Source organism: Cynocephalus volans, chromosome X (assembly GCF_027409185.1).
Source record: "Cynocephalus volans isolate mCynVol1 chromosome X, mCynVol1.pri, whole genome shotgun sequence".
In the NCBI taxonomy this organism is placed as follows: domain Eukaryota; kingdom Metazoa; phylum Chordata; class Mammalia; order Dermoptera; family Cynocephalidae; genus Cynocephalus; species Cynocephalus volans.
The window spans coordinates 139,931,605-140,219,962 of NC_084478.1; positions in this window are offsets into that span (position 1 = coordinate 139,931,605).

A 288,358-nucleotide genomic window follows, 5' to 3' on the forward strand; every position below is an offset into this window, starting at 1 on the left:
TAGGCCCCTGTTTAAGAGCCTTGGCAGCAGCTACCCTTTTAGCACAAGAAAGCTCTAAACTAACTTTTGGACAACAAAGTCATTTGTTCCTCCATCATCTTCAAGACCTTCTCAGCCATAAGGCTATGTCAATTCTCTCCCCTTCCCACCTACAACTTATGCACCTTACCTTCATTGAAAATTCCCAGTTCTCCTTTAAACCTTACCTTCCCTTAAATCCAGTCACTCTCATCCCAAAACACTCATGACCCTTAGAACATAATTGGAAGCTTTAGACCTCTTTCTCAATTCCTTTCCACATATCTCCCCACCTCCCATTATGCAGCCCAAACATACATCATTCATAGATGGGAGCGCCACTTCCATGCCCACACCCCGGGCGTGTTATGCCATAGTAAATCTAACACAAACTATTAAGGTTGCCCACTCCCCCCAACACCACTACCAAACAGGCAGAACTCAGTGCCCTCACCCACGCTCTCACTCTGGCAAGTAACAAATGAGTCAATATATACACTGACTCTAAGTATGCTTACCATATTGTACACTCCTGTGTGGTCATATGGAAAGAGAGAAAATACATGACCACTCAACGAGGGCCCATAAAAAATGGACATCTTATCAAGATACTTCTTGAGGCTTCACTACTCCCAAAGGAGGTTGGGATTATGCACTACAGAGGACACCAAACCTCCAATGACCCCATAGTCAAGGGAAATAAACTGGCAGATCTAACCGTAAAACAGGCTGTTCAATCACCAGGCACCCACTCTACCTCTCCCACTCAGGTCCTTCTCATGGCCCCTACACCCTTACCCCAATACACACCTCAAGAAATACAACACCTCCAACAGTTGGGAGCACAAAGGAAGGACACCTGGTATACTCTCCCTGTTTGCTATGTCCTCCCTACCACACAAGCTGAGAAAATCCTTTTAGATTTCCATAATTCAGTTCATATAGGCTATGAACCCCTACTATGTCTTCTTCAGCCCTTATATTACTCTCCCCACATGGCCAAGTTACTTAAACAAATCACTCAAAATTGTCCTTTGTGTACTCGTTGCTCCAATCAAGGTGGCCTCCAAGTTCAGTCTTTTCCCACCCACCAGGCCGGAGGATACACTCCTGGCCAGGATTGGCAAATTGACTTTACTCACATGCCTTCCCACAAAAGGACATGCTATCTTCTAACCTTAGTAGATTCAGGTTGGATTGAGGCTTTTCCCTGCACTTCAGAGGATGCTACAGTAGTAACGCATGCTCTCACCTCAGAAATCATCCCTCATTTTGGCTTGCCCACCAGCCTCCAGTCTGATAATGACCCAGCATTCATTTATCAGATTACACAACTCACAGCACAGGCCTTACATATCAGATGGGATTACATATCCCATACCGGCCTCAGTCATCAGGCAAAGTAGAAAAAGCAAATCACCTCATAAAAACACACCTCACCAAGCTGTCCATGGAACTTCACCTTCCTTGGACCCACCTTCTCCCTCTAGCACTCACTCACCTGTAAGCTGCCCCCCACAAGTCCGCAGGCCCCAGCCCCTTTGAGCTTATGTATGGTAGACCCTTCACTCTCACACCTCTCCCTTCCAGCTCATCACCTTTAGGCCAGTATCTCCCTACTCTTTCACTCATTAGGGATCTTCTTTGGGAACAGGCCAACCTTCTATTACTTCATCCTTTCCCCACCCCACCCCCAGACTTTAAACTGAGCCCAGAACAGCAAGTGTATATTAAAACCCAAATCTCAAAGCTCCTCTCACTATGTTGGGAAGAGTCTCATTCGGTACTTTGCACCACCCCCGTGGCAGTAAATGTACTAGGAAAGGCCCCTTGGTATCAGTTATCCTTGGTAAAACTAGTACCTGAAATTTTACCCAAAGAATCTGTTAACACCAAGCCAGAGGGGTCCCTGTGCTCAACCCCCAACCCAACACCTCCTTACACTTCATCCATTTTAGGACCCACAAAACTGAAAATCTCCAGGACCTCCACTCTTCCCTCAATCCCAGAAGAAGGATGATCTTTCCCCCAGCGATTATCCCCTCACTCTTGCAGGCCCACTTCATGTACTTCACACAGGAGCTGCTCTAAGACTGGCCCCTACTTGCCACCTCTAGTGTTGAAGACATCCTTGAGTGGGTAACTGAATTAGTCTGGTGGGGCACCCTCTGCAATTACATCCCTGATGAGGTTAGCCTCTACTCCTTCTTCCTACTATACACCCTCTCAACCTCTCAGCCCCTGAACACTTGCCTTTTCTCTTCCTCCTGCTTTTCCTAACAGAGACATATGCCACACCCTGTTCACAATGTATAACCAAGGTCTTGGTGGGTGGAAGGACACTTTCCAACTTCCTGGGTCTGCTACCCAGAATCCTCATGGGAACCCTACGGGACACATTTACTTCCCTGACATATGTTCCCACAACATGCTATGACCAGACAATTGCTACATAATGTTCTTATGGGGGTAAAAAGTACTGGATAGCTCTTTCCAAAGGGGATTCTGCTGGAGTCCAGTGCCCCACCCCCGACAAAAACATTTCTGCTTCACCCAAACCAATCACCTTGACTATAGCGATGGGGGAGGACTTCAGGACAAAAACACATTGGACCCTTAACCATGATAGGAATTATCCTTCTTCTTGATTCCTGTCTCTTTCAGTGTTTCTCTAGTTTCTTACTGAAAAGTATGCAGGCTTTCATCAACCAAAATGTCACCGAATTCTTCATGGGAGGAGGATATCAGCCCCTCAGAATCAGTGACCCTTCCCCAGAAGAATACAGCCTCCCCACATTAAACCAATACCCTGTCACCTAATTGTTTTACCCAGCATCATAAATCTTTTTTTTTTTTTTTTTCATATCTTCGCCCATCTCCAGCAGGAAGTAGCTTCAGAAGAATGAGACCTCTGCCCCTTTTCCCTTCTCCCTATACTTAGAAGCAGGAATGATGGATCTTGAACATAACCAGTGCCATTTTAGGCAAGGCCAAGCACAAAATGGCCCCCAACACTTCCCCCTTCCCTTTAAGAGAAGCATCGTGACTTCTGTGAGATAGAAACTCTTTTTGCTTCCACATGGGTGCAAAGCCCCTCCCTCACAATGCTTCTCCTTGATTGCTTCAGCCAGCCCTTGGCACCCTACAGTCTATATAAGCTCTCCCACCCCTAGGCCTGGTGCTGCCCTCCATTTTGAGTGCAGCCTGGCAAATTCTTTTCCTTTAATAAAGCTTGATCAGTACCCAGCGTTTCGGAACACTTCTTTCATCTGTAGAGCTACACTTAATAATAATCACTAATAAGAATGTACAATGGGTTTAGCATTTAGTCCTCATAGCAGGCACATAAGTACATACTAGAATCTTCATTTTACAGAAACATAATGGTCATAAAATTCTAGATCAGTCCAAAAAGACATTAAGCAGGCAAACTCTATGTTTGTGGCAATTTCTGAGGATTTCAGAATGTAGTGGAGAAAGGATAGTGTGAAGGTTAATTCCAGGTGTCAACTTGGTTAGGTGAAGGAATGCTGAGAAACCTGGTAAAGCTATCTTTTTAGGTGTGTCCATGAGGGTGTTTTCAGCAGCAATTAGTATGAGAGTCTGAGTGGACTGGGTGGAAAAGACCCGCCCTCAGTGTGGGTGGGAACCATCCAATCTGCTGGGGGTTTGGAGAGAACAAAAGACAGAGGAAAGAGGTGAATCTCTCTCTCTCTCTCTCTCTCTCTCTCTCTCTCTCTCTCTCTCTCTCTCTATCTATCTATCTCTATCTCTATCTCTCTCTGCTGGAGCTGGGAAACACTCTTCTCTCCTGTCCATGGACATCAGAGCTTGAGACTCTTCAGCTTTTGGGTTCCAGAACTTACACCAAGGACACTATCAGCTTCCCTTGTTTTGAGGCCTTTGGATTTGGACTGAGCCACACTACCAGCATCCAGTTTATAGACGGCCTATTGTGGGACTTTTCTTCATAGTCACGTAAGCTAATTCCCCTAATAAATCCCTCTAATATAATTACAATATATCCTATTGATTCTGTCTCTCTGGAGCACCCTGACTAATACAGATAGTTAACACCACAGATTAAGGCTAGGATTATTTTTCACCCCTTGTTTGCAATCACGTTTTATTTAACCACTTTAGCAAATGTTTCCAGAATCGGTGTGTTTCTGAAAATGGATTTTGGGATTCTAGTCAAGTAAACTACTGACATAAAAATAGACACATGAATCAATGGAACAGAATAGGAGAACCAGAAATCAACCCATGTCCTTACAGCCAACTGATCTTCAACAAAGGCACCAAGAATATAATTGGGGAAAAGACTTTGTCTTCAGTAAATGATGCTGGAAAAACTGGACATCCATGTGTAGAAAAATGAAACTAGACCCATATAACTTGCTATATACCGATATCAACTCAAAATGGATTACATACTTAAATACCAGAAACTATAAACCTTCTAGAAGAAAACATAGGGGAAAAATACAGAATGTAGGGCTAGGCAAAGACTTTATGAATAAGACCTCAAAAGCACAGGCAACAAAAGGAAAAACAGACAAATGGAATTATATCTAACTAAAAGTCTTCTGCACGTCAAAGGAAACAATCAACAGAGTGAAAGGAAAACCTACAAAATGGGACAAAATATTAACTCACTATACATCTGACAAGGGATCAATATCCAGAATATACAAGGAACATAAACAATTTAAGAGTAAAAAAATGAGCAAAGGAGCTGAGAGACATTTCTCAAAAAAAAAAAAAAAAAAAACATACAAGTGGCCATTAGGTACATGAAAAAATGCTAAAAATCACTAATCATCAGGGAAATACAAATCAAAACCAAATTGAGATATTACCTCACCCCAGTTAGACTGGCTATTATCAAAAAGTCGGAGAAAAAGAAGTACTAGACAGGTTGTGGAGAAAGGGGAACTGTTCTACACTGTTGGTGGGACTGTAAATTAGTAGAGCCATGATTGAAAACAGTATGGAGGTTTCTCAAAAAACTACAGATAAAGTGCCATATGATCCAGCAATCCAACTACTGGGTATATACTCAAGGGAATGGAAATCATCATGTCGAAGGGACACCTACACTGCCATGTTCATTGCAGCTCTGTTTACAATAGCCTGGATATGGACCAAGCTAAATGTCCGTTGACAGATGACTGGATAAGGAAAATGTGGTACATTTACACAATGGAATACTACTGTGTCATAAAAAAGAATGAAATTCTGCCATTTGCAGCAACATGGATGAAATTAAAGAAAATCATGTTAAGTGACATAAGCCAGGCACGGAAAGAGAAATACCACATGTCCTCACTGTTAAGTGGGAGATAAGAATGAAAGAAAGAGGAAGGAAGGAAGGAAGGAAGGAAGGAAGGAAGGAAGGAAGGAAGGAAGGAAGGAAGGAAGGAAGGAAGGAAGGAAGGAAGGAAAGAAAGAAAAAGAAGGAACCAACAACCACAATAATAGATTGAACTTTCAGGAGAGAACAGATCTATTGTCACTACAGGTGGAAAACGGGGAAGGGGAGAAGGGTTAATGAGAAATTGGGTAATGGACACAAAGAATAATTACGATTTGTAATGATGAACATGCTAATACTACTGATTTGATCATCACATATTGTACACAAACACTGACAATCAACTCTGTACCCCATAAATATGTATACTCAACTATGTTTCAAGTGGAAAATTAAAAAAAAAAAAAAAACACCACAAACTACTTTGGAAATTGTACCTCAACTGTTTTCTAAAAGAGGGTCCACTTGTCTTTTCAGAATTTCCTATAGGTAACTCTAGAAAACTCTTCTCAGATATCCATTGTTTTCATATGCTATTCCTGCATGAAAAGTGAGGGACTGATATCTTCCAAAAAGACAAATCTATCACTTTCTTCTGACTAAAGAGGTCAAGGAACCACATTTTGGGGAAGTAGCTTCCTTGGGGAGTACTGCACATGTGAATAATAATGCAAAGCTTTATAACTCTCAGTGAAAATAGCATTTGTATAAATAAAAGAAAATTAGATTTCTGTAGTTTGTCATCCACATGGAATTCAAAGGATCGAACACGTACTGTTGACTTTCTCAATACTGTATTATTTTCCTACCCTCCAACCCCTCCCATGAAACAAATGGATGTAACAGACAACACTACTTGGTGTTAAATCCTGTCTACAAACTTGTAAAATCTCAACTGTAAAATGTAATAAAATGGAACTACTTCTTGTAGTATTCTCACCAGCAGTCTGAAAAATATACTTGAAAGAAACAGTCCTGCTGAGTAACACAGAGTGGTTACTTTACTGTTTTTCTCTGTCTAAACAAGCTAAAACAACCTCATTCACAGCTTAGGAAAAAATCTGCTAGAATGGTATAAGATCTCTCTCTCTCTCTAACTCCCCCTCCAGATTGTTGGGAATATCATATGAAATTCAGGATATAAAAATGTATTTAAAACTTTCAAGTAAAATACCAGGTTGAGGAATTATTATTTTATTGAATTAGAGAAAAATCAATATGAAATAGTAATAATTGTAAATTCTAAATAATTTTAAGTCATTAAAATTTGATTATTTGCAAGGGTAGGAAGTAATTCCCAGTAGATTTACACCTATCTGACTGATACAATGAATAGTTAAGAATTATCTATAATTATCATTTCATTTGAAAAGGGACATGTTTGAGGTCATTGAAATATTTCGTATCTTAAGTAGTTTAAATCTGTACTGTCAAACACAATATTCGCTTGCCACATTTGGTTATTTATATTAAAGTTAATTAAACTTAAAAAATAAAATCCAGTTCTTCTGTTGCACTAGCCACATTTCAAGTGTTCAATACCTCATGTGGCAAGTGTTTACTGTATGTTATAGTACCAATAGAGAACATTTCCATTGTCGTAAAGTTCAATGGACAGAGCTACTATACAGAGAGAAGGTATCATTTTAGTTGGAGCTTGAAAAAGAATTTATCAAAGAAGCACATAAACATGCGTGAGTGTAAGGGTGTGTGTATGTTTAGAGTAGAGAATTTTACTGAACAGTGCTAGTCTAAATAGTGTTAGTCCTCACCCCCAAAACCTTGTTTATATTTTTACTTTAGCACAACTTTTATTCATAGATATCACAGTGTTAAACCTAACCCAGATCTAATCCAATTATCATGCTTTAAAGAAATGGTGTATTAAACAGGAAGCTTTAATGACAATACATAAACAAACGGTGCATTTTACGTTTTCCATTTCTGCACAATTTTTAAACTTAAATTGAAATTAAATCACAACCCATAAGAGTTGCACAGAACATTAATGGCCACTAATCCAAAATCCCCATTCTACAACAGAAGAAACTAAGGCTCAAAAAGGAGGAAGGTATTGCCAACAAATTTGGATTTTAAATTGCAAACATTGTTGTGATCTTATTAACAAACAGGAAGTTCTGGAGTTTCAACCATGATTTTGATATCAGTAAGATCCTTGTTATTCTTATGTTTCTCTCCATATGAAACAAAATACATATTTTGTTATTGAGGTATCATAAATATATTGCCTCTAGTGTGCTGATCTCAAGGCTTTTAATTAAAGCAACCATTTTTACTTTTCTGTGGCTATCCAAATAGGCTGAATTTTTGACAAGATGTAATAAAATTGAATAGAAATTTCTTATTTACCCATTTCCCTTTTGTTGGAAAATTTAAAATTGTTGAGAAAGAAAAATTTGAGAAATTCATTTATATCCTATTTCTACAGATAGATGAAGTATTGATTCCTTAAAACCTAAGTAAAAATCCAGCCTTCATCATTCACACATTTTACGCATTTTTACTGAAGGTCTATGATGTATTAGACACAATGCTAGAGTCTCGATTCACATGTCTAGTGTATAATTCAATTATAATCTAATGGGTAAATAGATATGTAAAAAGATCAATGAAATGGTCAGTAAGAAATAAACGTTGATTGACCTAATACTATGTGTATGGCACTGTAATACAATGTGGTAACTGCTATATTGAAGGAGTGGACCAGGTTCAGTGGAAACCTAGAGAAAACATCACCTAATTAATAGCTTTCCTGCTATCCTCCTATAATGCCATTTGTGACCTTATTATGTCATTTATATAAGTATTTTGCATGGTGATTTGTTTATGCATTTATCTCTTCTAATAACTCATAAGCAACTAAAAGACAAACACATTGTGTTAAACCAAGGAGCCTAGTATCCTGTTATGCACATAGTAAGTAGTTTATAAATGTCACCTGAAGACTTTTTAATAAAGAGTAAGAATAAGCTAGGCTAAGTGCAATTCACTTTTGATTATAAATGGAATGCCATTGGCTTATGTTGATTTTTGAAAATAAATAAAACATTAAAAATTTTGCAGACCAACTTTATGGGTTTTTTTCCATTTATTAGCAAAAAGTAACATTTTCAACAACCTACTGGAATATTTGATTAAAGCTGCCTTTGATTGTGAGTACCTTAGTTCTCTCAGAGAGAATGATGACCTCGCAAATAGGTTTTAGGTTTTTTGAAGTAAGACTGTTACCCAACCATATGTTTCTCTTTCTTTCTTGTCAATAGGGATCCAGTTGCCATGGCAACTGATTTATGTAGAATGCTATGCAACAACATTTGTTGACAATTTCTAGTCGAATTACTGCCCAGCCAGGTTCTTAAAAAAAGAGACAGTACATACTCTATTTTGACAGTTAAAAAAAAATGCACTCCTTGGTCTAAGTCAAACATCTTTCTTATCTGAGATATCCTTGCTATAGCAATCCACATATATTTGTTGGGATGGGGGCATTTAAAAAATGAATGTGCTTGTCTCCTAAGAGGTGATTTCTCTGCATAACTGATGCAATATGGTGTGCAAAGCTTTATTTATGGTGAAGAGCCTCAAAAAATGTGATTTTTGAATCTTTTTCTCATTCAGCCACCTTGTTTAGGACTAGTATTATGCGTAGAAGAAGGGCAGAAAGGGCAGTTACTCATAATCATGGCTTTCTCCTCACATATATTTTTTAATGATTACAATGTAGAAGGCATTAGGGAATTAACATTAACTTTGCTGTTTTTTATATTTTATTTTGGATTAAAATTAGGTGCATTGCCCTAAGTTCATCTCGGCTTCCCCCCAATTTTTTTTTTTTTTTTCAGATCAGGATGGGTCAGAAGATCATCTGAGTTATGTTTAATGATACCTGTTTGTGTATTTCAAAAACTTAGCATCAAGCTAGAACTTATTTGCCCTCAAAGGGAAAAAAGAACATAAGCTGAAGGGACAGCCCCAATCTGAGCCACTTTATCACATAAAAATCTTTGCAGTTCAGCCTATGAAAAAATAGATGAGCTCAAGTAAGGAAAATAAAATGTGGGGATATGTTTACAAAAGCTTTAAAGAAAATATCAGGCAAAGCCAGCTTATTAAAGAAAACAGTCATGCTAGTGGCTCCTGATTCCAATTAACTCTTTTTTTCTCTAGGCCAAGACACATTCCAAGAAGACTCAGTGAGAATACCACAAGTGGGGAACTATTTAGTCACTTGATATTTGCAATATTGGGTACAGCCTGCTCTCTCCCTTCTCTAAAGTGTTATGCATCAACCTACCCAATCTCTCTCTAAATTCCACCAACTCCTTCTAGCCCTAGGTTTCTATGATAATCTGAAAGATTTCCAGAAGAACGTCTGAAGCAAAATTTCTTGAAGTTGGGTCAGCAAGTCTTTTAACTTAAATAGAAAAAAATACACTTTTATTTTCACTAGCCTGACATTGATATTTAGCATATTCTTTAATTAATGAATATTGGTAACAATTAAAAGTGATATTACCAGAACCTCAACTAAGTCAACTATCATAGTCTGAATGAGATATTTTTGGCATTCAAGGCCCTCTGGAATCTAAACTTATGCTATCTATTTAGTTTTTCATTTATTTATTTGTTTATTTTTATTGCTGCTTTAATGTAAAACTTCAATTTCAAAGAGGCTTGTTTCATCATGCTCTCTGGAATACATTATACTCATTAACACAGCTCTGCCTTTTTAATTCCATGGCTTCCTTTAAATATGTTCTACATTCTTCCAAGCTCTGCGTATTCTTCCTCTTCCTCTTCTTCTTCTTCTTCTTCTTCTTCTTCTTCTTCCTCTTCTTCTTCTTCCTCTCCTTCTTCTTCCTCCTCCTCCTCCTCCTCCTCCTCCTCTTCCTCCTCCTCTTCTTCCTCTTCTTCTTCTTCTTCTTCTTCTTCTTCTTCTTCTTCTTCTTCTTCTTCTTCTTCTTCTTCTTCTTCTTCTTCTTCTACTTCTTCTTCTTCTAATTACTACTACTACTACTACTACTACTACTATTACTACTACTACTATTGGTTATGAATATTAATGGAGTACAAAGCTGACTGTCACCACTCGTGCCCAAGATGTGATGGCCAGATCCAGTACTGGAAGCATGCCCATTACCACAATTTATGATTATACACTGTGTCCCTCACCCAATTAATCCCTGACCTCCCTCCCCTTCCCCCTATCCCCCATTCCGCTTTGTATCCCTAGGTATGCTCTCTCCCTCTGCAAGTCCAACAAACCACTGTGGTCTTTCTTTCCTTCTTTCTGTCTTAACTCCCACTTATGAGTGAGTATATGTGGTAATTTCCCCTCTGTACTTTGCTTATTCATTCAGCATAAGTTTCTTCAGGCTCATCCATGTTGTTTCAAATGGCAGAATTTCATTCTTTTTATGGCAGAGTAGTAGTCCATGATGTATATATACCACATTCTCCTTATCCAATCGTCCATTGATGGAGATTTAAGTTGGTTCCGTATCTTGGCTATTGTAAACAGAGCTGCAGTGAACATGGGAGTGCGGGTATCCCTTCAACATGATGATTTCCATTCCTTTGGCTATATACCCAGAAGTGTGATTGCTGGATCGTATGGAAGATCTATCTGTAGTTGTTTGAAAAATCTCCTCTTTAATTTCTTTCGTTAGTGTTTTGTACTTATTGTAGAGCTCTTTCACCTTGTTGGTAAATTCATACCTATGTATTTATTTTTTTTTTGCAACTATTGTAAATGAGTTTGCTTTCATTTCATTTTCTGGTAGCTTGTTATTGTAGTATAAAAATGCTATTGATTTGGGGGTGTTAATTTTGTCTCCTGCAACATTACTGAAACTGCTATTCAGCTCTAAGTTTTTCGGTAGAGTCTTTAGGTTTATCTTTGCATAAGATCATGTCATTTGCCAACAGGGACAGTTTGACTTCATACTTTCCAATCTGGAGGTCCTTTATTTCTTTCTCTTGCCTGATTGCTCTGGCTATTACTACCTATACTATTTAATAAGAGTGGTGAGAGTGGGCATCCTTGTCTTGCCTCTGTTCTTAAGGGAAGAGCTTTCAGCTTTTCCCCATTCAGGACGATACTGGCAATTTGTTTGTTGTAAATGGCTTTTACTGTGTTGAGATTATTCCTTCTAGACCTAATTTCTTGAGTGTCTTTACCATGAAGGGATGTCCAATTTTGTCAAATGCTTTTTTCTGCATCTATTGAGATAATCATATGGATATTGCCCTTGATTTTGTTGATGTGGTGTATCACATTTATTGATTTGTGTATGTTGAAACACCCAAGCATTCCTGAGATGAATCCTACTTGATCAGGGTGTATAATTTTTTTTTATTTGTATCTGTATTCTGATTGCTAATATTTTGTTTAGGACTTTTGCATCTATTTTCATCAAGAGTATTGGTCTGTAATTTTCTTTTTTGTTGTGTGTTTGTCTGGTTTTGGTATGAGGGTGAGGCTGGCCTCAGAATGAGTTTGGGAGAATGGCTTCTGTTTCATTTTTGGGGAATAGGTTCAAGAAAAGTGGTTTTAATTCTCCTTTAAAGGTTTGATAGAATTCAGCTGTGAAGCCATCCTGTCCTGGGCTTTTTTTAGTTGGGAGATTGCTGGTTACTGCTTCAATCTCATTGCTTATTATTGGGCTGTTCAGGTTTTTTATTTCTTCTTTGTTCAGTCTGTGTAGTATGTATGTGTCTAGAAATTTTTCCATTGCCTCCAGGTTTTCATGTTTGTTGGCATACTGTTGTTTATAATAATCTCTACTGATTCTTTGGATTTCTGTGCTATTGGTTGCAATGTCTCCTTTTTTATTTCTGATTTTTATTATTTGGGTCTTCACTCTTCTTTTTTGTTAACTTAGCTAATTGTTTATTTTATTTATCCTCTCAAAAAAACAACTTTTTGCTTCATTGATCTTTTGTATCTTTTTGGGGGTGTCTAATTCATTTAGTTTTGCTCTGATATTAATTATTTATTTCTGTTACTACTTTTAGGATTGGATTGTTGTTGATTTTCTAGTTCTATGAGGTATAGTGTTAGGTCGTTTATTTGAAATCTTTCCATTGTTTTGATGTAAGCATTTATTTCAATAAACTTCCTTTTTAGTACTGCTTTTGCAGTGTCCCAGAGGTTTTGGTATGATGTATCTTTGTTAGTTTCAGGAAATTTTTTGATTTCCTGTTTAATTTCTCCTTGGACCCATATGTAGTGCAGGAGCATATTGTTCAATTTCCACATGTTTGTGTAGTTTCCAGAGTTTCACTTATTAATGAATTCTAGTTTTAATCCTTTTTGATCTGATAAGACATTTGGAATGATTTCAATATTTTTTAAATGTGCTGAGACTTGATTTGTGACCTAACATATTTTCTCTCCTGGAGAACATTCCATGTGCTGAAGAGAATAATGTCTATTCTGTAGTTGTTGTATGAAATGTTCTGTAGATGTCTGCCAGGTACATCAAATCTATGTTGTAGTAGAAATTCTGTGTTGTTTATTGATTTGTTGCCTGGAAGATCTGTCCAACGCTGAGGTAAGGGTGGGCATGTCATCCATTATTATCATATTAGGGTCTATCCGTCTATTTAGGTCTACGAGTACATATATGGGTGTTCCAGTGTTTGGTGCATACAATTTTATGATTGTTATGTGTTCTAACTGGATAGATTCTTTTATAATTATAAAATGACCTTCTTTGTCTCTGTTTAAGTTTTTTTGGATGAAGTCTATTTTATCTGATATAAAATTCACTATTCCTGCTCATTTTTGGTTTACATTTGCATGGTTTATCTTTTTCCATTCCTTCACTTTCAGTCTGTGTTTGTCTTTATAGGTGAAGTGGTTTGCTTCAAGACAGAATATAGTTGGGTCTAACTTTTTAATCCAATCAGTAAGTCTGTGTCTTTTGAATGAGTAGTTTAATCTATTTACATTCAGGGTAGCTATTGACGAATACTGATTTACTCCGGTCATTATATAGCTTTTTGTTTAGATGTGTTAAATATCATTTGTCCCTTTCTTCCCCTTTTATTTTTCATCTTCAGTGTTAGTTGGATTTTTGAGATGACATGATTTAGCTTCTTTATCTTTCTCATTTGAATTTTGATTTTAATGGTGAATTTTGCTCTTTCTCATGAATCCATGATAGTGATTATAATTTTTCAGATTCTAGATGGAGGAATACTTTGAGAGTTTCATGAAGGGCTGGCCGTGTGATAGTGAACTCCCATGATTTTTGATTGTCTGGGAAATACACAATTTCTCCCTTATTTCTGAAGGATAACTTTACTGGGACTAAAATTCTTGGCTGGCAATATTTTTCTTTTAGTGTTTTGAATATATCATCCAATTTTCTTCTGGCATGTAAGGTTTCAGTTGAGAAGTCTTCTGTTATTCTGGTAGTGTCTTCCTTATATGTGACTTGACACTTTTCTCTTGCTGCTTTTAGGATATTCTCTTTGGTTTTGAACATTGTCAGTTTGACTATAATGTGTCCCAGATCAGATGACTTTGGGTTGAATGCAATTGAGGATCTTTGGGCTTCCTGCTGTTGTTGTCCAGAGTGTTCTGTATGTCTGTTAGGTCTAATTGCTGTATAGTATTATTCAAGTCCCCTATTTTCTAATTGATCTCCTGTCTGGTTGTTTTATCCATTATGGAAAATGAGATATTGAATTCTTCTATTATTTTTTTGTTGCATCTATTTCTCACTTCAATTATGTTGATGTTATTTTTTTCATGCATTTAGCAGCTCTGTGGTCTGATGCATAAATGTTTATAATTCCTATATATTACTAATGAATTGACTGTATTATCATTATGTAATTTCCTTCTTTACCTCTTATAACAGTTTTTGGTTTAAAGTCCATTTTGTATGGCATTATTACAGCCACTCCTGCTCTCTTTTGGTTATCATTTGCATGGAATATTTTTTTGCATCTTTTCACTTTTAGCCCATGTGGTCCTTAGATTTAAAGTGAGTCTCTTGTAGACAGCAAATAGTTGGATCTTATTTTTTAATCCATTCAGCCAATCTGTATCTCTTGATTGAGAACTTAAATCCATTTACATTTAAGTTAATTACTGATAGGGAAGGACTTACTATTGCCATTTTGTTAATTGTTTTCTGTATGACTTACAGGAATTTTGTCCCTCATTTCCTCTCTTACTGCCTTCCTTTGTGTTTTGTTTATTATTATTATTATTTTTGTAGTGATATGCTTTGAATGTCTTGTCATTTCCTTTTGTGTGTATTTCTATAGATATTTTCTTGGTGGTTATCACTGGAATTACATAAAACATCTTAGTTATAGCACTTTGTTTTAAACTGACAATAACTTAACATTTAATTATGTACAAACTGTTTCTTTACAGTTTCAGCTCCCACTTTGTTATTGATATCACAAATTGCTTCTTTTTATATTGTATACATATTAACATTGATTTTTGGATGTTTTTGTTATTTAAATTCTTTGTACCCAAATCACAATAGTACGGGATGTTATATTTGTCCATGTATTTACTGTTAGTAGAATGCCACATACTTTCATATGGCTTTGTGTTGCTGCCTATTTTTCTTTTGTTTCAACCTGACTGACTCCCTCTAGCATTTCTTATAAAGCACGCTTACTAGTAAAAAACTCCCTTGGATTTTGATATATGGAAAAGCCAAGCAGTGAGGCCCGGAACAGGTTCCTTTCTTTACATCCCTCAGAAAGAACAATCTCCCTTATACCTTGACTTCTAGCCTCCACAACTGTAACTAAATAAATTTATCATTTAAGCTACCCAGTTTGTGGTACTTTGGTATTGTGGCCCTACTAGAAATGTAAATACTGTGATGTAAACTTTATTATTAATACATCTTGTGTTATATGATCAAGAGATAAGAGGGCCAAAACAAAACATGCATATATATAAACAAATTCATAAAACAATCGAACCATTTATAATTATTAATGTTTTCATAACTGCAACTGATCACATGTTTTAGCTTGTACCTTTTTCCCACTTTTTGTTACATATTCCCTTTTCTCTCAGCAAGAATGTCACTTGGTGGTGACTTTTTGCCTAGTTGGTTGACCCAAATTTTCATACCTGAAAGGTTGTGGCCCTTAGTAGTCCTGCTTGAATTGGGTGGTTGAAGTTTTCCATTGGCTATAACCACAGGGTGAAAGAAACAAAACAATTCGAGATTTCTGCCAATTGCTGTGTATGTCTATGCCAATTATGTATTCTGGAACTGGGAAAATAATGATAGCATGGGTTTTAGGACCCTTTGAACCTATTGTGTGGTGGGATAAATCTCAATTGACCACCTGAACTCCACAAACCCTTAATTTGACTGGTTGACCATAGTGATGTTTTTGCCTCTTGGAAATACCACTGCCCATTAGTATCCTAAAAGTTTGATTATTTCCTTTTCCCAGTGCACAGTCATCCTGATTGAAGGCCAAAGGTCCATTTGAGGAATTCTGGGAGAAAGATTAACAATATAAACTTTAAAAACACATTTTGGGGAGTTCCCTGGGGTCCTTCTCCAAGGTAACTCAGTCTCCCATTTATTCAAGGTGTTTGGGGTCTGTAAACTGGCTCAACTCTCAGAATCGATTGAGAGACCATAACTCTCTTGGTGATTCATATTATACTTTTGTTCACTAGACCTCAAACCCTTCTGCTTATACAGATCAAGGAAGGATTTAGTAGACTGCCTATCTAATTATTTTCTATGAACACCATGATCAACTAGCCAAAGCAATAGGTTTCTGTGAGCCATACTCTTCTTATTACTACTTTGAGTTTATTGTCAATTATTGTAACCACACTCACCTTGCCTTTGTCAATTGTTGCCACTTGGCCTCTGCCACCCAAAGATTTATTTAAAGACCCTGTTTAGCAGCAGCAGTGTCCGGTATAATTTCTGACCTACAGAGAAGAGCAACTACAGAGTTTTTTCAATCATGCTAAGGCTCCCCACACAAATTTATTTTTCAAAATTGTGAAGAAAGGTGTGTCCCCTCGACCCCCCTGGGGTGGGTAAGCAGGTCTTACATAATAAATCTATTTTAAGGTTTCAATCTCCTTAAGCCTTTAGATACCTTCCTTAACAGCATACCAAGGAAGTTCTGTAGTTTCATGTTTACTTAGTGTGAGCACCTTTTTGACTGCATATCAACAAAGTAACCAAATAAGTTGTTAAATACCTAAAACCTCCTCTCAGGCCGAGACATTGAATATGCTCTGTTTCATGGACCCATATCAAGAAATCCAACTTGATCCAGTTTTTTGCTCCTTTAGCCGTTATCCCACATTCTTAATATTTATTTCCAGATTTTTCAGATTTTTGTCATGTACATTGGAAAAAAAAAATGCAATTCTTTTGGAGTATAGTGTATATCCTTATGGGTAACATTTTGTACCTGGTTCTTCAGGGCCTGCTGAAACTTCTGTCTAGTTATATATCTAAAAGCAAAGAAAGGTGGAAGGGGTAGGTAAGGGAGAAGAATCTGAAGTTCTTTTTAAGGCAACTACCTCAAAGTAGGATATTTCATGTTTCTCAAGCAAAGCTGAGTTAACCTTTTCAGACAGGGGTGGCAGAACTGCTTCTACTGGCAAAGAAGAATCATTAACATTTAGAAGTTCAGTGTCCCTAGCTTCATCAGGATCTGTCCATATGTTCCCAGTCCAATTTTCATGGGACTAATTCTTCCAAATTAATGGACTTAACTTTAACAAAAGATACTTAAGGAGGTTGAGAATTCAAATCACATTGTAATTCATCCACAAACAGGATGAGTCTCTGGATTTGGTTTTCAACAATATCAGCCCTGTGGCTATAGGAGGTAAGCGTTTCTTTCTGGGCAAATATAGAATGTTCACATAGTTTACGTGGAGCTTTAGAAGCCCTGAGCTCATCCTTCTCTGTGCCTTCCCCCACATGTTTTATAACACAGGTAGAAGCAATCAGCCAATCATGTTATCCTCATTATTTGGCAAAAATATTCTAAGGTATCAAATGCAAGGTTACCCAGAACTTTGACTTTTATGAGTATTTGATTAGGAGTATCCAAAGGTGATATTTTACAAATATCTATTGTCACTTCATGCCATTGACTATCAGTGTCCTTTTTGCCATTAAAAATAGTCATTAGCCTTGAAATCTAATCAAATTAGAGAACGAATTCTAGAAACTCCAGAACCAATTCAGAAAACTCATCCTTAAGTTTATCTTCCTCTAAAATTCTCTCAGTCCAAAAATCCATGTCAGTCAGTATTCTCCAGAGAAACAGAGCGAATGGAGATAGAATAATGATAGATAATAGATGGAAACATATATATATATATAATATATATGTGTTTATATGTATATCTATCTATATATGTATATATGTATATGTATATATGTATAAAATAAATAGATTGGTAGATAGAGATGTCTATAGATTGTCATCTATCTACCTATCTATAGAAAGATATTTATTTTAATAAAATGGCTCACAAAGTTATGAGGGCTGCCATGTCTGAAATTGGCAGGGCATGCTGGAAACTCAAGTAGGAGTTAATGTTGTAGTCGTGATGCAACATTTATTCATTTCCAGGTAATCCACTGTATCTAGTGTAATCTTTACTCAAAGGCAACTGATTGTAGATGTTAATTACCTCTACAAAATACCTTCATGGCAATATCTAGATTATTGTTCAATTAAATAACTAGGGACTATCTTCTAGCTAATTTAATACATAAAACTAATCATTACCCCTCACTTCTACCTCAAGTATTTCTCTTTTCGTTAAAAATTCTGTTTCACTTTTTCATGATTTGATGTTGATCTAAAACACATTGTATTTAATATAATTTTAGAATTTATAATATAAATTTAGAATTAATTTACAAATTTATTCATAAATTATACGAATTTTTGTAGTTATAAATCCATTGTTATGAATTTGAGAATAAGTTGCTGGATTGAAGATATCGAATGTTATGGGTTGAAATGTGTTACCCCAAAATTCATATATTCGAGTCCTAACCCCTAGTATTTCAAAATGGGACCTTATTTGGATATAAGATCCCTACAGAGGTAATCAAGTTAATGTTGGGATCATTAGAGTGAACCACAATCCCAAATGACTGGTGTCCTTATAAAAAGGGTAAATTTAGGTACGGAGACACATAAAGGTAGAACGCCATGTAAAGAGAAACAGGGAGAAGATAATCATGTGTAATTCAAGAGCAGAAACATGGAATAGATCTTTCCTTTGTATTTCAGAAGGAACAAAACCTACTGATGCATTGATTTTGGATTACTAGCCTCCATAAATTTTTGTTGTTTAAGCCACCTAACTTAGGGTGCTTTGTTGTGGCAGTCCTATCATACTCAAACAGTGCCTTTGCACATATAAATACGTCAATGACTGTTTCCTAGAAACTTTTCTTATACAGCCAGAGTACAAGTATCGAAATACACACATTTAGTATTGATACAGTATTGATATGGGTTGAATGTGTCCCCCAAAGTTTCATGTATTAAAAACTTAATCCCCACTGTGACAGTGTTAAGAAGGTAGGAAATCTTGTTATGGTTATTGAAAGGTTGGGCCTCTAACAGGTGATTAGATTGTGAGGACTGTACCCTTGTGAGTGGATTGATCCTTTCATGGAATAATTGGCATGGTTCTGACGGCTTTATAAGGAGAGCAACTGAGAAGCTTAGCTGCCTCTCTTTTGCTCAAACCACTCACCACGTGATACCCTGCATTGCAGTGAAGAGTCACCACCCACTGACAAGACTCTCACCAGATATATTCCCTGGACTTTGTACTTTCCAGCCTCCAAAACTGAAAGAAATATATTTTATCTCTTTATATATTTCCCAGTTTCAGATATTCTATTATAAACAACAGAGACGACTAATACAAATACTAATATCTAATCCACAGTCTATAAAATAAATCTCCACAGTTGTTGAAACAATGTCCATTAAAGCTATCAATTTTCCTATCCTAGATCCAATCAAGAAACATACATTATATTTAGTTTTCATTTCTCTTTAGTTTCTTTTAATTTGGATGAGTTTCTCATCTTTTCATAATTTTTGATATTTTTAAAGTATATAGGCCTCTCGTTTTGAAAAACAGCCCTAAATATCAGATATTTCCTTATGATTATGCTTAGTTTTTATGTTTTTAGCAGGAATACCAAAAAAGTGACATATCATTTTCAAAGAATCACAATAGAATACAAGTAATAATGGTTTCTAACAATATTGGTGATTTTTAATTTGCTTAGATAAGGTGCTGTCCTTTAGGTTTCTCTACTGTAAAGATACTATTTTACTCTTCTTAATTAATAGATAATTTTGGGAGAGATACTTTAAGAGTATATTGATATCCTGTTCCTTATCAAACGATCACCTTTAAGTTTAAAATTTCAGTGATTATTTTTTAAATATATTATTCCTTCTACATTTACTAGTTGTCATTCTACCGTAAGGAAAAGCTTTTCCTTCTCCTCCCATTTACTTATTTACTGATTTATGTCACTGTGAACTTAAAGTTTCTTGTTTCATTCAATAAGTTATCATATGTTACAATTAGGATGTATTTTGATGTTCAAATGTTGTTCCAGTTTTCCCAGTGTAGGATCTTTCAAGCTGACTCTGTGTCCTTTTGACATGTCCCCATGGGTTTTTTTTTTTTTTTTTTTTTTTTTTTAGCACTTCTTTGCATTCTGGCATAAGAAGATATCTCAGGATCATCTTGCACCTTTCCTGTGCTATTACTTTGGGGTCATGAAAAACATTACTTCTAAAGCAAATATTTGAGAGGTACTTATATAGGAAGGCTATTCAAGACTGTGAATGATAAATGCTGGCGAGGTTGCAGAGAAAAAGGAACTCTCATACATTGTTGGTGGGACTGGAAAATGGTGCAGCCTCTATGGAAAATGGTATGGCGGTTCCTCAAACAATTGCAGATAGATCTATCATATGACCCAGCTATCCCACTGCTGGGAATATACCCAGAGGAATGGAAATCATCAAGTCGAAGGTATACCTGTTCCCCAATGTTCATTGCAGTACTCTTTACAATAGCTAAGAGTTGGAACCAGCTCAAATGTCCATCATCTGATGAGTGGATACGGAAAATGTGGTATATCTACACAATGCAATATTACTTAGCTATAAAAAAGAATGAAATACTGCCATTTGCAACAACATGGATGGACCTAGAGAAAATTATATTAAGTGAAACAAGTCAGACACAGAAAGAGAAATATCACATGTTCTCACTTATTTGTGGGAGCTAAAGATAAATAAATAAATACACACACAGAAAAAAAACCAGGGCGGGAGCAGGGGAGAAGACATAATAATTACCATTCCTTGAAATTGATACAACAAGCAAACAGAAAGGACATTGTTGGGAGGGAGGGGAGAGATGGAGGAGGGAGGAAGGTTTCGGTAATTGGCCACAATAATCAATCACAATGTATTTTCACAAAATAAAATAAATAAAATATAAAAAATAAATCAGTGATAAAAGTACCTATGAATCCTACATTCCCATTAGAAAATAATTTTGAAACCCATCTAACACAATAGAGTTGAGGCCTCCATATTATACTTTATATATCATAAATTAAATAATGCTAACCTAGAAAATGCAAAGGTGTGTGTAGCCATACCCATACTCACCATACAAAGAATCCTAATAGAATAAACATTAAGAATTCTTAGCATATGGGTGTACGTTGTTCTCTAGTGAGTATTCTCTTACTAGAGCACAGGCCATTGCTGTCACATTTTGTATCCATTACAGTGCCTAGAATAGTGGTAAACATATAATAATTGAACTTAATTATTCATAAGCAGTATGACTGCAAGATACTTAAAGAGACCTGCAGGCATGGGATTTCTTCTTAATGCTTCTTAATGTCTATTTTATTGGGATTTTTTTTCATGATTAATGTGTGTATTGATTACACATGCCTTAAATATTTTCTAGGTTAACATTATTTAATCCATGCTATATAGCATTCCACATACTACACACAAAAATTTTATATATATTTTATGGAATCCATCCCTCCAAATAAACTGTAGTGGGAATGGAAGGAAAGGAAGCAAAGAAAATTTTAAGGATAGCAAGAATAGTTTTATTTGGTCTTATTACAGATTCAATGTCTTCAAAATAGCTGCCTGAACCAATTAAAACAATTTTGTTCTTTTGTTGTGTGCTAAATCCCCAAACTCCTCAGACCCAGCATCCCACTTCTCCTATGCCAAGGCAGAAGGCTCAACAATGAAGCTGAGCAAGCAGCATGGGGTTTCCTGTCACAACAGGGAATATCCAGCTCTCAAAAAGCAAATACTTTGCAGAAGTGCAGGTGTGTCTCTGTTTCCCCCATGGGCCCAGCCAGATATCTGCATTGTTACTTGAATCTCTTATTCTATCAGCCCTAGTTGCCTCATCTGTACTGTCAACTCAGTCCTCTAGGATAGGGAAACTCCACAAGTTCAGAAGTTTCAACATTTGTTGAATGTTAGATTTTCCAAATCACATTGTATTTAAAATTGCTTGGGAACTTATCACTGCAAATGGATAATATGTCACCTTTGTGCTTAGAGGCTTCCTTTGATATATTTTCAACTCCATGTTGTGGATTGTTTGGGCACATCTGACATTTCAGTTTTTATTGACATAATTGCAAATATATCATGCATTGAGATCTTAGCTTTAATAGTGACCTCCTGGGAAAAGTTTTGAAAGAAGTCCCACTTCCCTCCCATGTAGACCTCTTGTTCAGTTATCTGAGCTCACCTATCACTCCCTTTGAGAGAAGTTTGGAATAAAGTCTAAGAATAAAAATGGTTTCCAGAAGTCTTTCAATAGATTCATGGGTAATCTGTGGTGGTTAGGTTAAAGGATATTGAGATGTTTGGGAGACCCTCAAACTTTTGAGATCAATGTTATGTCATGGTATCACTGTCAGTGAAGAGTACTCTCCAATATTGCAACATCCACAGAGATTTACTATTAAATATTTCACAATTTTACAGGTTTCTCTCTATATACTAAATAACTATTTTCTCAAAGTCAGAGAAAATGTCACTGTCAGATGAGTGCACTCAGTCATATTCACTTAATTTCACAGAGATGTCTTAATGTTCTGAATAGAGAAAAAAATAATGAGTTCAGTGGCTAAGCATATTCTGATTTGCATTGTTACCTGTCACTTTTGAAGATCACCTTTGCATTAAGTCACATAGAAATGTTAAGAACACAATGGAGTGACAAATTGTAACTATTTTACTATGGTGTCTAGCCATTTGTGTAGTAAATATAGATCAATAGCCTACCTGTCCATGTGTTGCGAATAGCATCTGAATTTTATATCTGCAATGATAATATGCCAGCTATTTCCCTAGTGATCTTATTAGTTCTCTGTTACAGGTCTAAATAATAATATACCAAGGGAATTATAGGTAGTAAATATGCCCTTATTGTTGAAACCTGTAAGTATTGAAAAATAGTTTACTTCTTGTAGATATGGCAGTCCACTAATTCTTACTAATAAGTCAGAGTATATTCTTAACACTTTGGTTTAAATATCTGGAATTAGGACAAATTATAAGCTGCAACATCTGGCACTAAGGCTCAGACTAATATGAAGATATTTTGTACCTTTATTCCTAGTTAATCCTGATTAGTAGAATAGAGATTTTCAATGCAACAAGATTTTTTTTTTTTTTGCAGTATTTAATGTGTGCAGCAGATTGTAAGGCATCAGACCCCATATATATATATTGTTGGGGGTATATATAATTGATACAAGATACACCCTTAAGAAATATATGCAGTTTTGCATCATTTATGACAAGAATATGTTCTGAGAACTGTGCCATTAGGAGATTTTGTCACTGCGTGAATAACATAAAGTGTATTTACACAAACCTGGATGGTATAGCCTAGAACTCACTTAGCCTATATGGTGTGGCCATTATAATCCTATAGGACCACCATCATATATGTCCATCATTGATTGAAATGTCATTATGTGATGCATGACTATAATCTAGTTGTATAAATCTAGAATGTATAAATAAGCCCAGTTATTTAAATGTACAAATAATATTTTTCACACATAAGGCCAAAAGTTGTTCTATAAATCAACAAAGGGAGGCAGTGTCCCGTGATGAATAAAACACTAAGCCAAGAGTCATGAGTCCTAGATTCTCGTCCCGTTGTCTGATCAACAGGGTTCTCGGGATTTTTCTTATGTGAATAAGTGTTACTAGCTACCTTACAAAACAAGGTTGTTGAAATGATCAAAAAGAATAACTTATTTGAAAGTATTTTGAAAAGCATAAAGTATTACATAAATACAGTAAATTATCACATAGAATACTTAGGAAAGGTTAGATTGAGTCTTGTCAAAATGGATAACTAACCAAAACGTTACCAGACAGAAACCGACTACTGTTGTAAATATTGAACTATCAAATAGAAGTAATTATCTCTAATGACTAAAAATTTACATAGTGTTCACAGATTAGGTAAGTAGGTAAATAGGTAGGTAGGTAGGTAGGTAGGTAGGTAGGTAGGTAGGTAGGTAGGTAGGTAGATAGATAGATAGATAGATAGATAGATAGATAGATAGATAGATAGATAGTGATAGAGATATCTAGTTCCTAGTTATTCCTGAAGTGACAAATAATAAGTTACCTAAATTATAGATGTCATAGCGTACAATTTATAAGATCTATTTAGGCTTTACTTTGAATCAATTCAGTGAGGCTTCCTAAGTGATAACAAAATTGGGTCCTGGTGTGCATATTATAGTGGCACAGAGAAACTTGATTTAAGTATATCTGTGATCTGTGGCACATGATATAGTACCAAATGATATGTTTGATAAAACCTGACAGCAGAACAGAATGTAAGCAGTTCAGATCTTCTAATCTGAGATCAGTATAGTAGAGTTCTTTACAAAGCAGCAATTTTTAACATACGAAAATGTAGACCCAATGGTCATTTGCAAGGAATAATTCAAAACTATTTCAGCCAATGTTTGCCAGTAATTAAAAAACTGACAAATATCAGTACAAATTTGACCTACCAGATAATGAAGACAATTAATTAAAAGTGTTTGTGCTATTATATTAGAACTGATATTGGTTGTTTATTTGATCAGTTATTTACTTGTGATTTTAATCTCTGTGATTTTAATCTTAATTTGAAATATACTTTTAAGAGATTATACAAAACCCCCAAAATATCCACCTTCATTTTGGATTACAGAAGTGATATGTGCAAAGCAGTAATTTCAGAACAGACCTAGAAATACACACTTTATTTAATCTCATATATATTTTATATGGGGCAGAAAAACTGAATCTTCAGTATTGGGGATAGGACTCCCTATTTCCCAAATAGTTAATTGCTTTTAAAATATTCTTGTTGGTGTTTCTTCTCACATTTTTTCCTACTGTAGATAAGAACAAATTTCTGATTAATCTAAAATGTTGACAGATGAATCCATGTCTCAACATTTAAATGGGGCAGGACAATTATGCTATTCACAATGAGAAGTGACACTGATAAAGTACGGTCTGGGAAAAACTGTAAGGGATACAATTTATACTGATTTTTGTGGTCTAGACTGATTTTCTAAAAGAGGAAAGGTGTTTTAAGTTCACTTACAGTCTTTCATACTTAAAATAAAAGAAGCGATAACTGTTAATATATTGCTTTAATCATTCTTCTTCTCTTTTTATTCATGTGTGGGGCAGATCCTCCAAATCTAAGGCATCTACAGTCTTCACTAAATTAAAAGTATCAGCAGTAGCTGGACACATGGAAATTCACAGATAGATATCTGTTAGGCTCTATTTTAAATTTTAAAACAAAATATTTTATTTAAAAATTTTAAAACAAAAGAAGAGCAAATTGTAAAACAAAACATTAAAGTTTATATGCACCCAACTAATTGTTGATGTCTTTCATTGGACTGCGGTATATCAAAGCACAATGTTGGCATAATGGTTGTGTAGAATTGTGCCTGATCTACTGCATAGGTAAAATTTAATAATTTTTACTGAGGTAAAACAACAAAAAAAAACATTGAATTAAATAATTCTGCAGATCAAATTCTTAATAACCTCCAGAAAGAAATTCTATGGTCAAGTTTTTATTACCTTAAATTCTGGAGATGAGTGGATAGTAGCCAGGGTGGGGGTGAGTGGAAACTTAGAAGGTATACATTATTTTTCCTTGGTGAGGCTAATTTTGGTTATTTGTTTTGAGGTGTTTCACGGATATTTAGTATATTAGTCAATGATGTTGGAAAGGAAAGAAAAAGTGTGGAAGAATGACGCATCAGGTAGGCAGACAATACAAACATAAACAATGGACAGTTCTTGAGAATCAGAGATGAAAAAAGACTTAATGGTCACCTTGAATGACAAAAAAAAAAAAAAAAAAGTTTCATTTCTCTTACAAATTGACCAGTTTATTTTTACTTCTAGGGTTGTGAAGGATTATATGATGATATCTGAGGTCAGCAAAAGCATAACAGCATGATGAATTATACATATTTACTTATTGTCAGGTTTTTGCTGATTCTGATTACTTCTACCCCACTTTTTTTTAAGTGATGTTTAAAAGGTCACACAGTAGTAGAGTTAAGACTAGAATCCAGGTATGATGACTTTTATTTCATTACCTTTTCTACTATGTGATGCAGACTTTTGTAGAAAAGTTCTATGTAATTATATATAGGAAAGTAAAATCAGCAAATAAAAACTATTTACCAAAGAAATAAAAAGAAATTTAAAAAAATAGAATTAGGAGACTTTATAGGAACATCACCTTTCTGTAGGCATGTATCATTTAATACAGAACCATGTAAGAATATTTAGAATCATAAAGAAAAATAAATTAAGGAATCATTATTGCCTTATGAAAATTTGCATAGCATTTATGCAAATAGCCAACTTTCTTATTATAAAAAGCAATAATCCACTTTGCAAAAATATGGTATATAAATATCTTTAAAGGGAAATATCTATTTCATATTTATTACAAGAGAAAATAAGTTGCTAATGGTTGGTATGAAAAGAATAAAGGTATTTGATTAAGAAAACGTAAACAAACAAACAAAATCTTTCTAGTATCTGTGAACTGGGCCACATAGTACATAGATTAGGAAAAAAGAGAAGCTCTAAACGGTAACATTTAAATAATTGAAATATGGTATACCAACAGACTCAGAGGATAAAACTAATCAATAAAGAAGAAACGAACTCTAATTTTTAAAAGGCAGAAAAATTGTGTTAATAATGGAAGAAAATAATAGTATAATTGCCGTGTCAAAATAAAACACCACAGGGTTTTAAAATTACAAATACTGTTGCAACAATTGAAAAGTTTAATTTTCGATTATCCCCCTCTTCCTTACCCCCCCCAACTTTCTCCCTGAGGTTACCAACCTTAACAGCCTCGTTCATATCTTTCCCTTTGTTTATACAACTGTATGAGAGGGAGAGAGAGATTTGTATGCTCATTTACTTTTTAGAAACAAGCATACTATACACATTACTCTACAACTTTTTCTTCTCACATAAGAGTGAATATATCTTGTTCATTCCTCCATGTCATTAGATAGTCTATCTTTTTCTTTCTTTCTTTTCTTTCCTTTTCTTTTTTTTTTAGTATTAATATACACACACTCTCCCTAGTATGATTTTATATAAACAGAGTTACATTATTCTTGGATGTGATCTTTTTGGGGCGCAGTCTTTTACCTATTTTGCTTGTCTTTCTCAGGTTGCTCACTTCCAAACTCCAACCATGGTATAGCCACCAGTTTAGGCAGCTGGTTGAAAAATGATACATAAGAGTTAAAACATATGAGTATTCATTTCCTGGTTGTCTTACCTATCATTAAATAAAACCCTGTATGTTTGTGGGAAAAAACTCTTGATACATATTAGTGAGTACATATGTCTGCAGAGGGTTTTGTCCTTCCTTGACTTCAATCGGGCTTTTCTTATACAACAACATGTAAAAATTGCTCCACATCAACTGGTACAGTTCTTATTCATTATCTCAATGGTTATGTAACATTAGAAGTTTTGGCTGTACCATAATTTATTTAACTAGTAACATGAATATAAGCATTCAGGGCTTTTCTTATTCTTTGTCTCTACAAACAATGCTGTAGCAAACATACATGTGCATAGATTCTCACATACTGGTGCTTTTGTTTCTATGCCACTAAATTCTCAGTAGTGATGCTGTGTATATTTTAAAATTTAATATATTTATCAAATGACTTTTCCAAAGGGCTCTAATAATCCAAATATTAAAGACTGCAATGTATAAAAGCAGTATTTCCCTACATATTACTCTCAATGTAGGTAAGCTTTCCTTTTTTTTTTTTTTGGAAATGAAAAATAATGCATGAAAATTAATATCACATTGTTATATGTATTTCACTATTAATTATTTTAGAATCTATTCAGATGTGTATTGGCCATTTAAATTTTCTTTTTTAAAGTTGCCTTTTCATAGCTTTTGACCGTTCTTTTCTTTCCATAGGTATGCATCACCTATGTGATATTTGAAAATGTCCCACTACAATCTACAATCTACTCTATCAGAATTTGCATTTTAATAAGATCCCTGGGTAATGCTCCTTACATTTTGAGAAGCATTTGTCTTAGTTTATTTTGTGCTGCTATAACAGAATACCTGAGACTGGGAAATTTATAAAGAACAGCAATTTTTCTCACAGCTCTGGAGGCTGAGAAGTCCAGGATCAAGGTGCTGGCAAGTTGGGGCCCAGTCTCTCTGTTTCCAAGATAGCACCTTGAATGCTACATCATCTGGAGGGGGAAACACTATGTCATCACATAGCAGAGTGAACTCACTCCCACAAGCCCTGTTCATAGGGGCATTAATCCATTCATGAGGCTCTGCCATTATGACCTAAACACCACCCAAAAGGCCCCACCACTTACTCCCACCACACTGGGGATCAAGTTTCCAGTGCATGGATTTTGGGGCACACATTCAAATGATAGCAGCATTAGTGTAGATATTGCACCTTTTTTGGTTATATACTTTCTCATTTCCAAATAAACAGTTTATGTATGAATTTTGTTTAATGTATTTTTTGCCTTAGAAAAGTTTTTAATATTTAAAAACTTGAAGTGCTTATTGTGTTATCTTTTATAGATTTTTAGGTTTCTTAGCTTAATGAAGAACTTCTTCTGTACTCCTAGATGGCACATTTAGTTTTGTACATATTGTAAGATTTGCAGTTTATTTCACATTGCCTTTAATTCATGTTTTTATTTGACATATCATGAAATAGGGTTTTATTTTCTTACAGATGACTAACTAGCTGTACTTATACCTTATATAAAACAAAGCCCTGTCTTGCCACTCAATTAAAAAATCTTTGTACTACATTAAGTTTGCATATGTCCTGGGATTGGTTTCTGAATTCTTTACTTTGTTGTACTAATATATTTCTCTATCCCTATGTCAATGTCATATTGATTTGATTACAGTAACTTTATAGAATATTCCAATATACTGTTAGGCAAGTGATCCATCACTATTCTTTTTATAGTTTTCTTGGTTATTCTTGTTGTTTATAATTTTAAATGAACCTTAATTTTTTAAAAAATAATTATCTTTTTTGAAATATATTGATTGTACATATTTATGCGGTACAGAGTTACATTTCAACACATGTATACTATGTGCAATGTTCAAATCAGGGTATTTAGTATATTTATCATCACAAAAATTTATCATTTCTTTCTGATGAGAGCAATGGAGCTCCTTCTAGGCATTTGAGAACATACAATAAGTTATTATTAATTATAGATGCCTAGAACTACTGTACATGATTAGAACTTATTTTTCCTATTTAGCTGTAATTTTGTGTCTATTAACCAACCTCTCACTCTCCCCCTCCTCACTCTCCTTCCTAGCCTCTTGTAACTACAACTCTACTCTCTACTTCTAAAAGTTCAACTTATTTTTATTTTAGTTCCCACATATGAGTAAGAACATAAAGTATTTTATCTTTCTGTGTCTGACTTATTTCACTTAACACAATGTCTTTCAGGCTTGTCCATGTTGCCACAAATAACAAGATTTTGTTCTTTTTAATGGCTGAATAGTATTCTGTAGTGTATATAAACCATATTTTCTTTATCCATTCATCTGTTTATGGACACCTAGGTTGAGTCCACATCTTGGCTAAAGACATTGAAAACCTAGTTAGCAAACGTCCCAAGTATTGGGAGAGATATGGACTTCCAGAACCAAGAGGCTCAAATATCCCCAAATAGATTTAACCTCAAAAGATCATATCTGAGACACAATGCAGTCAAATTGTCAAAGGTCACAGACAAAGAGAATTCTAAAAACATCAAAAGAAAAACATTGTCACCTATAAGGGAATCCCCATCAGACTAACAGCACATTTCTCAGCAGAAACCTAGAAGGCCAGGAGAGAGTGGGATGATATATTCAGAGTGCTGAAAGAAAAATACTGCCAGCCAAGAGCACTATACCCAGCAATGCAATCCTTCAGAAATGAAGAAGAAATAGTGTCTTCCCCAGACAAATAAAAACTATGGGAATTCAATACCTGTAGACAGCCCTAACAAGAAACCCTTATGGGAGCCCTGCACCTGGAAGCAAAAGAATGATATTTATAAACATGATAATGTGCAAAGAAAAAAACTCACTAGTAGAGCAGAAAAACAAATGAGAAAGAGAAAGAAATTATATCAATATAAAAAAATACCAAATAGCAAAGACAAATAAAGAGAAAGAAAGGAAAAAAAGATGTATAAAACAACCACAAAACAATTAACAAAATGTCAGGAGTAAGGCAATACCATTCAATAACAATATAAATAAATATAAATGGCTCCTTGAATATAAATTTATTAAATCCCCCATTTAAAGGATATAGACTGTCTGAATGGATTGAAAAAAAAAAGATCCCCATATATACTGCCTAGAAAAAAATCACTTTACATATATAGACACACATAGACTAATAGTGAAGGGATATAAAAAGATATTCTACAAAAATTGAAACCCAAAATGAACAGGAGTATCTTTACTTATATTGGATAAAATAGACTTTAAACCAAAATCTATAAAAAGAGACAAAGAAGGGCGTTATATAATAATGATAAAGGGATCAATTCATCAAGAGGATATAACAATTACAAATATATATACGCCCAGAATGGAAGCACCCAAATATATAAAGCAAATATTGTTAGATTTAAAGGGAGAGAGAGATCCCAATACAATAATAGTTGATTCTTTAGCGACATTTGGCAGATAATATAGACAAAAAGTGAAGTAAGAAACATCGAATTTAAACTTTTGTATAGCCCAAATAGACTTGACAGATATTGGCAGAACATTTCATCCAACAACTGCAGAATATACATTCTTTGCATCAGCACATAGAGCATTCTCCGTGATAGACCACATGTGAGGCCACAAATAAAGTCTCAACAAAATTTTAAAATATTGTAATCATATCAAGTATCTTTTCAGACCACAACAGAGTAAAAGTAGAAGTCAATAACAAGCAAAACTTTGGAAAATATACAAAACATAGAAATTAGGCAACATGCTCCCGAATAAACAATGGGCCAATGAGAAAATAAAGGATGGAATAAAAAAAAAATTGAAACAAATAAAATACAAGCATATCATACCTAAACCTACAGGATACTACAAAAGCATTACTAAGAAGGAAGTTTACTGCAGTAAATGCTTACATGAAAAAAGTTGAAAGATCTCAAATAAACAATCTAATGTTACACCTCAATCAGCTAAAGGACCAAGAACAGTACAACTCCAAAAATAGTAGATGGAATAAAACGATAAAGATCAGAGCAGAAATAAATGAAGTAGAGACCCCCAAAATGATGCAAAAGATCAAAAAAAATTAAAAGTTGTTTTTTTGACAGGATAAACAAAATTGACAAACCATTAACTACAACAAGAGGAAAAGAGAGAAGACCCAAATAAAGAAAATCAGAAATGAAAAAGGAGACATTACAGCCAATACTACAGGAATACAAAAAAAATTATTAGAGACTATTAAGAACAATGGTACACCACCAAATTAAAAACTTGGAGGAAATGTATAAATTTCTTGACACTTAGAATCTACCAAGACTGAAGCAAGAAGAAATAAAAAATGAACAGATAGAAATGAGCAATGAGATTGAGCAGTAATCAGCAATCTCCCAACAAAGAAAAGCCTAGGATTGGGTGGCTTCACTGCTGAATTCTACCAAATTAATAAAGAATTAATATCAATTCTTCTCAAACTATTCCAAAAAATTGAAGCAGAGGGTATTCTCTCAAACTCATTCCATAAGGCCAGTATCACCCCGATACCAAAATCTGACAAGGACACAAAAAGAAAACTACAGGTCAATATTCTTGATAAACCTAGATCCAAAGATTCCCAACAAAATGCTAACAAACCGAATTCATCAGCACATGAAAATGATTATACACCATGATCAAGTGAAATGTATCCAAGGGATGCAAGGAAGGTACAACATATGCAAATCAGTATATTTTTGTTTCTAAAAACAAAATTAGTAGCACATCACTCTATAGAATTGTAATTGGGATTGTATTAAATGTATCTATTAATTATAGCATAATTTGCATTTTTATGATAAAAGTCTTCCTATACAATAGTATGATATCTGTTCCCATTATTTCAACCAAGTCTTGAAATAGAACATTACTTTTGAAATCATATTTTGTACTCAATCACTGTGTCTCAGTAAAATATTAGCTAATAGGTATGGTATAAAACAGCAGTGAACAAATTCAAGGATCAAGAGAAGCAGTAGGGTATATGGAAAAGAACATAGGCTTTGGAATTTGACACAATTTTGACTCAAGATAACACTAGTTATTTAATCTATCAGAGTCTCTGATTTCTCATCTGTAGCAAGTGGGTAAAACTTATGTTATAGAGACATAAGTAAAGATTATATTATGGTACCCAGGAAAATGCCAAGTATATTAATAAGAAATATTAATTGTAAAGTTCCATTTGTGATGCAGACTTGAAGTTTGGCAATCTTCTGTTGATTTATATACTGCTCTATTCATTGATTTTGCATACCTTGAATCATTTTTGCTGCATCTGATTCCCTATTGAAGAATAAAATATGTAAAAGGATGTTTATATTTAAGAAGATTCAAATACATGTTCATTACCCATGGGGATGATTTACATTAATGAAGTAGAACTTTTCATACAAAATACACTGATGGTCACCACATTAATTTTCTATTTCTCTTTGCTCCTTTCAGATATAGGGTCCTTTTTAACCTGAAATATATGCATACAAAAAAGGCCCTTGGAAAAGTATAAATTAGGAAGAACTGATTTTTCAGTGCTATTTTCTATATTTCATTCATTTATCCAATAAATATTTACTGTATACTTACTATGTACCAGGCATAAATGAGTGGTTCCTGACCTCACGGAACATATTGTATAACATGGAAGACAGGTCATAATAATTAACTATGAATTGTTAAACTGCAATCATGATGAGTAATGAGAACTAAGAAAACCTATACTAACATTTAAGCCATGAGGAAACAAGTACTAAAGTTGAAATTTGAAGAATAGATTAGGTGTTAAGTAAGTGAAAGGGATAAGGCCAGTGAGGTTGGAGAACAGAGGAATAGGAATGCAAAATTATGTTTGAAGAGAGAATAAAGTGACAGGATTTCACAACTTATCCCAAGAACAATGGGAAATTACTGTTTAAATTTAAGCATGAGTGATATAATCAAATCTATTTTTATTTAAAAAAATATTATCACCACATACACCCACTGAATGGGGAAAAGCTGAAAGCTTTCCACTTAAGATCAGGAAGAAGACAAGGATGCCCACTCTCACCCTCCTATTTAACATAGTATTGGAACTACTAGCCAGAGCAATCAGGTAAAAGAAGGAAATAATGAGCATCCAGATTAGAAAAGATGAAGTCAAACTGTCTCTGTTTGCAGATGACATGATTCTATATATAGAAAACCCAAGAGACTCTACCAAAAAACTCTTAGAGCTGATAAATAAATTCAGTAAAGTTGCAGGATACAAAATCAACATACAAAAATCAGAAGCGTTTTTATACTCCAATAACAGACTAGAAAAAAAAGAGATCAAGAAAGCAAGCTCATTTACAATAGTCACAAAAAAAAAGTAGTAATAAATTATCTAGGAATAAATATAACCAAAGAGGTGAATGATCTCTACAATGAAGACTACAAATCACTTCTGAAAGAAATTAAAGAAGACACTAAGAGATGGAAAGACATTCCTTGTTCATGGATTGGAAGAATCAATGTAGTAAAAATGCCCATACTACACAAAGTGACCTACAGATTCAATGTGATTACCATTAAAATACCAATGAAATAGAAAAAGTAATCCTAACATACATATGGAACAACAAAAGACCCCAAATAGCCAAAGCAATTCTGAGCAAAGAAAGTAAGGCTGGAGGCATTACACTTTCTGATTTCAAACTATATTACAAATCTATATTAAAACTCAGTATGGTACTGGCACAAAAAGAGACTTGTGGACCAATGGAAGAGAATAGAGAACTCAGAAATCAACCCACATATTTACCACCAACTGATCTTTGACAGAGGCACAAAGAACATAAATTGTGGAAGACTGTCTCTTCAATAAATCATGCTAGAAATACTGGATTTCCATTTGTAGAAGAATGAAACATGATCTGTATATTTCACTATATACCAAAATCAATTCAAAAATGTATTAGAGACCTAAATATAAGGCCTAAAACTTTAAACCCCCTAGAAGAAAACAGGGGAAACACTCCAGGATTTAGGACTGGGCAATGACTTTATGAATAACACCCCAAAAGCACAGGCAACAAAAGAAAAAAAAATAAACAAATGGGATTATATCAAACTAAAAAGCTTCTGCACAGCAAAGGAAACAATCAATAAAATGAAAAAAAATCCTATAGAATGGGTGAAAATATTTGCAAAATATGCATCTGACAAGGGATTAATATTCAGAATATATGAAGAGCTCAGACAACTTTACAGCAGAAAACCAAATAATCCATTTAAAAAATGGTCAAAGGAGCTGAATAGACATTTCTCAGAGGAAGACATACAAACAGCCAACAGGAATATGAAAAAATGCTCAACATCACTAGTCATGAGGGAAATGCAAATCAATATTACTCTGAGATATCACCTCACCCTAATCAGACTGGTTATTATAAAAAAGACAGAGAATACAAATGCTGGCAAGAATGTGGAGAAAGAGGAACCCTCCTGCCTGTTGTTGGGACTTCAAAATAGTACAGCCATTATGGAGAACAGTATGTAGGTTCCTTAAACAATGATAGATAGAACTTCATATTATACAGCAATCCCACTCCTGGGGATAAATCCAGAGGATTGGAAAACATCATGTCAAAGGGATACCTCCACTCCCATGTTTACTGCAGCTCTATTAACAAGACCAACCTAAATGTCCATTAATGAAAGACTGGGTAAGGAAATGTTGGTATATATACACAATGAAATACTATTCAGCCATAAAAAGAATGAAATTCTACCATTTGCAGCTATAAGAATGAGCCTGGAAAAAATTATTCTAAGTGGGAGGTGAGCCCAGCAGCAGAGCAGCATAGAGAGAGGTGGCCCCTCCCCCCCGGACCTGGACGAGGACACCAGTCCATGGGGTCTGACACACCGAGGTGAGTCCAACAGAAATGTGCAGCACTAGGGGCTCAATCTATGACCACAGATTCTGGAAAAGGACCCAACATGGTTTAACATAACCACCACCATACCTACTGTCAAGCAAAGACAAATCACCACCACAGTAGCGACCAGGGCCACTACACAGCCAAGTTCAGTGTAATAGAAGAAGCAAATCCTCTACCAAATGACCAAACATCAACAAAAAATACTGGAAGTACAAACAAATAAGAAGAAATGACACAACCAAAAGAATATAGTAATGCTCCAAAGTCAGACTCCATGGAACAGGGAGTCCTTGAAATGGCTGAAAAACAATTCTGTGCAATGATCTTAAGAAAACTTGAAGAAATAAAGTAAGACTCAATTAGAAAACACAATGAAATGAGAAAAAATACCCAGAATGAGAAGGAAGAAATCTACCAAGAGTGTAGCAGAACTTCTAGGAATGAAAGATTTAGTCAATAAAAAACACAACTGAGAGCTTGACCAGCAGGGTAGAGGAAGCAGAAGAAAGAATTTCAGAGCTTGAAGATGGTCTTTTAAAAATAACTCCGGGAGACAATAAAAAAGAAAAAAGAATTAAAAATTATGAGGAAAATCTAAGAGAGACAGACAGTCAAGCTCAAGTTCTATAACATCTGAATCGTGGGTATTCCTGAAGGGGAGGAAAAAGGAAAAGCTATTGAAAACCTACTCAAGGAAATAATAACAAAAATCTTCCCAGGTGTAGGGTGATATACAGACCTTCAGATCCAGGAAGTTCAAAGGTCCCCAAACACATTTAATCAAAAAAGATCCTCCCTGAGACACATTATAGTTAAATTTGCCAAGCTCAAAGACAAATGCAGAACTCTACCAGGAGCAAGAGAAGAGCGTCAAGGCACATATAAGGGAACGCCAATCAGACTAACAGCAGACTTCTCAAACAAAACCCTACAGGACAGAAGAAAGTGGAATGATATATTCCAAATACTAAAAGAAAAAAAAGTTGTCAGCCAACAATTTTTGCCAAGCAAGGCTCTCCTTCAAAAATGAGGGAGAAATAGTGTATTCCCCAGAAAAACAAAAGTTGTGGGAGTTCATCACCACACAACCAGCCCTGCAAGAATTTCTAAAGGGTGTCATTCATCTGGAATCTGAATAATGGTAACCACTATCACAAATACACAAGAAAGATCAAAACCCACCATTAAAATAAAAATGCCAGCAAGAAAGAGAAAGAAGCTTAATCATCACACCTTAAATTTCCAACTAACATTGAAGAAGAGAAGTAAAACGGGAAATAATGATCAAAAGATTTTTAAATGACCCAAACAAGAAGCAATAAAATGAAAGGAATTAAGCAACACTTGTAAATAACTATGCTAAATGTAAATGGACTAAACTCCCCATTCAAAAGAAACAGACTGACTGATTGGATTAAAAAGCTAGATCCAAATATATGCTGTCTTCAAGAGACTCATTTCACCTGTAGAGACACACATAGACTAAAAGTGAAGGGATGGAAAAAGATATACCATGCAAATGGAAACCATAAATAAGCAGTAGTAGTTAATCTTATAATGGACTAAAAAGACATTAAACCAAAAATCATAAAAAGAGACAAAGAAAGCCACTACATAATGATAAAGAGATCTAGCCATGTAGAAGACGTAACAATCATAAACACGTATGCACCCAATACTGGAACACCTGGATATATAAAGCAAACTCTCTTAGACCTAAAGAAAGAAATAGGAACTAATACATTGATAGTGGGTGACCTGAAAACCCCTCTGTCAGTATGGGACAGATCTTCCAGGCAACATGTCAACAAAGAGACACAGGATTTAATGTACAACTTAGAACAACTGGACTTGGCAGATATATACAGAACATTTCACCCAACAACTAAAGAATACACTTTCTTCTCATCAGCTCATGGTACGCTCTCCAGGATAGAACACATAATAGGTCACAAATCTAGTCTCAGAAAATTTAAAAAAAAATCATTTCAACAATCTTTTCAGACCACAATAGACAAAAATTGGAAATAAACAATAAGCAAAACTCTGGAAGCTATACAAACACATGGAAATTAAATAATAACTTCCTGAATGACCTATGGGTCCAAGAAGAAATTAAACTGGAAATCAAAAAGTTTCTAGAATCTAATGAAAAAAAAGATACATCATACCAACCCTGTGGGATACTGCAAAAGCAGTACTAAGAGGCAAATTTATTACAATAAATGCTTATAGCAAAGGAATGGAAAGACTTTAAATAAATGACCTAAAACTGTGCCTCAAAGTACTTGAAAAACAACAGCCATCCAAACCTAAAGGTAGTAGTTGGAAATAAATACCTAAGATCAGAGCAGAACTAAATCAAATAGAGAACCAAAAAACAATAGAAAAGATCAACAAAACAAAAAATTGGTTTTTCAAGAAGATAAATAAAATAGACAAACCATTAGGTATGTTAACAAAAAAAAGAAAGAAAAGAAGAAAGAAGACCCAGGTAACAAAAATTAGAAATTAAAAGGGAGACATTATAACCGATATGACAGAAATACAAAGAATTATTAGAGACTATTATAAACAACTGTATGACAACAGATATGAAAATCTGGAAGATATGGATAGGTTTCTAGACCCATACAAACAACCAAGACTGAGCAAAGAAGAGATAGAAAACCTGAACAGACCAATAACAAGCAAGGAGATTGAAGTGGTAATTAGCAATCTCCCAACAAAGAAATGTCTTGGTCTGGATTGTTTTAGAGCTGAATTCTGTTAAAATTTTAAAGAGGAGCTAATCCCAATTCTCCTGAAACTCTTCCAAACAATTGAAACAGGCACTACTCTCCCAAATTCATTCTATGAGGCCAACATAAATCTGATACCAAAACCAGATAAAGACACAACAAAAAAAGAAAATTATAGGCCAATATCCTTGATGAACTTAGATGCTAAAATCTTCAACAAAATAATAGCAATCAGAATACAGCATCATATTTAAAAATATATACACCATGATCAAGTGGGATTGGACCTAGAGATACAAAGATAGGTCAACATACAAAAGTCAATCAATGTGATACATCACATAAACAAACTAAAGGAAAAAGACCATATGATTATCTCAATACATGCTGAAAAAGCACTTGATGAAATTCAACATCCTTTCATGATACAGACTCTCGACAAATTTGTTATAGAAGGAAAATATCTCAACACAATAAAAGCCATTTATGACAAGCCCACTGCCAGTATCATCTGAGTGGGGAAAAACTGAAGGCCTTTCCCTTAAGAACAGGATAAGGACAAGGATGCCCACTCTCACCACTTCTACTTAACATAGTACTAGAGGGTCTAGCCAGAGTAATCTGGCAAGAGAAAGAAATAAAGGGAATCCAAATTGGAAAAGATGAAGTCAAACATTCTCTATTTACAGATGACATGATACTATATATAAAAATCTCTAAAGACTCTATCAAAAACTTCCTAGGGCCCATTAATAACTTCAATAATGTTGCAAGATACAAAATAAATGCCCCCATATCGGTAGCATTTATATACTGAAATAATGAATTAACAGAAAGAGAAATAAAGAACATAAGCCCATTTACAATTGTCAGATATAAATAAGTTAAGTAGGGGTCAATTTAACCAAGGAGGTGATTGAACTCTACAATGAGAACCATTTCTGAAAGAAATTAAAGAAGATACAAAATGACAGAAGGATATTCCATGCTCTTGGATTGGAAGAATTAACATTGTGAAAATGTCTATACTACCCAAAGCATTCTACAGATTCAATGCAATCCCCATTAAAATACCAATGACATTTTTCACAGAATTGGAAAAAAAAAAAACACAATCTTAACTTCCATATGTCAAAACAAAAGACCCCGAATAGCCAAAGCAATCCTGAGCAAAATAAATAAATAAATAAATAAATAAAGCCAGAGGCATAACACTACCTGATTTCAAAATATACTACAAAGCTATTGTAACTAAAACAGCATAGTAATAGTATAAAAATAGACATTCAGATGAGTGGAGGGGAATTGAGAACCCAGAAATCACCCTCAGGCTTATAACCATCTGATATTGGACAAAGGCAACAAAATCAACATTTGGGAAAAGATTGACTCTTCAAAAAGTGGTGCTGGGAAAACCGATATCCATATGCAAAAGAAAAAACTAGATATGCATCTCTCACCATACACTAAAATCAACTCAAAACGTATTAAAAACTTAAGTGTAAGACGTGAGTAAATCAATTAGAGTAAACGAGTAAATCAATTAGAAAATGGGCAAAGGAACTGACTAGGCATAGTCATATATCTCAAAAGAAGATATACAAATGGCCACCAGGTATGTGAAAAAATGCTCAACATCACTAAGTATCAGGGAAATGCAAATAAAAACTACATTGAGATATCATCTCATCCCGGTTAGACTGGCTATTACCAAAAGGGCAGAGATTAACAAATGCTGGCAAGGATGCGGAAAAAGGGAAACCCTCCTACACTGTTGGTGGTACTTTAAATTAGTATATCCATTAAGGAAAACAGTATGGAGCTTTCTCAAACAACTACAGATAGAATTGACACATGATCCAGCAATTGCTATGGTGTGTATATATCCAAAGGAATGGAAATCATCATGTCAAAACGATACCTGCACTCCCATGTTTATCACAGCTCTATTTGCAATAGCTAAGAGTTGGAATCAACCTACATGTCCATTGTTAGACAACTGGATAAGGAAACTGTGGTATATATACTCAATGGAATACTACTCTGCCATAAAAAAGAATGAAATTCTGCCATTCACAGCAACATGGATGATCTTAGAGAAAATTATTTTAAGGGAAATACGCCAGGCACAAAATGAGAAATATTTCATGCCCTTACTCATATATACACAAATAAAGTAAAATATGTAAGAAAGAAAGATACAGTGGTCACAATAAGTCATTAAACTCCAAAAGGAGAGAACAGAACTGAAGTTACAGAGGTGGGGAAGGGGGAGGAGGAGTGGAGTTTAGCGAGAAATTCGTAAAGAGCCACAAAAAAGTATTACATTGTGTAATGTTGAATATACTAATTATCCTGATTTGAGCATCACATATTGCACACAAGTAATGATATTAAATGTGACATTCCACTGATATGGACAATCATGTTTCAATAAAAATAAAAACCTAGAAAAAATCCACAAAATTTTAATCCTCAGCTCACTGAAACATAAACCACATAAAGCACAGAGGATAACACTAATAAAACCTTGCATGCAGTATCCAGCATTTCTTCAGAGACCACAAGTGTTGCTAATTGTCATCACTTAAAACCAAGTATAAAAGAGCCCTACTTCTCAGACAACTTATTAGTATACATCAAAAAAGATAAAGGAAACAAACAAAAAAACAATCTCTGAGAATCAAAGTATATAGTGCAGATTAGTACATGCATTCTCCACTCATTGAATATTTGTTGTACAGTAGTCCTACAATAATTGCTTACATTCAAAAGGAAGAGCAAGAGGAAATTAATATTTCTTGAGATCCTACAATCTTTCTTTTTCTTTATCGTCTCTCCCACCCCTCAACAAATATGTTTATCATTACCAAGTTTTATCGCTTCAACATCTAAAGATATATTGCAGATCCGTTTGATGTTTCTCCATATACACTAGTACTACATTATCCCAGGCCACCATTATCTTTCTCCTCTGATTCAAATTACTATAGTAGCCTCCCATCCTACATCTGTCTTTTCACTATTGCTCCACTTCAGTCCATTCTCTATACAACAATCACAGTGGTCTCTCAGAATCACAACATTCTTCGGCTTAACACAACCTGTAAGGCCCTGCCTGATCTATTCCTTGTTGACCTCTCCAACTCATGCTACTTTCTCTTTTGCTCATGTGAGCGTCTGAGACTACTCCCTTTCATTCTTCAAGCCTCACTCAATTATTACCTCCTTTGTTTGGTCTTCATTGAACATTCTTTCTAAGGTAGCTTTCTCACCTCTGCTGTATAGTTACTATCTCACATTAACTTCTTTGGATTTCTCTGTAACACTTGTCACATTCTGTATTATCTTATATATTTGTTTACTTATTCATTGTCTATTGTCTCTCCCTCTCAACACTCTGTTCACTGAAACATAAGCTTTGTGAAGATAGGGATACCTTTTCTTCCTGTTCTCTGCTGTATTTCCAGCTTTCAACACAATGACTTGATGCAATAGATATTCAGTAAATATTTGCTTAACAAACCAGTTAATATTTTAAAACTATCCTCCTAAGTATGAATAACATAAAAATCAGATTTTCGTTCAGATATAGACAAGTTTACTTACCTAAAACTTCTTTTTTCAAAAAATGTGACAGATATTTCTCTAACATGTTCAAAGAGTCTATGTTACTGCTTGAAATGCTATGATAAAGATATACAAGTATGCTTTTAGTCCAGGTCTCCAGGAGCTTGTAGTCTGCACTAGGCAAGATTGATTTAGAATACTTTGAAGACATATAAAATTATAATTATTATAGTGAGCAAAACTGAATAAATCTTAGAAATAGCAGAAGCCATTTATAATATTGATTGTTAGATATAGAATTACTAGCAATGCTATAAGCTATTATATCAGGTTTTACGAGACAGATTATAAATATTAGACTAGCTGTAAACCTTACGCAATAAGTTTTCATTTTCTGGTTAACTGAGAACTAACCTGAAAACCTTACTCTGTTTTAATCCTTATCATTAAGAACTTTTATTAAGATGTGTAAATCCATTTTCTAGCCTTAGCAAACAAGGTCTAGTGAACGTAATGAAAACTTTCTTTGGTGGTTTGGAATCTTCCAATACCTTAGTGTCCTCATTTGAATACCAGTTGTTGTAATCCTAATTATATCATATCAAAACTATGATTGTGGCCATTATAAAGGAGGAGAGGAGAAAGGGGCAATTGCCATTTATTAACCATGTTCAAAGGCCTGTGCCAGGTGCATCTGTACCTGATCTCATTTATTTTTCACAATACTCCTGGGAAGTAGGTATGATTATTCTCAGTTTGAGGAATTTGAGACTTGTAGGTGAGTGATTTACTTAAGATGACATGACCAGTAAGTTGCAAAACCAGGATTCCAACCAAGGTTTTTGATTCCAAAAATCTGTGTTCTTTCTGCTGCATCACATTGCCTTTCTCACTGAAATGATTCCAAGACTGAAGACAACTTAGTATGGGCCACACTAGATTGCAAATGAGAAAGCCTAGCAGCCAATTTTTTTCTGCTTCTATCAGAAATAACATAGGAATTGGAGCCTCAAAGGACACATTCTTGAAGAGAACATTGTGAGAAACTGACAAAATTTTTTAAAAAGCAACCTTATTTTATGTTGATGAACACATGTTCTGAGCCATACGATATAGAGAATATTTCTGGGAATTGCGGATGTTTACAATAGAGTCAATTTACAGAATAACTACCAAAATTCCTTGAACTATTTAAGTCAAGAAAACAGATACGATGTGGGCGGGGGGAGGGTGTGGAGAGGAACGGGTAAAGGGGCATGAAAATCAAGTGCAATGTATTTTGAGAAGTAAAATAAAAAACAAATATGAGAATATAGTCAATTTAAAGAAACCTTTAAAACTTCTTTTATAAATTTGAGGAGATATATTTCGAAAGAGAAAGTTCATCTGAATTTTAAGAGGGCAAAGGGCTGAGCTGAAATTAATTAGTGGGTGATGAAAAGTGACAAACGCTTACTAAAAGTAAAGAAGAATTTTCATTTCTTTGTGATGAGAACATTTGATGTCTTTTCTAGCCATTTAATAACATACAGTAAATTATTGTTAATTAAATAATTAAATTTTGAAATGATGAATATGCTATTTGCCCTGATTTGATCATCACATATTGTATATAGGTATTGAAGTATAATAACTCTGTATCCCATAAATATGTACAATCAGTGTATTAATTTAAAAAATGAATTAATTCAAAATAAAATAATTTTCAAAGGTTTAGATAAAAAAGAGACAGTGCATTTCCCCTCATTTGAGCTGCTTAAGCAGAAGCTGGGTGACAATGTAGCCATTGTGTCATAGTAGAAATTCAAACATCAAATGGATATTTGTAGTAGATGGCCTTTCAGGTCACTAGTGACACAAATATCCTCTTATCTTAAAACCCTCATAAATTAGATACAGAAGTTCTAGGAGACAGGGCTGAATGTATACTGATCCAAATATATACTGATCCAAAGTGACAAAACTAAATTGTATTGTATTTTGTCAACCTGGACAGGTTGGAACTCTCTTTCAGAGTTCCCTTTCCTGAATAATTCAGGGCATACATGGACCACAGGAGATATTTTGCACAATATTTGAAGGCAGAGTGAAGCAGAAATCTTTTTTTCCTGCTTAGGAGACCAATTCAGGACATGTGGTGCTATTGCATCTCATTCTTGCTGTTCGTTATCTGTTGGAACACCTTGTTGTCATGGGACAGTAGCTGGGTTTGTAACTATTCCAGTTCCTGTAAAATCTCCTCCTTCATTTTCTTTGACTCCAGAGCTAGATGTTTGTTTAGCTCTGTGGTGAGAGCCATCTGCTTCTCCTGCAAAACACTCCATATCAAAATTGAAAGCTTTCAGGAGATGGGTGAGGGACTCAGGCAGGTTTCAATCCATCCTTGTGATTTTCAGTTAATCCTTGAAGTTTCCAGTTTGTCATTACTACCCCTACTACACTTGTAATCTTCCTTCCCCTGCTGACTTTAGGCTCCAGCATCAGACATGGAAGCAGCATTAGCTGTTCAGTTGAGAGTTTTTGTTACTTTTCTTCTGATTAATTGACAGTATACCCTTCATTAAAACATAGAGGGTATTATTTGACCAAAATTATAGAAAATGCACATTATAATGAGTTTTATTTAATGTAGTTCAAAGCTATCATCTTATACATCATTTCTGTTGTAGATTAGAAGGAAACATTACAGATGAAATCAGAGTAATATATATACTTCCAATATTTATTATGAATAGCATAGATCTATTTTCTTTGTCTTTTTCTAAGATTTTTCTGGTACACACAAATTCACTTCTTAAAACACCAATGAACATACGGTTTAAATTATGAAATTCACTCCAATCTAGATACCTATCAATGAAAACCTTGTTTCAAGTGTTTCTGTGGAAATAACAAAAATGTATTTGATTATGAGAGGCATAGTTAAAGTTCCAGCTGGTTTTTTGGGTGGGTAGTTCAGCAATAAGGGTAGCTTTTTAGCTGTCAAAATGAAAAACACACAGGTGCACACATATATGTGTGTGCATGTGTGTGTGTACACACACACACACATACACACACCCTCTAACAAGTTCCCAACATCAGGTCCCTCTAGCCAGCCAAAATAGAATTAAGTATGATGGAAGCCCTGTATCACTTCATTCTCTCCTCTATCTTGCCCCTAATAAAATATAGAATCACTGTTATTTGCCCAGTTCCCATGACAGATGTTACTGTTACTTGCCCTGTTTTCATGCCAATTGATACAGCTTCTTCCTCACCAATAGAATAACGTGTGCATAAGTCCATATTGTGGTGTGCCATCTTGGCTCGGGTGCTAGAACAAGCAATGGAATTAATTGTTGTGTAGTTATCCAAGGAATTGGATTTTCTCGGTTACACCAATCAGAGACTCAACAAGATACTCGCAGAGAAGAGGCTATAGGGACATCTCAGCAGATGACTTTTAAAATAAAGTTTGGCAGACAGAAACCATAGTTCTCTATATCACCTCTTCATATCTGCTGTATTATTATATTATTCTCTTTCATATTTCATTTAGCTTTCCCTATGGGTATGTGCTTTATGCCCACTTTCTTACAACTTATGACTGTTGCTATAAAACATGTATCTTCATGAAACCTTCTGGAGTCTTTAATTTTAATAATACTTAAGGCTGGCAATATTGAGATTAACTCTTCGCTTCTGTACTTTCAGTATGGCCACAGTTTAATAAGTGTAATAGATAAGGTGATTTTGTTCTTATGCCTGTCCTCATCGCTTTATTTCTCAAAGGCTTGGTGATGAAATCTCTATAGAGAATTTCTTTCTAGGTTAACTCATTTTTAAAAAATCAGTTTTCTCATTCTTTCTCATCTTGTTTAGTCATTTATAAGTCATAATGTCTCAGATGTACAGATATTTCCTAGTCTCTCTATTAGTATTAAGTTCCCACAGGGTGATTATTCAATAGCAAATAACACAAACATTTATAAGATCTATCCTTTTTATTGCCCTCTCTGCCTTTGGTTTTTAATGTTTCTATTTGCCCACATGGTTTTTATTGGTACTATAGTTTTCTTGAAACATCCACACACTCAATGTGTAACCTGATCAACTCTGTGTTTGTTGCTCAATTGCTAGCACAGTGTATGCTATAAAGTAAATGATTAATGGATGTTGTTGAAGGGAGTCAAGCTGAAGTGAACTGACAGCTTCAGGGTCACATGTTTATATATCATCATTGTCTTCATTTAACCTAAACGCTGTTTCTCTCATTACTAAATGTAGGTATATAGTAGTAGCTGGCATCATATGATGCTTGGTAAAATAATTTCCTAGGGATGGTGCTTTTGCATGAGGTAGTGAGTATACCTGGGGAAGTATATATATGGGCAAAAATCTACTTTCATAAAGTAAAAGGATTCCAGGGAGCATGTTTTTTAACCTAGTAGTAATATCCAGTCTCTCTTTTGTCTTCTCTGCTTCTGGTACTTTCACACCAATTAAAATCTTTGCTAATCTCTCTCCAGTTTCTTCTAGAAATATCAAATTTGTTTTGGAAAAAATAATGAAGGAGTGCCTAGCTAAGTCCACTTAATCTTCACCAGCGACCTCTTTGGCACCAGTTATGGTGCTTGCACTAGGTGTTGTTGGGAGTCATTAACATTGGTAGTTACATAATCTGTGCCCTTGAATAATTAAAACAGAAATGACCAAGAGGCATATTTAATCAATTGCAATGGCCACTGAATAATTATATATTGAATGTATGTAAAGTGTTTTCACAATAATTGTCAAATTTTAACTTCACAACAATTCTGGGAGAAAGGTCAGAAAGATATTATCTTCTCCAGTCTTTAGATGAATTAATAGATACAAAGATAGACTTAATGGCATACTCACAGTCACCTGACAACTTTCTATCAAGAACAGAATCTTGGAACTCATATATATAACTTATAAATCACTTTATTTCTATCATGCCACAGTAAATTTAGTAATTTGTTAAGGTGTTTCCCATTTTATGCCAAAAATATAACTTAAAATTTTGACTAGGACCTGAAGAATGGAGAAGGGGACTGGAACCCCATCCCACAACCAGGCACACTGCCAGCACCTTGGTGCCCCACTTGGGGGCCTGGGGCATAGAGGAGGGGACCAGACCCCCTTCTCATAACCAGACACACTGCCAGCACCTCAGGGCCCTGCCCAGGGGCCCAGGGCATGAAAAAGGGGACTGAACCCCCCTCCTACAGCCAAGCACACTGTGCCAGTGCCTCAGGGCCCACCCAGGAACACAAGGTATGGATAAGGGGACCAGGCTTCCTGCCTACAACCTGGCACACTGTGCCAGCACCTTGGTGCCCATCCAAGGACCTGAGTTACCAAGCCAGGGACTGGATCCCCCTCCCACAACCTGGCACACTGCGCCAGTGCCTTGGGGCCTGCCTGGGGACCTGATGTATGGAGCTGGGGACCAGATGCTCCCCACAACCAGCCACACTGCCAGCACCAAGGAGCATGCCAAAAACATCACCTCCATGTGGGTGGCCAACCACAACAACCATGGCTGCTGGGAAAGAGGCTAGACGCCACAACCACCATGCAGATAGTCCACCAACGACTAGAGTGCATTGCCACAAGGAAATTCACCAGCAGAGATAAAGAAAAGAAAAGGATGTCTCTCTCCAGAATGCCCATTTCAGAGTGACAGAAGCATCTGCTCTATGATAATATTGGGGGACCAGACCACACCTCTCAGCATTGGACAAATCACCTAGGCAACAAATCAACAGAGTAAATATTATTCTTTCAGAAGGAGAGACAAAATCTAGGGTAATTAGAGGGGAGAGGGGGAAGGGAGAGGGGGGATGGGGAGAGATTAGACAAGGGGCATAAAGAATAATTATGATTTGCAACAATATATATGCTAATAATATTGATTTGATCAACATATCTCAATGTTGAACCCCCAAAATATGTATAATCAATTTTGATTCAATAGAAATTACAAAAATAAAATAAAATAAAATAAAATTTTAACTAAATTCTTTGTGAGGACGAAATTTGACAACACTGTGGTGCCAAAGTTTCAATTGAGAAATAAGTATCATTGGATGTAATGCCACATTAGCATATCTGATAGAAAATAAAAAAGAGATTTTGCAGTGAATATAAGTAAATGAAACAATCTTTTGGAAAACAGCAGCATAAGTTACTGAAAACCTTATATTTCCTATTTTTTGCTTATTTAAGAACCAGTCAACACAACTGAATAGTTTAATGTGACAAAATGGGAAGAAGAGTTTTATAGCTAAAAATTTAAAGATACATTTAAGGAGATGAAGTCTAAGAGGAAAGTTAGTGAATGATCTTAATATGCTTGTATCAACATAAATCAGGATTTTTGAATGGTATTTTTGAAGTTCCAAAGTCTTCATTAAACACTGACCTTTATTTTTTTCCTAACATCAAGACTGAAATATTACAAATAAGAGCAATAACCTCATTTCTAAAAAGAAGAATTAATAAGGTGAGCACAATAATAAATAAAGCAAAAGTCATTGGATTCAAACTTCAGAAAAAACCAAGTAACCTCACTAAGATTAATGTGTGTTATTTATTTATGTGTGCCAGTGTAGATGTACATGTGTTCTAAATTTTAATTTCACCAGTATCAGAAGTATGAAATTACAATGGATTGAATGCTTGTATTCCCCCCAAAATTGATGTGTCGAAACTCTAATCCCAATATATTAAAAGGTGAAGTCTTTGTGAGGTGATTAGGTTATTAGGGCAGAGCCCTCATGAATGGGATTAGTGCCTGTAAAAAAAGAGACTCTAGAGAGCTCTTCCCACTATGTGAGAATACAACAAGTCAGCAGTCTTTGACCCTGAAGAAGGCTCTCACCAGACAACAAATGTGCTAAAGCCTTGATTTTGGATTTACCAGTCTTCAGAACTGTGAGAAATAAATGTTTGTTGTTTATGCCACCCTGCCTATGGTATTTTTGTTATAGAAGCCTGAATTGACAAAGACAAAATCGTGATCCAGAAAGAAAAAGCATGATTATTGAATCTCATCTCCATGGGGGAAAATAAATGAATTTATATATTTTTCAGAAGCAGATAGTAGGATCTATAGAATTATGTGTAGCTCTGGAAAGCATATTTTTATATGATGTAAAGATTTGTTCACTATACCTGAATTGGGAATCCTAGAGAAGACATTTTCATAGTTATTATGACTTCTAATACAGGATCCCTAGGGAAAATGCCCCTTAGTTCTAATTATAGTTGTTTCAAGGATTCTCACCACTTACTTCTACAAAAGTAACATTATATTTCATAATTACTAAACAAGAATTTATTGCACTAATATTTTCTCATGAACTGAAGAAATTTCCCTCGATGCTTTCCTCAAAATGAATGTAAACTTAGGGGCTTTTTAAGCCCTAAATTATGTCCCCATACTTTGATTATAAACTAAGGAAATAATGGTACTACTTTTCTGAATTAATAAATCTTTATATATAAGAAAAGCAGAACTGAGTCGATCCTTCTTGGATTGTAAAATCAATGTGCTTGTTTTAGCTTCGATTTATGGAGATCTTAATGGGAGAAAATTGATTTTGAGTTGGTATTGTTTATACATGTTTAAAATGGAAGCAGCTTTTTGAGAACTTGGCCTACAAGAATATCTCAGTGCTTCATAAATACTACTAGATTCACAGAAGAAATTCTTTTTAAAAACCTGTTGAATTGAACTGAATATACACAAATGTATAAAAACCAGCTGAGTTAAAATGGATTGACTCTATTCTCTGAGTTTATCTTAGTTTAGTGAGATATCTGATGTTTATTTTCAGGTTTAGTTATTTTTAATATATATCATTATATTTAGTGAGAGGCAAGGTCTCTTTTCACAATTCATTAACTTTCTTTTGAAAAAGCAAACTTTTAAATTTTATTTATTTTTAATTGACACAGTATTGTACATCTTTACTGGGTACAGTGTGATATATCCATACATGTACACAATGTATAATAGTCAAAGCAGGGTAATTGGCATGTCCATCACTTCAGATATTTATCATTTCTTAGTGGTGAGAACATTCAAAGTCCTTTGTTCTTGCTATTTTAAAATATACAATGTATTATTGTTATCATGGTCACTCTGCTTTGTATCGGAACACTAGAACTTATTATTTCCTCGATCTCAATGTAACTTTGCACTCACTGACCAACCTCTCCCCATCTTCGCCTCTTTCCTACCTCTCCCAGCCTCTGGCAACCACAACTTAACTCTTTACTTCTACGAGTTTAACTTTTTTTAGATTCCACATAGACTTGAGATCAGGTGATATTTGTCTTTCTGTTCCTGGCTCACTTCACTTAACATAATGACCTCCAGTTTCATCCATGTTGCTGCAAATGACAGGATTTAACTCTTTTTTTTATGGCTAAGTAGTATTCCACAGTGTAAATATACCAGATTTTCTTTATCCATTCATCTGTCAACAGACACTTAGGTTGACTCCATATCTTGGCTATTGTGAATAGGGCTGCAATAAACATGAGAGTGCAGATATCTCTTCAACATACTGATTTTATTTTCTTTGGATATATTCCCAGGAGTGGTATCACTGGATCACATAGGAGTTCTGTTTTTAATTTTTTGAGGAACTTTCAGATTGTTTTCCATAATGACTGTACTAGTTTGCATTCCCACCAACAGTATATTACAGTTCCCCTTTCTTGACATCCTCACCAGCATTTTTAATTTTTGTCTTTCTGATAATAGCCATTTTAACCAGGGTGATATAAAACAAAGTGAATTTTTAACCACATGACTGAAACCATTTTGTAAACACCAAAAGCCATATGTACTTTTGGCAGAAGGGACTGCAATAATACAAAAAAAAAAAAAAAAAAAAGCTAACTTTTATTGAGTGCTTACTATATGCCAAACATTGTAAACCCTAAGAACTTTGTGAATAGTTTAGAATTGCAATCTATATAACAACCTTATAAGATACAATGAGTGTTAATAACTCTGTTATTATCTGCATTATGCAAACAGAGAAACGGTGGTACACAGTGATGTTAAGTAATCACTGAACTAAAACGTGGTGGAGTCAAGTTTTATTGCTTTTACTTAGGCTCCTAGGTTGCTCCAATAATAATATGCAAACATTATAAAGTGGAAAAACAAAATAAAATAATGGAAAGAGTGGGGTATCTCAAATACCAGACAGTTATTCAGCCTTTCTCATAGCTAAAGGTTTATATATATACATATATATATATATATACATATGTGTGTGTGCATGTGCGTGTATATATATATACACACATATATATGTGTGTATATATATATATATATAGAGAGAGAGAGAGAGAGAGATTTAATCCTATATGTTTATGCCAAACACCACTTTCATGATGGCATTCCTCTGTGCAAAAACCTTACAATTCCCTATAGAATTAAGTCCACAAACCAACCTCAGCCTGGTTTTCAAATTTGACTATATTCTAGCTCACTTGTTTTGTCTACCTATGATTCCATTTAGCATGTAAGAATTTATTGTTCTAGTCAACATTTTCATTTTTTCCCACATGTTATATCCTCTCTACTTTTTCTCACACTTTTCTCCCCTGCCTAGGTTGATGTCCCCAAGAAAAATCTGAACCACATATCAATGCCCCCGAAACCTTACCATCTCTTTCAGGTGCAATAATATATCTCCATTGAAATAATCTATGATTGCAGTTGGAAAAATGTATTTACGTATTATTTTGTAGTTTTATATAAGCATTATTCTCTAAAGGCACATTCTGTCTCCTTAATCACATTTAACTTAGAAATAAGGAAAGGATTTTGCCTCCTGTATATTTCGTATATTCTTCTTATTTGTTTCTTTAGCCCCTTTTTGTAATACTACACACTCAGCAGGTGTTCAATACCTGAATATTGTTGGACTGTATTACCAGGTTGTATGGAAGGGCTCTATCTTCATCTTCAGAAAAAATATACTTCCCACCCAAACCACTGAAGAAGCAATAATTACTTGATTTAATATTGATCAGTAATAATTTTAGTGTCAATGGCTAACTGATAATTGGTGCTTAATGACTGAATGTTCAAATTAAATTGAATTGATGGTAATATGAAGATTTATTAAAATTAGCATATTTAGGTTTCATTGATATTCCTGAAGAGACCATTCATTAAAAGATGAACTGGACCCAGCCAGAAGCTGCCACCTGCTCCCTCCCACCATCCTGAGCAGGCACCAGAAGAGGTAGTGACCTGCATGCAGGTGAAAGCCACTGCCAGCCCTCCCCTGGTGCCCTGAGTGGGAGCCACCCAAGGGAGTTAACTGTGCAACCTGGCACCTAGCCTGAAGCCTTCATTCTCTCCCTCCCTCCATCCCAAGCAGGTGCCAGAAGAGGTGGTCCACCAGGACCACCCTGCAGGCAGCTGTTGCATACTAGACTGTATAAACAAAGAAGAGTCACCACCAGAACCTACAAATAAAGGAAGAAGTCATTCTCCTAAAAGACCACTCCAGAGTAATAGAAGAAATAACTGCTCTACCAGATGACCAGGTATCAATGAAGAGACATTAGAAATACAAATAAAGCAGAAAATATGGCACCACCAAAGGAATACAGGAATTCTCAAGTACCAGACCCCATAGAGCAGAAAAGTTTTGAAATGTCTAAAGAGGAATTGTGAACAATGATTTTAGGAAAACTCAAAGAGATAAGATAAGACTCAATTAGACAACACACATACACACACACAAAAAAAAAAAAAAAACAAGAAAAAATATCCAGGATATGAAGGAGAAAATTTAAAAAGGGATTAATACCTTGAAAAAATGTAGCAGAACTCCTGGACCTGAAGGATTCATTCAATGAAATAAAAAAATACAATTGAGAACTTAAGCAGCAGTATAGAGCAAGCAGAAGAAAGAATTTCAGATCCCAAAGACAATCTTTTCAAAATAACCCAAGTGGACCAAAAAAAAAAAAAAAAAGAAAGAAAAAAGAAAAAAGAAAATCTAAGACAACTGGCAGAAAATCTTAAGTGCATAAACATCTGAATAATGGGCATTCCAGAAGGGGAGGAGAAAGAGAAAGGCACTGACAACTTATTTAAGGAAATAATAATGAAAAACTTCTTAGGTATAGTGAGAGACATGGACCTTCTGTTCAAGGAAGCCCAAAGATCCCCAATCAGGTGCCACCATCATCTTTGGCTGATACCAAATCAATCCAGAAAGATCCCCCCAGACACACATTATAGTCAAACTGGCAAAGCTCAAAAACAAGAGAGAATTCTAAGAGCAGCAAGAGAAAAGCCTCAAGTCACCTATACAGGAGCCCCCATCACACTAATAGCAGACATTTCCACAGAAACTCTACAGGCCAGAAGAAAATGGGATGACATATTCAAAATACTAAAAGAAAAAAAAAATGCCAGCTAAGAATTCTAAACCCAGCAAATCTACCCTTCAGAAATGAGGGAGAAATAGTGTATTTCCCAGACAAACAAAAACTGTGGGAGTTCAGCACCACACGATGATCCCTGAAAAAAATTTTCAAGGGAGTCCTAAATCTGGAAACTGAAAAATGATAAATCAGTATTATGAATACAAAAGAAAGAAAAAAACTCATGTGTAAAACAAAAACATAAATAAGAAAGAGAAAGAAACTAAATCATGCCACCTCAAAATACCAACAAACATTGAATATAAATAATCAAAATGGAAGAAAGGACCAAAAAAGATATTTTAAACATCTAATGAAAAAGTGATAAAATGTGAAGTGTAAAACAATACCTGTCAATGACACCCTTAAATGCAAATGGATTAAACTCCCCATTCAAAAGACACAGACTGATGGATTGGATTAAAAATCTAGACCCAACTATATGCTGTTTTCAAGAGACTCATCTCACCTCTAAAAACATACACAGACTAAAAGTGAAAGGATGGAAAAAGATATGCCATGCAAATGGAAACCACAAATGAGCAGGAGTAGCTATTCTTATATTAGATAAAATAGACTTTAAGCCAAAAACTATAAAGAGACAAGGCCACTACATAATGATAAACAGATCTATGCAGCAAGAAGACATAACAATAAATTTGTATGTACCCAACACTGGAACATGCAGATATATTAGGCAAACACTATTTGACCTACAGAAAGAAATAGACCCCAATACGATAATAGTAGGGGACCTGGACACCTCTCTCTCAGCATAGGACAGATCATCTAGGCAGCAAATCAACAGAGAAATAGAGGATCTAAACTGCAATTTAGAACAATTGGACCTGGCAATATATACAGAACATTTCATCCAACAACTACTGAATATATGTTCTCCTAATCAGCACACGGAACATTCTCCAGGATACACAACATTTTAGGTCACAAATCGGTCACAACAAATTTTTAAAAATTCAAATCATTTCAAGTATCCTTTCAACCACAATGAATTAAAACTGTAAATCAATGACAAGCAAAACTCTGGAAGCTATACAAATAAATTGAAATTAAACAACAGGCTCATGAATGATCTATGAGTCCAAGTAGAAATTAAACAGGAAATCAAAAAAAATATATATTGAAACTAATGAAAGTAAAGACACATCACACCAAAACCTGTGGTATAATGCAAAAGCAATACAAAGAGGGAAGTTTATTGCAATAAACACCTACTGCAAAAGAGTAGAAAGACTTCAAATAAATGACCTAACACTGTACCTTAAAGAACTACAAAACAAGAGCAATCCAATCATAAAAGTAGTAGATGGAAAGAAATTAAGATCAGAGAAGAACTAAATGAAATAGAGACCCAAAAGATGTCACAAAACATCAATGAAACAAATAGTTGATTTTTTGAGAAAATAAAACAGATAAACCATTAGCTAGGTGTTAACCAAAAAAAAAAAAAAGAGAGAGAGAGAGATGACCCAAATCAGAAATGAAAAAGGAAAAGGAGACATTACAATTGACACCACAGAAATTCAAAGAATCAATAGAGACTATTGCAAACAACTATATGCCAACAAATATGAAAACCTGGAGGAAACAGATAAATTCTTGGAAGCATACAAACTACCAAGACTGAACCAAGAAGAAATAGAAAACCTGAACAGACCAATAAAGAGCAATGAGATTGAAGCAGTAATCATCGGTCTTCCAACAAAGAAAAGCCCAGGACCAGATGGCTTTACTGCTAAATTCTATCAAACCTTTAAAGAGGAAATAACACAAATTCTCTTCAAATTATGCCAAAAAATTGAAACAGATGCCACTCTACAAAACTCATTCTATGAGGCCACCATCATCTTTGTCTGGTACCAAAACCAGACAATGATACAACAAAAAAAGAAAACTACAGGCGAATATCCTTGATGAACATAGACACAAATATCCTCAGCAAAATATTAGGAATCAGAATACAGCAACACATCAAAAAAATTACACACCATGATCAAGTAGGATTCATCCCAGGGATGCAAGGAAGGTTTGACATATGCAAATCAGCAAATGTGATACACCACATCAACAAAATCCAGGACAAATAGACACAGAAAAAGCATTTGACAAAATTCAATAGCCCTTCATGATAAAGGCCCTCAGCAAATTAGGTATTGAATGAAAGTATTTCAACACAGTAAAAGCCATATATGACAAACCCACCACTAATATGATCCTGAATGAGAAAAGTTGAAAGATTTTTCTTTAGGAACAGGAAGAAGACAAGGATGCCCTCCCTCAACACTCCTATTTAACATAATATGGGAAGTATAAGGCAAAACAGTTAGTCATAAGAAAGAAATAAAGGGCATCCTGATTGGAAAAATGCAGTTAAACTCTCCCTGTTTGCAGATGACATGATCCTGTATATAGAAAAACCTAAAGACTCTACCAGAAAACTCTTAGAGCTGATTAATAATTTCAGTAAAGATGCAGGATACAAAATCAACACCCCAAAATAAGTAGCATTTTTACACTCCACTAACAAATTAGCAGAAAAAGAAATCAAGAAAGCATCCCATTTACAATCATCAAAAAATAAAATAAAATAAAATACCCAGGAATAAATTTAACCAAGGAGGTGAAAGACCTCCACAACAAGATCTACAAACACTTCTGAAAGTAATTAGAGGATGCAAAAAGTTGGAAAGACATTTCATGCTCTCGGATTGGAAGAATTAACATTGAGAAAATGTCCATACTACCAAATGTATCAAAAGATTCAATGCAATCTCCATCAAAATACCAATGACACTCTCCACAGAAATAGAAAAAATAATTTTAGCATTCATATGGAACAAGAGAAGACCCCAAATAGCCAAAGATATCTTGAGCAAGAAAAATAAAGCCAGAGGCATAACACTGCCTGAATTCAAGTTATATTACAAAGCTATTATAACCAAAACAGCATAATACTTACATAAAAACAGACACTCAGACCAATGGAACAGAATAGAAAACCCAGAAATCAACCCAGATACTTACAGTCAACTGATCTTTGACAATGGCAACAAGCACATACATTGGGTGAAAAGACTGCTTTTGCAATAAATGGTGCTGGGAAAAATAGACTTCTGTATGTAGAAGAATGAAACTGGACCTGTACCTCTCGCCATATACCAAAATCAACTCAAATAGATTAAAGACTTAAGTATAAGACCAGAAACCATAGAACCACCAAAAGAAAACATAGGCCAAACATTCCAGGAAGTAGGACTGGGCAAAGACTTTATGAATAAGACCCTAAAAGCACAAGCAACAAAAGAAAAATAAATGGGATTATATCTAAATAAAAGGCTTCTGCACAGCAAAGGAAAAAATAGAGCAGAAAGACAACCTATGGAATAGCAGAAAATATCTGCAAACTATATATCTGACAAGAGATTAATATCCAGAATATATAAGGAATTTTAAAAACTTCACATACAAAATCAAACAATCCAATTACAAAATTGGCAAAGCAGCTGAATAAATATTTTTCAAAGGAAGACATACAAGTACCCAACAGGTATATGAAAAATCGCTCAACATCACTAATCATCAGGGAAATGCAAATCAAAATCACATTGAAATATCACCTCACCCCAGTTAGACTAGTCATTACTAAAAATACAGAGAATAATAAATGTTGCTGAGAATACAGGGAAAGGGAAATCCTTCTACATTGTTGGTGGGACTGTAAATTAGTACAGCAATTATGGAAAACAATATGAAGGTTCCTCAAACAACACAGATAGAACTGCCATATGATCCAGCAATCCCACTGTTGGGTATCTATCCAAAAGAATGGAAATCATCCTGTCAAAGGGATACCTGCACTCATGTTCATCAGAGCTCTTTTTACAATAGCCGAAATATGGAACCAACTTAAATGTCTATTGACAGACTGGATAAGGAAATGATGGTATATATGCACAATGAAATACTACTCAGCCATAAAAAAGAATGAAATTCTGCCATTTGCAGCAACATGGATGAGTTTGGAGCAAATTATGTTAAGTGAAATAAGCCAGACATAGAAAGAGAAATCTCACATGTCTTCACTCATAACTGGGGGCTAAGAAATAAAGTTAGAAGGAAAAGACTACAATAATAAATTAATCATTCAGAAGGAGAGTACAAATCCATGGTTATTGGAGGTGGGAGTGTGGAGGGAGAGGGGGATGAGAAGAGATTGGACAAGGGGCATAAAAGAATAATTACTATTTGTAATAATGAATATGCTAATAATATTCATTTGATCAACATATGTTGTGCAAAGGTGAAGGTAGTCAACACTGTACCCCCAAAACATGTATAATCAATTAGGCTTCAATAAAAAATAAATACATAAATAAATAAGTAGGAACTGTGGCACATTCAATTTTTTAAGAATTTATATGATCAGACAGTGATTCATGGATTGGGCAGCTCCAAACCAGAAACGGATTGGGGGCTCCACCGGAGGTGGTTGATAAGAAGGCTTTTATATGATGAATGCAGAAGCAGAGCAAAGAAATTACTGCTTAAAGTTTTAACAATTGTGTTATTTAGACTATCCCAGTGGAAAGTTCCAGACAATATATCTAATACTCACTCAGCCTCCTGTGATTGGCTGAGCTTACTTTTTTTTTAATTACCAGTTTACAAGAAATGAGTCTGAATTACATTTTGTTTGCTTACATAGGAACATAGGATATTAAAGCCACCTCAGTCTAATGGCCTCCCGTTTAATTATTTTAGCCTATTCAATGGCCTGGCCTCGCTGTGGTTTTAAAAAATATGTTTACTGCTGTGTGTTGAATGTCTCCCAAAACTCACCGAAACTTAATCACCACCGTGAATGTTAAGAGAGCAGGAAATCCTATTATGGTAATAGAAAGGTGAAGCCTTGAAGAGGTGATTAGATTGTGAACGGATTGGCCCATTTATGGAGTAATGGTCATGGTTCTGATGGTTTTAAAAGGAGAGCAAATGAGGAAGTGAATGCTCTCCTGCTCAGCCATTCTCTCCCTGTGACACTCTGCCGTGGGACACTGTAGAGAATTCCACCCAGAAGACAACCCTCACCACATATATTCCCTGGACTTTGTACTTCCCAGCATCAGAAACTGTAAGACATAAATTTCATTTCTTTAGAAATTACTGTTTCAGGTATTCTGTTATAAGCAACAGAAATGGACTAATACATTTACCTTACATAAACTTCCCATATTTCAGTCTTAGAACCTAATTTAAAACTTATGATATAAAATGGATTTGAAATATTTGGAAAAAATAAATAAGAACCACACCTTAAAATGTCAATTATTAATTTGACTTCTGTCATCAATACCTATTCAGATGCAAGCTCAATTTTCCTTATTTAGTAACTCATTATCTGCCTATGTCACATTTGGAATAAACTTTTATAAAACTGGGCTACCCTGCTTCATGAAAGTATTTGCATAAAAGTATTACTAAAAATAAACTGGAAGAATGAGAGTAAGGGGAAAAAGTACATCTTTATTCTAATTTTAGATCCAATTATCTTTGTTTCCAATTTTAAAAGGCTTATTTTTACCTTAAAAGGACTACATATTGAGCTAGAGATTATTAAAACAAAAATTGTTATTTTTGCCTGTATTTCCCTTATGTTTAGCATCTCACATTAGACGTGGCCTGTAAGATGTATATCCTTCTATAAAGCACTCATTCATCTACCCTGGGTTAACCAAAGGAAAGTAAAGAGATGGAAATTATCATAAAGCCTCTGTCAGTCCATCATATTCTATTTAACAACAATTCTTTTTATAAGAAGGAAACCAGGAGAAACCAGAGTTGATGGGAAAAATGGAAGGCATAGGAATTATTCTCATTTGGCAGGTCAGGTTACTATATTATGTGCATTATACTACTTTTATTTTAGGCCTATCAAAGGTATGTTGTATAAACTGAGAAATGTAAAGGGTAGAATTAGTAGTTTCATTTTGCAGGTGGATTAATAAGATTAATATATTTATGGACCTTACCAAATGTCACATCACTAGAAAATGTTGAAGTCAAGACAACAAGTATCTAAACTCCTAGCCCATATTAGATCATGGCACGATCACACAGGCTGAAGTATCTGACAGAGGAATTCATTGATGACTTTTTCTCTTTTTATGTAAAAAGAGTACAATCCTGAATACTCAACTGTTTTTTTTTTTTTTTGGAATCTTATCCTTTAATCAGGAATGCTTTGTGCCTTTCTCCATAGACCTAACTTAGTTTCATGTGAACCATGTGCTATTGTGATGTTCTGGAAATCCAGTCTCCACAACATTTCCTTGTCCTTCTGTGCATACAAAAAGACTACATTTTTTGTCCTTTTGCATCTAGGTAGTGGCATGTGACTAGTTCTGGCCAATGGAATGTGGGCAATGATGGATGTCACTTCCAGACTGGGCCGCTAAAAACCCACGTGGTTATTCATGGTCCTTCACACTGTTGCTGTCTCTTCATCAGCTCACTAAATGTGCATTTTCTAGTGCAATATTCTAAGGAGGCCAGTGGCATAAGCAGAGCCACTAAATAGAATGAGTCTGGATCTCTGAATCACTGCTTGGGATAAAGCTGTGCAAGAGAGATGTCCACCCAGAAACATCTGCTTTTTCATGAGCCATTGAGATTTTGGTATATTTGGTTTCAACAGCGAACATTAATTACCTAAGGAATGCAGGCTTTTTCATCCCAGTCTCTGTGATTGAGGAGGCATACACTAGAAACAGAAAATTTGGTGGTCTCTGCTTACTGGATAGCACTCTTGTCTATGAAAGAAATGTCATTCCTTCCAGTGCCAATAACATTCAGACAGTGACTATGATAGTGTAAATATTGAAATAAGCGCATCACCCTTTTCTTTTGCCTTCGAATTATACCTACAGTGTTTTCTCAACAAAAACATGTTTTTACTGCAGTTAGAACTGTAATTCCCTGCAGCTGTGCATGCTGCTGCTACAGTTACTCTTGTCTTGACACCATAGTCTGCAAGAGTGAATTCTAACTGAAGAATATTAATAACCAGGAAATAGGCCACGGAATTTCCCCAGCAGCTAACAGTAGAATTGTAACATAATTATGAACACCTATTGCATTTTTAAGTGCTGTAACCTCTGTCCAAAAGGCCCCATTCCTTATGTCTGCCTGGTAGCCCACCACATGTCCTTCGTATCCATTGCTTGAATAGTAACCATAATTTTAAATATGTGCATTTTCCCCCAAATTTTCCCATTTCTTTGTGTGTAGCAAAAGTGAAGCTTTTGGCTTCTGAACATTGATTTTCTGATTTTACACATGAGATGACTCACACCTGAAAAGCAAAAACAAAACAAAAAAACAAAAACAAAAACACTTGAGTAGGTGGATAGCTCACTGCCAAACCTCTAATTTCCTGGTAAAATTTCCCAGCCATGCCCACTGCTTAGTTAGTGCACATACAGAGATGAGGATGATTTGCACTTCAATTATTAGAGCAAACTCCAAATGCTTAACTTTATATGAAAATATAACTGACATACCTTGTTTATAATTCACTGATTTCTTTAAAGATTTTTTTTCAAATAAAATGGCTCTAAAAGTGTAAAGATGTGAGTCCAAGTAGTATTGTAAGTTATTAACCATCTTTTAAATTTGTGCAGGAAATATCACTGATTCACCAGTCCTTGATTTGCAGTTTGTCTTAGATGCACATGAACTAACGTTTAATGATCAGTTATTCCTACCTGAGCCTTTTCATAATCTATTCAACTCCATGACATTCAATTCGTGCACAATGGCTTCACACCTGGTCCTGTTCCTTCTCCTGCATTCTGTGTATTGCTATTCCCTATGCTGGAAGTGTTGGAGCTGATCTCTGACTACATCATGTCTTTATCAATTTCCACAGCACAATATCTTTCACATCTCCTTTTTCTATTCATCCCTTCTGCCCTAGTTCAGGTCCTTCTTTCATGTTGGCATCTATTATAATATTTCCCTTTATCTTCAGTTTCTACTGGTTGTAAACCATAAACTCTAATCACAGTGATCTTCTTAAATTTCAAAATTGACCATGACATTTGTTTTCTTTAAAACTGTCTATTGCCTTTTATATTATATCTAAATTTCTCATTATGGAATTCAAAATTTCCATCATCTCTCTCAAACTAACTTCTTCAGCTTGTTTTCTGACCATCCTTCCCTCTGCTTCAGGTGCTTTGGACTGCACTTGTTTGGTTCTATGCTTTTGCTTATGCTGTTTCCTATACCCGGAGTGACCTTTGCTCCATCTCTGACTGTTAAGGTCATACCCATCTTTCAAAGACTAGTTCCAAAGTTATAGCCTCCTTTAATCCTTCCCCCTTGGTTTTAATTGCTTTATTTTCTTGTCTCACACTATACTTCATCTGGATTTCTATGATGTCACTATTTATATTCTGTTTTCCAGTAAACACCAGTCAACTCTACATTTATTGTGTAAAACTTTGGCTCCTTTTCTAGACTGTGGACCACCTGAGTGCAATAGCAATTTTATATTCTTGTCTATATATATTAAAATATCATATATTCAATAATACATGCAGTTTTAATTGAATTTACGCATTGCCCTTATGACTGTGTTTCTATATGGAACCTCAAGACTAAGCTGCTCTTAAGACATGCATGAAGTACAACATTCATGCCCAGACTTTGGCCCAGTGTTCCTCATGACAAAACACCTATCTAATGGTTGCCTTTGTGCATATCCATCAAGCACAGAAGGTCATTATTTTTTACTTTCTGGTCTTCAAGAGCCCAAGTGGCAAATTTTTCACTGCTGTGTGCACCAATTCTGGCACAAAATCATGAGAAGTAAAGCTATTTTTTTCTTGCTCTTGTCTCTTGTAAGCATGTCATTTGCAACTGAAAAAAATCAGTAAAATTAGAAAAGCAAGCATCTCTGAAATAAATGGCAACTTAGAAGATTTTTTGTAAATGATCCTGAGAAATACATGGACAGTACAGAGAATGTAAGAGAAGAATAGGAAAAGCAGAGACTGAATGTAGTCAGCAATATCTATCTTGGTTTTATTCTATCCAAAGGCCTTTACTAACTAGATTCACAAAGTTTAACAACCCTGTTAATCACAGTTTTCATGATATTCCACTTTCCAAATCCAAATAATGTATTGCATATAAAATATTAGGTTTCTACTGAGTGCTTATTATCATGAGCTAGGGAGAAGAAAATTAATTTGGAAAGCAAAGATTTTAGCGGGTTTTTTCTTAAAAGGGCAAAGACAGTTACAATCAATCAATTGAATATTTATTAAGCTGCCTCTAGGAACATAATGCTCTTTCAGGTACTAAGGAGTTATCTAAAAGGTAGAAGTCATGGTGCCTGACCTAAAGAAGCTCAAAACCTTCTAATTGTAAGCTACCTTTTAGCACTGTAACACATTCATATGTAGATTCTTTTCTATGTGGCATCTCTCATGTAAATCTTCTAAGTTTTAAGAATGCTCCTATGGATACATTCATTATATTATGCCTGTATATAGACCACAGATCCAACTCTATCCCCTAAATGCTGACTCCATGCAGTAATATCTTGTTATATAACAGTGCAGTGATAAGACAAGCTTTTATTGAGGACTGTGCCTGCAACATACCAGTCTCACTACCACATGATATGTGCACACAGGGATAAAATTATCATAGTTCCCAATGTTGAGCAGCCCAGTCTGGTGAAAGAAACATAAATATACAAATAAAGGGGAAAAAAGCAAGAATATATTAAAATCTACTATATCCTAGATAATGTGCTAAGTATTTTACATATGCAATCTATAACTAAAACATGACGTGCTGTGTCATACTGGCTATGACCCTGTCTCTTGTAGACTGGATACCCACCCCCAACCTCACTGAGGCTTAATCTCCACTGTTAACTTTTGAGGGTGAAGCTATCTCTCTGCTCTCTCTCTCTCTCTCTGCTTACACTATCTTGCACTGTCACCACCATCAGATGTGTCCCTTAGGCTTTGGACTTCCTAGCCTCTGAAACTGTAAGCAATAAATTTCATTTTCTTATAAATTAACCATTTCCATGTATTTTGCTATAAGCAACAGAAACAGACTAATGCAAAAAATTGGTACCAAGAGTGAAGTGTTGCTTATAACAAATACTTGAAAATGTGGAAACAGCTTTAGAACTGGGTGTTGAGGAAAGGCTGGAGGAATTTGGAGGAACAGGCTAGAAAAAGCCTAGTTTCTGGTAAAAGTTTAGAGGACAAGAAAACCAGGGAAAGTTTGGAAAGTCTTAGAGACTGGTTATGTGGTGGCAAACAGAATGCTGATAGAAATATGGACTGTAAAGACCATCCTAAGTAGGTCTCAGATAGATATAAGAAGTTTATTGAAAACTGGGGCAAAGACATCCTTGCTGTGAACTGTCAAGGAATATGGCTGCATTCTATCCATGCCCTAGGACTTTGTGGAAGTTGGAACTTAGAGGTTGTGAACCACAATATTTGGCACAAGAAATTTCTAAGCAGCAAAGCATTAAGGAAGCTGCATGGCTACTTGCGACAGTCTACGCTAAGTTATGGTGGCATAGGCATGACATAAAGCCAGAATTTAAAAGGGAAGCAGAGTGTAAAGATTTTTACACTAAAAAATTTGGAAAATTTGTAGCCTGGCCATCTGGTATTGAAGCAGAGAGCATTTTCAGAAGAAAAATTCAATGGTACTAAAAAGATTAGTACAAAAGAAAGGGATTATGAAGAAAAGTGGAAAAAGGCTCTGAAGGCATTGCAGAAGCCTCTGGGGCCAACCCTTGCATTTAAGGCCCAAAGGCCTATGGAGACAGAGTGGACTTGTGGAACAGTCCTGAGGCACAATCCGTGGGCTCGCTGCTCAGGGCCACCTCGGGAAGCTGCTTCAAGTACCAGCACCCCAGCTTCTTTGGCTGCTCCAGCATGGCTAAATTGGGTCCAGGTGTGGCTGGATGTGCAGTTTTGAAAGATTCAAGCTGGGAAACACGTAAGCCTCTGGAATCATTTAAAGTAGTAACACCATGTCCTAAGTCCTACAAAAGAAGAGTAAATATATTGTACACACTGAAAAAAAAAAAAAAAAAAAAACAGAAAAGAAAGATACAAGCTGGAAGCCTTGGCAGCATCCATGTGATATTACATTTGCAGGCTCACAGAATGCCAGAGCTGTGAAAGCTTGGGAGCCTCCATCTCAATTTCAAAGGAGATGTGGTAAAGCCTGGGGACCCAGGAAGAGATCTCACTTCATAGAGTCTTTGTTAGAGCAATACTAACTGGAAACATGAGGTCAGAGTTGCAGCAGAGAAACCCCATCAGTGCCATGCCTAGTGAAGCTATAGGAGCCGGACCTCAATGGAGACCTCAGACCTGTGGAGCTACCAGAGTGGAACACCAGCCTGGGAGAGCTTGAGTGTGGCCTGAGACCAGGAAAGCCATAGGAACAGAGCTGTGTGAGGACTTGGGGTCCTAACCCCCACACCATCATACAGAGAACACTGAACATGGAGTCAGTGTACATGATTTTCCAGCTGTAAGATTTGAAGCCTGCCCTGTTAGATTTTGGGTTTGTTTAGCAGGTGTTACCCCTTGCTTTCGGCTATTTCCCCCTTTTTCAGCACCACACTCTCCCTATTTCTCCCTTTTTGAATGGGAATATGTACCCTATGCTTATCCTACCATTGTATCTTGGAAGTAGATAACTTGTTTTGAATTCATAGATGGGACTTCGAGACTTTGGACTTTCAAACTGAAACAAGTTAAGACTTTGGAGATGAAATGAATGTATTTGTACATGAAATGCATATGAGTTTTGGGGGTCAGGGGCAGAATGTTGTAGACTAGATGTCTCCCCAACATTATTGAGACTTAATCCCCACTGTTAACTATTGAGGGTGGGAAATCCTATTATGGTAACTGGAAGGTGGAGCCTTGAAGAGGTGATTAGATTGTAAGACCATGCCACAGTGAATGTATTAATAATGGTCATCATGGTCATGGTTCTGAGGGCTTTAAAAGGAGAGTGCATGAAGAGCTATCTCTCTGCTCTATTCTGTCAGCTCCTTCATTTGCTACAATGTGTTACACTGCTGTCATTCTCACTACCACCAAGGCCTTCACTAGCTGTGTTCCCTAGACTTTGGACTGCGCAGCCTCAGAATCTGTAAGCAGTAAATGTCATTTTTCTTTATAAGTCACCGAGTTCCGTATTTTGTTATAAGCAACAAAAATGGATTAATACAGAAAATTGGTACCAGAGAAGTGGGGTGTTACTTATAACAAATACTTGAAAATGTGGAAGCAGATTTGGAACTGGGTGTTAGGCAAGGGTTGGAGGAGTTTGGAGGACTCAGAAGAAGATAAAATGATGGGGGAAATTCTCAGTAATTAAACAGATTCTCATTTTCATCTTTTTCTTTTTAAATGAATATGCTTGTCTTTTCCTGATCAATATGCTGACTCTCCCAGAAGAAATCTGAAACCCAGGCATGCTTTCTACTATGGAGGTTTCTGTAACTTCCCTGATTTATGCCAATATAAACAGACTTATTTATCTTCACTATTAAAATGCTGGTTGACTACCACTGTAGTGTAACAACAACCTCATAGGCATTAGAGCACAATTATTAATTATGGGTTTCTATGTAAAATACACACTCCTATAGAGAAAGATGCAATCACTGGAAACCAGATCGAGGGCACATTAGACTACTCTACAAATATTGCAACTTCCTGTGAATCTATAACTATTTCAAACTAAAAAGTTTTGAAGACTCATGCAGAGAAAGTGGTGAGACTGGTCTTAGCCAACTGAATTTAATAATCTAGTCAAAGGTATAAATAATCATAATAATTAATAATGATGATGTAATATTTCAAAAACTTAAAAAATATGAATGTAGCTTATAAAGAGAAAAGAATAAAATCAAAAGTTTATTTCCATATTTAACATGAATTGCTATTAAGTTTATTGTAGGAAGTAAAACAATAAAAGTCCTGCTAAAATACATATATCATTCCTTTTAGGGAAACACTTTAGCTATTAGTATAATAATACAGACTAATATATAAGGGAAATTAAAGAGAAAAAAACTGGCTGTTGGAGGTCCCTCAATGAAATCGTCCCAGCAGGATCACCATACAGTGAAAAGAAACAATCAATGAGCCCCCAAAATGTACATAGCCCTTCTAACAAGTTTTTAGAAGCTCCTTTTAGCCAAAAATTAACTATTCATTACAGAAAGGGTCTAATATAAGCAAAAACGAAAACAAAACAAATTAAACAAAAACAAAACAAATTAAACAAAATCATAGACACTACTGACGATGCCCTGGAAAGGTAAGAGAAGTTATTTAATTCAAAAAACAAAAAAGAGATGATATGTGTGTGTGTGTGTGTGTGTGTGTGTGTGTATACACTGGTATATATACACACACACACATAAACAGACAGATATTACATACACATGTAAAGAGAGAGAGATAATCTTTCACAATGTAGGATGGAAGGAAGGAAGGAAAAAAGGATGAGAAAAAGGAAAAAAGAAAGAAAAGAGGAAAAGGAAGAAGAAAGAAAAGAATAAAATGATGACAATGAAAATAGCAGGAAAATAATCAAAGAAATAATTTAAGAACATTTGGTAGATTTAAGAATATGAATTTCTAGGTTGAAGAGGCTCACAGAATACCCATCACAATTAATGAAAGCATAAATTCACAAAGACACATTTTATTAAATTATAATCATAAAGATAGAGATGATCATTAAAGCTTTCATGAAGAGAAACAAAATCTAGACACATTTAAAAAAATCACAAGTCAGAGATATCAGACTTCCCAGTGTCAGTACTGAAAATTATGACTGTTATTTCTTCTTGATGGATCAATCCTTTTATCATTATGTAGTGGCCCTCATTATCTCTTTTTATGGCTTTTAGTTTAATGTCTATTTTTTAGATATAAGAAGAGCTACTCCAACTCGTTTTTCATTTCTATTTGCATGGTAAATCATTTTCCATCTTCTCACTCTTAGTCTATGTGAGTCTTTATAGGTGAGGTGGGTCACTTGAAGGCAGCATATACTTGGGTCACCCAAGGTCAGAGCTGCCAGATTTATAAAGCAAACTCTATTAGACCTAAGGAAGGAAATAGACACTAATAACATAATAGCAGGGGACCTAAATACCCTACTATCAATATCGGACAGATCATCTAGGCAAAGAATCAGCAGAGAAACACAAGATCTAAAGAACGCTCTAGACCAATTGGACTTGGCAGATTTCTACAGAATATTCCATCCAACAATCTCAGAATATTAATTCTTCTCATCAGCACATGGATCATTCTCCTGGATAGATCACATGTTAGGTCACGTATCAAGTCTCAAAAAAATAAAAAAATTGGAATTATCCCATGTATTATTTCAGACCAGAATAGATTAAAAGTAGAAATCAATAACAAACGAAACTCTGGAAACTGTACAAAAACATGGAAATTAAACAGCATTCTACTTAATGACAGATGGGTTCAAGAAGAAATCAAACAGGAAATCAAAAAAATTATTGAAACTAATGAAAATAATGATACATCATATCAAAACCTATGGGAGACTGCAAAAGCAGTACTAAGGGAGAAATTTAGTGCATTAAAGGCTTACTTCAGAAGAATAGAAGGATGGCAAGTGAACAACCTAATACTTCACATTAAAGAACTACAAAACAAGAACAATCCAAACACAAGGTTAGTAGATGGAAAGAAATCATTAAGATCAGAGCAGAATTTAATGAAATTGAAACCCAAAAGATGATACAAAAGATAAATGAATCAAAAAGTTGGGTTTTTTTAAAGATAAATAATATTGACAAACCATTAGCATGGCTAACTAAAAAAAGAAGGGAGAAGACCCAAATAACAAAAATTAGAAAAGAAAAAGGTGATATTACAATAGATACATCTGAAATACAAAAAATCATTCGAGACTACTATAAACAACTTTATGCCAACAAATTTGAAAACCTGGAGGAAATGGATAAGTTTCTGGACACACACAAACTTCCGAAACTGAACCAAAAAGATGTTGAAAATTTGAACAGACCAATAGCAATAAAAGAGATTGAAGCTGTTATCAGAAGGCTCCCAACAAAGAAAAGCCCAGGACCAGATGGATTCACAGCAGAATTCAACCAAACATTCAAAGAGGAATTGACACCAATTCTCTACAAACTATTCCAAAAGATTGAAACAGTGGCATTTCTCCCAAACTCATTCTGTGAAGCAAACATCACCCTGATACCAAAACCAGGTAAAGATACAACTAATGAAAACTACAGGCCAATATCCTTGATGAATATAGATGCAAAAATATTCAATAAAATACTAGCTAACAGAATATAGCAACATATATGCAAAATTATACACCATGATCAAGTGGGATTCATCCCACAGATGCAAGGTTTGTTCAACGTACACAAATCAATAAATGTGATACACCATATCAATAAAATCAAACACCAGGACCATATCATCATCTCTATAGATGCTGAAAAAGCATTTGATAAAATTCAACACTCATTCATGATAAAGACTCTTTATAAATTAGGTATAGATGGAAAGTATCTCAACATAATTAAAGCCATATATGCTAAACAAACTGCCAATACACTGTTGAATGGGGAAAAGCCAAAAACTTTTCCTTTAAGAACAGGAAATAGACAAGGATGCCCACTCTCACCACTTCTATTCAACATAGTGTTGGAAGTGCTAGCCAGAGCAATTAGAGAAGAGAAGGAAATAAAGGGGCATCCATCCAGATTGGAAAAGATGAAGTCAAACTGTCCCTCTTTGCAGGTGACATGATCTTATATATCAAACAGCTTAAAGCCCCTACAAAAAAACTCTCGGAGTTGATAAATGATTCAGCAAAGTTGTAGGATACAAAATCAGCATGCAAAAATCAGTAGCATTTCTAATCTCCAATAGGGAACATGCAGAAAGGGAAATCAAGAAAGCATGCCCATTTACAATAGCCACCAAGAAAATAAAATACTTAGCAATAGAGTTAACCAAGGATGTAAAAAATCTCTATAACGAGAACTACAAACCACTGCTGAGAGAAATTAAAGAGGACACAAGAAGATGGAAATGTATCCCATGATCTTGGATTGGAAGAATCAACATTGTGAAAATGTCCATACTCCCCAAAGGGATATACAAATTCAATGCAATCCCCATAAAAATTCCAATGACATTTTTATCAGAAATGGAAAAAAATGATCCAGACATTTATATGGAATAACAAAAGACCACAAATAGCCAAATCAATTCTGAGCAAAATAAATAAATAAATAAATAAATAAAGCTGGAAGCATAAAACTACCTGACTTTAAACTATACTACAAAGAAATTATAACCAAAACAACATGGTGCTGGCATAAAAACAGACACACTGATCAATGGAATAGAATAGAGAATCCAAAAATCAACCCACACACTTATAGTCATCTGATCTTTGACAAAGGCACCAAGCCTATACACTGCGGAAGTGACTGCCTGTTCAGCAAATGGTGCTGGGATAACTGGATATCCATATGCAGGGGAATGAAACTAGACCCATCCCTCTCACCATATACTAAAATCAACTCAAAATGGATTAAAGAATTAAATAAACCCCCTGAAAAAATAAAACCTCTTAAAGAAAACATAGAAGAAATACTTCAGGAAGTAGTACTGTGCACAGACTTCATGAATATGACCCCAAAAGCACAGGAAACCAAAGGAAAAATAAACAAGTTGGATTATATCAAACTAAAAAGCTTCTGCAACCAACAGAGTGGGAGAAAATATTTGCAAAATATACATTTGACAAAGAATTTTTATTCAGAATATACAAGGAACTGAAACAACTTTACAGCAAAAAACAAGTAACCCAATTAAAAAATGGGCAAAAGAGCTAAATAGGCATTTCTAAAAGGAAGATATACGAATGGCTAACAGACAAATGAAAAAATGCTCAACATCACACAGCATTCGGGAAATGCAAATTAAAACCACACTGGGACACTATCTCACCCCGGTTCAGATGGCTAGTATCCAAAAGACTGTGAATGATAAATGCTGGTGAGGTTGTGGAGAAAAAGGAACTCTCATACATTGGTGGGACTGCAAAATCTTGCAGCCTCTATGGAAAATGGTATGGAGTTTCCTCAAACAATTGCAGATAGATCTAATATAAGACCCAGCTATCCCATTGCTGGGAATATAGCCAGAGGAATGGAAATCATCAAGTCGAAGATATACCTGTTCTCCACTGTTCATCGCAGCACTCTTTACAATAGCTAAGAGTTGGAACCAGCTGTAATGTTGATCATCAGATGAGTGGATACGAAAAATGTGGTATATCTACACAGTGGAATACTACTCTGCTATAAAAAGAATGAAATACTGCCATTTGCAGCAACAAGGATAGACCTAGAGAGAATTATATTAATTGAAATGAGTCAGGCACAGAAAGAGAAATATCACATGTTCTCACTTATTTGTGGGAGCTAAAAATAAATAAATACACAAATCACCTGGATGGGAGGGAAGAGGACTCAACAATTACAATTCCTTGAAGTTGATATGACAAACAAATAGGAAGGCCATTGTTGGGAGGGAGCGGGGAGAGGGAGGAGGGAGAGAGGTTTGGTAATTGGCCACAATAATTAATCACATTGCATATTGACAAAATAAAATTAAATTAAAAGAGAAATGAGCATAGCTTTCAAGATTCTGAGGGAAGATGATTTACAATACAGACTCTATACCCAGCCATACTATCAAGTGGGAATGATATTATAATAAAAATATTTTGAGAAACAAAACCAATTTCTTATTCATCTTTTCCAGGAAACAGTTGATAGTTTTTTTGAAAAAATGAGAATGTAAACCAAAATATGAGAATGTAAGGACAGGGGATTCCAGACAGTAATGAAATGAATTTTCAGGAAGATGGCAGGGAACATCATAAAATCTATGCTGTAGTCCAGTTTGTAAGAGACAGCAAACTGCTCTGGGAGTAATGACTTCCATTTTTAAAAAGAAAAAAAAAGTTAAAGAATCAGAGTATTTGCTTGTTTTGAATGTACTGGAATAAAATTTACATTCCTGGAAGAGCATTATGGACTTTCTATAAACAAACAAACAAACAAACAAACAAAGGCCATTTTTAATTCCAAGGAAAATAAAGCATTGTCATGACAATGTGAATCATGAATACTTCCTTCATAGAAAATAATATGATGAAAGTATAATAGAAGCAGAGGAAAAGGAGAATTTGCATGTATATTGGAGGTGGAGAATATAAATCTAAATGCACATTTTCATAGTAGAAAGGTAACAACTGATATAAAAATAAAGTAGATATAGGATTTCCAGTCATGATGGCAGAATAGACAGTCCTCATCATCACTCTCTCCCCCAATTCAACCAGTTTACAACTATAAGAAAGCAATGACAGCCAAGCTGGGATCACTAGAGCTCAGGGGAAGAAGAGGAGAGATCTATGGAGGCTTCTTCTACAAGGCAGGAGAAGCTACAATGAGAGAAAGAAAAAAACACTCTGACCATTTCAAATTCTGGCCACTTCCATGCTAGAGCTGCTGAGTGCACTGAGCAGGAGCTGGAAAAAGCTGCAGTTGTGCCGTCCAGATGAAGTTGCTTACAGTCATCAAGGGAGCCCCTCAGGCCAGCAAGACCACTAACAGGGTTCCTGTGGATCCACATAGGAGTGCGGAGCCACAACAGCTGAAAAAAAGGAGCCACTAAGAGGCTGGTGAGTCATCAGAAGGGACCAGAGCATGGTCCATCCCATAGGAAGTGTTTGGAGCACAGATGGTGGGGGTGACAGGCCCACCAGTGGAATATTAGAGCACAGCAAGGACAGCTGATCTGCCCCCCAAATCAGGACAGGATCACTCAGAGGAGACTGGTCAGGAATACAGAATTGCATGGGGAGCAGTCTGATGTAAAGATTCAGGCCCAGACCAAGTATCTACACAACCCAGGTGCACTGGATCTCATGAGAGCCGGAAGCACCTATAAAGTCAACCATTAAAACGCGAGCTGCATGAAAAGCCTTCCCCAGGGAATCAGCAGCAAAGCAGCAATTTAGCTCAACCATAGAGCAAAGTGCTGGTCCCCACAGGAAGTTCCCCCATTTTAGAAGTAAGCAAAGGACAACAAATTAGTAGCAGGGCAGAGTTTAAGTGGTGGGAACAGCAAATAATCCAGCAGAGAACTGAAAAAAAAAAAGTTCTCACAACCAGAGACAAAGTTTGATATTCACTAGTAAAGGTCTCATTTCACCGAAGAAAACCTATAATACACCTAGAAGGACCGGAAGTCCCCTGGGCTACCAAACCAGAAAGCCGGGAGGGCTGTGGGCCTCTACCAGTCCCAAGGGTGGGGGCCATAGGCCTAGGACACACCCTCTGACACATGCAACCACCCCAGTAACGACCACCGAGCTGCTGCAGGTAGCACCCCTGGCTCTCCTGAGCTGGGGTGGTGGGTGGCCAAGGGCCTCAGCCATGCTCCCCTGACATGTGCAACCAGCCAAGTGACGACCACCAAGCTGCAGCAAGAAGGGCCCTGGTCTCCCCTGTGGGAATAAGGAGGGTGCCACAGGCTTCATTCCCGCCCCTCCTCCTTCCTCCTTCTTCCAATCCATTTCCTTCCTCTCTCCCCTCTCCCCCTCCCTCCCAACTGCTCCGCAACAACATCATAGAATGTAAAAAAATAATAATATTAATTAAAAAAATAAAGTAAATGCTGTTAGTATAAGCACACTAGGGTTGTGGAAATAACAGCTAAGAGTTGAAAACCTGTTTCTAGAGAAAAGAAATCAGTTATAAAGAGGGACAGGGCAGGAACTGACCAATTTCTTTTCTATTATTATAACACGGAACAATTTGTTTAAATTCTGTACATGTATAATTTTAATAAAAATTAAAATTTAAAGCAAAACTATAGGTTGCATATTTTTTCTACAGGCTACTCTGTTCATTCATTTTCTGAGTGGTTGTAGGCAACTCATTTTATTGTTGTTATTCCCTGTGTGGCTTTTCCTTTTGTTTTTATTTTATTTGTTTTTAAGAAGTAGGCACTGCATTAACAAAATATATTTGTTGATATGTTTTCCACAGTGAATTGGGCCCATATAAATATAGTTTATATTATCCTATTCATTAATAAGAATTGTTTGTACCTCTGTAATCAACAAAACTCACTTAGATCCATTATCATGCTTTATTAAGGCTTTCATCATCTCTTGCCTACATAATCACAATAAGCCCCTGAGTGGTATTCTTGTTTTTACATTTTGTGAGTTTATAGTCTTCCTTTTAAAATAAGACAAGTGCACATGAAATAATAGTTGTGCAGATAACAGGATTTTATTGGGATTTCACGAACATAGACCCATTTATTCTATGTATATTCCCAGAGTGAGAGATTTCAATTAGGTACAGAGTTAAACTAACTAATGATCATTACTTTGTAATAAAACTGCAAATAGAACTCTAATTAATAAATGAGCTCGTAGCTGCTCCCTATTACTGGACATTAGTCCCACGTCCTTTTTAACCAGTTATCCTCATATATTGCTTGGTATAATCATAGGATATAATAGCAATACTGGAAATATTACCAGTAAGTACTTTACATAATCAAGTTGCATTCATTTGCCACATGAAACATTGTTTTAAGCACCAAATTAGTGTGACCTATATTATATAATGTGCAGAGATTTTTATAATGACAAAACCTTTACTTTTGTTTAAATTCCTTACATTTTATTTTCCCTTTTAAATATAGTTTTAAAAGATAGTGAAATTACTAAAGCTCACTCCAGCTCACCATTGCCAACATACTCATAAAATATACAGAAACACACACATATGCCCACTCACCTTACAAGTATTTCTGATCTCGGAAAAGAAAAAATATGTTTACTTTTGGCTATTTTATAAACTTAATTTTTAATAAAATATTATTTCCAAATTGAGTCATATGTTGGTTTTCTTGTCTCTCAACTTTTAAATGTGTTTTGAAAAACTGTATTTCTTTAGATATCTCAAGGTGACACCTCATTGTGTGATACATCATTTCTGATTACATCAGTCACATTGAATTAGGCTGTGTCCATAATGAACACAATGTGACTGAAGTAACTGGGCATGACACATTGTAGCCCTTGATTTGCTGGTCTGTAAAGTCCAATGTTGGTTCCTGAAGTGGAAAAGACGAAAGAGATAATAAGTTAAAGTGTAATGACTAATTTCAGAAGATTGAGTTTCTCTGTATCCCTTTAAAACAAGGGAGAGTGAGACACAGTTATCAGATAGAGGTACTCTAGCCACTAGAAATATGTAGAAATCAATATTTTGTCCATAGGGTCTGTGCATAGATTCTATCACTCTGTGAAGCTTGTTCTAAAGACCAAATTCATATCTCTTTTATGGAGAAGTATTTTTCAGCTGAGTTTTATCTTTAGTCTATTGGGTGGTGATGTAACACTATGTAAATACTCCTCTACATGTAAGCTCCCTAGAACCAAGTCTAATGAAAACTGCAATTTGGTCAGTTGACTCCAGGAAACACATCTCTAAAATATATTTCTATTCTTCAAAGGACATAGCAACCTTGTGAGACATACAGGAAATAACATTTAGGAAAATTCTGAAAGGCCAGACTTTAATATGTTACCCTAAGAAATTCCATCACAGTGACCATTTTGCAATTACACTGCTTTAGCTGCCAAAAAGATGTCTGCGATGGTTCTTTTAATCTGAAATTACATGAAGTTTCAGAGCCACCCTCTTAAATGCTACCAGGGGATTTTATCACTTGTATGTGACATGTGTGGTGTGATTCACAAGATTTTTATCATTGAGTTGATAAAATCTCAGTCAAAAATGAAGAAATTTCTCATATTGTTTAGTCCATGCACCATCAAATTTTATATATACTGTATTTCCTTTAAGTTTATTGAATTATTTAAAACAGCACACAGGAGGCGGGGCAAGATGGCTGACTAGAGGTGCCTGGAGCATGTGCCTCCCACAGAAAAGGACCAGAACAACTAACAGACAACTACATATTGGTGGAAGTATCTGTGGGAGAGCATAGGAGTGCAGCAGGAGACTGGTGAGATCCCTCTGGAGCACAAAAGTTCAGGATGGCAGCATAGAGAGGAGAGGCACACAACTTCAGCTGTCATGTCTCTGTCACCAGGACTAGTACAGGAGTAATCCTTGTGGGGGAAAAGGTAGGTAGAGAGCCCACGCCAGCCCCTGTCCTCACCACAGAGACCTGTAGGTCCTTTTGCAGGAGGATTCCACAGCACTTGTAAGCCTGGAGCCAAGTGTGAGGAGCTACCTAGAATACACTCACTGCATTGCTCCAGAGGAGAAGCGCATATTGTGCACTTCCCACCAGCCAACCTTGTGACCCAAGCTGATTCAGTACTGCACCATCTTGAAACCAGAGCCACTGGGGAGTATTCCCTGCCCTGGGTTCAGTAGCCATGGTGCTTCCTAGCCTTAAGGCTCTACAGTTATCCTCGTGTACTCCCAGGAGAGGCTATAGTGCCCTGATCCTAGTGTCTTGAAGCCTGGGCTCACAGCAGCTGTGACTTTAGCCTGACATTTTGGGAAGCCAACCACAGACCTGCTAAACTGATGAACCCCTGCAAACCTGAGCAGAGTTTAGACAGGTAGACTGACCTCTGATGGACTTCTCATCTTCCTCTCTCCACATCCTGATCCCTGTCAGCTGGCTGAGATCTGTGTGCCTGAATCCACAACCTGGAAATGTCTCTACCCTAACAAACACACCCTTGGGCCAGTGGAATAAAAGAGCTTCCATGCCTTCCCAGAGAATAGACCAGTAGGTTTTGCCCTCAACAGTCTTGCCTGACAACCTCACCCACTGCCCCAAGATGTGGCTGGTTGGGTCCCCTCTGAGCTGGCCAGCTTTCCGACCTTGCATACCATCCAATAAGTAGCTGGCTGGGCCCCCTCTGAACAGACTGGCTTCCCGAACTCAGCCACCACCTGAGAAATGGTTGAATGGGTTCCCTTTCTGCAGCCCCACATTGAGGCCTCACTGGCCATACAAAGAAGTGGCTGCCCAGGCACCTTCTCTGCATCCCTGCCTAGAAACCTGACCCAGCACCCTTGCCCACTGCCTGAGAAGTAGCTCAGTAGCCTCGCCTTTGGCAGACATGCTCCAGAGCTGCCAAGGGAAGCACAATCTTGCACCTGGCCCTAAGAAGTGGTGTAGCAGACAGGTCAACCATGCACCTGAAACCAGCTAGCCAAGCCAAAGCATGCTCATGCTCCAGCTCAGAGAAACAGTCCAGCTGTTATGTCCCTGGAAGACCTGCCTTTTACACTTTGATCCATTGCACACATGTGCATCCTAGTGAGAAAAAGTCTGGCTGGTATGCCCCTGGCAGGCCCACTCTTCATCAGAGAAGCAGCACAGTGACCCTGCCACTGGTGACTCAGTCCCAGAGACCCCGGCATATCACACATTCAAACCCCTAACTTGAGAATTAATCCAGCAACCACATATCCAGTGAACCAGCTCCCGAGATGACTGACCCACAGGGGGTAAGGGCATACCCCTGACCTGTGAACCAGTGACCCCTCCCCTGGAAAGCTGTGCCACCACCACCACAAACCTCCAAACATTGGCTGCTGAGTCAATCACAGACATAGAAAAGGGAATTAGAGATGAAGAAAATATACAGATTCTACACTATTGCACCCATACAAAACAATGTCATTGCACTTTACCCAACTGTCACCCTGGGATGCATTTGGAGGCAAAAATCTTTCCCCATGCAAGCTCCTCTATAAAAGTCAAAGAGGTGATAGTTCCACCAGAGTGACAGATAACAATGCAGGGAAACAAGAAACATGAAAAAATATGGTAACATGACACCACCAAAGAAACACAATAGTACTCCAGTAACTGATCCGAAAGAATCAGAAATTGCCAATTTGCTGGAAAATAAATTTCAATAAATAATCTTAAGGAAACTTACTGAGATACAAGAGAATACAGGTAAACAATTCAACAAAATCAGAAAAAAAATAATTTGTGATCTGAATGAGAAATTCAACAAAGAGATAGATATCATTTAAAAAAGAAATCTTAGAATTGAAGAATTCATTGAATGAAATAAAAATATATATATGAGTCTCAACAACACACTAGATCAATCAGAAGAAATAATTTCTTCTCTTGAAGATAGCTGTTTTTAAATAACACAGGAAGACAAAAAAGAAAAAGAAACAGAAAAAACAATAAACGAAGCATATAAGATGTATGAGATACTAAAATGTAAAAATTATTAGAATTATGGGCATTCCAGAAAGAGAAGAAATAAAAAAAAATTGAAAATGTATTTATTGTAATAATAGGTGAAAACTTCCCTAGTCTTGGGAAAGATACGAACATCCAAATCCAGGAAGCTCAAAGGTCCCCAAATATATCCAACCCAAAACGATTCTCTGCAAGGCAAATTATAGTCAAACTGTCCAAAATTAAAGACAAAGGAGAGAATTCTAAAAACAGCAAGACAAAATCATCAAGTCACTTATAAAGGAATCTCCATTAGACTAACAGCAGACTTCTCAGCAGAAACCCTACAGGACAGAATGGGATTATATATTCAAAGTACCGAAAGAAAAAAAAAAAAAAACCTGCCAGCCAAGAATATTAAATTCAGTAAAGTTATACTTCAGAAATGAAGGAGAAATAAAGTCTTTCTCAGATGAGCAAAAATAAGAGAATTTATCAGCATCACACTGACCTTACAAAAAATGCTTATGAAAGTCCTATATATAGAAGAGAAAGAATGATAACAACCATCGTGAAAACACCTGAAATATAAAACTTACTGGTAGAATAGATACACAAATTAGAAAGAGAAAGGAATCAAACCTTATTAATACAGAAAACTACCAAAGCACAAGAACAACAATAAGAAAGGAAGCAAGGAACAAAGGGTACACATCCATATGCTGCCTTCCAGAAACACACCTTACCTACAAAAGCACACATAGACTGAAAGTGATGCAAAAATAAAATACTAGCAAACTGAATCCAAAAGGACATCAAAAAGATTATACACCATTACCAAGTGGAATTTATCCCAGGAATGCAAGGCTGGTTCAACCCAAATCAGTAAATGTTACCCATTACATGAAGAGAATGAAAGAAAAACAAAACATGATCATCTCAATAGACGCAGGAAAAGAATTTGATAAAATTCAACATCCTTTTATGATAAAGATTCTCTACAAATTAGGTATAGAATAAAAGTACCTTAATAGAACAAGGGTTGTATATGACTAACCCACAGCTAACATCATACTGAATGGGGAAAAGCTGAAAGAATTCCCCCTAAGAAATGGAACAAGTCAAGGATGCCCACTCTTACCACATTTGCTCAACATAGTACTGGAAGTCCTAGCCAGAGAAATTAGGTATAGGAAATAAAGAAATTGCATCCAAATTGAAAGGAGGAATTCAAATTGTCTCTGTTTGCAGATGACATGATTTTACAGCTAGAGAAATTTAAAGAATTTACCAAAAAACTTCTACACATGAGAAACAAATTCAGTAAAGTTGAAGTATAAAAAAATCAACATACAAAAATCAGTAGTATTTCTATACACTAATAATAAACTCACAGTAAAAAAAAATCAAGAAAAAAATCCCATTTGTAATATCAACAGAAAATAAAATATATAGGAATAAATTTAACCAAAGAGGTGAAAGACTTTTAAAAGGAAAACTATAAAACAATGATTAAAGAAATTAAATGTCTCATAAAAAGATGGAAAGACATTGCATGTTCATGGATTGGAAGTATAAATATTGTCAAAGTGAACATACTGTCTAAAGCTATCTACAGGTTCAATGCAATCCCCATCAAACTACCAATAACATACTTCGCAGAAATAGAAAAAACAATCCAAAAATGAGTATAGAACAAAAGACCCTGAATAGCCAAAGCAATTCTGGGCAAAGCAACCAATGTGGGGGGCATCCTCTGACTTCGAATTTTACTACAAAGCTATAGTAGCCAAAACAGTATGGCACTGGCACAAAAACAGGCACATGCACAAGTGGAACAGAATAGAGAATCCAGAAATAAATTCACATATCTACAACCAACTGATTATTGACAAAGGAGCAAAGAACATATATTGGGGAAAGGACAGTCTCTTCAATAAATGGTCCTGGGAAAACTGGAGATCCATATGCAGAAGAATGAAACTAGACCCCTATCTCTCTACCCTATACCAAAAGCAAATCAAAACGGATTAAATACTTAAATGTAAGACCCCAAACTGTTAAACTTCTAGAAGAAAATGTGGGAGAAACTCTTCAGAACATAGGACTGGGCAAAGATTTTATCCATAACACCTCAAAAGCACAGGCAACAAAGTAAAAATAAACAAATTGGATTATATCAAACTAAAATGTTTCTGCACAGCAAAGGAAAGAAGCAACAGAGCAAAGAGACAACCTGCAGAATGTGAGAGAATACTTCCAAGCTATACATCTGATAAAGGTTTAATACCCAGACTATACAAGGAACTTAAACAACTCAATAGTACAGAAAACAAATAATCCAGTTAAAAAATAGGCAAAGGAGCTTAATAGACATTTTTCAAAAGAAAGCATTCAAATGCCCTACAGCTATATGAAAAAAATGCTCACCATACTAGTCATCAGAGAAACGTAAGTCAAAACCACAGTGAAATATCATCTCACCCCAGTAAGAATGGCTGTTAACAAAAAGACAGAAAATAATGCATTCTGGTGAGGATGAGGAGAAAGGAGAACTCATACATTCTTGGTGGGAGTGTAAATTGGTACAGCCATTTCAGAAAAGAGTATGGAGGTTTTCAAGCAACTACAGATGGATCTGCCATATGATTCAGCAATCGCACTACTCAGTATATATCCAAAAGAAAGGAAATCAACATGTTGAAGGGATACATGCACTCCTATGTTTATTGCAGCTTTATTCACAATAGCCAAGATACGGAACCAACCTAATTGTTCATCAACGGATGACTGGATAAAGAAAATGTAGTATATATACATAATGGATCACAACTCTGCCTTTAAAAAGAATGAAATTTTGCCATTGAAAATGACATGGATGAGCTTGGAAAAATTTATGTTAAGTGAAATAATCCAGGCACATAAAGAGAAATAACACATGTTCTCACTGATTTGTGGAAGCTAAAATGTTAATCTCACAGAAGAGAGTAGAATAGTGGTTATTAGAGACTTGTAAGAGGAGCAGGGAGAGGAGATGGAGAGAGGGTGGTCAATGGATACAAATTTGTAGAGAGCTAGGAAGAATAAGATCCAGTGTTCTATAGCAATATAGGGAGAGTACAGTCAACAACAAAGTATTGTACAACTTCAAGTAGCTAACTGAGAGGATGTTAACTAAATGCTCTCACTATAATAAGGTGACAAATGTTTGAGATGATGGGTATGCTGAATGCTCTGATATGATCATCGCACACTGTATAAATGTACCCAAATAGCACATCATACTTCATAAATATATACAATTAACATGGTTCAATCAAGAAAAAATTAATTAAAAAGAAAAAAAAAGAAAGTAGAATAGTGGTTACCAGAGTTTGGGAAGTGTGGGTGGATAGGGTAATAGGGAGAGGTTGGTAAAAGGATACAAAGTTATTAAGTTACAGTTAGATAGGAATAATAAGTTTTGGTGTTGAAGGGTGACTATAACTAATAATATTGCATTGTATATTTCAAGATAGCCAGAAAAGAGGATCTTGACTATTATAACCATGAAGAAATGACAAATGTTTAGGTGACAGATAAGCTATTTGGATTGGATAATTATAAAATAAATGTATGTGTTGAAACAACAAACTAAACCCCCATAAAACATACAATTAAAAATAAACAAATGGATAAACGAACTAAATAAATCAATAAAATAGCACACAGGTACCTATTATTACCTTCATGGGTCTCTTGGGATGTAGAAACTCTAGCTTTGGAATCTGGAGCATTACTTCTTTTCTTTAGCCTACTGAGATCATTATTTTGAGTAATGCTTTTATCACACTTTTATTTTGAATATTCCTATCTTTTTTTACTTCCTGTATGAAGGGGAGAATTCACCGTTATTTTACCTTTGGGGACAATTGATGTTTATAAATATAACAAATATATCACGTGTCAAAGAAAGTAACTGTCTAAACCCAAAATCAAGGGCTGGGAAGCTATACTGTGTCCATTGAGACAGGATGGGGAGGGAGTTAATATTTTAGACAATGATCTAACATAATGCAAGTATCACTAAAATAGTGCATTAAATGGGCAAAGTGCTCTGATTTAAAAAATAAAAAGCTGAGCACATTGCCACTGTCTAGGAAGAGATAGTTTCTTTAACCAATATGTGAAATAAGGGATCTTGGATAATTTTGTGGGTTTTTTTTTTCCTTTCTATTTTTTCAGTTTTTTCTAGTGTAAACATATCAACTCTGGTTGCATAGCTTCCTATCATTCAATCATTCATTTACTCTTTGAATAAATATCTGCCTAACACCTGCCAAATATAGGACACTTGGAGAAAAGAAATTAACACCTACTGAATCCCTATTCTATGACCAGCGCTTTGCTAAATACTTTCCACATACAAAAATTATTGTCTTCATTTTATAAAGAAAAAAAAATTCTCACACAAAAGTTAAGAAACTTGTCTAAAGTCTTTCAATTGATATGTATGAGTAAGACAAAACACAAATTAGACACTATGCCTGCTTTCAAGCAGCTTGTGATCTAAGGGAGGTTAGACAGTTCCCTAATAAATTAGAATGTGAACCAGATGTGTTTCAATGCCACAAAAAATATAGGAAAATTGTTACATATCTGGTCTCAAAGGAAACTAGATAGCATTGACTAAACATCATGCTAATTCTAGTAGGTGGTGTAGTATTTTCTGTGATGATGATTTGTGTCAGCTTTTATTTTTCCTCCCAATACAAGGCTTATAGAGGAATGTAGAGTCTTTGATGAGGCTTAAGAATGAAAGTAAAGTCTAATTTTCTTGTTAGTTTTTTACAGAGCCAAAAATAATTTAAAGGTAAATTGTAATCTATATAGATTCCCCCCCCCACCCCTCACCCTCCACCAGGTATTTGTAATTCTCAAAGCTGATTATTTTTTGAGCCAGGTTTATACGCACATGAAAGTGATGTATAAGAAGAAAAATATTTCTTTGTCTTCGTCTGAGGCATCTACTAAAACCCCACATGCTCTTTACTGTTCTCTCCACTTCATATTTAGTCACAAAAAACTACAAGTTAATGGATTGAGGCTGGACCAAAAGAATGAAGTGCTGTCTCATAATTCTATTTATGATATTTGTTGACAAACTTTTTCCTTATAAATAAGAAAAGTTAACTTTGTAAAGGACTGTTCTGCAATCTAGTGGTTTTTTTTGTTTGTTTGTTTGTTATTGTTTTTGTTTTTGTTTTTTGGAGAAAGGAGTCCTGGCTCTGCTATGGAGGAGTTGAACTTTATCATTAAGATTCATTCAAAATACACAATTTAGCGTTTATAATATCAGGAAATACCAATGACATTAGATACACATTAAAAGTCTGGATTGTGAATATGCTAATAATAAATTTAAAAATAAAAAAATAAAAGTCTGGATTATTTAGAAGAATTACTCATAATTATTCTAATATATAATGAGATATGTAGCCCAAAATAAATTTCTTAATGCCTCTGAGCTATACCTTCCTTGGTTATAAAATGGAAATAAAAACAACTACCTCAAAGAGTTTCGTGAGGGTCCAATGAGATAGTATATGTTAACCAACTGCAGACCTTGACTCAGAAAAAGCATTAAAAGAATAAAAGGAATTTTTTTACTCATCCAGCACTTATAAATCCTGAGCTGTGAGTCCCTGTGTAATCATGGTTTTACTTACATAACTATCGCACACACATTGCTATCCTAGAGTTAAATGCTCAATAAATATTTGATGAATCAATCAGTGAGAATTAAAGCAGTCAGATATTTCGTGTCTCAATCTTCATTTCCAATCAGATTTGGCAACTGATTGACTTGCATTTAATCTCATTCTGGCCCTTACTAGCTGCTCATGGAACCATGATAAGCTACCTAACCCCTCTGAATTTCAGTTTTTCTCATAATGAAAATGAGAGGAATAGTATCTACCTTATAGGATTTTTGTTCATTTTAAATGCAAGTACACTTTAAATGCCTATTACAAGTGTCCAGTCATAGCAATCCCCCCCCCCCCAAAAAAAAAAACTAGTCCTAAACTAAGAGAGTTATGTACAACTAAATTATACTGGTAGGAAAATAATAATTAATTATGTTGTATTAGGCATCAGTAAAATCTATGAGAAACAGTACATTTAAAACTAAAAAAAATCTTTGGATACTTAAGCTGAACAGAAAAAATAATATGTAAGAAGAATACATTCACATACTCTAATAAAGTGTACACATTTTATAGTTATATACAATGCACAAACACCAACATATCTATGTCATAATAAAAATAAAATATCAGTTTTCTAGTCATATAAAATTATATAACTAAATATTAAATCTCATAAAAAATGCTTATTAACAATCCTAGGAAATATAACTGATCAATAAGAGTGAGAAATTTAAAAAGTGAACTAAAAGTTCTTTTCTACTCATAAATATCATTTCTAAATGCATTTAAGTGCTCTGATAAAAATCAACATTCAAAGTGAAAAAGGAAGTGAAAGCATTTTTAATTTATTTCAACCTTATCTATAAAGGTCATCTTTATTCGTTCTAATGCATTTAGATAACAAGTGAAAAGAAAGAGAATTTTCCACATTGCTATTTTAATATATTCCTTGATTTCAATTAATTTGTTTCACATGTACTTGCACCCATAACAAAGTACCCTCTTCTTGGGTTTTTTGACCTAGAAGTCATTTTGAAAGCAAAATTATTTTCTTTAAACTTTTAATGTGAGGGGAAAGTTTTGTTGGCCATATATAGATTTTTCTCTCCCTTGAGGGAAAAGTGTAATTTCTATATATTGAATAAACCTGCACATACAGAGTTAACTTAAAAACTTAATTTCTCATGAGGTAAAAATTAGAGAGATGTTGGCCAGAAACAAGTTATATACAGAGTGAAGGGAAGCTGAATCTTGGACAGATTATGGTAAAACTTCGGTTACGGTATGGCTTAGTTTTCAAAGCAAAAATGAGATACTTAAGTTATGAGCTTTCAAAGAAAAGTAGATAACTTATGTTGCTGTTGGTATTAAAGACAAGGCCACCAAAATGGTAAACTAGACTAATGGTAGTATAAAGGGGTTGTAATAACTTTGAGAATCAATTAATATAATTCACCACATTATCATATTTGTAAGAAAAATTAATGAGCTCTCTAGGTAGACAAAAACCATTTGTTAAAATTCATTGTCCATTTATAAAAAAAAAAAACGAAAATTAGCAAGAAAGGAAAACCATGCTTAACAAAGAAAATACCTACAAAATCAAGACCAAACGTAATATTTAAGGTTAAAACATTAAAAAATCATTTACTTGCCCAGCCAAGTGCATGCCGACAAGAGAGGCACCCTGTCAGAGAGGCCCGAGATCAGCAGAGACCATGCGCTGCACGGTGCCAGTGTGCGACTAAGCAAGTTGGCCTTGCCGACACTGGACTCTATCCCCAGCCCAGCCAAGTGTGTGGCGACTGGGGAGGTGCCCCATCAGAGAGGCCTGAGATCTATGGGGACCACGTGCCTGGTGGTGTCAGTGTGCGACTGAGCAGGTATGTCTTGCCACTGCCAGACTCCATACCCAGCCTGGCCAAGTGTGTGCCAACCAGAGAGGTGCCTCCGTGGAGAGGCCCAAGACCCAAGGCAACCATGCACCCAGGGGTGCTACTGGGTGGCCGAGCAGACACAGAGGCAGCCTTGCCAAATTGGCAGCCCCAGCAGCATCCTAGCCAGACAGTAGTGTCAAACCAGTGGACCATGAAATCTCTTGCACAATGACTAAACATCAAAGGAATGATATCAGAAATAGGAAAAATCAATAAAGTACACCACCGAAGGATAATAACTCTCAAGCTCTAGATCCTATAGAACAAGAAGCCCTTGAAATGTCTGATAATGAATTTCAAGTGATAATTCTAAGGAAACCAAATGAGATGCAAGAAAACTCAGCTAGACAACACAATGAAAAGAGGAAAAGTATACAGAACATGAAAGAAGAAATGTACAAGGAAATCAATGCCCTGAAAAATAATATAGTAGAGCTTGCGGAGCTGAAGAATTCATTCAATGAAATAAAAAACACAACAGAGAGTTTAACAAGCAGGCTTTCAGAAGTAGAAGAGAGAACTTATGACCTTCAAGATGGGCTGTTTGAAATAACATAGTCAGACAAAAAAAAAAAAGAAAGAAAGAAAAAAGAATTAAAACATTGAAAAAAATCTAAGAGAGAGATCAAACAACCTAAGCACTCAAATATCCAAGTCCTGGGTATTCCAGAAGGGGAGGAAAAAGGAGATTGCATTGAAAACATATTCAACAAAATAGTGGCAGAAAACTTCCCAGGTATAGGAAAAGACATGGATCTTCAGAGTCAGGAAGCTCTAAGAACCCCAACTGTATTCAACCCAAAAAGGTCTTCTCCAAGGCATGTAATAGTCAAATTGGCAAAACTCATAGACAAAGAGAGAATCTTAAAAGCTGCAAGAGAGAAGCGACAAATCACCTATAAGGGAGCCCCAATCAGACTAACATCAGACTTTTCATCATAAACCCTAAAAGCCAGAAAGGAATGGGATGATATATTCAAAATATGAAAAGAGAGAGATTGCCAGCCAAGAATACACTACACTACAAAGCTATCCTTCAGAAATGAAGGGCAAATAGTATATTTCTCAGACACACAAAAACTGTGGAATTTCTCTACCACATGACCAAACTTACAAGAAATTCTCAAGTGAGTACTGGTTTTGGTACCTGAAAAATAACTACCACTGCCATAAAAACTCAAGAAATATCAAAATACATTAGTAAAATACGAATGCCAACAATGAAGAGAAAAAAAATCATTCTACATCCCAAGAAACCAACAAATATAGGAGACAAACAGTAAATCAGAAAGAAAGGAACAAAAGACACGTAAGACATCCAAACAAAAATCAATAAAATGCTAGGGGTAAATCAAAACCTTTCAATAACAACTCTTAATGTTAAAGGGTTAAATTCCCCATTCAAAAGAAACAGAGTGGCTGACTGGATTAAAAAGGAGGACCCAACTGTATGCTGCCTTCAAGAGACCCACCTGACCTATAAAGATTCACACAGACTAAGAGTGAAAGGATGGAAAAAGATTTACCATACAAACAAAAATGAAAAACGAGCTGGAGTAGCTATTCTTATACCTGAAAAAATAGACATTAAACTAAAGAACCTTAAAAAGAGATAATGAGAGCCATTACTTGATGATAAAAGGATTGTTCCATCAAGAATATGTAACAATCATAAATATGTATGCACCCAATGTTGGAGCAGCAAGATTTACAAAGCAAACTCTATTAGACCTAAAGAAGGAAATAGACACGAATACCATAATAGCAGGGGACCTGAACACCCCACTATCAATATTGGACACATCATCTAGGCAAAGAATCAACAGAGAAACACAAGATCTAAACAACTCTCTATGCCAAATGAACTTGGCAGATATCAACAGAACATTCCATCCAACAACCTCAGAATATTAATTCTTCTCTTCAGAACATGGATCATTCTCCTGGATAGATCACATGTTAGGTCACAAATCACGTCTCAGCAATTTCAAAAAAATTGAAATTATCCCATGTATTTTTATCAGACCACAAGGATTAAAATTAGAAATCAATAACAAATGAAATGCTGGAAACTATACAAACACATGGAAATCAAACAGCATTCTACTTAATGACATATGGGTCCAACAAGAAATCAAAGAGGAAATCAAAAAATTTATTAAAACTAATGGAAATAATGATACATCATACCACAACCTATGGAATACTGCAAAAGCAGTACTAAGGGGGAAATTTAGGGCATTGAATGTTTACTTCAGAAGAATAGAAGGATGGCAATTGAACAACATAATACTTCACCTTAAGAACAAGAAAAACAAGTACGACCCAAACCCAAAGTTAGCAGTTGGAAAGAAATCATTAAGATAAGAGCAGAACTTAATGAAATTGATACCCTAAAAATTATACAAAAGATCAATGAATCAAATGTTGGGTTTTTGAAAAGATAAATAAAACCAACAAACCATTAGTACGGCTATCTAAACTAAGAAAAGAGAAGATCCAAATAACAAAAATTAGAAATGAAAAAGGTGATATTACAACTGATACCTTTGAAATACAAGGAATCATTCAAGACTACGATAAACAACTATATGCCCACAAATTTGAAAATCTGGGGGAAATGTATAAATTTCTGTACACACAAAATCTACCAAAACTGCACCAAGAAGATGTAAAAAATCTGAACAGAACAATAACAATAAAAGAGATTGAAGCTGTTATCAGAAGGCCCTCAACAAAGAAAAGCCCAGGACCAGATAGATTCACAGCAGAATTCAACCAAACATTCTAAGAGGAATTGATACCAATTCTCTACAAACTATTCCAAAAGATTGAAACAGAGGCAAATCTCCCAAACTCATTCTATGAAGCAAATATCACCCTGAAACCAAAAGCAGGTAAAGATACATCTAAAAAAGAAAACTACAGGCCAATATCCTTGAATATAGACACAAAAATCGTCAATAAAACACTAGCTAACAGAATACAGGAACACATATGCAAAATTATACATCATGATCAAGTGGGATTCATCCCAGGGATGCAAGGTTCATTCAACATATGCAAATCAATAAATGTCATACACTATATCAATAGAATCAAACACAAGAACAATATGATCATCTCTATAGATGCTGAAAGAGCATTTGATAAAATTCTACACTCATTCATGATAAAGACTCTCTACAAGATAGATATAGATGGAAAGTATCTCAACATAATTAAAGCCATATATGATAAACCTACTGCCAATATCATCCTGAATGGGGAAAAGCTGAAAGCTATTCTTTTAAGAACAGGAACTACACAAGGGTGCCCTCTCTCAGCAATCTTATTCAACATAGTGTTGGAAGTACTATCCAGAGCAATCAGAGAAGAGAAGGAAATTAATGGCATCCAGATTGGAAAAGATGAAGTCAAACTATCCCTGTTTGCAGATGACATGATCCTATATATCAAAAGGCCTAAAGTCTCTACAAAAAAACTCTTGGAGTTGATAAAGGATATCAGCAAAGTAGCAGGATACAAAATCAACACACAAAAAATCAGTAGCATTTTTATTCTCCAATAGTGAACATGCAGAAAGAGAATTCAAGAAAGCTTGCCCATTTATAATAGCTACAAATGAAATAAAATACTTATGAAGAGAATTAACCAAGGATGTGAAAAATCTCTATAATGAGAACTGCAAACCACTGCTCAGAGAATTTAAAGAGGACAGAAGATGGAAATATATCCCATGATCTTGGATTGGAAGAATCAACATTGTGAAAATGTCCATACTACCCAAAGTGATATACAAATTCAATGCAATCCCCATCAAAATTCCAAAGACATTTTTATCAGAAATGGAAAAATCTATCTTGACATTTGCATGGAGTAACAAAAAGCCATGCATAGCCAAATCAATTTTGAGCAAAAAAACCTAAAGCTGGAGACATAACTCTACCTGACTTTAAACTATACTACCAAGCAATTATAACCAAAACAGCATGGTACTTGCATAAAAACAGACACACTGATCAATGGAATAGAATAGAGAATCCAGAAATCAACTCACACACTTACAGCCATCTGATCTTGACAAAGGCACCAAGCCTATACACTGGGGAAGAGACAGCCTCTTCAGCTAATGGTGCTGGGCTAACTGGATATCCATATTCAGAAGAATAAAACTAGACCCATACCTCTCACCATATACTAAAATCAACTCAAAACAAATTAAATAATTAAATATACAGCCTGAAACAATAAAACTTCCTAAAGAAAACATAGGAGAAACACTTCAGGAAGTAGTATGGGGCACAGATTTCATGAATATGACCCCAAAAGCATGGACAACCAAAGGAAAAATAAACAAATTGGATTATATCAAACTAAAAAGCTTCTTCACAGCAAAAGAAACAATTAACAGAGTTAAAAGACAACAGAGTGGGATAAAATATTTCAAAATATACATCTGACAAGGATTAACATCCAGAATATACAAGGAACTGAAACAACTTTACAACAAAAAAACAAGTAACCCAATTAAAAAATGGGCAAAAGATCTAAATGAGCATTTCTCAAAGGAAGATATATGAATGGCCAACAGACATATGAAAAAATGCTCAACCTTACTCAGCATTTGGGTAATGCAAATCAAAACCACACTGAGATACCATCTCACCTCATTATTAAAAAAAATGAGGACAAATAAGAGAAATAGCAGACAACCTCAAGCACTCTAACATCCGAATCATGGGTATTCCAGAAGGGGAGGAGAAAAGAAAATATATTGAAAGCCTATTTAAGGATATAGTAATAGAAAACTTCCCAGGTGGAGGGAGTGATACAGACCTTCAGATCCAGGAAGGTCAAAGGTCCCCAAACAGATTCAGTCAAAAAAACATCCTCCCAAGACACATTATAGTCAAGTTTGCAAAGCTCAGAGAAGACAAAGAGAGAATTCTAAAAGTAGCAAGAGAAAAGCATCAAGTCACCTATAGGGGAGCCCCTATCAGACTAACAGCAGACTTCTAAACCAAAACCCTACAGGCCAGAAGAAAGTGGAATGATATATTCAAAATACTATAAGTAAAAAATTTGAAGCCAAGAATTCTTTACCAAGCAAGGCAATCCTTCAGAAATGACGGGGAAATGGTGTATTTCCCAGACAAAAATGTTGTGGGAGTTCACCTCCACACGACCAGTCCTGCAAGAAATCCTCAAGGGAGTCATTCATCTGGAATCTGAATAATGATAACCACTATCACAAGTACACAAGAAAGAGCAAAACCCACTATGAAAACAAAAATTCCAGTGAGAAAGAGAAAGAAGCTAAACCAGGACACCTTTAAATTTCCAACACTGAAGAAGAGAGAAAAAAGGGGAAGTAATGATCAAAAGATATTTAAATCATTTAAACAAGAAGCAATTAAATGACAGGAATTAAACAATACTTAACAATAACTACTCTAAAAGTGACTGGATTAAGCTCCCCATTCAAAAGAGACAGACCAACTGATTGGATTAAAAAGCTAAACTCAACTATATTCTGTCTTCAAGAGACCTACCTCACCTGTAGAGATACACATAGACTAAAAGTGACTAGAAGGCAAAAGATATATCATGCAAATGGAAACCAAAAATGAACAGCAGTAGGTATTCTTAAATCGGACAAAATAGACCAAAAAACATAAAAAGATACAAAGAAGGCCACTATATAATGATAAAAGGATCTATCCAGCTACAAGACATAACAATCATAAATATATATGCACCCAATAACTGGAGCACACAGATATATAACACAAACTCTCTTAAACCTAAAGAAAGAAATAGGTCCGAATGCCTTACCTGTGGGTGATATGAACACCCCTCTATCAGTATGGGACAGGCCTTCCAGGCAACAAATCAACAAAGAGACAGAGGACTTAAAGTACAACATCCATATGTTAAAGTGCTCTTCCCATTATGATTGTATTTGGAAATAGAGACTTTAAGTTGATAAATAAGATTAAGTGAGGTCATAAGGGTAGAACCCTATTTTCATAGAACTGGTGTCCTTATAAGAAGAGGAAGAGACAACCGAGATCTCTCTCTGCACATAAACTGAGGAAAGGCAATATGAGGACACAGTGAGAAGGTGGCTGTCTGCAAGCCAGAAAGAGAGGCCTCAGCAGAAACCAATCCTGATGGTATCTTAATCTTGGATGTCTATCCTCCAGAACTGTGAGAAAATAAATTTCTGCTATTTAAGCATCCAGTCTGTGGTATTTTGTTATGGCAACCCTAGCAGACTAATACAGATGAAATGTATATAGCATGTTTTTCCATTAGAAGAGTTCAAATCATAAAAATATTATATCTCTTTTTTATAGTATAAAAATATTATATCTTTATAGATTTATTCTTTCTTTCAATGTTGTATTAGTCCATTTCTGTTGCTTATAACAGAATATCTGAATCTGGGTAATTTATAAAGAACAGAGATTTATTTGGCTTACAATTTTACAACAGCTGCATCTGTTGCAGGTCTTAGGCTGCTTCTACTCATGGCAGAAAATGGCAGGCCAGCCTGTGGGTACAAGGAGATCACATGGAGAGACGAAGCAAGAGAGAGAGAGAGGGGAGGTACCAGGGTCCTTTAAAGAACCAGTTCTCACAGGAATTAATAGATTGAGAACTCACTCACTACCCATCTCCCAGGGACAACATTAATCCATTCATGAGGGATCCACCCCCATAACCCAAACAGCTCCCAAAACTGCCACATTGGGGATCAGATTTCCACATGCGCTTTGGGGTACAACACATCCAAACTCTTTCAAATATTTAATAAATGTTTACTGAGTCTCTACTATACAATAAGTACTATTTTAGGCACATGGGGTACAGTAGAAAATGAAACATAAATATAACTACCCCGATGAAGCTTACATTATGATTTCTAAAGTATAGAGTCAATTATTTTAGAATATAGAATCTACATTTGGAAAACCTCTGAATTCAATGCAGTTTCAATAAAAAGTATTAAAAGTTTTTTTGTGCAACTTAACAGTCTAATTTTAATATTTATATTCATGCACAAATGTTCAAAAATAGCCAGGACACATGAAGAAGAAAAACATGGTAGGAAGCTCTGGCTAGCAAGGTGTCAAACATTATTATAAAACTATATCAAGTCAGTGCACTAAGACGGTGTGAGGACATAGACAAATTGATAAACTGAGCAGAATAGGTTATCCAGGGACAGAACAATATATATATAGAAATTTGATGTATAATGAGCTAGCAAGATTAGAGTTTTCAATGTTTTTAGGACAATTTGTTAACCATATGTTTAAAAAAAGGAATTGGACCTGTAGAGCAACATGCATTTTAAAAATTAATTTAAGTAGATTAAAGATTTAAACGTAAATAGATAACAGATAAAAGCAAATCTACACGCTTTTAGAAAAACTTGTAGAAGAAAAACGTCATGAACTCAGGAAAGAGAAAATATAGAAGATACAAAATTTGTAAACCTTAAAAATAAAAATTGATCAATTTTACCATACTAAAATTAACAACTTCTATTCATCGAAAGATATCATATACAGATATAAAAGACAAGTCTTTAGCTGAATATGTATTTATAAGACATTTAACTGACAAAGAACTTGTATTCACATTGCATAAAAACTTCTAACAGTAATAAAGGAAAAGTACTTAAAACATTGCCTAGGAGATAACCAAAATTTATGTGGAAATGAAAATGGCATAGAATGGCCAAAATATTCTAGAAGAAGAGCACAATCAAAGGACTTTCTTCATAAAATATGAAAACACATTATCAAGCTACAGTCACACAGGCAGTGTGGATTTGGTGCAAGTATAGAAAATTGACCAGTGAAATAGAATTGAGATGTCATAAACAGACCAGATAGACATACAGAGAAAAGTGTCACTCTAGATAAGCAGTGAAAGATGGCATCTTCAATAAATAATTCTGGGTCAATTGCACATCATCATGAAAAACAGATGAAACATGTCTCCGATCTACACCATTCAAAATAATCTGTTTCATGTAGTGTGTAGATAAAATGTGAAGGGCAAAAAAATAAATAAATAAATAAATAAGGAATCTGTAAGATTATACAGAAGAATATCTGTGCAATTCTCCAAAGGGAAATACACATTTTAAAAGAATACAACAGTGACTAGTGATAAAGGAAAAAATGTTTGAATTAAACTAAATTAAAATTAAAAGTTATGTTCCTAAAAAGCACCAAACTGGGAGAAGGATGATTTTTTGTAACACATATCATGAAGGAAAGGCATGTATCCAGAATATATGAAGAGCACCCATAAATCAATATTAAAAAGACAACCTCATGAAAAAAAAAAAAAAGACACTTCACACAAGAAGAAAGTTGAATGGCACATACATGCTTAAAAGTATGCTCTATCTCAATAGTAAGTAGAAAATGCAAATTAAAACTAAAGGGAATATTACTTCATATCACATCTGTCTGGCAAAAATGTCAAACCTACTATTATCAAGTGTTGGTGAATATATGGAATAATGCACATCTACACACTGCTGGTGGGAAGGTAAATTGTTACATGTCTTTGGAAAATAATGTGGCATTATACAATAATATTATACATAGCTTTAGATTCAGCAATTCCACTCCAATGTATATATCCTAGAAAACGTCTCCTGTAGATCAGGAGATATGTATAAGAGTATTTATATAAGCATTGTTTCTCTTGGCAGAAAAAAATAAACTAGAAACAGATCAAGCGTCGATCAACAGAAAATGGATAAATAGATTGTAGAATATTAATATAATAGGCTGCAGGTACATTTGAACATAGATGAATCTCACTAACATTATGTTAAGCAAAAAAGAATGTTTAAAAAGTCACAGAAAAATTCAGGAAATATAATTTCTTCATATGTTTCAAAAATATAAAAATTGTTAAATTCATGTTTTTCCTTAAAAGATTAAGAAAAAATGTGATAAATCTGTAAAAGAAAAAGAGCAAAGAAACAATAAACAAAAATTTCAGGATTCTGTGTATCTCTGAGTGAGCATGGGGTTTTTTGAGTGACACATAGAGGACCTCAATATAAATGGAGTTTTGTGTTGTTTCGTTTATACCAAGTGGTAGGAATATGGTTGTTTAGCATATCAGTTTTTCTTGAACCTTAAATTTTATTTAACATTTAATAAAAGCAATGAAAACAAACAGAACTATCAGTGTGATATCTTTTGTATACATATAAAAAGTTATATGTACATATAGATTTACTGTCTAGAGGGAAACAAGACTTTTATTTTTCATTATGTGATGCCATGTTCAGAATTTAAATTTTCTAAATAGGTACATGCATTACTATTATATTTTTATTTAATTGGGTTATTTGGTAGTCAAATTATCAGCTATTAGAGGAAAAACAGCTGCTTCTTATCTAAAGTAGAAAGAATAAACAACTAAATGCATGTTATTAAGAAGAAACAAACAACAGGAATCAAACAAACCACAGTTGCCTATGTGCAATCCCAAAGTCTCAGCATTTCCTATCATTAAGCTTTGACACTCTTAGATACTATCGATAGTTCTTCTATTGCTGAGTGCTGGAGCTGAATATCAATATCCTCTTCTAAAATTTGATGGAAAGGCACAAGAGTAAGAATGAGGGAGACATAGATGCCCAATAGCAGCCTAGCTGAACCTTAACTTTTTGAACAGGTCCTTAGCTACCAGAGCGAAAAGTCATCAGCATGGAAGGACAACCACTGACCCAGATGCTGTTGCCTGTGAATGGTTATTCAAGAGCTGTACATTCTGGCTCAAAGCTTTCAAAGCCCTACCAATGTGTGGTCAGTGGAGAGCATTTTGGAAGATGGGTGCAGAGTATGATGCAAAAAAGTACTTAAACGAACTACTACAGCCTGCAGCAACAACAACAAAAATAACATTAAGAACAAAAACAAAGCAAACACTTATAATATTCAATTGTCTAGTTTTTGACCAAAAATCACAAGGAATACAGAGAAATATGAACTTATGACCTATACGAAGGATCAAAATAAATTGATAAAAACCATCTCTTAGGAAACACAAACATAACATATTAATTTTTTTAAAGATCTATCGTAAATGTGCCCCAAAACACTGCACCCAGTCCGCCCAAAAAGAATAAGAAACTAAAGAAAATGAGGAAATTTACATGTGAACAAAATGAGAATATCAAGAGAAAGAATTTATTAAAAAGGATCCATTAAAAATTCTACAGAACAGAAGTACAATAAATGAAATGAAAAATTCAACAGAAGGCTTCAGCAGCAAATTTAATCAGGCAGAAAAAATCAGCAAACTTGAAGACAGAACAATTGGAATTATTGAGTTTGAGGAACAGAGAAAAAAAGTTAAGAAAAGTAAATCAAATGAATCATGTAAAAGTCAAATGGATTAAGTAAAGGAAGAACAGTAAACAGAGCTTGTGGGACAGCTTTAAGTCATAAAGTGTTGCATAAGACAAAAGGGGACATTATATATTGTTAATATCCCATAAATATATAACCATTGTAAGAATGTATGGATCCCATATCAGAATTCCTAAATATATGAAGCAAACATTGACAGAAGTGAAGGGAGAAATAGACAGTACTACAATAATAATTAGAAATGTTAATATTCAACTTCCAGTAATGGATAAAGCAACCAGGGAGAAGATCAATAAAGAAATAAAGGACTTGAACAACCCCTCAAATCATATAGACCTAATGGACATATGCCTAACATTCCAAAAACCACAGGAGAATACATGTTTTTCTCAAGTGTACCTAGGGCATTCTCCAGGATAGATTATGTGTTAGCCCACAAAACAAGTCCTATAAATTTTTTTTAAAAAAATGAAATCATATTCTTAGAAAGTATCTTTTCTGATCACAGTGTACTGAAACTAGTAGTAAACAGCAGAAAGAAAACTGGAAGATAGCAAATATGTATAAATTAAACAACTAACTATTAAATCACAAAGGGAATTAGAATATACAAGAGTACTTCAAACAGTAGGTGAAAAAATCAAATTAAAAGAAAAATGTGTGTTTCCATAAACTTTTTGAAGTTCCCTCATATCTTAAGACAAATAAAAATGAAAACACAACAGACCAAAACTTATGGGATGTGGTAGAATTAGTGCTAAGAGGGAAATTTATAGCTGTAAGTGATTACATTAATAAAGTAGAAAGGTTTTTAAATCAAAGACCTACCTTAAGAACTAAAAAAAAAAAAAAAAAAAAAGCAAACTAATCCCAAAGCTAGAAGAAGGCAGGAAATTACAAATATTAAAGCTGAGGTAAACAAAGTAGAGAATAAAAAAAAAAAAAGAGAGAGAGAGAGAATGTCAATGAAATGTAAAGTTGGTTCTTTGAAAAAATTAACAAAATTAACAAATTTTAATTTGACTGACAAGGAAAAATAAAGAGAAAGATGCAGATAAGGAAAATCAAAAATGTAGTGGACATATTACTAACCACCTTATAGATATAATAGAATTATAAAATAATATTATGAACAATTGAATGCCAACAAATTAGAGAACCTAGATGAAACAAATTCCTAGACATTCATGAATTATTCAAATTTAAGAAGTAAAATATCTCAGTAGACCTGTAACAAGTAAAGAGATTGAATCAGTAATCAAAAATGTCCCAGAAAAGTAAAGTCCAGTACCACAAGGCTTCACTGGTAAGTTCTATCCTATATTTAAGGTAGTATTAGCACTAATCCTTCACAAACTCCTCCAAAGAATAGAAGAGGAGGTAATACTTTTTAACTCATTATATGAGGCCAGAATTACCCTGATACCAAAGCAAGATAAAAACTTCACAAGAAAATAAAATTACAGACCAGTATCCCCTATGAATATAGATAAAATATCCTCAACAAAAATAATATTCAAATGAATCCAGTAGCATAATAAATAATTCCACACCCAGGAATGTCAGGATATTTCAACATTTTTTTAAAAAAAATCAAAGTAATAACCAGATTAATAGAGTGAGATAACCTGTGATTACTTCAATTAATTGACACAGAAATTATTTGAAAAAAACTCAGCTCCTTTTCTGATACAAACTTTCAGAAAATCAGTCATAAAAGGGTACTTCCCCAACATAATAAAGGGTGCTTATGAATAACCTACAGCTAACATCATACTTGCAAGTGAAAGTCTGAAAAATTCCTTCTATGATCAGGGTCAAGACAAGGGTGTCTGCTTTCCCCACTGGTATTCAAAAGAGTATTGGAAGATTTAATCAGGGCAATAAGACAATACTAAAAACAAACAACTTGAAAAAAATTAAGAAAACAATCCCACTTAAAATAGCATCAAAAAGAAAATTTTTAGGTATAAACATAATCAAGGAGACAAATTTTGTACAAGGAAAACTACCAAATGGTGCTGAAAGAAATTAAATATGCTGCGTATAAATAGACTGTGTTCATAGATTGGAAGATTTAATATTGTTAAAATGTTCATAATACTCAAATGATCTACAGATTCAATGCAGTCCCTATCAAAATTCCAAAGGCAATTTGTTATTTTTTGCACAAATAGGAAATTTCATCCTAAAATTTACTTGGAATCTCAAGGAACTTTGAATAGCCCAAACAATTTTGAAATAGAAAACAAAGTTGGAGAACTCACACTTCCTGATTTCAAAACATATTACAAAACTACAGTAATCAAAGGAGTGTGGTACTCGTAGAAAGAAATAAATAGACCAATGGAATAGAATAGAAATAAACCTTAATGCTTGTGGTCAAGTGACCTTTGACAATGTGTCAAGACCACTAAATAGGGAAAGGACCATTTCTTCAATAATGATGCTAAGGCAACTGGATATGCACTTGCAAAATAATGTAACTGTATTCTTATCTTATATCACACCCAAATATTAACTCAGAATGGATTAAAAACCAAATGTAAGACCTAAAAATATAAAACTTCTAGGAGAAGTATTTTAAAAAATGCTTCATGACATTGAATTTGGCAATGATTCTTTTGGATATAAAGTGAAATGCACAGGCAAAATATCAAAATATGTGGTTTCTTTATTACTAATGCAGCAAAGTGGACAAGTATATTTGAAATGGTCCTCAACAAAACATTTTGTTTGTTTGTTTGTTTGTCTTTTTGGGACCGGCCGCACCGTGCTCAGCCAGTGAGCGCACCGGCCATCCTTATATAGGATCCGAACCCACGGCGGGAGCACTGCAGAGCTCCCAGCGCTGCACTCTCCCGAGTGCGCCACGGGGTCGGCCCCCTCAACAAAACATTTTGGAGTTGAGACTCTTTTCCCAAGAAAAATTGAATAGCCAGAATACTCATCCTGGTTAACAGAAGTTTTATTGTAGGTAACTAAAAATCTCTGAAATTCTTTCCATATTAAGCCAAAACAACAATCTCATTTATTAAAATATTTGAAACAGTTGACTACATAAATTAAATATGGGTTCTAAATGTATGCAAGTTTCATTTTTCAACTAGCTTTTTTTACAGCACCATGAAGAAATTGTTTCCTCCTCACCTGTGCTACCTGACACAAAGAACTTCCCTTAATGAGCCATTATCATAAGTAGTTGTTACTCATTATTAATCCACGTCACACAATAAAAAATAAGGAAAACTAAACAATATTGTCACACCATATTGCATGTAGTTTATGGAGTGGGAACATTGCTTATAAATAATATTCATACCTATAGATTTTTACATTTTTTATTTAAAAATATTTTAATTAATTAATTAATTGATTTTTATTAGACATACATGTGGGGTACAATGTTGATTTTCAGTAATTGTGTAGAATGTGTGATGGTTAGATCAGTATAGTTAGCTTATTCATCATTAAAATACACAATCATTCTTTGTGTCCATTGGCCAATTCCTCATTAGCTCCCCTCCCTCTTCTTCTCCCTACCCCTTTTCCACCTCTATTTTTCTAAAAGTTCAACGTATTACTGTGATTATTGTTTCTTTCTTTCTATCTGTCTCTCTTTATTGTTCATTTGTTTATTTATTCATTAAAAATATACAAATAAAATATTTTTTTTAAAAAAATCACATCTCCCCTGTTTTTTTTTTTTTCCCTAAAGACCCAACACTTCTGGCAAAGGAAAAAATCAGATTATTGGGAGGATGGGAAATAAATAATAAGTGTCTAATAGGTGTGGCCTAAGAAATCTTCCTCTATGGTAAATGACAGCTTACACGCAAAAGAATGGAACTTTCACTGTACGATTGCTCTAGGGATGAGTTGTAATTGTACAGAAATTTTACTGAGTTGCTTAGTAATCACTTTGTTTTCTGGATTAAGTTCACAGCTATCTGCTTTCTCTATAATGCTTTTTATTTATCTGAAAACTTAGAGGCATTATACACAGAGGTTTGTAGTGTGTTTTAAAAAGAGCGATGATGTTGGTAAAGAGATACATAAGATTTTTTGCAATTGTTTTTGTACATATGTACTATTTAGTTTTTAACCTCAATTATTTTGCTGGAAATTTACGAGTATTCTCAGGATTGTAACATACTTGTACTTTGAAATTGTACACATCAGGGAGAAGCCAGTCTGAATGAATTCATTCAATGAATGTTTACTGATAACTTACTATGTACCAGGCACTGCTCTAGTTTCTAAGGATACAACAGTGAACAAAACAGGCAAATTTCCTAATGTGCAAGATAGTAGAAGACAATTAAAATATAAGAATTTCAGAAGATGGTGGAATAGATGGTCCCCAGCGTCACTCTCTCCCTCAATCAACCAACTTACAACTATTAAAAAGAAGACTGACATGCTGGGGCTGCTAGAGCTCAGAGGAAGAAGAGAAGAGATTTACAGAGTTCACAAAGGCAGGAGAAGCCATGATGAGAGAAAGAAAGTATAGTTCCCACCATTTTAAATCTTGGCTGCTTCAAGGCTAGCCCTGGTGAGCACATGGAACAAGGGCTGGCAAAAACTGCAGCTGTGACATTTGTGTGAAATTGCTTGGAGACTGCAGGGGAGAGGAGAGCCTTGGTGGTCCCCAGGCCAGCAAGACCACTAACAGGGTTTCTGTGGACCCATATAGAAATGTAGGGTCACAGACAACTGATAAAAGTAGCCACTCAGAGGCTGGTGAGTCATTGCAAGGGATCAGTGCATGGCCCGCCCCATGGGAAGTGTTTGGAATGCTGGGAGTGGGGGAGACAGGCCCACCCCACTAGGGGAAGATTGGGGCATAGCATAGCAGACTGATCAGGAATACAGAACTGCAGGGGGTGCAATTTGCTGAAAAGACTCAGGCACAGAGCAGACTTTCCACAAAATCCAGGTGTATCAGACCTCACAAGACCTGGAAGTGCTGAAAAGGTCAACAATTAAAACCTGTGCTGCACAAAATGCCTTTCCCAGGGAATCAGCAGCAAAGCACCAATTTAGCCCAACCACAGGGCTCAGCTGATGGTCACCACAGGAAGTCCTCTATTTTAGAAGTAAGCAAAGGATAACAACTTAGTTCCAGTGCAGAGTTTAAGTGGTGGGAATAGCGAATAATCCAACACAGGTCTGAAAGAAAAAACAAAAAACCTACATATCAGAGACAAATTTCTAATAATAACCATTAAAGGCCTAACACAACCACAGAACACCTATAAAACCTAAAAGAGCTGGAAGCCCCTGGGGCTTCTGAGCCAGGGTGAGGGGATCCCAAAGGCCTCAGCCATGCACCGCCCCCCCGCCCCCCCCCCCCCCCCCCCCCGTCAGCATCCAGCCCCAGCAATGACCGAGCTGCCACCAGAAGCTCCCGGGCTCCTGAACTGAGGCGAGGAGAGGTACAAGGGCTTCAGCCACGCCCTCCTGACATCCACATCCAGCCTGGCGATGACTATCCTCCACCAGAAGCCCCCTGTACTCCTTAGCCTGGGCGGTGGAGGCAAAGGCCTCAGAGATGGCCCTCCGCCCCCAACGTCCGCATCCAGCCTGGCAATGACTGACCCACCGCCAGAAGCCCCACGGGCCGACGAGCCAGGTGGGCACGGCTTAGGGCCTCAGCCATGCCCCCTGATGTTCGGCATCCAGCCCAGTGACAACTGAGTCTCCACTGGAAACCCCCAGGCTCCCGAGCCAAAGTGGGAGGAACCTGTGAACCTCAACCATGCCCCACACCACCTTCGGCAACCAGGCCAGTGAAGGAGCTAGCCACAGTCCAGCCCTGTCCCCCCACCTCCACCTGTTTCCCTACGCCCGTACCACCCGCCCTTCCCATTGCTGCACAACATCTTTGAATGTAAAAAAAAAAAAAAAAAAAAAAAAAAATTAAAACAAAATAAATAAATGTAAGAATTTTATAACATATTTATAGAAATAAAGTTTGATGATTTCTCAAGTATATAATTCTAAAAACACTAAAAGATTGGCAATTTGGAATTCTTTGAGGATACCTACTATAACAAAAATAATGGAATTATATTAAAATGGTCTGTATTTAAAGTTTTTAAATAAATGCAATTTCTTGAGTGTTCTAATGTTCAATTTGCTTAGGGATTCATTAGAAGGAGACTAGGCATAGTTCTGGATTAATGAGAAAAAGGTGTGTGTTAATAAAGGGTTGATTTTTTTAATAGGATAAAGTGATAGTTATATTGTTGGTATTTTGTTGAATGATTGATTTATAAAAGGTGTTGTACATGAATTACATCATTTAATCATCTTAATAATCAGTTGTATGTCATATCGTTATTTCCTTTTTAAAATTGAGACTGAGATTTACAGATATTAAGTAACTTTTTAAAGATCTCAAAACTATTAAATGGCAGAGCCATATTTTTAACGTACTGTATTATTGAATCAGTCTGCTTTGCTTCCTATTTACCCGACCTGATATTCTAGCTAAACTACGCAGTGACACTCTCCCATTGGCCTCCATTCATCACATGGCTGACTTCCAAAAAGTTTTATTGTCATTCTTTCTCTGTAACAGATGTATTCAGAGGAGAGGAACCCAGCTCTAAGTTCCCTCAGTCAGCTCTAACTACTCCTAAGAATACACTGTCAGGGATGTCCCCACCCAGAATTCTATTTTCAGACCAGACACAGCTTTCTTTCGAAAACATGGCAACATTCTCCCACTAAAAGCTCAGCAATTAACTCTATTTTTTATTGAGGTATTTACCAATAATGTGGGGCCAATCCTTGAGGAAATCGTGAAATAACAACAACAAATGTGTTAATGCACATTTCTTGAGCACTTGCTCTCTGGCGTTATGCTAAATGCAATTTAAGAATAATTACATTCATTTCCCATCACTTATTTGTGAGCTACATACTATAAGTCTTCTCTTTTTAAAAAACTAAGAAACTGAATTTCAGAGAGATTAAGTAACTTACTGAAGGCCACACAAATAGTGAGTGATGGAGCCAGAAGGACATGGAAATAATTGAATATAATACAATGGAAGCAAAGAGAAAACTGGACTGATATATAAATCAAAATGGCAAATTGCAATAATAGCTTGAATGCTTAATTTGAGCATATTTAATGTGAAATATTGCCATGAAATCTGTAAAAATGGGGGTAGAAGAAGCATAACTAGAAAGTGTAATTTATTTTTCCTAATCAAGGTTAGAACAAATATCCAGAAGAAAAAATATACACAGAAAATGTGTCAGTAAGCATATTTTGAACAGTGTCTGTGTTTTTGTATTTACAGAGAAATAGAAGGCATAGGTATTAGCATCCAGTAAAAATATTTGTTAGTAGAGGTAGAACATAACTACTATGTTTAATCAAAAATGTTAATATTTGAAGCAACACTGCTATATTATTCTTTGGATTTTAATAATTAGGTGGATATTGATTATGGCAATACTGTAGCTTTTGTTTAAGTATCAAGAGCATGTATCTCTCTCAGGGATCACACTTCTGTAATACTGAGTAATAACAAAGAATAACTAAATTTTGATGTACAGTTTCATGTCTTAACTCATTTAATTGCCACAATCACTCCATTATATAAATCTACACAATGCATAAATAAATATTATATAGTTATACAAATATATATATATATATATATATATATATACACATGGGTGCTTATTTATTTATTTATTTCTCATATTCCAGCTTTGGAAAGTGCGCAGAACTTAACCTGTCCAAAATCATAGAGTTAGAAAATGATGGAGTCAGGAATGATAAATTTTTTCTTCTGTACATTCTGCAGCTCAGGAAAAATTTGTTTGCTCAAAGTACAGATTCTGTAAGGGGAAATGTTCCAGAGGACCTATCCTAACAATATTTTTTGTACACATGTATTAGTCACGTATTGCCTGAGTTCAGACCATCATCATTTTTTGTCTGAACTATTGCAGGAGCCTTTTAAGTGGTCTGTATGTGATATCTCCCATTTCTTCTAGCATTAGTCTGCTCTTCATAGTCACTGTCCTGCTTAGAACACTTTGGTTTTACCCCAACATCTATCAGATTTTTAGGGTGATAAATAAAACCCTTCATAACATGACCACTATCTAGTTTCACAATCTTATCATCTACAACTTACTCATCACCATCTTCAATCCTGTAATTGTTTCTAATAACATACCATTCTTTCTTGCAACTCAGTGCTTTAGATTTAAATGTCCTTAGCCTCTTTGTCCACTGAAAAAATACTCACTGTTTTCTTTAAAACCTAAGCATCACTTTTTTTTTTGGAAGGCTTTCATTAACTTTACCTCCACCACAGCAAAGCACTTGCCACTCCTTCTCAGAAAGCATTCTCTGCAGACTTCTACTGCTCTTTTGACAGTATTTTCACTGAATATATCCATGTTATTCTTCTCCTTACTGTTAATAACAGAGAATAGTTGGCCAAATCTTATTAATCTCTATATACTCAAGAAGTTGCAGAGTGCATAACATATAATAGACTCTGGAGGAATGTTTGTTAGGGTAATAAATGAAAGATAGAATGAATGGTGGATAGATTACATTGTTATTTGGCCTGAGCATCCTGATTACCACCGCATTAACAGCAACCTATGGTGGTGTTTTGGCTTAATAAGAAATTAAATTTTGAGCATATTTCCAAGACTCATTTTTAAAGAAGATGTAAATTTAGTGAGTTCATTATTTGATGCCAGTTTTTATTTTTATTTTCACATACAAAAAAAATGTGTAGTTGCTAAAATTATCTACATCTCGCTTTTACTTTAGAATATCAATAATTGAAAATATAAAATATTATCCTCAATTTTTGTCCAGGGACAACTGCGGCTAACTGTAGACACTGTGCAGCCAAAGGAAATAAACTAATGAAAAAATGCACTTCCTACAAAATTTTCAATGTTCTTTTTTTTTTCATTTACAGTCCCATCAACAATGTAGAAGAGTTCCCCTTTCTCCGCATCCTTGATACTATTTATTATTCTCTGTCTTTCTGATAATAGCCAGTATAACTACGGACAGAAAATATCTCAATGTGGTTTTGATTTGCATTGCCCAGATGATTAGCATTTTTGAGCATGTTTTTATGTATCTGTTGGCTATTTGTATATCTTCCTTTGAGTTATGCCTATTCGGCTCTTTTGCCCATTTTTTAATCAGTTTACTTTTTGTTTTACTGTTAAGTTGTTTGAGTTCCTTGTGCATTCCAAATATTAATCCCTTGTTGGATGCATAGTTGGCAAATATTTTCTCCCATTCTGTAGGTTGTCTTTTTTGCTTTCTTAATTGTTTCTTTTGCTGTGCATAAATATTTTAGTTTGATATAATCCCATTTGTTCATTTTTCCTTTTCTTGCCTGTGCTTTGGAGATTTTATTCATAATGTATTTGCCCGGTCTTACTTCCTGAAGTATTTCCCCTATGTTTTCTTTTAGGAGTTTTATAGTTTCTAGTCATATCCATTTTAATTCATTTTGAGTTGATTGTAGTATATTGCAAGAGGTATGGGTATAGTTTCATTATTCTACATATGGATGTCCAGTTTTCCTGGCACCATTTACTGGAGAGGGAATCTTTTCCCCAGTGTATGGTCTTGGTGACCCTGTTAAAGATCAGTTGTCTGTAAGTATGTGGGTTGATTTCTGGGTTCTCTATTGTGTTCCATTGGTCCGAGTGTCTGTTTTTATGACAGTACCATGCTGTTTTGGTTACTATAACTTTGCAATATAATTTGAAGTCAGGTTGTGTAGTGTCTCCAGGATTATTTCTCTTTTTGCTCAGGATGGCTTTGGTTATTTAGGGTCTTTTGTTATTCCATATGAATGTTAGGATTGTTTTTTCTATTTCTGTAAAGAATGTCATTTGTATTTTGATGGGGATTGCATTGAATCTAGATCATTTGGGGCAGTATGGACATGTTAGGCTGCTCATTTGAGATCATTTTTCTGTGCTTTAATGTAGGTATATATTGCTATAAACTTCTTTCTTAGAACTGTTTTTCCTACATACCATAAGTTTTGTTAAATGTGTTTCCATTTTTGTTTGTCTTAAGATATTTTTTAATTTCCATTGTAATTTCTTCTTTTGACCCACTGTTTGTTCAGGAACATACTGCTTAATTTCCACATTCTTATTGATTTTTCAAAATTCCTTCTGTTGTTGATTCTAGTTTTATACTATCATGGTAGGAAAATACATTTTATATAATTTCAATCTTCTTAAATTCATTAAGAATTGTTTTATGGCCTAACATATGATATATTCTGGAGAATACCCAATACATGTTTGAGAAGAATGTGTATTTTGCTGCTGTTGAATGGAATATTCTGTATGTATGTGTTAGGTCAATTTGGATTTAAACTGTTGTTCAACTCCAATGTTTCCTTGTTGATTTTCTATCTGAATGTTCTGTCCATTGTTGAAAGTGGGTTTCTAAAATCTCCTATTATTATTGTATTGCAGTCTATCTCTCTTTTCAGACCTATTAATATTTGCTTTGTGCATGTAGATGCAAAATGTTGGTGCGTATATATTTACAACTGTTTAATCTTCCTGATAAATTTACTCCTTTATCATTATAGAATGACCTTCTTTTTCTCTTTTTACAGTTTTTGACTTAAAGTCCATTTTATCTGATACAACTATGGCTACCTCTGCTCTCTTTTAGTTTCCTTTTGTGTGAAATACCAAGCTATGTTTGTCCCTAAAGGTGAAAAGGTGAATTATTGAGTTTCTTGTAGGTAACACAGAGTCAGGTCTTTTTCTTTTTAAAATCTATTCAGCCAGTCTATATCTTTTGATTTTAGACCAATCAAATCAAATTTAAACCATTTACATTCAAGATAATTATTGAGAGACAATAACTTACTACTACCATTTTGTTAATTGTTTTCTGGTTGTTTTGTGGATCTTTTGTTTCTTTCTTGTAATCGTCCTTTGTAATTACATGATCTTTTTAGTGGTATGCTTTGCTTCCTTACTTTTAATCTCTTGTGTATCTACTACAGGTTTTACATTGCAGTTTTTATGAGGATTGCATAAAACATCGTCAAGTTACAACAGGCTACTTTCAGGTGATAACAACTTAATTTGGCTTCTGGCTTGCTTTGGAAGTAGTTCTGATGACTGAGGAATGGGCACACTCAATGTAGCTTTAAAGCCAGTGTCTGGAGCTTGAGCATGCACAGAGCCACAGCAACTCCAGTTTTAGAGACATTAGCAGACTCTCAATGGTGGCTAAGCTGGTACCTGAAACACAGAAACATGCAGAGACAAGTTGGTTTAGGTCCTGGGTGTATGCATTAGGTTGCGGTGGTAGTGACTCCATTGTCTGAGGTGTAGGTGTATGCAGCACAGAAATAGAAATGAGGTCAGAAGCATGAGTGTGCTTATAGGTCCAGCAGCTCTATGGTCTGGTATACTCTCTATGGTGGCTGAGCTACTGTCTGAAACATGATTATCCAAAGCAAGACCTTGGCTCTGGGTCCCAGGGTGTTATGTAGACCGCTATGGCAGTGACTCTACTGTCTAAGACATGGGCAGGTGCAGTATGGCCACAGGGCTGCAGTCTAAATTATGGAAACTAGCAGTGCGGCCATGGCTCAAGAGTCTTGGGTACACACGGAGTTGGAAGGGATGATGGCTATATCTCAGGGTGTCATAACAGTAGCTGCTTTTCAGGAAAAAGGGTGTGTAGCCATATCTTTCTCTCTGGGGTTCCCCAGAAGGAATGGATGTTGGTTACTTCAGTGACAAAAGATGCCATTATCATCTGCATAGCAGGATACTGAGGACCAGAGTGGTTTCAACTAAGTGGCTGATAGCCTCCACCTTTTTTCTTTCTTCCAAGTCATCTCCATAGTCTCAAATATGTTGACCTCACCAGTGATCCTTTACGTGCAGAGATTCTCCATTATTTTGTTCCACTGTGTTGCTGCAGGTTCTTAAATAAGCTTTTGAACCCTCCCAGTATGCATTTGTATACACACACATGAGGGTACTTCAAAAATTTTGTGGAAAAATGGAATTAGTAGATAATAGGAATCTTTCGATAAACTTTTTGTGGTACCCTACATATATATATGACTCTCTCTATATATGACTATATATGTATGTATATATGACTATATATAGTCAATATTGTTAATAATGTTGTTTAAATATTTTTCTCCTTTACAATCTTTTTAAAAAATAAACTTTTATTTTCCAAGTTTTAAAATTACCAAAAAAAGATAGTAGAGGCCTCATATACCCTGCACCCAGTTTCTTCTATTATAAACATCTTACATTAGTATAATGTATTTGTTACAATTAATGAATCAATATTAATTTATTTAACTAGAGTCTATACTTATTCAGATTTCCTTAATTTTTAGTAAATATCCTTTTTCTGTTGCAGAATTTCACCAGGGTACCATATTATATTTAGTTATCATGTCTCTTTAGGCTCCTTTTGTCTGTGACAGTTTCTGTCTAATCCTTCTTCTTCTTTCCTTCTAGTACTTATTTTAATAATCACACAAATATTTCTGTATTTTTGATCTTTTTCTCATTCCATGTTTAAGTTTGGATATTTTCCTTGGATCTATTTTTTATTTAATTAAATCTCTCCTCACCAGACTCTATTCTGCTATTAAACCTATCCGCTGAATCTTTTATTTGAGTCATTTTATTTTAAAATTATATAATTTCATTTAGTTCTTATTTACAGTTGTCAGCTCTATGTCAAAATTTTTTTATCTTGTTTTCTAGTTAATTACCCTATTTTTCATAATTATTTCAATTTCATGTACCAAAAAATACCCTCCATTATTTAAGTAATGCATGTTTTTTTTTTTTTTCTATTATTTCTCTTATGTTTTGGTCACATGCTGTAATGACTCATATTCCTTGTAATTTTTGATTTGATATTATATATTATCTTTCAAAAATTGTACAGTTAATTGGAAATGCTGAATGAAATGATATTATCTCTGTCTCTAGAAAAATTATGCATTTAATTTAGAAGTACATTCTGACAGAGGACTACTTAGAACAACTAGCAATCCATTATCAATAACTCAATAATGACTGATATGATTAAAAAATGGAGTCTAGTCTCTGTAACAACTTGTCTAGTTCTAGTTATTTTTTCCTCTCACAGTTCAGTCCCACAGAGTCTGCAGTAAAACCCACGATATTTTGACTGATGTAATTCTTTCTTGAAAAGCCCTAATCTCCAATACTGACAATTCTTTATGTGAGCAAATCTACTAAAAAGCATTGTTAGTCTCTTAGCTTAACTTTCAGAACCAACAGAAGCCTCTGGAAAAAAGTTGCTCCAAATACTACATTCATATCTGTAGGTTTTTCACCTCTCTCATCTCTGGATGAGCAACAACGCACTGAAATGTCAAAACTCTAGTTATTTCACATGAATTTTTAAAAATTATTTTCTTCATCTTCTTTAGTTTTTCTCATTAAGAATATTAGCACCAAACACTCAGTCTACCATTTCTAGAAGCAGAATACTTCTTTATTCAAGTAAAGTAGAGTCAATTTAAGGTTATTGTCAAATTATGCCATTCACACTCATAATTTAACTTTTTAGACTGAAGCAAGAAAAGTGTAGAGTTTTGGCAAGTAAAAGGGGAGTAGAGTATAACTTTGAGTATGACCTATGGAAGTGTGAAATCATATAAATAGCATCTCTCTTTTCTGTAGAAGACGAGAATGGTTGAAATCATTTGCTATGGAATGTGTAATCTAGTTTCATTTTGCAATCTTCTATCAGTCTCCAGATTGTATTAGCCATTAAGTTCTATCTTCTGAATATTTGCCTTATGTTTTAAGGCAGCCATTTATCAGTTTCCCCCTGCACCATTTATTGCAAAGACTATTTGTTTGATACCTTTACTCACTATTAAAGTTATAATCATCATCATCATCAAAAATTTTATTGAACATCTACCATATATTGAGCTTTGCTTATGGTCTTATTTTATCTTTACTCTGTAATATAGCAGAAAATTCAAATTCACCATAAAAACACCAGCAAATATTTTTACAAATGGAAGTGTGGAAGAAAGAAACTAAAGTTTATGGAGTAGCAGCTATACGCCAAGAATGTTTTTATGCATCCTTTACAATAATAAGAAGCAAATATCTCTGATACTTGAATATTTTTGTCATTTTTAGCAGTTCAACTTCAAGGTTTATATTTTCTTCACTACGCCATGTTGTATTATCAGATGACAGCATATAATAGCATAACACAATTTTTTAAGAGCTAATTTATCTAATCCTCCTATCAACTCTTTAGCTGTACACTTAGTCTTCTCATTTTACAGTTGAAAAAACTAAGACACAGAGACTTTATTTAATTTGCCTGAGTTCACACAGCTTGTTAGTTGTGGGACTGAGATTCTAACCCACATCTGTTTAATTTCAAAGTTTATGCTTTTAACCAATATAGGACAGATCTCTGCAAGCCCCTTTCTCTTCATTTGTTATGAAACTTCAAACATATTTTTAAATAGCCATGTTATTATTAGTTAAGCATGGCTTTTTACAAAATGTGATGTTACTCTAAATTAGAAGATGTGGTTTCTTTCTTCAGGGTTCCTTCTGCACACACTATTCTGTAAAGAAACTGAGCAAGATATAATAACTGACTTATATAAATGTAAGCATAAACATTTACTTTTCAGTCAAAACAGTACTAAAGTGTGAACTCGAAAGAAATATATTAGTACTATTTTTTGTGTGAATTAGAATATCTATGGTAAATTAGTTCTGGAAATATATAATTCACATAGCTAAAGCTATCTTTGGTTTAATAAATTATAAGACATGAAATTCATATAATTGTTACTGTTAAATTTTTACAGCAAGTGGCTATATCTATACATGTGGAGAAAATAAAGTTATATGGAAAATTATGTTTAATTTAAATGTTGCCTTTGTAAATAAACAATTTACAGTGCTATTACATAGATAACACAAACAATTTACATAGATGTTTCAAGCTTTTCCTTCTTATGATATCAAATTAGGGTTGAATATAGTTGCTCAATGTAAAGTCACTGCTTTTGTTTGAATTTCTAAATGCTTTTATAATTGTCTGTGTTAACTTGAATGTGTAGACATGAGCTGTGTATTCAAAATAATATTCTTACATTTTCATTGCAAATTAGAAATTTTGTAATTATGCACATTAATGAATCAAAATTGGCCACCTTAAAATAAATATTTCAGGGGGATAATTTTTCTTTAATGTGAAGATGAAGTTTTGGTGGGGTTTTTATAGCTAATTAGTATAAAAGCAATTCTAACAATTTCCTTGATATAGGAATGTACAATTAGTTAAACACTGGGGTGTTAATTAAATTAACAAATTGTAAATGCCATGATGAAGCACAGATAAAAAGTTACAATAGTGATTATTCCCAAATTTCAATCTCTTATCATGGTGCCATTATTTTGTATAGGTCTCTACAGCCCACATCATGGTATAGGTTCCTAGTGGTAGAGAAAGAGAATGAACCATATAGTCCAAGAATTGTGGTTGCTTGTTTTGACCTATTTGGTGATGTTTCGAAGGGTTAGCTCAAAGGGCTTGCCTGTTCTTCACCTAGCTCACTATTCTAGCAGGGTTGAAGTGGTTGCCCTAGGGAGCAAATGTTGAAAACATGTAAAGGAAAATGCATTAGCCTCTGCTACATGGGTCAATGGATAGCAGTTGGGACAAATGATAAATAAACTAAAAATCTTGAGAATAAAATCTAGGTAGCAACACAAACTGAGATTTGTCATCAGAAACCATCAAGGCCAGAAGGCAGTGAGATGATATGTTCAAGTGTTTAAAGAAAAAAAAAAAAAAAAAAAACTGTTACCAAGAATTTTATATTCAGTAGAAATATACGTTACAACTGAAGTAGAATTTAAATCATTCCTAGATAAACAAAAACCGAGAGAGTGTATGGACTAAATGTTTTTGTCCCCCCAAAAATGTATATGTTAAAACCTTGATCCCTAGAATGAATATATGTAAAGGTTGGGCTTCAAAAGAAGTAATTAAGGTTAAATGAGGTCACAAGGTTGGGGCCTTGCTCTGATAGGATTAGTGTCTTCATAAAAAGAGACACCAGAGACCTAGTTCCCTTTCTCCCTCTCCCCCACCATGTGGGCACAAAAGAAAGACCATGTTAGCATAAAGTGGCCATCTGCAAGCCAGGAAAAGAGCCCTCACCAAAAACCAAACACTGCACGAAATTTGATCTTGGACTTTTCAAACTGTGAAAATAAAATTTCTACTGTTTAAGCCATCTAGTCCATGGTATCTTGTTATGACAGCCTAAGCAGACTAATGCAGAGCATTTGCCACCAGTGAACCTTTTCTATGAGAAATAATAAAGGAATTGCTTTAAACTGAAATGAAAGGACACTGAATAGTAACTGAGAATCACACACACCAAAATAAAATCGCTGATAGACATAATTACATAAGTAAATATGAAACTCAGTGTTAACATACTATTCGTTTCTAACTCCTTTTTTTCTTATAAGATTTAGAAAACGATTATGTAAACAATAATTATATATCCATGTTGATAGTCTCATGATGTATAAAATGTAAGTTGTGACAAGAAAAACATATTGGGGGAGGAGCAGAGCTATATAAGAGCAAGGTATCTGCATACTATTAAAGCTAAGTTGGTATTAATTAAAATTACATTGATCAAAATTTAAGATAGTAATGCCCAGTAAAACCTCTAAAATAAATTACACAAAATTTCCAAAGAATAAAAAATGAGAAGAAAATAAAACAGGTGCACATACACAAAAATTAATAAAACACAAAAAATAGTAATGGAGAATGAGAGACAAAAATTATATAAGACACATAGAAAAAGAGTAGCAAAATGTGACATTAATAACTTTCTTTACAAATTGACTTAACCCCCAAATAAAAGGCAGATGCTTATGGAATGGACTAAAAAGAACATGATCCAACTATAAGATGCCTATAAGAGACTAACATTAAAAGTAAAAATAAATTCATTGAATGTGAAAGGATGAAAAAATATATTGCATGTAAACAGTAAGCAATTAGAGCTGAGGTGGCTACACCAACATCGGATAAAATAAACTTTAAGACAAAAGTTCTTGCAAGAGACAAAAAGGACATTATATAATGATAAAGTGTCTATTTATTAAGGAGATATGATAATTATAAACATATATACATCTAAAAGTTGAGCCCCCAATATATGAAGCATAACTGACAGATGTGAAGGAAAAAATGGACAGTCCTAAAATATAACAGGATACTTTAAAATCAACATTTAATAATGAATAAAACAAATATACAAAACATAAACAAGAAATTGAAGAATTGAAAAAATATCTATAACCAGAATACAGCTGAGATTTATATAGAACAATCCAAACCAAACTGCAACATAGATATTATTCTCAAATGCACAAAGTTTTCCTTGATAACTTGATAATTTTAGGCCACAAAACATAAAGTACAAAAGGTTAAAATCATAAGAAGACCATTCTCTGACCACAATGTAATGAAATCATAAATCAATAACAGAAAGAAATCTGGAAAATTAACACAGAAGTGAAAATTAAACCACTCTTAAACAACAGATGAGTCAAAGAAGAAATTAAAAAGAAATTAGAAAACCCATTGAGATGAATAAGGAAACCCCCAGCATTTATTAGATGGAGTAAAAACAGAGCTTAAAGGGAAGTATATAGCTGTAAATGTTATATTACAATGGAAGAAATATCTCAAATGGATATCCTCACTATATACCTTAAGTAACTAGAGAAGAAGGGAAAACTAGTTCCAAAGCAAGCATAAGTAAATAATAAAGATTATAATGGTATGAATGAAATAGAAAACAGAAAATTATTAGAGAGAATCAACAACTAAGAAGTTGGTTCTTTGAAAAGTTCAATAAAATAAACTAAAATGTAGTGAGACTGACCATGAAAAAAGAGAGAAGATTCATATTACTAACTTCAGAGGAGAGGGTTGAAGCAAGATTGTGGAATAGAACTTGCCAGTGATTTTCCCCCTCAGTAACATCAGTTTGAACAACTATCCATGCACAAAGATAATTCACAAGAGCTAAGGGAACCAGGTGACAGATTATAGTACCTGTGTGCAGCACAGAAATAATAAAAGATACATTACGGAGGTTAGGAAGGGCAATTTTACCTTACCTGCATCAACCCTCCCCATCTTAGGCAGCACAGCATTAAGAGAGATACTTTCCACTTGGGGGAAAGAGAGGAAATAAGCACAAAGCTTTGCCTTAGACCCCAACACTGGGCCTGCCAATATAAAACCCAGCACTGAGCAGGCCCCAAAGGCCCTAGACACTAGGCCAGCACCCACACACTGAGCCTCCAGACCCACCCAGGTGCCAAGTTGAACCCCAAAGCCACAGGCTTCAGGCATGTGCAGCAAACTCAGTCTCTTTCCTCCACCACCACCAAGCAGACCTTAATGGCTCCAGGCCCCAGACAGCCTTCAGTGGCAGGCAGGCTCCAGTGCCCTGGACATTTAACCCAGCCCAGCAACAGCCCCAGAGACCCTGAGCTTCAGTCCTGCCCCAGCGCCAGGCAGGTCCTAATGCCTCAGGCTCGAGGCCTGTTCCACACCAGGCTTAGCTCCAAAAAGCCCAGTGTTTTGGCTAGCTCTACCATCAGCTTGGCCCTAGCAGCTCTGTGAATCAGGCCCACTCTAACACACAGAAACTCCGGGCTTTGAGATTTCCCCAGGACCAGGCATAGCCCAATGGCCCCAGGTTTGGGGCCTACTTTGTCATCAGGTTAGCCCCAGCAGCCCTGGGCTTTGAGTCCACTGCAGCAACAGGCTGACCACAGTGACCCTGGGCTTAGGGTTAGACCCACTTCCAGCTAGGCCACAGTGGCCCCTGGCGTTGGGCCTGCCTCATTCCCAGCTAAGCTCCAAAAGCCTCAGGCTTTTATCCTGCTCCATCACCAGCCCCAGAGACCTTGAGTTTTAGGCAGACTCCAACACTATGCCAACCCCTAAGGAAATTGGTCTTAGGTCAGATCCCAGAGATACAGGCTCTAGCCCTACTTCAGCAGTCCCAAACAATAGGTCGACCCAGTACGTACAGGCTCCAGGCCCACCCACATGCTGACCCAGACAGTAGACTAAGGACTCCAGCAGCAAGCCTGCCCATGGATCATGGCAGACAACCTGCCCAGAATCTTTGGATTGGATGACTGCTGAAGAGCTTTCCCAGAAAATGCCAGTTTGCAAAGACTGGAATCAGCTACTTCTTCAAATTTACAAAAGCAAAATAAATTGTCAGTAATTAACCCTAAAGAAATGGAGATGTATGAACTGCCAAAGAGAGAATCCAAAATAGATTTTTTAAGGAAGATAAGCAAATGTTAAGAAAATACAGGGAAATGATTCAACAAAATGTGGAAAACAATAAATGACAAGAATGATAAATTTAACAGAGATTAAAATTACAAATATATAAAATAAATTATAGAGCTGAAAAATACAATGGATGAGGTTGAAGATGCAATTTAGAGGATCAACTGCAGAATTTATCAAGCACACGAAAGAATCAGAGAAATTAAAGACAGGTAACTTGAAGTTACACAATCAGAGGAGAAAAAAGGAGAAAGAATGTAAAGAAATGAAGAAAGCTTATGGGATTTGTGGGATAGAATGAAAAGAGCAAATATTTATGTCATAGGAGTTTAAAAAGGTAAAGGAGTAGAAAGCTTATTAAATAAATAATAGCAGAAAACTGTCTAAAACTGAAGAAATATATAAATATCCACATACACAAGATCAAAAGTCTCCAATCAGCTTCAATCCAAACAAGACTACCTGAATCAACTTGTTAAATATCAAAGACAGAGAGAGAATACTGAAAGCAGAAAGAGAAAAGAAGCAAATAATATAACTTCTAATAAGACTAGCAGCAGATTTCTCAGCGGAAGCCCTTCAAGCCAGAAGAGAGTAAGATGATACATTAAAAATGCTAAATGATAAAAACTGCCAACCAACAATTCTGCTGGGTTCTAACAAACTTTTAAAGAAGATTGAGTACCAATTCTATAAGGCCAGCATCATCCCGATACCAAAACCAGGCAAAGATACAACAAAAAAAGAAAACTATAGGCAATATCCTCAATGAACATAGACTTAAAAATTTTCAACAAAAGTACTAGCAAACAGAATTCAAAAGCAAATCAAAAAGATTAAACACCTTGATTAAGTGGGATTCATCCCAGGGAAGCAATGATGGTTCAACATATGGAAGTCAATAAATGTGATACACCATATCAACAAAATGTAGGACAAAAATCATCTGATTATCTCAATAGACAGAAAGAACATTAGACAAACTTCAACAGCACTTCATGATAAAGACTCTTGACAAACAAGATGTAGAAGGAAATTATCTCAACAAAATAGAAGTCATGCATGACAAATCCACAGCTAAAATCATACAGAATAGGGAAAAGCTGAATACTTTAAGAACAGGAACAAGACAAGGATGTATACTCTCACCACTTCTATTTAACACAGTATTGGAGGTACTAGCTAGAGCAATCTGGCTAGAGAATGAAATTAAGTGCAATCAAATTGGAAAAGAGGGAGTAAAACTGTCCCTGTTTATAGATGACATGATGTTATATATAGAAAAACCTAAATACTTCACCAAGAAAACTCTTAGAACTCATAAACAAGTTCAATAATGTTATAGGATACAAAATCAATAAACAAAAATCAGTAGCATTTCTATACACCAACTATCAGAAATCAATATCAAGAAAGCAAGCCCATTTACAATAGCTACCAAAAGAATGAAATACCTAGGAATAAATTTAACCTAGTAGGTGAAAGATCTCTACAATGACAGCTATAAAATATTAATGAAAGAAGTTGAATAGGATACAAAAATTGAGAAGACATTCCATGTTTCTGAACTGGAAAAATTAATGTTGTGAAAATATCTATACTACTCCAAGCGATCTACAGATTTAATGCAATCTCCATCAAAATACATCAAAATACCAGTGACATTCTTCACAGAAAGAGAAAAACAATCCTAACATTTATATGGAAAAAACAAAAGACCCTGAATAGCCAAAAAAAAGAAAAGAAAATACTGAATAGAGTGGAGGCATTATACTATTTGACTCCAAAATCCACTACAAAGATATAATAACCAAAACAGCATGCTCCTGCTATAAAAAACAGACACAGGGGCCAATGGAATGAAATAGAGAACCCAGAAATAAATCTGCATATTTGCAGCCAACTGATTTTTGACAAAGGCTTCAAAAACATACACTGGGGAAAGATAAGCTTCTTCAGTAAGTGGTGCTGGGAACCTAGATATCCATACACAGAAGAACAAAACTAGTTCTCTACCTCTCACTTTATACAAATATCAACTAAAAATGGATTAAAGATTTAAATGTAAGTCCTACAACTATAAAGCTCCTGGAAGGAAGCACTTCAGAATGTAGGACTGGGCACAGATTTTATGGCTAAGACCTCAAAAGCACAGGCAACAAAAGAAAAACTAAACAAATAGGTTTATATCAAACTAAAAAGCTTCTGCACGCCACAGAAAACAATCAATAGAGCAAAAAGACAACCTACAGAATGGGAGAAAATATTTGCAAGCTATGCATCCAATGAAGGATTAATATCCAGAATATAGAAGGAACTCAAACAATAGTAAAAAAACAAATCATCCAATTTAAAAAAGGGCAAAAGGGGTGAATAGAGTTTTCTCAAAAGAAGACATACAAATGGCCAACTGGTACATGAAAAACGTTCAACATCACTAATCATCAGAGGAATGCAAACAAAACTTCATTGAGATATCACTTCACCCAAGTTAGACTGGCTGTTATCAAAAAGACACATAATAACAAACACTGGCAAGGATGTGAAGAAAGGGAATCTTTATACATTGCTGATGAGAATATAAATTAGTACATCCATTGTGGAAAACAGAATGGAGGTTTCTCAAACAACTATAGATGGAACTACCATACAATCCAACAATCCTCCTGCTGGGTATATACCCAAAGGAATGGAAATCATCATGTAAAAGGGATACCAGCACTCACATGTTTATTGCAGCTCTATTTACAATAGCCACTGTATGTAACCAACCTAAATGTCCACTGATGGATGATTAGAAAAAGAAAATGTGGTATATATACACAATGGAATAGTACTCATCCACAAAAATAAATAAAATTCACAGAAGCTTGTTGAGGATGGTGAAAATTATGTTATATGAAATAAGCCTGTCACATTAAGAGAAATACCTCAAGTTCTCAATCATAAGTGAGAGCAAATGAATAAATAAATATTAAAGAATGAGAGAGAGAGAAAAACAAATAAGTAACAACAATAATAATAAGTTGGATTTTCAGAAGGAGAACAGAACTGTGGTTATGAGGGGCAAGAAAGGGGGAGGGGGAGGGAGATAATGAGAAATTGGTTAATGGATGCAAAACAGCTAGTTAAAAAAATAATTTCTATTTGTGTACAGACCAATCAGGCATCTAAAGTTGACAAGAATTTAATGCATGTTATCAAATGGCTAGAAGAGAGGAAATGAAATGCCCTCTTCACAAAGAACTGAATAAGTCTTGTAATGATGAATGTGCTAATTATCCTGATTTGATCATCATGCATTGTATACAAGTATTGATATTCAACTCTGTACTCCAAAAATATGTACAATTACTTTTCAATAAAAAAATTGCAGTAGTAAGTCCTCAGTTATCAATAATTACCTTGAACCTAAACTTATTAAATTCTCACATCAAAAAACATAGATGGCTGAATGGAAAAAGAATAAAAGTCAAAACTTTTGCTTCCTTAAAGATACTCATTTTGCCTTTAAGGACGCACATAGCTTGAAAGGGATGGGATGAAAAAATGTATGTCTTATGCAAATAAAAACCAAAAGATGACAGGAGTACCTATACTTCTGCCACATAAATTAGACTTTAATTTATATTACTAACTTTACAAATTAAAGTGAGAACATTACTACCAACCCTTATGGAAGAAAAAGGGAATATATGAGAATGCTATAAACAGTTGGATGCCAACAAATTAGATTACTTAGATGAAATTGGCTATTCCTAGAAACCCACTAACTACCAAAAATAACTCAAGAAGAAATAGAATATGTGAATACATCTATCTCTAATAAGAGATTAAATCAATAATCAGAACTTCTAAAAAATAAAAGCACAGAATCAAATGACTTCACTGGTGAACTCTATCAAATATTTAAAGAAAAGTTGATACCAATACTTGCAAGACTCTTCCAAAAATAAAAAAAAATAAATAAATAGAAAAAGAAGGGACCATTTCCTAACTCATTATAAGAGGCCAGTATTACCCTATTACCAAGGCCAGGTATAGACATTCCAGGAAAATAAACTATAAGCCAACATCAATTGTGAATGTAGATGTACATATGCACGACAAAATACTAGCAGACTAAATTCAACAAACAACATATTAAAAGTGTGACCAAGCAGGATTTTCCCAGGAATAAAAATGTATTTTTATATGTAAAAATTAATCAATGTAATATATTATATTAATAGAATGAAAAAAAAAACACCAAATGATTATTCCAATAAATGGATAAAAAGCACTTGACAAAACCCACCATTTTTTATAATAGAAACACTCAACAAAATAGAAAAAGGCCATATCTCCAACTTAATAAAGCCTATCTATAGAAATCCACATCTAACATCATACTCAATGATGAAAGACTGAATGCTCTTCTGAAATCAGTAACAAGGAAGTAAACAGACACAAATCAATTTTAATGCTATATGTTAGAGATGAATAATACAAAAATAAAAATTTTAAAATAATTTATTTTACAAAAAAAATCAAAAAGAACAAAACAGTGAGGAATAAATTTAAACCAGTAGGTGCAATTCTTATACACTAACAAGATGTTTTAAGAACTAAATAAATAGACGATATCTCATGTTCACTGATTGAAGGACAATATTGTTGAATTGCCAATACTCCCGAAATTATCTATAATTTTAACACAATCCCTATCAATATTTTAAGTACCTTTTTAGCAAAAATATGTCACCTGATCCTAAAATTTTTATGGAATTGAAAAGGATACAGAATAGCTAAAACAATTTTGAAAAAGAGGAACAAAGTTGGTTGATGCACTCTCCCTGATTTTAAAACTTACTGCAAAGGTATAGTAATCAAAACAGTGTGGTGCTGGCATTATGGTAACCACACAGATCAATGGAATGGAATTGAGATTGCACATATCAACCTATACATCTGTCTATAAGTGATTTTAACAATATGGCCAAGATCATTCAATGGGGGAAAGAATAGTCTTTTCAATAAATGTGGGGCAACAACTGGATATTCATTTGAAAAAGAATGATTTTGGACCCTTACCTCGTACAGTACACACACACACACACACACACACACACACGCACACGAAAAAAAAAACACAAAATGAATCAAAGAACTAAATATAAGACCTAAAACTATAAAACTCTTAGACTAACACATAGAATGAAATCATTGTGTCCTTGAGTTTGGCAATGGATAAATAACTATGAAACGAAAAGTACAAGCAACAAAGGAGAAAATAGATAAATTATATTTCATCAAAATTAAAATTTCAACATAATTAAAACTTTTGTGCCTCAAAAGACACTACCAAAAAAAGTGAAAAGACAACCCAGAGAATGTGAGAAAATATTTTAAAATTGTATATATTATAAGGGTCTAGTATTCAGAATATATAAAGAATATTTATTAGTAAAGAACAACAAAAAACAGACTATTCAATTAATACATAAACAAATGACTTGAATAGACACATTTTAATGAAGTTAAATCAATGGCCAACAAGCATATGGAAAGATGCTCAACATCTTTAGTCATTAGCGCAGTGCAAATCAATTGATTGTTAAAAAGACCCAGCAAAAAAATGACAAACACAAAAGAATAAGAAGGGATAATTTTATTTATTTATGTACTTTTAACTTATTGAGGTATAAATAACAAAAGTTGCATATATTTAAGGTGTACAACATGATGTTTTGATATACATTGTGAAATGATCACCACAATCAGGCTAATTAACATATTCATCTAAAAAAAAAAAAAACCCAACCAAAGTGAAATACCACTTCATACCCACTAGATGCACCATAATAATAAAACAAAAACAAAAACACTTAGAAAATAGTAAGTGTTGGTAAGGATATGGATTTTGAACCCTTGTATACTGCTAGTGGGAATGTAAAATAGTGGAGCTACCATGGAAAACACATTGGCTACTCACTAAAATTTAATCACAAAATTTTCATATGAGTCAGTATCAGTACTCTTTAAGTGTATATCTGAGATAATCGAAAACATATGTCTCTACAATAACTTGTGTCTGGATATTTATTGCAGCATTTTTCATTATAGCTAAAAAGTGTAAACAACGTCCATAAGCTGCTAAACCAAATGTGACATATCTATACAACAGAATATTATTACATCCTAAAAATAGATGAACATACTACATTCAGGATGAACCTCAAAAACATAGTGAGAGAAACACGACACAGAAGCACACATATTGCATGATTCCATTTATGGGAAGTGTCCAGAGCAGGCAAATCCACAGAGAAAGAAAACAGATTAATGGTTGCCAGGAGCTGGGGGAGGAAAAATAGTCTGTGACCATTTATTGGGTAAAGGGGTTATTTTTGGGGTGATGAAAATGTTCTGGAATCAGTGGTAATGTTTGCACAACATTGTGAATGCATTGAAAGTCACTGAATTGTACATTTTAAGATGGCAAACTTTGAATTTTCTGTTATGTGGATTTTACCTCAATTAAAAAGTAGATTTTCAGCAACATGGGGCTATTAGAGTGGAAGCATACCCTGAACATTGATTAATTATTTACCCTAAAATGAAAAACATATTTTAGATATAATTTTTACATAGAAGAAATCATATAAAGACACATTAAGCATTAAATATCATCATGAGTGATGCATAATATATTCCCATCCAACATTAAGGTGTGATTTTAAAATGAGGTAGGAAATCAAAAGCATTTTTTTCTGGGGCTTGCTTTCTGGTAGGATGATTAAAAAGATTATTCTGTCCTCCTGATCCAAGGGCGACAGACACTTACACTCATTATGCGATGCTCTATGTAATGATCATTTAAGTTGAGTATTCTCATTTCTTCAAAGCTATTTGGATGGTGGCTTCAGAGAGTAGACAAATCTGTTATTACATAATGTTTCTTTTGTTTGTAAGAGAAATCAGGCCTTCACTGCTGCCAAGAGAGAAAGGGAGGATTATCCATCCTTCAATGAAAACAACTATACCTCCTTTAATTAATTAATTAAATTTAAATTTAAATTAATAAATAATAATTGTATATATTTATGGGGTACAATGGGTGTTTACATACACATACACATTATGGAATGAACAAATCAGGCTAATTAGCATATACATTACCTCAAATATTTATTATTTCTTTGTGATAGGAACATTTAAAATTCTCTCTCTTAGCTATTTTGAAATATACAGTACATTATTTTTGATGATAGTCACCATGATTGCAGCATTATTAATAATAACCAAGATATGGAAACAACCAAAACACCCATCAAAGGATTAATGGATTAAAAAATGTGTTATGTATACATAATGAAATACTATTCATCCTTTTTTTATTGAACATAATTGATTATATGTATTTTGGGGGTACAGCATTGACTATCATCACCTATGTACAACAAGTGTTGATCAAATCAATATTATTAGCATATTCATTATTACAAATAATAATTATTCATTATGTCCCTTACCCAATCTCTACCCAACAACCCTCTCCCTCCCCCCCAACCCCTGGTAACCACAGATTTGTTTTCTCCTTAGGAAAGATCAATGCATTATTGTGCCCGTCCTTTCCTTCCTTCCTTCCTTCCTTCCTTCCTTCCTTCCTTTTTCTTTCCACCCACTTATGAGTGAGGACATGAAGTATATCTCTTTTTGTGTCAGGCTTATTTCACTTAACATATTTTTCTCCAAGCTTATCCATGTTGCTGCAAATGGTAGAATCTGGTTTTCTTTTCTTTTCTGTTTTCTTTTTTTTTTTTTTTTTTTTATGGCTGAGTAGCATTCCATAGTGTATATGTACAAGCATTTTCCTTATTTAGTCATCTGTCAATGGTTAGATTGGTTCCATATTTTGGCTATTGTAAATAGAGCTGCAATGAACATGGGAATGCAGGTATCCCTTCAAGATGATTTCCATTCCTTTGGATATATATCCAGAAGCAGGATTGCCGGATCATGTGGTAGTTCTATCTGTAGTTGTTTGAGAAACATCTGTACTGTTTTCAATAATGGCTGTACTGTTTTACAGTCCCCAAACAGTGTAGGAATGTTTTCCATTTTCCACATCCTCTCCAACATTTGTTATTCTCAGTCTTTTTAATACTGGTCAATCTAACTGGGGTTAGATGCTATCTTAATATGCATTTGCATTTCCCTGATAATTAGAGATGTTGAGCATTTTCATGTATCTGTTGGCCATTTGTATGTTTTCCTTTAAAAAATGTCTATTCAGCTCCTTTGTCCATATTTTAATTGGATTATTTGCTTTTTACTGTATAGTTGTTTGAATTCCTTACATATTCTGGATATTAATCCCTTGTCTGATGTATAGTTCCCAAATATTTTCTCCCCTTCCATAGGTTGTCTTTATGTTCTGTCAGTTGTTTCCTTTGCTGTGCAGAAGATTTTCAGTTTGATATGCTCCTAATTATTTATTTTTCTTTTGTTGCTGGTGCTCTTAGAGTGTTATTCACAAAGTCTTTGCTCAGTCCTACTTCCTGAAATGTTTCCCCTATGTTTTCTTTTAGTGGTTTTATGGTTTCAGGTCTCATACATAAGTGTTTAATCTATTTTTAGTTTATTTTGGTATATGTCAAGAGGTATAGGTCCAGTTTCATTCTTCTGTATACAGATGTGCAGTTTTCTTAGCACCATTTATTGAAGAGGTAGTCTTTTCCATAGTGTATGTTCTTGTTGCCTTTATCAAAGATCAGTTGGCTGTAAGTATGTGGGTTGATTTCTGGGATTTCTATTCTGTTATATTGGTCTGAATGATTGTTTTTATGCCAGTACCATGCTGTTTTGGTTGCAAAAGCTTTGTGGTATAATCTAAAGTCAGGTAGTGTTATGCCTCTGGCTTTATTTTTTTTGCTCAGGATTGCTTTGTCTATGCAGGGTCTTTTGTTGTTCCATATGAATGTTAGGATTGTATTTTTATGTTTATATGATGAATGTCATTGATATTTTGTTGGGGGTTGTATTGAATGTGTAGATAGACTTGAGTAGCAAGGTCACTTTCAGAATGTTAATTATTCTAATCAAAGAACATGCAATGTCTTTCCACCTTTTTGTGTCTCCTTTAATTTCTTTCAGTTGTGTTTTGTAGTTCTTGTAGAGATCTTTCACTCCCTTGGTTAAATTGATTCCTAGGCATTTTGAAGTTTTTGTTGTTGTTGTTGTTGTTGTTTTTTGATGACTATTGTAAGTAAGCTTGCTTTCCTGATTACTTTTTCTGCTAGTTCATTATGGGCGTATTAAAATGCTACTGATTTGGGGGTGTTGATTCTGTACCCTACAACATTACCAAAATTGTTTATCAGCTCTAAGACTTTTTTTGTAGAATCTTTAGATTTTTCTATACATAGAATCATGTTGTCTACAAAGAAGGACTGTTTATCTTTATCTTTTCCAATCTGGCTCTCCTTTATTTCTTTCTCTTTCCTGATTGCTCTGGTTAGTACTTCCAATACCGTTTTAAATGAAAGTGGTGAGAATGGGCCTCTTTTTCTTGTTCTTGCTCTTAAGGGAAAAGATTTCAGCTTTTCCCCATTCAGTGTGACATTTGTGGTGGGTTGTTATATATGGTGTTGAGATACTTTCCTTCTATCTCTAATTTGCTGACAGCCTTTATCATAGAGGGATTTTGAATTTGGTCAAATGCCTTCTCTGTGTCTATCGAGATAATCATGTGGCTTTCATCCTTGATTTTATTGATATTCTGTGTCACATTTAATGACACATATGTTGAACCATCCTTCCATCACTGGGATGAGTCCCACTTGATCATGGTGTATAAGTTTTTGATGTGTTGTTGTATTCAGATTTTTAATATTTTGATGAAAATGTTTGTCTCTACATTCATCAAGAATATTGACTGTAGTTTTCTTTTCTTTTGTTGTATCTTTGTCTGGTTTTGGTATCGGGGTGATGCTGGCCTCATAGAATGAGTTTGGGAGAATGTCCTCTTTTTCAGTTTTCTCAAACAGCTTGAAGAGAATTGTTATTAATTCATCTTTAAATGTTTGATAGAATTTGGCAAGGACCACATGGTACTTGGCTTTTCTTTGTTGGGAGATTGCTAATTACTGTTTCATTCTCACTGCTTGTTATTAGTCTGCTCAAGTTTTGTGTTTCTTCTTGGTTCAATCTTGGTAGTTTGTATGTGTCCAGAAATTTATCCATTTCTTCTGTTTTCATTTTTGTTGGCATATAGTTGTTTATAATAGTCTCTAATGATTTTTTGTATTTCTCTGGTATTGGATGTAATGTCTCCTTTTTCATTTCTAATTTTTGTTTGGGTCTCTATTTCTTTTAATTCTTCTCTGATCTTAATTATTTATTTCCATCTACTACATTTAGGATTGATTATTGTATTACTCTTGTTCTTATAGTTCTTTCAAGTGTAGCAATAGGTCATTTATTTGAAGTATTTCTATTTTTTTATGTTAGTATTTATTGCAATAAGCTTCTCTTTTAGTACTTTGCAACATCCCACAGATTTTTGGTATGATGTGCCTTTATTTTCATTAATTTCAAGAAATTTTTTGATTTCCTGTTCAATTTCTACTTGGATCCATAGGTCATTCAGAAGCCTATTGTTTATTGTCCATGTATTTGTAGTCTTTCCAGAGTTTCACTTGTTATTGATTTCCAATACTATTCCACTGGGTTCTGGAAAAAAAAAAAACTTTGAATGATTTTAGTTTTTAAAAATTTTCTGAGACTTGATTTGCAACCTAACATGTGGTATATCCTGTACAATATTGCATGTGTTGATGAGAAGAACAGGAATTCTGAAGGTGCTGGAGAAAATGTTCTGTAGATATCTGCTAGCTCCAATTGGCCTAAGGTATAATTTAAATCTTGTGTGTCTCTGTTCCTTTTCAAGGAAATAATAATAGAAAACTTCCCAGGTATATGGAGAGACACCAATCTTCTCATCCAGGAAACCCAAAGCTCCCCATATGGATTCAGTCCAAGAAGATCCTCCCTGAAACACATTATAGTCAAACTGGAAAAGCTCAATGATGAAGAGAGAATTATAAAATCAGCAAGAGAGTTGTCAACTCACCTGTAAGAGAGACCCAGTCACACTTACAGTAAACTTCTCGATGGAAACTCTACAGCCAGAAGAAAATGAAATGATATAATCAAAATACTAAAAGGAAAAAATTGTCAAACAAGAGTTGCATACCCAGCAAGTCTATCCTTCAGAAATAAGAAAGAAATAGTGTATTTCCCAGACAAACAAAAACTGCAGGAGCTCACCACCACATGACCAGCCCTGCAAGAAATTCTCAATGGAGTCCTAATTCTGGAATCCTAAAAATGATAATCTCTAATGTGAGTAGACGAGAAATAACAAAACCCACTGTTAAAACAAAAATGCAAATGAGAAAGAGAAAGAAACTAAATCATACCACCTCAAAAACCCAATAAACATTGAAGACAAATAATAAAAGTGGAATAAAGCAACTAAAGATTTTTAAAACACGTAAACAAGGAGCAATAAAATGCCAGGAGTAAAACAATACTTGGTAATAGCAGCCCTAAATGTAAATGTATTAAACTCCCCATTCAAAAGACAGACTGACAGATCGGGTTGAAAAGCTAGACTGAACCATACACTGTCTTCAAGAGACTCACCTCCCCTCTAAAGGAAGGAAAAAGATAAACAATGCAAACTGAAACCAAAAACAAGCAGGAGTAGCTATTCTTATATTGGATAAAATAGATTTTAAATGAAAAATTACAAAAAGAGACATAGAAGGTCAATATATAATGATAAAGGGATCTATCCAGCAAGAAGACATAAGATTCATAAATATGTATGCACCCAACACTGGAGCACCCAGATATATAATGTAAACACTATTAGACATAAAGAAAGACATGGACCCCAATACAATAATAGTGGGGGACCTGAACACCCTTCTTTCAGCATTGGAAATACTATTCATCTTTTAAAAAAGAAAAAGAAAAAGAAGAAAATTTTATCATTTGTGACAACATAGATGCACCTGTAGGGCAGTAGGCTAAGTGAAATAAGATAGGCAAAAAAAGAGACAAATATCACATGATCTCACTTATATGGGGAATCTAGCAAAGCTGAACTCATAGGTGTAGAGAGTAAAATGGTGATTACCAGAAGCTGGGGAAGTAGGACGGTGGATGGGGAAAGAAAAAACGTTGATTATATAGTACAAAGTTTCAGTTAGAAAGGAGCAGTAAGTTATGGTGATCTATTGCACAGCTATTTTATAAATTGGGGTTCTTCAAACAATTTCATTTGAAAACAGGATTTAGCTGCTAAAAATAGTTTGCAAGCTTCTTGACTAAATAATTTTAAAATTCCTTTCATTTTTGATGTTTCATGTTACGATTTTGACCTTTAACTCTGTAGCTTCTGACATCTATGAGACAGTCTGCTCAAAACATGACTGTAAGCCTTATAAGAATTTTTATTTAACAATTCCTTATAGTTCATAGTATGGGCCAGATGCTGCTTTAAGAGTTTGCAATAATTATTAACTTTAATCTTCACGGCAACGTTATGAATCAGGCACTATTTTTATTCCAATTTTACAGAAAAGAAAAGTGAATAAAGAGAAGTTAGCAAATTTTCCTAAAGCAGCAGTTAATGACAGAGTGGGGATTTGAACTCTATTAAGCTGGCTTCCCAGCTTTGCTATGCCATCTTTCCATACTAGCGAAGTTACCTTTCCGTATGAATGATTCTCTGGTAGTGCCAGTCATTTTTGTAGGACTTTGGACTACTACATAAGGAAATCATCTACACTTTCTTATTGACTTATCTTTATGACATCAGGGAGACAATTGGAGATGGCTGGTCAAACTATTCAGATCGCATGTTGAATAGGAGTTATTCTTTCTGTAATTTTGTTTTCTAATCTCTTGTAATGAAGGCACCTTTTTACATGCAAGACAGTGAATACTGCTTACATAACAAATTAGCTGACTAGAGGACAAACCTAGAATTGTGATGCTGTCAACATTATGCCTTAATAAAACTTGCCAATTAACCCTGGAGACTAATAATGGCGCATTCCCAGGACTAAGACAATGTCTTTGTTGATGAATATATATTGTTGAGAATTTTTCTTAGGCATATAATTTCACTAATATCTGTTTAAGCAACTCTTCTTGTGATACATTTATCCACTCTCTTCAATACGTGCAAGTAAGTATGAGTATATTTATTTATAAAACTCATTATCTTGTGTTTATATTGCTAATAAAAATTATTTTACTAGTCAAATACTGATCCAGAATATGATTGTGTAACAATCTCTAGTAATCCCTTTATTATTTATGAGCTAGATGAATTGGGGCACGCATGTAAGGCAGGTTTCAGTCCCTTCAGATTCATAAATAAGGCATAGAATACAGTGGATGTCTATTGATATCATTAGGGCTAGCTAAATAATTTTTAGAATGGGTAATTATCATAAACAACATTAATTATAAAGATCAAAAGGATAATGAAAATGTTTTTTTCAAAAATTGAATGCATTTCTATCATTAATTAACTGGAGACTTGTATCTATTTCACAAAGCTCTGTAATTACTGAAATTATTGCATGGTAAAAACATTCTCTACTCTTTCAACATATTTAAAGATATGGTATAGTTTTAGAGAACATGAAATCATGAAATAGATTCTGAAAATGTGTTTTAAATTGTGGAAAATTAGACTAATGAGAACAGGTAGAAAGAACAAAGCTTATTTTGTCTGAAGTAGAGAAGATTAAGGAAAAAGTTAATAATGAATTTCAAGTGCATGAAGGTCTGTTATATAGAGAAAACTATATATGTGTCATCTCAACTGAAAGCAGAGAAAAAAAGCACTAAAACTATAGGATTATGGATTAACTAAAATAAGCGATCAATTGAGACAGTGGAAGTGTTAGTAATGTGAAGTCAATTTCTTTAAGGAGAAATAAAGCACTGTAAAATATAAACAAACTTTAAATGTTGAAGAACAGAATATTAGTTTTAACTTTCACAGAAAGGGTAGCTTCACCTTAGCAGAAAAACTTTTAGGAATCTGAGTATCTCTTCTAGTGATAAGATGAAATTTGAAATCTATGATACTCAGACTTGCAGAGGCACTTACCTTGAAGTTTTCAGGATCCTAATACTGACATTTCTGAAAACAAAAGTGCTTGTGCTTTTATGCAGAGCTACTATATATATATATATACACCTCTGTGTGGGTGTGTGTGTGGGGGGGTGTGTGTGGGGGTGTGTGTGTGGGTGTGTGTGTGTATGACAAATATGGAGAGATAACACATTTGTGCTTCTCTTCACTTTGAAGGCACTCAGTTAAGCAGGCTATTATCTCACTGAGACTGAAAAACTTTCCACCACTTGTCATCTTACACACCTATGCAATAAGAGGGTAAGATTGACTAATAAAATAGTGTTTTCACATTTAATATTTTCTCAAAATTTCCAACACATTCTGGCATTCTGAGATTCAAAGGGAGCATTAATTTAATTCGTAATCCATAAATAAATATGTAAGGAAAAATGCCCTTAGGGTCTTTTGATTTAAAAATATGCCAGATATTTCATGCATTTTATATGTGTGTGGTCTTTGTTAATGTTTGCCTGTGCTAGAAGAAGATTGCTGGTTTTTGAAAACAAATACAATTTCTGACTCAATAAAGAAATTATGTATCTATTGGATTTATTGTGGTTGTAGAAAAAATTAAACTCAAGAGAACAGATCTTATAGTGTTTCATAAGTGCTACTTCCTACTGTTAAGTTAATGTTTTATGACAACATTATGCAACTTTTTCACTCCCATTGGAGAATTGTCTTCTATTCCTTCTTCTTGAATAAATAGCCTGAAACAATACACTCTGATAACCGTTATGGCTGAAAATCATATCTGCACCCTGTTGAGAAATATAGTCCAATTTAAATTAGTATTTCCAGTAAATATACAAAAACACTTTCAAAAACATTTTTCAGGGAAGATACATCACCGAATGATGTATTTTATAAGTAATGTAGAACAATTTGTATTCAAGTCATTTTGCCATCTCATTAAACTTTATAGCATATCATATTTTCTTCAAAAGTAATGGGACAAAGGAAAAGAGACACAGTCAAAAGGGAATAGTAACCATTTTCATCTGTATTATAGTTTATGTGCCTTAGATTTTGTTTTGATGATGAAACTTTTTTTTTTTTTTTTTACTCTATAAAGAAAAAAAATGTGGATGTGCATTTTGGATAATACCGTGAATCTGCATGCAATGTTTATTCATTTGGTTTTCAATATTGAACAAATGCTGAAGCAGAAAAACATTTTACAGTTTATTACTGGCAATTATAATTCACTGAAAATTTAACATTTATTGATCTCCTACTGTGTTCCTGCCTCTTGTTCTTGCCACTAGCTAATGAACTAAATAGACAGGGTTACTGATCTCACAGTGCTTACATCCTATTGGGACAGGAAATGGGATAGTTAGAGGAGAATACGAAAGCCTGAATAAATCAGTTAAAATTTTTTGTTGTATATATTTAAAGTTTAGAACATGATATTTTGTTGTATATAATGTAATTGCTAACTATAGTCAAACAAATTAACATACCCATCATCTCACATAGTTATCCATAATTAAAAAAAAAAAATTTCTTAGAAAATTTCCAGGTTACAATACTGATATTATAACTATACTCCTCAAGTTGTAGCTTGGATCTCTAGACTTATTCATGGTACATAACTGCAACTTTGTACCCTTTGACCTACATCTCCTCATTTCCTCCCTACACTCCTGCCCCTGGTAACCAATGAGAAATTTTGATAGGAAAATATTCTATAAAGAAATTAAAGAAACTAAAAGTAATATGATAAAGATATCCTAAGGTGATAATACAGGAGCTTTTTGAGAATGGAAGGCTTATCTGAGGAAGTAACATCTGAATTGAACCTTTACAATAAGATAGACCCAGTTCAAAAAAAGGGGAAATAGGCCAAAAGAAAGGAGTACCAAGACCTGAACAAGTCCAAAACTCAGCAGGACAGGAATTTAATCTCAAAGCTGACAAATTATGTACTTTGACTCCATGTTCATTGTTTTCTGCACACTGGTATAGGGGTTGGATCCTCAAGTCCTCAGGCAGAAAGAGCAAGGGAGCAACCTCATTCACTCTCCTTTTAAAGCCTTCAGAACCATGCCTATGACCACCATTAATCCATTCACTACTGCACTTCTATGGCTTTCACGGTCTCAAGTGATGCTTCAGCTCTTGCAGGCTGGTGTTGCACGCTGGGAGCTCCACACATCTGGGGTCTCCATGGTCGTCCCACTCTCATGGATCCACTAGTCATGGCACTGTTGAGGTTTCTCTGCCTGCAACTCTGACCCCACATTTCCACTCAGCATTGCCCTAGTGATGACTCTGTGCAGTGAATCTGCCCCTGTGATAGATCTCTTCTTGGGCCCAGGCTTGTCCATACGTCCTTTGAAACGTGAGTGCAGGCTCCCAAGCCTCCACAACTCTGCCATTCTGTGAGACTGCAAACTTAACACCCCATGTATGCTGCCAAGGCTTCTGGCATCTATTTTCTAAGGCTGAGGCTCCAGCCACACCTGGGGCCAATTTAGCCACAGCTGGAGCAGCCAAAGCCACCAGGGTGTTGCTGCTGGCAGCACCTTCCCAAGGTGTCCCTGGTCAATGAGCCCATGGAGGGCACCTCAGGCCTATTCTCCAGGACCATTTTGTCTCCTTAGGCCTTGGACCTGAAATGGAAGACTTGGCCCCCAGAGGCTTCTGCAATGCCTTTAGGACCTTTTTTTCCTTTCTCTTGATAATCCCTTTCTTTTGTACTGATTAATACATTTACTAATCTTAACACCACTGCATTTTTCTTCTAATAATGCTCTCTGCTTCTCTACCACATGGCCAGGCTACAAAATTTATAAATGTTTATACTCTGCTGCCCTTTTAAATTCCGCCTTTATGCCATGCCTTTGTTGCCATAATTCAGCACAGACTGTTACAAGTAGCCATGCAGCTTCCCTGATGCTTTGCTGCTTAGAAATTTCTTCTGCTAAATCCTGTGGTTCATAACTCTTAATTTCCAACTTCCACAAAGCCCTAGGGCATGAACACAATGCAGACAAGTTCCTTGCCAGTTCACAGCAAGAGTGATCATTGCCCCAGTTTCCAATAAGTCCCTTCTCATTCACACCTGAGACCTCGTTACAATGGTCTTTACAGTCCATTTATATCAGCATCTGGTCACCACCATTTAACCAGTTTCTAAGACATTCCATACTTTCTTTGGTTTTCTTGTCTTCTGAACTCCCACCAGCAGCTAGGCTTTTTCTAGTCTGTTTTCCCAAATTCCTCCAGCCTCTCCTTAACACCCAGTTCCAAAGCTACTTTCACATTTTCAAGGGTTTGTTATAAGCAACACCCCAATTCTCTGGTACCAGTTTTCTGTATTAGTCCGTTTCTGTTGTCTATAACAAAATACCTGAAACTGGGTGATTTATAAGAAAATAAGATGCATTCCTTACAGTTTCAGAGGCTAGGAAGTCCAAAGTCCAGAGAACAAATCTGGTGGGGGTCTTTTTGGTGGTGGCTTTACAGCAATGCAGGAGTCTCACATGGCAGAAAATGATGGACCAGAGAGAGTTGTTGGGCCCATTTTTAGGAGCAAACATTATCTGTGAGCCACATGGTGCCTATGGTTAGAGGATGAAGATGGTGCCCACAGGAAGTAGGGGAGGTGTAACCCAAGATAGCTCCAAAAGGTTTTTATTGGTCCTCCAGTATTTCCGCACTCATGAACCCTGAGTGATCGCTATGCTCAACCTGTTAGTACAAAATGCATGCCCGTGTGATCCTTTAATTGATTGGTTAGTTCATGGAAAGCCCCTACTTGCTTGCTTATATAAATTGCAGTGTAACGGCAATAAAGTGGAACTGCCCTGACAGAAACCCTGCCACGTCTGAGTGTCTCTTTCGCAGGGCTGGGTTGGAGGGCAGCAGGCTCACTGTTCCCCAAGTCCCCTCGGCCCCAACACCAGGGGTAATCCTGTCGGCTCCTTCTCCTTCTGGGTCTGCGGGAGGACCCCAGGCGTGCCCCTGCAGAGAGTGAGAGAACAACTTCCTTAAAACCTGAGATTAGATCTACCTGTATTTGGTCTCAATGCCCATGTTATTAATAATACAAGGTTAATGGAAATGTAGTTGAAGATGTTTGAAGTTTGTTTTATACAAATGAATATGACACAGAAAAGAATATTTACCATTTACTAGCTTATAATTTTGGATACGCTGCTTAACCTTCCAAAGCTTCATTTTCAGACCTGGAAAGCAAGAATTTTAAGAATTAAATACAACACGCATATAAAAGGCAAAGTAATATGGTTAAAAATAGTAAGTGTTCAACAAATGGTAGCATTTTTAACATTTTCTTTGGGAAGTATTACATTCATATAGAAATTGCACAAAACATAAATTACAACTCAATGAATTATTGTGATGTGAGTCTCTGAGTCTCTACCATTCTGGTCAAGAAAGAGAATATTGACAGTACTTCAGAAGCACCCTTGTGTCATCTCCAGTTTCCTTTCTCTTCCTCTACTACTATCTTTATGCCCTATTAATGTCTTAACTTTGAACGCTAAATTTTGCCAGTTTTTATACTTTAGATTGTTGAAATCATACAGTATATATTATTTTCTGTCTACATTATTTTGATATAAAATATGTTGATAAAATTTATCCATTCTGTTTTGTATAGTTACAGTTAATTCATTTTCACTGCTGTGTAATATTCCGTTGTATGAATATACCACAATTTTATATTCATATATACCATAATTTGTTCATCTGTTGTACTGTTGATGAACATTTATATTGCTTTCAGTTTGGGGCTATTAAAAGAAATCCTTCTATAAGTATTATTGGGTATGCCTTCTGGTGAACATAAGTGTGAATTATGCATTCCTGTTGGGTATATTTTTAAAGTGTGGAATTTCTGCAAAATAGGGTTTGCACAGCTTCAATTTTCTCAGGTAATATAAAATTGTTTTCTAAAGTTATTTAAACAATTTAAACCCCAACTCACTGTGTATTATAATCCCCCTTGCTCCACATTCTGATTATTGAAGTTGAATATATTTGGCCATTTGTATCCTCTGATTTGTTTGAGTGTATATTCAGAGATTTTGTTTAGATTTTATCTTACGAAAGAAATCTTCTACATAAAGAAAAGAGGATTCACTCTTTCTCCATCATTTTCCTCTAACAAAGTATCACAGAGAATGCACCATTTAGAAAATCATCTCTCTACTGCAACAATCCTTATTTTGATGGTGGCAAGCATTGCTCTTTCTCTCATATTCCTCTTCCCCTGAATTCAGTAATAGCAAGTCCCAGAAAATAACACATCAGGGTGACAGTGTGTTTTTAACATCTTGGGACCTACAGTTCCAATGAGTAAAGCTTTGTATTTATGGATTTAGTAAGGAGCAGATTAATAATGTATAAAATAAAACTAAAATGTTCACTTTGTACAAATTCTCAAAGAATGCAAGGGAAAGAAAAAAAATACTGGGGGTCTTCATAATGTTCACGGAAAGGTTGTAGTATCTTTTAATTTTTCACAAATGTTTTGAAATACCCTCATAGATAGAAATGACCTATCAGAGAAACATCATGAACAGCAAATAGAAATCAAACCTAAGAATTTTAGGTTTCAGAGGAAGAAAGAATTGAACCAGACACATATGAAAAAACATTTTTTTTCTAAACTGGCATGTGTATATTAATGGGAACCACTGAAATCCAAGGAAAAATTAGTTTGGAAAGAATAACATTTTGGGAGAATGTTTAAATTCTAGACTAAAGATAGAATGGGTAAACATATAAAAACAGAAAAACAATACTGTTCATAATGGAAGAAGAAGACAACAAAATAGTCCAAACTCATGCGACAGCTCTGTAATACTAAATGTCAGAAGCCAACAAAGGATCATTTATAGAGTTTTGAGATAAAAATTTTTAGGACCTCACAAATTTACATGGTCATGTTGTTTCCCATATATAAAAACAATAGGAAAAAATTCTTCAGATAAAGGGTGTAGAAAATTGACCACTTCAATAATTATAAAACAAATCTTACTTGAAAGCATATTCTACAGTTTTAAGAGATGAACCAAACATAAGGGCTGAAGAAAAGAGAAACAATGGTACAAAAGAATATGTGATAAGTATCCATAAATTTAAACATAGAGTTAAGTTTTTAATTACTGTGGTAATGATGGTCGCCAAACTGAACACAAAATAAAATCATATTGTTGATTCCTTGAACTTGTTAAGACAAGTGAACAGCTATGTTGTTGAGGGGGGGGAGTGGAGAGAAGGAGGGGGAAAGAGGAATACGTAAAGGGTCACAAAAATTAACTACAATGTATATTGAGAAGTTAAAATTTAAATAAATAAATAAATAAATAAATAAATAATCATTGTTGAAAGAAAAATATATGTTGCAAAATTAACTACTCACTAAAAGTTAAATCATCTAGGTTTCAAACCTTAGGTAATGTTTACCAATGATGAGAGACTGAAAGGAGATATGATGAAATAAATGTATTGTCTGCATTGCCTTATGTAGAAGATTCTTAACATGCATTATAACTTTGATTTTAATAAACAGAGAAAGATAGCTTTATATGATTTTGAGAAACTTAAAATCAATAAAAAATAAAAAGCAAGATACATACCATATAAAACAATGGTGAACATAAAAGCACCAAAATACTTTCCATATTATGAATGACAGAAAACAAATAAACAAATGAAAATAACAGTAAGAGAACATTTAAAAAGTCATAAAATATGTCAGTAAATTGTTCTGTTGAAAGTTAGAGACTTTTATATTATACCAGAAACAAATTCTAAAGACATGTTGTTTAAAAGAATACTACTAAAATGACATGACACAGATAATTAAAATAAATAAAAGTTCAACAACATGATATTTATTTTTAAACAAAAAAGCATAGCAAGTATAACAAGTGGTACATACAAATGTAACGGTATTAACTAAAAAGTAAAATTCAATGTAAAAGCATTACACAGAACAAATAGAATTATTTTATGCTGATCCAAATTACAAAAAACAGTGATTACATAACATTGACAAACACTTAAACACTAAACAGCATTAAAACAAAATGTATTAAACCAATAAAAATATGATAGAAAATGAAATGGAAAAAGAAAATGGTGGCAAGACATGTAGCACACTCTTCTTAAGCCTCATGAGATAGAGTGAGCAACAAATAAGCAATGTGATAGTGATTTGCACTTAGAGAGATGTGGAGAAGGATCATCATCAAAGTGGGCTATGAAGAACTTTCTTTCTTTTTTTTTTTTCTTTTTTTTTTTAAGTTTTATTTTGTCGATATACATTGTGGCTGATTATTGCTCCCCATCACCAAAACCTCCCTCCCTCCTCCCTCCCCCCCTCCCTGCCAACAATGTCCTTTCTGTTTGCTTGTCGTATCAACTTCAAGTAGTTGTGGTTGTTATATCTTCTTCCACCCCCCCACCGATTTGTGTGTGTGTGTGTGTGTGTGAATTTATATATTAATTTTTAGCTCCCACCAATAAGTGAGAACATGTGGTATTTCTCTTTCTGTGCCTGACTTGTTTCACTTAATATAATTCTCTCAAGGTCCATCCATGTTGTTGCAAATGGCAGTATTTCACTCGTTTTTATAGCTGAGTAGTATTCCATTGTGTAGATGTACCACATTTTCCGTATCCACTCATCTGATGATGGACATTTGGGCTGGTTCCAACTCTTGGCAATTGTAAAGAGTGATGCGATGAACATTGGGGAACAGGTATACCTTCGACTTGATGGTTACCATTCCTCTGGGTATATTCCCAACAGTGGGATAGCTGGGTCGTATGGTAGATCTATCTGCAATTGTTTGAGGAACCTCCATACCATTTTCCATAGAGGCTGCACCATTTTGCAGTCCCACCAACAATGTATGAGAGTTCCTTTTTCTCTGCAACCTCGCCAGCATTTATCGTTCATAGTCTTTTGGATTTTAGCCATCCTAACTGGGGTTAGATGGTATCTCAATGTGGTTTTGATTTGCATTTCCCGGATGCTGAGTGATGTTGAGCATTTTTTCATATGTCTGTTGGCCATTGATTCCTCCCTGAATTTACAAAATCAGAATATTGGGGATAGAGTCATCCACATTTTGGAGAGATTTAAGAGTGATTACTTGTGGTATTGTCTCCTCAATAACTTGAACATTATGTATATCCAACATTATTATCAAACACAAATTTATACAAACTCCAAAGAGAATACCATCTTTTCAGAAATTAGTTTTGAAAATAGTTCATAAGAAAATAGGAATAAATTAAGTTAATTGTAATACATTTAATAAACAATAAAATCTTAATAGGATTTAAGAAAAAGTGCACATTTTGTAATCACAAGGCGATCAAAGTAGATTATAAGTTCCAAAGTCAAAGAAGACATACCAGGCACTTGAAAAATAAAATCAACAACAATAAAAAATTTTAAATAGCCCTTGATTAAAATTAGAAATAAAAATTACAATTCCACACTATTTAAAATACAAAACAAATAGTGAAAATCAAATGTAGAAAATGTGGCCAAATTTATATTCAGAGGAAAATTTATAACCTTCAGTGGTTACTAAATCAACTCTTTTACTAAATCAACTGGCTAATAATCAATGTTTAATAAATTACTAAGTGAAGAAGAAAAACAAAAATGGGCTAAGTAGTTTAACTCAGGAAGTTACAAAAATTTTAAAAATAAAAATAAAGTAATTGCTGGAATTAATTAATAAACTTGAAAGCAATCATTTAGTGAATTAAAATACCTGATAAAATCAACACACATGAACATCAGACCAATATTTCTTTTAACTAGAGACTCAAACATTGAAAGATAAATATTAGCAGTATCTTAAAAGGTAATATAATGTATCCAAGTTTATTACAGAAATTTCAACTTTGAGACATTTATCAATATATTTAGTTGCATTAATATGTAAAAAGACATTAAATACATGATTATCCAAACAAGTGTTGATTTAAATTTATTGCAATCCAACATGAATCCCCAAAGATGTTATGAATTATGTTGGTGTTTTTTTGGAGTAAGATTAGCTTCAACTCTGGAGACAGATTTAGTAGAGGAGTCCAAATCCTAAATCCATTTTTTAATCAATAGTTGTTCCTGGATAGGTTTCTTATCCTTTTCATTCCTTAGTTTCTTCATCTGCAAAATGGGAATGAAAATTCTTTCATCAAAAAGTGTTGCACTTGTTCATTTAGATAAGATATATAAAATCCTTAGCACAATTCAGAACACATAAAATCCTGATAATTTAAAATTCATCTTCTTATTTATATGAATAAGTTACACTTATTTAAAATGACAAAAAAATTAAATACTAGTGTGAAAACAGTATTGTACTTAAGAGAAACAAAAGCATTTCCATTAAAGTCTGATACAACACAGGCATGCCAATCACTAAACACTGTTTTAAACAGTGTTCTGTTATGGATTACCTATGAAATAAGTGAAGAAAAGGTGATTAAAGATATATAACTGTTGAAACACTTGAGACATAATTATGATTAATATGTAGATTGTATTATCCCCACACACACCAAAAAAAAAGAGTTGGAACATTTTTCTGAAGTGTTCAGTAAAATGACTTTTATAAAATCAATTAATCTCCAGCAGTAACTTTCTTAAATGTGGTAAGTGCCAACATATATTAAATATTATATCATCATATTTATTTATAGGCATTTGTAAATGTTTATGTTTATGTATTTGTAGATATTCATATATAGACTGAGTTTTTATTCCAATTTTGTCCTTATATTTTTCAAAAATATGTAATACAAAGTATTAATATGAAGTATATACGAAAACTTTACTGAAGGAATAAAAAACACTTAAATACATCAAAAGATATATTACATTAATGAATAGACTGATATGTAGAGTTGTAGATTCACTGCAAATTAATGTACAAATTTCAGGTAATTTCATTAAAAACACTGGAATATTATTTTTATGGTGCTAAAGCATTTCATAGGTAATCTTGAAATATAAATGGGTAAAAATTACCAAGAAATTTTACAGAGAAGGGGAGAAAAAGGAAACTAAAATACACATACTAAAATGGGTTCGTGCTGTAGACTGGATGCCACCCCTCCCCCACCCCCAGCCAAATATGTTGAAGCTTAAATACCCACTGTAACTGTTGAGGGTGGGAAATCCTATTACGGTAATTGAATGGTGGGGCCTTAAAGAGATGATTAGATTGTAGGACCATGCCATAGTGAATGGATTAAAATTAGTGGTTATGGAAGTGCTTCTGAGGACTTTAAAAAGAGAGTGAATGAGGAGGTCAGTCTCTGCTCTCTCTGCTCCACCATTTTTGCAGTGTGATACCCTGCTGCCACTGAAGTCATCAACAAAGAAAGCCTTCACCAGATGTGTTCCCTGGACTTTGAACTTCCTAGCCTTTGAAACTGTAAGCAATAAACTTAATTTTCTTATATATTGCCCAGTTTCAAGTATTCTGTTTTAAGCAAAAGAAATGGACTAATACAGTTAGTAAAGCAAATTAATTTCACTGGTATTGCTCTGGCACCACAATAGACACAAGCCATGCATCAGAAGAGAAGCACTAAATATGCATACATGTACCAAGTCCATAGGATAAAGTTTGCACTTCAAGTCAAGATGAAAATGTAGAAGTTTTTAATATAGAAAAATAGATTTTTAAATAAATGATAATATAGAGGAAAAGTATCAAGAAAAGTGGCTACTCCTGTAGAAGAAAAATCTAATTAACTAAAAACTGTAAAAAAAATGTTTTTTGAGAGAAGAAAAAGCTTTGGAATAAAAAAGAAAGCCATAATAGAAAAGAACATTCAAATATATAAAAATTAATTATCTCTCATTGCAAAACAAATTATAAAGAAACTAAAAGAAAATTATAAAGAAACTAAATAAAACACTTAGAAATAATATTTGATGAAGAACTGTCATGCTTAATATAGAGAAAATGTTTGCATATGGATAAGCAGTTGAACATGTTGACATATTTTGGGTAAATGAAATAAATATTCAATTACACAAAGAAAATATATATGATAAATAAATATTCTACTTTTTTTCTTCAGCTTTATCTTTTAAACTGCACTCTATCAAAGAAATACAAATTAGATGGAGATTTCTTTGAAACTGTCAAAAACTTTGAAAAATAAAATAAGATGTTAGGGATAATTCAGTTGATGAGGCATTTTTTTTCCACCGAAATTTGAAGCACAAAATGGTATAACCATTCAATAGCGAAATGTGTCCCTATGTAATGATTTATAAAAAATATGTCACATCCTTAAACTTACAATTAAACTTTTAATATTTTAACCTAAGAACATAAATAGAGATGTAAGAATTTATATACATGTAGTGCCTTGTAATATTTCTCGTACTGAAGGGCTGAAATCAATCTAAATGTGAAACAATAGGAAAATGAGTATATTATGATGCACTAAGATGGCATGTTATTTAACTATGTAAAAATGTTTTCAAAAAATATTTCATGTTATGGGGAATTCTTATAATCTATAAAGTTTAGTAAAATATAGGATGCTAACATTAATGTATCAATTTTCTGAAAAATTAAATCCAAATTTTTAAAATTTTCAAATGTACTTGTAGACACTAAAACAGAAAAACTATAAAAAGATTTTAACCAATATGATAATAATTATTAAATTCAAATGGTGGCTTTAGTGGTTGTGTTTGTTTTTTTCTGTATGCTTTGTTTCTCTGTCTTTCCACAATGAAGATTACTAGTATGGGTTAAATGTGTGCCCCAAAGGTTCATGTATTAAAAACTGAATTCACATTCTAACAGTGTTAAGAGGCTGGAAAATACTATTATGGTAATTGAAGGGTGGGGCCTTAAGAGGTGATTAGATTGTGAGTACTGTGCTCTCATTAATGGATTAATCAATTGATGGTTTAATGGGTAGTGACAGGCATGGTTCTGATGGCTTTAAAAGGAGAACAAGTGAGCAAGCAGGTTAGTTCTCTTGCTCAGCCCATTCACCATGTGATACCCTACAACACTGAAGAGAGTCACTGCCCCCAAAAAGGCCCTCACCAGATGTGTTCCCTGGACTTCCCAGCCACTGAATGTGTAAGAAGTAAATTCCATTTCTTTATTAGTTACCCAGTTTTATGTATTCTGTTATAAGCAACAGAAGCAAACTAATACAATGACTTTCTACAATAAACAATCATAAAATTCAATATTATGCTAGACTTATATAAGCAGAACATGGAATGTTTAGCCTTATAAGAAGAGGCCAATTTTCTTCTCTTAAGATAGTAGAATAAAAAGAAAAATGAATGAAAAAAAATTGAGACAGATTTGAGATGATTGATGGTAGTAAAGAAATTTTAGTGAGATTACTCCAATATTGTGAGTAAAAATGTAACTGTTATTTATTTTTGTGTGGGTCTTTTATGTGTAAGGGATTAAGAACAATTGAACATCGATCATTTGTTAACTCACAACATATTCTTGTTTATATTTAAATTTTCACCTTATATAATACTTAAATTTAGTGACTTTGTTAATTGTCTTAAATTGTTTTAGGTCTCATGTAGAGTTTTTTCTAATAACTATTCTTCAGTTAATCATTTAGATAATATTAATAACTTTAAGTATATATATTTGTAAATAAGTTTACTTATTTGCACACACTATGCTACCTATTTATTCATACAAGCTCTTTTTCCTGACTACTATGATCAGGGTATAACATAATAAGCACTCTAACATACAAATTCTGAATCTGAAGTACTAAGTATCTCTTTTCTCCTTTACCTGCAAAATGTTATCACAGACAAAGAAAAATCTTCTTTTGTATTTTAGTTAATATTAGACAACACAGCCTGAGAACAATACCAAACCCATGAGTAATAGCACAACTTGTGTTTTGGAAAATATTCCTAAGCTATAATCAACTAAATCTAGAAGGTAGTCATGTGTTGCTCACTAATAAAAATATTTTGTTACCTAAAATTTGATCAAATATTAAATATTAAGCAATCTGTTATCACCCTACAAGTATCTGCTCAATTTTACAGTCAAGTATTATAAAGCAAGCCATTGCTGAATCTTGTCAAATGAATCATCATTTTTGGTGTTATCCATAATCTTGTATGGTTGCAAAACAAATGCAGTATAATTTTTTAAGTCAGAGATTAATTTTAAATAGCATTTTTGAGAAATAAATGTCTCCTGAAAATCAATATGCTTGGCCTAAGGTAGAATTGGTCATTGAGACATATGGAGGTCAAATATTTAATATTTCAATTTTAAAACAAAAATATTGGAGAGGTATGTTTTTGTTGAGTTACTAAAATATTGGGGAAGACATGGGATCAGGGGAGATCAATGGCACTCAGCAATGAGATATTATGGTGATGATACAGAAACAATTCAGGGGATGACTTTACAAAATAAAGCTTTATTTTGGTTTGAAAATGTTAACAGAAGAAAAAGCAACAGTTCCAGTCTTTTTAATTACATTAGAAGATCAATCTGATGTATATTTGTAGTTCTTTCCTTCCCCACTACAGATAAAAATATTTTGCTTATTAAAATCATACACCAATTTATGGTTTTCTTGGATGTCAGTCCAGTGAGGTGTGTGCGTGTGTGTGTGTGTGCGTGTGTGTGTGTGTGTGTGTATGTGTATACATATCCTAGAGAGAGAATATTTTTAACTCCATAATAAACTTTTAAAACATACAAAGCAATACGATGTAATAGGAAGCCCCAAACCTTCCTACACTGCAAGAGACATTGACTTAATAATAATACATGGATCAGTTTCCTTTGGAAGAAACACAGAAACGGGTTAAGAGGCTCCTGCACCGCAGGCAACAGCAAAACAAGCTGCATCAAAGCTGGTAGGAAAATTTGTGGCACCCACTCACCATAGTTCACACCTTAAGCTCAGCCCAGTATTATTGAAAGGAAACTCCTGGAGAATTTTCCTAGGAAGGAAAAGAGAATACTGGAACATATGTCCAATGTTCTGACTTCTCAGGGAGTTGCTTGAGAAAATGGCTTTTGAATTGCTTGAATCTAAGTGCGGACAAGACAGGCTGCCAGGTTGAGTGCTGCTGAGAATGAAGGTGATGGTTTGGACTAGGACGCATTCGCATACCATAGTCCCTCCCCCTGTCTCCACACAAAAGAAGTGTGAGAAAATGCCCCCAACTCCCAGCTTCTCTCTGGAAAGGGAAAGAGTCCAAAGGTGTGGGTATTTGGGGTAGAAAGGCTGCCTCAGGGATGGGTTTCATTCCCACTTATCTCAGAGTGCTGATGGGACCTGGAATATTCTAGATTCCTGGAGGCCACTAATAACAAAAAAGAGATGGACTGTTTGCTGATGCTTCAGAAGACCTGTGGTACAGGAGACATAAACTGCTATAGCATGGCAGTCTCTCCTATAGGGGGCAAAGATAATAGTAAAGTATGTGAGAAACATTCCAGGTTTTTGGAGGGCTGCCTGAGGGACTAATTTCTGTTTCACCCAATTCAGAATGCTGATGGGAACAGGAATACTCTAGAAGCCTAGAAGCCACTGAGAAAAAAGGGAAGCAGGACAGCTTGCAGTACCTCCAGAGAACCCCTAATACCACAGACAGACCACAAAGAAAGCAAGAAATTACATGCTTCTTAAAAAAAGGGGCAAATTTGTCTAATTGGAAATTTACACATACAAGTCCAGAGAAGACACATCCACAGAAGAAATTTGAGTGGCCCCCAAAATCTGTAGTAGGGGTGTATAGCAAAGGTCTTTCCCTGTATGAAGCCAGTCTATAAAGACTTGGAGAGGTGGCTGTTCATTCAATGTGCAGGTCCCAACACAAAGTTACAAGGTATATGAAGAAAGGGAGAAATGGACCAATCAAAAGAGCGAAATAAATCTTTAAAACTCTATGCTAAATAAGTGGAGGTATATAAATTACTGGACAAATAATTCAAAATAAGCATCATAAAAATGTTCAATGGGCTAATGAAAACAATGCATAAATGAAATGAGTATATCAACAAAAAATAAAAAATACTAAAAAAGAATCAATTTTGGAGCTGAAGAGTACAATAATTGTACTAAAAACCCACTAAAGAGGTTAAAGCAGACTTAATCAAGCAGAAGAAAGGATCAGTAAAGTTAAGGACAGGTCATTTGAAACCATCCATCCAAAGGAGAAAAAAAAAAAATAAAATAAAATAGTGAAGAGAACCAAAGGGATTTATAGGATGCCATTGAGTCACCCAATATATGAGTTATGAATGTCTCAGAAGGCAAAGAGAGAGATATAACAGGAGAAAACTTATCTGAAAATATTATGGCAGAAAATTTTCCAAATGTGGGTATTAAAGTAAACATCCACATTCAAGAAAATGAATGAACCTCCATTATGATGAATCTAAAGAGGTACAAACCAGGACACATTATAATCAAATTGCCAGAGACAAAGAGAAAAATTTGAAAACAACAAGAGAAAAGTGACTTGTCACATGCAAGCAAGCACCCAAAAGACACTAGTGGATTTTTTTTTTTTTTTTTTTTTTTGGCAGGAACATGCAGATCACAAGAAAGTGGAATAATATATTCAAATTTCTTAAATAAACGAAAGGTGAAGGAATCATTATTCCTGCCTTACAAGAAATGCTGAAGGGAATTCTTTAAATTGAAATGAAAGGATGTGCTGTAGATAGGTTGCTGCCCACCCGCCCCCACACACAACCTAACTGAGGCTTATTCTCTGCTTAACCGTTGAAGGTGGGAAATTCTATTATGGTACTTGAGAGGTGAGGCCTTGAAGACATGATTAGATTGTAGAACTATACCATAGTGAATGGATTAAAAATGTTGGTCACAGGCATGGTTTGGAGGGCTTTAAAAGGAAAGTGCTTGAAGAATGTGTCCCTCACTCTGCTTTGCCATTTTCTGATATGTGAGACCCTTGTACTGCAATAAAGGTACCACCAAGACACTCAGCAGATGTGTTCCCTGGACTTTGGACTTCCCAGCCTCAGAAGCTGTAAGCAATGCATTTCATTTTCTTTATGAATTACCCAGTTCCATGTATTTTTTTATAAGCAACAGAAACAGACTGTTGGTGAGGGCCTTGTTGCTGGGAGCATAAAACTCACTGATAAAGGTAGATGAATACAAAATACCAAAATACTGTAACAGTGGTGCATTAATCAGTTTTAATCCTGGTATAGAACTTTTGAAAATAGAGTATAAAAGTCTAAACTATTAAAATATGTTAGTAGATATACAATATAAAAAAATGTAATTTGAATACTGTATATTTTAAAGATATTGCAGCATTAATAACATAAATTGTGTGGGGGTGGAGAAGTAAAAGTGTTGCATGTAAGTGAAGTTAAGTTGTATTAGCTTAAAATAAATCATTATAAGTATAATAATATACTTTATGTAAGCACCATGACAACCACAGATAAAGGACCTGCAGAAGATACACAAAAAAATGTGAATGGACTCAAAGCACGCCACTGCAAAAAATCAACAAAACACAAAGCAACACAGTGCAAAAGTAAGAAAGGAGGAAAAAAATAGACAGCAAACAATTCACAAAATAAAATACTAAGTCTTTACCTATTAGTAATTACTTCAATTGTGAACAAATTAAACTCCCCAATCAAAACACACAAATTAGCTCAAAGGATTGAAAGAAAAACAAGATCCAATTATATATGGTGCACAAGAGACTCACATTCTGTTTAATAATACACATAAGTTGAAAATAAAAGAATAGAAAATATTCCATACAAAGAATAACCAAAATATAACAGAGGTGGCCATATATATATTAGAAAAAATAAACTGAGTCAAAAACTGTGACAAGAGAAAAAGAAGCATACTATATAACAGTGTACAAACTATATAACAGAAAACACACTATGTAACTGATAACAGTGTCAATTCACAGGAAGAAATGACAATTATAAATATACAAAGACACTTCAAAAATTTATGGAAAATATAGTTATAAGATAATATGAATCTTTCCATGAACTTTTGAAGTACTCTCATACGTGCTTTTAATATCAGAGCACCCAAACTTGTGAAGTAAACATTGACAGAACCAAAGGGAGAAATAGACAGCAACACAATAATTTCAGGCTATTTCAATACCCTACTTTAATATTAGATAGGATTTTCAGACAAATGATCATTAAAAAAACACACACACACACACACACACAAACAGAAATTGAACACTATAAACCAAATAGATGTAACACATATATACAGAACATTCCATCCAAAAGCAGCAGAATACACATTCCTGTAAAGTGCACATGAGACTTTCTTCATGATAGATTACATGATAGATCACAGAACAAGTCTTTACAAGTTTAAGAAGATTAAAATAATATCAAATATCAAGTAGCTTTTCAAACAACAATGGAATGAAACTGGAAATAAGTAGCCCAAGAAAAAGTCACAAATTTGAATATATATATGGATATTAGGCAACACACTTTTGAACAACAAATGAGTCAAAGAAAAAATAAAAATACAACATATCAAAACTTATGTGGTTCAGCAAAAGCAGTTCTAAGAGGATGTTACTAGTGGTAAACACCAACATTAAAAAAGAAGAAATATCTGAAATAAAAAACCTAACTTTACAACTCCAGGAACTAGAAAAAGAAGAACAAACTAAGCCCAAAATTAGTAGAAGGAAGCAGATAATAAAGTTCAGAGCAGAAATGAATGATATAGAGATTAGGAAAACAACAGAAAAGTTCAATGAAACTAGAAGTTGGATTTTCAAAAAGGTAAATAAAACTGACAAACCTTTAGCTAAATAAACAAGAAAAAAAGGAGAAATAAAATAAAATCGGAATTGAGAGAGGAAACATTATAACTTATATCCCCCAAATAAAAGTGATTATAAGACTATTATGAACAATAATATGTCAATAAATTGAATAAACTAGAAGAAATACATAAATTCCTAGAAACATACAGCCCAGTAAGACTAAATCATAAAGAAGGATTAAATCTGAACATACCTACAAGTAATAAGGTCATTAAATCACTACTTAAAAATATTCCAAAGAAAATCCCAAGACCAGATGTCATCAAAGGAGAATTCTATCAAACTTTTAAAAAATAACTAATGTCATTCCTTCACATTTAAAAAATAACTAATGTCATTCCTTCTCAAACTCATCCAAAAAATTGAAGAGGAGGGAACATTTTTACATTTTATTAGACCAAATTTACTATGACACTAAAGCCAGATGGAAACATTACATGAAAAGAAAACTACGCACGAATATACCTGATAAATATAGATATGAACATCCTTAAAAACACTGAGAAACTGAATTCGACAGCACAATGAAAGGATCATACACCATGACTAAGTGAAATTAATCACTGGAATATAGGGATGGATCAACATATTAAAGTCAACCAGTATTATACACAATACAAACATATAGAGGATAAAACCCACATGATCACCTCAACAGATTAGAAAAAGCAATTGACAAAATTCACCACCATTTCGTGATCCAAACACTCACCACATTAAGAATGGAAGGAAATTGGCTCATCACAATAAAGGTCGTATTTGAAATGACCACAGCTAATATCATACTCAGTGGTGAAAAAGTGAAAGCTTTTCTTTTAAGATCAGGAACAAGGCAGCAATGCCCACTCCTACCACTTCTATTCACCAGAGTACTAGAAGTTTTAGCTAGAGAAATTAGGAAAGAAATTTATATAAAAGACATCCAAATCAGAAAGAAATAATTAAAAGTATCTGTATTTAACAATAGCAAGAGTTGGAACCAGCCCAAATGTCCATCATCAGATGAGTGGATAAGTAAACTATGGTATATCTACACTATGGAATTCTACTCTGCTATAAAAAAGAATGAAATACTGCCATTTGCAACAACATGGATGGATTTAGAGAAAATTATATTAAGTGAAACAAGTCAGGCACAGAAAGAGAAATACCACGTTCTTACTTATTTGTGGGAGCTAAAAATAAATAAATAAATAAACACACAAACAAAGAGTGGGGGGGGAGAAGACAGAACAATTAAAATAATTCCTTTAACTTTTTAAGAAAAGTGAACAGATATGATGTGGGCGGGAGGGGAAAGAGGAACGGGTAAAGATCATGAAAATCAATCACAATGTATATTGAGAAGTTAAAATTTTTAAAAAGTATTCATTTAAAAATGCTATTGATTTTTGGGTGCTGATTTTGTATTCTGTAACATTACAAAAATTGTCAATCAGCTCTAAGAGTTTTTTGTTAGAGTCTTTAAGTTTTTTTTATATACAAGTTCATGCTGTCTGCAAACAGGGACAGTTTGGCTTCATCTTTTCCAATCTGGATGTCATTTATTCCTTTCTCTTGCTTGATTGCTCCAGTTAGTGCATCCAATACTATGTTAAGTAGGAATGGTGGGAGTGGGCATCCTTGTCTTGTTCCTGTTCTTAAGGGAAAAGCTTTCAGCTTTGCCAATTCAGGATGACATTGGTGATTGGTCTGTCATATATACCTTTTATTATGTTGAGATAATTTCCTTCTATACCTAATTTGCTTATAGTCTTTATCATGAGGGGATGTTGAATTTTGTTGAATGCTTTTTTTGAATCTACTGAGATAATCATATGGTTTTTTTGTCCTTGGTTTTGTTGATGGGGTATATCACATTTACTGTCTTTTGTATTTGAAAAAAAAACCCTGCATCTCTGGGATGAATCCCACTTGAACATGTTGTTTATTTTTTTTGATGTGTCTGTATTCTGATTTCTAATATTTCATTGAGGATTTTTGCATCTATGTTCATCAAGAATATTGGTCTGAAATTTTATTTTGCTGTGTCTTTGTCTGGTTTTGGTATCAGGGTGATGCTGGCCTCATAGAATGGCTTCTATGTGAGAATGGCTTCTGCTTCAATTTTTTGAAATAGTTTGTGTATAATTAGTATTAATTTCTCTTTAAGGGTTTGATAAGATTCAGCTGTAAAGCCATCCTGTCCTGGGCCTTTTTTTGCTGGAATATTGCTGATTAGTGCTATGATCTCATTGCTTGTTATTGGTCTGTTCAGATTTTCTATTTCTTCCTAGTTCAGTCTTGGCTGTTTGTATTTATCCAGAAATTTATCCATTTCCTCCAGGTTTTCACATTCGTTCATGTATAGTTTATTATAGTATCTAATGATTCTTTATATTTCTGGTGCATTGGTTGTAATGGTTCTCTTCTTGTTTTTTGGATTCTCTCTCTCTCTCTCTCTCTCTCTCTCTCTCTCTCTCTCTCTCTCTCTCTCATTTTTGGTTAACCAAGCTATTAATTTTTCTATTTTATTTATCTTCTCAAAAAATACCAACATTTTTTTCATTGATCTTTTGTATTGTTTTTTAGGTCTCTATTTCATTTAGTTCCACCCTAACCTTAATTATTTCTTTTCATCTAGTAATTTTGGAATTGGATTGGTGGTATTTTCTCATTCCTTAAGGTATAGCATTAGGTCATTTATTTAAAGCCTTTCTATTCTTTTGATGTAAGAATTAATTTATGTTTATACTCCAATAACAAACTAGCAGAAAAAGAAATCAAGAAAGCAAGCCCATTTACTATCGTCACCAAAAAATAGAATACCTAGGAGACAATTTAACCAAGGAGGTGAAATATCTCTACAGTGAGAGGTACAAACCATGACTGAAAGAAATTAAAGAGGACACAGAATGGTGGAAAGGCATACCATGCTCTTGGATGGGAAGAATTAACATAGTGAAAATGTTCATACTACCCAAAGTGATCTGCAGATTCAGTGCAATCCCCATCAAAATGCCAATGACATCTTTCACAGAAATAGAAAAAACAACCCTAATATTCATATGGAGCAACAAAAGACTGCAAATAGCCAAAGCAATCCAGAGCAAAAAAAAAAAAAGCCAGAAGCATAACACCACCTACTTCAAATTACATTACAAAGCTATTGTAACTCAAAACAGCATAGTACTGGCATAAAAACAGACACTTGGATCAGTGCAACAGAATAGAAAGCCCAGAAATCAAACCACATAATTACAGCCCACTGATCTTTGACAAAGGAAACAAGAATATACATTGGGGAAAAAACTGCCTCTTCAATATATGTTGCTGGGAAAATTGGACATTGATATGCAGAGGAATGCAACTGGACCTGTTCCTCTTGCCGTATACCAAAATCAACTCAAAATGTATTAAAGACTTAAATATAAGACCTGAAACTATGAAAATACTAAAATAAAACATAGGGGAAAACTCCAGGAAGTAAGACAGGGCAAAAACTTTATGAATAAGATCCCGAAAGGACAAGCAACAGAAGAAAAAACAAACAAATGGGATTATATCAAATTAAAAAGCTTCCACACAGCAAAGGAAACAATCAACAGAGAGGATAGACAACTTATGGAATCAGAGAAAATATTTGCAAACTATATATCCAACAAGGGATTAATATCGAGAATATATAAGGAACTCAGAAAACTACACATAAAAAACAAATAAACGAATAATCCAATTTAAAAATGGCAAAGGAAATGAATAAACTTTTTGCATAGGAGGGCCAGCCCCGTGGCGCACTCGGGAGAGTGCAGTGCTTGGGAGCGCACCGGCACTCCCGCCGCGGGTTCGGATTCTATATAGGAATGGACGGTGCGCTCACTGACTGAGCGCGGTGCGGGCAACACCAAGCCAAGGGTTGCGATCCCCTTACTGGTCACAAAAAGACAAAAAAAAAAAAAAAAAACATTTTCCATAGGAAAACATGCAAATGGCCAACAGGTACGTGAAAAAATGCTCATAATCACTAATTATCAGAGAAATGCAAATGAAAACCACACTGAGATATCATCTCACTCCAGTTAGATTGGTCATTACTAAAAAGACTGAGAACTACAAATGCTGGTGAGGATGCAGGGAAATGGGAACTCTTCTACAATGTTTTTGGGACTGTTAATTATTACAGTCATTATGGGAAACAGTATGCAGTTTTCTCAAACAACTACAGATAGAACTACCATATGATCCAGCAGTCCCACTACTGGGCATAAACTTTGGAACCAACCTCAATGTCCATTGATTGATGACTGGATATGGAAAATGTGGTATATACACACAATGGAGTATTCAGCCATAAAAAAGAATGAAATTCTACCATTTACAGAAACACAACTGAGTTTGGAGAAAATTATGTTAAGTTAAATAAGCCAGGCTCAGAAAGAGAAATACCACATCCCCACTAATAATGAGTGCTAAAAAAGAAAGGAAAGAAGGAAGGAAGGAAGAAACAGACCACAATAATAAGTTGAACCTTCAAAAGGAGAAAATAAATATAAGAATATAAGAGACAGGGGAAGGAGAGAGGGTAGCTGGGGATTGGTCAGGTGAGGGGCATAAAAATTATTAAGATTTGTAATAATGAATATGTTAAAACATTAAAATTAAATACAAATTATCCATGTTTGCAAATGGCATGATCTTATATGTAGAAAACGTTAAATATTCTAGTAAAAAATAGTTGTTAGAATTCAGAAAATAATTCAGCAAAGTTGCAGGGTATAAATTCAACATGCAAAAATTAGTTGCGTTTCTATTCACTAACAAGAAATAATCCCAAAAGGAAATTAAGAATAAAATTACATTATATGAAAACATCAAAATAAAATATCTAGGACAAAATTTAGCCAAATAGGTGAAAAACTTGTACAATAAACACTAAAAAACAAAACAAAACAAAACAAAAAACAAAAAAAAAACCCCACAAAGACATGGAAAGACAATCCATGTTCATGGATTAGAAGACTTAATATTAAAATCTCCATAGTAGACAAAGCAATCTACAGATTCAGTGCAATCCCTATTGAAATCCCAATTGCATTTTTGAAGAAACAAGTAGAACAATCTCAAAATTCATACAGAACCAGAAAGAAGTCATAATAGTCAAAACAATCTTAAGAAAAGAAAGCTGTAGGCATCACACTTCTATATTTCAAAATATATTTCAAGGTCTATAACATGATACTTTGATGAAGAGACATATAGACCAATGAAATAGAATAAAGAGCCCAGAATTAGTTTCCTATAATCCCATTTATTTATTTTTCCTTTAGTTGCCTGTGCTTTGGGGTTTGTATTCATGATGTCTGTACGCAATCCTACTTCCTGGAGTGTTTCCCCTATGTTTTCATTGAAGAGTTTTATTGTTTCAGGATGTATGTATAATTCATAAATCCATTTTGAGTTGATTTTGGCATATGGTGAGAGGTATGGGTCTAGTTTCATTCTCCTGCATATGAATATCCAGTTTTCCTAGCAACATTTGCTGAAGAGGCAGTCTCTTCCCCAGTGTATAGACTTGGTGCCTTTCTCAAAGATTGGATGGCTGTAGGTGTATGGGTTGATTTCTGGGTTCTCTATTCATTCCATCAATATGTGTGTCTGTTTTTATGTCAGTACCATGCTGTTTTGGCTGTTATAGCTTTGTAGTATAGTTTACAGTCTGGTAGTGTTATGCCTCCAGCTTTATTTATTTATTTATTTATTTATTTATTTTTATTTTTTTATTTTCTTTATTTATTTGCACAGGATTGCTTTGGCTACTCGTGGTCTTTTGTTATTCCATATAAATGTTAGGATACTTTTTTCCAATTCTGAGAAAAATGTCATTGGAAATTTGATTTGGATTTCATTGAATCTGTAGATCACTTTTGGTAGTGTGGACAATTTTCACAATGTTAATTCTTCCAATCCAGGAGCATGGGATATCTTCCTATCTTCTTGTGTCCTCTTGAATTTCTTGCAACAGTGGTTTGTAGTTCTTGTCCTAGAGATTTTTCACATCCTTGTTTAACTTTATTGCTAAGTATTTTATTTTGGGGGTGGCTATTGTGAATGGGCTAGCTTTCTTGATTTCTTTTTCTGCATTTTCACTGTTGGAGCATAGAAACGCTACTGATTTTTGTGTGTTGATTTTGTATCCTGAAACTTTGCTGAAATTATTTATCAACTCTAAGAGGTTTTTTTGATAAAGGCTTCAGGTTGTTGGATCCATAGGATCATAGCATGTGCAAACAGGAACAGTTTGACTTCATCTTTTCCAATCTTGATGACCATTGTTTCCTTTTCCTCTCTGATTGCTCTGGCTAGCAAAAGAAACAATTAACAGAGGGAAAAGACAACCAACAGAGTAGGAGAAAATATTTGCACAATATACATCTCACAAAGGATTAATATCCAGAATATACAAGGAACCCAAACAACTTTACAACAAAAAAACAAGTAACCCAATTAAAAAATGGGCAAAGGAGCTGAATAGACATTTCTCAAAGAAGATATATGAGTGGCCAAGAGACACATGAGAAAATGCTCAACATCATTCAGCATTCAGGAATTGCAACACAAAACCACACTGAGATCCCATCTCACTCCAGTCAGGATGGCTAATATCCAAAAGACTGAGAAAAATAAATGCTGGTGAGGTTGCAGAGAAAAAGGAACCCTCTTACACTGTTGTTCGGACCACAAAATGGTGCAGCTCTTTTGGAAAATCATATGGAGTTTCCTCAAACAATTACAGATAGATCTACCACACCTCCCAGCTATTACACTGCTAGGAATATACCCAGAGGAATGGAAATCATCATGCCAAAGGGATACCTGTACTCCCATGTTTATTACAGCACTATTACAATAACCAAGAATTGGAAACAGACCAAATGTCCTTCATCACATGAGTTGATAAGGAAATGTGGCATATCTACACAATATAATACTACTCTGCTTTAAAAAAACAATGAAAAACTACCTTTTGCAGCAACCTGAATGGACTTAGAAAAAATTATATTAAGTGAAATAAGCCAGGCAAAGAAAGAGAAATACCACATGTTCTCACTTATTTGTGGGAGCTAAAAATAAATAAATAATATACAAACAAATAAATGGGGAAGGGAGAAGATACAACACTCACTTGTACTTCAACTTGTTAAGACAAGCAAAAAGATACGATGTTGATCAGGGGAGGGAGTGAAGGAAGTGGAAAAGAGGAATTGGTAAGGGGACATGAAAATCAACTACGTTGTATATTGATAAATTAAAATTTTAAAAATTCTCCCTATGGAACCCCCCAAAAGAGCCCCCCAACCTCCCCAAAGTGGGACTAAAAACTTCTGCACAGCAAAGGAAACAATGAACAGAGTGAAAAGGAAACCTACAGAAACAGAGAAATTATTCCAGAGTGTATATCTGATAAAGAGTTGATATCCAAAATATATAAGAAACTCCTACAACTCAACAGCAAAACCAAACATAACAAAACAAAACAAAAAACCAAGCTACCCTATAAAAAATGGGCAAAGGACTAAGAAATAGACATTTCTGCAAAGAAGACATGCATATGACTAAAGGGTATATGAAAAGATGCTCAACATCATTAATCATCACAGAAATGAAAACCAAAATCACAGAGTGATATCACCTCACACCTGTTAGGATGGCCATAATAATCAAAACAGAAAACAAGTGTTGGTGAAGATGTGGAGAAATTGGTACTCTTGTGCACTATTGGTGGGAATGTAGGATTGCTTAGCAGCTATGTAAAACAGTATGGAGTTTTCTCAAAAAAATTAAAAACAGAACTACCATAAGATCCAGCAATCCTCCTTCTGGGTATTGACCCAAAAGAATTAAAAACAGAATCGAAAATAGATATTTTTACTCATGTTCAGCTGCAGTCTTATTCACAGTAGCCGAGATGTGGAGACAAGCAAAATATCTGTGGATGGATGAATGGATAGAGAAAATGTTGCATATATATATACAATGGGATATTACTTAAATTTAAATATAGAGGGGAATCTTGTCATACGGGACAACATGAAGGAACATGGAGGCCATTATGCTGCCCCTTCTTTAAGGTTGAATAATATACCATTATGTATATATACCACATTTCTTTATCCATTCACTTAATGATGGACTCCCAGGTTGCTTCAGTAACTTACCTAGTGTGAATAATACTGCAATAAACATGGGAGTGCAGATCTGTTGCACAGAACGGTGAACATAAGAAATAATAATTTATCGTATGTTTCAAAATTGCTAAAAGAGTATATTTTAAATGTTTTCATCACAAAAAATAATAAGTAAGTGAGGTGATGGATTTTTTAATTAGACTGATTTAATCATTCCACATTGCTAATATATATCAAAACATCACATTGTACCCCATAAATACATATAATTATTATGTTAATTAAAAATAAAATTTAAAAAACCCTTGTTTTAAGTATATTAACTTGCTTTTAAAATGTTAGTTATAAACTGACACACACATAATTCAATTTGATCATTGCAGTTAATGAGACTAGATATCAAACTGTCCATGGATCTTCCAAGAACATAAGAAACAAGGCAATTAAATCTTATTTTTTTTATATAGTTTCAGTTTGTATTTTTAAGATGTCATACTATTCTGTGAACACTGGCATTGTTTATATATATTTGCACGTGTTTGTGTGTGTGTGTGTGTGTGTGTGTGTATACACAGATAGATAGAGATATACATATTTGTATTTATACCTATATTCCTATGTAAAATTTAAAGTATTGGGGTGAAAGGAAATATAGAGGTAAATTCACTAACAATCTGACCATTACAACATAATTACTGCTAATATTTTCTTAGCTTTTTATTAGACATGTCATGTAGTCATTGTGTATATGTAACTTTATATCATTATCAACTTAAAATTACATCATTAGTACAGTCTTCATGATTAATTTTAATGAAGTATTTTATATTATATTGCCTACATTTAAGTAGATTCAAGTTCATTTTTGAAACACATAGAGTATAGATGACAAATAAATGAAAAGCAAATAAATTATTTTAAGAGCCATATAATACTGCATCAGTGAATATAATGATATTAACTTAATCACTTATCAGTTACTGAGAAGATTAGGTTTCTTCTATTTTTTCACTAATATAATTTCAACAAACATTTTTCTGCGAATTATTTTCTCAACACTTTGAACTATCTCTTCAGATTAAGATTAGGTTTATACAATCAGAATTTCTGGATGAAAATGCCTGAGCATTTCTGAGACTTTTCATAAATTTGAAAACATTGATTTTCAAATGTTCTGAACCAATATTGACTGCCAGAAGAACTGCACAAGGAGAAAAATTTCTCGAACATTCCAGCAAGTGGAAAAGGAGACTTCAGGTATTTCAGGGAAAGTAGGGCTTTGAATTCCTAGGATCACTATTTGTTACCCACAATTTTATGTCTGCATTATGCAACCCCATAGGCACCCTTAACTTCATTGATCTCATATTCTCCCACAAACTCCCTTTCCCACTCCTCAAGTTTAAATGATTATGAGGAGATCTGCTGGTAGTAATAGGTTCATTTTCCTTTCCTTTCCCGCCTGCATTTCTTCCTTCCTTCCCTCATGTAAGGTAAACTTTTACTAGTATTATATTGAGGTATGTTATATAAGTGTAAAACAATTATATCTTCCTTTTTAAACAGAGCCTCTGAAAACTGCCATGACAGATAGAAAACCTACCAAATAACCCAGTTGTCCAAATAGCCCAGATGTTGATTCTCTGTCACCTCCATAAAGAATTAAGGTAAACTAATGCAATGTCTAATTTCCAACTGGATTTAGCTCTGCATAGCCAAACCAGTTTATTCAAAGGAAAACTGATCATCATTCAGTACTATATATAGATAAGTTTTAATTATGCTAAAGAGAGTTATCTAGCTTTTTAGTTATTAATATTCATTTTAATCTGTGAACATCTTTTCTTCAAACATTAAACTGTTTCTTTCCAACTTTTTGGATCAAGTTGGCTTTAGGCAAAATGATAATTTTAGCATGTCAGGAGAAAGTTGGATTCATTTAGTTCATACTGAAAATTTTATAGGTGAAGAAATTAGAACCACCATATGTGACCTAGGGCAGTCAAAGTCATGCAGCTGGTAGGCAACAGAGAAAAGGCAGGAAACCAGGTTTTCCATTTTCCAGTTAAAATGACTTTCCATTATCCTCTCACTTCTAGCCCTCTACCCACCACAAGTTTGTTACTACTGCCTTTTCATCCCTTGGCTGCTTTCTAATCTCTGGAATGAATAATGATGGATTAATTAGATAAACTAATTCCTATTGATGTTTTATTCATTCATGAATTTACAGTATTAGTTGTTAGGTCCTGGAGACACAACTAAAATAGAGTCTGCCCTAGAGATATCCAAAATCTATTGAAGGATATCACATAATCACAGTAATGTGATAAGTACTATAGTAAAAGCTGTTATGAGGTGCTGAGAAAGAACAAAGGAGAAAGCTTCCTACCACCTGTCTTGGAGGGAGGGATATATAGGTGGGGGAATTCACAGAGAAGTCGATGCTTGAAATGAAGTTAGATTATTTCCAATAATTGTTGTTTCCAGGATCATACTTTTATGAAGAGTTCAGAATTGTAGTTTCTGAGTCTATCATTTTCTGGACCAAAAGAGAAAAAGTATTTTGATCACTAGATGAAGGGTCCATCCTTCTTAAAGAGAGTCATCTTTTCTTGGCTTATCTCAATCTGTGAGAGGAGTATCTTCCCCAATTCCTTCCCACCTCTGGCTGGAAAAGATGCCCCTACTTCGCATGCTCACAATAAGAATCAGGCAGATTATTACTGCTTTTCTCCCTCAAGACACTGAAGTCAGTGTATTGTGCTTGGCAGTTAGGAGTCTGTCTTACCCATTTGTCTTCAAGCTCAGTGAGAGAAGGCAGCATATCACTAGCAGGTGCCTGGCAAGTACTAGGCGTTTATTCTTGGGTAAGTGAATAACATGTTTTTTGATCCTCAGTATGGTGGTCCCTTATCTTACCATACTCATTCTCTCACTCATTTATTCAACAAGTATTTTTTAAGGAACTACTCTGTATCAAGCCTTCTGGTACAAAAGTAGAAGAATACCCTTCTCTTCCCTCACAATTGTCACTATCCAGTGGAGAAAACAGGCAAAACATAGGTTGTTGCAATGCAGCATGCTAAGTGCTAAGAGAGGGCAAGTAAAATGTTCCCCAAGGGCACAGACAGTGAGGGGCCAGAAGAGTATTTCAGGCAGAGGGAACAGCATGGGCAAAGGCCTGGAGGCAAGACAACAAGGAGAAATTGAAAAAAAAAATTAATGTGGCTGGAGAAGAGAGTGAGTCTATTGCCTTTTTTTAACCCAACCACCCCCAATCCTTCCCTCAGTTTCCAAACCATTCCTATGTGCCTACCACAAGTTTTGTTGTATAATCTGAAACTTTTCCTTCATTTTTACCATTTTTCCAAGAGCTTCCACAGAGAACTGGAAATTCTCACCCAAAAAGTACCCTGCTGCCTGATTCTGGAGCCCTCTTGAATAGTGATCTTATGTTTCTCTTTCACAACTCATATGCTTCTGGAGTGTTCCTCTTGATCTTTTTAATGTTTTGCGGCCAAAAGTCTCCAACATTCTTGTAAAAAACTAAAACAAAATGAACAACAACAACAAAAAAATTCTGCCCCTTTGAGATGCGTGTTACCCAATTCCCATCCTGCTCATTCTTCCTGCATTTAGCAATGATTTCATCACATGGATCAAAGTTGTTTTTCCATCTCTATCTTCTACATCATTGATGATGATTTCCAAAACTCTAAGTTCCTTCACCTCCATCTCCATTGAGTTCTCAATTTCCTTTCAGCAGCCCATTCCCACAATCACAACTCGGAATTTGTCATTCTCTATACCTGCCACCCACACAATCACCAATCAAATGTTTCTGCTTTCTGACCAAAACTTGACCTTTGTAGCACACAGGCTATTGATCCATCCACTCTTTTTCAATCCTTAAGACCTCTTTTTTTATTCAGTCTCCTACATATCCAGCTTAGATTCCATGGTTCAGAATTTTAACAGCACTTTTACCAAAACTTTACACTCTTTTGCTCTACGTCTTTTATTCACACCATCTGACAAAGTCCTAAACTGGATAAGTCCTGTAATGTATGTTTTACATACCTGTACCTCAGTAGCACTCCATGAGAAATCTACCAAAGGTAAGATGGGTATCTCTATAACTGTATGATCATAAACCTTCTCTTCACTGCAAAATTTCCCCAATGGAGAAAAGTGCCTCCTATAATTCAACTCCCACCTATTCTTTAACTTGTCCAATCTGGATTCCACTAAACATTATTCATTTGAGATCACCAGTGACCTCCACATTACTAAATCAATAGACATTTTTTGAGTTTTCAACTTAAACTCTCTGCAGCATTTGATGCTGCTGCACACTCACTCCTTCTTGAAGTATTCTTTCTTTGGCTTCCAAGACACAATGCACTCTTAGTTTCCCTCCTATTTATATGGCTGCTCCATTTCTATCTCCATTTCTGACCCATCCCTAGGCAACTGGTCCCTAACAGGTGGTGCTCCTGAAGGATTAATTTATAGTCCTATAGTCTTCTCACACTTTACTCTCTTCCAAAATAATCTTATGCCCTAAGGCATCAATAATTAAAAGTGAATATCTTAATCTCAGCTCTTTTCTTCAAATACCAGTCAGCATATCTAAATGCCTAATTCATGCATCTTTTTGTCTTCTCAAACTCAATGTATACAAAACCAAATTCATGTTGTCCACCATCTGAGGATCATCAGTCCCCTTCTTAGTATCACCAATCTGTTGAATAGCATGTTCATCCATTTAGGAATGCCAAGGCACACAATTGATAGTCTTTCTTAATACTTCCCCCTCCTTTAGTCCCAGTAATCTCATAAATCATCAAATCTTGGGAATTTACACTCTACTACACCTCTAGAATCTGTCGACTAAGACTTGGAAATTTTACCTTTTCTATGCCTCCTTAATCTGCCGTATTCCTAGTCCAAGCCACCATTTGCTAATTCCTAGATTATTTATGCAGATTCCTAATTGAACTTCTTGCTTATATGTTGTCCAAATTCTGGAAATGTAATAAAGTAAAAACCAGTGTGATCTGATTTAGTGATTAAATGCAGAGAGGGAAAAAAGAGGAGTCCAAGATGATATCCAGGTTTTCTATTTGAATGACAGGGAAGGTGATATTTCTAGTCATTCAGGTAGAGGACACAGGAGGAGAATGAGTTTGGGGACCTCCAAAGTAGTATCTGTGTACATAGTAGTTTGAAGACAAGGGTGAATTAGATCACCTACAGAGTATAAAATAAGTTAAAACAGAACCAAACTTGGGAGGTAGGTCTACCGTTTTTAGTAACACATTACTCTAACTCTTTAAAATACATGAGGAGCAAAAACAATCCTAGAAATTTCAAGGCCTAGGTGTTCTAGTAAGGCATACACACTTCAGCCAATGTCTTTTGGTTAGATGATTTACATGAGTGCTTGTTTAATGTCTGTCTTTTATATTAAGCTGAAAACTATAGATGATGACATGACTAGAAAAATGACCAGCAATGTGACTGCTTTTACTTAAAAGTCATAACAATTCATAACAAATCAGTCCAAAAATCTTAATGCATTTACCTAGTCAATTTTTTCTCATTTTTCTGGATAACTTATATCACCTCAAATATCTGTTGCTTTCTTCCACTGTCCTTACTGTCAGCTGATGGAATCAATTCTTTTAATTTTTTTTATTGAAACATATTGATTGTATATATTTATGGGCTATGGAGTTGACTATCAGTATTTGTGTACAACATGTGATGATCAAATCAGTATTATTAGCATGTTCATCATTACAAATCATAATTACTTTTTGTGTCCATTACCCAATTTATCCCTAAGCCCTTCTCACTCCCCCTTTCCCACATCTAGTAATCATATTCTTACTTTTGTTGTCTGTGCTTTTGTGGTCTTATTCATAAAATCTTTGCCTACTCCTACATCCTGGAGCACTTCCCCTGTGTTTTCTTCTAGGAGTTATATAGTTTCCAGTCTCAAGTTTAAGTCTTTAGTCCATTTTGAGTTTACTTTTGTCTATGGTGAGACAGAGGGGTCTAATTTCTTTCTTCCACATGTGGATATCCAGTTTTCCCAGCACCAGCACCATTTATTGAAAAAGTTATCGTTTCCCTAGTGTGCGCTTTTAGAATCTTTATGAAAGATCAATTGGCTGTGAGTATGTGAGATTATTTCTACACTTTCTACTCTGTTACATTGGTGTAAGTGTCTGTTTTTATGCCAGTATCATGTTGTTTTGGTTTTTATATCTTTGTGATAAAATTTGAAGTCAGGTTGTATAATGCCTCCCACTTTATTCTTTTTACTCAGGATTACTTTGGCTGTTCGAGGTCTTTTGTTGTTTCATATTGATGTTAGGATTGCTTTTTCTATATCTGTGAAGAATGTCATTGGTAATTTGATAGGCATTGTGTTGAATCTTTAGTTCACTTTGGGTAGTATGGACAGTTTCACAAAATTAATTCTACCAGTCCATAAGCATGGAATGTCTTTCCATGTTTTTTGTACTCTCTTTAATTTGATTCATCAATTTTTGTAGTTTTCCTTGTAAAGATCATTCACCTCCTTGGTAAGATTTATTCCTAGGTATTTTATTTTTTGCTAGCTATTGTAAGTGGGATTGCTTTCTTGCTTTCTTTTTCTGGTAGTTCATTTTTGGTATGTAGATGCACAAGTGACTTTTGTATATTGATTTTATGTCCTACAACATTACTGAATTTGTTGATAAGCTCTAACAGATTTTTGGTGAAGTCTTTACAATTTTCTATGTATAAGAACATGTCATCTGCAAAAAGGGACAATTTGATTTCCACTTTTACAATTTGGATACCCTTTATTCCTTTCTCTTACCTGATTGCTCTGGATAGAACTTCCAATATTGTTAAATAGGAGTGGTGAGAGTGGGCACGCTTATCTTGTTTCTGTTCTTAGAGAAAAAGCTTTCAACTTTTCCTTATTCAGGATGATGTTAGCTGAGGGTTTGTTATATATGGCTTTCATTGTGTTAAGATATTTCCTTTTGTGCCTAATATGTTGAGAGTTTCTTGTCATAAAGGCATGTTGAATTTTATCAAATGCTTTTTCTGTGTATATTGAGATAATCATATGGTTTTGTCCTTGATATTGCTGATGTGGAGTATCACATGTATATATTTGCATATGTTGAACCATCCTTGCATCCTTGGGATGAATCCCACTTGATTGTGGTATATAATTTTTTTGATGTGCTGTTGCATTCTGTTTGCTAATAACTTGTTGAGGATTTTTTTCATCTATTTTCATCAGAGATATTGGCGTGTAGTTTTCTTTTTTCTTGTATCTTTGTCTGGTTTTGGTATCAGGGTGATACTGGCCTCATAGAATGAGTTTGGGGGAATGGCCTCTGCTTCAGTTTTTTGGAATACTTTGTGAAGAATTGGTATTAATTTCTCTTTATTGGTTTGCTAGAATTCAGTAGTAAAGCCTACCAGTCCTAGGCTTTACTATGTTGAGAGACTGCTAATTACTGATTCAATCTCATTACTCATTACTGGTCTTGCTTCAGTCTTGGTAGTGTCTATGTGTCCAGAAATTTTTCCCTTTCCACTAAATTTTCATATTTGTTGGTGTATAGTTGTTCATAGGAGTCTCTAATTATTCTTTGTATTTCTGTGTAATCAATTGAAATGTCTTCATTTTCATTTCTGTTTTTTTTTTTTGATATTTAAGTTCTTTCTACCCTTTTCTAAGTTAGTGTAGCTAATGGTTTGCCAATTTATTTATTATCTTCTCAAGAAGCCCTTAATTATTGTTTCATCAATCTTTTGTCTTTTTTTTTTCTTTTTTGGGGGGGCAGCTCTCTATTTCATTTAATTCTTCTCTGATCTTCATTATTTCTTTCTAATAATTTTGGGGTTACACTGTAATTGCTTTTCTAGTTATTTGAAGTGTAATGTTAAGATGTTTTGGGGGATCTTTCAATTTTTCTGATGAACTTATCACAATAATATTGCCTCTCAATAATGCTTTTCCAGTATCTCAATTTTTGGTAATCTGTGCCTGTATTTTCATTTGTTTCAAGGAATTCTTGATTTCCTGCTTAATTTCATCTTTGACTCATTGGTCATTTACGAGTATGTTGTTTAATTTCTATGTTATTGTACAGTTTCCAAAGTTTTTGTTGTTGTTGTTAATTTCTAGTTTTATTCTATTGTTGTCTGAAAATACGCTAGACATGATCTCAGTAATTTCAAATCAGTTGAGACTTGATTTGTGACCTAACATGTGGTCTATCTTGGAGAACGATCCATGTGCTGATGAGAAGAATATATATTCTGCAGTCATTGAATTAAATGTTCTGTAAATGTCTCTCAGGTCCAATTGGTCTAAAGTGCCATTTAAAACCAATATTCCTCTGCTAATTTTTTGTTTAGATCATCTGTCCACTGCTGAGACAGGTGTGTTAAATTCCACAACTATTATTGTATTGGGGTTTATCTCTTTCTTTAGATTGAAAAATCTTTTTATTTTATATCTGGCTTCTCCAGTGTTGGGTGCATATACATTTATGACATCTTCTTGCTGCATCAATCCTTTTATCATTATATAATGTCCTTCTTGGTCTCTTTGTAGTTCTTGGTGCAAAGCCTATTTTATATAAGTATGGCAACTCCTGATCACTTTTGTTTTCTATTTGCATGGAATATCTTTTTCCATCCCTCTACTATCAGTCTATGTGCATCTTTATTGGTGAAGTGAGTTTCTTGAGGTAGCATATAGTTGTGTCCAATTTTTTAATTCGTTCAGCTAGTCTATATCTTTTAAGTGGGGAATTTAATCTATTTATTATTTCTGATATTTTATTAAATTTTTATAGTTGTTTTATATGTCTTTTGTTCCTTTCCCTTTTATTTCCTGGTCTTTGCTGATTGGTGTTTTTTGTAATGATAAGATACATTTTTTCTCTTTCTCATTTTCATATCTGCTCTACTAGTGGTTTTTATTTTTTCTCATGTATTCTTGATGATAGTTACTACTCTTTTGATTCCAGATGTAGGACTCCCTTGAGGACTTCTTGTAGAGCTGGTCTTGTGGTGAATTTCTGCAGTTTTTGTTTGGGGAAAATATGTCTTCTTTTTTTCTGAAGTACAGTTTTTCTGTGTAGAGTATTTTGGGCTGGATTTTTTTTTTTTCCAGTTAGCACTTTGGATATATGTTCCCACTCTCTCCTGGCCTGTAGGGTTTCTGTTGAGAAATCTGCTGTTAGTCTAATGGGGAAGGTGACTTGATGCTTTTCTCGTGCTGTTTTTTTCGAATTCTTTCTTTGTGTTTTCCTTTTGGCAATTTGACTATCATATGTATAAAGCTAGCCTGGGTCTGGAGCTCACAGACCCTTCAAGACCATTGACCAGACTGGGTCACAAACCCTTCACATGCAGGTCTATGAGCTAGGTAATTGGCAAAAAGCTCCTTGGAGCCTTGGTTGAAGAAAGAGTAGTCTTTATTTAGCATACACATGTATAAGAGTTAAGCAGTCCAAAGAGAAACTCAAAAACTCAACTGCTACTGGCAAAGTCCAAAGAAAAACTGAGCAGCTGTCAGCAAAGTAAACATGCTCTATTTTTAGATGTGAGCTCTCTGCTGGACCAGTAGTTCAGAGCTGCTGCTCCACACACACTGAAGAACACACAACAGCAACAAATGAAAAAGATACACTGATGTACATGCACACTAACTCCACCCACACACTTGTTTACAAACAATGTGCTGCACACCCCCCCAACCAGACCTGAGGAGAGGGGGCCTGACTAAATTATTCTGTTTTCCCCACAATATGTCTCACGGAGATCATTTTGGGATTGAATTTTTTGGGGGATCTTTGAGCTTCTTGGATGTTGTGAGACTGTATCTCTCCTAATACTTGGGAAGTTTTCAGCTATCATTTTATTAAATAGGCTTTCAATGCCTTTTTCTTTCTCTTCCACTTTCTTTACATCCCAAATATGGATGTTTGTATGCTTAGGGTTGTCTGATAGATCTGTTAGGCTTTCATCATGTTTCCAAATTATTTTTTCCTTCTTTAATTCATAAAGGCTATCTTCTAGATCAGAAATTCTTTCTTTCTTCTTGTTCTAGCTTGCTGCTTAAGCTCTCATTTATAATTTTTATTTCATTGAATGAATTCTTCAGTTTCAGGATTTCTGCTTGGTTCCATTTTTATGATTTCTATCTCTTTTTTGAATTTTTCATTAATCCCCTAGATTTCTTTCTTTTTACTTCACTGTGATTTCTCTCTATTTTTTCTTGAATTATATCGAGTTTCCTTGAAATTGCCATTTGGGATTCTTCTTCTGGCATTACCAGTTTGATATCTGATTTTGGAGAATTATTGTCTTCTTTTGGAGGAGTCATGTTTTCCTGTTTTTTCATGTTTCTCATATATCTGCCTTGATGTCTGGGCATCTGGTAGTGTAGTTACTTCTTTTAATCTTTGGAGTAGTTTTTGAAGGTAGAGACTTACCTATAGAAGTGTTCTATATTGATAATTGGGCTAGACATTGTAGATTTGGTTCTCAGTGAGTGTGGTAGTAGCTGCCAGTTCACTCCCTACGCCCTCTGCACTGTCATGGGCAGACACCCTCTTGGTCAGGCATAACTCTGAGTTCCTGGGGAAGGTAGGTGTGGATCCAGGCTGCCTGTGCATCCCCTGCATACTCTCTGCTGTTCTGCTGGTGCATGTAGGTCTTCTGTGTTAGGCAGGACTTTGAGCTCCTGGGGCAAGTGGTCTCTGTGCTCTACACATACTCACCTGTCTTTCTGTATTGCTGTCTTCAGTTTCCAGATCTTGGAGGCTTTTCTTCACTGTTTTGCTGGATTCTGTCATTTTTTCTAGATACTATACAGATGACTATCTACTTATTGCTTTGGACTTTCTTTGCATTAGAGGCAAGAGGTGGTCACCTCTAGTTAGCTATCTTGCTTGAAAAGTTCTTAATTCTTATTTTACAGGGCTAATGAAGCAATTCAAAGAGAACCACCCAACAATCCCACATTTATATCTACCAAACTACCCTCTTCTCTGTCACTCTTCCAATTTTATCCTGTTATTGTGTATAAACTATCATTGCACCATGATAAAGACACTATTTTTTTATGCATTGGATACCACTTCTCTTACTTAACCAGAGACTTTCTCTAAGTTTTCTTTTTCTCTTCTGCCATCAGTGTTCCCGTTCGACTGCATCATTGCCACCTGCCTATAAATATGTCATCATCCCTCCTAGTTTAATAAATTCCTTCCTTGATCCTATGTGTTACTTCAGCTACCACCATTTGTCTCTGCTCCTTCTCAAGAAAAACACCCTTAAACAAATTATCTGCACATGTACTCTAACTTCCTCTCCTCTCATTACCCCTCCTTTATATGGATATAAATTATAAAGTTTTGAAAATTTCCACTCTTCTATACCTCTCATCTCCCTCTTACATATATATGTATATACATATATATGTATTTATGTGTATATATATTTTTGTGTGTATATATATATACAGACAAAAGTGTGTGTATTCATATATATATATGCAAAAGTGAGCAAAACATAAAGACATTTTTTTAAATTTATTTTTTTATTTTAACTTCTCTATATACACGGTAGTTTATTTTCGTGTCCAGTTTTACATTTTGAAAATACCTTCTAAACCTCTGTGGCTTAATTTTCACTTTCATTTAGGAGTCATTTTATTTAATGAATGTAGCCTTTTAGTTTGAATGTAGTTCATTTACTTAATATAGCAAGGATTGGTTTGTAGTGTGTGAAGTGAAGTAGGCAACTAATTTCATTTTTTTTCCATGTGGATACCCGATTTTCCCAGCACCAATTACTAATATTGTTTTCTCTTTTACTGCTCCTCTGCAGTGTCACATCTGTAATGTATATCATATTTATAGATGCATGCGTTTGTTTATGGAGTATTGATTATGCTTCATTGGTTTAGTATTCTATTCTGAGGGGAAGGGTTTTGCCTATTTATTTAACTGCTGAATATTTGGTAACTGTAATGTTGCCTGATGCTTCATAGATATTCATTAAATATGTGTTGAATTAATAAATAAAGAAAAGAAAGAAGGTGAGTCACTGATAAATTGGAAATCATACCAATGCATATTACTCATAGTTGCTCAGGAAAAATTGTCAAGAAAAGGTAAATGTTATATGTACTTCATTTGAATATGATGCTTACTATTTATATACTGAAGAAATCATTGGTGTTGTTTAATGATTTTCTTAGAGAAATATCAAAGTATAGATCCATTTTAATTAACGTCATTATTAGAGAACAGACCATTTTTATTAGGTGAATTAGATACAGACTGGACATATGTTAGTGCCCATATGTACACTGATCAATCTATTTTTAAATTGACCAGGAAAATTTTCATTCTGGACCTAAAAGCAATGAGGCCCATAATTTTTTTTTTTTTTTTGAAAATTAAAGTACTTGAAGTATTTTTAAATTAAAATATTGTTATAAACCACCAACCACATATCTCTGCATTTATATAGCACCTTTACAATGCTGTCATGTTTAGCTCCTGGAGAGTATACCTCTCTTCTCTTTATAAAATTTTAGTGTGCCATTCATCAACACCTTTTGTTTATAATGTAACCTCTTCCTGGATGCAGTGCTAATTGTATTTTTGGATTAACTTTGCATTTTAGCTTAATTGGTTCTGCTTTAAATTGAAGTGGTGCAGTTTAAAATCTGTTAACAATTTAAACCTCTTCTAAAGGTTTAAAAGAAAGACATAAAGAAATACTCTTATCCAAATTTGGCATTTAATGACATTATATTGTATTTAAAAACTTGGCCATGTGTAGTGAGGTAGAAGAGTCACTTCCATACCTTCCAAAATGTGAGAGTATATGGGAAAAAACAGAGTTTTTTCTAAAAAGTTTCTTTTCTATATCTCACTCCCTTTTTCTCCCTCCCTTCATCTTTTTGTGTTAACAAAAGCATCGTATAGAAACCAAGTGTAGAAACAGTTCATTCATCCCTTAGTTCCCTTATTTTATATGTTTTATGTGCCATCTCAAAATCTTTGGTGTTGGGCACTAAATAATATCTACTTGGCCTGAATGCAGATATGAATTAATATTGTACAGTGTTTTAAAAATGTTGCCACCTCAAATCGTCTTCCTCAAACCTCACTCCTTTCTCCTTTTCTTAGTGACAGCAATTGTGACTGTTTCTTTTCTTTCTTAGCTTCCATTTCTGCTTCTTCACCTTTGTCAACCACAATACTGTATTTAGATGGTGTTAGGGTCCACTTTCTAGATTGGTGAGAAATCCTGCTCAAAAAAATTGTTTTTAGCTTCTCAATAATCTTTTGGAGAATGAGTCTGAACTGTTTTCTTTGAAAAAATGTATGGGGGTCACAAAACATGTGTATTTGAAACACTCATCAAACATCAGTGCAAGTAGAGAAACTTCATAAAAATTGAAGTAAAATGGGAAAAGAGCATTTCATCAGTCATCTGACTTTGAGCTGCTTATGGAAAAGAAGAGGCAATCAGTTGTTTAGCATAAGATAGACATTGTCAGCATCAAGTGATGCAATTTGGTTAGATGACTTCTGGATACTCTTCCTATTTTCTATGCTGTGAAAAGCAATGTTTCTATGAGTCTGTGCAGAGTGGCATGGCAAGGTAACATGGGTATTAGTCTGGATGCTTTGGGAAAATTATCCCACTTTGTTAGAAATTGCTTGATGCATATCCACAAACTGTATATTTTCTCCTAGACCACTGCATCAGTTTTATGAATCCCTGAAAAAAATATAATATCAGTTGCTCTATCAAGAAACAGACATTCTATGAGTTCAAGATTTATTCATCAATTCACTTATTCATCTATTCTAAATTTATTGTTCACCTTTTATATCTATAGCATAATAATATAATAGTTGCTTGAGAGATACAAAATATGTAACACAATTTGGTTTCTGGACACAACAGACAACTAGTTGGACATTTGGCTCCTTTCTCCAACCCCAACAACTGAAGGATACAGGCACTAATGGTTCTTGAAATCGTAGTCAGTAATAAACGCAAAACTTTTTAAAAAAAATCCCTGGAAAGACCAAGCTGAAAGATAGAAAGAATGTCTATAAGGAACTGTAAAGTGGAACAAGAAAGGGAAAGGAGCCACATATAAGAACAGGTGGAGAGAAGCTTTCTAATTCATAAATTCATTTAAAAGTATTATTTAGACAACTACTATGTTCCAGGTGCTGTTCTAAATGCTAAGGATATAGCACTGAATAAATTAAGAGTCCCTGCAAGTACATTGTCTGCAGTTCTCAAACATCTCCAGACTGAGTCTCCTCATCCTCCAGCCTCCTGAAGAACCTCAATGGACTTTAGACTTCCAACTTCTGAAAATGTCTGTATTAGTCCGTTTTTGTGTTGCTATAACAGAATACCTGACACTGCGTGATTTATAAAGAACAGAGGTTTATTTGGCTCATGATTCTGGGACAGGTGCATCTGGTATAGGCCTCAGGCTGCTTCTACTCATGGCAGAAAGCGGCAGGCAGCTGGCAGGCACAAGCAGATCACATGACGAGAGGAAGCAAGAGAGAGAGAGTGTGAGGAGGTGCCCGGGTCTTTCAAACAACCAGCTCTCATGGGAGCTAATAGAGTGAGATCTCACTCAGGCCCCCCTCCTCCATGACTCAAACAACTCCCAATACTGCCACATTGGGGATCAGACTTCCCCATAGGTTTTGGCGGGGACAACATTCTCTATCAGTGCCCAAGCTCCAGAGAGGCCTACCCACCACATGACCAGGAACTTACGTGAGCACATTGCCATGTACCATCACCCTGAGCCCCAGAAAGACCTGCCCATATCCCGAGCATTAGCCCAGGTGATCTATCCCACCTACCACCACACCTACTGCCACCACAAGGAAATCTCAGGACCACAGTAGCATCCAGGGCCATCCTACAGGCTGCCCACCACACACCTGACTGCACTGATACAAGAAGAGTCACCAGCAGAGCCTACAAATAGAAGAGGAAGTCTTTCTCCTCACAGCCCACTCCAGAGTAATAGAAGAAACAAGTACCCTGCCAGATGACCAAACATCAATGAAAAAATACTATAACTACAGATAAAGAAGAAAATATGACATCACCAAAGGAATATAGAAATTCTCAAGTACCAGACACCATAGAACATGAAAAGTTTGAAAAGGAATTCTGAACTATGATGGTGAGAAATCTCAAAGAGATAAGAGAAGACTCAATTAGAGAACACAATGAAAGAAGAAAAAACATCCAGGATAAGAAGGAGGAAATTTACAAAGAGATTAATATGTTAAAAAAGAATATAGCAGAACTCCTAGACCTGAAGGATTTACTCAATGAAATGAAAAACAAAACAAACAAACAAAAAAACCCGAAAGCTTAAGCAGCATGCTATAGCAAGCAGAAGAAATAATTTCAGACTTCAAATATGAACTTTTTGGAATAACCCAGGCAGACAGCCAAAAAAAAAAAAAAAAAAAAAATAGAGAAAATAATTAAGAAAAATGAAGAAAATTTAAGAGAGCTAGCATACAACCTCAAGCACACAAGCACCTGAATCATGGGTATTCCAGAGGGGGAGGAAAAAAGAAAAGACATTGAAAACTTATTCAAGTAAGTAATAACAGAAAACTTCCAAGGTATAGTGAGAGATGTAGACCTTCAGATGAGGAAACCCAGACCCCCAAACAGATTCAAAAATATTCTCTCCAAGACACATTATAGTCAAAATGGGAAAACTTAAGGACAAAGAGAGAATTCTAAATTTAGCAAGAGAAAAGCATCAGGATACCTATAAGGGAGCCCCCATCAGATTAACAGGCTTCTTATCTGAAACCTTACAAGCCAGAAGAAAATGGGATGATATATTCAAAATACTAAAAATAAAAGTTGCCAGCAAAGAATACTATATCCAGCAAAGTTATCTTTCAGAAATAAGGGAGAAATCATATATTTTCCAGACAAACACAATTTTGGGAGTTCACCACCACATGACCAGCACTGCAAGAAATTCTCAAAGGAGTCCTGCATCCAGAATCTAAAAAATGATAAGTATCATGGATATACAAAAACAGCGGAACTCTCCATAGAAACAAAAATGTAAATGAGAAAGAGAAAGAAGCTAAATCATGCCACCTCAAAAATCCAACTAACATTTAAGATGAAAATAAATGGTGGAAGAAAGGAACAAAAGATATTTGAAACTTCTAAACCAAAGCAATAAAATGACAGGAGTATAACAACATCTGTCAATAACATCCCTAAATGTAAATGGATTAACCTCCCCTTCAAAAGAAACAGAATGACTGATTAGATTAGAAAGCTAGACCCAACTATATGCTGTCTTCAGAAGACTTACCTCACTTGTAAAGACAAACAGACTAAAAATGAAAGGATTGAAAAAGATATATCCTGCAAATGGAAACCAAATACAAGCAGAAGTAGCTATTATTTTATCAAATAAAATAGACTTTAAAATAAAAACCATAAAAAGAGACAAAGAAGGCCATCACATAATGTAAAAGGATCTATCTAGTTGGAAGACATAACAATCATAAATATGTGTGCATGCACAATGGAGCACCCAGGTTTGTAAAGCAAACACTCTTAGACCAAAAAAAGAAAAAAGAAAGAAAGAAAGAAACTGACACTAATATGATAATAGTGGGTGGCCTGAGCATCCTTTTCTCAGCATTGGACAGATCTTCCAGGCACAAATCAACAGAAAAACAAAGGATTTAAACTACTCCTTAGACAAATTGGACCTGGTAGATATCTACAGAACATTTTATCCAACAACTACAGAATATACACTTATCATCAGCACATAGAATATTCTCAACAATAGACCACATTTAGGTCACAAACAATTCTCAGCAAATTTAAAAAATTGAAATAATTTCAAGTGTCTTTTTAGAACACAATGGATTAAAACTAGAAATCAATAATAAGCAAAACTCTGGAAACTAAGTATATGGAAGCTAAACAACAGGCTACTGAATGACCTATGAGTATGTTTTAGTCTGTTTTGTGTTGCTATAACAGAAATACCTGAGATTGGGTAATTTATAAGGAAAAGAGGTTTATTTGGCTTACGATTCTGGGACAGCTGAATCTGACATGGGCCTCAGACTGCTTCTACTCATGGCAGAAAGTGGCAGGCAGCCAGAAGGTACAAGCAGATCACATGGCGAGAGGAAGCAAGAGAGAGAGAGAGGGTGCCAGGGTCTTTTTAAACAACGAGCTCTCATGGGAGCTAATAGAGTGAGAACTCACTAATAAATCCCCCCTCCCCCAGGGAGAGCATTAATCCATTCATGAGGGATCTGCCCCCATGACTCAATCAGTTTCCAACACTGCCACATTGGAGATCAAATTTCTCCATGAGTTTTGGAGGGGACAGCACATCCAAACTCCATCAGGGTACAAGAAGAAATTAAGCAGGATGTCAAAAAAGTCTTGAAACTAATAAATCTAAGATACATCATACCAAAAATTATGGGATACTGCAAAAGAAGGACTAAGAAGGAAGTTTATTCCAATAAATACTTAATCAATAGGATAGAAAAGCTTCAAGCAAATGACCTAAATAACTAGAAAAACAACAAAAATCCAATCCTAAAAGTAGAAGATGGAAAGAAAAAATTAAGATCAGAGGAGAACTAAATGAAATAGAGACCCCAAAATGACACAAAAGATCGATGAAACAAAGTCATTTTTTGTTTTTTCTGTGTTTTTTTTAGTAGATAAATAAAATAGAAAAACCATTAGTTAGATTAATAAAAAAAGAGAGAATACAAAAATGACAGAAATCAGGAATGAAAAGGGAAACATTACAACCAATACCATAGAAATAAGATGAGTCATTAAAGATTATTATAAACTGCACACCAACCAATATGAAAACCTGGAGGAAATGAATATATTTCTGGACATGTAAAAACTACCATAACTGAACCAAGAAGAAATAGAGAACATGAAAAGACCAATAACAAGCAATGAAATTGAAGCAGTAATCAGCAATCTTCCAACAAAGAAAAGCCAAGGACCAGATGGCCTTACAGCTGAATTCTATCAAACCTTTAAAGAAGAATTATACCACTTCTCTTCAAACTATTCCAAAATATTGATACAGAAGGCATTCTTCCAAACTCTATGTGGCCAGACTCACCATGATACCAAAACCAAAGAAAAAACAACAAAAAAAGAAAATTACAGACCAATATCCTTGATGAACATAGTTGCAAAAATCTTCACCAAACTACTAGTAATCAGAATACAGACACATCAAAAAAAATTAAACAACGAGATCAAGTAGGGTTCATTCCAGGGGTGCAAGCTTATTTCAGCATATGCAAGTCAATCAATGTGATACACCAGATCAACAAAATCAAGGACTAGAATGATATGATTATTTCACTAAGATCAGCAAAGGCATTTGACAAAATTCAACATCACTTTATGATAAAGACTCATAGCAAATTAGGTACAGAAGGTAATTATCTCAATATAATGAAAGTCATTTATGACAAACCAATCACCAATATCATCCTGAATGGTGCAAGCTGGAAGTTTTTCCCTTAAGAACAGGAACAAGACTAGGATGCCCACTCCCACCACTACTATTTAACATAGCTTTTGAAGTACTAGTCAGAGCAATCAGGCAAGAGAAAGAAATAAAGTGCATCCAGAATGGAAAGGATGAAGTCAAACTGTCCCTGTTTGCAGATGACATGATCTTACATACAGAAAAACCTGAAGACTACTGAAAAACTTTTAGAGCTGATCAACAATTTCGGTAATGTTGTAGGATACAAAAGCAACACCCCAAAACCAGTAGCATTTTTGTACTCCAGTAACGAATTAATATAAAATGAAATCATGAAAGCATGCCCATAAAATAAAATATCTAGGAATAAATCTAACCAAAGAGGTGAAAGATCTCTACAATGAGAACTACAAATCACATCTGAAATAAATTAGAGAAGACACTAAGACATGGAAAGACATTCCTTGTTTGTGGATTGGAAGATTCAATGTAGTAAAAATGTCCATATTACTCAAAGCCATCTACAGATTCAATGTGATTCCCATCAAAATACCAATGACAGTCTTCACAGAAATAGAAAAAGCAATCCTAACATTCATATGGAACAACAAAAGACCCCGAGTAGACAAAGAAATTCTAAACAAAAACAGTAAAGCTAGAGGCATTAGACTTCCTGACTTCAAACTATATTACAAATCAGTAGTAACAAAAACAGCATGGTACTGGCATATAAACAGACACATGGACCAATGGAAGAGAATAGAGAACTCAGAAATCAACCCACATATTTACAGCCAACTGGCCTTTGACAAAGGCACCAAGAACATACATTGGGGAAAAGACTGCCTCTTCAATAAGTGGTGCTGAGAAAGCTGGATATTCATTTGTAGAAGAATGAAACATGATCTGTTTATTTCACCATATACCCAATCAACTCAGAATGGATGAGACCTAAATATAAGGCCTAAAACTTTAAAAATCCTAGAAGAAAATGTAGGGGAAACACGCCAGGATTTAGGACTGGGCAATAACTTTATGAATAACACCACAAAAGCAAAGGCAACAAAAGAAAAAATAAACAAAAGGGATTATAGCAAACAAAAAGCTTCTACACAGCAAAGGAAACAATCAATAGAGTGAATAAACATACTACAAAATGGGAGAAAAATTTGCAAACTATACATATGACAAGAGATTAATAACCAAAATATACAAGGAACTCAAATAACTTTGTAGCAACCCCCCCCCCCAAATAATCCAATTAAAAAATGGGCAAAGGAGCTGAATAGACATTTCTCAAAGGAAGACATACATTCAAATGGCCAACAGGTATATGAAAAAATGCTCAACAAATGCTCAACAAGTCTAAGAACTATTATATTGGTCTGAATATTAGGAATCTGCTGCTTTCCAAATTCAACAATTGAGTTAAACATGCAGTATATTTCTATATCTGTCATGCAGCCTAACTTATAAATGCTATACGGTAATTCTGATATAACAAAATAATGAATTTGAGGTTCGGCCATGCAAAATATTAACCATGAATCTCTAATAAAATGCCAGTTAGTCATGATAAGATACATATGTATGTATTTCTGTTGAATAAGCACCTGTGAAAAAATTTGAAAAAGTGTAATATTAGGTTTTTATTAAATAGGACAAAATATTGATTGTCTCATTTTGCCAAAGAATACAATAAATCAACTTTATTGAGGTAATAATAGGTTTTCTGATCCTAGACAATGAAAAAATCTTTATTCTACATTGATTTGACTATTCATGCAAGAATGCATTTGAAAAACTGTTCAACACTTACTGCTAAATCAGTGTAAGAGGATGCTGCTTATAGGTGGCATTGTGCAGTAGAAAGAATTCAGGGGCTTACATTAGTTATCTATTGCTGTGTAACAAATTACCTTAAAATTTAGTAGATTTAAATAATCATTTAAAGAATGATTCTTTTTAAATCTCACATTTTTCTGGGGGTCAGGAATTCAGGATCATCTTTGCTGAGTAGATTTTGTCATACAATGTCTCATGAGATTTCAGTCCAGTTGTCAGCCAGGGATGCAGTCATCTGAAGTTATGGATGGGGCTTGCTTACACTGCCGGCATGTTAATGCTGATTATTGGCAAGAGGACTCAATTCCTTTCCTCATGAGCCTCTCCATAGAGCTGCTTGAGTGTCCTCACAATATGGCAACTGGTTTCTCCTGGAGCAAGTGATCTAAGAGAGCAAAGCAGACGTTGCAATGTGCTTTATAATCCATCTTCAGAAGTCACAAATTGCCATTTCCTTTACAAGTCATTAATTACACTGGTCAGTTATATTTTATGTGATAGGGACTACACAGAAATATGAATACCATAAGCAAATATCATTAAGGGCAAACTTGGGGTTTGACTACCTCAGGGCCATGCACTAACTCTATGGTCTTGGACAAATAGATTAGCATCTTTGATGTGCCCAATTCCTCTTCTGTAAAATAAGGATATCAATGAACTATTGTTGTGTAATGAGTAACCTCAAAGTTTAGATTACTAAAGCAATAGATATTTATTAGTTCTCATGCTTATGTTAGTCTGCAAGACAGTTTTTATGTTCTGTCTTTTATTGGCTGAGATCAGTCAAGAGGCTGCATCAATCTGGGAGTTGACTAGGGCTTCAATTTACCTGGCCTTGTCCTCCACATACTGTTTCATCCTCCAGAACCCTTCTATATGGTCTCTCTCTCTCCCTCTCCCTCTCAGGCAGGATAGCCTATTATCACTTATAGCATGACAGTTGTGTCCCAAGAGGAAGAGTTCCAAAAGAACAAGACCAGATATATGATCATACTTCAAAAAGTTTGTGTAAAAATAGAATAGAATTAAAACATAATACAAATCTTTCCATGAACATTTTGAGGTAACCTCCTCATAAGGATGGTTGTCATACCCCTGCTTGTGTCACAATTGCTGATGTCTCACTGGATAAAGTGAGTCACTTGGCCAAGCCTAGAGTAGGAGGAGAATACAGATGGGCACAGATTTGGGAGGCATGGTTTATTGGGTGCTACCAATGTAAGAGTGTACTACAAAGGTAAAAGTAACTATCAGCAGGATAGTTTGTAAGCATTGGAAATGATAAACATATATGTAATAGACATTCAATAATTGGTAGTTATTATCAAAATGTTCTTTATAAGAGAGCTATACAGCTTTAAAGAAGGTATGCCAGATATAGAAATTGCAGCCATTTGTTCAGAACTAATGCCAGAGTAGAGACTAGAGACATTCATTCTGCATTTCTGAGAAAGGAATCCTTATAAGGGAAATGCAATGTAAATTGGGAACAGAAGCAATGTCTTGGGAAAAGGTGTAAATTGTGGGAACATGTAAACTATGGTAGTGTTAAGAGTTTTCACAGTCTTAAAAACAGAAAGTATGTTCCTAGTACACAATCACTACTCCCTGTTTATAAGCTGTCTGTCACTGTTGATTTAGGAGATAAAATAAAATTGTAAAAACTCCATAATGTCTAAGTAGGTTTTCAATACCTTTTCCTTCCTCCTCACCTTGAGTACCCAAAATTCAGATGTTAGAGCGCTTGAGGTTGTCTGCTATCTCTCTTAGATTTTCCTCATTATTTTTAATTCTTTTTTTCCTTTTTTTTTTTTTTTCTGTCTGCCTGGGTTATTTTGAAAAGTCGATCTTTGAGATCTGAAATTCTTTTTGCTACTTGTTCTACCCCTCAGCTCAAGCTCTCTGTTGTGTTTTTTATTTCACTGAGTGAATCTTTCATTTCTAGGAGTTTTGCTACCCTCTTTTTTAAGAAAAACTTATGTTGGGCACAAGGAGTGAAAATCAGCTTTGTATCTCATGAATATTCATAACCAGTAAAAAATCCATAATGTAATATTGTTTGTAAATGACGTATAAGTTGGTTTAATTCTTATGTTTGTGAATGTCCAGTAGTAATCCACAAATTTCATGGGGGCAGTTGGCAGCTCAAGGAAAAATGTATTACTTTTCTCCAACAGAAAACAAGAGGCTGCTGAATCATGGTTTTAAGAATCAAGGACATTTGTTGGCAGCAGTTATTCAATCCATTATGATTTTAAAATTAGTCATCTTTCTCCTTTATTTTCAAAACAAGAGATTTTTTTTTGTTTGTTTCTTTGGATGTTGTCAAAGAAATTGGAAGAATATTTGCACATGCTGCAATCAGCTGAATTATGTTCTTGGAATGTGACAAAAGTCTACCTTATTACAATTCTAAAATTCATTAGCTGGAATTTTAATTACAATTTAATAGCTGTATCCCAGTGATATATGACCAGGAAATGAGCTCAAATCTCGATTCAGCTAATATTACAGCTGATTTCCTGTTTTTTCCTCCTGCAGTTTTTCAGTTGCTCTTTTCTAAGAATTTTTTTCTAAAATTGGTGTAACTAGGGATCTACAAGTGGGACAGCTGCACAGAGGAGAGATGGCAGGTGCTGTTTAGTGATGTTTGCTCCAGATAAAATAATTACAATTCCCGCCTTTGCTTTTTAATCCTAAAGAAAAGAAAGTGCGAATTAGCTATGCTGTCTCAATGAAATGGAAGCATTTGAAATGAACGCATTTGGAATGAACAAGAACTTGGTATGCTGGTAAGAACTCTAGAAGTACTAGAATTACTGACTCTTAAGTTCATTAGACATCAGAATTTCCTGGGGTACTTGTTGCAGATGAAAATTCTTGTGCTTCAAGCTGAAGATTCTGACTGAGGAAAAGTGGAGGTCCAGAAGTATGCCTTTCAAACAGGTGATGTTGATGCAGGTAGTCCTCAGAACTTCCTTTGCCCTGGACAGACCTTCCTGTAACCCTGGCCTCCTAAAGAATGTGGACTGTTTCTTGGTATTTTTTACCTTAGGGCATCTGAGTATTTCAGTGAGACTGGGAAAGTGTACCCCCATGCTCTTTAAATGAACGGGGTGGGACAGAGTCAGAGGTCAGTGCTACTGTCTTAGTGAGGTGGCCCAAGCAGCCTGAGCAGGGCGCTGCAATGCAGAAGATGGAGCAAGGTTTCCACAGGCAGAGATGGAGGGGAAGGGCATTTTAGGGTGAAGCAATAGATTGGAGAAAAACACAACGAAGAGTTTCAGAGCATTGACTCTGGAGTCAGGCCTATCTAGGTCCATAATCCAGTTCTTTCATTTAGCAGTAGCTTTATCCATGGTTCTGCTTTGTGTTTTTCTGTCAACCTCCTGTTTTCATACCTTACACCATCATGCTAACATGAACCTAAGTTATAACATCCTCATAACATCATTTACTTAATTAGGATGTTATCTATTCTCCCTCAATGGGCTTTACCACTACTTTCATCCCCTTTATTGCACATGTTTTTACCAGATCTCACTTTTATCCTATTTCCCTTGTGAAATTGTGCCACCAATCTCCTCCTCCAAACATAGATGCTAAGTGATTAATTACTTAGTTACTTGTAGCATTTTCAGATCAGATTTCCAAATGCAAGAACAAACCTATGTGCAAATTTTGGATGTTTCGTATGACATTTCTACTGAATGGCCCATCCCATTTTCCCCAAAACACCTGTGTACCCCAGCTCTGATGCTTTCTGTCATCCTGAGCCATAATTTCAGGGAACATCACATGTGTTGAAAGGAAGTGAATTAAGGATGGCTTCATAGAACAGCCTATATTTGAGCTGGGCCTTAAGAGATTGGCAGACTTTCTGCAGAGAGAAAGGGCATTCTAGAAAGATTCAATAATATGAAAAAAGGCAGAGTCTTCAGCAATTCTGATACAATAGGTCTCAGGTAGGATCCAGAAATCTGTATTTCTAAATAAACTCCCTAGTAAATTCTAATGCAGATGGTTCAAAGACAACAATTTGAACAACAGTGCTTGGATCAATTGATTCTACAGCAAAATCTAAACTACAGGGCTCTGCTCCTCAGCTTCGTATACATATGCTGTAATATACACAACCACAGGTTTGGTTGTGATGAGTGAGTCTTTCCATCTAATGAAAGAGGGTGTGTGAAGAAGATTGGGGGTAACCACAAAATCCTCAACAATGTTTACAAAACAGAAGGATGAAAACAAATATCATTTAGTCCAAATAGAATTCAAAGTAAAAAGGCTAGGGCTGGAGTTTCAATGGTTATTTATTTGAAACATGACAACTTTCTACCTAACAAAATATTTGAGACCAGTTTAATACATACAACATATTGCACAAACAAATAAAAGAAAAAAATAAAACAAAATGCTTCTGTCTCAAGAGAGACTTGATTTATGAAGCACAGAAGAAAGGGACCCTGATATTTCTCAACAGTCTTGAGTTAAAGAAATATCTGCCTTTAACCCTGGAAGCCAGGCTCAAGAAACACTTTCCCATAGTTTTAAATATAATTTGGTAGAAGGCTTTCGGAGGATTAAAGTGAATATGAAAAACAGAAGGAAAATTTATAGATCTGGTCATTGTCCAGTCTTTAGAGAGAAACAAGGTGAAATACATGCACTAGCAGTGAGTTAGTTCTGGCCTTGGGCTTTGAAAAACAACATCTGAGATGAAAGATGCTGAAGGACAGAACTGATGTCAGGATGACTTATTATCTCCCCCATTTTCTGGTTCATTATAGAGCTTCCGGTGTGATCTCCTGTATAAATCAGAAAAGCTAGAGTAAAACAGACACAGAATTTCATACCTGAAGAATCACACAAATACCTAGCCTTATTATTGCACAATCAACACACGTGTTCCTCTGCAAAGACAATTTGTACTTGATTTCTATTCGTTTTCACTTGTTGGCATATTGTTATGTAATTTTCTTCAAATTGTTGTCTAGGACTTTATCCTCCTTTCACACTGGACTGCAAGCACCTCAAGGCCAAGGGTCATGCCTGTCATTTCTTTTGTAGCCTTTCACAGAGTCCAGCACAGCATTTTGTGCACACACTGGAAGCTTGAAATGTTCTTGAGAACTGCCTCAATAGAATAGAGAAAGGCAGCTGTAAACTCTTCTGCATTTTGTACAACTGCCAAAATGTGGAGATTGAGGCTTAATGTGTGGCATGTTTTGTATTAGTAAAGTTGCAGCTTTGTCAGCAAGTACTTCAAATGAAAACTGTCTTTCCCCACAAAAGAATTGTCAGAGAGATTAATTTATATTATCTGATTGTCTCCTGACAGTAACTGGACTATTGTAACTTTTGTTTGTACTAATGTTACTGAATTTATGAAGGCTTTTCACCTTAATGCATTGCTTCATAAAATTTCATTTTAAGAAAACACTTCTTTAGACAAAATGATAGGTTATTTATGGACTCTCTGATAACCACTTCATTCAAAAAGGTGCTCCATTTTTTCAGAGCTGAAGAAAAGTTCTAGAACTCTTTGTAGGTCTTATGTAAAAGACCTTGAAAATTACCTAGGTTCCAAAGAATTTTATCATTGGCTGTGATTGCATAAAATCACTATTGTTATTCAATATAGCATGTGAGATTGAAAATATAATGAGGCTGATGCCTTAAAGGAAAATTTTTCCCTTAAAAGAGGAAAGGTTTTACATGACAATACTGTATAAATAAAGACGAATTGAAAGACTGTTTTTAAAAAGGCAATTAAAAAACATTTATTAACACCTCAAATTATAAATACAATCCCCTTGTGGAGGTTTTAATTAAAATAAATTTTAAATAAAAATTCTATGATTCTGTGCTTCGGTAGTAAGAAAAAAGACTTAACAAGTGTGCTAAGTTGGACCAGTACTAAATAAAAGTTGTTTTGGTGCAATTCTGATCCTGACATTTGTGCAGTTAATTCAATAACATAGTACCCCTCTTATGCAGAGAAAGCTTTCCATGACCCTCCTATCAGTACCATTTGAGCTCTGAATTGGTTAATCAGGTGTAGAAATGAGTTAGTATCCAAATAGTTACTGTCATGTTTCTTCATGTCAAATGGGAAATCAGGGGAAATACACGAAAGCAGGAATCTGCAACTTTGACATCTTAAGCATGGCATTTGTGCTACTTCCAGGTGAAAATGAACTGCAAACCTACCAGCAATCTCAATACCTACCAAGCTCTGACTATCTGATCCTAAACCTGCAGATAGATACAATATAGGTTGACATTGTGGTCTACCTGTAATAAGCCTATTTGTCATGGACTTTCCAATATTTTCTTAGATTTTCTTCATAAGTACAATCAAAATAGTCAGACTATGGGTGGGGAAATACAGTCACTATATCTATTGTATGAACGTCCTATACTTCCCATACAGGAATATTTTACTACATATGATAATAAAAATAACCACACTGCAGCAAAAGCAACATGACAATAACAATAACAGTTAATATGTGTTAAACATATGTAATACCTTTAAAAGCCCAATGGTGCATTATTATTATTATACCAATTGTTCATATGAGAAAATCCCTAGGCCTGAAACATTCAGCTCTTAATGACAGAGCCAGAAAATAAGATAGGGCCAATTCAAACAGTACCCCCAAAGAGCACCATACTTTTCTGAATTTTGTTGGATGAAAGAAACTTTGGTAACTTCAATCAGTGTTTGGCATCATGGTTACCATCCCAGCTGCCTTTACGGTGATTGTCTCTTTACCACTTATAAATTTATGAATTGGTGTGTTATATCTCAAATGTATTCAAATCTCTACAACATATTTACTATTATCATATCATTATCCTTCATGTAGTTGAATTTCACAGTGTTAGTAAGTTTCTTTCCTGCAAAGAATTTGAGGAAACGAACAGTGAAGAACAAAGCTTTGCTAATTAGCTCAGAGTCTGCCTGTCTGATGGGGGACATCAGCAATGAAAATGAGAAACAACCAATGAAAGGACTGTCTCAACAACACACAGAAGAGAACTGGCAAGATTTCAATAAACTCAGCCTGACAGCTAACACTCAAAAACCTCTAATCATTTCAATTAAATATGGATTCAGAATACTACGTAAACAATGGATGTATGCAGGACCATTAACTAAAAATTTTGTAGTATATGTATTTAAAGTAACCTCATTGACCAACGAAGAGAGACAGTTTGAAAGATCCAATTGTCAAAGAACCAAAGAAAATGAATTCAAACTACTTTTGCTGTTAGAAAGCAACGGGGAAAGATTAAAAACTCTATTTGGCAGCATTACAGGTTACAGAACATCAGGCAAACATATGCCTATATTTTAGTGATGGTAATCCAATGTTAATAACTTTACATTTATATTTACATCAATTTCTTTATATTTTACAGAATAAGCTTAAGAAAAACATAGGACAAATCCAGTCTGCCAAGACATGGGCAAAAAATAAACCCTGCTATTTAAAAATAACATAAAAAACAAGGTCTAAGACTGAGAAAATGGAAAACAAGATTCAAGACAAAGAACAGTAAAATGAATGAATAAGTTATACAGGAATACAAAGCAGAATAAATATTTTGATATTGTTGAATTGAATAGATTCGAGATTGCTAATAAATGTTTTGGTTAATACAAATGAATGCGATAAGACTAATGAATCCATCTTATTCTGGGAAATAACATGTAGATAGAGGGGTAAAGTTTTGTTTAATGAAAACAACAAAAATTATTGTTTTCCATTCTGAGGAATACTCTGCTTTACTGAATTTAAGATCATGAATGAGTTTGGAAGATGATACAAGTCTACACAACTTGGAAGATGATGCAAGTCTCATCCCAAGGGTCATCTCTCCTAGAAGAGTATAAAAGTACAAGAGGTATATATATATATATATATATATATATACACACACACACATATACGAACATATGTATACCGCACATACATATATTGCAAGGGTTGATTGTTGCTTTTGTTTTCATACAGAACATTGTATCTTGATTTAGGTAAAAATGGTAAAGAGTATGGAAAACTACAAGCTTTTCAACAGAGAAATAAAACTTATAAGCCACAGTTTAGTTTCCTTCTCCTTCCCTAATACATGTTCACAATTACTTCTCCTCTTTGTCTCTTTCTAAACTTTCACACTCCACTTTATTAACCTCCACTCAACATTTTAGTTCTTAGGATTGCCGCTAGACTGTGGTGATTTCATTGATTTTTGCTCACCATTAATTTATTCAACAGATATTTTTTTAGCAAAGTCTATATGCAAAATACAGTGCTAGGTATTGGGGATATGATGATGAACAAAATTAGACAACATTCTTTACACTCACAGAGCTCACTCATTATTTGGGAACATAGGTATTAATAAAAATAAATGCATGCATACATAATGCGATACATATTATTAAATGTGGGTGTTCACAAAATCCCCCTCTCCATTTAAATGCAAAGAAAAAAATCAATTGTCTTATGAGTAGAATATCAAGAGAAAAGCAGCCTTAATGGACCTAGAACAACACTCCCCACAATCAACAGGGGTAATATGCTACTCCAGTAAATTATATGTAAGCAGAATACTGACTGTGCAGCACCACACACACTATGCAGAAGGGAGATGAAGGAAACAAGATGTTTGAATAGAATGGCATGATTATAAAGCAAGTTATATTGGTTTAGAAAACAGAGACAGTCCTAGAAATTTCCAGGTGCTTGAGATTATGGGACAATAGCAAAATTTAAGTTAGACTAGTTCTGGACAGAATATATACAGATTTGTCTCTACCCCTAGATTTCTGGGATAGTAAATACTGCAACTCATATTTGTACAGTATTTATATTAATCACTACTAGCCTATAAGCTCGGTGTATGAAATACACTATAAAGTATGAAAGTGCACAACAGAGGGGACAAAGAAAATCTGGGAGTTCGGGAAGGGCTTTTCTAATGAAAGGATTTTAAACCGGAATATGAAGGATAACTAGAAATCTTACAAGTGAATGGTAGGAGCTGGGAAGGGGTAGGTTCTAAGCAGAAGGGATGCCATTTATAAAGGACTGGTGTTGAGATAGATCAGAATCTGTGATCAAAGAACCAAAGGAATAGCACTATGCTGAAGATAAAGACAGATCGTGTAGGATCTCATGGAGTCCATATTAAGAACTAAGGTTTTTATACTAAGACCAATTGCAAGCTATGATGTATTCAAAAAGAATAAGTAGATATTTGAAATAATATGAATATATCTGGTGGAATAGATCAGGTTCCAAGTATTTTTAAAGACACTTGTGTTGACAGAATTCTAGTGGTCCATGAAATTTGACACGGACTTTTTACCTTTATCACTATATACATATCACTATGCAAAGCAATACAGTATGAGTGTTAAACAAGTAACATAATACTTAAATATGGTGAAAGATCATTTCAAGTTAGCGTAGTAATGAAAAGCTTTATACAATAGATAGAATTTGAGATAGGGTTTTAAAGAAGCATATAATTTTTTTTTTTTTTTTTGGTGGTTGGCCAGTACAGGGATTGAAAGCTGGACCTTGGTGTTATCAGCACCATGCTGTAACCAACTGAGTTAACAGGCCAGCCTAACATATAATTTTGATAAGCATCATAACGATAGTGGTTGATGTGATGAGGGAGGGTATCTTCTTTCAGGAAAACAAAATTTTAAAAACACAAATATGAGAATGTGAGGAGGCATGTTCTGAGTCCAGGGAAGTGACCAGTTTGGAATTATAGAAATTAGTTATAATCCTACCTGAGAGATCATACAATTCTGAACTAGAAAATGACAGGGAGGATGGTACCACACATGGATTTAGAAAACACATCCAGTGAGTAAACTATAGGACTTTGTGGCTAATTGGATATGAAGACTCAGGGATAAAGAGAAAATGAAAGGTTTCCTTTCTACCTGAGTAATTAGGAAGATAAGTATTAAATAAGGAATATCATTAGCTTTGTTGTAATTAGTCTACATGTAGTCCTTACTTTCATATACTTTAAAGTGACACCCTAAAATGTGTTTTTACTTAATTTGGACTTTTGTATATCAGTTTACAAATTATTTTTATGAGTTATTGCATGCTGGTTCTACCTGCCAGTATTAGTGGCATATAATCTATGTCTGCAGAGTAGCACCTGTTGGCACAAGTGTTTGAATACTTAAATACACTTTAATTTTCATTATATGACAAAGGAGAAACTGAAATGTAAAAAAAAAAATAAAGTTATGACACTAAGAAAAAAGAAGTTGTCTCCTAAATTAATTCAAATGAGATGAATATAAAAATCAAATACAAAGAAATCTGTCTCTAGGCTTGTTGGACTTAAACGTGTGAAAATATGAAAGGAAAATGTTGTTTGAAAAGTACAACATGTCACCAATATATCAATTAAATGTGTACCTAATCATGAGTTGCATTTCAGAGTTTTAATTTTTTCTCTTTAAGAAAACAAAAGCCCATATGTAGTATACAATTCTGTTATTGGCTGGTGGTATATTTGGTTTGGAACTGATTTCCTAAGTATGCATTATAGTAGAGGACTTCCTGTAGGAAATTCAGGGAAGTAAACCTTTGTGTGGTATATGAGAGAATTAATTTTGTTTTAGGATAGTAGAGAATGAGGTGACAGTGGACATCGAAGTGGAAATATCTACTAAGCAGTTACAAATGTAGAACTGCAGCTCAGATTGGAACTAAATATTTGGGAATTCTATGACTAGAGGTAATATGGACCATGACAGTGGAATTCAAATGTCTAATGGGATAACAGATCAAGGAATATGTTATTGATACTGGCATTTAATACTCATATAAATGAAGGTGGCAAGATTTTGGATCTTTGAATGACTGATAACTGGAACGGAGTTCTCTTCAAAATGGTAGCAGCCAGATATCTATAAAACCAGGCTCTAATATGTCTCTACCCATTGAACTAAGGACTTAATAAAAAAGTTGGCCTTCTTGACAGTGTTGTAAGAAAAAAATACCTGCAAAAAATCAGAACCCCAAGCCAGTGCCACTTGCAGAAAAATGTCCAATACATACTATAAAAAAATAATGAAAATAGCAAAATAAGAAATTAATTTTAAAAAGTAGCCTTAAAAACATTGAGACGTATAGAGGCTCAACAGAAGCAAATATGAAACTGCTTGAAGCAAATCTGCCCATTCCAGTGTATAGAGGAATTCCAAAGAAAACAATTACTCTGAAGATGAGGTTACAGTTGAAATTGCATACCACACATGGAAAGAAACCACCATGACAGAGTAAGCAAACAAAATAAATATAAGAAGTAACACATTGTGAGCTATAAATAATAGAAAAAAGTGAAAGAAACTTTAAGTATGTTTAAAATAATCAAGAGTCAAAAGAAAGCACAGATACTATTCAGGCGTGATCAGTTCACCATAGGAAAAAAATAATCAAATAGAAATTTGTGAAATTAAAATATGGGCATTTGAATGAAGAAATTAATGTAAAGAGAAAAGCAGACCACACATTGTTGAAGAAATATTTAGTGGAATAGAATATAGATGTGAGGAAATCAGCCAATTGCAACAAACAGCATTAAAATTATCGAAGACAGAGAAATCCAAGCAATATGGAGGACATTATACGAGAAGAACCAATCAAATAATGTGTCATAGAAGCTGCGGAAGAAGAGAATAAAGAAGATTAGAAAGACAATTTTATACTTCCACTCCTTGGACTGGGAGGGGAGGACCATCCAGCAGGGTCTGACCCACAGAGGTGAGCCCAACAGAACTGTGTGGTGCTAGGGGCTCATTCTACCAACACAGGTTCTGGGAACAGGACCCAACGTGGTTTAACACAACCACCAACACACCTACTGCCAAGCAAAGACAATTCACCACCACAGTAGCAACCAGGGCTGCTCCATAGCCAACCTCAGTGTAATAGAACCAAACCCTCTACCAAATGACCAAACATCAATGAAAAAATACTAGAAGTACAAACAAACAAGAAGAAATGACACCACCAAAAGAATAGGTAATGCTCCAAAGTCAGACTCCATGGAACAGGTAATCCTTGAAATGTTTGAAAAAGAATTTTGAGCAATGATCTTAAGAAAACATGAAGAAATAAAAGAAGACTCAACTAGAGAACACAATAAAACAGGTATAAATGTCCAGAATATGAAGGAGGGAATCTACAAAGAGATTAATACCTTAAAAAAGAGTGTAGCAGAACTTCTAGAAATGAAAGATTTGCTCAATGAAATAAAAAACACAACTGAGAGCTTGAGCAGCAGGGTAGAGCAAGCAGAAGAAAGAATTTCAGAGCCTGAAGACGGTATTTTTGATATAATTCAGGCATGCAAAAAAAAAGGAATAAAGAATGAAAGGTAATGAGGAAAATCTAAGAGAGATAGCAGAAAACTTCAAGTGCTCTAACATCCGTATTGTGGGTATTCCTGAAGGGGAGGAGAAAGGAAAAGGTATTGAAACCTCTTCAAGGAAATAAACAGAAAATTTCCCAGTTGTAGGGTGAGATACAGACCTTCAGATCCAGGGAGCTCAAAGGTCCCCAAACAGATTCAATCCAAAAAGATCCTCTCCAAAACACATTATAGTTATATTTGCAAAGCTCAAAGATAAACAGAGAATTCTACGAGCAGCAAGAGAAAAGCATCAAGTCATTTATAGGGGAACCCCCATCAAACTAACAGCAGACTTCTCAAACAAAATCCTACAGGACAGAAGAAAGTGTAATGATATACTCAAAATACTAAAATAAAAAAAAAAATGCCAGTCAAGAATTCTTTACCCAGCAAGTCTCTCCTTCAGAAGTGAGGGTGAAATATTGTATCTCCCAGACAGACAAAAGTTGTGGAAGTTCACCACAATGTGACCAGCTCTGCAGGAAATTCTCAAGGTAGTCATTAGTCTGGAATCTGAATAATGGTTACCACTATCACAAATACACAAGAAAGAGTAAAACCCACAGTTAAAACAAAAATGCTGGCAAAAAAGAGAGAGAAGCTAAATCATCCCAACTTAAATTCCCAACTAACACTGAAGAAGAGAAATAAAAGAGTAAATAATGATCAAAAGATATTTAAACCATCCAAACAAGAAGCAATTAAATAACACGAATTAAACAACACTTGTCAATAACTGCCCTAAATGTAAATGGACTAAACTCCCCATTCAAAAGACACAGACTGACTGATTGGAATAAAAAGCTAGACCCAAGTATATGCTGTCTTCAAGAGACCCACCTCACATTTAGAGACACACATAGTTTAAAAGTGAAGGGATGGAAAAACATATGCTATGCAAAGACACACATAGTTTAAAAGTGAAGGGATGGAAAAACATATGCTATGCAAATAGAAAACAAAAATGAGCAGGAGTAGCTATTCTTATATCAGACGAAATAGACTTAAAACCAAAAAACATAAAAAGAGACAAAGAAGGCCACTATATAATGATAAAGCTAGAAGACATAACAATCATAAACATGTATGCACCCAATACTGGAGCACCCAGATATACAAAGCAAACACTCTTAGACCTAAAGAAAGAAATAGAACCTAATACATTGATAGTGGGTGATCAGAACACCCCTCTGACAGTATGGGACAGATCTTCCAGGCTACATGTCAACAAAGAGACACAGGATTTAATCTATGCCCTAGACCAACTGGACTTGGCAGATATATACAAAACATTTCACAAAACAACTAAAGAATAAACTTTCTTCTCATTAGCTCATGGTACGTTCTCCAGGATAGACCACATATTAAGTCACAAATCTAGTCTCAGCAAATTTTAAAAAATTGAAATCATTCCAACTATGTTTTCAGACCATAATGAACTAAAATTGGAAATAAACAATAAGGAAAACTCTGGAAGCTATATAAATACATGGAAAATAAATAATAGGCTCCTGAACAACCTATAGGGCCAAGAAGAAATTAAACAAGACATCAAAAAATTTCTAAAAACTAACGAAAATAAAGATACATTATACCAAAACCTGTGGTATATTGCAGAAACAGTACAAAGAGGCAAATTTATTGCAATAAATGCTTATATCAAAAGAATGGAAAGACTTCAAGTAAACGACCTAACACTACACCTCAAATAACTTGAAAAGCAACACCAATCCAAAATTAAAGGTAGTAGATAGAAAGAAATAATTAAGGTCAGAGCAGAGCTAAATCAAATAGAGACACACACAAAAAAAACAATAGAATAGATCAACAAAACAAAAAGTTGTTTTTTCGAGAAGATAAATAAAATAGACAAACAATTAGCTAGGTTAACAAGAAAAACAAGAGAGAACACCCAAAACAAAAATCAGAAATGAAAAGGGAGACATTATAACTGATACTGCAGTGATACAAAGAATCATTAGGGACTACTATAAACAACTGTATGACAACTAATATGAAAATCTGAAAGATCTGGATAAATTTCTAGACACATACAAACTACCAAAACTGAACCAAGAAGAGAAAACCTGAACATACCAATAACAAGCAAGGAGATTGAAGCGGTAATTAGCAGTCTTCCAGCATAGAAAAGTCCAGGTCCAGATCATTTTGGAGCTGAACTGTATCAAACTTTTAAAGAGGAGTTAATATCAATTCTCTTCAAACTATTTCAAAAACCTGAAACAGAAGCTACGCTCCCAAATTCATTCCATGATGCCAAAATAACCCTGTAATCGAAGCCAGATAAAGACATAACAAAAAAAGAAAACTGTATGCCAATATCCTTGATGAACCTGTATGCTAAAAATCTCAACAAAATATTAGCAGTCAGGATAGAGCAACATATTAAAAAAAATTATACACTATGATCAGGTGGGATTCATCCTGGGGATACAAGGATGGTTTAACATACAAAGGTCAATAAATGTGATACATCACATCAACAAACTCAAGGACAAAGACCATGTAATTATCGCAATAGATGCTGAAAAAGCATTTGAAAAAATTCAACATCCCTTCATGATAAAGACTCTCAACAAATTAGGTATAAGAGGAAAATATCTCAACACAATAAAAGTCATTTATGACAAACTCGCAATCAGTATCATTCTGAACAGGGAAAAATTAAAGGCATTTCCCTTAAGGACAGGAACAAGATAAGGATGTCCACTCTCACTACTTATATTTGACATAGTACTAGTAGAGGTACTATCCAGAGCAATCAGGCAAGAGAAAGAAATAAAGGGAATCCAGATTGGAAAAGATGAAGTCAAACTTTCTCTATTTGCAGATGACATGATACCATATAGAGAAAAACCTAAAGACTTTATCAAAAAACTCCTAGAGCTTATTAATAACTTCAGTAATGTTGCAGGATTCAAAATAAATGCCCCCAAATCTGTAACATTTATATACTCAAATAATGAATTAACAGAAAGAGAAATAAAGTAAGCCCATTTAAAATTATCATGAAAAAAATAAGATACCTAGGGATCAATTTAACCAAGGAGGTGAAAGACCTCTACAATGAGAACTACAAGCCACTTCTGAAAGAAACTAAAGAAGACACAGAAATATGGAAAGATATTCCATGCTCTTGGTATGGAAGAATTAACATTGTGAAAATGTCTATACTACCCATAGCAATCTGCAGATTCACTGCAATCCCTATCAAAATACCAATGTTGTTCTTCACAGAAGTGGAAAAAAGAATCTTACCTTTCATATGGAAAAACAAAAGACCCTGAATAGCCATTCAATCTGGTGCAAAAAAAATAAAGCCTTAGGTATAACACTACCTGACTTCAAATTAAATACAAAGCTATTGTAACCAAAACTGCATGGTACTGGTATAAAAATAGACATCCAGATGATTGGCGTAGAATTGAAAAACCAGAAAACATCCACAGGCTTATAGACAACTGGTATTGGACAAAGGCAACAAAAAACTACATTGGGGAAAAGACTGCCTCTTCAACAAGTGGTGATGGGAAAACTGGATATCCATATGCAGAAGAATGAAACTAGGTATGCATCTCTCACCATTTCCTAAAATCAACTTCAAATGTCTTAAAGATTTAAGTATAAGACCTGAAACTATAAAATTATTAAGGGAAAATATACGCAAAACACCTCAGCAACTAGGTCTGGGCACAGGCTTTACGAAAATGATCCCAAAAGCAGAAGCAGCAAAAGAAAAAATAAACACATGAGATTATATCAAACTAAAAAGCTTCTGCACAGCAAAGGAAATAATCAACAGAGTGAAACGACAACCTATAGAGTGGGAGAAAGTTTTTGCTAACGATGCATCCAACAAAGGATTAATATCCAGAATATACATAGAACTCAAGCAATTATACAGTAAAAAAACAAATAACCCAATTAAAAATGGGCAAAGGAGCTGAATAGCCATTTTTCATGGAAGACATACAAATGGCCAACAGATACATGACAAAATGGTCAACATTACTAGTCATCAGGGAAATGCAAGTTAAAACTAGATTGAGATACCACCTTACTCCAGTTATACTGGCTATAATCAAAAAGACAGTGAATAACAAATGCTTGTGAGGGTGTGAAGAGAAGGGAATACTTCTACACTGTTGGTGGGACTGTAAATTAGTACAACCACTATGGGAAACAGTATGGAGTTTTCTCCAACAACTACAGATAGATCTTCCATACGATCCAGCAATCCTTCTTCTGGATATATAACCAGAGGAATGGAAGTCATTGTGTTGAAGGGATACCTGCACTCCCATTTTCGTCACAACTCTGGTTGGTTTACATAGAACCAACGTAAATGTCCATCAATGGATGGTTGGATAAGGAAACTGTGGTATATATACACCACAAAATACTACTCTGCCATAAAAAAGAATGTAATACTCCCATTTGCAACATCATGGATGAACCTGGAGAAATGTATGTTGAGTGAAATAAGCAAAGCACAGAGGGATAAATTCTGCATGTGCTCACTCATATGCAGGAGCAAAGAGAGAAAAAAGGAAAGAAAGAAAGATGACAGTAGTGCATTGATCTTACAGAGGGAGAGAACATTCCTAGGGCTACAAAGTAGAGTGGGGGGAAAGGGGGAGGGGGAGGGAGGCTGGGAGATAATTGGTGTGGGACACGGTGTACAAAAGTAATTTCTGGTAATGCGTATGCTACCAGTAGGAATCTGGCCTCACATTATTGGCACGACAGGTAACAGTTAGTTTTGTATTTCATGAATATTCATAATAAAAAAATAGAGACATTTTTCTAAAACTAATTGACTAAGAATTTTCCAGAAGTGTGGAAATGCAAAATTGCTCAGCTTTAACAAATATACTAGGTACTGAACAGGATGTAAGAACACCCTAGCATACATTTGACCAATCATGTGGCTAAAATGAGAATTATCAAAGACAAAGAGAAAACTTAAAGTCTACTAGAGAGAAAGGACTATTTACAATAGAACTCTACTTGGACTTGCATAAGGCTTCTTATGAACAAAAATAAATGGCAAAAGTAAACAGGATTATGTATTCAAAGTTCTGAGATAACAGAAATGGCAATCTAAAATATAAACCCATATGTACTAAAACAATAAAACTCCTAAAAGAAAACACAGGGGAAACAGTTCAGGAAGTAGGATTGGGCATAGACTTTATGAATATGACCCATAGAGCACAGGAAACCAAAGAAAAAATAAATGAGATTATATCAAACTAAAAAGCTTCTACACAGCAAAAGAAACAATTAATAGAGTGAAAGGACAACTAAGAGTGGAAGAAAATATTTGCAAAATACACATGTCACAAAGGATTAATATCCAGAATATACAAGGAAATCAAACAGCTTAACAGCAAAAACGCACAAGTAACCTGATTAAATAATGGGCAAAGGAGCTAAATAGGCATTTCTCAAAGGAAGACATACAAATGGCCAACAGACATGAAAAAATGTTCAACATCACTCAGCATTTGGGAAATGCAAATCAAAACCACCTTGAGATACCATCTCACTCCAGTTAGGATGACTAATATCCAAAAGACTGAGAATGACAAATGCTGGTGAGGATGCAGAGAAAAAGGAACCCTCCTACATTGTTGATGGAACTGCAAAATGGTTCAGCCTTTATGGAAAATGGTATGGAGATTACTCAAACAATTACAGCTAGATCTACCATATGACCCAGCTATCCCATTGCTGGGTATATACCCAAAGGAATGGAAATTATCATGTCAAAGGGACACCTCTACTCCCATGTTTATTGCAGTGCTATTTACAATAGCCAAGAGTTGGAACCAGCCTAAATGCCCATCATTGGATGATTGGATAAGGAAAATATGGTATATCTACACAATTGAATGCTGCTATGCTGTAAAAAAGAATGAAATACTACCATTTGCAGAAACATGGATGGACTTAGTGAAAATTATATTAAGTGAAATAAAGCCAGGCAGAGAAAAAGAAATACCTCATGTTTTCACTTATAAGTGGAAGCTAATAATAATAAATAAATAAATATACAAACCAATAAATGGGGGGGAAAGACACAATAATCACAATAATTCCTTGAACTTGTTAAGTGAAGAGATATGATGTTTGTGGGGGAGGGGGATAAGGAGAGGAGGAAAGGAAGAATTGGGAAAGGACACGAAAATCAACTGCACTGAATACTGATAAATTAAAAACTAAAAAATAAAAAAAAAAGAATGAGAATGTGTTAATGAAATGGTCAGACCTACAAAATTTGAGAGTTCACTACTACATAAAGTATACTTCAGTGTGAAAGAAATGAACAGTTGAGAGGCAAGAGCAAAGAAGGAAATTGGTAAAATATGTTGGTATATTTGAAGAAATAATGGGTAAGTCTATGTAAAAAGTACCAATCAATAATAAAAATTATTACCATGGGATTTAATAAAATGTTTACCTAAAATGCTAATATGAAAGATGGGAAAAGATACATTTGAGTCAAAGTATTCTAAACTCTTTGTTTTGTTTTGTTTTGTTTGGAGAAAGAAGGCATGGAAAATGATTAATTATAACAACTTCAGGTTAAGTATACATGTTAAAAAGGTAAAGAAAACTAATAAAATAATAGAAATAGGAAATAGAAACTCCAAACTAGTACGGGAAGGGAAAAAAGTATGAAATATATGATGAAAACTCGATCAATTCAATAATGACAGGAAAGGAGGAAAAAAAAAAAAAAAGGAGAAAACATAGTAAATAAAAATGGAAAATTCAATAGTACAAATGAGTCTAGTTATGTGGTAATCACAATTAATAGAATTATTAATTTATATACGAAAATAGAGGCAGAAATACAATCCAGATATATGTTAACAAAGATAGACTAAAAAATACAAGAAAAGATGCACCACAGCAATACTAACAGTATTGACCTATAGCATACTGATGTATAAGATGGAATACTACATAGTTCATAATTCAACTTTATCTCTGTATCTCTCTCTGTATCTCTCTATCTCTGCATCTGCATCTATCTATCTATCATCTACCTACCTACCTACCTATCTTAACATGGGTAGATAGCAAAAACCCAATCCTAATTTAAAAAAAATACAAATTAAATTGCAATATTATATCATTAATGTAAGTGTAAAACCTCAAATATACTTTGTATCACTTATGAAAATATATATATGGCAACTTATAAAAAAATAAATTGAGGAAGCTTACCATAGGATCTTCACCTGTAACAGTACTGTTTTATTTCTCCTTAAATATATCACAAGAAAATGCAGCACATGAAGATATTATCATATTCATTATTTATTCAGTATTAAGTGTTATTCAAGCACTTTTCTAAACACTTTGCATCCGTTAAGTTATTTAATCTTATAGCAGTCTTAAAAGGTCAATATTTTTAAATTCTGTGTATGGGATATCTGAATGTTTGTTATATTACACTTTTAAATTTTCATATGTTTTAAATAGTTAATAATAATAACAATAATATTGATTTTCATTCCTTTGGGTATATACCCACTAGTGTGAATGCTGGGTCATAAGGTAGTTCTACTTTCAGTTTTTTGAGGAACATCCATACTGTTTTTTATGATGACTATATTAATTTACATTGCCGCCAATGATACCTGAGAATTCTCTTTTCTCTGCATTCTCAAAAGCATTTGCTATTTTCTCTCTTTTTGATATCAGACAGTCTAACTGGGATGAGATGATATCTCAATGTGGATTTGATTTGCATTTCCTTGATGATTAGTGATGTTGAACATTTTTTCATGCACCTTGCTCATTTGTCATCTTCTTTTGAGAAATACCTATTCAAGTTCTTTGCCCATCTTTTAATTGGGTTATTTATTTTTATTTTGCTGTTGAGTTGTTTGAGTTCCTTATATATTCTGGATGCTAGCCCCTTGTCAGATGCATAGTTTGCAAATACTTTCCTCCATTCTGTAGGTTGTCTCTTCACTTTGTTGATTGTTTTGTTTGCTGTGCAGAAACTTTTTAGTTTGATTTAGTGCCACTTGTCTGTTTTTGCTTTTGTTGCCTGTGCCTTTGAAGTCTTTCTCAAAAAATCATTGCCCAGTCCAATTTTATGGAGAATTTGGCCCTATGTTTTGTTCCAGTAGTTCCATAGCTTCAGTCTGGAATTTAAGTCTTTAATCCATTTTGAGTTGATTTTTATGTATGGTGGAAGATAGAGGTATAGTTTCAATGTTCTTCATGAGGATATTCAGTTTTCCCATTCATTGAAGAGGCTGTCTTTTCCCCAATGAATATTCTTGGCACCTCTGTCAAAAATCAGTTGGCTGTAAATACACAAATTTATTTCTATGCTCTCTACTGTTTTCCACTGGTCTATGTGTCTGCTTTTATGTCAGTACCATGCTGGTTTGGTTACTGTAACTTTATAGTATATTTTGAAGCCAGATAGTGTGAGGAATCCTGCTTTGTTCTTTTTGTTCATGTAGAAGAAACACCTGCACTCCCAAGTTTATTGCAGCACTATTCACAATAGCCAAGAGATGGAGTCAACCTAAGTGTTCATCAATGCATGAGTGAATTAAAAAATCTGGTATGTATATATAATGCAATAGTATTCAGCTATTTAAAAAAATTGAATCTTGTTATTTTCAGCAAGATGGATGGAATTGGAGACCATCATATTAAGTGAAGTAAGCTAGGAACAGAAAGACAAATACCACATGTTATCACTCATATGTGGAATCTAAGAAAAGAAAAAGTGGTTTTCTTAGAAGTAAAGAATAGAATGATGGTTACCAGAGGCTGGGAAGGAATGGGGAGTCAGAGGAGGGTAAGAGGTGAATTAATGGGTACAGAGTTACAGGTAGGTGGGAAGAATAAGTTCTGATATCCTAAGCTGATTATGGATAATATTATGTTGTATATTTCTAAGTAACTAGAAAAGAATATCTTGAATGTAATCACCACGAAGAAAAGATAAGTGTTTAGGTTATAGATATGCTACCTAACCTAAGTGAATCACTATACAATATATGTCTGTATGTATTGAAACAACACCCTTTATCCGACATATATATACGATTAAAAAATTAAAAAATAATGATAATAAAACAAAACATTCTGCATAATTACGAGGTCACTGCACTGGTGAATTTTTAAAGTATAATTTCAATGCACAGAATTAAAGAAATAGAAAATGTGGAAAATAATAATAGTAGGTTAAACTTACTTAGAAAATTCTACAGTGAATTTCTTTCCCCACACACATACAACAAAACTTACAAGTAAAGAGCACATTTTCTAAGAATAAAGATTTGGTTGTTATTTTATTTTTATCTCCACATGACAGTAATGGGCTCTAAATCAAAATATTCTCAATAGATGTTGATTAAATACAAAGGAAAGGGAGTTTTATATTTTAAACTCTGTGCAAGCAAATTAGTAACATTTTTTTAGAAATTTGCTATTTCAAAAGTTAATGCATTTCAATTTTTTCAAATTTTTAAATATTGTATAATAATTTATCATATACCCTCTTTCATTGCTAAAGACAATACTACTGATCTACTTGTGGTAAAATATCAAATTTAACTTTTTTTTCAAAAAGCAGTATATATTTATACCTTATAAAAATTTGATGATCATGCATAGGCATTTACAATATCCCTAGATGGTTTGGGATCACATCTGTGCCATGGGTACAAAACTATTTCAGCTACAGAATAAGAGGATAAAAAAACTGTCCACAATTTTTTATTAAACACTTACTTTATATAAGGCACCTTACCAAGTGCTTATTAATAGGCACTTTACAAAACTGAGCTTATCAGTGAGAATTTGGCCAGATAGAATTTAAAATACTTTGCTTTGGCAAGATCAGCATGTTGTTATTCCTGATAATTCTGCATCACAAATACCTTTTTTAAAAGTCTAAGTCAATAGCTTCCCACAATGGGAAGCAGTAGGAAAAACACAGGCATCTTCAGACCAGATTCTTCTCCACATTGTAATCTTCAGCAAGTTACTTCTACTAGGTATCTAGTTTTGTTTTGTTTTGTTTTGTTTTTCTTTTTTTTGTCCTCTGGTAATTAAGGACATTAAACTAAATAACCATGAAGATTTTGACCCTAAACAATCCCAAGGGAATAATGTTTTATAAAGTCTGATTCTGTGTATTAAAATCTCAAACTGTCCCTGTTTGCAGATGACATGATCCAATATATCGAACAGCCTAAAACCTCTACAAAAAAACTGCTGGAATTGATAAATGATTTCAGCACAGTAGCAGGATACAAAATCAACACACAAAAATCAGTAGCATTTCTTTTCTCCAATAGTGAACATGCAGAAGGAGAAATCAAGAAAGCCTGCCCATTTACAATAGCTACCAAAAAAATAAAATACTTAGGAATTGAGTTAACCAAGGAGGTGAAAAATCTCTATAACGAGAACTACAAACCACTGCTGAGAGAAATTAGAGAGGATACAAGAAGATGGAAAGATATCCCATGCTCTTGGATTGGAAGAATCAACATAGTGAAAATGTCCATACTACCCAAAGTGATATACAAATTCAATGCAATCCCCATCAAAATTCCAAAGACATTTTTCTCAGAAATGGAAAAAACTATCCAGACATTTATATGGAACAATAAAAGACCACGCATAGCCAAAGCAATGCTGAGCAAAAAAAATAAAGCTGGAGGCATAACACTACCTGACTTTAAGCTATACTACAAAGCTATAATAACCAAAACAGTATGGTACTGGCATAAAAACAGACACACTGACCAATGGAATAGAATAGAGAATCCAGAAATCAACCCACACACTTACTGTCAGCTGATCTTTGACAAAGGCACCAAGCCTATTCAGTGGCGAAGGGACTGCCTCTTCAGCAAATGGTGCTGGGATAACTGGATATCCATATGCAGGAGAATGAAACTAGATCCATACCTCTCACCGTATACTAAAATCAACTCAAAATGGATTAAGGATTTAAATATACACCCTGAAACAATAAAACTTCTTAAAGAAAACATAGGAGAAACACTTCAGGAAATAGGACTGGGCAAGACTTCATGAATACGACCCCAAAAGCACGGGCAACCAAAGGAAAAAGAAACAAATGGGATTATATCAAACTAAAAAGCTTCTGCACAGCAAAAGAAACAATTAACAGAGTTAAAAGACAACCAACAGAGTGGGAGAAAATATTTGCAAAATATACATCTGACAAAGGATTAATATCCAGAATATATAAGGAACTCAAACAACTGTACAAGAAGAAAACAAGCAACCCAATTAAAAAATGGGCACAAGAGCTAAGTAGGCATTTCTCTAAGGAAGATATACAAATGGCCAACAGACATATGAAAAAATGCTCAACATCACTCAGCATCCGGGAAATGCAAATCAAAACCACATTGAGATACCATCTAACCCTAGTTAGGATGGCTAAAATCCAAAAGACTCTGAACGATAAATGCTGGTGAGGTTGCGGAGAAAAAGGAACTCTCATACATTGTTGGTGGGACTGCAAAATGGTGCAGCCTCTATGGAAAATGGTATGGAGGTTCCTCAAACAATTGCAGATAGATCTACCATACGACCCAGCTATCCCACTGTTGGGAATATACCCAGAAGAATGGAAATCATCAAGTCGAAGGTATACCTGTTTCCCAATGTTTATCGCAGCCCTCTTTACAATAGCCAAGAGTTGGAACCAGCCCAAATGCCCATCATCGGATGAGTGGATACGGAAAATGTGGTACATCTACACAATGGAATACTACTCAGCTATAAAAACGAACGAAATACTGCCATTTGCAACAACATGGATGGACCTTGAGAGAATTATATTAAGTGAAACGAGTCAGGCACAGAAAGAGAAATACCACATGTTCTCACTTATTGGTGGGAGCTAAAAATTAATATATAAATTCACACACACACACACACACACACACACACACAAACCGGGGGGGGGAAGAAGATATAACAACCACAATTATTTGAAGTTGATATGACAAGCAAACAGAAAGGACATTGTTGGGGGGGAGGGGGAGAGGGAGAAGGGAGGGAGGTTTTGGTGATGGGGAGCAATAATCAGCCACAATGTATATCGACAAAATAAAATTTTAAAAAAATAATAATAATAAAAATAAATAAAATAAATAAAAAAATAAAAAGAATCTAAAAAAAAAAATCTTTTTCCATTTTTGAAAAGTAAACAAAATTTTATCTTACGAAGTATTGTAGATTATATAAAAATAAGATAGCAAAACCAGTGTTCTTTAAGCAGTGACAGCAGAGGGACTTCCCAAGATGGCTGAATAGAAAGGTCTGGCGCTAATGCCCTCCCTGTAAAAAGAGAGCACAACACCAGGAGAGTGACAAGATCCTTGTGAAGCACAGAAGAAGGAAATGGCGCCATAGGGAGCAGAGGAAGGCATCCAGCCTCTGCCCCACCACAGGGACTGACTGGAATCAGGCAGAGAGAAGGTAAGCTGGAAGAGACACCATCTGTTCCCACTGCAACCACAAATGCCAGTGATCCCCACCTCAAAAGAGTCTTCCAACCCATTCAGGACCCACACCCATCTGGAGAGTAGCTGAGAGTGAGGGTAGCTGCAGTTTCATAGTTAAAGCTGAAGGAGATTAAAACCCATCTGGCCCTGGGTGGCTGATATGCAGAACCGTCAACGAGCCAACCCACAGTGGAAGTGCGTTCTGCTGCAGAACCAGCAAGTCTGACTCCCTTTGTCTGGAGAACCTGACTGCCTTCTACCACCCTCACTGAAGCAGGAGTGCATCCTGTCCTGGTCCCAGTGAGTCTGACTCACTTTGTCTAGAGGCCCTGCCTACATTCTACCGTGCTTACACAGGTGTCATCAGTACTACAGCCCAGGCTGCCTAAAGGCTAAGACAGACAGAAGGATCGAGACCCAAGCATCTGACCCACACAGCAACTCCTACCTCCCAGGTAAGCAGGTAGTCTTGCTAAGCAGAAAAGTCACCATGCATTGCACAAAACTTAGTTCTACTGAATCCACAGGTATCTGTGCTGATAGCCAGCCCAGTGGTGGTCGTCCTTCCCCCCATAGCCCTCCACAACTCTAGGGAGTGGCTGGGTCCTGTGGCATCTGTGCAGGCTTGCTTCAGACTCAACAGCCAATCCGTGGCTGTCTACAGAGCAGCCAGGGCCTACTGCAACAGTATACACATTTCCATTGACAAACACCAAACCAAGCAGGGGCTTTGACACCCAAGGCAGGCCTTACAGTGCTGCTGGGCTTGGCTGTACACTTGCAGGCTTGCATCAGGCTCAACAGCTGAACAAGCAGCCAACTACAGAGCTTCCAGGCTCTGCAACAGCTGTGTATACCTACTCTCAAGCCAGTAGCTGATTAGGTAGCAAATTTTCCTCCCTACAGCATACCTCAAAAGAGCCACTGGATCCTGTGGCATCCATGTAGGCTTGCTCCAGTCTCAACAACTGAGCCCGTGGCCCTCTACAAAGCTGCCAGTACTTGTTTCCCCAATGCATATCTGCTCTCAGACCAACAGAAGATCAGGAAGGGGCTCTGACACCCCAAGGCAAGATTCTGAAGAGATGCCCGCCTTGGCTACACCCTTGCAGGCTTCCATTAGGCTCAACAGCTGATTATGCAGCCACCTTCAGAGCTGCCAAGCCCTGCAGCATCTGTATACACCTACTTCCAAACTAACAGCTGATTGGGTAACAGCTTTTTCTCCCTGCAGCATGCCTACAGAAAACCACTGGTTACTGAAGCATCCACACAAGTTTGCTACAGGCTCGACAGCTCAGCTAGTGGCCCTCTACAGAGCTACCAGGACCTGCTGCAACAGTATACATCTGTTCACTGACCAACAACCGATCATCCACACCAACAAGAAATTGATCCCCAAGAAGAAACCCACCCCAACAAGTATCTGCCTAAGGCCCCACCACCTAAGCCACAAAGGCACCCACAGACAAATCTAAGATTGAACACAGTTGAAGAAGTTGCATGAAGTCTGTACTACCACACTCACCCAGATGCATACTTAAAGTACCCAATCCAACTGTCAATATTCAATGAATACTTCTACAGGAAATAGTCTCCCTCTTCAAAATTCACTCCTAGAATTAAAAGAAGTGACTACACTACCAGATGCTCAGGCATCAATGAAAAGATATGAGAAGCATCAAAAAACAGGGAAACAATTCTCCATTATCAGGCCCCAAACAACAGGAAGTTGACAAATTGTCTGAAGAGGAATCCCAAATTGCAGTACTAAGAAAACTCAAAATGATTGATGAAAAAAGAGATAGAAATTATAGTTAAGTCAAAAATAAATTTGAGGACATGTATGAGAAATTCAACAAAGAAATACAAACAAAATAAATCAGGCAGAAATCTTGGAACCAAATAATTCATTCAAGTAAATAAAAAATACAAATGAGAGCATAAGCAGCAGGCTAGAACAAGTGGAAGAATCTCCAAACTAGAAGACAAAGACAGGATTTTTGACTAAACACAGTTGGACCAAGTAAAATAAAAAAAATAATTTGTAAAAAATGAAGAAAACCTGTGATATCTTTCTAATAAATTTAAACATAAAAACATCCACATTATGGGGTACCAGAAGGGGAAAAGAAAGGAAAAGGCATTAAAAGCATATTTAATAAAATAATAGCTGAAAATTTCCCAAATATTGAGAGAGAGTTGGTCTGAAGATTCAAGAAGGTCAAGATCCCCAAACAGATTCAACCCAAAAAGGACCTCCCAGAGATACATTATGGTCAAATTATCAAAAGTCAAAGACAAAGAAAACATTCTAAAAACAGCAAGAGAGAAGTGTCAAATCTCCTATAAGGGAATCCTCATCAGGCTAATATCAGACTTCTCAACAGAGACCCTACATGCGAGGAGAGAGTGGGATGATATATTCAAAGTGCTAAAAGAAAAAAACTTCTAACAAAAAATACAACATCCAACAATGTTACATTCAGAAATGAAGTAGAAATAGTATCTTTCCCAGACAAACAAAACCTATGAGAATTTACCACCACAAGACTGGCCCTTCAACAAATCTCAAGGGAGTCCTACATCTGAAATTAAAAGAGCAATAGATACCATGAAAAATACAAAAGAAAGAATTAAAACCACTAGTAGAACAGACATGTAAATGAGAAAGTGAAAGAAAATGCATTTTATTACTACAAATAAAACATCAAACAGCAAAGATAAACAAATAAAAGGCAAAGAAAGGAACAAAAGAAATATAAAACAACCATAGAGAAATTAATAGTATGGCAGGAATAAGGTGATAACTTTCAATAACAACACTGCAAGTAAATAAACTAAATTCCCCACTTAAAAGATATAGACTGGATGAATGGATTAAAAAACTAGATCCAACTATATCCTGCCTGCAAGAAACTCACTTCACCAATAAAGATACACATAGAATAATAGTGAAGTGGTGGAAAAAGACATTGCACACAAATGGAAACCAAAACAGAGTAGGAGTTGCAATACTTAGATAAAATAGACTTCAAACAAAGAACTCTAAAGAGAAAAGAAAGATATTATATAGTGATAAAAGAATCAGCACAGCAAGAAGATGTAACAATCATAAATATATATGCACCCAACATTGGAACATCCATATATAAAAAGCAACTGTTATTGTATCTAAGGGGAGAGATAGATGCCAACTCAGTAATAGATGGGGACATTAACAATTTACCAAAACATATGGGATACTGCAAATGCAGTACTAAGAGGGAATTTTATTGCAGTAAGTGTTTACATCAAAAGAACAGAAAGACTTCAAATAAACAACCTAACATTAAATATCAAAGAACTAGCAAAACAGGAATGCTCTAATCCCAAAACTAGTAGACAAAAATAAATAAAGATTAGAGCAGAGCTAAATGAAATAGAGATCAAAAGAATGATACAAAAAAAAAAAAAACCAATGAAACAAAAAGTTGTTTTTTTCAGATGATAAACAAAATAGACAAGCCATTGTCTAGACTAACAAAAAAGAGAGAGAGAGAGAAGACCCAAATAACAAAAATCAGGCAAGAAAAAGAAGACATTACCACTGATACAACAAGTAATACAAAGACATACGAAGACTCATTAGTGACTATTATGAACAACTATACACCAATAAATTTCAAAATCTGGATGAAATGGATAAATTTCTGGACACATATGAACTACCAAGTCTGAACCAAGAAAAAATGCAAAACCTGTACAGACCAATAATGATCAATGAGAATGAAGCAGTAATCAGCACTGTCCAGTGAAATAAAAGTCCAGGACCAGATGGCTTCACTGCTGAATTCTAACAAACATTTAAAGAAGAATTAACATCAATCCTTTTCAAACTATTCCAAAAAATTGAAACAGAGGCCATTCTCTCAAACTCATTCTATGAAGCCAACATCACCCTTATACCAAAATTAGGCAAAGACACAACAAAAAAAGAAAGCTACAGGCCAATATTCTTGATAAACATTAATGAAAAAATCCTCAACAAGATATTAGCTAACAAATAAAACAGCACATCAGAAAGATTATACACCATGATCAAGTGGGATTCATCCATGGGATGCAAAGATGGTTCACCATATGCAAATCAATAAATGTGATGCACCACATTAACAAAAACAAAGATGAAAACTATATGATTATCTCAATAGACAAAAAAAAAGCATTTGACAAAATTCAGCATCCCTTCATAATAAAGACCCAGAACAAATTAGGTATTGAAGGAAAGTATCTCAACATAATAAAAGTCGTAATGTGACAAAGACACTGCCCACATCATACTGAATGGGGGAAAACTGAAAGCTTTTCCTTTGAGAACAGGAAAAAGACAAGGATGTCCACTGTCGCCACTCCTATTCAACACAGTATTGGAAGTATTAGCCAGAGCAATCAGGCAAGAAAAAGAAATAAAGAGCATTCGAATAGGAAAAGATGAAGTCAAATTGTCACCATTCACAGATGACAGGATCCTATATATAGAAAATCCCATAACTGCTACCAAAAACCTCCTAGAGCTCACAAATGAATTCAGTAAAGTTGCAGGATACAAAACCAGTACACAAAAATCGGTAGTATTCTTATACACGAACAATGAAGAAGCAGAAAAATAAATCAGGAAAGAAAGCACATTTACAATAGCTACCAAAAGAATAAAGTACCTGTGAATAAATTCAACCAAAGAGTTGAAAGATCTCCACAATGAGAGCTACAAAATACTGTTGAAAGAAATTAAAGAGGATGCCAAAAGATGCAAAGACATTCAATGGTCATGGATCAGAAGAATTAACGTGAAAATGTGCATATTACCCAAAGCAATCTACAGATTCAATGCAATCCTCATCAAAATACCAATGACATTCTTCACAGAAATAGAAAAAAAATTGTAATATTCATATGGGACAACAAAAGACCCTGAATAGCCAAAGCAATCCTGAGCAAAGAAAATAAGTTAATTAATTAATTAATTAATAATAACTGGAGCCATTTCACTACCAGAATTCAAGCTATACTACAAAGCCATAGTAAATAAAACATCATGGTACTGGCATAAAAACTGACACACGAAACAATGGAGCACAATAGAGAACCCAGAAATCAATTCATATACTTACAGCCAACTGATCTTTGATAGTCACCAAGAACATACACTGGGGAAAGGACAGCTTCTTCATGAAATGGTGCTGGGAAAACTGGATCTCCTCATGTAGAAGAATGAAATTGACCCATACATCTAGCCTTACACCAAATTCAACTCAAAATGGACTTATGCATAAAACACATAGAAGAAAACATAGGGGCAACACTTCAGGATGTAGGACCAGGCAAAGACTCGTCAAATAAGACCCCCAAACAGAAGCAATGAAGGAAAAAACAAACAAATGGGAGTATGTCAAACTAAAAAGCTTCAGCACAGCAAAGGAAACAATCAACTTAGTGAAAAGACAACCTACAGAATGGAAGAAAAATTTGCAAACTATACATATGACAAGAGATTAATAAGCAAAATATACAAGGAACTCAAATAACTTTGCAGAAAAAAAACTACTCTGATTTAAAATCAGACAAAGGAGCTGAATATACATTTATCAAAGTAAGACATATAAATGGCCATCAGGTACATGAAAAAAATGCCAACACCACTAATCTTTGGGGAATTGCAAATTAAAACCACACAGAGAATTCAACTCACCCCAGTTAGACTGACTATTATCAAAAAGACAGAGAATAACAAATGCTGGCAAGGATGCCAGAAAAGGGGAATCCTCCTGCACTGTTGGTGGGACTGTAATTTAGTAGAATCATTGTGGAAAACTGTATGTAAGTTCCTCAAACTACAGATAGAACTACCATGTGGTCCAGCAATCCCACTTTTGGGTATTATACCAAAGGAATGGAAATCATCATGTTGAAGGGACACCTGCACTCCCATGTTCATCACAGTTGTATTTACAATAGCCAAGATATGGAACCAACTTAAATGTCCATCGATGTATGACTGGATAAGGAAAATGCGGTATACATACACTGTGGAATACTGATCAACCATAAAAAGGAATGAAATTTTGCCATTTGCAGCAACATGAATGAGCTTGGGGAAAACTATGTTAAGTGAAATAAGGCAGGCACAGAAAGAGAAATACCACATGTCCTCACTCATAAATGGGAGCTAAGAATGAAAGTAAGGAAGGAAGGGAGGGAGGGATGGAGGGAGGGAGGGAGGGACGGAGGGAGGGAGGGAGTGCCACAATAATAAGTTAAACTTAAACTTTCAGAAGGAGAAGACAGGTCACAAGATGTGGGAAAGGGGGAAGGTGGTTTTTAGGGATAAATTAGGTAATGGACACAAAGAATGACTATGATTTGCAATGATGAACGTGATAATAATACTGATTTGAACATCACATATCATACATGTACACAAATACTGATAGTCAATTCTGTACCCCATAAATATGTATAATCAATTATGTTTCAAGTATAAAATGAAAATAAATAAAAGAATTAACAATAGAGAGTCTAGGCCCTAGGGACTCTTAATTTGGAGAACTGACAGTTAATATTACCCTAATATAATTTTTGATGAGTACCACTGTGATAAATTTCAGGTTCTGGATAACATGAGGGGATACAAGAGATTTGTGTTGCATACGTAGAATTTACTGGGCTGTAGGGATTTGATTTATAATGAATATGTAATAGCAGCACCTGCACTATTTCAAGCATCAATCAATGGCTTGATTAATGACTTTTGGAGGGATAGGAATCAAAGTTTATACATATATATATATATATATATATATATATATATATATATATATATATATATGTACATGTATAACACTAACACTGACCTTTATGCAATGATTAACTTTCCTTACTATCTCTCCTTGTGAAGAGAAGATTGGATAAGGCATGTTCTAATAGTTTAATAGTAAGAAATATACACAATTTTAATATTAAATATTTCTGATGCAAACAGCAGCATTCTTATTCTTGTTTACTGTTACTCATGGCTCAACAAAAAATACTCAGTGTCACCAAGGAAATTTTTCTCTAAATATAGGGCTTGTGGATTGCCAGTGGCAAGACTCAACAAAGAACCAAAATTTTGACAGATAAGCCAGAATTTAGACAATAGGTCATGACAGATCTATCAGCAGACAATGCAAGGACTGTCAGAATAATGAGCAGTAGCCGTCAAAGAAGACCAGCAGGAGACCTCAAAAATATGTGGATAACATCTGATATAAGAACAATTTTATGTAAGGATGATTTAGTAAGTAAGCAAGAGTTCAGGCAGTCCAGCAATGGAACTCAGGAGGGACTTGGATTAGTTGAAATTTAGCCTGGAGCCTGAAGTAGGACTCCAGTCTTTAGGGTGAAACAGCAGAGTAAGGCACACCCCCATCTAGACTCTATGCTTGATTTACTCACTCCAGCATAGAAAAATGACAAAAACCGAAATCCTGGAAGGCAGAGTATTGGTTGAAACGAAAGGAGAAAAACATCAGGTGTAGAACTAGGATGCAAGATTGAATTGGCAAATCTGACTAGCTGTTTGGCCACCAGGCTATGCATTAAATGATCGCTCACTCCTAGAATTTAATTCAGGGTGGAACTGCAAATGAGATTTATGTTGCCTCAGCTTCAAGGACTAGGGCAAAAATTCAGGGAATTAATACCATAAGGTCTAGTGCATGCCATGTTCCCAATCAGTATTGATGAACACTGGTAGAGAATGTCATGATATGAGGAAAAAATGCCTGGATTAGGTGACAGGAAACCTGTTTCTAGTTCCAGCTCTGCCAATAACTAGTTGGGCAATCTTGGACAGGTTATTTTTCTTTCTCCCTTGGCTTTATTTTTCATATATATATAGACTATGTAGATCTCTCTTTCTTCCTCCATTTTTAACATTCTATGGTAACAGGGCAAATAATTTGCATCGACTCCATGTTTTTCCATTTAAGATAGACATTCTGAGATGTATGGCTAACTCTACCTGAAATCAGAACATGTTTACATAACTAAATCGACTTCTGGGTTTGCATTTTTATTCAGTTGACTACACCCTACAAGCATCATTAAAAATGGAATTCTTGTTTTGACTTTTTTGCTCCTCCTCTTCTTTTTTAGCCAAAATTAAAATTATATCACTGAATATCCACAAGACAATATAGAATGAGTTTTTATTTTTCTTTCTTTTTTTGTTTTTGGTCTGTTTATTTTTCAAATAAAATGAACATTTCATATTTCTTGGAAAACAGTGATAATACTTGACATAGGCCATCTGCATTAATGTTATTAGTAATTGTTTAACCATATATTTTATATTCTTCCCAAACTGATGAGTATTTTATTTTTCCTCTGAATTTCATCCAAACCGTTATGGTTCTACTGCCTACTAGGTCTAAAAATTTGATTTATAAATATTTAATATAATATTTAAATATTAAAATACTCATCCTTAAAATGAACTGTGTATGGTGTTTTCATCGTCCAGGTGCAGAAAGAAAAGGTAATGGACCCACTCTTATTTTGTTTGCTTTTTTTTTTTCCTTTCAGTGTTATATGTTAATTTGGGAATATTTGATGGGCAAACATGCTCTTCTTGCCTTACAAAATTTTATCTGTTGGACAATATTAATGATCCTTGCTAAGCCTTGCAATTTCTTGATTTCAGGGTAGCGAGAAAATACCAAGATAGGTTTATACCCCTGAACACTTCTGGGCTTCTCCTAAATCATTTTATTCCTTGCTTGCAACTAATTCAGACATCTCACAACCTTCTATCCTTTTCTAACTTTTAGGCTCCTTTATTAAAAACACAATAGTTGAGTTTTATTTTGAAACATATATCTCTGTTAAAATACACCAACACATAATTCATTAACTTTTAATTTTTATAAAATGTGAGAAACTAAGTTAATTAAATGGAACTATAAGAACAAGTCCTTATTTCATTCTGGCTATTAAGGAATGATTTTCTAAAGCCAGTAGTGTAGGATACAAGGGCTGTCAGAAAATAAATAAAATAAAATGCATTCTAACATACTTTACACTTACTAATATTTCCATTTTAAGTTTTTAAAGCACCCCTTGAAAATGTATTTGTCTATTATTATACTAATGCCTTATTTCACCTGTTGGGCTCGTGGCTTAATGTCCGAAGTATTGTAGCTTTATAAATTTGATATGGCACATAGAAGTGATATTTCTAACTGTGGCTCATGTCCTCTTCTATTTTTTTGTCAGTTTGTTATCTTTCTTATGCAATGAACAAAAAAATTATATCCAACTACATTGTTCAGAAGAATAATTCCTAAGCTTTAATTTTCCGCCACTATGGGACTTCACCACAACATATCTACAAATATGTGCACATTTATAAGGTATATATAGAAGTAGCAGTAGGTCATTAAATTATTATTAGTAGTCTGGAAATTATAGAAAATTAAATTATGTCATTAGGAGAGGAGTATTATAGCATATTACTTATACCTATGTATCTTTAATCCACAGCATTAAGATTTATAAAGTCACTATTAATTTGTCTAATTAATGAGTAATAGCCCGATTTTTTGTCATGTAAACGTTACTAATATAGTGACAATTTGGGGCCAGGTGACTTTATAAATTCTTTTCTTTTCCCCCTAAAACAAAAGACTTGATTTTAGTTTTTGTTTTTATTTATTCACTTCACCTCTAATATTATGAGATAATGTGCTGAGTTGGGAAAACATGAGTGAGGTACTCAATAAATATTTGTTACATAAATGTATAAGAGATAGAGTGCCTACCCTTAAGGAGCTTAGACTATCATGAGTGATACAGAATACGTACACAGGCAATTATAATAAAGAATGGTATGACCATACATTGTAGAGACCCCTGATACAGACTAAGTTGTCAGGAAGATTCTTGTAGAAAGTTTTTTTAAATAGATAACTGAATAATGAGTAGAGATTTGCTGGCTGATGGCAGTGGGAATGATATAGCAGAGAGATGTAAATGATACAGGCAAAAGAAAGAGCATGTATTCCTAGAAGTTAGAAAGATCATGGTGCATTTATGGACCTCCTAAGCTAAAAGTGATGATCAATAATGGGCAATGCATGTAAATACATGTAGTGTCATATATCCTTTTATCCCTAACTCACAAACAATAACAAAGCTAAAAGAGAATAGGCTATGGCTAAGTCTTTCATGGATAGCAGTGGGTCAACTTTTTCTTAAGACCACCTTGTCACCTTCAATGCTTTTGAGGAGCAAAGGAAAAGAATACAATAATTAAGGAAGACAAGTGTTTTTAATAAATGCCACAGATACACATACAGAAAGTGAAGCAATAATAATCTCTGGTATGTATAGAATATTACAGTCAGTTAAGTATTTTCACACGCTTTATTTTATTTTTTTCATGTTGGCTTTGCAAACACTCTGAAGAGTAGGAGAAGACAGAGATGAAATGCTGAATGAGTCTAGGGTGCTTTCTCTACACCACACATGACGACTCAAACCACATCATCTGGCAAGGGTCTTTTCCATCACAAAATATTATCTCTCCAAATCTCCCTAAAACAGATGAACAAATCACCATTATTTTCTTGGTTACTAGCAGTCCTTTTCTGCTATATATTCTCTATAGGAAAAGAAAATGATAATCTGTCATATATTCTATGACTATCTGAGTATGTGTGGATTGAAAACAGACTATTAAAAACAAGAAAAATATCTACTACAGGCAAAGAATTGTGTGAGGTTCATCTGAAGAAAAAAATGGAGCTCTAAGATAAACATAATAAGAGAACAACTAATTGTGTTGTACTAAATAAAAATTCAGTAGAAATTGAAGCCCATAATGAAAAAATTAGGCTGTGAAATGGTAGCAGTTATTTCACATGTTGTTTAGATACAGAAAAACAATTTTGGAGCAAACACAGCTGATTTGTCATTCACGGGAGTTGAAAATGGTCATATTTCCTGGTAAAGCAACCAAAAAGTGTCAAATGTTAATGATAGAAAAACACAGAAAAGATCTATACTTAAAGGAAGATCATCTCCTCTAGTTTATTCATATAATTTGAATTATCTTAGTCTCTTCAAAGCAGGACATGTTGCTGTCCCAAAACACTTTTCTTGGCCTATCAGAATAAGGCATCATTGATTCTATTTTGTTCCACAGGAAATACAAACTAGCCCTAGCTAGTCAAGTAAAATAAAATATATCACTAATGTATCAGTTTAAAATGCATAACATGCTGGATTTGTTTTGATTATCAGTAAAACAAAATTTAAAATCATAAGACCATGAGATGCACACGTGGGAAATAATGATGGAAACTATTTGCTCATAATAACAGTCCTGCTAATTGGTTTGATACACAGGAAGCAATGAGATCCTAAAATATGCCAGTTTTTTAGACAGCATAGGCTTTTAAAATTAGCATTGATGTAAGTTAAGGTGACTCAGGGCACATTCTTAGTTTCAAGGGATCCCAGTTGCATTCATGTTGTAAATGGCAGAGTTGCTGCAGCTGCTACCCAGCTGTCCCCACAGGAATGAGCAGTTTCAGTGAGTGGAGGCAACTCTGAAAGAGCATGAAAATGTGACATTTATCTGTTGACTCTTTAGAAATGACTTGTCAGCTCTTGGGCACATCTACCTCAGGTTCACTCTCATTGTTCTCTTGCTCCTCTCAAAATGGACAGGAGCAAGCATGAAATGACTTTATGAAAACCACCTTCACCCTATGCTGAGGGCACATTTTCCTGGTCGTGGGCCTACAGATAATGGAACCTGTTTTACATAGCCTAGGCCACTGGCTTTCTTTTAGTTTGGCCCACAGTAAGAAAGAGTAAGAAATATATTTTACATAGAGAATCTATAAACACACACATAACTGAAAAAAAAAATTAATGAAACTACCCTTTACTATGTGCAATGCTCTCTGACATTTTCTATTTCATTTTATTTTTTTTCTTTTTAAATCGTAGCCCACTTAATTTATTGCAGGACTCACTAATGTGTTTCCACTCTCAGTTTGCAAAACTTTGGTCTAGGAATTTCTGGTACTAGCAGGTACACTGTTTCCAACCTATTTTTTTCACTAGAAAACAAAACAAAAACTTAAAACTGTTATGAATGTGTGGTGTGAAGTCTGAAATAAAAATGTTATTTTAAAGAGCATTTTGTAAGTGCTAAAGTACTGTACTCATATTTGTTCTTCGTCTTTGATTTTGCTGAAATTGGTATTGGTAGGAAATTGGTATTGCTGAAATTGGTATTGCTGAAATTTGATATTGCTGAAATATTCAATTAGAGATGAGATGAGATGATGATTTACAAAAATCATTAATTATTACCTCACTTAGGTTTTAGTTTCAAATTCTATATGTTATTTGGCCATGCAAAGAGATTAAGTCATATAAAACCATTGAAAGACCTGGCCTCCACTATTCAATTCAAAAATATTTGGGAGATTCATATTAATTGAAATGTATTTATGGTTATAAAAATTCACAAAATAGAGTGTTGCCTATTAGAGAAATAATTAGCTTATTTAATTGAAATACAATGATTTTTTATGTCATTCTTTTTTGTTGCCTCAACTAGCAATGACAAATTCATTTTATTCATATAACACATCATCTTAATCTTTAATGTATATAGATGAATACTCTTATTCATCAAAACTGTCCATACAAATCTTATGAAAAAATAAAAGAAAATAATATATTCTGAAACTATGTTATTGCTTGTAGTTTTTGATGCCTATGGACCTCAATTTTTAAACTTTTAATTTGTCTTCCCTTACACCTGCAAGGCTTTTCTCTTGGTTGCTTATTTGTTGTTTTATTAAAAATAATAAACTGTATTAAAATAGGTAAAGAGCCTAGTGCAAGGTTAAATGAATAAAGGCAATGATGACTGACACACAGTAGGCAACCTCTGAATGTTTGTTGACTTTGATAATCATAACTGGACTAAATGACTAAAAGCAAATAATTCTACTCTTGGCAGTTCCTTTTTGTATTACATATTTATTCTTTTCCACGATATGAAAAAAGCAAAGTTTTCCTAACCATAACTAGATAAGCACTTTCCCCCAACGGACTATAATTCTACTGCCTCACTATTTTTTATTGCAATGCTTTTAAATTTCCCGGCTGCTCTCTTCCCTTGTGTCATGCTCAATCTCATTGCATGCATATTTTTGGATTAGGAGACAATAACATAATAAAACATGACTGATGAAAGTGAACATGGTTCATTATTGTATTTCAAATCAGCCTAGGAAAATTTAATCAGATGTTGTTAGGAAAACTGTTTTTCAAGTGATACCTTTCTTGGATCTCTTGCTTTGAATATGTATAAGGCTCTAGTAAAGAATGTCTAAACAGATGCAATGCAGATCTTGTTATATTAAAATATATCTTATATTTATTTAAGGATTTTTTTATGTTCTCATGATAGGAGAATTTGAAATTTTAGATACTATAGAAGTTGTAAATGGAAGACCAAATATTCAAATTATGGCCTTTGTTTAGGGGTACAATTTTGGATATATAATTAATGCACAAAGTTATTACTATAACAACATCATTTTTATTTATTCCAAAAGTGTTGGATTTTTTTTTTTTTAAGTCAGAAAGCATGGTTTTTTGTTGGGTCTACCATATTCAGGTATATTATACTGTATAATGCAATGAACTAGATATCAAATAGAGTATAACCTCTTAAATCTAGATTTACTTGGATTTTGGATAAGGCAAATTTAGCTATATGGTGACTCAAGTGATACTTAGAACTGACTTTAGAACTTCCTTCTTCCTGTAGATGAGCTGTTCTTTGTACCATGTGTTGAGGAGGGTTAGGCTAATGTATTGAAACAATTCAAACCTGTTAACTGAATTATAAGCAGTAGATGGTAAAGGAGAAACTGGAGATGCTTCTCCACACTAACCAAGTGGCTCTACATAATAAAATAAGTTAGGTATCAGATCTTAACTGGCTGAGCCAAATGAATTAGTTAACTTTGTCACTGTTCTGTTCATGACAGTGGCTGGCAGACTCTTGAGACACAGGAGACTGGAGGAGATGGCTGCTCAAATCCTGTAGTTGAATATTGGAGATGGTTTAATTAAAATCAGTCAAAAAATGCTCTGGGTCCATCATTGTGTCAACTGTAGTGAAGTATGAAATAACTATTATGGAGGAGCATGCATTCTAGTCAAAACTGTTGATTTGACATAAAACTGTACACACACAGCATAAACTTCCCCTGAAAAATTTCAAACTTATATATCATACAGTTTAACATAACCTCCATGAAAGTGGTCTGAAATATAATTATTTAAAATACTCTATGTTCGTCATTTTAGTTAAAAAAAAATGATAATTCAAGACAAAGAGGTTTTCAAACCATTTACTCAGTATATGGAAACAATTCTGTAAACTCCTATAAGAAATAATTCTAGTTGAATTTACTTTGAGGACACTTTTTTAGCTACTCTGACCGATATATATTTGACGTAACATACCTCATTTCTACTCATTTGCTCACTTTAAATCATTCTCTTGTTTTTTATAAATTGTAAACATTTTTCACCTTTCAGCAACTAGTCCTACTTCCCAGCCCTAATACATACACTTTAAGTTAATAATTTTCTCTACAATAACTAGCATGAAAGAAAATTGAAATGAACTAAAATGAAAATTATTAGACTAATTCAAAAAGCAAGTGAAACGAAGACTAATAGCTTTTATATTTGATGTTTATATGATCAGAAGTTTCATCACTATTATTTCTCTAGCTTAGTTTTATGAGCATCCTTTGAGCCACAAGACATTTTATCTAATTCACATTTTTCCAAGTGAAGTAATAAAAGTTTATTTTTATGCAACAGAGTAGTGTTTTGTGGTTTTGCTCTTTCCCTGATAGGGTCTTTCAGTCTTAACACTTTTGTGTCTCTCATTACACAAAGAAAAGATGAATAATTTCTCCCAAATCAAAAGAATACTCACACAAGACCCTAAACAATTCCTCATTGTATCTTAAGTTAAAAATAATGCAAAGATGGAAAATAAACTTTAATGTTATGATGACATTTTATTGGCTTGTTCCATTTTCTTGCACAGATTAGTCAATAAAGTACAGTGAGTAAAAGAAGATAAGCTCAGATATCTCACTGCCTACTGTGCTGTTCTTAGCATGTCGGTCACATTATTCAACAGAAAACACAACTAGCTGGGTAGTCTGTCATTTAAAGGAGTGTAAAATGTCAATGGAAAATAATTATGGCTTTTTATGCATATGGATCATAGGACCTACTTCTAAAAAGAGTTATACTATAAGACAATAATTTCCAACTTATTATCTGTCTACAGAGTAAAGCTGAAAAAAAAATCAGTAGCATTCATGAAGAGACTGAAAATACCCAAAACAATATTGAAAAAACAATGTAAAATCATGATAATATCACTACTACAGCAATATGATGTCTCACAATATTCTACAAGAGGCTCCAACAATTGCAGTATTCACTTGGTGGATCTTAGACATTTTGTTAGTATTTGTCTTTATACCTTAACCTCACTTTTCTGTATTCAAGCAAGATAAAGTGTCTTTTTGTTTCAAGAAATACAAAATCATTCTTCGGTTTGACTTCATATTTGACAAAATTTTCCGTAAGAGCATGCTTACTTTGTAAAAGAACAGGTATATTTTACACATTAATAAAAATTTGTCAGCATACCAGGTTGCTATGGGATAGTTGTTGTGGACTACAGTTTTAGGTCTTCTTTAAAAGAAGTTAACTGTTATTCCCAATTCAAAGTGATTGGTCTGAAGTGAAAAAGTGTTTTTAGACTTTTAGCTCCTCATCTTTTTTTCCCACCAAAATAAGGCTCTCTTCAGACCATCCTCTGAGAACAAATATCTTCTACATATCAGTGTCATCATCATTTTCATTATTATTTTGCCAATTAATATATTTCTTTATTTTCATCCTGCTTTACTGTTCCTTTGTAACATATGTGATGGAGTTTGGATGTGTTGTCCCCTCCAAAACTCAGTGGAAATTTGATCTCCAATGTGGCAGTGTTGGAAACTTATTGAGTCATGTGGGCAGATCCCTCATGAATGGATTAATGCTCTCCCTGGGGGTGGGGGGATTAATGAGTGAGCTCTCGCTCTACTAGTTCCAGCGAGACCTGATCATTTAAAGGACCTGGCACCTCCTCTCTCTCTTTCTCTCTTGCTTCTCTCTCTTGCTTCCTCTCACCATGTGATCTTCTTGTACCCACTGGCTCCCTGCCACTTTCAGCCATGAATAGAAGCAGCCTGAGGCCCATGCCAGATGCAGCTGTCCCAGAATCGTAAACCAAATAAACCTCTTTCCTTTATAAACTACCCAGCCTCAGGTATTTCTGTTATAGCAATACAAAATGGAGTAAAACAATATGTCTACATGAGTCAGTGTAGCTTATTGATAGACAATAGTAGAAAAATTAACAGCAAAAGTAAGCCCTGGTGTCCTTAGGTAAGTCACTTAAAATCCACCATAGTTTCTTCATAAACATAATGGGGGTGATAGTGAACTGGATGATTCAAAAGGTCTTTTCCTATTTTTTTAAAAAAGAATAAGTTTAGACAAATTAAATTTAACAAATTAAATTAAAATGATTAAATAGAAATAATTTGTGAATAAAATAATAAAAATGATTATAAAAAATAAATAAAAATAATTCATGAATCAGGAAGCCCCCATAGTCAGAAGAGATTCAGAGGGAGTACAGCCAGAAGTTCATGGTCTGTTAGATTTATAGACAGAAAAAGGAAAGTGACAGTACAGAAAAAAGAAAAGAGGTACAGAACAATTGACTGCCTGCAATTGGCTGAGATTCAGCTGTCGTCACAGAAGGACACTTCTGAGTTAAGTTTTCGATTTGCCCATGTGCTTACATACTAAGTCAGGTTGTGGTTTATACATGAGAGCTCAAGAGTGAGCGTATGGAGGTTTTCTCAGGCCAAATTTGTTTAGTTTGATTTAATTCTCCCCTTTTGGTCCGCCTCTCAATTTTGAGAGGTTGATCAAAACTTTGGACATTGATGCCACTCTTTGTCACCATCACAAATGATTTATTTGGTCTCAGTTTGGAAGTCACGAGTCTTCTTTGGTCTCCGTGTGGAGTTCACCAGTCTTCTTTGGTCTTAGTATGAGGTCAGCCATCTCATCATCACTCTGGTTGACCAATCTCATGTTATTGCTGATCTAGTCAAAGTGAGACCATTCAATGCATGATGAATGGCTGTTCACAGAACATTTAAGACTTGAGAGAACACACTGCACCAGGGAACTATGATGACTATCAAAAGGATACTATAAAAAGACTAAAGGTGTGTTCTTAAAACAAGAGTGCTTATGAAACAAACCGAACCAAACAGTCAAGTCAAGGTTCAGGCGATATAAGCAATCCAGCAGTATTCGAGTCTATTTGGCCATAGTCCTTGTTCAGGGTATGGCAGTGATTAAGGGCCATAATTTGCTCTAAAGTGGCCTCATTTAAAGAAGCAATCATTTCTGTTGTTAGCCTAGTAACACACGCCATAATAAACTGGAGACCTATTAGAAGAAATACAAAAATTAGAAAACCTTGGAAAACCCAAGCTTGCCATCCACCATTTAGGATGCCTGCAAACCAGCTGTTAGTTGCTCCCATAAACACATCATGTGTTCTTTACTCCTGAGAATTTTTTTTTAATGTATTTAGTGGCAGAGTTTAAGGAAACAGCATTACCAGTCACTTTTTAATTAAGCTTTCTGTGGTAATGAAATCACAGAAGAGATAGGTACAACATTTAGTTTTGTTCAATGTCAAAAATAGGAGGTCTAAAGCTTCATGATGTCCCATTAAGTGTTTTTGTTGAATATGTACATTATCATCCACCTATTGAAAACTGGCTTCTACCCATCTGAAATCCAGGGAGATCTGATTGGCTACAAAATCCAATATTTTCCCAATTTATGGATTAACTTCAAATTTCATACAACTGGTACCCCACTACAACCAAGAGTGAGTCCCCAGAATTCCCACTGAAATCTTTCCTCAGTAGAAATTAGCAAATTGTCATCTATTTCAAGGTTGGTGCTCATTTCAGTTATTGACCATTTTGGCCTCTGATTACAGCAGCTATTTCAAGAACTTTCAGGGGATGCTATTCAAAAGGTAGGAGTTAGCAAGGCCAAATAGCAAGATCCAAACCAGTGAGGATGCAGCATGGAATAAGCAGATTCTCCACAGAACCAATATAGGCCCTCAGGAGTTGGAAAGGAAGGCCACTTAGTTGCATTAGAGCAAGGGTCAGTTAAATCTGTTTGCTCATAAATTTGCATATCTCCTGAACAGCGTCCAGTGAGAAATAACTTTTTTTGTGGCCCCTTTATATCATGTTTTAAGGGTATATAACCACATTTGGAAAAAAGAGGCCCTACTGGATTTAACACAGTGGCACTACATAAACAAATTATTTATAACCACATAGGTAATTCCAGCTCTTGAGTGTGTGATGCCTGAAAGCACAACGTACCTTTCACAGGCATCACTTCACTAGATTTTCTATATTTTTTAACAACCAGATCATTCATTGGAAAAGTCAGAGTTTGTTTCCAGTGAGTGTAGGAAAGCAAGTAGCAACGATGTTTTGAATATCAATGATACTTTTCTACTCTTCCTTTGGAATTTCAGGGTGACTCTCATTAGAAATATGGAGAGGCATTGTATCAGTGGAATTGCTTCCTGATTTTTTGGTAGTAGCCCACAAACCCAACAATTGCCCTGGTTTTGTGCTAAAGCATAAATTCAAGCTAAAGTCATCTGCTCATTGCAGTTCCATCGATTTTCCTGGGGGGCGGGGTGGGGAGGAAAGGACTAAGACAGCAGGAAATGAGAGGAAAAAAGGCATAAGGCTTTCATGATGGCAAAGAAATCCTGATCCGTGTTCTTGGGAAAGCTGTCCACTGCTGTGACACCATCTGCTTCAGGGGAGAAATTTCCTTGGTCATTTTTACCTTGAAGTCTCCAACAGGTACAAAGTTCCAAGAGTCTGGAGGAGCTCTTTTGAGTTGCGAGACGTGGACCCAAGGTTTGAGGCCCTGAAGTTTCACTACCGTGTGGATGGTGAGATGAACCTGGTACAGTCCCTTCCAACAAGGTTCAAGGGCAGCCTTCTCTGATGTCATTTCCAGAAGACCCAGTCTCTGGGTTTCAAACCATGAAGAGTTTGATTGTCCTCAGTTGGTGGATCAAAAAAAGCTTCCTTTATCTGGTGAAAATACACTTTAGTGCAATGCATGCAAGTCTCGAAGTATTTAGTTGTATCAGAGTTTAGGAAAGCAGGAGATGCATAAGGTTCTATTACAGGCACAGGTCTTCCAGTGACTGTTTCTTAATGGGTCAACTTATGTTTTCCAGTGGGAGTGAATCCAATTGACATTAAAGCCAATGGCAGTAACTTCAGCCAAGGCAAACCAATGTACTTAGTTAACTTTGCCAATTTTAGTTTTAAGATGCCATTTGTTCTTTCAACCTTTCTAGAAAACTCAGGGTGATAGGGACAGTGGTAGTGCCATCCTGTTCATAACACCTTATTTAACTTCTTTATAATTTGCCAAGTAAAATTAGTTGGCCTATCACTGGAGATTTCTTCAGGGATAATCCATAAAGAAAACACATTCTCTAATAATTTCTTAGCTACTGTCACAGCATTGGCTTTTATACATGGGAAAGACTCTACCTAACCAGAGAATACATAAACTATTACAAGAACATACCAAAACCCCATTGAGGGTGGCATCTTAATGAAGTCCATCTGTAAATGTTCAAATGGTCCACCAGATGATAGAAATATACCACTTGAAGTTTTTATTGTCCTCCCAGTATTATGAGTTTGACAAACCAAACTTTGGTTATAAGCCATTTTAGCAATTTTGGAGCAGTCACCCCACCGATATTTTTCTATAATTTGTATCAGTTTTTCTGCTCCAGATGAACTGTGGAGGGCAGAGCTTTTAACAATGGAAGCTTTAAAGACTTAGGAAGGACCAAGGGCCCTCTGTGAGCCCATGTTTAACATTTACTTTACAACATTTTAGATGCCAATTTTGTTTTTCCAAATCAGGTGCATTTCACAGTTTATTATATGGGCCATGATAAAGAATTTGATTTGAATCAATCTATTGAGTTCATTCAGACTGTATATTCTAACAGTTTCAGCATTAGCTGATTTGACATAGAAATCTGCTAGTACATTTTCTGGATGTTCAGGTTCAGTTCTATAGGTATAAGCTTCAATTTTAGTAATAGTAATCTGTGATGAAAGCAGGATAGCAGAAAGGAGTTTGTTTACTTGGAGTCCATATTTGATGGGGTCACACTAGTAGTGAGAAATCCTTATTGTTTCCATAACATGTCAAAATCATGTACTACTCCAAAAGCACATCTGCTTTCAGTATAAATATTTACTCACTCGTCCTCAGCTATATGACAAGCTTGAGTGAGAGCAAAATCCTCATCATGTCAAAGGGATACCTGCACTGCCACGTTCATTGCAGCTCTATTTACAGTAGCCAAAGTATGGAAACAAACTAAATACCCATCAATAGATGACTAGATGAGGAAATTGTGGTATATATACACAATGGAACACTACTCAGCCATAAAAAAGAATGAAATTCTGCCATTCACAGCAACATGGGTGAGCTTGGAGAAAATAATTTTAAGTAAAATAAGCCAGAAACAGAAACAGAAATACCACATGTCCTCACTCATAAGTGAGTGTACGTGTAAGGGTTGCTTTCTGGGTTCTCTATTCTATTCCATTGATCTGTGTGTCTGTTTTTATGCCAGTACCATGCTGTTTTGATTATTATAGCTTTGTAATATAGTTTAAAGTCAGGTAGTGTTATGCCTCCAGCTTTATTTGTTTATTTATTTATTTATTTATTTTTGCTCAGGATTGATTTGCCTATGCATAGTCTTTTGTTATTCCATATAAATGTCTGGATAGTTTTTTTTTCCATTTTTGAGAAAAATGTCATTAGAATTTTGATGGGGTTTGCATTGAATCTCTAGATCACTTTGGGCAATATGGACATTTTCACAATGTGAATTCTTCCAATTCAAGAGCATGGGATATCTTTCCATCTTCCTGTGTCCTCTCTAATTTCTCTCAACAGTGGTTTGTAGTTCTCTTCATAGAGATTCTTCACACCCTTGGTAACTTTATTCCTAAGTATTTTATTTCTTTGGTGGCTATTGTAAATGGGCTAGCTTTCTTGATTTCTTTTTCTTCATGTTCACTGGTGGAGTATAAAAATGCTACTGATTTTTGTGTGTTGATTTTGTATCCTGCAACTTTGCTGAAATCATTTATCAACTTTAGGAGTTTTTTTGTAGGGGCTTTTGGATCTTCAATTTATAGAATCATATCATCAGCAAACAGGGACAGATTGATTTTGTCTTTTCCAATCTGGATGCCCTTTATTTCCTTCTCTTCTCTCATTGCTCTGGCTAGTACTTCCAACACTCTGTTGAATAGGAGTGATGAGAGTGGGCATCCTTGTCTAGTTCCTATTCTAAAGGGAAAAACAACCATCAGATCTTTGACAAAGGCAGCAAGTCCACACACTGGGAAAGAGACAGCCTCTTCAATAAATTGTGCTGGGAAAACTGGATTTTCATACGGAGAAAAATGAAACTAGACCTGGACCTCTCACCATATACCAAAATCAACTAAAAATGGATTAAAGAATTAAATATACACCCTAAAACAATAAAACTCCTTAAAGAAAACATGGGGGAAACACTCCAGGAAGTAGGAGTGGGTACAGACTTCATGAATAGGTCCCCAAAAGCACAGGCAATTAAAGGTAAAACAAACAAATGGGATTATATCAAACCGAAAAGCTTCTGCACAGGAAAAGAAATAATCAACAGAGTGAAAAGACAACCACTAGAGTGGGAGAAAATAGTCACAAAATATACATCAGACAAAGGATTAATATCCAGAATATACAAGGAACTGAAACAACTTTACAGCAAAAAACCCCAAATAACCCATTTAAAAAATGGGCCAAGGAGCTGAATAGGCATTTCTCAAAGGAAAATATATGAATGGCAAACAGACGCGTGAAAAAATGCTCAACATCACTCAGCATTTGGGAAATGAAAATCAAAACCACTTTGAGATACCATCTCACTCCAGTTAGGATGGCTAATAGCCAAAAGACTGAGAATGATAAGTACAGGAGAGGTTGTGGAGAAAAAGGAACTCTCATACACTGTTGATGGGACTGTGAAATGATTCAGGCTTTAGGGAAAATAGTGTGGAGGTTCCTCAAACAATTACAGATTGATCTACCACACCTCTCAGCTATTACACTGCAGAGAATATACCCAGAGGAATGGAAATCATCATGTTGAAGGGATACCTGTACTCTCATGTTTATTGTAGTACTATTTACAATAGCCAAGACTTGGAACCAGCCCAAATGTCCATCATCAGATGAGTGGATAAGGAAAGTGTGGTATATCTACACAATGGAATACTACTTGCTATAAAAAAGAATGAAATACTACCATTTTGCAACAATGCAGATGGACTTAGAGAAAATTATATTAAATGAAACAAGTCAGACACAGAAAGAGAAATAGTATATGTTCTCAATTATTTGTGGGAGCTAAAAATAAATTAATTAATTAAACACACAGACATATGGGGGGGGGAGAAGACACAACAATCACAACAATTCCTTGAACTTTTTAAGACAAATGAACAGATATGATGTAGGAAGGGAGGGGAGAGAAGGAGGGGGGAAGAGGAACAGTTAAAGGATCATGAAGATCGACTACAATGTATATTGAGAAGTTAAAATAAAAAAAAAAAAATGAGTGCAACTTCCCTTCCCAGTTTATGCTTTTTAATCAAACTACAAAGTCCGTTTATAAATACCACAGTTATTGCTTTTTCAGTCCCTGTAGGAAATACCCCTTGCTCTATTTTGAGCCCAGAATGTTTCACAGTGTTTCTAAGCAAGTTCTGTAATCTGATACTGTTTCATCTTTTTTGTTTGAAAGGCTGTATAATGGACCAATAATATTTTGTGGAAAAATCTAAGGAATTGAATCTAAAAAGTTCCTAGCAATTTTTCTAGCATCTTTTGGTCCTGCTCGTGAGGATGTTTTGGAGGAGTCTTTAATATCCTCTTCAGGTTTGTCCCATCCCACTGCTGCCATCCATTTTCAAGCTTCACCAGGCCCCAATATTTTGTGAATAAATTGGTAAAGGTCAGGGAGTCCTGGATTGTAAGCTCCTATCAGACTTCTAAATTCCTCAGTAAACTTTTGGGGTTTTTCCCTTGAGTTAAGGATGTCTTTTACAATGGCTCTAAGCTCAGTTTTAGACTATGGAGTACAGGCAGTTATAGTAGGAAGGCCTGGCTGATCAGAAGGTCTTATTTTATAAGGCATCTGTCTAACCTCTCTTTTTCATCATCCTCAGGGTGAAATGGTAATTTGTCAAAAAGGTTAGTGGATTCAGAGTATTTAGGTAGAGACAGATGAAGAGAAGGAACAGTCAGAGTTAGTTCAACCAAAGCACAGTCCTCTTAGGCTATTGCTTAAGCTTTTCATTTGCTTTTTGCAAAGAATGTTTTAAGGGGGCAATTTTTGATTCATTTAGTCTATTACATGCCTCTGCATAACAATGAAAGAAATCATTCCATTGCTTTTGCAGAGTTTATAATTCCTTTTTTGTTCTAATATATCAAACAAGTAATTTTATCGATGATGTAGAGCTAGAGATGGGGTTTGGAGCTCACAGACCCCTAAAGCCCATTCACAAAGCCTTCACACGCAGGCCTATGAGCTAGGTAACCAGCAAAATGGTCCTTGGGGCCTTGGTTGAAGAAAGAGGAGTCTTTACTCAACACACACAAGGCTAATAACTGGACAGTCCAAAGAGAAACTGAGCAGCTGCCAGAAGACTAAACATGCTCTACTTTTAGACTCAAGGTCTGCTAGCCAGCTCTGCTTTACAATTGCAGAACACATAATAGCAATTAACTAAAAAGATTCATGGGTGCACATGCGCACTACCTCCACCCACGCACAACTAGTTTACAAAGAAATGTGCTGCTCAACTCTCAACCAGACCTGAGCCCAGGGAGCCTGACTAAATTATCCTATTCTTCCCACAGATGTATTGCTATATTCTTTTTGCTAATATTTTATTGAGGATTTTTGTGTCTATGTTCATTAAAAATATTGGCCTGTAGTTTTCTTCTGTTGATGTATCTTTGCCTGCTTTTGGTATCAGGGTGATGTTTGCCTCACAAATGGACAATTTTACCCAAATTAAAACTCCCCCATTGTGGCTATCTTAATCCCAAGCTATCTCAAGTAAGGTTAACCAATTTTTCTAAAGATGCACATCTGCTGGGCCCATAATTTTTATACATAAAGTTAGCTGGAGTCACAGAAGGTGGAGTTTCAGACTCCTTAGACTGAAACTAGCCTATTATCTAAAAGGTACCTACCTGAGGTATGAGACCCCTAATTGAATCCAGTCCAGTTAAATTATCAAATACAATGCAATTCTGGACCCTAGCCAGTCTAAATATTGCTCACATATACTTGAAGAGCTCAAAACACCATATTAGTGGAGCTCCAAATATGAGAGAAAACTCACCCACAATCTCCAGTTATAAGCAATAGATTAGTGAGCCTAATTTGCTCCATGGGTACCTAATTCAATTGCCTGATGTTCCTGTGGGTTGCTGTAGTTTTCCTTTGGATCCCACTTCTATGACACCAATCTGTGAAAAGAATAAATTTAGACAAATTAATCCATACATAAACAAATAAACAATAAAGAAACAGAGAGAAAGAAATAACAATCATAATAATACATTAAACTTTTAGAAGGGAAGAAAAGAACTGTGGTTACTAGAAGTGGAAAGGGGCAGGGGAGGGGGCAAAGTAGGGGGATTAACAAGAAACTGGTTAATGGACACGAAGAACGATTAGGTATTGTAATGATAAATAAGCTAACTGTCCTGATCTGACCATCACACATTGTATACAACTATTGAAACTTTGTACCCCACATGCGTGTATAATAGCTTTAAAAAAAAATAACAAAGTTTAATTTGAGCAAGAAAAGAAAAAAAAAAAAAGACCTGCGAATCAGGCAGCCCCTAGAGTCAGAAGAGATTCAGAGGTACTACAGACAAAAGTACATGGTTGGTTAAATTTATAGACAGAAAAAAGGAAGTGATAGTACAGAAAAAGAAAGCGAGATATAGAATAGTTAACTGCCTGCAATTGGCTGAGATTCAGCTATTGTCACAGAAATACACTTCTAAGTTTGGTTTTCAACTTGCCCATGTGGTTACATACTGAGTTAGGTTGCAGATCATATGTATGAGCTCAAGAGTGAGAGTATGGAGGCTTTCTCAAGCCAAATTTTTTTAGTTTAGTTTAACATGTTGTTCATACAATCATCAAAATAATACTTCAAGATACCTTTACATATGACAGTTATATTTACCTCCATAACACAACTGAGGAAATTAAGACTGAAAGAGTTTGTGACCTTCCCAAGAAATCATGGCAACTCAGCTACAGAGGATTTTTCAGTTTATGCAATATAATTCCCTATACTTTTAACAAAGCCTACCAGAATAAAATTTTCCAAAATCTATTTTATAGATTAAATCTTAAAGTTTTGTAAATTTGGTATATCAGATTTCAATTTAACTTGCCTTTTTTACATAAATATAACTTGGCTTTTGTTATACATCTTTGCATGCATAACAGGTTAGGATATTATTTTCCTAAAACATAACTGAAAGTTGTAAATACTATTTTGAGACAGATATCCTGTAACACAGGCATTGAACTTGCCTCTTAATATCAACATTTTATCAATAGACAGGGAGTATGCATTTAGACATATACCCATAGAGATCCCAAGTGATGTTTCCTTTATTTGGTGGGCAAAATAATCTTTAACACACTCTACGCTTATTTATCTTTTTTAGCACATTTGAAAAACAGGTGATAGTGATTGCTAATTAAATCACAACACTTTGAAACCAGGAATAACAGTAAAAAAGTGGCTTCATAGACTGTGTTTTAGTTATACTTCCTCCTACCATGGCATATCCCACTTTCAATTCTGCCATTCTCTAGTGTCTGTCCATTAAATTTGAAAGAGTAAGGCAGGTATTATGCAAAATATTAATTCATGCTACCCACAGGAAGAAAAAAGCCTCAGCAAATGTAAGATGAATGAACTTGTTAAAATATTATGCATTGCTTCCAAGCACTAAAGAGTAAGAGACATTTTCTCATCAAGAGGGTAAATGTCTCATTATGATAAATTACTTCTTATATTCTATAAATTTTGGCTTTTTGGATTTGTTAAAGACACCAGAGTATATAACTGTATTTATTATTATCACCTTTACCTCAAGTGTTCATAATGGTTCTAAATGTTCTTCATTTCTCAGTGCCCATCGTCTGGTTGATAAATCTGAGGGAAGAGGGATGCCAAATTTAAACTTATGTAAGACTAAGGAATGCTTGAGAAAACCACAGTTGTGAAAGACAAAAAAATCAGCCTCATCTGAATTGAATTGTTTCAGTTCTTTATCTTACAGCCATCAACACTATCCACTTTATCCTACAAAATGCTTGTCTTTTTCTTCAATCTTTGAAAGATATATAAATTGGTTTCCTGTCCTGTGGTTTAGAATATTATACATAAATTATAAAAAGGATACATAATTGTCTTTTGCTGGTAGTGTTATATGAATTTCAAGCCATAGTATTGAAAGGTTAAGAAATCAAAGTGATTCATGAACAATTCCTAGCCATTTTGAACTTATTTGTCATTCTCTATTTTTTAAAAATAGAGATATTAGTCCTAATAGCAGTCCAACATGACTCATTTTATAAGATCAATCTTGTCTCATTTTTTAAATAAATATATGTGGTAGTCCCCATTTCTTGTATACAATACCTTGCTTCATTTCTGGATAGTTTGAGTTTTCCCTAGATGTCTGTCAGTCTCTGGTCAATTGGTATTAGACAACTTTTACCCCCTCAACTTTTGCCTTTGGCCTTATTTTTTACCACATGTAGATAACCAGAAAATAAATGCCTGCTCTAAAAAAGTTTTCCAATTTTTCCCTCCTTCCCCCCTCAGTTCAGTGTTTGCTTCATAATGTGACAGGTAATCCTTTGTTGCTTATCTTCTAGCATATATGTTGTCTACCATTTGTTATTGTTTTTTATTAATCTCTTTTTCATGTGAAATATATTCAAAACCTGATTTCTTTAAAAGTGGAAATAAAATATTTAGCACACAACTTTTGCCCCATAATATTTCTTAAAGATTTGTAGCATTTATCTTAGGGATACAGGTTTTAAGGTTTTGTAATCATTTTAGGAGTCACTTGTGCATTAAAAAGCTGATATGTTTTAAAATTAGTCAAGATGACTCTAAATGTTTTACCACTTTAAGAAAAATAACAAAGTAAAACATGGCAAAATAAGAATTTTAACAATTGACACTGGAGAAGATCCAGAGAATGGGGATCAAAACAACCAAAATGGAAAATTGTTTCTGATAGTTAGCAAGATTTCAAAACTGACAGGCAGTTACATGAATTCGGTCTGCAAAACTGCTTTGTTTTGCAATACAGTGTTTTTAAAAGTACAAATTTAATACCTTTAGATGTCTGGCTGCCATAGAAACGATACCTCTCTTTTGGTTTACCTGGCCATTGTATTCAACACAAAGTTTCATGTACTTGGAAATCATAATCATGCCCTTTCTTCTTTTGGCAGAACATCACTTCAGTTCATCATACAAATGATGTCACGTCTCTTGACTGTCTAGCTCACATTCTTCTGGACATTCTGCTTTTTCTTGGTGCTCCTCATAAGATCTTATAAATAAAACTGGAGATAATGCCTAAATAGCCATTAGTGCTCTTCAGCAAATATTTATCATTGTTCTTGGACATATGATAATATTCTATTTTCCTTCCCTCAAGGAGTTTAACTGGCCATGTAACTTACCCTGAGCAAAGAGTTGTCAGTGTTAATGGTGTGACACCTCCAAGTGAAAGTTTCAAATCCACTGTACAACCCATGATGATCTCTCTTCTCATTCTGCCATAGTGACCAACATTATTCAAGACTGTGGCTGTTTTATCAGTCTGAGTCCCAGATTGAAGAGAAGGCTAGAAAACCCAGACAGCATATCATGTACATATAATACGGGCAAGAAATATAAAAGTATTTTTTTTAATTCATTGAGATTAGGGTATCGTTAGTTACTACAACATAATCAAGTCTATCTAATTTGGTGAAGAAATTGTTGCTAGAAGTTGTTACTAAAAACTGTGGTGGTGATTTCACATAAATACAAACAAACTAAAATATGTGGCAACAGTTTGCAGATTAGGTGGCAGGTGTTGAGAAAATATTAGGGGAAGCTTGAAAGATGGAGATTCACTTTATTTAATAGCACACTACTAATAAAACTAGTAAAACAGCTACTTGTGATTAGTAAATGTAGCTCTAGGGAAAGTTTGTAAGACAATAGCACATGTTGCTTGCTGTTTGTCAGGGTATTACAGATAAAAAGATTAGCTCAAAAAAAAAAACCTTTTCTTGTTTATTTCTTTTGTTTGCAGGTAGGAATGAAGGGAGTTGAGTTAAAAGATTTCACAAACTTAGGGATTCATAGGGGTAGAAGAGTCAGCTGTTTCTCAATCCCAAGCAGAAAAAGAAAATTGAGAAATGCTTTGTATGACAAAAGCCCATTTAATTCATTCTTGTGACAAGAATCAAATTAAAGTTCTAGCTGTCATACCCATTGTTTAAACGTTTCAATGGATTAAATTGGCATCTGATAAATTTCTTCAATTGACAAAATGGCTCAGGGAAAAGGAATTACATATTTGACTCTTCTACCACAGTATGATTGGCACAAAGTCCCTCCAATGTGATTGATAGATAGATACATGGGAACAAGAAAGAAATATATAACTAATCCAAAGAGAATATTTACAAAATAACTATGAGTGTAGCCATCAGCACATAGAACTAACTAGAGTCAAATGTATTAAAAGGTTATGAAGTTTTAAAAATAATTTAGTGACCAAAAAATCATCAGGGATTGTTTGACTGCAGAATAATCTATATTTGAGCTGATACACTGGCTACAATTTTTTCTGAATATTGTATAATAGAATAAAACAGAGTGATTGCATCTCTTCTCGTGAACTTTGCATGTCTACTAGTGCTACTTAAATTTTATATAAATAATAATTAGTGTGTAGTATAAATTTATTAAATATAATTTAACAAATATGAAACAATAATGCATATTTAATATTAATTTCATATAGGTTGAAGGCATGAAAATAATCAAAAATGATACAATAATTTCAGAGCTTCAGATTTGTGATGAGCTACTAGCAGTTCTGAGTGTTTGATAAACTTATTAGTAGTTATGGTTTTGCAGACAGACAGAAAAAAATTGGGACTTATTGGCTATTATCCTGAAAAAGGACTGGAACAGAAAACATAGGGGAAAATCTCTGTGAATGAGGTTTAGATGAAGATTTTTCAGATATGACACAGAGGGCATGAATCACAAATGAATATAACTAATAAATTGGATATCACCAATACTAAAATCTTCTACTCATTGAAAGGCTGTTTAGCAAATAAACAGAGAAGTCACAGGCCGGGAAAAATATTTGCAGTACACATATGAGAAAGAATTTGTATACAGGATATGCAAAGAACTCATAAGGAAGTAGCCAAAAAAAACAAGCAACACAGCAGAAAATGAACAAGAGGTTTCCACAAACAATTCATCAAAGAACATATACTGATATAAAAGTGCTGAACATCATTAGTCAGTGGGGGAAATGCCAATTAAAAACACAATGATATATCACTACATACCAACTAGAATTGCTAAAGTTAAAAACAAACTGACAGAATGAAATACTGGTGAAAATATGAATGCTGGAATTCTCAGACATTGCTTACGGAAAAGCAAAAATGTACGACAGTTTTAGAAACATTCTGGCAGTATCTTATAAAGTAAAATATACATATACCGTATGACCCGGCAATCCTACTCCAACTTATTTAGTAATTGAAATGAAAACTTATGTCTATACAAAGAACCATACAAAATTGTTTCTAGCATTACGTTTTTTCATTAATGTCAAAAACTGGAACAACTACAAAGTACATCGACTGGTATATAGAATTATATATCGTGGTACATTCATATATGGAATGCTATTGTAAACACGGAAAATTCCCTCCACTCTCGTATACGCTATAGAGCTAACTTTATTTTCTCTTTATGGATAGCCCTTAATGATTAAGCTAAGACTGTATAGAAAGCAGACATCCTGTCTTGTCCAATACAGTCTCTCAAAGCAGGAAGCAGCTGTCCATAACACCTGAAGACATCCTACATTCTGTCTCCCCTGATTGGTCTCTCAAAGCATTCTGTCTCACCTGATACATTTACCTATGTAACCCCCAACCTAAGTTGATGGGGCCACAGTTGGGACTTTAAGCTCTGCCTCCTGGCAGATGTTTTCTGAAATAAGGACATTCCTTTAAGTTCTGTCTGGTGAGTGTGATGGTGAACCTAAAGCAGTGAGCATTTGGACTCACATGGTCAGGGATTCTCCCAGAAGGGGAATCCCAGAGGACTCGTTTGTTACCACTATTCAGCAATTAAAAGAGATGAGATACTAATACTCACAAAAATATGGATGAATTTCAAATGCATTAACATAAATGAAAGAAGCGAAATCAAAAGGCTGCACACTGCATGATTCCATTTATTTTTTAATTTTTATTTTTTAATTTTATTTTGTCGATATACAATGTGCTTGATTATTGTGGCCCATTACCTACACCTCCCTCCCTCTCCCCCCTCCCACCCAACAATGTCCTTTCTGTTTGCTTGTTGTATCAACTTCAAGGAACTGTAGTTGTTATGTCTTCTCCCCCTCCCCCCCCCCCCGGTTTTTTTTTTTGTGTGTGCGTGTGAATTTATTTACTTATTTTTAGCTCCCACCAATAAGTGAGAACATGTGGTATTTCTCTTTCTGTGCCTGACTTGTTTCACTTAATATAATTCTCTCAAGGTCCATCCATGTTGTTGCAAATGGCAGTATTTCATTCGTTTTTATAGCTGAGTAGTATTCCATGGTGTAGATGTACCACATTTTCCATATCCACTCATCTGATGATGGGCATTTGGGCTGGTTCCAACTCTTGGCTATTGTAAAGAGTGCTGCGATGAACATTGGGGAACAGGTATACCTTCGACTTGATGATTTCCATTCCTCTGGGTATATTCCCAACAGTGGGATAGCTGGGTCGTATGGTAGATCTATCTGCAATTGTTTGAGGAACCTCCATACCATTTTCCATAGAGGCTCCACCATTTTGCAGTCCCACCAACAATGTATGAGAGTTCCTTTTTCTCCGCAACCTCGCCAGCATTTATCGTTCAGAGTCTTGGATATTAGCCATCCTAACTGGGGTGAGATGGTATCTCAGTGTAGTTTTGATTTGCATTTCCCGGATGCTGAGTGATGTTGAGCATTTTTTCATATGTCCGTTGGCCATTTGTATATCTTCCTTGGAGAAATGCCTACTTAGCTCTTTTGCCCATTTTTTAATTGGGTTGCTTGTTTTTTTCTTGTAAAGTTGTTTGAGTTCCTTGTATATTCTGGATATTAGTCCTTTGTCAGATGTATATTTTGCAAATATTTTCTCCCACTCTGTTGGTTGTCTTTTAACTCTGTTAATTGTTTCTTTTGCTGTGCAGAAGCTCTTTAGTTTGATATAATCCCATTTGTTTATTTTTCCTTTGGTTGCCCGTGCTTTTGGGGTCGTATTCATGAAGTCTGTGTCCAGTCCTACTTCCTGAAGTGTTTCTCCTATGTTTTCTTTAAGAAGTTTTATTGTTTCAGGGTGTATATTTAATTCTTTAATACATTATGAGTTGACTTTAATGTATGGTGAAAGGTATGGGTCTAGTTTCATTCTCCTGCATATGGATATCCATTTACATGATGTTCAGGAAATGACAAAACTATAGGGGCATAGAGCAGTTAAGCAGTAGGCAGTATTGGGAGGTGGTGCAGAATCCTTTTGCAAAGGACTTACTACAAAAGGACTCATTGGTTAATTTTGGGGTGATAGAAATGTCTTGTAGTATGATTGTAGTGGTTGTATAACTGTACACATTTGTCAAAACTCATCATGCTACATACTTGAAAAGGGTAAATTTTGCCAAAAACAAATTACATTTATTTATTTATTTATTTTTAATTCAATTTAACTGTTTTTTATTTTAACTTCTAAATATACATTATAGTAGATGTTTGTGTCCCTTTTCCCATTCCTCTTTCTCCCCTCCATATCTCCCCTCCTCCACCAACTACATCATATCTGTTCACTTGTCTTAACAAGTTCAAGGAATTGCGATTGTTGTGTCTTCTTCCACCTGCTACCTTTTGTTTGTATGTTTATTTATTTGTTTATTTTTAGTTCCCACAAGTAAGTGAGAACATGTGGTATTTCTCTCTTTCTGTGCCTGACTTGTTTCACTTAACATAATTTTCTCTAAGTCCATCCATGTTGCTTTGAACGGTAGTATTTCATTCTTTTTTATAGCAGAGTAGTATTCCATTGTGTAGATATACTACAGTTTCCTTATCCACTCATCTGATAATGGATATTCGGGCTGGTTCCAACCCTTGGCTATTGTAAATAGTGCTGCAATAAATATGGGAGTACAGGTATCCCTTTGACGTGATGATTTCCATTCCTCTGGGTATATTCCCAGCAGTGGAATAGAGGGGTCATATGGTAGATCTATCTGTAATTGCTTGATGAACTTCCATACCATTTTCCATAAAGGCTGCACCATTTTACAGTCCCATCAACAGTGTATGAGTGTTCCTTTTTCTCCGTGACCTCACCAGCATTTATTATTCTCAGTTTTTTGAATATTAGCCATCCTAACTGGAGTGAGACGGTGTCTCAAAGTGGTTTTGATCTGCATTTCCCAAATGCTGAGTGATGTTGAACGTTTTTTCATGTGTCTGTTGGCCATTCGTATATCTTCCTTTGAGAAATGCCTATTCATCTCCTGTACCCATTTTTTAATTACATTTAAATAAACATGATTTTAAAAAAATAGTTCATTTGGTTGCCTGTGCACTTGGGGTCATATTCATAAAGTCTGTACCCAATCCTACTTCCTGGAGTGTTTCCACTATATTTTCTTTAAGGAGTTTTATGATTTCAGAGTGTATATTTAATTCTTTAATCCATTTTGAGTTGATTTTGGTATATGGTGAAAGGGATGGGTCTAGTTTCATTCTACTACGTATGAATGTCCACTTTCCCCAGCACCACTTATTGAAGAGGCAATCTCTTCCACAGTGTGTAGTAATCTTGGTGCTTTTGTCAAAGATCAGATGGCTGTAGGTGCATGGGTCGATATCTGAATTTTCTATTCATTCCACTGGTCAGTGTATCTGTTTTTATGCCAGTACTATGCTATCTTGGCTAGTATAGTTCTGTAGTAATGTTTAAAGTCAGGTAGTTTTATACTTCTAGCTTTATTTTATTTTATTTTATTTTATTTTTTGCTCAGGGTTGCTTTGGCTATTCGCAGTCTTTTATTTATTCCATATGAATGTTAGGGATTGTATCAAACTAGAAAACTTCTGCACAGGCACAGCAAAGGAAACAATAAACAGAGCTAAAAAACAACCAACAGAGTGGGAGAAAATACCTCCAAAATCTATACTGGACAAAAGATTAATAACCAGAATATACAAGGAACTCAAACAACTTAACAGCAAACAAACAAGTAATCCAGTTTAAAAATGGGCAAAGGAGCTGAATAGGCATTTCTCAAAGGAAGACATATGAATGGCCAACAGGCAGATGAAAAAATGCTCAACTTCACTCAGCATTTGGGAAATGCAAATCAAAACCACTTTGAGACACCATATCACTCCAGTTAGGATGACTAATAACTAAAAGACTGAGAATGCCTAATGCTGGTGAAGATGCAGAGAAAAAGGAACCCTCATACACTGTTGGTGAGACTGCAAAATGGTTCAGGCTTTATGGAAAATGGTATGGAGTTTCCTCAAACAATTACAGATAGATCTATCATTATGCCCTGCTATTTCACTGTTGGGAATATACACAAAGGAATGGAAATCATCATGTTGAAGGTACACCTGTACTCCCATGTTTATTGCAGTGCTGTTTACAATAGCCGGGAACTAGCCTAGATGCTCATCATCGGATGAGTGGATAAGGAAACTGTGGTATATCTGCACAATGGAATACTACCCTGCTATAAAAAAAATGAAATACTACCATTTGCTGCAACATGGATGGACTTAGATTAAATTACATTAAGTGAAATAAGCCAGACACAGAAAGAGATATACTGCATGTTCTCACTTATTTGTGGGAGCTAATAAAAGAAATAAATAAATATTCAAACAAATAATCAAGAGGGGGAAAAAAAGAAGATATAACAATCAAAATTTCCTAAACTTGATAAGACAAAAGAACAGATATGATGTTGATGGGTTTGAGGGGGAGGAGGAAAAGGAGGAATTGGTAAAGGGACATGAAAATCAACTATATTGTATACTGATAAATTAAAATAAAAAAATAAATTAAAAAATATTATACATTTGTTTCCTGATAATGAGTATACAGATTGAAGCCAAGATGCCATGTTTGATATACTGAGTGCCTAATTTATTATTTTGCACATAGCTATGTATAGAAACATGCCAGTTTTATGGAAGAGAAAATAAAATTTTTCACCAATAGCAGTCGTATTGATATATATCTTGTTTGTGGCACAGAGCTTGGTCTTACTGAGCTGTGATCATGAACATCATGACAGTAATTACTCAACATATGCTACTGGATCACCATGTATTTGAAAACCTGAACAGATTACTTTATAAATTTCAAAGTCAGAGCAAGAGAGAGAGACAAAAGTGAAATATAGCCTAAACTTATATTTACTTGAAATGGGTGGAGAGATTAACTAAATATTTCAAAAATACTAGAAGAAATAAATATTCAAAGATGAATACATGAAAGCTGTGTGAATGCTGAATATGAAGATTACTAATCAAGAAAACACAATTAAATACATTTGAATATTAAGTAATGAAATCAAGAGATAGCTGTGAAAAGCAAGGATTAATATTGAATATGGAGACTAGTGAAGCTGGGTGGTCACTAAGCTTTGATTTTTAAGTAAACACTTTTTTAAGAGTGTTTATTTAAACATAAGGTTTGTTCAAGTGTTATTATTTTATTAAAATCTTGGAATAATCTTTCCATGTCAACTGACATTCTGGAATTAAAGATTTAATAAGTTACTTTTTCTTTATAGTTGTAAAGTAATTAAGGAATAACTGAATTTATGTTTTTTTTTATTTTGAGTCTTTCTATCCAAGTAAATGTTATGTTTTGCAAAAAAAAAAAATAGAGTTCAAGTAGATTAAAGTTATTTATATCTATGATGAATTATTAAACTAAATTATGGGTATTTAATAAGCCTCTCATTACGGATATTTACAGCCTTGCAGTGAGTCAGAAAACATAGGGTCTTACCCACTATTCACCTGACAAAGAACTACAGACAAATAAATATTTTGCATGTATGAGATAAGAGTTCAAAGTGGTACTAACTCCACATTACATGATATCTCCTTTCCTTCCTTCCTCTCTTTCTTCTTCCTTCTCTTCCTTTTTTTTTTCTTTCCCTCCCTTCTTCCTTCTACAAATATTTACTGGGTGCACACCATTTGGCAGGCATTGTTCTAGGTTCTGGGGACAAAATAATGAACAAAAAGAAAATTCCTGTCCTAAAGTTGCATTCATTATAGGAAGTTTATACTTCAGAAGATCTGCAAAAATGACTATGAAGTTAATCTGTTTCTGGTTCAATTTTTTAAATCCTACTTCTTATGTTTGAAATGTGAATGAGTCCAGAGAAAATTATCCTGTGAAACAACCCAGGTACAGAAAGAGAAATACTGCATGTTTTCACTCATAACTGGGAGCTGAATCCATAAATAAACAAATGAACAATAAAGAGATACAGAGAGAGAAAAAGAAAGAAACAGCAATCACAGTAATACATTGATCTTTTAGAAAAGGAGAGGTGGGGGCTGACCAGTGGCGCACTCAGAAGAGTGTGGCGCAGGGAGCGCAGCGTCGCTCCACCTCCCAGGTTCAGATCCTACATGGGGATGGCCGGTGAGCTCACTGGTGCGGGCGACACCACACCAAGGGTTGCAATCCGCTTACCGGTCACAAAAAGGACAAGGTCACAAAAAGGACAAAAAAAAAAAAAAAGAAAAGAAAACTAGAGGTGGAGGAAAACTAGAGGTGGAAAAGAGAGAGGTGAGGGAGAGGGAGGGGGCTAATGAAAAATCGGTCAATGGACACAAAGAATGATTGCGTATTGTAATGATGAATAAGCTAACTATACTGATCTAACCACCACACATTGTACACAATTATTTAAAATCAACATTGTGCCCCACATGTATAATAAATTATCCTAAAAAAGTAACAAGACTGAGTATTTGTACAGAAGGCATAGAAATAATTATACCTAACAGACCTAAGTTACTCCTAATAATTCAGAATTATATGTTTCTTTTTTTCTTTATTAAACACAAAAGATATTTTCATGCTGAGCTTAGGTGTTACATGCTTATTTGATCAATCTTTCTCCTTATCTGCTAAAATGAATCTGAAAAATTCCAGAGTTTGTTTCTATTATGAACCAGAGTAGAGATTACATGAGGTAGCTATCAGTAGGCCAGTGTTACTCCTAATAAAAACTTAATTGCTTTTTCCTTCTCTCTTTTAGACAATTTCTTTGTTTAAAAGCTTTTCTGCTCTTCCAATTCTAAAACCATATTTACTTTCTTTCACTAGTTCCCACCAAAGTGAACTTATCTAAAGCACATAGAATAGAAACAAAATGTCTTTTTACAATTCATATATTAATGGCAGCTTTACTCACTTTTTCCTTCTTAAGTAGAATTCTCAAAAGTTTACCAAAGGAAGGAACATCACACTATAACTCTGACAGGAGAAGTGTGCATTTCTTTTATTTGCACAAGAAGATACATTTAAAAAATAGGGAAGACTATAGGGTATGAGGAGACAGAGGACAGTTTTTATAAGAGTGTCACTTCCAACTTCCCACTGAGAAAACAAAGATAAAATATCTGAGAAGACATACATAAAAATCAAAATCATAACAAAAATGTCTGACAACCTATTGCCATATTTTATGAATAGCTTCCACTACTTTTAAGGCTAATGGCATAAGGCTCATTCAAACAAATAGTAGCCAATATATGAAATATGACATAACTTGAAGAAAGAAAAGGAGCTTTTTATTTCCTAATTTTCCACTGAATAATGCTACCTGTTTCAGAGACCCAGGGTAGGTATTGACCAGATAATTAGGCAACCATTCCTTTGTCATAGAGACTATTGCCTGCATTTATATTTATCCATCTATTTACCTATCTATCAATTTATCTATCTATCCTGTACACCCATTCATATGGCAAACTTTAATCTTCAGAAAACATTGGAGGCTCATTTTGAGAGACTAGATGTGATGCTAATGAAGCAGCAGTCTTAAAAAAGCAAAATTCTACATGGGAACAGTACTGGAAAACCCTGTGTTGAGTATGCACATCAAAAGTGTGCTTTGTTTTCGAGGTCAAATGAGAGAAATATGATCTTATTATTTCTTGGATTTATTTTTCTCCATCACTAACATATTTCAGTAGGTTTTTAATTGTGACATAAGCTGCATACAAACATTGATCTGTTTTTGTCTATTTCTGTACCTTTGGCACCAAGACCAATGTCTGACACACTGAGATGCTCAATCAATATCAAATGGATGGTTGAAAAAAAATGTTTCTAATATACTGTTAAAGAGAAAATCTGGATAAAATCCACATCTATAGTCTACTGATCTCTGACTTCTACTGGAATCCAATTATCTTCACAGAAGCGAAAATACCTTACTTGTTTTTAAATATCCAAGTGCACAGTTCATTGTCTGGCTCATATATGAATGTCTTTTGGGTTAGTGGAAGATTTGCACTAAAGAAAAAATATAAGAAGCTGGTAAGATATAGGGCATAGATAGAAAAAGTAACAAACAACTCCATCCCCAGTCTGGCCACGTGCACGCCAATCAGAGAGGAGCCCAGCTCTAGAAGTGGAAGTTCTGCAGAAACCACATGCCCTGAGGTGCCAGTGCACAACCCAGCAGATAGCCCTTGCCACTGCAGCCCGACTCCATCCCCAGCCCGGCCGAGTGCATGCTGATCAGAGAGGTGCTTCCCTGGAGAGGCCCAAGACCTGAGGCAACCATGCATCCATGGCACTACTAGGCAACTGAACAGACACTGAGGCAGCCATACCAAATTGGCAGCCCCAGCAGCATCCTAGCCAGACAATAGTGTCAAACCAGTGGACCATGAAATCCCTTGCCACAATGACTAAACATCAAAGGAAAGATACCAGAAATATGAAAAATCAAGAAAGTACACCACCAAAGGGTAATAACTCTCAAGCTCTAGATTCTATAGGAAAAGAAGCCCTTGAAATGTCTGACAAGGAATTTGAGTGATGATTCTGAGGAAACTAAATGAGATACAAGAAAACTCAGCTAGACAACACAATGAAATGAGGAAAAGTATACAGAACATGAAAGAAGAAATGTACAAGGAAATCAATGCCCTGAAAAGAATGTAGCAGAGCTTGCCAAGCCAAAGAATTCATTCAATGAAATAAAAAACACAACAGAGAGTTTAACCAGCAGGATTGCAGAAGTAGAAGAGAGAACTTCAGACCTTAAAGATGGGCTGTTTGAAATAACACTGGCAGACAAAAAAAAAAAAAAAGAAAAGAAAAAAGAGTTAAAAGCATTGAAGAAAATCTGAGATATCAGGCAACCTTAAGCACTCAAATATCCAAGTCATGGGTATTTCAGAAGGGGAGGAAAAAGGAGATTGCATTGAAAACATATTCAGCAAAATAGTCGCAGAAAACTTCCCAGGTATTGGAAAAGACACAGATCTTCAGATTCAGGAAGCTCAAAGATCCCCAAACATATTCAACCCCAAAAGGTCTTCTCCAAGACATGTTATAGTCAAATTGGCAAACTAAAGACGAAGAGAGAATCTTAAAAGCTGCAAGAGAGAAGCATCAAATCACCTATAAGGGAGCTCCATTGAGACTAATATCAGACTTTTCTTCACAAACCCTAAAAGCCAGAAAGGAATGGGATGATATATTCAAAATACTAAAAGACAGAGATTGCCAGCCAAGAATACTCTACCCCACAAGGCTATGCTTCTGAAACGAAGGGCAAATAGTATATTTCTCAGACAAACCAAAACTGTGTGAGTTCACTATGACATAACCACCCTTACAAGAAAATCTCAAAGGAGTACTGGGTTTGGTACCTGAAAAATAACTCACACTGCCATAAAAAAAAAAAAACAAGAAAAATAAAAACCCACTAGTAAAATAAAAATGGCAACAATGAAGAGAGAACAAAAACAGGTTTATCTACCACCCAAGGAACCAAATAATACAGAAAACAAACAGTAAATCAGAAAGAAAGGAACAAAAGACACCTAAGACATCCAAACAAAAATCAATAAAATGCTAGGCATAAATCAACATCTTTTGATAACAACTCTTAATGTAAAAGGATTAAATTCCCCAATCAAAAGACACAGACTGGCTGACTGGATTAAAAAGGTGGACCCAACTATATGCTGCCTTCAAGAGACCCACCTAAGCTATACAGACTCACATAGACTAAGAGTGAAAGGATGGAAAAAGATTTACCATGCAAACAGAAATGGAAAAATGAGCTGGAGTAGCTATTCTTACCCTGATAAAATAGACTTTAAACCGATAACCATAAAAAGAGATAATGAGAGCCACTGGATAATGATGAAAGGATTGATCCATCAAGAAGACGTAACAATTATAAATATATACACACCCAATTTCAGAGCAGCCAGATTTATAAAGCAACCTCTATTAGACCTAAAGAAGGAAATAGACACTAATACCATAATAGCAGAGGACCTGAACACCCCACTGTCAATATTGGACAGATCATCTAGGCAAAGAATCAGCACAGAAACACAAGATCAGAACAACATTCGAGACCAATTGGGCTTGGCAGATATCTACGGAACATTCCATCCGACAACCTCTGAATATTGATTCTTCTCATCAGCACATGGATCATTCTCCAGCATAGATCACATATTTGGTCACAAATCAAGTCTCAACAAATTCAAAAAAATTGGAATTATCCCATTTATTTTCTCAGGCCACAATGGATTAAAATTAGAAATCAATAACAAACTAAACTCTGGAAACTATACAAACACATGGAAATTAAACAGCATTCTACTTAATGACATATGGGTCCAAGGAGAAGTCAAACAGAAAATCAAAAAATTTATTGAAACTAATGAAAATAATGATACATCATACCAAAACCAGTGGGATACTGCAAAAGCAGTACTAAGGAGGAAATTTATTGCATTAAAAGTTTACTTCAGAAGAAGAGAAAGATAGCAAGTGAACAGCCTAACACTTCACCTTAAAGAACAAGGAAAACAAGAACAATCCAAACCTAAAGTTAGCAGACGGAAAGAAATCATTAAGATCAGCATGGAACCTAATGAAATTGAAACCAAAAAACAATACAAAAGATCAATGAATCAAAAAGTTGTTTTTTTGAAAAGATAAGCAAAATTGACAAACCATTAGCATGGCTAACTAGAAAAAGAAGAGGGAAGATCCAAATAAAAGTTAGAAATGAAAAAGGTGATATGATAAGTGATATATCTGAAATACAAGGAATCATTCGAGATTACGATAAACTACAATATGCCAACAAATTTGAAAATCTGGAGGAAATGGATAAATTTCTGGACACACACAACTTACCAAAACTGAGCCAAGTTGATGTAGAAAATCTGAACAGACTGATAACAATAAAAGATATTGAAGCTGTTATCAGAACACTCCCGACAAAGAAAAGCCCAGGACCAGATGGATTCACAGCAGAATTTTACCAAACATTCAAAGAGGAATTGACACCAATACTCTACAAACTATTCCGAAGGATTGAAGCAGAGTCAATTCTCCCAAACTCATTCTATGAAGCAAACATCACACTGATACCAAAACCAGGTAAAGATACAACTAAAAAAAGAAAACTACTATCCAATATCCTTGATGAATATAGATGCAAAAATCCTCAATAAAATACTAGCTAAGAGAATACAGCAATGCATACACAAAATTATACAGCATGATCAAGTGGGATTCATCCCTGGGATGTAAGTTTGGTTCAACATATGCAAAGCAATAAACGTGATACACCATATCAATAAAATCAAATAAAAGGACCATATGATCATCTCTATACATGCTCAAAAAGCATTTGATAAAATTCAACACTCATTCATGATAAAGACTCTATAGAAGTTAGGTATAGATGGAAAGTATGTCAACATAATTAAAGCCATGTATGATACATGCAGTGCAAATATCATCTTCTATGGGGAAATGATAAAAACTTTTCATTTAAGAACATGAACTAGACAAGGATGCCCAATCTCACCACTCCTATTCAACATAGTGTTGAAAGTACTAGCCAGTGCAATCAGAGAAGAGAAGGAAATAAAGGGCATCCAGATTGGAAAAGATGAAGTCAAACTATCCCTTTTAGCAGATGACAAGATCGTATATATTGAACAGCCTAAAGCCTCTCCAAAAACCTCTTGGAGTTGATAAATGATTTCACCAAAGTAGCAGGATACAAAATCGACGCACAAAAATCTGTAACATTTCTATTATCCAATAGTGAACATGCAGGAAGAGAAATCAAGAAAGCTTGCCCATTTACAATAGCCACCAAAAATAAAATATTTAGGCATTGAGTTAATGAAGAATGTGAAAAATCTCTATAATGAGAACTACAAACCACTGATGAAAGAAATTAAAGAGGATGCAAGAATACGGGAATATATCCTATGCTCTTGGACTGGAAGAATCAACATTGTGAAAATGTCCATACTACCCAAAGTGATATACAAATTCAATGCAATCCTCATCAAAATCCCAATGTCATTTTTCTCAAAAATGGAAAAAAATATCCAGACATTTATATGGAACAACAAAAGACCACACATAGCCAAACAATTGTGAGCAAAAAAAAAGGCTGGAAGCATAACACTACCTGTCTTTAAACTATACTACAAAGCTATTATAACCGAAACAGCATGGTACTGGCATAAAAACAGACATAATGATCAATGGAATAGAATAGAGAATCCAGATATGAATCCACACACCTACAGCCATCTAATCTTTGCCAAAGCACCAAGCTTATACGCTGCGGAAGACACTGCCTCTTCAGCAAATGGTGCTGAGATAACTGGATATCCATATGCAGGAGAATGAAACTAGACCCATTCCTCTCACCATATACTAAAATCAACTCAAAATGAATTAAAGAATTAAATATACACCCTGAAACAATAAAACGTATTAGAGAAAACATAGGAGAAACACTTCAGGAGGTAGGACTGGGCACAGACTTCATGAATACAACCCCAAAAGCACGGGCAACCAAAGGAAAAAATAAACAAATGGGATTATATCAAACTAAAAAGCTTCTGCACAGCAAAAGAAACAATTAACAGGAAAAAGACCTCCAACAGAGTGGGAGAAAATATTTGCAAAATATCCATCTGACAAAGGTTTAATATCCCAAATATAGAAGTAACTGAAACAACTTTACAACAAAAACTAAGTAACTCAATTAGAAAATGAGCAAAGGAGCTGAATAGGCATTTCTCAAATGAAGATCTACGAATGGCCAACAGACAGATGAAAAAATGCTCAACATCACTCAGCTTTCGGGAAATGCAAATCTAAACTACACTGAGATACCACCTCACCCCAGTTAGGATGGCTAATATCCAAAAGACTGTAAATGATAAATGCTGGCAAGGCTGCGGAGCAAAGGGACCTCTCATACATTGTTGGTGGGACTGCAAAATGGTGCAGCCTCTATGGAGAATGGTATGGAGGTTCCTCAAACAATTGCATATGACCCTGCTATCCCACTTCTGGGAATATACCTAGAGGAATGGAAATCATCAAGTCGAAGGTTTACCTGTTGTCCAGTGTTCACTGCAGCACTCTTTACAATAGCTAACTGTTGGAATCAGCCCAAATGTCCATCAGCAGATGAATGGATATGGAAAATGTGGTATATCTACACAGTGGAATACTACTCTGCTATAAAAATGAATGAAATACTGCCATTTGCAACAATCTGGATGGACCTAGAGAGAATTATATTAAGTGAAACAAGTCTGTCACATAAAGAGAAATATCACATGTTCTCCCTTATTTGTGGGAGCTAAAAATAAACAAATAAATACAGAAACAACCGGGAGGGTGGGGGGGGAAATAAGACTCAACAATTGCAATTCCTTGAAGTTGATACGACAAGGAAACAGAAAGGACATTGTTGGGAGGGATGGGGGTGAGGGAGGAAGGAGGGAGGTCTAAGTAATTGGCCACAATAATCAACCACATTGTTTATTGACAAAATAAAAAAAAAAAGTAACAAAATATATTGTGGTTGATTTTGCACCATTTACTAGCTGAAAAAGTAAAATAATAATTTCCAATGTATTAGTCCAGGTTCTCTAAATAAACGGAAGTTGATAGCAGATAGATAGATTGATAGACAGACAGACAGATAGATAGATATCATAAAGAATTGGCTAATGCAATTATGAAAGCTGAGAAGTCCCAAGATCTTTAGTCTGAAAGCTGGAGACACTGGAAAGTCAATGCTCTAGTCCAAGTACAAAGGTTTAAGGACTAGAAAACCTGATGATGTAAGTTGCAGTCTAATGTCAAGTCTGAATTAGGAGAAGACTGATTTCTCAGCTCCAAGACAGTCTGAAAGAGGGGGAGAAAATCCTGTCTCGTGCAGCATTTGGTTCTGTACAGGCCTTCAATGGATCCAGTGAGGCCCAACTACATTGGGCTATTTGCTTTTCTCAGATTACCAATTCAAATGTTAATCTCATCCAGAAACACCTCACAAACATTCTCAGAAATGTATAACCAAATATCTGGGCACTTCATGATCCGATCAAGTTGACACATAAAATTAACTATCACAGCCAATAACTGTTAATAATCATTGATTCTTTATTAGGTCTAATTGCATTGCTTATATTATCTTGTTTACTCCTTAAAACACAAAAAAATCAGGTAACATATTAGCACCATTTTACAGAGGAGGAATCTAAGGTAGTTAAAGAGCATACCTTACAGACGCTTACATCTCCCCAAGTACCCTCAAAACAAAACCTAAATGTAAATTTTAGCATCTGTGTCCCCTTACTTTTAAGATGAGTCATATGCCTAATATGTAAATTTTGTGAGGGAAGGCCATTTGTCTCCTTTATTTGCCATTGCATTACTATAGCCTAGAACATGCTTTGCCCTTATAAATACTCAGTATTTGTTGAATGAATTACATTAGACAATTTGGGTTGTAGGCCTCAAGTTCAATGAAGAAGATGGGATTGGAAATGCGTATTTGGGAGTGACCAGTATAAATGTTACTTGATGCTTTTTTAAATTAATATATTCAAGAAATATTGAATGAATCCTTTCTCTCTGCTTGTCACTGATCCTGGAGATATAGCAATGAACAAGTTTAATGAAGTCCTTGTCTTTAAATGTCTTACAGAGTAGTGAGATTAGATAGGATGACTAATAGAATGTGTGTAGTGGAATAATAGAAGAGATTGATCCCTGTATCACTGGAAGACTACAACCAATAGTAGATGGAAGACCTGGAGCGTATTGCATCAAGAGCCAAGATAGATGAGAGTTACAAAACGAATGGTAAAAGCAACATTGTCAGATGCTGCAGAAATTTCCAATAAAAACTGAAAATATGACAAATTTTCATAATTATGTAATAGTCTCTCAGACATCTGTTCCAGTGGCAATGTGAGAGCCAGATTCCCATAAACATCACAATTCAAGATAGTTATGGTAGTGATCTTCAGCACCCTGGTATTGTTTGTGGAGTTCTAAACACCATTTTAAATACTTTAAAGAATAATTATTTGTTGAATTATTGAATAAGGGAATTTTAAATGAATGAATAAGCATTTGAATTCTCAGGCAATGCCACCTTATCTATCTAGCTTCATTTTCAATTACTCCTAATATGAAATTCCTCTTAGAGCTTTTAAATAAAACACTGGAGTGTTTTTCGTCTATGTCTTTGCTCGTCCTGTCCTAACCACCTGAAATGGCCCTATTTTAATTTTTTTTTATCAACAGCCTATAGTTTTTTCCCCAAATACTCCTTCCTTATTAAAACTTCTTCAGTTTTTTATAGTTCAAAATTATCTCCCCCATCTTTAATTTCCTATATAGCACTAAGAGGCTATGCTACATTCTCACACTTGATCAACCATCTGTTCTTAACTGTACCCCCCCCCCCCACTGGATGGATAGCTTCTGCAGGACTGGGCACATATAAACACATGACAATATGTACTTAATACACGTATAATAACTTGATTCGACTATATATTAAATGAACTTTAACATTTAGATACATTCAGATGTGAAGCAAAATTCTCTTAGTAAATCATTGAAAGCCATTGATTTTTGTCCTTATTTTTGCCCTTCTCCAACTTTGACATGAATATCTTTTCTCGCATCCAAAAGAACTGCTGGTTTAAGAAGAGAAAAAGAAAATCAAAACAATGTTACTGATTGTCTCATTGATAAACATGCTTTGTTGCCTAAAAAAATTGATTAGTCATGAAAACATTGACTTTGTGTTTTGCTAGAAACTGAATGTAGTGTTAATTGATGACATCTTTTGAATTGAGTGGTCTTGCCTACATACTATGTGATTATAAAAAAACAGTGCTGAAGTGGGAATTTGAAATGTTGTAATAGACATAGGAAATAAACTTTTTTTGGTATTTTTCTCTGCTCTACTTAGTTAACCAATTGAGTCTTTTTTCATTATTACTGATAAACTCATCTAGGGTTCCTAAATTTTGATTATTCAGAGTTCAACAGAACCCTTAGTAGGATACAAAGACATGAACATTAAGCTATTTCAACAGCCAGTTCTTAAAAGAATCCTATTTAGGGCTGCATTTCAAATTTCCCACACAGCTTTATAAATTCAGAACTTTTGGAGATCAGCCTGGGCTATTTGCTAGCTGCTCTCTATGGGTTTACCAGAGCTTGAGATGAGCAGGGAGCAGGTGACTCAGGCAAGAAGGGGATGACTTCCTGAATGGAACAGTATATAACACCTGTGTTCTTATTAGTTTCAATTCTTTCCTTGCTACTGGGGGTCAACCACCCTTTCTTCCTAGCATTTCAAATTTTATGTTTTTCTTTTCCTGTCTCCTGCCTTTCTCTCCTCAAATAATAAATGGGAAGGACTGTGGATGGCTTGTTTTATTTTAATTCGTCTATACCAACCATGAAGCTAGATGTGTGTGTGTGTGTGTGTGTGTGTATGCATGCATGTGTTATAGCAATAACTTTTATTGAATATTTAATAAATTCCAGGCACAAGAAAAAGTGCCTTCATATAAAATCTTGTGTAATCTTCCCAACAAACCTATGAAATGTCAGCTATGGTTATTTCCATTTTACAAATAAAGTTAAGTGACCTGTCTGAAGTCATATACTAATGGACAGAGTGTTGGGAAAATAGTGAAAAATGGTCAGGACCCCTCAGATGTTCAGAATCTTGCTGAGCATCTTATGTAAATATGCACGTGTGCCCAGGTGTTCCTTTTTATTTTCTAATGTAATTGTGCATGTGCACCCAGGAGTTTTGAATCATGGACTTAAGTAAAAAGGACGAATGTCTCTGATACACAGTGCTTCTTGGGATGCTCCAGAAGCCACTAGGGTGGCTGCTCCTATCTCTGAATAAAGCCTATTATTTTTTCACCCATGGCTCCCAGGACTTTTTCCTATTACCTAGCTCATAGACCTGTGTGTAGAGGGTTTGTGACCCAGTCTGTACAACAGGCTCGAGGGGTCTGTGAGCCCTAGTCCTAGCTTTACAATTGGCATAGTCAGCAGCAGGATTCTAAGCAGGTACCGGAGCCAATAGCCCCTTGGGAGGAGGAGAAAATGTGGCTACTCTAGAATATGTTGGGCCCAATGGCCACTTTCCTGTTGACCAGGATCTGGTTGCTGCTTACTATACTGCAAGTCAGTGTGGCTTCGAGATTTGCAGCAGAGAGCCCCTTGGGAGGGGGAGGAAATGTGGCTATCCTTGAGTATGTGGTGTCCAGTGATCACTTTTCTGCTGACCAGAGCCTGGCTACTGCACACTATAGTAAGCTGACCGAGATTTGAAGGAGAAAGCAGAGTTGTTGGAAGTGTGGATAATTGTCCTGGAGGATCATGTGCAGTGACTGGCCACCCCGGCCTCTCACACCAGGGAAGATGATAAACCCAGTGGTGAGTTGGGGGACACCATGCATCTCCAGGCATGACCTGTTGTGCACCAGAAAATGAAGCACGAGCAGCCTATGGGACCAGGTGAACAACCGGCAGGCAATCCACAGGTGACCCAATTCACTACCTATGTCCTGTATACCCAGGTTGAATTAGTTGACTTGGGGAGACAGTTCTGGCAGAAACAGTGGGAGCACCTGGCTGCTTGGCTGCTATGGTTATGGGACCTAGGGGTGAATACTGTGAGAGCCTCTGGGGAGGAGATGGAAAAAATGGCCTCCATTACTATGCACCCATCCCTGAGGCAACACCCACAGAATTGCTGCAGGTATGCACAAGGGCCAGGTTATCACTCCTTAATGGAATGGGTGAACGCAGCTGCCCAAAGCATGTGGGTGAATGCTGGAGAACTGCCCAAGATTGTGAGTAAATGGCAAAAATATGCTGAGTTACCTCAAATAATTCAGGATCTGAGGATGCTTCAGTCCATGTTTAATGGGAACAGTTGTGGCCCAGACGATGAAAGTTTTACAGGCAGCATGAGAGACATAGGGCTGCAAAATGCCCCGTCAACATTCTTTGGGTCATTGATGGCCATACTGGCCCCATACATTGGTCATTCCGTACATGAAGTAACGACCATGATAGCCAGCTTGGGTGAAGTAGAAGAGAAAAGACAAGCAAAAGGGGTCTGAAAGGTGGCTAAGACCAAACGCCTAAGAAATGCTCAGGATTTTATCCCAAGGGGACCAAGCAAGACTAGCCACAAGCAGATGTTGATAGCAAGAAAACTGACCGGCAGCCAAATGCAGTCTTGTTTGCCTTGTGACAGCAATTGTGCCCTGAACAGCATTTCACTAAAAGTCCAGAAACAGGTAGCAAGGTACACTCAGTGGATTTAAAGCATTTTTTGGTTGCTCCCAAGGAGGCGGATGAAATGTTCTATTTTGATTAGGGAGCAGGCCAAGGTACTCATCTTTTGGGGGCAGGCAAGGACCAGAGGCCTCATGTTGAATTGGCAACACATTGGTTGAGGACAAATGTGCAGCATGTATTGGCATTGGTGGATATGGGCACAGAAGGTAGCCTGATATATGGCAATCCAGATCAGTTTCCAAGGGCCACAGTTTGTATAGATGGCTATGGAGGACATACTACTGAGGTCAAAGCTGTGTCACTGCCATTGGGCATAGGATGATTATCTCCTCATGTATATACTGTATATATATCCCCAGTAGCTGAGTACATCTTGGGTATGGATGTACTTTATGATTTGTACCTGCAAACAACAGTTGGAGAGTTTGGGCTGTGAATATGGACAGTAAAGCCTGTGTTACAGGGATATGCTAAACATGACCCACAGGTGTTACCCAAGCCAAGACATGTAGTTTATGTAAAGCAGTATTGCCTACTGGGAGGACATGCAGAGATAGGTGCCACTATATTGGAGTTAGAAAAAGTTGGCTTTGTTCGTCCAGCTCTTAGCCCATTTAATGCTCCAGTATGGGCAGTGAAAAAACCTGATGGTACCTGGAGAATGACTGTATACTATCTAGAACTAAACACGGTAGTACCATCTTTGCATGCAGCTGTGCCTTCAGTTCACAACTTGATGGATCAGCTGATGACTCACCTGGGAACTTATTATTATGTATTGGGCCTTGCAAATACTTTTTTCTCTATTCCAATCTCGGCTGATATCCAAGATCAGTTTGCCTTCACCTGGGAAGGGAGGCAGTGGACCTGTCAAGTATTGCCCCAAGGTTTTCTGCATAGCCCAACCATCTGTCATGGTTTAGTGGCTGGGGACCTAGCCAAGTAGACAAAGCCCAGCACGGTTACGATGTTTCACTACATTGATGACGTGTTACTAACCTCTGACTCTTGTGCAGATTTAACCCAGGCAGCTCCAATGATGCTAAGGCATTTGGAACAATGTGGAGGGGGGCATGAACACAGCCAAAGTGCAAGGACCTGGGCTGTCAGTTAAATTCTTGGGAGTGGTCTGGTTGGGTAAGACGGGAGTCTATTATAGATAAGATGCAGGCATGACTTTGACCCTCAACTGCAGCTCAGCTGCAGACACATTTGGGACTTCTGGGGTACTGCGGAGCTTTTGTACCCCATATGGCCCAAATGGCATGCCCACTGTATGCATTAACAAAGAAAAGAGCCCCCTGGGATTGGACTGAGGAAGTAGAACAAGCTTACTGGGCTACAAAAGGGCAATACAGCAAGTATAGGCTTTACAAGTGGCTGATCCCAATAAGCCTTTTAAATTAGATGTATATATAACCCAAGAAGGGTTAAGATAGGTTTTGTGGCAGAGACAAAACTGATTCCAAACACCTGTAGGATTCTGGTCTCAGCTCTGGAACGGTGCTGAATTGTGTTATTCTCTAATAGAAAAAACAGTTACTGGCTGTGTATTCTGCCTTGATAGCCACTGAAGCTATCACAGGAACTGCCAAAGTCCTAGTAAGGAAAACATACCCCATACTAGGTTGGCTGTGCACATGGACAACCAACCCTAAAACAGGTGTAGCTCAGACTCCCACTCTGTCTAAATGGGGAGGATATAGAACAAAGAAACACTGTTTCAGTGAGTCCTTTGTCCAAATAGTTGCAAACTGCTAGGCCCGGTAGAGGTTGTGGAGGAAGCTTTGACACAACCCTTACCTATGAAGGTGGAGGCTACATCTTTCCATGAGGGACAGGGACCTGTTACAGAGCAAACTTGGTATACAGATGGCTCTAGCATGGGACCCTTGGCATCGTGGACAGCTGTTGCTGTCCAGCCCTTAACAGATACTATGTGGTATGAAAATGGCACAAGGCAAAGTAGTCAATGGGCTGAATTGAGAGCAGTATGGATGGTGATAAAAAATGAGCCTGGGCCATTAACCCTCTGTACTGACAGCTGGGCTGTGTACAAAGGTTTAACACTTTGGATCTCTACTTGGAAATATCAGTGGTGGATGGTAGGCCACCGACCCCTGTGGGGACAAGCCATGTGCCAAGAGTTATGGGACTTGAGACATGAGAAAGAAGTAGCTCTTTTCCATGTCACAGGACACTTTCCCTTAGCCAGTCCAGGAAATGATGAAGCTGATGCCTTGGCTAAGGTAAGATGGCTGGAGAGAGCCCCAACTGCTGATGTAGCCCAGTGGTTACATCAACAAGTGCAGCATGCTGGCAGCAAAACCATGTGGATGGTGGCTCAAAGATGGGCCTTGCCCATAAAATGGGAAGACGTAGTGAATGCCTCTTGTGCTTGTCCAGTATGTTCTCAAGAGGGTCCACACCCACAGTGGGTCCCCCATACAGACGGGCAAATAACTTGAGGAAGTGTGCCTCTGACTCTATGGCAAGTGGGCTTTGTTAGACTATTGTGAAGGTCATAGAATTCCAGATGCATCTTCACAGCTATTGATACAGCTACTGGTCTTCTGTTTGTATGGCCTTGTAAATCCCCAGACCAGGTAAACACTGTGAAGGCATTGACCAGCCTTACGGCCATGTATAGCCAGCCTGTAGTCATAGAGAGTGATAATGGAACCCACTTTACTGGACATGAGGTTCAGAAGTGGGCTTCCCAGTTTTCTATTCAGTGGAAGTTGCATATACCATATTGTTGGGAAAATAGAATAGTTTTGTCAGGGCCCTCACCTCGGGTCCAGTTGGTATGGTTTTAGCACATTCTTTGTAAGCAAATTGTGTGGGTGTGGACTTAGTGTGCATGTGTGCCAATGTGTCTTTTTAGTTTTTTGCTATTCTTGTGTTCTAGAGAGAGAGAGAGAGTGAGGAGTTTCAGTGAAGCAGGTGGGTGGGCGCCTGCCTCGAGTGTCCACCCTGCATGGCCATGCTTTCCAACCTATGGCTCCAAGGACCTTTTGGCCAGTTACCTAGATCATAGACCTGCGTGTGAGGGATCTGGTGACCCAGCCTGGTATGTGAGGGGTCTGGAGACCCAGTCTGGTGTTTGAAGGGTTTGTGACCCTGTCTGTGAATGGGCTTGAGGGGTCTGTGAGCTTCAGACCCAGCCCTAGCTCAGCAATTGGCCTAGTCAGTACAGGATTACCAGCAGGTAAAATAGCCCAACAGCTAGCATGGTCATGTAGCTATACAATTGGCATCACAAACAGGATTAGGAGCACTACAATTGGTGATTCTGACAGGATTCCAGACATTAGCTATAGCACCACACATATCATCCCCATGCAACAGGAATGATTGAATGGTATAATGGTCTTTTTAAAAAGAGACTAAGGCTATCTGCCTAACCCCCATCCCTGGAGGGGTGGATATGGCAGTTATGGCAGACAGTCAGGATTCTAAATGAGAGACCCCCACAAGGGCGGACCCTCTCTAGTGGAAGCTCTGTTGCATAGGGCTAGAGCACCTATATACCTGCAAGTCACTACTAAAGATAAGCTTTTGAAGCCAGGATATGGCAAGAATGGAAATATTCTCTTACCACCCCCAACCTGTTCGCAACAGGGACAGACAGTACAATCGGAATGGCCTTGGAGAATAGAAGCCCCCCATATACACTGAGTAGGACTAATAGGGTGTTGAGGGAAAGGATTAGAAGAAGACTTGCAAGTTTCACCTTGGGTGACAAGTACCTGGCCTCCTCGAGTAAAGATAACATGGCCTGGAACAGATAAGCGCTCTATTCCAAAGGGCACATTTGTATTATCATTATGGCCAATTATGAGTTCCCCTATACTGTTGCATGTAGAACCGACAGATCAAACAGTGTTAGCAGATAATGTATGGTATCATAAACAAGGTAAGATACCTATTCCTGCAACCATCATTTCTCAGGATGGCAAACTGGCATGTATCTTACTAGAGGGTCTTGAACTCCCCCTATTGGTACTAATAACCCTTCTGTCTTTTTGCCCATAGTGTTCTGGCTGCGGGCACCAGAGTCGACTGGGTACATACATATGTTCGTGTGACCAATGTTTCGGCTTACTGAGTATACACTGAACTTTCCATCAGTATAACTACAGGATTCCAATGATGACTACTAACCAGACTACTAACCAGATGTGCAGCTAATAGTGGAAAGGACAGAACTACAGGACAGGCCTTAAGGCATACTGAACAGACAATAGGTTATATGCATTTAAGGGTCATTTATCCTAACTAAGAGAACATCGCAGAAGATTCTGAACGTGTAGATTGTACGGAGAGGGACCCTGAAGGGATGGATTGTTGGGAAAACAGTGAAAAACGGTCAGGGCCCCTCAGATGTTCAGAATCTTGCCGAGCATCTGATGTAAACATAGACGTGCGCCCAGGTGTTCCTTGTTATTGTCTAATGTAAGTGTGCATGTGCATGTTCACCCAGGTCTTTTGATTTATGGACTTAAGTAAAAAGGACTAACCCCTCTGATACACGGTGCTTCTTGGGATGCTCCAGGAAGCCACTAGGGTGGCTTCTCCTAGCTTTGAATAAAGCCTATTAATTTTTCACCCATGTCTTCCAGGACCTTTTCATATTAACTAGCTCGTAGAACTGAGTGTGGAGGGTTTGTGACCCAGCCTGTACAAGGGGCTGGAGTGGTCTGTAAGCCCGAGCTCTAGCCCTAGCTTTACACAAAGCAACAATTTTCATCCCCCAGTAGAAGATGGTTCTGATAATTAAACAGACCTAAACTCACACCTGACTAACTCAAAACTCATGCTTTTAACTCCTTTGCTATACTGTTTTGCGGTATTTGCTGATTTAACCAATTGACATCTACATTTTCATCCAGGTGACTGATAAAAATGTGGGACAGAGTCCTGGATGGTAGAAATTATTTTTTCCCTTTAAACAGTTTCCCGGTAAACTACTGACTTGTGGTCCATAAACAGATTCTGCCTAGGGATCACATTGATTGAGCAGCTATGAGTTGACCCAAATAATAGCATTTGTCTGTTCACCTATTTGTGGAAAGTAATTCTTTTTTTATAGTAATAAAAGGAATATTTATTAAGTATTTATTGTGTGTCATACACTCTGGTAAGCCTCCTACACTCTGCCACCTTGCATTTACTATTAACTCATTGAATTTACAAAACTATCCTAAGAGGCAAGTATCTTTACTGTTCATGTTTTATAGCTGAAGAAAGTAAGCTAGTAAAGGGGGATCCAAGATTCAATCTACGACTGGTTCCAAAACCTATTTTCTTATCCACCATATATATATGAAGGATCTTCAATAAGCTTTTGAAAAGACTATTATCTTTTAATTCAAATTTTCCATGAACTTTTTGAAGTACCTTTATATTATCTTTAGTTGAACTTAACCACTTGAAGACATTCTTATTTGCCTTTGAAATCTGTATCAAGAGAAGAAAGTTCTCTCTCAGAATAGGAGTTCACCTCTTGGATTCTGACATTGTCAATACTATTGGTACTTTTCTAGAAGTTAATGTTACTTTTCTACATGGAAGAAAAGATAAGTATTTGCCAGTAGCAATTTTCTCTTAAAACTTTTTCACCTAAGGTCACTAGATTTTTACTCTCATAAGAGAGTTTCTTTTGTATTAATTCTTGTTTCTTAAACTTATTGATGCCCTCTGCCTGCCTTCCAATATAATGGATGATGACTATCATTATGTCATAGTCAGTTTGGGCTGCTGTAACAGAATACCATAGACTGGGTGGCTTAACCAAACAAACAGTAAAAACATTTATTTATTTCTCATAGTTCTTGAGGCTGAAAAACCAAGATCAGTGCACCAGCATGGTCAGGTCTGGGTGAAAGGGTCTGGATGAGGGCCGTCTTGCTTTATTTTCACATGGAAGAGAGAGAGCTAAAGCGAGCTCTGGTCTCTTCATTTCCTTTTAATGGCACTCATTTCATCATAAGGGATCCACCCTTATGACATCATTTAAACCAAATCGCCTCCCAAAGGCTCCACCTTAAAAACTATCACATTGCTGTTTAGGGCTTCAACACATAGATTTCGGAGGAACACAAACATTCAGTCCATAGCACACAGATTCTCACAAGTTTCTTGCTGTTTCTGTTTTATGATAGATGATTAGGTTGATCCAAGAGGAAAATCTTGTGTTTCTTTTGTTTCCTCACTGGATATATGCTTAATACCATTCATACACTCAGCATATAATTATTAAACATTTATAGGGACTGTAATAGGCTCCAGGAATTCAACTATGAACAAAATGGGCATGATTTTTTTTTCTTTATGGAGCTTAGTGGAATCAATTTCAACCTCCAACAGCCAATATAATTCCCTAATACATTCTCTCTGCAAAGCACAATAATTGATACCATTCTTTTATGATTTTATTCTTTGAGAAAGTTTCCTTTCAGGACTGGGGCATTTTTTTTTTTTTTTTTTTTTTCTGGGACCCAGAAATGTTGATTGCTGCTATTCACGCCTGCCTCAAATCCTGGCAGGGCATTTTCTTAGAACTCATTGTACACCCCTTTTGTTATAGGATGACTATATGTATCAGGCATCATGATAGGCTGTGAGGATATAGTACTGAAGAAGGTAGATATGAGTCATGCACTTAGGCAGATTGTATTTTTGTTTAGAAATTTATGGTAATATTGTGCACAACATCCGTAAATTGTAAACCCTAACTTTAAAATAAAATTGAAATAATACCTCAATCTTCTGATGTCTAGTGATATAATTTTGGCTTTTTGAAAATAACTCAGTACAAGGAACAGTATTTTGAAGAAGGTCTGAAAGCACCAGACTACCAAAAAGGAAACAGAACCCAACCAAACCAATAGAGAAATTGTTTCTAGCATCAAAGCAATGTTTCTAATGAGTTTGACGGTGTTCCATCCAGTCTATCCAGAGCTCTATTTACTATTTTCACTTTGATATAATGGAACGATGACTTTTGGAAATTTTAGGGTTTTATTTAAGACCAAGAATTCCTTCAGCAAACCCTTAGGCAATTCACTTATTTTTAGTCTCAGTATCCTTGTCTATAAAATAAATATAATAACTATTTTTCAGGGTTATCATGAGAATTAAATAAGAAAATATGCCTATCGTGCCTATAAATAACCAATATTTATTAAAATAACCAGGCATTCAATAACCGGTGGCTACTATATCCATCACCATCTTCATCATCATCACACTATTATTGTTATCCTCCTCATGATCCTATTGAACAAGGACCACTTTTTGCTGGTTAATCCACACTGGATTCTATCTTCTTTACTATTTATGTAGTCATGGCCTTCTGGTGGGTCTCAGACTCAGTACTGACTACAAGCAGCCCTAGGCAAAGCCCCAGAAGTGGAATCTTTGCTGTTCCTATTGATGCAGAAAACAGTTAGAACAAAGAGTTTATTGTGAGTAGAGTTTGAAAGGAACTGGCAATTTTTCAAAGTATTTTAAGTTAAATTATTTTTCGAGGTCAGGGATTAATTGGGTGGGAGACACAGGGTATAATTACAATTTGTGGTAATGGGCATGCCGGCAGTATTGATCTGGCCATCACATCTTGGGCATGAGTGGTGGCAATCAGCTTTGTACCCCGTGAATATCCGTAACCAATATAAAAAAAAGAAAACAGCTTTAAAAAATCAAATTATAGGAAAAAAACATGGCTAAATCCAATTTCAGCAAAAATGGAAGTCTATGCATATATACAGTGCAAGCAAGAAAATGAGTAGAACTGGAAGTGAAACAATTCACAGCAAACTACAACCTACTACTTCTGAAGAAGGGAGAGTATGGAGGAGAATTGAGTCTTTCATGTTTTACTTTGTACATATCTCCATGACTCATGTCTTTTGTAATACCAGCAATGTAAATTTAAAAAAAAAACCCAAAATTAAAGAAAAAAACAGAAAACTATGGAAATTATAGAAATTCATGATATCAAATTAATGTTAATTTTTTTCTTTCTCCTTGTGTGTTTTAAAGATACACATTGTTTCCCATAAGAATGAAGTGTCATTTTTAGTCTCAAAAGGCCAAAGGATGCTTGCAAATGCTTTTGAAGTGTTGAAAGGTACTGAGTATTACAGCAGAATATTAAGCTTAAATTATGTCTTATTATTTGATAGAATTATCTGTTGAGCATCAAAATGTCATTGAAAAACTCTTCAATAAATCACTACAGTAACTTCAAAAAAAAGAAAAAGGAAAACTTATACCAAGTAAATATTTATCTTCCTCACCAAGACTTACTAAAATTATTTAGAAATAATTTAGGTATATAAAGGTATATAATTATATACCTAATAATTTAGGTATATAATTATGGTATATAAAGGTTTTAGAAAACTGACAGGTCAAGCAAACATGAAGCATATGTGAAACTATCAACACTTCAGAAGGGTGAAAAGTACAATTTAAAATTGACCATTCAAATATAATCAATATCAGTAAGATCTAACATTCCCTTCAACAAATCATGGCAAATTATTTCCACTATGGCACATGTGACTATCAGATGTGCTCTAAATATGATATTGTTTACTATAATCAGCAGCAGCAATTAGCAGACTTGAGTCTGAAAAAAAAAATTATCTTAATTTATTTTGGAATATGGTAGGCCACATTCCACATTCTCAGTAATGTAGAGGAAAGACCCTTTAATAATACCAGCTTGTATTATTGACTGCTTGCTGTGTGTGTGCCGCATTGAATCATCTATATTAATTCTCACAACATATCTATATGGTACGTATTATCATCTCATTTTTGCAGGTAAAAACAATTGTGTCATAGAAAAAAGGCTAATTATTTTAGTTGCAGATACACATTTAGTTTGTTTTGGATTCAGGATTTAAATCCAAGTTTGTCAGATATCAATATTTAAGCACTTAAGTACTTCACATTACTTTCTTTCTAAAGGCATCCCCAGATTTCTTCCATCTACTCCATGTTGCAGTTATATTTTTATCTGTTACTCTCTTGACTTTGGAACTTTGTAAGAACTATTCTTTTTTTCTAACCTTTTGACTGAAAAAAAAACCTGTTTGTGACAGATATTATATTTAAGCTATATTTCCCTGTGGAAGGCCTTTGCTGACTCCCCTGGACAGGTTGGCTACCTCTGCTATTGCTCTCACAGAATACTGTGCATTTTCTCTCATCAAAGTCTTTTGTAAAGATTATTTTTGTTTGCTTTCCTGGCCTGTGAACTCATTAAGTGTAAGTCCATATTCAATTAGCTCACTACTGTATCTCTAGTCACTAACCCAGTTTCTAAAACATGATAGAAACTTAAAAGTGTTAGTTGAATGAAACAGCTGTATAAAATTGGGGTGTTCTTATAATAGTTTGCACATGTTTATGGTTTTACATTTAATGCTGCAATATATAGAAACATTTGCATGCATGCTAACTCTTTGTTTAGATTACAAGTTTCATGGGGTCACAGATCTTGTCATTTATATTTTTTACATACTATCTGCAGAAGATTGGTGCAAAATTTTGCATGTAAAAGTGCTCAGTAATTATTGTGGATCACTCATCAGATGCTAAAAACATTGAAGAGAAATTATACATATGTTGAAATTAATTTCTCATATAGGACCCAAAATTAATTCAGAATAAAACAGAGGCTGCTTCACTTTTAAAATGTTACTTTTAAAAAAGAGTTTGTCAAAGACTTTATGAATAAGACCTCAAAAGCACAAGCAACAAAAGAAAATTTAAACAAATGGGACTATATCAAATTAAAAAGCAAAGGAAACAAACAGAGCAGAAAGACAACCTATGGAATGGGAGAAAATATTTGCAAACTATACATCTGACAAGGGATTAATATCCAGAATATGCAAAGAACTCAAACAACTATACAGTAAAAACACAAATAATCCAATCAAAAAATGGGCAAAGGAGATGAATAGACATTTTTCAAAGGGAGATATACAAATGGCCTACTGATATATGAAAAAATGCTCAACATCACTAATCATCAGAGAAATGGAAATCAAAACCACATTGAGATATTATCTCATCCCAGTTGGACTGGCCATTATTAAAAAGACCGAGAACTACAAATGCTGGTGAGGATGCGGGAAAAGAGGAACTCTTCTACACTGTTGGTGGGACGGTAAATTTGTTACAGCCATTATGGGAAACAGCATGGAATTTCCTCCAACAACTACAGATAGAACTACCGTATGATCCAGCAATTCCACTACTGGGTATATATCCAAAGGAATGGAAATCATCATGTTGAAGGGGTACCTGCATGAGCTCTATTTACAGTAGCCAAAATATGGAACCAACCTTAGTGTCCATCAACAAATGACTGGATAAGGAAAATGTGGTATACACAATGGAATACTACTCCACCATAAAAAAGAATGAAATTCTGCCATTTGCAGCAACATGAACAAGCTTGGTGAAAATTATGTTAAGTGAAATAAGCCAGACAAGAAAAGAGAAATACTTAATGTTCTCACTTATAACTGCATGCTAAGAAAGCAAGAAAGAAAGTGAGGAATGAAGGAAGGAAGGAGCGAAAGAAAGGGGAGAGAGAGAGAGAGAAAGACAGAGAGAGAACCAAAATAGGATAGGGGACGGGTTTAGGGAGGAATAGGCTGGGTAAAGGGCATAAAGAAAAATCATGATTTGTAATAATAATAATATGCTTATAATAAATAATAAAAAATGGGTTTGTTGAGCGGCCAAAGAGGGTGTATTAATGATGAGAGAAATAAGAACATAGTATAGAAGGAAGACCACTCAATATGAGGGTTCTTGGACATCAAGAAATGTGTGTTTAGCTCCAATCCTAACTAGATACTAGCTCTTGTAGAAGTAAATACACTTTATTGTCATGTATCACATTTTAATCCAATAACCAGATAGTATGTTTATAGACATAGACATAAAGTATAAGCAAACAGGACAGATGTGACTGATTCGTTTATACGTTGTGATGGTTAATTTTAGGTGTCAACCTAATTGGATTAAAGGAAACGTAGATAGATGGTAAGACACTATTTCTGGATACGTCTGTGAGGATGTTGTGGAAGAGACTGGCATTTGAATCAGTGGACTGAGTGCATCAGTCCATTTCTGTTGCTTATAACAGAATACCTGAAACTGGCTAGTTTATAAAGACATGAAATTTATTTCTTACAGTTTGGAAGCTGGAAAGCAAAAGTCCAGGAAACACATCTAGTGAGGGCCTTCATCCTGTTGGGGTAACTCTCGACAGCAACACAGGGTCTCATAGTGAGAATGGGCTGAGCAAGAGTGAGCTAACCTTCTCACTCACTCTCCTTATAAAGCCATCAGAACCATACCCATGACCACCCTGAGAACCTGGATTGAACAAAAAGGGAGAATAAAGACTGATTCTTTTTCTCTCATGAGATTGAGACACCCTTATTCTCCTGCAATTGGACGACCTCAGATCTACATGTTCTCTGGCCCATTTACTGAGTTACCCAAAAAGCATCGAGTTTTGAGTGGGACCCAGAAAAGAAGAAGGCTCTGCAATAGGAACAGGCTGTTGTGCAAGCTTTTCTGCCACTTGGGCCATATGATTCAGCATATCCAATGGTACTTGAAGTTTCAGTGGCAGTGGCAGTGGAAGGTAAGGATGCTGTTTGAAGCCTTTGACAGGCCCCTGTAGGTAAATTGCAGTACAGGCCTTTAGGATTTTGGAGCAAGGCTTCGCCATCATTTGCAGATAGCTACTCTCATTTTGAGAGGCAGCTCATGGCCTGCTACTGGGTTTTAGTAGAAACTGAATGCTTGATCATGGGCCTCCAAGTTGCCATGTGACATGAGCTACCCATCGGCAGACAGCTGCAGCACTGTAGGCCCTCTCTGGGACATACCTGAAAAACAGTGGTGAAGGAAAATCTTTCCTGTGGACCAAACTTAGGTTTGTACACTTGGCCGTGAACGCTCCTTGGAAAGAGAAATGGCAACACACATGACTATATACCAATTCACGAGCTATAGCCAAAGGTTTGGCTATAATGTCAGAGACATGGAAGGAACATGATTGGGAAATTGGTGGCAAGGAAATTTGGGGAACAGATATGTGGATAGACCTCTCTGAATGGGAAAAGGATCTGAAGATATTTGTGTCTCATGTGAATGTTCACAAAAGGATGACCTTAGCAGAGGAGGAATTTAATAATCAAATAAATAGAATGACACATTCTGTAGATTCTGTAAATCAGCCTCCTTCCCCATGCATAACCTTCATTTTAGCTACTATGGTCACTTTGTTCATGAGCCCTGTCATTGCCCAGTAGGCTCATGATAAAAGTGACAATCGTGTCCAAAATTAAGGTTATGAATGGGATTAACAACATGGACTTCCACTCACCAAATATGACCTAGATATAGCCACCACTGAGTGCCTAATCTGACAGCAGCAGAGACCAACACTGAGCCCCAGATACAGAACCATCGTCCAGGGTGATCAGCCAGCTACATTGGACTGTTTCCATCATGGAACAGGTAGCATTTTGTTTTTACTAGAATAGACTGGGCTACTCATGCCTCTGAGTCAACAGGCTAAAAAGGGATTTATGGTATTTGCTTGAGTGATTGATCTGGACTACCAAAGGGTAATTGGACTACTATTCCATCATAGAGGTAATGAAGATTATGTCTTGAATACAGGAGATCCTTTAGAGTGTCTCTTAGTCAATGGGAAACTACAGCAACTCAATCCAAGCAGGAGTACAAGTGGCCATATCCTTTAGGAATGAAGGTTTGGGTCACCTTGCCAGGTAAAAAATCACAACCAGGTGATATATTTGCTGAAGGCAAAGGGAATACAGAATGGGTAGTAGAGGAAGGCATTTATAAATACTAGCTACAACCACATTACCAGTGACAGAAAGAAGGACTGTGATTACCATGAGTATTTCCTCCTTATTTTGTTAAAAATGTTTTTATATGCATATATACTCATATATTTAGCAAAGATTATTGTTTTCTTTCCTCTTCTATTCCTTTATCATGTACCATAAAACATATTGAGTTTAAATTAGTATTTAAGTATTGTTAGTTTTACATCACAGTATTTAAGTTACGGGATAGCAGAAGAGCAAACGTCACTCAAGGACTTTATCTCCTGTTCTGAGAAAAGTGTTAGCATGTTTTAACTTGTACACAGGGCAGTGGTATCATGTTAGGTGGATCAATGTCCTTGTAATTTTCTTTATTTGGAGATTCAGTATAATTTCAGGAGATGCATATGGGTGCCAAATTGACAAGGGGTAGATTTCAGATGGCTAATTTTAAGTGTCAACCTGACTGGATTAAGGGATACCCAGATAGCTGGAAAGCATTATTTCTGGGTATAACTGTGAGGGTGTTTTCAGAAGAAACTGGCATTTGAATTAGTGGACTAATTAAGGAAGATCCACCTTCATCCAACGTGGGCAAAGCAGAGGAAAGGTGCATTCTCTCTCTCTCTTTCTCTCTGTCTCCCCCCCCATCCTTGAACATCAGAACTTTAGGTTCTTTGGCCTTGGGCTCCACGACTTGCACCAGTATTCCCACAGTTTCTTGGGCTTTTTGACCTCCATCTGAGAGTTACACCATCAGCTTCTCTGATTCTGAGGCTTTCAGACTTGGGCTGAGCCACAGTACTGGCTTCCCTGGTTTTCTAGTATGCATATGGCCTATTGTGAGACTTCTCAGTCTCCATAATCATGTAAGCCAATTTTTTGAATAAATCCCTTCTCATTTATCTATCTATATTTATATATTGGTTCCAATCAGTACCTTGATTAATACACATGTGAATGTTGAAATTATTTGTATAAGAGACAGGAAATACTAAAAATATTCCATGAACAAAAAGTCTTTAGGATTTCCCAGAAGAAAATGGAAGACATCCTCATATAACCCAAAATACTTCTTAAATATTTCAATATGAATACTCTTAGATATGTATATTCTTTACTTGAAAATATACTTCCTTTCATAAAAAGCTATAAATTTATCAACTGGTGGAACAGTCTTACCTTGTAGATTCAATATTTAAACATTAGTCTCTGATGTAGGAAAATGTAATAGTGATTTGGAAGGGGGAGTTCATGAACAAAATGAAAGTACACTTTCTCTCCCTATGCAAGAACTTAAGACAAATAATAGTTTCTGGGCCTATCCAATCCTCCATTTTCCAAAGATAATTTTAAATAAATCTTACCTATTTCAGGCCTGTGTTTCCAGGTCATAGTAGAAACAGAACAACTAGTGTGGTATGATTGCTATTGAATAAATAGTGTAAAATTGGAAGAAATAAAATGAGAGAGAGAAGAAAGAAATGAAAAAAAAGATTCAATATGTTGATTATATATGTATATGTATATACGCATGAGTGTTTAACAGTAATTTGATTTATGTCAACTCTTATTTTCTTAGTACAATATACCTGAACAATGAGACAAAAATAAAATATTTTTGGTTAGCATATATCCATTATTTCTAGTCTGAAAAGATTTATCCTACCAGTCTGTAGCTAAAAATAGGACTTTTCACTTGTGAAGTTGCTGTGCTTAAGTCAAAATCTCAAAATGATTGAAACAATTTTTGCACTTTGATTCTTCTTCACATAGGATGCTCTGTTTACATGTATACCTCTTAGTAACAAACCTGTCAAAGATAATTCAGTACATTCTGATAGAGAGGTTGCTGTCTACCCAATCTATCCCAACAGCTGTTCCATGCTTCCTCTACTTAATTCAAGTATTGAACAAAAGTAGCATTCAAGAAGATGCAATATCCCTCTTGGCTGTGTGTGTGTGTGTGTGTGTGTGTGTGTGTGTGTGTGTGTGTGTGTGTATAATAGCATAGATATCATATTATATATGATGTTAAATTATATAACATTATATTTATGTGTGTGTATATGTGTATGTATTGACTACTTGAATGCCATACAAGGCAGATCAATTTTAGTTCTTCTTTGTTCAGAATTATATCTTCTAAATTTCCATGATCCAAATTATTTCTGGTATTACCGTTTTAATATTTACTGCACATCACTAGGCTAATCCAATCATCCAAAATTGTAGAATTTTAAAAGCATAACATATATCCATATTACTCAAGCCATAAAGGAAGAAGATAAATAATGGAAGGCATTTAATTATTTTTTTCAGAGAAAAATACTACTAATGTTAAAATCAGAAATAAGTGTCATTAAGTATTTTATATATTTTTTATCCAAAGAAATGAATACGCCTTAAATTTCAGTGCATAACTTTTCCACAAAGTGCATACAATCACATATTCTTTGGAAAAACTGCTTGCTTTTCAAAGACACACAGCCTAAATAGTTGAAGTATGCTGACGGTCATAATTAAATTATTTTTCTATTGATCATTTTTATTGCTCTATTTCACATTTTACCATATTATTTATAGAACACAGTAATGAACTTCCACTACTTTATTGCATTATTTGGTAAACAATGTAACAAACTAGAGAACTAGAATAGTAAAATTAAGGTGATTTAGCAATAAAGCAATTCCCTAGAATAAATTAAATTATAGAAAGTTATGTTCTAAAGATTCTAAAGTAGGACTCAGTAATATGGGTTTGGAGCATAACAGATTTAGAAATATAACTCTGTAAATACAAATTATCTAAAATGTATAGTTGATTTTAATTAAGAATTGAAAAATGAAAAGACAAGAAGAGATAAATAATGCATACAATTTTTCCTTTTTCCTCTAATGGGGATCCCTGGAGATGAGCACAGGTCCTGACACCTAAAAGGCTCTAAGTGAATGCTTCTGAACAAATGACTCTAAATATGTAACATTTAAAAAATAGGTCTCTGAAGTAACTGACTTCTAAGTTTTATTTTTGTTATTATTAGCATATTCATTGTTACAAATCATAATTTTTCCTTCCTAGAACCCAGTTATTAGTGAGAACATGTGGTATTTCTCCTTCTGTGTCTTATTTATTTCACTAAATATAATTTTCTCCAAGCTCATCCAGGTTGCTGTGAATGGCAGAATTTCAATCTTATTTATGGCGGAGCAGTATTCCATAGTGTATATATACCACATTTTCCTTATTCAGTAGTCCATTGGTTGGCTCCATAGTTTGGTTATTGCAAATAGACATGCGAGAAACATGGGCATGCAAAGTATCCCTTCGATATGATGATTTCCATTACTTTAGATATATACCCAGTATTGGGATTGCTGGATCATATGGTAATTCTGTCTGTAGTTGTTTGAAAAGCTTCTATACTGTGTCTCACAAGCTGTTTTCATGCCTCCAAATATTTGATATGTTCACATTTTATCTTTAAAAAAATGAGGATTTTTTAGTTTCATAATCATCTACCTAGACACAGAATACATTCTGTGAAATAATTCTAAAAATTTTATGTGAGTGCTCAAGAACTAAGAAATCTAAATAGTTCTTAGTTCTTGAGAACTTCTTAGTTCTTGAGCATTCACATGCAATTTTTAGAATTATTTCACAGAATGTATTCTGTAGAAAGAGTGTAAGTGTAGGCAGATGATTATGAAAATAAAAAAATGTTCAATATATATATTTTAGGTTATGAATATTCATGAGATACAAAGCTGATTGTTACCCCTCGTGACCACAATGTGAGAGCCAGATTCATACTGGCAGCATACCCATTACCACAGATTGCATTTGTACCCCGTGTTCCCCACCCAATTATCCCCAACCTTCCTCTACCTCTCCCCTTCCACCCATCTCTACTTTGTGGCCCAAGGAATGTTCTCTCCCTCTGGAAGTCTAACACACTACTATGGTCTTTCTTTCCTTCCTTCTTTCTCTCCTATCTCCCACATATGAGTGAGTACATGTAGTATTTATCCTTCTGTGCTTTGCTTATCTCACTCGACATAAGTTTCTCCAGACTCATCCATGTTGTTGCAAATGAGAGTATTTGTTTTCTTTTTTTATGGCAGAGTAGTATTCCATGGTGTATATATACCACAGTTTCCTTATCCACTCATCCATCGATGGACATTTAGGTTGGTTCCATGTCTTGGCTATTGTAAACAGAGCTGTGATTAACATGGGAGTGCAGGTATCCCTTTGATATGATGATTTCCATTGCTGTGGGTATATACCCAGAAGTGGGATGGCTGGATTGTATGGATTGTATCTGTAGTGTTTGAGAAACCTTCATACTGTTTTCCATAGTGGTTGTACTAATTTACAGTCCTACCAACAGTGTAGGAGTGCTCCCTTCTCTCCGCACCCTCGCCAGCATTTCACTGTCTTTTTGATTCTATGCAGTCTAACCAGGGTGAGGTCCTATCTTAATGTAGTTTTAATTTGCATTTCCCTGATGACTAGTGATGTTGAGCATTTTTTCATTTACCTGTTGGCCATTTGTATGTCTTCCTTTGAAAAATGTCTATTCAGCTCCTTTGCCCACTTATTAATTGGGTTATTTGTTTATTTATTGTATAATTGTTTGAGTTCCTTTTATATTATTGATATTAATCCCTTGTCAGATGCATATTTAGCAAAAATTTTCTCCCACTCTGTAGGTTGTTGTTTCAGTCTGTTGATTGTTTCGTTTGCTATGCAGAAGCTTTTTTCATTTGATATAGTCCCATTTGTTCATTTTTTCTTTTTCTGCTTGTGCTTTTGGGCTCATGTACATAAAGTCTGTGCCCAGACCTAGTTGCTGAAGTGTTTCACCTATATTTTCTCTTAGTAATGTTACAGTTTCAGGTCTTATGCTTAAGTCTTTAATCCAAGCCAGAGGCATAACACTACCTGACTTCAAATTATACTACAATCTATTGTAACCAAAACAGTATGGTACTGGTATAAAAATAGACATTCAGACCAATGGAGTAGAATTGAGAACCCAGAAATCACCCCTCAGGCTTACAGCCATCTGATATTTGACAAAGGCAACAAAAATCTACATTGGGGATAAGACTGCCTCTTCAACAAGTGGTGCTGGGTAAACTGGATATCCATATGCAGAAGAATGAAACTAGATATGCACCTCTCATGATACACTAAAATGCTAGATATTTTAATTGAAAACTGAACATATGAAATATTTGGAGCAATGAAAATAGCTTGCTCTTTGATAAATATTCAAACACACTAAAAGCTTATTCTAATAATGTTCTAAATGCTAGTTTTTCTTAACCAAATTTACTTAAATTCAGAAAAAAATCCTTATATTCATCTGATTATTCCAACTTAAATTTTCCTGAATTTAACTGCACTTGAAACTTTACTAATAATCATAAAACATGTTAGGGACTCAGAATGGATAACATACTGCAAATTTATTGATCTACCAAAAATCTACACCAAATATGAGTAGATAAAATCTTATTTCTAGCTAGGTAACTGCTAACAGAGAAGACTAGGAACAGAAGTTTCTTCAAAGAGAATAAGTACAAGTTTATGTCTGGAGTAATCTCATAAGATATTTTCTTCCCTGTCAGAAAATTAAAATAGTGTTAGAAGTGACTGAATATATATCAGGGTTACAAACTCACATGATTCCCTAAAGATCTTCTGTGCTTATTTGCCTGAGTCTTCTCAACATCAGATTTTAATAGCTTTAAGGTTTTGTTTTAAATTTTCAGCCTCCGTGAACATTAAGTTTAGGTCTTATTCACTAGCTATAGATGCAATATGGGCCCCAAGGATCTAATGATATCAATTAGTCCCTTTTAAAGCTATTTTGTACTTTATGACTTACCTTTCTGACACATTCTTAACAAGTATATCATTACACAAATTTGTGTGCATAATTTTCCAATTAACCTGTTTGTACTCACAGATTATTTTTTTCTAATTGTCTATTTGTGTAAAAAATCATTAAACAGGGCTGGCCCCGTGGCTCACTCGGGCGAGTGCGGTGCTGGTAGCACTGAGGCTGTGGGTTTGGATCCTATATAGGGATGGCCCATTCGGTCACTGGCTGAGCGTGGTGCAGACAACACGGAGCCAGGGGTTACAATCACCATACTGGCCACACAAAAAAATAAAACATTAAATACATCCATCTCCTTCTTGGCCTATAAATATTGACATTCTCCAGGATCATGTGCTTTGCCATCTTCTCATTCTACACACTCTTCTTCAATGCATCCTTCGTTTTCTCACTATTTCAATTTATATTTTTATGTTGATGACTGACAAATCTGTCTTTCCTGTGATAAATCTCCCTAAAGATTAAATTTAGTTGATGTCTCCCTTTGATTGTCTCACAGGCACTTAAACTTAAAATGTGCCAAACTGCCACCCTAATCTCTCTAACTTGACACTACATTTAATAAAAACAAAAAGCAAACTGTATTAATTTCTGTACCTGAGCCTCCAGTAAAGTATGTAACAGCTATTAAGTACTGAATAAATGTCTGCTCAGCAGTGCTATATGCTTTACAGAATGAAAGTTTTCACACCTCTAAAATGTTCTTTTTTTATGTAAACCATTTTTGTATATGCTGTCTTGGATTTTAATCTTTGGTCAGCTCTGTTGCTACAAGGAAGATACTTTCCTGCTCTTAACTTCAGGTCCCTTTCTATTAAAAAAAATGTGATTAGAATATGTTATTGAAAGTTCTTTCCAACTTGACATTCTTAGGAATAAAAGCCAGTTGGGGGAAATGTTAGGAAAACTAACTCCTGAATTGAACACGAAGAATTGGTTGACTCCACCTCCCCATTATTTTTAAATTTTATAACAACAACATTATTGGTATATATTTCATATGCCATAGATTTTATACTTTTAAAGTGTACAGTTTCGTGGATTTTAGTATATTCACAGAGTTGAGCAACTGTCACTAAATCAGTTTAGAACATTTCTTTTTTTTTATTTTAACTTCTCAATATACATTGTAGTTGATTTCCATTACCCTTTACCCATTCCTCTTCCCCTCTCCCCCCCCTACATCACAGCTGTTCACTTGTCTTAACAAGTTCATAACCCATAAGAGAAACCCCTTACCCATATAACAGTCACCCCACCCACGTCTCCCAACCCCAGCCCCAGGCAACCACTAATCTAATTTCTGTCTCCATAGATTTACATATTCTGGACACTTGCTAATAAAAATGGAATTATACACTGTATGGTATCTTTGGATAGCTTCCTTCACTTAACATTAAGTTTTCAAGGTTAACCCATGCTGTGGTTTGCATCAGTACTCCATTTCTTTTTATTGCTGTGTAATATTCTATTATATGGCAATATCACAATTATTTATTTATTCATTGGTCGATGGGTATTTAGGTTGTTTTTGTATAGACATATGCTTTTTTTCTCATAGGTACATACCTTGAAGTAGAATTCCTGGGTCATATAGTATAAATGTTTAATATTTCGAGGAACTGGAGACTGGACTGTTTTATAAAGTACCTGAACCACTTTACACTCCCACCAGTAGTGTATAATGGTTTCATTCCACCTTAACACTTTTTTTTTTCAATATAGACATCCTATTGTGTGTATAGTGGTATCACATTGTGGTTTTGATAGTCATTTTCCTTATGACTAACGATGTTGAGTATCTTTGTGTATACTTATCAGACATTTGCATAGCTTCCTTGGAGAAATGTCTATATGGGTCTTTTGCCCATATTTTAATCACATTATTCACCTTTTTATAGTAATATTTTAAGTGTCCTTTATATAATCTACATACAAATTCCATCGCATATATGATTTTCAGAGTTTTCATTTATTTTGTGTCACCTTTCCACATTCTCAGTTGTGTTCTTTAAGCAAAAAAAGTAATATGATGATGTCTAATATACTTATTTTATTTTATTTTATTTTTTTTACTAGTGCTTTTGGTGTCATATCTAAGAATTAATTGCTTAATCTATTGTTATGGAGATTTTCACTTATACATCATTACAAGAATTTTATATTTTTAAGTCTTACATTTAGGTCTTTCTGCAAAAGATCCAGCTGAGATTTTTAATGGACAACATTGTATCTACAAATAAACTTGGGAAGTATTGCAATGTTAACAGTATTAAGTCTTCTGATTAATAATGGCGGGATATCTTTCCATTTATTTAGGTCCCTATTAATTTTTTTTCAAAATTTTGTAAAAAAAAATTATTTTGTGGTTTTCAGAATATAGGTTTTGAACTTTTTTGTTAAATTTACTCCTATTTTATCTCCTTGTAACTATAGTAAATATATATATTTAACTTTATTTTTATATTGTTGATATCAGGTGTATAGAAATGCAATTGATTTTTGTATATTTATTTTGTATCCTGAAAACTTGATCAATTTGTTTATAAACTTTAATAATTTATTAGAGGATTTCTTAAGATTTTATATATACATGATTTATGTTTCTCTAGAAATTTGTCTATTTCATCTAAGATGCCCAATTTTTGGAATAATGTTGTTTATAGTGATTCTTTTAAGAACCTTTTTATTTCTGTAAATTTGATTGTAATCTCTCACTTTCATAGTTGATCATAGTAATTTGAGTGTTAGCTCTTTTTCCTTTTGATCACTCTACCAAAATGTTTTTCTATTTAATTAATTTTTTTCAAAGGCAAAGTTTAAAACATTTTCCTATCATGATTTCTATTCTTTCTTTTCTTTTTTCCTCTAATGTTCTCCTTCCTTCTGTTTGCTTTTATTAGGGTTTGCTCTTCTTTTTCCAGTGTCTTAATGTAGAGTTACGTAATTGGTAAGAAAACTTTTTGTTTTTATTTTTACTTTGATTTTTTAATTTTTAAATTTATTATTAGCATATTCATTATTACAAATTGTGATTTTTCTTATGCCCTTTATCCGACCTGTCACTTCCCAAACCCCCTCCCTCCCTCTCCTCCATCTCTAGTATCATTAGATTTGTTCTCTTCTTCCGTAAATTCAACTTATTGTTGTAGTCTTTTCTTTCTCTCTTTCTTTTTCTTTCTTTCTCTCTTTCTCTCTCTCTTTCTCTCTCTCTTTCTTTCTCTCTCTCTTTCTTTCTTTCTTTCTTTCTTTCTTTCTTTCTTTCTTTCTTTCTTTCTTTCTTTCTTTCTGTCTTTCTTTCTTTCTTTCTTTCTTTCTTTCTGTCTTTCTTTCCTTTTTTCCCATTTCTTTCTTTCTTTCTTAGCACCCAGTTATAAGTGAGAACATGTGGTATTTCTCTTTCCTTTTCTGGCTTATTTCACTTAATATAATTTTCTCCAGACTCATCCATGTTGCTGCAAATGGCTGAATTTCATTCTTATTTATGGCTGAGTAGTATTTCACTGTGTATATGTACCACATTTTCCTTATCTAGTCATCCATCAATGGATATTTAGGTTGGTTACATAGTTTGGCCAGTGTAAATAGAACTGCCATGAAAATAGGAGTGCATGGGCAACATACTACCCAAAGTGATATACAAATTCAATGCAATCCCCATCAAAATTCCAAAGACATTTTTCTCAGAAGTGGAAAAAACTATCCAGACATTTATATGGAACAATAAAAGACCACACATAGCCAAAGCAATGCTGAGCCAAAAAAATAAAGCTGGAGGCATAACACTACCTGACTTTAAGCTATACTACAAAGCTATAATAACCAAAACAGTATGGTACTGGCATAAAAACAGACACACTGACCAATGGAATAGAATAGAGAATCCAGAAATCAACCCACACACTTACTGTCAGCTGATCTTTGACAAAGGCACCAAGCCTATTCAGTGGCGAAGGGACTGCCTCTTCAGCAAATGGTGCTGGGATAACTGGATATCCATATGCAGGAGAATGAAACTAGATCCATACCTCTCACCGTATACTAAAATCAACTCAAAATGGATTAAGGATTTAAATATACACCCTGAAACAATAAAACTTCTTAAAGAAAACATAGGAGAAACACTTCAGGAAATAGGACTGGGCACAGACTTCATGAATACGACCCCAAAAGCACGGGCAACCAAAGGAAAAATAAACAAATGGGATTATATCAAACTAAAAAGCTTCTGCACAGCAAAAGAAACAATTAAAAGAGTTAAAAGACAACCAACAGAGTGGGAGAAAATATTTGCAAAATATATATCTGACAAAGGATTAATATCCAGAATATATAAGGAACTCAAACAACTGTACAAGAAGAAAACAAGCAACCCAATTAAAAAATGGGCAAAAGAGCTAAGTAGGCATTTCTCTAAGGAAGATATACAAATGGCCAACAGACATATGAAAAAATGCTCAACATCACTCAGCATCCGGGAAATGCAAATCAAAACCACATTGAGATACCATCTAACCCCAGTTAGGATGGCTAAAATCCAAAAGACTATGAACGATAAATGCTGGCGAGGCTGCGGAGAAAAAGGAACTCTCATACATTGTTGGTGGGACTGCAAAATGGTGCAGCCTCTATGGAAAATGGTATGGAGGTTCCTCAAACAATTGCAGATAGATCTACCATATGACCCAGCTATCCCACTGTTGGGAATATACCCAGAGGAATGGAAATCATCAAGTCGAAGGTATACCTGTTTCCCAATGTTTATCACAGCACTCTTTACAATAGCCAAGAGTTGGAACCAGCCCAAATGCCCATCATCGGATGAGTGGATACGGAAAATGTGGTACATCTACACAGATACTACTCAGCTATAAAAACGAATGAAATACTGCCATTTGCAACAACATGGATGGACCTTGAGAGAATTATATTAAGTGAAACAAGTCAGGCACAGAAAGAGAAATACCACATGTTTTCACTTATTGGTGGGAGCTAAAAATTAATATATAAATTCACACACACACACACACACACACAAACGGGGGGGGAAGAAGATATAACAACTACAATTATTTGAAGTTGATACGACAAGCAAACAGAAAGGACATTGTTGGGGGGGAGGGGGGGAGGGAGAAGGGAGGGAGGTTTTGGTGATGGGGAGCAATAATCAGCCACAATGTATATCGACAAAATAAAATTTGAAAAAAATAAATAAATAAAATAAAATAAAATAAAATAAAATAAAATAAAATAAAAACGGCCATGAAAAAAAAAAAAAAAAGAAAATAGGAGTGCAGGTGTCCCTTTGACATGATGATTTGCATTCCTTTGGATATATTCCCAGTAGTGAGATTGCTGGATCATATGGTAGTTCTATTTGTAGTTGTTTGAGGAACCTCCTTACTGTTTTCCATAATGGCTATACTAATTTACAGTCCCACCAACAGTGTAGAAGAGTTCTCCTTTCCCCACATCCTCACCAGCATTTGTGATTCTTGGTCTTTTAAATATGAGAACTTTTTGTTTTTAATGTGGGCATTTACAACTATAAATTTCCCTTTTAGGATCTGCTTTAGCACTTTTAAACTTCATTTATATTCATCTTAATATATTTTATAATTACTCTTATGCTTTTTTTCTTTGATCTATTGGTTATTTAGGAATGTGTTGTTTAATTTTCACATATTTGTGAATTTTCCAATTTTTTTTTTCTGTTGTATTTCTAATATCACTCAAATGTCTTTAGGGAGTATATTCTTTATTTTCTTAAATTTTTAAAATTTATTGAGGCTTATGTTACCTAATCATACACTTTATTATAAAGAATGCTTCACATAGACTTGAGAAGAATATGAACTTTATTACTAATGGGTCCAGGGTTCTAAAGATATCTGTTATTCATAGTTGATTTATAACATTGTCCAAGTCTTCTATTACTTATTGAGCTTATGCTTAGTTGTTTCACTAATTGTTGAAAGTGGAGTACTGAAATCTCAAAATATGATCGTCGAATTGTGTATTTCTCTCTACAATTCTGTCACTATTCATATCATGTATATTGGGACTTTGAAATTAGATACATATATATTTATAGTGTTATATCTTCCAAAGGTTGATTGACCTATTTATTCTTGTAAAATTTACCTCTTTATCTCCAGGAACTACTTTTGTTTCAAAGTATATTTTGTGTGTTATTAGAACAGTTACTCCAGTTTTGTTACGGAATTTGCATGATATACTCATTTGCATGATACACCTTTTCCCATATTTTTTTTAACCTATCTGTATTATTGAATCTAAAACTTGTCTCCTATGGATAGCATATAGTTCGATCTTGATTTTTACACAGTGTGACAATCTCTACTTCTTGATCAGATTGCTTAATCCAATGACTTTTTAAATTGAGGTATTAAAAAAAAAACATATAACATACATTCACCATCTACTATGGTTTGAATGTTTATGACCCCTCCAAAATTCATGTTAAAACTTAATCCCCAATGCAACATTACTAAGGAATGGGGCCTTTGGGAAGTGATTGGGCCATGATAGATGACTCCTCATGGATGGGATTAATGCATTTATATAAAGGCTGAAGAGAATTAGTTAGGTCCTTTTTGACCTTTAATCTTTTTTCTCATATGAAGACACAATGTTTGTCCTTTCTGCAAGAATCAGCAACAATATACCATTTTGAAAGCAGAGACTGGGTCTTCACCAGACACTAAACTTGCCAGCACCTTAATCTTGTACTTGCCAGCCTCTAGAATTATGAGAAATAAATTTCTGTTCTTTATACATTATCCAGTCTCATATATTTTATTACAGCAGTACAAAAGGACTAAGATATCATCTTAACGATTTTAAGTATACAGTACAATAATGTTAATTATATGCACGTTTTTGTGCAACAGATCTCTAGAGCTTTTTCATCTTATAAAACTGAAACTCTATCTATTGAACAATAACTTTCCATTTCTCCCTCCTCCCAGCCACTGATAACCACCTTCCATTTTCTGTTTCTATGAGCCTGACTACTTTAGATACTTTATATAAGTGGAATCACACAGGATTTGTCTTCTTCTACCTGTCTTATTCCATTTTGCATAATGCCCTCTAGATTCATCTATGTTGTAGCATATAACAGCATTAACTACTTTGTTAAGGCCACATAATATTCCATTATATGCATATATTTGTGTGTGGGGGGAGAGAGATAATTCCATATCTTAACAGTTGTGAATATTGTTACAATAAACATGGGAGTTCAGATATCTCTTTGAGACAATGATTTCATTTATTTTTTAATTTTTATTTTTTATATATATATATATTTTTAAAATTTTATTTTGTCGATATACATTGTGGTTAATTATTGTTGGCCCTTACCAAAACCTCCCTCCCTCCTCCCTCTCCTCCCTCCCCCGCAACAATGTCCTTTCTGTTTGCTTGTCGTATCAACTTCAAATAATTGTGGTTGTTATATCTTCTTTCCCCCCCCGTTTTTTTTTGTGTGTGTGTGTGTGTGTGTGTGTGTGAATTTATATATTAATTTTTAGCTCCCACCAATAAGTGAAAACATGTGGTATTTCTCTTTCTGTGCCTGACTCGTTTCACTTAATATAATTCTCTCAAGGTCCATCCATGTTGTTGCAAATGGCAGTATTTCATTCGTTTTTATAGCTGAGTAGTATTCCATTGTGTAGATGTACCACATTTTCCATATCTACTCATCCAATGATGGACATTTGGGCTGGTTCCAACTCTTGGCTATTGTAAAGAGTGCTGCAATGAACATTGGGGAACAGGTATACCATCGACTTGATGATTTCCATTCCTCTGGGTATATTCCCAGCAGTGGAAAAGATGAAGTCAAACTGTCCCTGTTTGCAGATGACATGATACTATATATCGAACAGCCTAAAACCTCTACAAAAAAACTCTTGGAATTGATAAATGATTTCAGCACAGTAGTAGGATACAAAATCAACATGCGAAAATCAGTAGCATTTCTTTTCTCCAATAGTGAACATGCAGAAAGAGAAATCAAGAAAGCCTGCCCATTTACAATAGCCACCAAAAAAATAAAATACTTAGGAATTGAGTTAACCAAAGATGTGAAAAATCTCTATAATGAGAACTACAAACCACTGCTGAGAGAAATTAGAGAGGATACAAGAAGATGGAAAGATATTCCATGCTCTTGGATTGGAAGAATCAACATAGTGAAAATGTCCATACTACCCAAAGTTATATACAAATTCAATGCAATCCCCATCAAAATTCCAAAGACATTTATTTTGGATATACTAATTTTATTTTTTTATATATACCCGAAAGAAAGATTTCTGGATTACATGACAGTTCTATTTTTAATTTTTTTTAGAAGCCTCCATACTGTTTTCCATAATCACTGTTAACCAATTTACATTCCTACCAGCAATGTACAAGTGTTTTCTTTTCTTTACATCCTCACCAATACCTGTTATAATTTGTGTTTTTGATAATAGTTATCCAAACAGGTGTGAGGCAGTATCTCATTGTGGCTTTGATTTGCATTTCTGTGATAATTAGTGATATTGATCTTTTCATATAATTGTTAACCATTTGCATGTCTTCATTGGAGAAATCTATAATCAAGGCTTTTGATAATTTTTTAGTCATATTGGTGTTTTTGTTGTTGTTGTTGAGTTGTATGAGTTCTTTATATAGTCTCGATATTAACCCCTTATGATATGTGGTTTGCAAATACTTTATCCCATTCCACAAGTTGCCTTTTCACTCTGTGGATTCTTTCCTTTGATGCACAGAATATTTAAAGTCTGATATAGTTGAAGGTATACCTGTTCTCCAATGTTCATTGCAGCACTTTTTACAGTAGCTAAGAGTTGGAACCAGCCCAAACGTCCATCATCAGATGAGTGGATACAGAAAATGTGGTATATCTACACAATGGAATACTACTCTGCTATAAGAAAGAATGAATACTGCCATTTGCAACAACATGGATGGACCTAGAGAGAATTATATTAAGTGAAACGAGTCAGGCACAGAAAGGGAAATATCACATGTTCTCACTTATTTGTGGGAGCTAAAAATGAATAAATAAATACACAAATAAACTGGGGGTGGGAGAGGGAAAAAACACAACAATTACAATTCCTTGAAGTTGATATAACAAACAAACAGATATGAGGTTGATGGGAGGGAGGAGGGAGAGGGAGGAGGGAGAGAGGTTTCAATAACGGGCTACAATAATCAACCACATCATATATTGATAAAATAAAATAATTTTTTTTTTAAAAAGTCTGATATAGGCCAATTTGTCTACTTTTGCTTTTATTGCCTGTGCTTTTGGTGTCATATTTAAGAAGTTATTGCCAATTCCAATGTCATGAGACTTCTGGTCTATGTTTTGTACTACGTGTTCTATACTTTCAGGTCTTACATTTAGTTAGGGTATCCATTTTTGGTTGATTTTGTATATGCTTTAATAAAAGCATTCAACTTTATAATTTTGGGTGTGGAAATATAGTTTTCCCAACACCATCTGTTGAAAAGAGTATCCTTTCCCCATAGTGTAGTCATGCTGCCCTGTTGAAGATCATTTGACCATATACAAGATGATTTATTTCTAGGATTTCTATTCTATTTCGTTGGTCTTACGTCTGTATTAAGGCCAGTACCATATTGAAATCTGAGAGTGTGAGGCTTACAGTTTGTTTTTCTTTTAGGATTGTTTTGGCTGTTTAGGGTCCTTTGATATTTCATGTGAATTTTAGGACTTCTTTATATTTCTGCAAACAATGTCATTGGGAATTTGATAGTAATTGCATTAAATCTGTAGATCATTTTGCATAATATGGACATTTTTACCATATTAAGTTTTTCAGTCCATGAACATGTGGCATCTTTCCATTTATTTGCATCTTCTTTAACTTCTTTCAGCCCCCTTTTTTTCTTTTTTTTAGTTTTCAGTGTACACATTTTGAATTCTTGGTTAAGTTTATTCCTAACTATTTTTTTAATTGTCAAATATTTTTTTCAATTTCATTTTCAAGTTACTCATTGTTGATGTATATTCAACACATATTTATGTGTTGATATATTTATTTTGCAACTTTTGCTGGGTTAATTAGTTCTAACAGGGTTTTTTTGTATAATATTTAGGGTTTTCCATATATAAGATTTTGTCATCTGCAAACAGAGATAATATTATTTTTTCATTTCTGAGTTGGATGACTTTTATTTCTTTTTTTTACCTAACTGTTTGGCTTGGACTTTCTTTACTATGTTGAACAGAGTCCTTGCCTTGTTCCTGATCTTAGAGAAAAAACTTCCAGTTTTTCACTTTTGAATATTATATTGGGGATTTTCATATATGACCTTAATTATGTTAAAATTGTTCCTTCTTTTTTTTTTTTTTTTTTTTTTTTCGTGACCGGCACTCAGCCAGTGAGTGCACCGGTCAGTCCTATATAGGATCCGAACCCGCGGCGGGAGCGCTGCCAGCGCAGCACTCTACCAACTGCGCCACGGGCTCGGCCCTAAAATTGTTCCTTCTATTCCCAATTTATTTATTCTTTTTATAATGAAACTGTGTTGAATTTTGTCAAATAATTTTTGCATCAATTGAGATGATAATGTAACTATTATCTTTCAAACTGGTTATGTGGTGTACTATATTGATTGATTTTTGTATGTTGAACCATCCGGTATCTCAGTGATAAATCCCATTTGACATTGGTGAATGATCACTTTAATGTCTTGTTGAATTGAGTTTGCCAGTATTTGTTGAGGTTTTGCATGATTATTCATCAATGATATAGGCCTGCATTTTTTTTTTTTTTTTGCAGTATTTTTTCTGACTTTGATATCAGTATAATGTTGGCCTCATAAAACAAGTTTATAATTGTTCTGGCCTATTCTTTTTTGTTGTTGCTTGTTTTGACGAGTTTGAGAAGAATTGGTATTAATTCTTCATTAAATTTTTTGTAGGATTTTCTAATGAAGCCACCTAGTCCTGGGATTTTCTTTCTTGAGATGTTTTGTTTTTTTTTTTCTTTTTTTTTATTACTAATTTAAATTTCCTACCAGTTGCAGTTCTCTTTAGATTTTTTATTTCTTCATTATTAAATCTTTATAAGTTGTATGTTTTGAAGGCCCATTAACATTTGGAGTATCCTGAATGCCTGAATGCTAGGCACACATTCCACTCTTCTCTTAGTCTTCTGAGGGAGAAATTATGGGCTGGATGGTTTATCTGATTGCATTGAACTGTGCTAGCTTCTGTCTGCACTACTACAACTTCTCTGGTGCTGAAACAAGCTGTTGAGTTCTCTTTTGTTCTCAGAGACTCACATTAATATAAAGTATGTTGGTTTTCCATTCATGTCAAGGAAAATAGTCGTTCAGAAAGCCCTTCCTAAAAACCTGAAATGTTAGATATACATTCCATTCTTACCTTTCCCACCCAAGAGAAGCTGGAACTTTGGCTACATGGAGATGTGCTGGTTTAAGGGTGCATTGAACTTATGTAGTTGGAATGATATTTTTTGTTTGTTTAAACCTTTTTCAATACAACTGTTCTTGACTTTTAGCTTGCCTGGTGTGCTGCAACTTTCTAATTGGTTCCTGGAGTTCTCAGAAAGGCTTTTTGGACTGCATATTGTGATCCTTGTCTGTGTGAGAATGAGGTCTGGGGCTTTCTATTCTTGCATCTCACTGATTTCACTCCCCAATTCATTGACTTTTAATTTTATTAATTGTGTAGTTTGATTTATATGTGTCATTTTCCTTCTTTATATATCTTGTATTGTTCTTGTTTCTCTATTCCCATTTACTGATTTATTTTGCGTTAAATAAATATATTCTTGTTTATCACTTTAATTCTTTTAATGCTACTTTAATTATATTTTTGAGCTATCTTATTGGTAGGTTTTTGACAGATAAAATTAGATGGTAATATTACTCCACATGAGGGATATAAGCAGGGAGCATAATAGGGTAGAGTCTTCTAAATAATGATAAAGAAAATTTGCAATTTGATAGTTTATATCCATTATTTTGCAGATAAAGATGTTTAGGCACCAAAAGAAAACAGCATGAGTTGTAAGATGGAAATTGTCAGTGTTTGGGGACAGTGAGACTATAGATTTTGGGTGGGGTTAGGTTCAAATTTGTAGAGAGTTAAATGCTATGATCAGGAGTTTTTATGGGATCTTCCACTCCAAATCATTCTTACATATCTGTTTCATATCTATTTAAAGGAAATATAAATTCAGATTCAAACATGGCAAAAATAGCTTTATTTCCTCACTAAAGTTTGGCGAAGTTTCTTCAATGGCATTGAAATTCCAACACCTATGTATTGCTGACTTTTATGCAGATGAAAAGTTAATTACTGTGGGAGGGATTAAGAAACATCTTCAGGTATACTAACAAACATACTAGAGGATAGTTGGATCATGTTTATGAACTTAATAATATAGTGCAAAACTTTTCATAAACAATCCAGCATTTAGACTATTTTGAAAATTAACTTTTATTTCATATTATTTTAATAAAACTACAAGGTACATAAATTCAGAAAAAGTATGCTTCATTTTTGTAAGAGATCTTTCATAGACTCACTGTTCCAGAACACTTTTGCAAAAGTGCAAGAAAGAGCACTTTAAACTTGTAAAGAGTAATACACCTATTGTGGGATATTTATTTAATTGAGTTAAAATCCATTTCCCTTTGGTAAAATTTTTACCATTTTGTAACATTCCTATGATACCAGAAAAAGTCTAATAAATGAACATGGAACAACATAACAAGAAATTGAAATTGTCTAATGAGTAAGAAGTAGCTGGTTTAATAATTCAATAGTAATAATAATAATAATAATAATAACTAGCAAATATTTAGTGTCTGTGATGTGTGATATGCCATACACTAGTTAATTCATGTATACCTTCTAACTGAAAATACAATCTTATGAAGTACCAAACAGGAAGTAAGTGTCAAAACATACATCCAAATATAAATACCTGCTTAAAGTTGAAACCCATTCAAGGAATTGAAAATTTCACCCCTCCATAAAAGCAATGATAAAACATGCAAAAATTGTCAAACTGTCAGAATTAACTTTATTTGAACTTTGTAAATTAACCAAAAAGTTTTAGCAACCCAGAACATGTCAATTAAAGAACAACAAAAAAAGCTGATTACTCATAAGAGCAGCAAACTTTGTGGGCATAACACTACCTGACTTCAAATATAATACAAAGCTATAGTAATCAAAACAGCATGGTACTGATATAAAAACAGACACATTGGTCAATGAAACAGAAGTAAGAACCCAGAAATCAACCCACATACTTACAGCCAACTGATCTTTAACAAAGGCACCAAGAAAATACATTTGGGAAAAAGACTGCCTCTTCAATAAATGGTGCTGAGAAAACTGGACATCCACATGTGGAAGAATGAAACTAGATCTGTGCCTCTTGCCATATAGCAAAATCAACTCAAAATGGATTAAAAACTTAAATATACATCCCAAAACCATAAAACTCCTAAATGAAAGCATAGGGGAAAGACTTCAGGAAGTAGGATTGGGCAAATACTTTATGAATAAGACCCCATAAGCACAGGCAACAAAAGGAAAAATAAACAAATGGGATTATATCAAACTAAAAACTTCTGCACAGTAAAAGAAACAAAAGACATCCTAGCAAGTGGGAGAAAATATCTGCAAACTCTGCATCTGACAGAGGATTAACATCCAGTATATACAAGGAACTTAAACAATTTAATAGTAAAAAAATCAAATAACCCAATTAAAAAATGGGCAAAGGAGTTGGATAGGCATTCTCAAAGGAAGTTATACAAATGACCAGTAGACATATGAAAAAATGCTCAACATCACTCAGCATCAGGGAAATGCAAATCAAAACCACATTGAGATATCATCTCACCCCAGTTATACTGGCTATTATCAAAAAGACAGAGAATAGCACATGCTGGTTAGGATGCAGAGAAAGGGAACCCTCCTACACTGTTGGTGGGACTGTAAATTGGTGCAGCCATTATGGAAAATGGTATGGAGGCTCCTCAAACAATTCCAAATAGAATTGTCATGAGATCTAACAATCCCACTTCTGGGTATATCCCCAAAGGAATGGAAATGATCATGTTGAAGGCTTATCCGTACTCCTATGTTTTTTGTAGCTCTATTTACAATACCCAAGATATAAAACCAACTTAAATATCCATCGCCAAACGACTGGATAAGGAAAATGTGGTATATTTACACAATACTATTCTGCCATATCAAATAATGAAATACCGCCATTCGCAGAAACATGGATGAACTTAGAGAAAATTATGTTAAGTGAAATAAGCCAGGCACAAAATGCAAAATACTGCATATCATCACTTATAAGTGCAAGCTAAAAGAAAGAAAGAAAGATACATCAATAACAATAATACATTGAACTTTCAAAAGAGAACAGAACTGAAGTTATCAGATGTGAGAAAGGGGGAGGGGGAGGGGGAGCGGAATAAAGGAGGAATTGGTAAAGGGCCTCAAATATCAGTTACTTTGTATAATGTTGAATATGTTAATTATCCTGACTTGAGCATCATATATTGCACATAGGTATTGATATTCAATGCTGTACCCCCACAGATATGTACAATCAACTATGCTCTAATAAAAAAAAAGGAAAAAGATATGTTCCTGGAGGGAGCAGAATAGAATTCATTCCAAAGAATTGCAGTTAATTATTTGTACGTACCTTTCCAGTGGCTCCCTTGAAGACTGGCTCAAAAGGTTTGTATTTATTTTGTCCAACTCAAAACAGTTCGACTTTCAAAGCTGCTTTCTTTGGGAATTTGTCAAAGTTATGTACAGGATAATGTCTTAGGTTGATGTTACCTGATGCGATAGTTAACAGCTAGGAAGAAACAATAGAATAATTATAAAAAGTGGGAAGAAAGACTGGGAAAAGATATATTCCCAGTTATTGCCATCTTTGAAAAATTGCAACACAATGTTAGAAATCTAGGTGGTCATGCACATACTTGGGGCCATGTGCACATGCAGAAAAGATCTAAGAAGTGCCTAAGCTCTTACTTTCTACTGACTTTGAGAGTTTAAGGAAGCAGAAAGTAAAGTTAAAGGAAAATTCTAAACTGCCTTGCTGAGTGTTGAAGTAGTGCCCCAAAATACACATAGAAACTTCTGGAAAAGCCCACAAGGTATTTTTCGTTCCAGGTTACTATAAGTTAAATGTGTCCTGCAAAAGTTCATGTATAGGAAACTTGACTTTTACTGAAATAGAATAAAGAGTGTGGGAAATCCAACTATGGTGTTTGAAAAGTGGGGCCATTAAGAAGTGATTAGATTGTGAGGACTGTGCCCTCATGAATGGATTGATCTACTCATGGAGTAGTGAGCATGGTTCTGATGGCTTTATGAAGAGGGCAAGTGAGAAGTTTAGCTCTCTTGCTCAGGGAATGCTCACCACAGGACCTTGTAGAGAGTTTCCGCCCAGAAAAATGCCATTACCAGATGTGTTCCCTGGACTTTGGACTTCCAAGCCTCACAAATTGTAAGAAATACATTTCATTTTCTTTTTAAACTACCCATTTTTAGATATTGTGTTATAAGCAACAGAAACAGACTAATACTCAGGTGTTTAAGAAAGCTGTGTAATCACTAGCTGAACACTAAGTTAATGAAACAGAGATGTCAGGGTCCACAAAAAGAAAGGAACAAATCTAAACTTCACAAAATTTGTTCACAAAAGTTACTAAACAAATTAACAACATTTAACATGAGCAGTAACAATGAAAAATCCAGGGGAGGGGTCAGAATATGATTTCCAGATTTGCCACATTATAATATTCAAAGTGTCTAGATTTCAACAAAAATTGATAAGACATGAAAAAAATAAGTAAATATGGCACATACTCAGGAATAAAAAGGAACAATAAGAACTGTGCCTGATATTAGACTTTTTAAACAAACACTTTAAATCAGCTATTTTAAATACATTCAGTGTGCTAAAAAAAAGTATAAAAATAAGTGAAAGTATAAGAACAGTGTCTCTTCAAATCAAGAATATCAGTAAAGAGATAGAAATTACTATAACATCCAAATAGTAATTTTGACTTAAAGAATGCTGAAATGAAAAATTTACTAGGAGAAATAGATTTAAACATGCAGAAGAAAGAATCAATATACTTAAAAATAGGTAAATTGAGATTATCCACTCTGAGGAACTGTCTTAGTTTGTTTCTGTGGCTTATAACAAAATACCTAAAACTGGGTAATTCATAAAGAAAGTCAATATACAATTACAGTTCTGGAAACTGAGAAGTCCAAGGTTGAGAGGGGTGCATGTGGTGAGGGCCTTCTTTCTGAAGGGGACATTCTGTAGAATTCCGAGGAGGTGCAGGGATCACATGGCAGATGGGAGCAAAACACTTTTTCATACTCACTTGCTCTTTTTATAAAGTCGCCAGTGACTAACCCATCTATACATTAACACATTAGTTTATGAATAGTTTAATCCATTCATGAGGGCAGAGACCTCATGATTCAATCGCCTCTCAAAGACCCCACTTTCCAAATCTTAGAGTCAGATTCCTCACCCTCTTCACACTGTTACAATGAGAATCAAGCTTCAGTGTGAGTTTTGGGGAGACGCTGAAACTCTAGCATAGCAGGAACAGACAGAAAAAAAAAAGAAAAACTAGCAGAGCTTCAGAGATGTTTGAAAAAACAAGTGTACTAACATATGCGTGGTGGAAATTTCAGGAAAGGAGTGAGAGAAAAGGGCAGAAACAATATTTGAAGAAATAATGGCTAAATACTTTTCAACTTTGAGGAGAAACATTAATTCACACATCCAAAGTAGTTTAATTAAGTAGTATAAACTCAAAGACATCCATAATGAGACACACAATGATCAAACTGGTGAAAGAGGATAAACAGAACAAATCGTGAAAGCAGAGAAAACTAATTCATTACATACATGGGATACTCAAAATAATTAATGCTGATTTTTTATTAGAAATCATAAAGCCATAAGGCAGTGAGATAACATATTCAAAGTGATGAAATTAAAAACAAAACAAGATAAAACCTCTCAACAAAGAATTCCATATCTGACAAAATTATCCTTCAAAAAGAAAAAGAAAATATGTCTTTCCCAGATGAACAAAAACTGAGAGTTTAATGCTAGCAGACCTGTTCTACAAAATGCTAAAAGGAGTTCTTCAGGATGAAATAAAGACAGTAGACTGTAACTCAACCCCACATGCAAAAATAAAGAATACCCGAAAACTTAAATAGGTATACATAAAGGACAGCATAAAAATATTTTTTTTGTTTGTAACATTTAAAAATCTGATTTAAAAGACAACTGTGTAAAGCAAAAATTACACATCTAGGTTAATGGGCATGCAATGTATAAACATGTAAACTTCAAAGATAACATAAAGAGTGCAGAGGGAAATGGAGATATATAGGGGAATAACTTTTATATACTATTGAAATTAAGGTTATATCAATCAAACAAAACTATTATAAGATAGGAAATTAGTCATAATCTCCACATAAAAAGCAAAAAAAGAACTCTAAAATATATAGTGTTATTGGCTGAATTATATCCCCCCAAAATTAATACATAGAAGTCCCAGCCCTCAGTACCCAGTACCTCAGAATGTGATTGTATTTGGAAGTAAGGTCTTTAAAGAGGTAATTAAATTTAAATGAGTCCTTTAGGGTGGGCCCTAATCTAATATGAATGGTATGTTTTGCTTAAAAGAAAAGGAAGAGACATCAGCAATGCAATCACCCAAAGAAAAGGCCACTTAGCATGCAGTGAGAAAACAGCGATCTGCAAATCAGGAAGAGGGACTTCACTAGAAACCAACCCTACTGGCACCTTGCTTTTTTACTTTAAGCCTCTAGAATTGTGAGAAAATAAACTTCTGCTGTTTCAGCCATCCAATTGGTGGTATTCTGCTATGGTAGCCCTAGCAAGCTCATACATATAGTAATAGAAATGACTAGGAAATTAAAATGGTACAATAGAAAATATATATTTAATACAAAAGAAGGCATTAAAAAAGAAATCAAAGAACAAAAAATAATGTAAGGCACATAGATAACAATTAGTAAAATGGCAGAAGTAAGCACTTCTTTATCCGTAGTTACATTGCATGTAAAGTCTCCATTTAAAGGCACAGATTGGCAAAATAGGCTAAAAACAACTTGATCTTACTATAGGTTTTCTATAAGACAATCAATCTAGGTTTAGAGTCACAAATAGGTTGAAAGTTTCAAAAATTGAAAAAGATATACGTTTCATGGAAACAGTAGTCTAAAGAGAGCTGGAGAGGCTAGAGTAATATCAGACAAAATAAATATTAAGCTGATAACACCAAGGTCAAGGATTTGGATCCTCTTACCAGCCAGCTGCCAAAATAAACAAACAAACAAAAGGGGGCTGACTGGTTAGCTCAGTTGGTTAAAGCATTGCACCAATAACACCAAAGTCCAATGTTTGATCCCTGTACCAGCCAGCAGCCAAATAAAATAAAAATAAAAATAAATAAGTTTTAGGACAAAATTTTGTCACAAAGAAGAATATCATATAAAAGAAGAGCATTGTGAAATGGTTGATACACAAAGACACATAACAATTGTAAATATATGTACACCAACATCAGAGCCCCAAAATACATCAAGCAAGAACAGAGAACTGTAGGAGGGGCTAAACCGTTCAAAAATAATACATTGGAGACTTAAATACCACAGTTTCAATAATTGATAGAAAAACTGAACAGAAGATCATCAAGGAAATAGAAAACTTAAACATCAGTATAAACCAGCTAGAACTAATGAACATCAATAAAACATTTTGCTAAACAACAGCAGAATACACTTTTTCCAGGATTTATCAGATAGATTTTTTGTTAGGCCGTGAAACAAACCTCAAGGCATTGAAAAATATTCAATTCATACAAAATATTTTCTCTGACCACAATGAAATGATATCAGAAATTAATTAAAGAGGGCAATTTGAATTTTTTAATGTGGAAACAAAAGAACCCACTCTGAAATGACCAATGAGTTAAAAAAAAAGTTTAAAAATCAGAAAACATTTTGCAGAGGATAGAAAAACACAATAGACTCAAACTCATTGGATGGAGCAAAAGCATTTATCAGAGGGAAATTGCACCTACAAATGCTTGCCTTAAAAAAGAAGAAAGATCTAATATCAATAACTTTACCCTTAAATTTAAAAAAATTTACAAAGGAAGAGCAACCTGAACCTGAACCAAATGAAAGAAAGAACATAATAAGTATTAGGATAGAAATAAATGACACTGAAAATAGAAAACAATAGGAAAGATCAAAACAATCAAAGCTGATTAATTAAAATCATCAACAATATAAAGAAACTTTTAGTTAGACAGACCAAAAAAAAAAAAAAAAGTAGAAAAGATTCAAATTACTAAAAACAGAAGTGAATCTGAGGGCAGCCACTCCTACCCAGAAGCAGTCAAAAGAGCATACCTAGGGTCTTAGGCAAGTAGGTGAGGACAGCACCTTCCTACCAGAAGCAGGCAAGAGAGTATGAGTGGGATCCTAGGCATAAGCCAAGGGCAGCCCACTCTGCTTGGAGGCAGGCAAGAAAGCAAGGCCTGGGATCCTAGGCAGGAGCCGAGGGCAACACCCTCTGCCTGAAAGCAGGCAAAAGAGTATGCTAATAAAACCACATCCATGCAGATGGTCCACCACAACCATTGACACAGACATGGCTGCCACAAAAGCAGCTTGATGCCACAGCAGTAGCCACAGCCAACATGCAGGAGGCCCACCAGACACTTGACTACATTGACACAAGGAGAGTCACCAGTGGAGACTGGAAAAAGAAGAGGACGTCTCTCTCCTCAAAGCCTACTCCAGAGTAATAGAAGAAGCAAGCACTCTACCAGATGAACAGACAACATAGAGTTAGTAGCAATA